This window comes from Bombyx mandarina, chromosome 05, assembly GCF_030267445.1.
Source record: "Bombyx mandarina strain Sakado chromosome 05, ASM3026744v2".
NCBI classification, from domain to species: Eukaryota; Metazoa; Arthropoda; class Insecta; order Lepidoptera; family Bombycidae; genus Bombyx; species Bombyx mandarina.
In genome coordinates, this window is record NC_143212.1 from 11,902,575 (window position 1) to 12,165,328 (window position 262,754).

Genomic DNA, 262,754 nt, shown 5'->3' on the forward strand with positions numbered 1-262,754 from the left:
AATATGTAAAAGGTATATAAGATGAACGCTTTCGGTGTCGCAACTGTCGCTTCAACGTAAACGGAAAGCAGCATTCATTTACTAAACGCATAAAATATAAAGTAAACGTCCTACATTAAAGCTGCTTTCAGACTACGCTATACTATAGTGCCATATAGTATAGCAGCGTATACTTAGCCAATTATAATTATATAGTACAGTACAGCGTGAACGTGTATATAACAATAAATAAATAAATAAATAATAAATAAATAAATAAATTTTACTAACAGTCACGCCACGTTAACTGGTCCCGTGATAAGTTCGTAAAGAACTTGTGTTACAAGTACCAGAGAACGGAAATAAATATAAGATTTTTATTATACACATATTTAATATACATCCATAACCCTGGAAAAGACATTTATATTTATCATACAAATATCTTCCCTTGGCGGGATTCGAACCCGCGACCCCTTGTGTAGTGACCATGTCACTTACCACTACACCAGACGGCCGTTGTGTATGACAATGTATGGTGTGTGCGATATTGTTGTGCTATGAGCTATTATATTATAGCGTAGTCTGAAAGCGGCTTAAGCGGATTCCCAAACTAGACTACGATTTTGGCTTTACCTTGGAAGACGGACTAGAAAAAAATCGAACTTATTCGTTACAATAGGTTTTTCGGTGAATTCGTTTTCAAAAAAGGTTCGTATATTATAATATGTATCTTCAAACTGAATACTCAGTGCAATATTTCTAGTCTCGAACATGCGAGACACACCTATAACATAAGTGGCACACATTATAATACTGGCTACAAAAATATAATATGTATTTGTAAAGTCGACGTTAAGAATGTTTTTGTTTTGCAAAGTATGTAACGCATATCCACGTTGGTATTCAGTAACCGTTTACCAGATACTAGGTAATATGTACATACTTTTTTCAATATTATAAATGTTAAAGAGTGTCTGTTTGTATGTTTGTTTGTCCTTTTTTCACGTTGCAATGAAGCCACGGATTGACATGTTTTTTAAAGTGGTATCAGAAGAGTGTCATTGGCTATCATTTCTTCTGAAAAAAACATCTCATTCAGATGGAAAACTGACACTAATGCTTTTTCTTGGCCATGCGGGCGAAGTCGAAGCGAAATTTGTAAAATTTATTTATCAACCTCAAATTCCGGGTATTTTCTTATTGCATGAAATATATACATTAAAGATCCTTAACTACATAAGTTGTAGGTTGAATTCGAGTATCACTAAATTGAACTAAACAATAATTTATTTTGTCACAATTCCAAAGCATTATTGTTTTATTGACAACAATGTGTGTATCATCGAAAATGTCGTTAGAAAACATTTGTGAAATTATTCTTTATACTTTCTGTGTAAAATTTTCAAGTATAATGTCGTATCATTCTATAGTTCATAATTTCACTAGATGAGTAACAATATCATGAATTAATTACCATCTGTGCATAATCTAAACAAAGTCCAGTGCACATAGAATTTAATATGCCCAAAACAAAACTAACATAAGGCTAGTTTTGGTAATGGCATGGTAACATGGTAACGGTAACATGCTACGAATAAATAAGGTAACATGGTATCACTTACAAAATTATTAATTCCAGCACGGAAGTACTTTTTGAATACGCAGTCGGTATGCAATGTACTATTAAAAACGGAATTATGCAAATTCATATTTACAAAATTATATTAGTACAATTAATTGTGTTTAAGCATTCTAATTTTCTTATCTCTTAAGGCTATCTGCTTAGTTTGAAACAAAGAGAATAGTTGATATAAGGGGAAGCAGTGATATTAGGTTTACAAAATTGGCGGAATCACAAGCAACTATTACAGAACTATTACCGATTATTACAGAAATAAGTTGAATTTCAAAGCTTTGTATTGCTGGCCTCCTCTAGCAACGGCAACTACTTCAATCAATTGATGCGCTGTATCCCTTCCCTTCCCTTAAGGCCTTAGATTATTTTTAGGCTATGCTTTTAAAAAAATATCTCAGCTTTTTTTATAGTAGAAACGTATTACATAGTTGAGTATAATAATAATAATAATAGCCTTTTTATTCCTAAACATAGGGTTACAAGAGGTCCCTAAGTTCGGTGTGCCTTTTGGCATAGGCCTCCTCCAATTCCTTTCAATGGGTCCTGTCCCTTGCTACTCTCAGCCAGAATGATCCCGCTGTCTGTTTCAAGTCATCTTCCAATCTCCTGACTTGACGACCCCTACTTCGTTTGCCATCTCTTGGTTGCCAGAGGGTGACTTGCTTGCTCCATTTGTTAATGGGGTAATTAGTTGAGTTTATCAGATATTAAATATATAGTGAATGAAAGACTGTGCTAGATAGTCTGTACTGCACTAAACTGGTCAGAATCTGAACGGGCATTTGTAAGCTATCGCATTTAAATGACCGAATCCGTTCGGTTCAACTTTTACGTAAGATTCCGGGTGTCTTCTTATTGAGTCATGTGCCTGTTTGTGTTTTGATGAGGGTATTGTGACATTTATTTCAACTACATACGCTCAATTTACAACTACAACAAACACTTATTAATGAACAGCTTGAATGAAAAACAATAATATTGTAACCCGTGAAATTTTAATTAAAGGCCAATTACCTAGGCTTAATAGAGAAATAAACTCCTTTCTACTCCTAAAATTAGTCTTAAATAAAATAAAGAAAATTAAGCCATAGTCTACTCGTTAAAGTTATAGAATTTTCGCAATGTCTTATAATAGTAAATAAGGAAATAACGAACTTATTGAGATGATCCGTGCGCAAGCTGATGCACAAACGAAAGTTTATTGACCTCTATAGCCTTGATACGAGAATGCAAAACGATGTAAGACCTCGTAGTGAATTCACCATTATTCTCTTTCCTTCTTAATATATTCCTTATAACATATTGCTCATTTCTTTATTTAAATAGAGCTTTGTTCATTTTATGACTTCTAAATCGTAATCGCTTATAATATAATTTACAAATTATATTATAATTTGTTACTAGTTTTTCCCTTTCTTGTGTTCTCCTTAGAATTGGCCACAAATTCCGCGTAATTAAATTATCGATATATTCTTCATTCGTATTGTTGCTTGTTTTAATAACAACAATTCTTAGACGTTCCTCGATTTTCGCCGTCCAAGTTTTTTATTAATTAATTTTAAATAGATTAACAATGACATAAACTTCTAAAACACACAATGCTCAATATTCGCAAATTCTAACACTTGATACAATCGTTTATTAACCAAAGTAATGAGCAATGAACAGGCTAATTCACTTACGTACATAATTTAAAATTAAATTAGGCGGAAATTCCAGTTGGAACCTTCGTGCAATTTATAATTTCCTTTATAATTTCCTATCTTTGTACAGTTACAACAGATGGATAGGATGAGAGAAACAGTGAGAAAATTACAGAAGAGTCACGTATTTCAACTATGAGAGAACGATTGAGAAGAAGAATGAATTGCCCTTAGAACCTTATCGAGGATTGTTTTACAAAGACCATTCATATAAGATATCGAACTAGGTTAAGTGTTGTTAACTATGAGAATGTACACAATACATCCTTAAACTACAAAAAGGTATCTCTGCAAATATTTAGATCACTATATTGTAAGAGTCTTACAAAAAAAAATGAACTCGTTTTTACAATAACCATTGATGCTGACATTAGTACGCAGAACATACTCACAATGTATTGCTGAAGACACGACAAACAATGTAATGAATAACAAAGCGACATTTCGAAGAAATTGCCGCCCGGTAAGGCTTTTGCAATCGACATTGTGTATAAAGGTACAAATATATGAGAGATATATATGAGAGAGTAAATACGTTGTCTTATATGTTTGTTAATGTTTTAATAATAATTATAAAATAGGGTGGTATTCGACTATGGATTTGTTTCTTGCCGATTGTCCTGATACATAATTTTTTTATTTTTTTTGATTCATGTGGTTTTACTAATAAAGTGACTATTTTATGGGAAGCTTCTAACTGCTATCGATAAAGATCGACGCTCAAAAATCAGCTACCGGTTAAATTGTATGGCACAATCAAATACCGCCTCATAATTTTTTTAACGCGTTCCATTTCTTAGACCTTGTTGGCTTTGGTCAAGGCGGCGCCGGCATTGTGCCATTTCCGGATCAAAACCGGACACGACATCGAACCTTATACTATTTACTGCCCAATTAAGTCTGTACTTGTACTTCTCTCGAGTTAATACACTAGGAAGTTTCCACAGCTAAGGATCTTAACTTACTGGCGGACTGTCTTCAACCAGATAAATATGAAGGTATAATTAAATTAGAAAATGAATAAATTAAAGCAGAATACTTAGTTGGCCATAAATACTGTTACAATTAAAAATAAACAAAATATTAAATTTGAATTGGAATCTGTCATTTTTAAATGCAATTTTTAAAACTCTCCATACGCTTGGTATTAGTAAAATGTTTCTGTACCGGGCTATTGATAGGTGCAATGAGACCTTCTCTGTTTGTGACAGAAAAAGATCTGGCCGTCCACGTAGTGTTCGTACGAAAAAGATGGTCAAAGCAGTAAGGGAAAGAATTCGAAGAAATCCTGTCCGAAAGCAACAGATTTTATCTCGGGAGATGAAGATAGCACCTAGAACCATGTCGCGTATTTTAAAAGATGATTAGGACTTGCAGCCTATAAGAGACGTACTGGTCATTTCTTAACTGATAATTTAAAATAGAATAGGGTAGTAAAATCGAAACAACTACTGAAGCGGTACGCAAAGGAGGTCATAGAAAATTTTGTTACGGATGAGAAATTTTAACAAATAAAATGACCGTATTTATGCTCAAAGCTCTAAGGAAACTTCCCAATTAGTCGACAGAGTGCAACGTGGGCACTATCCGACTTCAGTGATGGTTTGGTGGGGTATTAGCTATGATGGAGTGACTGAGCCATACTTTTGTGAAAAGGTATCAAAACATCGGCACAAGTGTATCAAGATACCATTCTTGAGAAGGTAGTGAAGCCCTTAACAATACCATGTTCAATAATCAAGAATGGTCCTTCCAGCAAGACTCGGCGCCAGGTCATAAAGCTCGGTCTACGCAGTCTTGGTTGGAAACGAACGTTTCGGACTTCATCAGAGCTGAAGACTGGCCGTCGTCTAGCCCCGATCTTAATCCGCTGGATTATGATTTATGGTCAGTTTTAGAGAGTACGGCTTGCTCTAAACGCCATGATAATTTGGAGTCCCTAAAACAATCCGTACGATTGGCAGTGAAAATTTTTCCCATGGAAAGAGTGCGTGCTTCTATTGATAACTGGCCTCAACGTTTAAAGGACTGTATTGCAGCCAATGGAGACCACTTCGAATAAGCTTATTATACTTTAAATTATTTTATATTTATGTATTAAACTAACACCCTGTAAAAGTAATAAATATTATTTGCAATAGATTTTTTTTTCCTTTGTCTCAGTATTTATGGCAAGACTAGGTATAATAAGACTAGGTTACAGGCCAAATGTTATTGGTCACGTGTTGTGGGTGGTCCCGTGTTGTATTAGGTAGCGTGTTGTGGGAGGTCTCGTGCTATAGTAGGTCGCGTGCTGTAGTAGGTCGCGTGTAATAGTAAGTCCCGTATAATAGCAGGTCGCGTGTTGTGGTAGGTCACGTGTTATAGTAGGTCACGTGTTGTAGTAGGTAACGTGATGTGGGATGTCGCGTGTATAGTAAGTCGCGTATTATAGTAGTTAGTAAAATGCAATAATTCTAAATTAAAAACGAATTTTCATAAATATCTTCTTCTGTTTTAACAAATCTCTAACGCATACTAAGGCCCTCATGGAAAGACTTATTGATAAGATCGAATGTTATCATCGATAATTGACAATTTGCTGTCTATAAATAAATAGATAATAATAGTCATAAATGACGCACAATATATTAGAATTTCAAAACATGATATAATATGCAGATTGATTCAGAACGTTTCGTGACTATGTTATTATTAAGAGAATATAATATGTTTGTTCTACCTATGTTCACGCTATCATATAGATAATATATTATTTACAAAACGTTCTTATCGTAGAATGCAGAGATAGTGTCATGGTTTTGTTTTTCCCGAAAACTGTAAAGACAGAATATTTAACCATAATACGTTATCAATACCTTTAGGTGCTTGGTCATCTATATATTAATACGTGAAGCAAAAACTTTGTATCCCTTTTTACGAAAATTGCGCGGACGGAGGAGTATGAAATTTTCCACACTTATAAATAATATAGAGAAGAAGTGCACAATGCAATATATTTTTTTAAATAATGCATAAAAGATACATAAAATCAATAAAGAAAACATTACACACACTACATACCATGTATTTGACGCACACACGCATGCATACTATTTATTGTCAAACTTTTGTTCTTGACGTCTGTTGTCAAATTGAGAATAGATTAAATATTTTTTGTCTTTGTTAATATTTTTTATAGTGTAGCCTTGGCGAAATTTGTGATTATAGAAGTATAAAATACAATCATAATAGTGTACAAACTTACAATTCCAATTAATTATAGTCGAATTTCGACTACTGCGGGACCTCTTGTTTACTTTAATTGGAAGAGGAGACTTTTATAGGGTGGCAGCAGCGCGATATGAATAGAGTACGATATGCAACTGATCGTCATGACTAACTCTTGTTAAAAAATTCCGACTGAGAAGAAGTAGACATTTAGGGAAACGCTTAAGAGAAGAATAGTTAATTATTTTTTTTAAATTAATACATTTAATGTATTTTAAATTCAAACATGTGAGTCCTGAACAAACGACAATTTTTAAACCGCCTTTTTTGGCTCTAATAACTTAAAGTACCTTTTAAGTGCAGAGGTAATTACCTAAATGTGTGTATATTAGGCACGCCCATGTTCCTTTGTAGAAACGTTTCGAAATACATGTGCAAATACATTCGAAACAAGACATGTTAGTGAACGGGTGTGGACATGACACATACTTCATGTACCTACATTATTTGAGCAGGACTTACCACAAATGCTAAGACATGTCCTAACCAAGGGAATGCAATTTTTAGAAATAATTCAGTAACCAAAAAATGTCTCGTTGGCAACTTCCATATGGATTGTAATTTTTTTTTTATTGCTTAGATGGGTGGATGATCTCACAGCCCACCTGGTGTTAAGGGGTTACTGGAGCCCATAGACATCTACAATGTAAATGCGCCACCAACCTTGAGATATAAGTTCTAAGGTCTCAGTATAGTTACAACGGCTACCACACCCTTCAAACCGAAACGCATTACTGCTTCACGGCAGAAATAGGCGGGGTGGTTGTACCTACCCGTGCGGACTCACAGGAGGTCCTACCACCAGTAGATAGTTGTATTGCTTAGACATAGTCGAAAACCATAACTGGTATATAAACAGCTTAAGATTAATTTCTTTCTCGCAAAGGGTCACTTAAGAAATCAAGAATATATATTACATCTACTTCAAGTAAGTCTTTCAAAAAATAATGCCGAGTATATTGAGCAACCAGTATATATTACTAATGAATAATGAATTTTTCGGAATTTCAGAATGGTAGCGAACGGACTATTTGATGGTCTTAGGTACAACGAATATTTCAATCTAACATATGAATGTCTCATTGTGGGTCACGGTATTCATGTGGCGGTAAATCTTGATTCCTATACTCATTAAATATCAGGTGGGTAAATAATTGGACCACCTTCGCAATAAACAAAACCTATAAGCAATTCGTTAAATAATATCTGTAGTACTTGAAAACATACTGAATGCAATTAGGCCAATGTGCTTTTAGTTGCAGGTGTGTGGATTTAATGGCCTCACGCACAAGGCTGCTTTAGATTTATATCGGACTATAAATAGATATAAGTCTTATTAGTGTGCGCTGCCTAAAGCTCAATCCTTACTCTCTGAACTCCATTGGCGATATAAACTCTTGTCAACCTTACTTGACTAATTTAATAATCTGAAAGTGACTTAAGTTGCATCAAAATCTTTAAATGAGATTCTTTGCTTAAATATCATATCTAGAAAACATCGCTTTGAATCTTCATAGGAATTGAATTATCCAGAATATTTATCATTATTCATAGGTCGTTGTTCACAAAGTAAAATTTCTCACGGTACGTTTTATCCGAGTTGATAAATAGACCTAATCGAACAGATTGTTCCATGACAAATTTGTGGTGTCAAGGACCTTTCGGATTCTATTAAGCTTTGAACATTTGAGTATCTATTTGAGGTATATAATAACCTTTGTGTTTCAGCTTTACATTCGTAAGAAAGATTGTTGGATAGCTTAATGATAATTTAAAATATCGGCTTAAAATATTCCATATTATACAACGTGATTCGAATGTTGCCGAATGAAATAATACTACTATTAAATGTACCATTGCTTTATCTTTGTTTATTGAAATGAAAAAAAATGTATTTTATTAATTTGAAACGTATGTTTAATAATGTTGTAATGTTCTTCTTCTTCATACGGTGGCAATGAAAACCTCTTTCTTTAACAATAATATCACTGCAAACGTACAATGAAAATTAATGACCAAATTCCAAAATATCTAGCAATTTCTTTGTTTACGTAATAACAACTTATTTTTCTTCGTCGCGAATCGATAAAAATAATATTAATTTAACAGTTTAATCTTGAGTTTAAGTATTTAATTTATTATTTCTTACGTTTTGAATACTTTACAATTTTCGTGACGCTGACGAATGAGGTCTTATTTTTCGTTTTTTGGATATTTTACTAATTACCGTCTTAACTTGAGCTTTCTGTTATCCGAAGAATAGGCAGCGGCGTTCTCAGAGTATTATACCAGCATACTGCGAGTAATAATCCGTATTTACTGGTGGTATAGTGTATTGAAATGTACAACCATTCTGCTCAAATTAGCGGAAATCTGCCGTGAAACAGTCATATAATTAAAATATACAATTTAAATGAGACATTGACATCACATCTCAATCGGTAACCATTTCATATCAAGTGGACTAAGAGCTTGTTTTCTTATCTATTTATCTATAAACTAGCGGCCCGCTCCGGCTCCGCTCGGGTCTTGAACAAAAATTTCAACGATATTTGACGTTGTTTTATTTTTTTTAATAAAAGAACACTTATTGCGGCATAACTATAATGGTTAGACATATGCTGTCGTGACTTTTTGTAAATAATAATGTACTCTACAAAGACGTAGTACATTATTTTATTCTATCATCAATAGTTTTCGCTCAGTGTTTTCGCAGGGCACGTAATGTAAGAATATTTTAGGAAATTTTTTTACACCTTGGGTTACATTATTAGAAATTTAGTAAAAATCCCTAATTTTTTCAAAAAAGATTATAAGCCATGTCACTCGGGAATACTGTAGCTTTCAAACAGTGGAAGAATTTTTCAAATCGGTTCAGTAGTTTTGGAGCCTGTTCAATACAAACAAACAAAACCAATCTTTCCTCTTTATAATATTAGTATAGAAAATCTATAAGATAATAAAATTGATATTTTCGTTTCTTTGTACACAGAAAGAAATGACAATACCTTAAAGACTGGCAGTTAATTTAACTTTGGCCTTTGTCTACGATAAAAGGGATTCAGTTGATTAAACGATTATAAAGTACAACAGATATAATGAAACTAATATTTCAAACCTGGGAACAATGAACGTAATGTATCTATTTAATGCTCATTTGATAAAAATAGATTTTTTTTATCTGCAAAACATATCGTTCGAGTCATAAATTTAATTGGCAAAACTAGCTAGAGGTTGTTACCAAATTTAAAAAAAGAAAAAAAAACATCTATTACATGTACTTTACGCTTCCGGCATTGATGTATTTCTACATGTAAAGCAAATCAATAAATACATATTATCTATAATACGTAATGACAAATACTTTGCTTAAGGAAATGTGTATTAAAATGAATAAGTAATGAATACTGTTCAAGGTAAACACTAATTGCGTTATTTAATGCAATTCAAAAAACTAGTTTGAGTAGTGAAAAAAGTATACGCTCATGTTCCACGGGTTACTGTATAATAGAAGTTTAAATAGGTTTACCATTTTTTATTGATTTAATTTAATTGATAGATTGACAAGCGTACGTCCCTCATGGTCTCAACAGTTTTATGGCACAAATCAATGAAACAGATACTTAAAAAATGTATTTTATTTTCATTTATCTGGAGAACTAACACTAATCTTTATATATCTTATTTAGCGGTAGGCAGCGGCTTGAAGCGGTAGGCAGCGGCTTTACCGGTAGACAGCGGCTTGGCTCTGCCCCTGGCATTGATAAAGTCCATGGGCGACGGTAACCACTCACCATCAGGTGGGCCGTATGCTCGTCTGCCTACAAGGGCAATAAAAAATAAATAAATAAACAATGCCATATACATCTTGAGCTCTCTAACAACTTGTGTTCTAGTATCTTTTTTTCCTAGCTCTGCTGATAGCCTTGTGAGGCTATTTCAGCTTCGCCCTAACGTGTAAGTGAGCTCACGGGGCTCAAACCGGAGTGTTGCTAACACTGACCCTAACAAGAGCAGTGCTTCGCAGAATCTACCACCGGATCGGAAACGTGACCCACTACTGAGAAGATCCGGCGAGAAACTCAGTGGGCTGTGTCTGTGGGATCGTATGTTTAATACTACTTCACAACAGCTTATTTTATGAAAATTTTAGATTTATATATTTCTTCTTCTTCTTCGTGCCCTTATCCCAGATTATGTGGGTTGGCGGCGCAACCTGTATTCTTAACATGCTGTTTAGGATTTGACATAAGTTATACGTCCGGCCAGGCTACCTGACGTCAAGCCTTCTTTGGTTATATCTCCAGATATCCATTGCTGTTTCTTCTTTTGTTGCTATCTTTTACTTCATCTGTTTTTAGTTCAACGATCTCTATTTGATTATTATAAATAGTTACACTAAAATTTATATTTACAAATACTAAAAGTCTAAAATGAAATTATTCAGTAAAACTATAGACTTAATTTATAATAACAATAAAAGAGGAAAAATAAGAAACCAAAGTAAATATTGACGCCGAATGAACTTGTAGGGACTTAAAATTGTAATTTCGACTTTAAATAGACTGGGATGTGTTTTCGTTGAGCTACTTTACAGAAAAAGCCAAGGATTAGCTATTTGTTTGGAATCTATTAATGGCGTAATGTGATTGATATCTTTGACATATCTGTAGCAATTTACAGAAGAAATCAAATAAAATTTCGTTACGTTAATTCTATGTACACTTCATACTGTACATTCCAGATTGAAATAAAATAATGAGAATATGATGTTAACCCAAAGCACTTATTTAGATTCATTACATTTTTTACATTCAGTACATATTACATATTTTACATTCAGTATTCAATTAGGATAATATAAATAGTAATTAAAACTTCAATTAATTGTGTATTACTCAAGCGATTCAAATCAAGGGCACTCATTAACAATTGTATGTAGCTATATAACCTTAATTAATAGTCTTTGTAAGTAAGCTTATAGTTTAGTTTTCCCTGTGTCGCAACAAAACCCTGAGTCAAAAAACAAACAAGTCAAACTGTCTTTGAACCTAAGCCTTTATAATTTCAAAGAAACAGTCGAAACTGGAATAATATTTTAACTCTTTACATACATTCATAACCTAAAGTATCGAGAATGGATGATTTGTTTATGGTTTCAATCTCAATATTTTGTTTCTTTTTTCTTGTTGTTGGCACAACTGTTTTCCTTTTTGGTGGAGAGTTTGAATTGCTTCTGTTATTTACATTAAATATCACACCTAGTGTATAATCCGAATTTCATAATGGATAAAAATATCGAAATTTTGCATCGCCAATGAGATTTCGTGTTCGGAGTCACTGAAAATGCTTACAGAAGCTTAAGTGCTTTTCAGGATATTATCAAAACAACCCTTCTACTGATATCTGTTCATAACATATTTATAAATACTGATACCGCACCCCACGCTTTTTTTACAATAAAGTCATTTTTTTCTTACACTACTTTTAATTCAAATTTATTAAAATTTATTTTCAATTATTCAGTTGGATTTTCTATAAAAGCGTATTTTGTTCGTTTTTTTTAAACTATTATTTATTTTTCATATTTTAGTTGAATTTCAATTTTTTCTAATTTTTTTTAATATTGAATTGTCGTCGGTCCTTAATGAGTATACCAAATTTCGAGTTAATCCGACGTTTAAAGGAGATCAAAATAATGTTCAAAGATTCCGTTACAAACATACATACATACGTCTGAAGCTAATAATAAAAGCGTATTAATAACCACTTGTGTTTGAAAAATGTTGCCGCTCGGTTTTCTCCAAAAACTCAATCGCTTATGAGTCGCTGAGGACAAGCTAGAACGAGTCAATTTTTTTTATTGACCTTCTACGCCGACGAGCACACGACCCACCTGATGGTGAGTGGTTACCGTTATACAGTACCGTTAACCTATCTTTTTCTGGCCGGGGGCCGAACCTCCTACGGGGTCTTCGCGCCTAGAGGGCACGCGGGGTATGTGGGACTTAACGATCCTCAGATGTTGGGAGCAGACCGCGGGCCCAAGGATATTTTTAGGATACGCCGACCGGGGTATTGTTCTAACCAAACTCCAAACTCCATGAAAATATTATTAACGGCCGATAACGAGACGTGGGCTTACTTGCTTGACATGCAAGTTTTTCAACAAGTTTCGAAGTGGTGTCTTCCAAGTGAACCAAAACCGAAAAAACCACGCTAAATTCGGTCAAAAGCCAAAGTCATGTTGACGGTTTTCTTTGACTATCATGGTGTTGTTCACTCGGAATTCTTGCCAGAAAGTCAAATGGTAAATAAATAATATCATTTGACCGTTATGCGACGTTTAAGAGAGTAAATTCGATGAAATAGGCCAGATTTGTGGAGAGAATATTCTTAGATTTTCGATCACGAAAATGCACCTTCGCACAAGGCCATTATTGTAAACGAATTCTTGAGCAGAAACTCAACAAATACCTTCGAGCAACCACTTGTTCACCAGATATGGCTCCAGCTGATTTTTTTCTTTTTCTTATACTCAAATTGCCACTTCGTAGCATTAGTTTTCATTCGGTAGGAAAATTCGCAGCTAAAACTGAACTCATTTCCGGAAACAGCGATTTAAAAATGCTTTGCTAATTGGATTATTTGCTTGCATAGCTGTATTCATATCAAATCAAATCAAATCATTAACATTCTGTGTATTATTGATCTTTTCCAGGTACTTTCTTGACAGAGTAGTATATTTGATTTGTAGCAATCCTGATCTTTAAATTTATAAATATGCACAAATAGCATACTAATGTATGTAACCTCTGTTATTTTTTCGTTGCTTAAAAACACTACAACTAGAGCTCACGTAGAGCTCACGTAGAAAGTGATATAAATTACGTTCTGAAACTAATAACTGTCGTTTTTTAATTTCAGTTGCTGACTATATTTGCGGTCGGGGTATTAGCGGACCCTGCGCCCGGGAGGTTTCCGAAAGTGTACAACGCCCTTATCACGTCAAATCAGAACTTGGAGCCGAGCAAGGCATTCCCCGTATATCAGCCAGTTCTCCACCAGGCATTTTCGTTTCCGTTCCAAGACGCACTCTTCTATGGTGACTTCCCAGCAAATAACGTGAGCATTCTACCAGATCTGTGATAAAACTGCACTCAATTTATTTAAGTCTTTATACGAATTGGAATGAAAAAGAACTGGAAAAGAATGGAGAAACAAAGCCAAGGATAGGGAAGAGTGGAGTAAGCTGGAGGAGGCCTGTACCCGAATGGGGTTCCAATAACACAAGTTTATATTTAATTTTGTAATTTTTTATTTGATAACGTGTTTTTTTTCTTTCTTTGTTTTTGGAAAAAAAATGGGCTTACTATTATTATTATACGAATTAACTGACTGCGTTCGCAAATAAAATACTATTGATTGCGATTATCAGAACATTGATTGATTTAACATTAACACAGAATGGGTTCGTTTCTTAAATTAATATAAAATCAAAATAATTTCAGGGTTTTGCTCCACCTGTTGAAACCAGAGACCCACAACCATCAGAAGCTACCCCAACAGTAGCACCTGAGAGTGTCAGTGAACAGGCTCCTTCTTCCACCGAAACACCACCAGCACCATCTCCGGAAACTAGCAGTCCCGCTCCTAGCGAAGATGATAAGACAGCAGCGCCATCACTTCCGCCGTTACCAAGCACTCAATCCCCTATTCCTTTGAACGAATTTGGTCTTCCACCTCAAGTACTTCCTATAGGACGACTCGATGGCTTTGGTAGCCCGGCATACGGAGGTTTTTCTCAAATCGGGCCATACCCATATTCATTCCCCGGTTTGAGATTCTACGACCCCTTCGACTCTTTCTCGATAAATTCTTTTCCTAATTTCCCTTTGTACAGACCTCTTACCAATGTTTTGGGTCAAAACGTTCCGCTCATTCCTAATAACGGGCCGAGCGAGGCCCCTGCCACCGAAGCTAGTATTCAAAGTACGGAAAAATCGGTACAAACTCCCCCTCCTGAGCCAAGCGATCTTAACGTCTTAAATTACTCATCGAAGGATCCCACGATACCTGACGTACCACCACCACCGTTGCCGCAAGGAGGATTGAAATCTGACAAAACCGAATAGTTTAAAATACTCGTAGCATGTAGCTTAATATTTTTTTTTACATCGAATTGTGGTACAACCTAAATTAGGCGAAACACCTGAATTTAACGTAAGTGTGCGAAAGTGCATACACGCATGACGAAATGTAAAGTAAGACATAAAAGTTCCTGGTAAATTTTATTTAGTCGTTTTATTTATATACGGCCAATTAAAAGATTAAGGATTAAGATTAAGAGGTTGGTAAGAAAATGTTAACTATGAATGTGGAAAGGATATAGAGGAAGGGGTAGACCTAAGAAGAAATGGATGAATTGCGTGAAAGACGATATCGGTAAGAGTGGAGTGAGCGAAGAAATGGTATATGATAGAAGAGTATGGAAGGAGAAAACATGTTGCGCCGACAACAGGTAACTGGGAGAAGGGCAGGATAATGAATGATTTATAAACGGCCAATTAAAAGATTAGGTAACGTAAAAGTATAAATCCCAATCGATTCCTTTCATCATTTCCACGGGGATGTACCATTCGTAAAAATGAAAAACGAACTTTTCCCCTGAATGCACGTATCCGAGGGTGCCGAAACACATTCCGAACTTAAAAGAATGATATCGAACTATATCTGCGTACGACGAATTAGCTCGGACATAGGCGCAGGTTGGTTTCGTGTCTACGTCGATCCAGCGCTGAAATATAAAACATTAAAACAATGGAAGCCGATAAGGAAAGATATTGGTAAATGTAAAAATGGTTTCTTGGTTTTTCGCTGCGTAATTCGGTATCCACTGCGCGGTGGACAACAATGGAGGAATATAGCGCAAATAAAAGCGCTCCGTAAAGGTCACGACCCTCAGCACTGAGGAGCACGATGTGAGGAGGAGGAGGAGGAGAAGAATTCTGCCGAAAACAGCAGACGTTAGGTATAATTAAAACTTGGGCCTCTTGGACTCTGATAGCCATTATTTTTTTATTGCTTAGATGGGTGGATGAGCTTACAGCCCACCTGGTGTTAAGTGGTTACTGAAGCCCATAGACATCTACAACGTAAATGCGCCACCCACCTTAAGATATAAGTTCTAAGGTCTCAGTATAGTTACAACGGCTGCCCCACCTTTCAAACCGAAACGCATCACTGCTTCAAGGCAGAAATAGGCGGGGTGGTACCTACCAGTGCGGTCTCACAAGAGGTCCTACCTCCAGTAATGTTATTAGTCTAAAAATAACTAAAGTTACATTCAGCTTACCCTTACGATAATCTTTCCTTTAATATCCTCATAAGTCATATGATCATGAACAATTAATGTTTTGTAAATGGATGCACATTTTCCAAAAAAATACTCGCTGTGGACACTCTCTGTTCAAATAGACAATAACACACAATCAATGGAGTTAAACATTACTATTTACGCTAAATACAATAAAATGCTAAATAATGTTGCATAAGTTATCTATTTCTAACTTTTCTTAGGTAATTAATATACTTAAAAAAAATACGTATCTTGTATCTAATTTTATTCTTTCAACTTTAGTATCACATTTGAAAATGCTCAGCACTGCTCATTATATTTCGATATGGGTTCACTAGCATGTTATCGAAGCCACGGATACTTCGAAATTCAGTAAAAATAAAAATAAAAACTATATTTTGTTATTATTATTAAATCAAAGATTTACTCACTAGGCTCTTCTTGAATATTCGTAAAGATAATATTGTTCAACGGTGTGTAATTTTTGTAACATTCCACGTGAATTTCTGAATGGAATGTGAATTGATAAATTTATCATAATATTTATAATTCATATATTCAAGACTTATAGAAAAGTTATATGAATATTTTATTGCAATATTATGAATTAATTGTAATCAATTAATTTTATTTTCCAAATTATTTAAAGTCCCATTTTAAACTACCAAGTAATTCACAGCATGCTCATGTGACACAAATATTTATATAATAAAAAATAAAAATAAATATTTTTTACTTAAATGAGAAAGAGAGAACTTCACTTAGATTTTGATTAGGTACATTATAATAATCCTCAATTCCTGCAAATCCGCTTCGATACGTTTGGATTTTGATCGTCGTATGCAGAACCCAAATAAGTGTGGAACGTTTTTTATTACCGTATATTGAGAGACGACATAGTACATCTAGTGGTTAGTGGTTATCGGTGCCCAAAGAAAATAGAGCGTGATTGGCACCAACCTGCCTTGAGATCCGAGTTTTTTTTTTGCATAGTCGGGTGAGAGAGTTCACAGCCCTCCTGATATTAAAGTAGGTTTCGAAGCCCCTAGACATCATTATAGTGAATGTTGCTTGACACATGAGGTCTCATTCTCAATTCTATAATACCTATCCCACTCTTCAAACAGGACGCGCTACTGTTTCGCAGCAGTAAGCCATTCGTGAATTACACATGTTAAGTACTTATTTCTTTAGAAAAATTGGCACTCACCTGCGAATTTGTGCACCGGCTTATCTTGCCACGATGACTTCAAATACCAAGTCTTTAATTTCTTATGTTTTATGCTGTCCTGTTCTAAATAAAATTAAAATGTGCCAACATAAATTAATCTGTAATTACCTGATTATCAGAACTTAAAGTTAATATTAATTAATGTGAATGTGAAAGTCGTGGTGAGAATCCGTACAAACCAAACGAAACCAATGAGGAATATGTAATAGTCGAACCTTAAAATATCTTAAACCTTAAGAATATAAGCAAAAATTTAACTCACCGCAAAAAAGACTTATAGCCAAAACCGTTATTACACTAATACATTGCATTACTATTAAATGAAAATGCTGATCAACAATTGCTGAAAGATTGTTGATTGATATAATCGAAAACAAAAAATTCCAATCAGCTGAGCGTTTTCATAAGAATTTTATTTTCAAAACAGTCAAACAAAAGAAAGTGTAACGTTAAGAGCCAATTCTAGTTTATATCATGATTGGACGATCTAAATTATAATACAATTGCAAAGTAACTAGAACGGCCGGACATCTTTTTTCGCAATCCAGAAAAATATCACTATTGAATTTTCATTTTACTGAAAGTTTAAATATTCAAAGGCCACTGATGCATTATTGACATTGTTAAAAGCCATATTCCGCAAGCCTTATATACATCTATATAACGTAATAGCTATAGTTGTCAATAGAATCGACACGAATGTGTGCACGGTTATTACAAGTACCGCATAAAATCAATGAATATATCAACAGTGATATGATATCAAGCTTACATGCGAAGGATAATGACACAACAGCACTAATATAATATTATGACATATACGTTATACAGCCTGGTCAAAAATCGTATTTATATTATTAATATTAAAATTTTATAATAGTATTAAATATTATTTTAATGTGTCAAATAATATCGGAATTGTTTTCAATTAATTGATTAACATGAAGGCTCCAACGAAGGAAGCTTTTAGGAAACCGGACTTCTCGGGGTTGTGTTTAAATAAATTGAAATCGCTTTAGTTCACCGATTCTCGGTCTATCTGCCTCAACACTAGTCGCAAACTGTTGTGTGCAACGAAAAAGGATCTTAGTTATTCACTTTTTAAATTCTGACACTCGATTCGGAGATATTATTTTAAATGAATCGGTGATATAAAACGATTTTAATTTATTTAAACACTACAAACCCCGAGAAGTCCGGTTTCCTAAAAGCTTCCTTCGTTGGAGCCTTCATGTTAATCAATTAATTGAAAACAATTCCGATATTATTTGATACACATTAAAATAATGCTATCTTCCGGACGAATTGAGAAAAATTCACTGCCATTCTAAATTTGGTGGCCCATAGAAGTATATATCCCAGTCCATTCCGCCTATATATTCTGTAGGGATGTACCACTCGTAGTAGAAATATTTAAAACGATTTTGTGAGTGACAGTACGTTATTCTAGGCACACATATTTGAAATGGGTATGAGGTACTTCTAAAGGTGTCCTCTTGGTTCGCAACTGCTCTTAAAATAATACACGTTGGTATTCTCAATACTTCAATCCACCCCTGAAAAAAATATATTTATTTACTTCTTAATTATTTAATTACTTTTTTTTAATCATATTCGTTCAACTAATTTATTTCATTACAATTAAATAGGCTTTGAACTGCATTGCTCGACTTTTTTTGTTAAAGTTCACATACCCTCATAATTATTTTTCCAAGTACCTCGATGTGATCCAAGTGAACGTGCGTATAAAATATTTGATTTACTCGCTTGCAGTCACCATAAATATATTGACTGTGAACATGTTCTAAAGACAAAAATATATTTATGTATAGCGGCCAATTACGGTGTTTCACATTCATTTTAATTAAATATACTATTGAACGAAAACATCTAGGGTTAGATAAGCCAACGATTATTTTTTGTGACGTGTGGAAGTTTTTACCATTATTTTAGGATAATGGGCTTAAGGATCGTGCATGGAATAAGCGGTATCGACCTCTTTGTACAAGATTCATTGGTAGCGATATAATATTGGATTAATACCAAACACGTGGAACTTTTACAACATTACCCTACTATCGGCTAAGCCAATTTTGGACACACAATATCTATCTTCTATACAATCTTTACCTAATTCTTCTAATTTAAGTTTATTTTAGTGCAATTCCATTCTAGGTAATCGGATTTTGTTTGTTTCAATATGATTTTAGTAGAATTACAGAGTTTCGTATTTTTCGACTTTAATTGCCTGACCTGATTAATTGTCAATACGTTCGGGACGGCAGACATGGTATATTGGAGTCGATCTGATTAAAATTTCAATTGCTAAATGGATGAAATGAGACTGTGAGGAGACAGAACTCAACCGAGGCAGGCAGAGGCAAGGAGACGGGTCGAGTGCAAGTGTTCCTGGCGCCAACTGCATACTTCCAAATACCCTAATCGACGCTACATCAAACCAACATAAAAACACTTTTTTTAGTTACACACAATAATACAATTATACATTCAACTTACTTTGTTCTTTTTCAGAGCTTGTCAGCACTAGATCCGATATTGAAGTAAAGAATTGCCAACAAAAACTATAGCTTGCTGGAATGAAAACAATGAAAATAGAAAGTATAAAATATAATGTAAGCTATTTTCAATGAAACGTTACAAAGTAGATTTTGTACCTAAATGAAAAAATAATGTGATTTGAATTAAAAACTTCATTTTAAAAAGAGGTGGCTTAATTTTCTCAGGGTTTTTTGTCGTTGAATTTTGCCATCCGAATCAAGTAAGACTGAAATGTGATGTTGTATTTTCTCAGTTTTTATAAGAAGTTGGTGATTCACAATAAAATTGTGTGCACATTGACGTACAAATTGATATTAAACATTGCTAGCTATATATTGTTATAAAAACGTCAACATTCTTTCAACATTATTAAACTATCGATACTCATGTTTCCTTAGACTTTTCTTCAATTATCATTACAAGTAATCAACTGGATGTTTTTATTTATTTATTTAATTGGTATAAATTAAAAATAATAATTCTAGTAGGTACTAATTTTTTTGAGTTAAGAAAGATAGTAAAGACATTGAAGTTGATAATCATTACGACAAACATGAGTGCAATTCTTGAACCACAAATTAAATTAGATGATGCCCTAAGTATACCTAAAAAATTGTGGCCTATCTAACAAAACCATGTTTTAATTATAAGCTTTCCAACACTCTGTAGGGTTAAATGCGTTCAACACACGTAAGCCTATAATATTCAGTAAAAGTTTTTTTCCAATCACAGTCGGATACGAATCGTGATTGATGCTGGAGCTTGTTTTGTTGCATTATTTCCTATATTTCGTGTAGATAATGAACTTTGTTTTCATAATACTGATTTTAGGATGGACATTTATGACTACTGTACAGGTAATTGAATTTTTAATTATCTCTCAATTGATTTTTACTATGTGAATTCCTAAGTAAAGTGACGGGTTACAGGACTGTCCTGAAGAAATTTCGCATAGTGGAATTAGCGTCAAATGGAAACAAAGTTCTTGGGCTAATCATATAGAATCTGATCCGCAATGCTACCGAAACCAAAATCTAATCACAAGAAACTGTACAGATAACGTTTGGAAGCCGCCATTAGAAGCTGTCGAACCTTGTCTCAAGGTCGTAAAGAATTTTGATGTATTTTCTTGTCCTCCTGGATTTCACAAAATATCAGAAAAGAACAATGACTATTGTTATCAAATTGGCCGACCATCACAATGGGAATATCCTTGCTTTAGTAGTGGAGCGGCATCGGTCATCTCAGATTTATCAGAGCTCGAATTAAATTCTTTACTGCAGTCCCTGGTTTCAATGAATATATCCAGATATTTTTGGCTACCCGGAAAAAGACACAAACTTTTTAATCCAGCTGTTTGGAACATCCCAGGTCCAAACTGGGGTCGACGTGTGAAGTCTAACAGCTACTTGCGTTACAGGACGATATTTTTAAAAAATTGCCTCTTACTTGATGTCCAACAGCGAGTGATCATCACAGAAACCTGTAGTAACATTTACCCCAGTTTGTGTTTCTATATTAACGAATTTTATCATCCGTCTAAATGTCCTGACGGATATTATGCACTTAGATTTCAACTTGACAACGGCACTTGCTTCGGAATTGAAAGCTCAGATTCGATAAATGGTTGGACTTTTGACGAATTCATAACCGCTAAATGTAAAAATCCAATGAACGTTTCTTCATTGAACGCTTTGAGTAGATTCATGTTTAAAAAAATTGCAGAACTTTCTAAATTACCAAACGAAATTTGGTGCTGGTTAAAAGTTACCAGTGACTATATGGCTAGCAAAAATAATACTTTCTTGGGAGACTTAGAAGAACATAATTTAGAAGGTATAATAGATAATGCCGGAACTTTAGGATTAATGAATAAATCACGGCACCTGTCTTGTATGGCATGTGAAACTCAAGTTGTTTATTTAGAAACAGAGTTGATGTTTGAATATAATACAGTCGATAACAATCTTTACCTCACTATATATTATCCTTCAGGTTTATGGAAATATAATAAGACCGATAAAGGTGTTCAGTGTTTTTCCGATGCCAATGGATTTGTGGGTGTCATAAATGTACGTGAACTTGATTTATTTCAATCAAAACAAATAATTTCTGAATCTATAGCTTCTAACAAAGTAATTAACGGTAGTGCAGTAGAAAAAGTAATTTATGTAATAAATCTAGTCACAGATAGATCTGCTCAGTATTGGTGCGAAGGGCACACAACAAATTTCACATTGCTTTCCACGAACAAAATTGTCGTTAATCCAAGAGGCAATGATGTTCACGTATTTTCCGTTACTGTTGAATACTTAATAATAAATGAAATTGAAGACGAAACTGAACTGAATAGTGTAATTCTGTTACTGACTACTATATTTAATGCAAACAAAGTACTACTAATGGATATTTTAGGATATAATAAAAATAGCATTTTAATGTTATTTCATATTCACGTAGTCCTTGAAGATACTCACGAAGACTACGGACTAAACATAATAGAAAAACTGAATTTTATAAAAAATCAAGCTAATTTGCATTTGCCCCAACATAACTTAACAGTGTTGAACATATCGAGTTCGTTGTATTGTCTACCGACCACCTCCAGTGACACCATAATGCTTGATTGGGATTTGACATCAATAGGTCAAATTTCAGCACCAAAACAGTTTTGTTTGCAGAGCAATGGCTTACCAGTTAAGCGGCGCTGTCTTGGATCTTATTTGTATGGAAGCAATTGGGGTAGTATTGATGGGATATGCGATACAGCATACAAACCTTCTACAACAACACAATTTTTATACAACTTTTTAAAGGGACAGGAACCCAATTATACTTCTCGTTTTATTACGGATGGGCTAAATTTTGTTCTGAACGACACAGATATCATAATACCAGCAGATATATACTATCTATCCATGTCACTACGACAAGTTTTACAAATTTCTCATGAACAAGAAATCTTTATCGATATGGGAAATATTGAAAATATAGTCTGGGCGATGGATAGAATGATGACATTGGATTGTGAGTACTTACGCTTAGCACAAACACTCAATTCTACTAATGTTATATTAAGTTCGGTAAATTATATTATTGAAAATATTGCGTACAACAATCTGACATTACATCGGAACAATTTAGAAAACGAAAACTATCAAATTGCTGTAAAGCCGAATTTTTTAGTACAAATATCGTTCCCAGAACTGAATAACATAACTGGAATAGCTCTTTCTAAAAACACAGAGTCAGATTCTTTTAATGACATGAAAATTATACCGCTTTATAAAAACACTACACTAGACTACGTGCAATCCATTGAAAACCTGGAAGTCGCTACTTGGGTACCTGAAAACGTAATAAATACTTTGATACCTAATTCTAATGGAAGCGTTCAAAATTATACCAATAAGAAAGACATCAACATTATCCTGAGCTTATTTCATACTGACGCTGTATTTCCGGAAGTAAACTTCAAAGAACATGCCATAAATAGCCGCATTGTAGGTGTCACTATACCAGGATTTATTTCAAACTTAGAATACCCGGTACCCCTTATATTCAGAGAATTCAATGAAAGCAGTTCGAACAAATTTTGTGGATACTGGGATTTTAAGCCACACGGACCTTTCAATAATAATCCTGGGGCGTGGAAAAATGAAGGATGCTACTTAATAAGGTCTGAAGATAAATTAACTGTTTGTGAATGCTATCATCTTACACATTTCGGTCAACTTCTTCATATTTCAGACTACAATTTTCCTAGTAATAATAAAATTCACAAAAGGGCATTAAACATTATCACTTTGATTGGTTGCTTCCTTTCGTTAGGAGGCATAGCCGGTATTTGGATCACGGCCCTAATTTTCGGTAATTGGCGTAAAAAACCTGGTACGAAGGTACTTTTACAGCTGTCGACTTCTATCGCTTTTCCATTGCTTTTCATGGTAGTTTATGATTTGGATAACACGATATTTATTACAGAAAACGAGGAACATTTCGTTGACGAAGATTATAGAACTGTTTGTACTGTATTGGGTGCTATACTACATTACTCTATTCTTAGTAGTTTCTTGTGGATGCTAATTGCGGCTGTTCTTCAGTTCGTGCGTTATGTCAGAGTGCTAGGTATACGCAGATCTCCAACGTTCATGATAAAAATAAGTATAGCTGGTTGGGGTGTGCCAATAATACCGGTTGCAATAACACTCATTATCGACCCATCAAATTACATACCTGCTCCGTCCCAAACTAGAGAGATTTGCTATCCTCAAGGCTTTGCTTTAATATTTGGTATTATAATGCCCGTTGGTGTAATACTGATTATAAACGTTATCCTTTTTATACTAGTACTTCACGCTATATCGAGAAACTCTGATGAAGGCACGAAGAATATGGACATGGACCTTGTAGGAGCCCAATTGAGATTATCAGTATTTTTATTTTTCTTGTTGGGTTTGACATGGGTATTTGGCATCTTATCATTCTCGAAAAATTTACTTTGGTCTTATTTGTTTTGTTTGACTTCTACATTGCAAGGTTTTGTTTTATTTATCTACTTTATTATTTGTGATCCAGTTACTAGAAAAATGTGGGTCGCACTAGTCAAATCACCAGCGAGCCGAGGTAATACTAGAAACAGTATCACAAGTCTAAGCGTGACTTAATATCTTATAGTATTTAAATCACATTAAAATGAAGTTATTAAAATATTATTATGAAAATGCGAGATTTCTAGTAATTTAAAACGAACTGTACTTTCATTATGTTTATTGAAATTTCTATCTTCAAGTTTTTAATAGTACCTATATATAACAAACTTGTAGTATGTAAGCAAATGACCGACAAATTGTTGTTAAAATTCTAATCCTTTTTAAGCTGTACAATTATTCTACTTTATAAAACTTCCAAGATCCTTTTTATATCTTTAAAAATAAACATGTCATATATTTATTAGTTTCTAAAACTAATATTATGTTAATAAACAAAAATTATCTAATTTTTATATTTGAATTATTTTAGTTTTTGCTAATTTTTAATCAATAAATTATAAATATAATTAATGCTTCCAATAAATTAATTTTCGAGTGTTTGTTGTTTCACTGTAAATAGCCACAACGAAAATACAGGATACCGAATTCTAAACAAAGATTAAGTCAATTCAATTCATAAATTAAACATTAGACTGTCACAACTTTCAAGAAACAAAGTCAAATATAAAGTGCGATTGAATTATATAATAAAAAAAAAAACATTACTTCATTTGAAAACAAAATTTTTAGTTAAGAAACACAAATTAAAAATGTATTTAACATTTATTTTTTTGTCTTTAATCGGTAAGTTTATTTTTTTCAAATTTTGAAACTAGGTACTTACTAATTAAGTAAGCCCCCACGGAGTGCTGAACTAGCGGTCATAGCACCCTAACTGTTGGTCATCCGAATTCCGCCTAAAGGGTACTTACTAGCTTTTACGTCTGCCTGTTTTATCTTCTTGTTTTTCGCCCTGTACACGCTAAAAGGATCGGGTCGAGCCTTGTGGGACTCCGGCCAAGATTTGACGTGGGAAAGAGCGGGTTCCCTCTTATCGATACCGTACGATCGCGTCTTGCAAGATAGTGCAACACACACGATGGTCCATAGGCCGGCCAGTACCTGCACTATGCCTCCAGTAACCCAAGCCAAGGACATGGTAACGTGAATGTTGCCAGCCATCTTAGATATGCGATTAAAGTAGCAATTGTACTGTTCCATCCTTGAAACCGAAAAGAATGTCTACTTCGCAGTAGAAATAGGCATTGCGCCGTGTAGGCACACAATACAGTGTTTTACCACCAGTAAGAAGTTCAAAGGTCAAACCACAAAATATATGTCTTTAGTTTAACGACAACACAAAATGTGTTCACCGACTGCAAGCCCTGTTTTTTTTTATGTTTTGTACATTGCAAACAATATTCAACACATTCTCAATAGAAACGCAGATTTTATAAACGTCATTGTTTTAGAAGACAAGTGTAATAATTTTGATAATTTTCATTTCAACCTTTTAAAAAGTCAACAATTCCGTCTCATGGAGGGCTGTTCCTGCAAATCAGGCATCGTACGCAATGCGGAGTTCTTATACCGGTCTCGATGAAAGAAAATCTAAAGACACCAAAGAAAAGGCGGTTATACCTGATGAAAATTTACCTAGAAGTAAGGAAACATATTCGTGCGTATTTAAACAAGATCACAAATAGTTGTGCCAAATTAATTTTATGCGTTGTTGATACTAGTCGACATTAACCAAAAGCGTCATCTTAGTCGTTATTTTATTTATTTATTTTTTATTGCGTTGATGGGTGGACGAGTTCACAGCCCACCTGATGTTAAGCGGTTACTGGAACCCTGGACTATACTGAACTGGAATATACATTTACAACGTAAATACGTCACCCACCTTGAGATGTAAGTTCTAAGATCTCAATATAGTTACAATGGCTGCCCCACCCTTCAAGCCGAAACGCATTACTGCTTCACGGCAGAAATAGGTAGAGTGGTGGTACCTACCCGTGCGGACTCATAAGAGGTCCTACCACCATTAAAACCACTAACACTGCGATTCCATAAAGATCATTTTGGTGTAGACATTATAACAATTACGTTCATATATATGTATATTGGTATGATGCCGTCTAGACTGCCTAATCACAACAGGGTCTGGCCTCGGTTCCCACTCAGGGACATTGTCTTTGTTAAAGGTGTTTAGCGTCTGGTTATTTTCAAAATTCTAACTCGAAATTGTACAAGTTTCCAAATAACCGAATAGAACGAAAATGTAAACCAGAGATGAAACATAAATGCGTGCTCTCTAAAAAAATCTTGGGGAATCAATCTTTCGTATATTTCGCGTGATCACATTAATTGTGAATTATTTTTTTATTCAATTAATGTGTAAACGAGTAACGACCAAGTAAAGTTGACGATATATCGGATATTGTAAAACGATTAAAGAGTCACGATAAGAAATTGCTTTGTCTTTCAGAGTACCTACACAGTACTTATAAATTCGGTTGGTGTCCGGGAGACATCACTTACACTAAGAGATTCCTTCACAAAACAGCGAATATAACTCTTAAAACTTGGAAAGACAGTCAGGCAGATTACTTATACGTGAGTTATAATATTTTTTAATCCATTTAAACGTCGAGACAATAACGTTTCGTGTTTTTTTTAAAATTAAAAGACTTTTTTTTTGTATTTTTGTTTTTTATTGCTTGTTTGAGTGGACGAGCTCACAGCCCACCTGGTGTTAAGGGTTACTGGAGCCCATAGACATCTACAACGTAAATGCGCCACCCTTGAGATATAAGTTCTAAGGTCTCAAGTACAGTTACAATGGCTACCCCACCCTTCAAACCGAAACGCATTACTGCTTCACGGCAGAAATAGGCGGGGTGGTGGTACCTACCCGTGCGGACTCACAAGAGGTCCACCAGTAAAATTGAATTGTTTTTGACATTTTGTATTCGAAACTTCGAATTGAGGAATAAATAAATAGAGACTAGACCGTAATTTAATTTAAATTTTTTGTTCAACTTAAGTTGAAATAAAAACCAGTTTCTTGATCGAAAAACTTTAAAATTCTATATTTAATTTTGTTTCAGTTATTAGTCAATAAACATTCCCAGCGATTCGCGTTACAATGTATTGTAATGAAGGCGTACGTGGCTAGAAAATATCTGTTTCGCAGAAGTCGCCTCCCGCTGTATTATTGTCAGGGACAAGCCTACGTCCTAATGATGAACACAGTACAAAAGATCGAGATGCATGAGTTTTATTTAAATAAGAAACTAAACATGCCTGTTACATTTCTGTTTGAATTTTACCACCCACTGATTTTGTAAGATAAATATTTTAATTTTAAACTTGCTACGTGTTTCATTAATGCCCCGTCTTTCCAGTTCCTTCTTCTTCTTGCTTCGGTTTCCTCAATACTGAGGGTCATGAATACCTCCTCGCAACAAGAGTTTATTCCGGATCATTCTACACCATTTGGTTCTATATTTTTATATTTATATATTTTTCTTTCTCGCCTTTTATATATATATATACGTAAAACATTTTACAAGTACTTACTGATCCATCAGATTTAACTAGATTTAGTCAAAGGGATTCTTTAACAACATAATATTTCTCGTCTCATTAGAATTGTCAAGACATGCAGTTTGGTTAACGGTGCTCATACCGAGGTTGAGCCATCTTCAGTAGGAATATTTTAACTTAAGAAGGCATCTGTTCGTACTTTTAATTATGTTTGGATTTTGTAAATAAAAAGTTGCTTTAAAAGTAGGTGTTTTACAGAATATTTATGATTTGTTAATTTTGAACTTTCTTGACGTATACTTAATTTTCAAAATGTCTTGATCATTTCATTTTCACGTTTCATGTTCTTTTTCTTCTATCCAATATTAGTGGTTTCTTGTTGAGAGTTTTATCATAGTTGGTTATCTAAAATAATGTATTTTTGTTATTATTTTATTACTGTAGTATATGCGGTTCCAAAGCGTAAATGCAATATCAAGATCTGTGAATATCATTCTATACAACAGTGCCACCTAAAGTGTCCTTATAATAGAAGTGATTCGGCATTACTGACATATTTGCTTCCAATATAACGAAGGTAGATTTATTTCGATTCTAGGGGTAGGTGAAGTGTTTGGAATATGAAACGCTGCTGTTCCTTCTAAAATCCTATTGTAAATCATAATTGCTATGGTCACAACAAGTAAAAAAGGATTCAATACACCGTCAAGCCCCACATACCACGCGTGCCCCCTAGGCGCCGAAGGCCTAAGCTGAAAGAAAGGATCTACAATAACCTCCCAAATTATTCCTGATCCCGTTACTACTACTAATTCAACTGGATGCAAAAGGTGTTTTAAGCCCAAATGCATGGGTAATTTCAACACTACCTACGTCGGAAAGTATAACCACTTCCAATCGAAAACAGTAACAATAAGATTATTAGCTTAAGCAAAGACATGACACAAATTTGTAAAACGCATTTACGCATTCCAGATTTTGTTTACAAATAACATCCTCGTGCAAGATGAGTGACAAACCATCCAACAATGCATTGGTAAAGATACGAACGAAATACTAACTAGTCATCGCGTACGTTCAACATGAATTATAACATAATATTTTCTGTCATTGGTGAGTAAGTTCGTGTTTTACTCCAATTTGTAATACAAGCAACCATAGTATCTTCTTCGATTTTCGCGGGTATATTAAAGTATATTAAATAATTAAAGTAAAGTATACTAAATAAACTTTTACGGTTTAATATCGCGTTTTTATTGTCATTTTATTATTTGCGAAGTTCCAAATACCGCACAGTTTTTGTGGTCACGGATGTCTGAGTGTACGAGGCATAAGCAACTAATTAGCTTATTATTTAAAAATATATCAAACTTATGATGAGTAAAAAACTATAATCCGACTTGATTTTTTTTGGGGTTTGATTTAGGAAACATTAAAATTTTCATATTATACTGGTGACCGAATATTGTAAGACTGTACGGGCATTCAAGTATTTACAATACCTTGACCTTACGTCTCTGGGTGGATAGTGGTTTCACGTCGATGTCTACGGGCTCTAGTAACCACTTAACACTGGGTGGGCCGAGAGCTCATCTTCCCCTGCTGCATTGTTATGGTAGGCATTGAATTGAGATGCGTCCATGAGTGACGGTAACCACTCACCATTAGGAGGGCCGTATGCTCGTCTGCCTATAAATGCAATAAATAAAAATAACGTTAATTTATTGAATTACAATCGTAAATCAGTGGGTAACCAATCTAATGTACTGCTATTAATTTTGTGATAGCTTCGGTTCGTCTAGTTTCATCGAACATAAGGGATTTTTCAATATGTCATGACGATTTCACACTGAAGCCAGCTGACGGCATTTTAAAGGAGCACACATTTACTTGGCTGGCGTTTGTGCAATATTTACATGGTAAGAACGTTAATACCTGCAGAAAAATTAAAAAGACCATAAGTAACTTTCGTGTCCCTGGAAATAAACAAAACTTACCCATTAAGCTATTAGTTTGATCTTTTTCTCCTGTTTTGCCGACTGTGCCTTTTTAACCCTAGTTCCTATTTCTGCCGCCAGACAATCTTACGATGCGTCGGATTGAATTGAAGTTTACGTAGTGCAATATAGACGCAATTGATGCTTCAATTTTAATGCATTAATATGGGCAATTAAAACACATTTTGATAGCTGGTTTAGTTGACAGGTGAGCTGTCATTAATACGCTTTTAATAGCTTCAGACGTATGCATGGATGTTTGTAACGGAATCTTTGAACATGATTTTGTTCCCCTTCAAAACATCGGATTAACTCGAAATTTGGTATACTTATTAAGGACCGATGATAATTCAAAATAAAAATAAAAATTAAAAAGTTGAAATTCAACTAAAAAAAGAAAAATAAATAATAATTTAAAAAAAAAAACTAACAAAATATACTTTTATAGAAAATCCAACTAAAAAATAGAAAACAAATTTTAATAAATTTGAATTAAAAATAGTGTAAGAAAAAATGATTTTATTGTAAAAAAAGCGTGGGGTGCTTTTCAGGATATTATCAAATTAACCCTTCTACTCATATCTGTTCATAAAATATTAATAATTATTTATACCATGCATCCCACGCTTTTTTAAAATAAAATCATTTTTTTATCTGTCATTTTGCATATAAAAATTTAAAGTTATCAAGCGCCTTTAATAGTTGTTTGAGCAATGTTCTCTTCAACGTTTCAGGATGTTATTACCGAAAGAGAAATAATTCTAATATAATTTATAAAGAATACTCTACTGCGAAGACTATCCCCGTATTATAATATGTGGAAAAATGTATCTTAGTATTTAGGTGTGAGTTTAAATCGATTTAAATTTTTTGACAGTGACAACAGGCTTGCCACATCACAGTATAGCCCCCAGAGTGGTCCTCGTGCATAGTCAATTTGTTGTTGGAACAGCCACGGATTTACTTCATTTACCCAAGAACTATAAACTGTAAGATTTCACAATGCAAACTAAATTAATAAGTGACTGAAATGACGCCTTGAAACTACATATATCCATGAAAGTCTTTTGTGCTCGGTATTTGTCGGTAGTTTTTAGCAAATTATAAATTATTAACAAACGTGTTCGCGTCGAAATTTCTCTCGCCTCTCGTCCTAAATAAAATGGAGTAACACGATTTTTTTTTGGTAACATAAAAATACATGTATAAAATGTGTGAAGTGTATTATGCTCTCTTATGCGTTGTTAACTCTATTTACGAAGCTATGTAACTTTCGAAGCTAAAAAGAACTTTTTATTTTATTTTTTATTGCTACATTGAATGGATGAGTTCACGGTCCCCCTGGCGTTAAGTGGTCACCGAAGCCCATAGACGTCAATCACGTTAATGCCGCCGCTCATTTAAAGACATGATTTCTAAGTCTCAGTTTTGACAGTACAACGGCGGTCCCATCCTTCAAACCGAAATTACTGCTTCACAGCAGAAACAGGCAGGGCGGTGGTAGCCTACCCGAGCGGGCTCACAAGATGTTCTACCACTAGTAATTACACAAGTTATAATTTTTGCGGGTGTGATTTTTATTACACGATGTTATATCTTCATCGTAGAAGTTATTCGTGACAATTTTTAAGTACGTATTTCATTTGATTTTTTTGTACCTGCCTGCGGGCTTCGAACACCGGTACAGTCGCATTACTCGGATTCGATTGTACCGGGCGTCTTATCATTTAAGCCACTGTGACTTTAAAATGTAATAATGTACCTCCTTCTACGAGTAATCAAAGCTTAGCATAAAATTACGTGAACTCGTAAACTCTGAATGCCACGCGTTAGCAACAAGCTGATGAGAAATATAAATATTCCGTCTAACAAAGTATATATTTAAGTATTTACATATTTAAATAAAAACAATTGGACGATTAGTTCCGGTCGCGCGCTAATAAAAAAAACACGTATCTGTAAAACTAAAGTATGTTCTTTGTTTTTTCTATTTGCCTACACTGGTAAAACGAATACTGTTCATAGAAATTTATTGTTGGAGTTCTATATTATTTACTGGGCACCCTACTGATGATTCTTATGCGGAAACCGAACAGATTTTTTGGAACGAATTTCCTTATCGCACTTGTTGCTTGCGGCTGAAGGGATAGACCGAAAAAATTTAATAATGAAAAACGAAACAAAAAGCCGTCATTTTTTGCAATGATTTTTGAGACACTTTCCGTTCAACCTAGGAACCTGAAAGTTTTGTTTATAGATTCAGCTTGCGGTCCATTTTGAGAGTATGCTTTTACTATGTTAGTAACACTTATCTGCTTATTCCTGCCACGAAGCAATAATGTATTCGTATAGGGGTGGAGCAGCTGACATATTATACTACGAAAGCTCAGACTTTGTTTTAAGGTAGGTAGGGTGGTATTTATGTGTTGTCTATGGGCTGCGGTAACCATTTAATACCTGCGGGCCGTAAGCTTGTCTACACGTCGATGCAACAAAAAATAACTCACCTTGAAACCTGGCGGTTGAAATCCCAATTCTTTTGTATTGTCATCCACACCGGACAGTAACGTAAATATTTTCTTACATTTTTTAGTGGTAATATCATTTTTGGAGATTATGAGCGTGAAGAAAATGAATGCGATCTGACGTATATGCAAACGAAAATGGCGGAGAAGTGTCCGCGCGCATACATGGAAATGCCCATCTCAGATATTACTCCACATCCTGAGTACTCTAGGCAAGTACAACAATAAATTAGCTTATTACTTAATTCAAAATCAAATAACAGTAACGATATAAGAAGCGGGAAGTAAATTTGAATGAAACTACATAGATAATACAGATAGGCTTTCTTATCATGGCTATCTCTATGTAATTGTATGCAATTTCGAAAAGGGCACATCTCTGAAAATGTAAAATGTTCAGGAAATGAAAAAAAAAACTGATTATTTTCTAAAGCAGCGTAAAATTTAAAATATTAACTTTTGAGATATATTTTAGTGTTAATTAGCAATTGAAAATTACTGGAATTATTATAAAATGGGTGTAGGTAAGCCTCAAAACTACATGTATATGAAAAAACGTATTTGACAAAATATGCGACATGTGCCCTTTTCGAAATTGCATATTCAATTAGACATCCGACCTAGGCAACGGGGCAACGCTAAGCCGACTTCGCCCACAACATGTCATTTCGGATCCACTTTCAGTGCTTTGCTATGATATTTTATTCCAAATTTTAAACTTTAAATGGCTCTCCTGTCAAGTTGCAAAAATGTCGCTCAAACTAAAAAGCGTTTCCCCCTCGATATGTTTTTTTTTTTTTTTTTTTTTTATGATTGAAACTTTACTGGTGGCCCGAAGGCCTTTCCAGTTTCACCAGGACAGGTGGGCGAGCAAAGGCTCAGCCAAGAGGGGTGGGATTTGCTAACAACTGCCCGAGCGCCTCCGAAGGAGACCTAACAACTCAAGAGCAATTGTTTCGCGAAAGAATCTACTACCGGATCGGAATCGCCACCCGCTGAGAAGATCCGGCGAGAAACTCAGCGGGCTGATGCATGGGTTAGGTTGCACGTCGACCTCTTTGTCGAGTTCGACGAGTACGGTTACCGGGGTCCCTAAGCCTGCCCCTAGTATTAGAGCTGAAGGCATCTAATGCAAAGGTTATTGGATCTGATGGATCCGTAAGGACGTGTCTAGGGCGTCGACGGTGACTAGCTCCTGCATGATCAGGATTCGGGGAGTAGTCAGCGGCGGCAACGATAAGGCGATTATCGTGACGCATAGCCTTATCGAAGTATCGTTCCGACGCTGACTTCATGTATTTCCGAATTGATTCGAGGCCCAGGTCGTCGTGTAGGTCAACGTTCCTCACGAACCACGGAGCCCCGACAGCTAACCTGCAAAAGCGGGATTGTAGGGATTGGAGGGTGTCTATTTGTGTGCGGGCCGCGTGAGCGAACACCACACTCGCGTAAGTCATGACGGGCCTTATGCAAGTTTTGTAAAGTGTCACCTTGTTCCGAAGGGACATTTTACTCCGCTTACAGATCATGGGGTAGAGTCTACCGAGAATAAACGCGGCACGGTCACGGACTGATTTTATATGCGGGCGGAATGTCATCGATGCATCCAGGGTAACGCCCAGGTACTTGACCTTCCTGGCCCAGGGTATGGGTTGTCTAAAGAGAGTAATCGGGGGTGTGAGATTCCTCCTCCTAATCCGGGAGGAAATCCGTGTGGAGCTTCCCCTCTGAAATAGCACCGCAGTACTTTTCGCTGGGTTGATGTCTATGCGCCAATTTCGGAACCACTGTCCTAGGGCTAGGGCTGCGCTCTGAAGCTTCTTCGCGATTAGGGACTTATTTCTACTAGAATAGTAAACAGTCGTGTCGTCGGCGAATAAAGCTAAATGGGTCGGCGGCGACCGGGGAATATCGTTGACGAATAAGCTAAATAGGAGGGGTGAGAGGACAGAGCCTTGCGGGACTCCAGCTGTGAGAGGTCGTGGGGAGGAGCGGGTTCCCTCGACTCGATATCGAAAAGAGCGGTTCGACAAGAAGTCCCGTATGATGAGCACGAGACTATCCGGCACGCCCATGTTGAATAGTTTGAAAATCAAACCATTGTGCCAGACTTTGTCGAACGCTTTTGCGACGTCGAAGAAGAGAGCTCCCGTGTATAACGGTTTTGGTCGATTAAGCCCCACAAGAATGTGCTCCGTGAGGCGGTGCACCTGTTGAACGCATGAGTGATTTGTACGGAATCCGAATTGTTCATCGATGAGAATGCCCTTGGATGAGACGAAGTCTCTGAGGCGTTTGTAGAGCAGACGCTCATACAGTTTGCCTAGAGACATGAGGAGGCTAATCGGGCGGTAGCTCGTCGGATGATTTTTTGGTTTACCGGGTTTATGTATGCCGATAACGTCCGCTTCTTTCCACACCGCGGGAAAGATACAGTTCGCCATAGCGGCATTGAAAATAGATGCCAACATCACGATGAGTTGGACGGGTAGAAGTTTAATAACGCGGTTAGATATACCGTCGGAACCGGGAGCCTTGCGAGGACGTAGGTCTTTGATCAAGTCTTTAACTTCTATCGGGGTGACGGGTGGTAACGCATCCGAGGGTGGCAAGGAGGCTCTGCGTTCTACCTCGCTGTCTACTAATTCTACATGAACAGGGTCCACGGATTGAGTGCTGGGCGTGCACTGGGTTTGCAATGTATCGGCCAGCAGCTCTGCTTTTTCATCATCATCGAACGCCGCGAGTCGGCCTGAGGGGCCTACGAGGGGGGGCATAGTTACTACCGTATCCGATTTGAGAGTACGAGCTAAGCGGTAGTAAGACCTTTGGGAGGGCGCGAGTCCTTCTAAGAAATCAGACCATCTGGCATCTCGGACTTCGGCGATGCGAGACTTTACGTCGCGTTGTAGGGCACGCATTCGAATACGATTTTCCGCGGTAGGATACCTGTCGTAGGCGCGTATCGAGGCGTTCTTAGCTCTAAGGAGTTCCCTAATATCGTCGGACAATTTGAAGCGGTGAAGGAAGTCCTCCGCTACAACTTGTTTCGATGACCTATCTAATGTCCCTCGATATGTAACTATGATATCAAAACATGCAACAGGCTTATACGTTTTTTTTTATTGCTTAGATGGGTGGACAAGCTCACAGCCCACCTGGGGTTGTTACTTGGACCCATAGACATCTACAACGTAAATGCACCACCCACCTTGAGATATAAGTTCTAAGGTCTCAGTATTGTTAACGGCTGCCCGCCCTTCAAGACGAAACGCATTACTGCATTACCGCAGAAATAGGCGGGGTGGTGGTACCGACCCGTGCGGACTCACGTACCACGTATATGGCCAGAAACGCTTCTATCAAATCCGTTATAAATATTAATTACATAATTATCATAAAAATATATACGCCTTAATAATGAATAAATTTACTGTTGTCATTCATAGTAACACGAAGTAATTTTCGTTAAATTTATATTTAAAGAAAGCAATAAAACAACAACGGCTTAAACCGGCCGCGGAAAGATAAATTTTTATTTTACGTCTTATTAAACTTGAGCAAGCAGGTTTCACAGGACACGGTGATCAACTATTAGTACAATATAATATTTTATCACACACAACAACCTTCCGACTGTTTTAAGTCACACGCAGACAAATAAATCCTATTTTGTTTCGTTTCAATGAGAAATATATGTAAATGAAGCTAGAAGAAGTTATAGTTATATTAACGTAACACGTCGGTCTGAATAATATAAAAAAACTAGTCTTTCGCACAAAATTAGGATAATGACCTCTGCTCTGTTTGTTTATTTTAATAAACGATATAGCTGTTACATTCAACACGGTTGTTTTACGATAAGCTAATTATAAAATTGTTTTTGTTTTTAACTTTGCTTTAAATGGGTGAGCTGATGGCCCACATAGTTTTAATCGATTATGGTAGAACATAGATATCACCACGTTTATAACGATAATGCATTTTTTTCTACTGAAAATAAAATGTTAAATCCCTTGACCACATTTTAAACATTTAATTTCGAAGTATCCACCATAGAATGTATGCCTATGTCGGTTAATGATCAAAGATTAACTTTCAGGTTCGGTGTCGGGAACAGCTTAGCTCTTGTTAAGTTACTGCGTCCCTTGAAGTCTCGTAAGTAGCTTTTTGCATTCTTAAATGTCACTCGCTGGGCGAGAATAAGTTATTTATGATAACAGCTTATCGTATGTCTAGCGCAAAAAAACTGAATACTTTTTGTTGCGATCGAAGAACAGTATAGGGCCATTCCAAGTCTACCTTAGCCATCGTGCTTAATATAATTTGTGTACTAGATATGCCACACGGCATAGTGCCAGTTAAGTTTAAATTCCTTAATCTCCTCAATCTTTACAAAAATTATATTATTAATCACTTACAAATATTCGTATTAGCTCGTATTGATAAGGATTGTTACATTAGAAATCTCACGCTCGCCAGATAGACATAATTACCCACGGAATAGATCTATTACCATATTCATAATTTCGGTTAAATTTTAAAAATTATCACCGAAATGCGTTTTTTTTTAAGTTATTTATCTTTTATAGAGTACATGGTACCAATTTGCCTACCCTCTCTGGAAGAAAGGACAAGAAAAAAACGAAATAAAGCAGTATTTATGATCGACTACATAAGCAGTAAGTATAATTAATCAATGTGTTAGAAAATCTCCAATCTAATTTTGTACATGCTTCCTGATTTATTTTTGCAGCCGTTCCAAGAGATTTTGATACAGAAAGAATGGGAAAGAAAACTTTGAAAATGTATACTCATAAAGAATGTCGTAGGCATCGGAGTAAATCGGTGAGTTACTAAATGTAGTCACCTCGAAACTTCGCTTCGCTTAGCGGTTCTGGTATTAATTTCATAAAATAAAAGAGCAAGTAGACTATGTGTTGTTTATTGCCCGTGGGTAGAATCTTTTACGCGATATCGGCGCCGGAGGAACGTGCGGTATTTGTAGAACTGCCACCCGAAGTATATCTCTTAAAAAAAGATGTGGTGTCGTGGGACACCAGGTAGGAACGAAGTTCCGTCGGCTAATGTAGAATCGACACAATTTGCAAAAAGAAAGAGAAAGAGAAAAGTATTATACACTACTCGCTTGTGTATAGGACTGTCGCACCTGCGCACGTCTCATTTAACGGTTTTATTCCACGGACTTTTTCTTACGGTTTTACTATCACATTTTTTTCAGTTCGGTCGCGCAGCAAAATCCCTATCTCCTCCAAGCCTGCCGTAAAGAACTTCGTTCCAAAAAGATATCCTCTTTAAAAAAATACGTGGAAGCTGTACATTAATATAAAACTGAACCGAAATTGCAACCTTTTAGATATTTTAACTACGTATCTAGTGATTCAGACTATTTATTAGAAGTATTCGACTGACACTTCGGGATGTCCGCTTAGTAATATGTTTAATTAATTATCAATTGAGATTATTTATTCACATATGTAAATCTACTCGGCTGACAGAGGCTTGGCAGTGAGGGAGTCACACACGTTCTGTGTAGCTCTGGCTGTGGCGTAAGACCTGGTGCTCCCATCGTGAGTCAAAATGTGGACGGTGGCTTCGAACTAATCGGTGTCGCTGCTGGCGGTGCGCCCTGCACGAGAAGGTCTATGCGCAGGAAGCTAATTAGTGAGCCCCCGCTGTACATAGATGTTTATCCATATAATAACTGGATTGTAAATGTCGTCACCGCCAACAAGCTGCCGAAACCATATTCGCAGAATTTCATGTTGGTCGAAGGAGGTTCAAGTTAGTAGTTTTTGTAAATTTTAGATTGTTCTCTTCTAGATTGTATTTTATATCTTTAGTTTTACTGACAACTGAAATAACGGCTTGTCCGTTTTTAATGTATGATATCGTTTAACCTGCAAGTGGTACATACATGAATTGTTTACATTGTTATTGATACGCATTCTTTGCAGGTATGGGAATCCACAGTGGTTATCTCAGAAAGAGAAGAAAAATGAAAGCAGGCTGGAAATCTCGAACTTATGTAGTTGGAGACTACTGCTTCAAAACTGTAAAAAGACAACAAAGATCAACATCTTTCTTTTATTCAGAAAACTTTGAAGTTAAAGCGGATCCGCCGGCTAAGCTCAACGTTATTTTAAAAGTAAGTTTGAATAAAAACTATCTGAAACTAGTTTAGAATTACTGTATTTTACTGGCGGTAGGACCTCTCACGCGAATATTATAAATTCTTACAGTATCAAAACTGAACAGTAAGATGCAGTATCTTACTTACTTTATTTCTGTAATCTGACGAAGCATGTTGCGGATAATAACATGTACTTAGTATTAAAAAAATCTTACTTACTGTTTCAGTTATCTGCAGGAATTGACTGCACTATAGTTTGTGCCAAACTCAAATTGCCTAATCGTCTGATAGTGCCAGAGATTAAAGGCGTCGGAGGATACAATATAACAGTTACATTCAAGACAGACTGGTTTCCGTATATATTTTACTTTAATTTAGGTCTTAATGGAAAGAATACTACCGCAGCAGACTTTGCAACTTGGATACCGGAACGGAAGCCAGGTTTTTGGTGACAATACAAGAGCCTCATCCAAACGATTCAGAAAGAGCGTCTTGTTAGATACGATATCAAGTATTATTGTCTCTTGTGGAAGAACAACAAAACAAAACAATTCGTTGACAATACGAGTGACTCCATATCCATATTACCTTGCTTCTTAATACCATTCGATTAATGGAAGTTTATGTCATCACATCAAAATTTGAAGTTAATAATCTAAGAAAATTAATATTCGACTATAGTCGCTCATATTCAAGTAACTACGAGTATGCGTCTAAACTACGCGTCTAAATACACGAATTTAAATTAACTAGAGGTCCCGCAGTAGTCGAAATTCGACTATAATTAATTGGAATTGTAAGCTGGAACACTATTGTGATTGTATTTTATACTTCTATAATCACAAATTTCGCCAAGACTACACTATAAAAAATATTAACAAAGACAAACAATATTTAATCTATTCTCAATTTGACAACAGACGTCAAGAACAAAAGCTTGATATAGTATGCATGCGTGTGTGCGTCAAACACATGGTATGTAGTGTGTGTAATGTTTTCTTTATTGATTTAATGTATCTTTTATGCATTATTTAAAAAAAATATTGGCATTGTACACTTCTCTATATTCTCTATAAGTGTGGAAAATTTCATACTCCTCCGTCCGCGCAATTTTCGTAAAAAGGGATACAAAGTTTTTGCTTCACGTATTAATATATAGATAAATAAATCAGTGCTTGTGACCATAACTCATAAAGGCCTTCTCAGAGCTCATTGTATTTGCAGCTACTTAGTTTAAAAAAAAAAACATAATAATATAATGTTCAATAAAACAACAAAATTTTCGTTGGATTTCTTTATGACCTGAAGAGAATTTTGAATTAAACTAGGCAGACTCCACAGATATTGTATCTTCATCGTTCAATCCCTTGTCACCGTTAGCGTCGCCTGGGTAAGACGTTGGAGGCGAAGGTGATGGGGACTGAGGAAACATGGGGCTCTGTGGTATTTGAGGAAACTGGGGAAGCCCTGGTGCTTGAGGAAACTGTGGGATGGGAGGATATGGTATTTGACCTGGTACTTGAGGAATTTGCGGGAACGATGGTAGGCTGGGTCCTTGAGGTATTTGGGGAAATAGCGGTTGTCCAGCCTGGGGAATCTGAGGGAAATTAGGAAAACTTGGGAATGAACTCACTGGCGGCAACGGGGAAGGGGCTTGGGAATTCGATTCAGTTGGATTTGGCTGTTGTGGGCTTTGTGGTGTAAAATCTGCTGAATCAACTACAGCTGTATCTGCATCACCAGTAGGCTGCTGTTCGTCGTTGGGCTGCTGCTCAGGGTTGCCTGCAGGAGCGGGTTGGTTAGATGGTGGACCAGGAGGCAGGGCAGGTATTATTTGTCCTTGAGGGTAAAAAACGCTAGCCGGATAATATGTATGACCGGGTGCGGGAACGAAACCCGGTTGAATTGCTGAAATACCACTAAAGTGTGGCACTTGGTACGTGAACTGCGGAACAAATCCATAAGGATTGTACGCAACTGGTGGCTGAAAAATTTAAAACAATTGAATTAGCTATAATTTGCGTTTTTAGGTTATAAAGTATATTTTAAAATACCAATGTAGACAGTATTTTCTCTTGCCATTTAGTAACATCATTTATTGGCTTAATGAATTAAAAGAACTTGGCACAAATGAGCTCATAAATTAGGACAGCTCAGCTCATCGGACATTATTATGTAGTTACGAAAATCCATAAACACGATGCTCGATTTTTTTTTCTTGATGGGTGGACGAGCTCACAGCCCACTTGGTGTTAAGTGGTTACCGGAGCCCATAGACATCTATAACGTAAATGCGCCACCCACCTTGAGATATAAGTTCTAAGGTCTCAGGTATAGTTACAATGGCTGTCCCACCCTTCAAACCGAAACGCATTACTGCTTCACGACAGAAATAGGCAGGGTGGTAGTACCTCCCCGTGCGATGCTCGTCCTGATCGTCATAGAAGACGCTAAAGCGCTTCTGAGTTAAAAAAAACCATTTTAAACTTACAGAATTAATATATTGTGTCGTTGAAAAGCCGAAGGCTTTCGTTTGTGCCGGTATGACTGTGTGATGATTAAGTACAGCGGCTGATAAAGATAATGGTGCTCCTGGCCAGGACACAACCCCGCCGGCGACTCTACAGAGCACCGCGCACACCACGCCTAAAAGTGACACCACCTACAAAACAAAAATAAATCTAAATATAACTTAGGATTCTTTTTCAGATCAGGACCATTCTTATTTAAACAGATTTAAGTTGTAAGTGAACCTATGTTGAGAGCATTGTAAACTTTAAGCTTATTTGTTTTTTTCTTATTGTTTTTTTAATTCTAATTGTTTTTTTTATAATATATAATTTAATATCATTCTTCGCTTTATATCATCACCAAATTGAAAACACACAATCTCGTTCTATTTAACTAGAGTGTAAAATTAGTTTTTTTTCTTAGAAATAACGTTCGATAAGTCCACGGTCATAGCGTTAAGTGGTTACGGGAAACCACAACTGGAATAAAGGCTGGCTTACACAGCTTTTTGGTTAGTGACAAAAATAGGCAAATGGTTAGACCAATACTTAAGCGCTCAGAGCACATTCTATCAACATCAAAGATTTAATATTTTCTTTATTTATTTTTTAAATTTGTGATCACTTTATTTTATTTTATTTTAAATTTGTTAGATGCTTATGTTAATTATTAAGAAAATTAAATTCGAAAGACCTCTTATATACATTAAATTTGTCATGATTTAATTAATTGCTTTATACGGTAAAATTATTTAGTTATTTCTTAAAAAACCTGTATTGGTATTATAGTTGTATAAAATTCGAGAGAATGTAAATACAAACTACTATATGACATTTAAAAAACCTAAATAAGTACATTCGAAATATTAAAATGAATAAATTAACATTATATGCACATTTTTATAATTAATTATATTCAACCACAGCACTGGCATTTTAAATACTCATTTTAATTTAATTTTATAAATAACTTAAGTAATTTTTAGTTATTGATAAAATTTAAAAACAAAAATGATACAGTCCCTATTCGTGTCACTAATTATCACTTATCACTGTCACAATCCATGATCCGTACCTTCATGACAGTTCGACTGTAGAGATCTTAAATAAACGATTATCTTCGGACTACTCGCTTTTATACCGTATAATACCCGCCCACGATCAAAGAAGAAAGGCAACTAGATGTGACTCGTGTTTTGTATGCAAAAATGCATTGCTCCGCTCCGATTCAATTACACAACTTATCTGAACACATCGGTCGTTGTGTTTGCCTAAAAAATAACACACAAAGTTTTATTGCAATTCATGCTGTGTTTTTGTTATGCCATTTTAGTAACTGTAACACATACTAATGAAGCGAATAATGCCGTTGTAAATATTCTAGTTTGGCCATGACCCGATCGATGCAATTTAGGGAAACATTATGTCTGCAAGCAATCTGTTGAAGACACTACTTAGACTTAGGCTTAGGCCTCTCTTTATTACTCTATTCTACAGAAACAAGAAGAGCTAAATAAATTCCGATCCGAAATATCCGATCTGTAAACTTCTAAATCAAACGAATTTAGCTTTTAAAAGTTTTTATTAATAAAATCGATAACAGCTCTAACATAGTTTCAAATGTGTACATGTCCATTTTTCTCACTTGCCTTGGGAGAGGCCTATGTCTAACAGTGGACTGAAAGCGGCTGCTGGTGAAGATGGTGAACGATTTTTCAATGAATAAAAATTGTACTTTTCTAGTTTTTTTATAGCCAAGAACACCAAAACTGCTCTTAAAAGCATTCGAAAACAAGCACGATACTTTCATCTGCTCTTCTACGAGTAAATACCTACAACACACACATGTGTTGACGAATTGACGTATCAAAATAAATAGCAAGAAAACTAGTTATGGACACCGTCATAAAATGAACGAGTTTTGAAATTAACATACAATTGAGTAGACATGTAATTTTATTTTAAAGCCTTAACGTTTTTTTCTACCAATGCTAATTTATATTACTTGTGATTTAAGTTAATTTAGATCATCGCACTGTTCGTAAAGTATTGCATGCTGTAAAATCAAGAAAATTGGTTACTTCCTTAAAAATAATTAGAATTATACATTACTATTCAAACCCGACCCGCTTTTTTATCATTATTTGATTTGACTTTGATCCGATCACTATCAAACACAGGATCACTGGCTAGGTCAAACAAAATATTATCTGAAAATACCATCGAAGTCGATAAAGCCGTTTCGGAGTCCATAGAGAACAAACACACATAGACTTTTATAAAATATATTTAGACGAATGAAAGCTGGAAAGGGAAAGTGACTATTGCTAATTGTATAGAAATTTCCCATGGAAAAAACAAAAAAACATTACAAACACGTCCTAACACTTACAAATCATTTACTAATTATTGTGTATGCTATATATAGTTATATGTTTCATTTACAGGATTTTTTCTCATTCAACAAATTCTCAATTAATGAGGTTTCAATCTCAAGAAGAGATATTTTCTCTACTTATATGCTATTTACTTAGTATTTAAAAAGATATTCCTGGCAAAAGAGAATCAGTCGATAGCATTTTGCCCAAGTCAGACCAGTTAATTAAACCAGAAATCTTACACGTTTTTCTACGGACTTAATTGTTGGCGGTAGAGTATGTTGTTAGATTGGTATTACTGCTCTAATTGCTTCTACCAAAAAAATACCTATTACATGTACTATTATTTTTAGCACTTATTCATTAGTTTGTCCTGTATCTAGTTATCGAATCTTTCAAAGTATTTCCAACCAACAATTTCAACTGGTCAATACAATAACTTTATAACTATTGCCTGAACCAAGGCGAAAAATAATAATATTCTTTTAATATTTTTGGTCTAGGTATTTAAGCTATTTTAGCTTTTAAACTAATAATAGCTCAAGATTTTATTTTAAATACTGTTTACAAATATACAAAGCTATGATAATATGTATGAACTAATGCGATTTTTTCTGATGTTCTACTCCAGGCTCGGGCATAAAGAATTGTATAATCTTATCCTTAAATAGATAGAGAACCGGCCGGATGATTCGCGGATCCAATGGCCCGGTTCCACCGACGTACGAATCGGCCCATCCATTCTTAAACATCTGCAGGAACAGTCGGAATACCTTGATTTGTGGCATCTTCGCTGCTTCAATGAATTTACCTTAAAATAATCATTAAAAATGTAATATAACATACATAGATGCATTCAATTCGTGGTAGGATATTTTGAAACAGTACAGCTTGATTTCAGCACTGTTTCTATTTTTACAGAAAAGCAGTTAAATGTTTCAGCTTGAAGTCTGCGACTCAATACAATTGAGATAGTAGGATCTCTTGTGAGTCCGCGCGGGTAGGTACCACCGCCCTGCCTATTTCTGCCGTGAAGCAATAATGCGTTTCGATTTGAAGGGTGGGGCAGCCGTTGTACCTACATATACTGAAACCTTAGAACTTATATCTCAAGGTGGATGGCGCATTTACGTTGTAGAGTCCAGTAACCACCTAACACCAGGTGGGATGTGAGCTCATCCGCCAGTTGCATTCATGATGTGATATATTCGGGTGCTGCCCTTCTTCAAACGAGACTTGTGGAGAGGACTTAACGGTAGGCAGTGGCTTGACTCTGCCCCTGGCATTGCCGACGTCCATGAGCGACGGTAACCACTCACCATCATGTGGGCCGTATGCTAGTCTGCATACAAGAGCAATAAAAAACAACAATTTAACGATGGTTAGCTTATCTGCCCATCTAGAGAAACAACAACAAAATATTGACTAATGAAGATAGATACATATTATTTAGCATGAATACAATAATTCAACCCCGTATTGAATTTGCAACTTATGTAAACAAACAATAATATTTTCTTCGATCGGACTAGGGGCTACATCAGAATTCGTACTGAGTTTCGACTCATATCATAACTGGATGTTAACTATTGATATTATTTTACACGGGCGATATCAAGGTTAAACAAATCTACGTGAAAAAACAAAATATGTATACGATATTTTAAAATCCATTTAATTGACCTTTATGCCTCTAATAAAGCAGACTGGGATCAATATTTATGGAGCAGTGGAGAAGGCTAGACAAGGGCGCGCCTCAGACATTGAACTTAAGGGGCAATCAAATTTAACACAACTTAAAGTTAACAAGGTAATTTTTTGTGGGCTATTAAAAATTAAGTTTTAGTCAATCACAAATCAATATTTTGTCGCCAAGAACTGTTCTCGTGCTACACCGTTCGAACTATATTAAGTATATCTTGTATCAAGTATAATAAGTTTGATCAATTACAGTTACAGTTAAAAATATATATATATTTAGGTTTGCAACATTTTTCATACCTGCACCCGAACTGACCTGCCGCTTGACTCTCGGTTGTAAATTTTCAAACTTTTTATTACTCTCTATATTATTATAAATCGATTGAAAGTGTTGGTTGAAGGAATGCCCCATGCTGTGTTTTATTGCACTCTGAAATCAAACGTGCTACTACAACAACTGTAAACTTAAGAAATAATATCATATTATATTGCTATCTGATTGATATAGCAGTTATTCAAATGTAGTTGAGACTACGCTCTTATCTCTAAAGGTGAACATTCCCATTGGTGTTATCTATGGATTTCACTAATTTCAATTTTCTTCCCTGTATGTTTCTACCATTTGATTTTATTGCATGCAAATGCTGAGATTTAATAAAATTGTCTCATTTATATTATTGCTTATTTATAGAAACAAAATTGAAAACTTTCTTATTGTTATAATTTGTTAAATGTTTACCGGATATGATGTACAACAAGACCAGATTCCTCGCATCAAAATGATACGTGATGGTAGCAAAATCAAGCCTTGAGGAATGAAGCTAAAGTTACCTTATATAACCACTGTCGCAAGCGTCAAATTAGGACACAGAATTCATCGCAAATATCGGAATTGTGGTGATACATAAATACTTATATAAATATAGTTTTAAAACATCGATGTTACATCATCGAAATTAATATCACATTACTTCATTTTTTTTTTTTTATTGCTTAGATGTGTGGACGAGCTCACAGCCCACTTGGTGTTAAGTGGTGACTGGACCCCATAGACATCTACAACGTAAATGCGCCACACACCTTGAGATATAGTTCTAAGGTCTCAGTATAGTCACAACGGCTACCCCACCCTTCAAACCGAAACGCATTACTGCTTCACGGCAGAAATAGGCGGGGCGGTGGTACCTACCCGTGTCGACTCACAAGTGGTCCTACCACCAGTAAACTTGAGACTTCATAATACCGTACCCTTTGATTGATTAATTTCTTATTTGGAGTCGAAACAACGTAACTCAATTTTATGGCAAAAAGCGCGCTCACAATGTAAATTTGAAAACTAAACATGATAATTTTATCAAATACTTTGGCTATTCTGTGACAAAAATATTTTAAATCTTGTTTATACAGTTAAACACCTAGACAAAGACATTAAATAAATAAAAAAACTGTCCGCTTAGCTCTTATAAAGGTGCTGTAGTAGAATAACATTAGATACACAATGATTAATTTGTTTTCTAAACATGATCACTGGACAAACAAAATTTCGTCCGTTATTTTATGTTATTGAATAAATATAAAGGCTATCAAACAATTCATATACTTTTAACACATACCTACTAGCTCTTTCAATCTGACTGCGCTATATGATTCGCAGGAGGACTAGGGTGACCGATATAATCTTAATGTGAGGTGCCAAATAACATTACGACTAGATAAAATAACTTTTTTTTTATTGCTTAGATGGGTGGACGAGCTCACAGCCCACCTGGTGTTAAGCGGTTATTGGAGCCCATAGACATCTACAACGTAAATGCGCCACCCACCTTGAGATATAAGTTCTAAGGTCTCAGTATGGTGACAACAGCTGTCCCACCCTTCAAACCGAAACGCATTACTGCGCATCACAAGTTGTCCTACGCAAATTATAGTTTTACGGGTTTGATTTTTATTACACGATGTTATTCCTTCACCGTGGAAGTCAATCGTGAACATTTGATAAGTGCGTATTTCATTAGAAAAATTTGTACCCGCCAGCGGCATTCGAACACCGTTGCATCGCTAGATACGAATGTACCGGACGTCATCTCCTTTAGGCCACGTCGACTTCAAACTGGGAAAATATCTGTGTGCCGACCTTAAGATGTTGTATTGGTTGATGGAACGAGAATCTGCCGAAAATCGCAGGAATACTTAGTTACAGGCTGCACAGTAGGTACTGACCATTTTGGTGAAATTTTAGAGAGCACTATGCTCATTTGATTACAAAATTCATAACTAAGTGTTATTTAACAAAATACTACGTGTACACATGTAGCTATGTACTGAATACTACAATACATAACTAGCATTAACGCACCCGGTAATGTAATGCATTCTTAATTTAATGATATATGTATATCATCATCATTATCATTTCAGCCTATCGCCGTCCACTGCTGAACATAGGCCTCTCCAATAGATTTCCAGTGCGACCGGTCCATTGCCACCTGCATCCAACGAGACCCAGCGCTTTTTACTAGGTCGTCGGTCCATCTAGTAGGTGGCCGTCCCACACTGCGCTTGCCAGTATGTGGTCGCCACTCCAGGATCTTTCTGCCCCATCGACCGTCCTCTCTTCGTGCTATGTGGCCGGCCCATTGCCACTTCAGTTCACTAATTCTACGGGCTATGTCAGCAACCTTCGTTCTTCTACGGATCTCCTCATTTATAAAAATATATATAAAATATATATGTATAAAATGTTTAAATTCCAAAAATAATAACACGCCTTCCGTAACTACCTAGTTATAATTGTTGAGTAAATCTAAATCATCCACACTATATATCTGTGGTATATTTTTTCAATCCTTCGAATGCAATAGCGGTGAATTTGACATTTACATGATCATTAGTAACAGTATCAATAGAGTTTAGATGTAATTATGATAACATTAATTCTATTGGTATTGCAAAACAGACCAATGCTGATCATAGATTTGAAGACTCAATGCTAATATGCCATGGACTCAAACGTGTGTATTAACTGAAGGATAACTAGGGTTGACAACTATGTTTAATATCTTGTTCGGTTTTCGCCATTCGTAGATGTAATTAATAGTTCTTTTACGTAAATATTTTATTTGGTACAGCTATTATATTTCTAATCGAATACATTTTAAAAAATTCAATAGCACTAAAAAAGAAAAAACCTTGCTAAAATATTTTTGAAACTCTATGTTTAGGAATGTGATGCATCCTTGGTAAAGAAAACCGTAAGATATAAAACCGTAAAACCAAAAATTATAAAATGAAACCCTACAAATATCGCTCATCAATTATTATTTAAAAGAAAGAAGAAAAAGCAAAGTAAGCAAAAAAACTTATAATTACCACAACATGTAAAATGATAACAAATTTAACGATTTTTAACAGTTGAAGAATCTTTGAAACACAATGAGGTTTGATAGTTTCATGAAAAGTTTTATAAGCAAAAAGACTGGAGCATAGAGGTAACATTTAGCATGAATGACAGTGTCGAAATACTGTGGGTGATTGGAGAGACGTGTCAAAAATTGTTCCAAGTTTCAGTGTTAAATGTTGAATAATAATTGTAAAATCTATGATGAAATGTGTTTCAGAAAATCAAAAGTGTTACGATAAAAAAAAGCAGAATCAAATTTGATATACAATATTATGTCAGGTGGGAAAACGAACTTCAGTCATATTCCAAATACATAGATACATAGTTATTTGTTTTTAATTTTTTTCATTCGTATGCCACAGCTGATTCATCGGCCCAAACAAACGACATAAAGAAAAATAAGAAAAAACGTAAGTGCCTAAGGTGTATTGTGTAATTTAAATTCAATATTATATGAAAGGAACTTGTTAGATTATCTTTTAAGCCATTACCATTCAAATTTATCGATATTTTTTATTTAAAAAATCGACCCTAAATTCCACTACACTCTAAACTTCTAGTTATTCATTCCATTTAAGCTGCTTGCTTCAGTGCCAATATAATTTAATAAAATTGACCTTTGCATTATCGATTAGCACAAAATAGGTTACAACAGTATCTAAGGAATAATTATGTACGATTTCCACGAAATTATTAAATTCCACGAAAATAATCGGAAGTGTTCGTAGTTAAGAAACATCTGTGTGTATTTTTGAACACTAGCAGTTGGATCACAACTGGATATTGTTGTTTGTACATCTCATTGTGCTGATATTTCAAAATTAATTGGTTTATATTGGCCAATAAGCTAATGGATCACCCGGTGGTACGTTTTTGCCATGGCTGATAGATTCTACAACATGAATAAAGCTGTTTTTTGTATGGAAGCTTTGTGACAGAAATAAGCACATTAATGGTGTCCGTGTAAATTCATATTGCGTTCGACCTTCAACTAGGTTGGACGTCATTTTGATCTTACGCACTTTTTTTAAGCATTCGATTATACTATGTAGTGTTTATTATTCTCTCATCGTGGGATACATTATTTCCTCGGGTTGGGTAGATCCAAACCACAGTATAGTCGAGTTTGGAATACAACGGGAGTCTCACACTATTTTACGGACGCAAACATTATTTTAACATCAGATGGTTGATTTTACTATCAGATGGTTATATTAAAATAATAACCAGAAAAATATCCTACATATTATGAAAAATAAACAAGACCATAACAGAATATGTTTTGTCCAACAGATGCGATACGTTAATTGTTAGAATAAACCGGTAGTCGTACTACTATCATCGTTTAAATTAAAATCTTAGTTATCGTCCGACGGTCAAACGAAATCGTAAAATTATAATGTGCGCTCATAAACCAAAAGGGAAACACATTTCCCGAGCGTGCGCCCGCCCGCGCCGCGCAACTCCGCTTTTCACATCGGCACGGGCGAGGAAAATCAGTCGGTCACTGGCAGCCATTCGGCGCATACCACGCGCTCTAACGCTCCCCAATACACACTGTTTATTTACCAACATAATATAACATCGCACATACGACATAGAAGACATCACATTCAAGTACGTTTTATTAAATACATTTTGTATTCGACAGAGACACTGTTTATTCACATTCGTAGTGCTCTATACTAGGTAGAGTGCTTAAAAAAATTACATGTCATAATGATGACGTCTTGCGTTTTTTGTTGTTTACAAAACATCCATGAGCCCTTTGAGAATAACTAGCTAATTCTAAGCTATAAAACAGTATAATTGATTACAATACGATTTACATAGATACATTGTACATATGAATACACAATTTTCTGAGCATCACATTACATAGGGATGCTATAAATGTAATACTAAATACTATTAACAGTAGTGCTAGTATTTTTTCTGCATCTCTATCGTCATATTATGGCTTTATAAATGCTGACGTAGATGGGCCGTATTTAAATAATAGCTATGCTCTGATAAACCGGAGCGCATATTGCTTGATGATATAACTAAGCAGGACGGTAGAAACACAAAACAAATAAAATGAATTAGTAAGATCTGCTGTTAATATGTATATTATCTACCCACTAATATACATTAATCGGCAAATTGAATTACTATGGACGACGAATATTTAAATCCGTATGTACATGAAACACATATTTTTGTGGTAGTCCATAATGAAAAATTGTTTAGTATTCAAAACTTTGAAAATTATCAAATGTATAAAAGAAACGTGAGAAGTATCTCCATTACCAAATAAATCACTTTTTAATATCGCAATAATTAAACACATTTATGATACTATAATTTAAGTGGTACGAAGAGTAACAAACAACTAGACAAATCAAAACTAACTAAACCGTCTGAAAATCTAGCAGCAATGTTATTCAATATAATCTATAATATATATGAATAAATACTAACAATACGTATTGTGTTGTACCGTATACGATATTTTCGAATGAATACAATATTTTCGAAGTTGTTGTTGCCATGATTAAAAACTAACTACGTTTTAATCACAGATTCAGGTACATTATTCGTTTTTTTTTTAATCAAAGAAGTTCAGTCTGCAATCTTGTTTTATGTGTACAGCTTTTCGTATGGCGGACGATGCAGCGACGGATTGCCTCTTCGAACGGCTCAGGTTGCACCAGCAGCGCTCTCCGGACGCGACCGAAGTGGCCCGCGCTATCACCGCACGCATCAATGCGCGTCTCACTTCACATGGTAAGCTAATTTGTGATATTAGTCTTTTTTTATGCTTAGATGGGTGGACAAGCTCACAGCCCACCTGGTGTTAAGACGTTACTGGAGCCCATAAACATCTACGACGTAAATGCGCCACCCAAAATAATAATAAAAAAATAATAAAAAAACACCTTGAGATATAAGTTCTAAGGTCTCAAAGTATAGTTACAACGGCTGCCCCACCCTTCAAACCGAAACGCATTACTGCCTCACGACAGAAATAGGCAGGGTGCTGGTACCTACCCGCGCGGACTCACTAGAGGTCCTACCACCAGTAATAACCACCAGTAGTCGCGTGATTTAAGTACATTTCAGCTTTTGACTTATGACTCATCGGAATATAGTAGGTGCGGGTAATTACAACACTACCTAATTCTGCTGCGAAGCGATTATCCGTTCCAGTTCACAAGGTAGGACCTTGTACTGAGATTAGAACTCAAATCTCAAAGTAAAAGAATGTTTAGGAAGTTCGCTAGCTACCAAACTAACACTAAGTGTGATGTGAATTCGACTAGACCAACAAATAATGTGTACTACAATAAGACTGATAACCAAGCCGCAGACTAAATAGACCAGACCTACAATTGATAATTGGAACATAATATATTCTTTGAGTACTCTTAAATACTCTGATAGATATTTAAATTTAATACATCCCTAAAAGGTTACATTGGATAAATTTTGACAGTTTTGAGTTGTATAATGACATTTCGTGACATTTTCTCGTTAATAATTTTGATAATACATTCTACGTGATGCTTTCAATTACTAGTACTAATTAAACGCGGATGAAACTTTATACATAATATCGTTTGCAGCGCTGATTGGGTGTTCGAACCCACGCAAACAGTTTACATCTTAATCTATATTAAGATTTTTATTGGCAATTTTTCATTCTAACGATATTTTGAATCGCATCATTATGCGATTAATTTATAAGTATTATCCACACAACTAACGGTTATTTATACATATAGATAAACGCATCAATATCAAATATCCGATTTGTATCGATTTCGGTTTTTAATCACCAAATTAAAAATCGATTTTAGGATGTGACCAAATCGTATCAATAATAAAAAAATCCTATTGCCTCAGCAAGCAATATAAAACAGAGTAAAACTAGTAAATCAGAGGAAATTTACCAATAACAACCAGGCATTTAAAAGATGTGAATAAACGACCTCGAAATACTACTGTCCATAGTAGCAGTATATTTCCAAAAAATTTTGCATAGCTCCAAACTTATTTTATTTTAGCTTTATTTTAGCTAAGGGTTCCATGGTCTTGTATCAGCAGTGAAAAAAAGTCGTGCGAGTCGATGCGTTGTAGTAGGCGTTAAATCCTATCGAAACTTATGGGTGAAGAACAGTATTTCTGACGAGGCATGCTCCAGAAAACACTAACTACGATAAGGATGATGTACTCTGTTATTCGTCATTAACAATTGACTTTTTGTCTATAAGTAGAGTTGCGTTTAATTGTCAAGTATTAAAACGTTTTTCCTCTTTCACCAACATTTATCTAAAGAAGAAATAGCTATATTCTGAAAAACTAAGTATTTCGTATTGGTGGGATAACTTCATTTTCGCCATTTGAAATTTAAAACGGTGTCATGCTCATACAACAGCTGATTGATTGTCGAAAGAATTTCACCGCTGGGCAATAACATATTTGATCAATCGTTTCCCAAATATAAACGTATGAATTTACGTTTTCAATGTTAATCTAATTTCATGTTATAGTATCAAATACCTTAATGCTATTATGCAATATCTCAAATGTTAATTGTCTGGAAAAATGCTATGTTTAATATATTATAATAATATGTTAAATACGGTTCCAAAGGCGCTGTTATTAAAAACAAATACAAGTCAATAAAATTTAAAAAGACAGCGGCATCTCCTGCTCCTGGGATTGTTGCTGTCCATAAATGACGGTGACCCACCGTCAGGTAGGTCGTATGCTCGTGTATACCGTCAAAAACAGTAGAAGTGCACTTTTCTTCATAAGAATACGGCGAGATATATATGAAAACTGTGGCAAGTTATATTTAAATGACACTGTATTTAAAAATACCAGTGACACAGTCAATAGATTCGATTATGAAAAAATAATGTATGCTCCCCCTTTTTAAAAATTTCTAGCTTACTAACGGATATCTATATATTAATACGTGAAGCAAAAACTTTGTACCCCTTTTTACGAAAATTGCGCCAACGGAGGAGTATGAAATTTTCCACTCTCATAGTTTATATATAGAAGAAGTGCACAATGCTAATATTTTTTTAAAACAATGCGTAAAAGATACATTAAATGAATAAAGAAAACATTACACACAATACCATGTATTTGACACACACACGCATGCATACTATATGTTTATTGTCAAATTTTTCTTATTGCATAAAGTCTATGGTCAATTTGAGAATAGATTAAATATTCTTTGTCTTTGTTAATATTTGTCTAAAGTGTAGTCTTGGCGAAATCTGTGATTGTAGAAGTATAATAAATAGTCTTTGACAATAGAACCATAATATTATTCAAACTTATAATTTCAATTAATTATAGTCGAATTTCGACTACCGGGGGACCACTAGTATTTATTAATTACCTAGGTTACATTTTTAATTTTTTCGAAAATATTGAAAAAGACTGGATTAAATTCATTTCAATTTTAAACTGCGTCTATAAATTAATTCCGAAAAAATCTTATAAAACTTTGTTCATAGCATAAATCAGCATTCCAAAACCATTTTTGGAATAATTAATGTTCCACTGTTTCCTGATTCGGTCGTAGTTGTGTTTTTTGTCTAGACCATATATTTCTTGTGCTATGCCCAATTTATTAAATCTTATTAATTCTCTGGAGTTTTGCATAAAAATGTTTTTACTGTTTTTATTATTTTAAATATAAACATACAAACACTTTCATACTTTATATAAGTATTTCAACACCTCCGATGTATCTTCTGAATTTTTAATTAAAAAAATAATCTTTTGTAGTTTCAATATTGTAAATTATTAAAACTAGTAAAATCTGCTTATCAATACATCAGGTCATTCACCTATCTAAATTATAATAGAAACGATTGTTTGAATTCAATCGACATATCTTTGACCTATCTGTGCTAAGATTTGTTTGTTAAAGTATAAATTCGAAATTTTAAACACAGTATTAGAATTGAAAATAGGGAAATATAATACACATAATGGACCAATGAATTGAGAGTCTTAAGATAAAATTTAAAATATTAAACATTGAACAATTCAGAATTAGATTAAAACACAACATATTGAATAAATACGTAATATCATTAAAATCATATTAAAATTGAACACGTTAGTGTACTGCTATAGTAACTGCATGTTGGCGTGATGCCCAAAATTGTTTTCTGCGGCATCTCACACCGAAACGTCAAAAATACCAGAAAGTGATAATTGAAGTACCTACAGTAATTAACTTACCGAATATTCTTAAATGCTCTATAGTTTGCGAAATACACGATTGTGCCAATTTTCAAAGACAGACAACACATTAATCCGGATAAGATCTAAATTAGGCTTACAACTTACGCAAAAGTTTAACAATTCTTTTAAAAAGTTTCGTGCAGGCACGAAGTTTGCATGTCTGACGAATGTTGATAACTTGAGCGTAAGCTCTCAAAACTTTTGCTTTTGCTTCAATGTCTTCATTTATACGTAAGTATACAATTTATTTTCATGCTTAAACTAGTTCCATTTAAGTAAGTTTCCGAAAGTAATTTTTGGGTGTCTTTTTTTTCCCTACCTATGCTGATAGCCTTGAGAGGCTATTTCAGCGTCTCCTTGACGTGTAGGTGAGCTCACGGGGCTCAAACCGGGAGTGTTTCTAACACTGACCCTAGCAAGAGCAGTGCTTCGCAGAATCTACCACCGGAGCGGAAACACGACCCACTGAGAAGATCCGGCGAGAAACTCAGTGGGCTACAGGGTGTCTTGAAAAATATGGAACGACCACCAAGTACCTCCCTTAGACATTTAAGTTCCCCTTTTGTAGCAACGGTAGAAAATTATTCGTATTTCTTAAAAAACTATAGTGAAGTCATAAAAACCAAGGCACACCGAATTTAAATAAGACTTGCAATCTAAATCACTTGTATCAAATCTAATTTAAATCCTAATGGCAAAATCACAAAAATACTCTCAGATGACGTCATTTCGTTTAATGTAATTTAAGAATAAAAATTAAAGACTTCAGGGCGAGGAAGCGTCTGTAACAGAAATATAATTACATGTCTGACGACGTCATTTATCTAGTATCGTCTCCTGTATATAAAATCGTAATTTATCTTTTAACAGTTAAATAACATTTAATGAAGTAATCATGAAAAGTGTTACACAACAAAATTTCAACAAAATTGTAGTGTTTGAAAAAATATTCGATTTCCACATAAAATTTAAATACTGAACTCAGTTTTAAGATCTATAGAACTATTATTTTTTGAAACGTATAAAGTGTTATCTAAAACTGTACTTACTCTCCATTGTTTCATAAGCCGGTCTAAGTAATTGTTAGCAAATGTAGTTCACAGGCATAAACCTTCAATCCAATTTAGGGTAGAACATCGTTTGACTTGCGGCAATAATGGTCGGTGCGTGTCTTGCGACCCTGAGAAACAATCAAGCCGTGAAATACGATAAAATCAGATACTAAGGTGTCATTACTGCATAGCGGCATCGCGTGTTTATAGGCAGTATTAGGATTCGGTGCAATCGGCCCCCGGCCAAAATGCCCGTCCCATCTCGTGCCGCCCTCGATACGTGTTACCATTAATTTATTTCACTCTATACGTACCTTATTATCGGTCGATTGTTGTTACAAACGGGTACAGTCTGTACCAGGGGGGAAATGAAACGAATCGTGCTATTTTAATAGAGTGTGACGAGGGTTGCTTTGTTGACACTCGAGGGGGCTACTACTCGACAAATAGATTGTTATTCAAACAATCACACTTAATATTATAAATGCGAAAATGAGTCTGTTTATCGCTTTACGCAACCTAAGTGCTCGACTGATAATCATGAGACTTTTCAAACATGTTTTCGGAGGTATATAACGAAGAACATAGGGTCTCTATTTTATCCAGAAAAAGCGATTCCCGGGGAATTTTATCCTAAGCTAGCTAACCCAGCAGACTTCGTAGTGCCTCAATCGATAAATAAAAGACCTAAAATTTTGCATAAAATAAACTTAACACAAACAAAAGAAATTCGTCCGACGGGGGACACATCAAAGGAAAAACAAAATTGTTATTTTTATTTAATTCCGAGCATTTTTCATATTTATTTACCTTTTAAACCTTCTTTGGACTTCCACAAATAATTCAAGACCAAAATAAGCTAAATCGGTTCAGCCGTTCTCGAGTTTTAGCGAGACTAACGAACAGCAAATCATTTTTAAGCTATTGCATAGATTTTATCGCGGGCCTTGAGCGGAATCATGAATTCCGTAACGAAAAAAACCTTCCACCCCTCACTACGCCTACTATGTAGCTCTCGCTCAACACATTCACACGTTGTGCTTGTGTGGTGTTTAAAGTAAGAAGTCTAAACACCGATTTACGTACTATCAAAATGTGTGATATAATTTCTTGGGTAACACAACGATAGCGCGATTCAGCTTTTCGTCAAGCGCCATCTATCGGCGACAAACGAAATTGTAAAATAGAAAATTATATCACATTACAATGCGTTGGGCGTACCATTTTCTATCGCTTAGTCGAAGAATTTTATTACTACTCCTACTACTCATTCAGTGATTGGAGTGGCATTAAAAATAAACTAGCTAAACCGTTGATTCTGGGCGAATGAGAGTTAGAACTAGCATCCAAAGGCGTGTCTTTATCCCATGTAGCGCCCTCTAGTGAGTGCGCGGTCAAAATGGAATACTCACAATGTAGCAGATTCATTGAAAGTTAGCCCACGGAGTTTCTCGCCGGATCTTATTTTATTGTTAAATTATTATTGTCGATTTATCATTGCATAAGTTGATAAAAAATGATATGCAATAGCTTTACCGCGGCAGTCTCCGAGTGCCACACGTCATTTTTATATATATAGATTAGTACGAGCGAAGCCTTTGGTTAGTAATTAGGATAAAATTGGGAATCCAGTGACCGTTTGTCATGTCTCAAAAACCTAAGAAATGGATGGTTGGATAAAATTTCAACTGATTTACCTATTTTTAATTACCTAGAACAAGCCTTCTAAATTGTTTAAAAATAAGACTTCAAAGAAAAATTTGTTTATTTTATTTCACTCTAGATAAGACCACTGTAGAAACCTCTCGAAAATCATGGATTATGAAATGTCAGTTTTAAATTTAGAATACTCAAACTACATACACATATTATGAAACACCATTAAATACAACCCGGCTATCTATATATTAATACGTGAAGCAAAAACTTTGTACCCCTTTTTACGAAAATTGCGCGGACAGAGTATGAAATTTTCCACACTTATAGAGAATATAGAGAAGAAGTGCACAATAATAATATTTTTTTTAAATAATGCATAAAAGTTACATTAAATCAATAAGGAAAACATTACACACACTACATACTATGGATTTGAGGCACACACGCATGCATACTATTTATTGTCAAACTTTTGTTCTTGACGTCTGTTGTCAAATTGAGAATAGATTAAACATTGTTTGTCTTTGTTAATATTTTTATAGTGTAGTCTTGGCGAAATTTTTGATTATAGAAGTATAAAATACAATCATAATAGTGTACAAACTTACAATTCCAATTAATTATAGTCGAATTTCGACTACTGCGGGACCTCTAGTTTCTATAAATCAAGTTCTGCCTTAAAACCGGTCACTCCGACATCAAATTCAAGGGCCCTATTAAACATTCTCTGTAGGGACATTAAATTTTTTTTCTTTATCAAACAATAGCGCTGCGCTGGGTGGTCCCATGCACATGGGAAATCCGTTTAATTGTAATTGTAATGGGTTTTTTTGACGGCTGCATTGTTTTGAAGCTAGCCCGCCTATAATAATTATAAATGTAACATAAACATAGCAGAAACTGTGGAGACTCTAAGAATCACTATTTCTATACTTAGAGCAGTCCACCGAGTATTAAATAAACAGGATTATCCGTTTATTGGAGATTATGAAAATTGTTTATGTATCTACGTATGTTTGTAAAAATTAACAAAAAAACTTCTACAGCAATTTTACTGAAACTGTATACGTTGAAACAATTGTGATTATAATAAAAAAAGAATAGATACATATAATAATAATAATAAAGATAATAATAATTTCTTTCGCCAACTATAGAATCCGATACGGTGAGCTCAATTGAAAAATTTAACTATGTATAATTTGTAGTTATAATCAATAAACTAGTGAATATACTTAGTCTGGCCATAAATACTGTTACAATTAAAAATAAACAAATTATTACATTTGAATTTGGAATCTGTCATTTTTAGATGATTGCTCATTGAGATTTCCCATTTTGGCGCCAATTTACACATTATAGTTTCGTACAGTTTGGTTTAGCTCGAATAATTCAATCAATTTCTTTTATAATCTTTAATCAGCCCGGTAAATAACCAGAGCCTCTTCGTCCACTAATAAAATTTAGAACGAGCCTATCAAAATATCAGCATCTCAATTCGCTATTTTTAATTTAAATTATTTGTATTTTATGTGTATACATACATATATTACAGTAGTATTGGACGTGGATAATTTATTTGGCAGCTGCGAACACGGACATGTTTACAATTTTCTTGCTGGCATCGTTTTCTTGAGTGTTGAATGTTGATACGGTCAAATGTCACAAATTATTGTAGGCTAAGCGACACATCAAAAATTATTGATCAAAGAGAAACGTCATTTTTTTTTGCACATGAGAAATGTTTCCTGTCTCTTTATTGACTTCTCATACTCTCATCTCATCTCATTCAACCATCTACGCAATAAAAAAAAAAAAAAAAAAAATACTCATTTTATCGAGTAGTGTGTTACATTATTTCTTCTTTTTTTTTTCATCAACACCATTCCGTTTTTATTAGGCGTCTAATTTTCCATTTTTATTGGGTATTTAAATTAAGTCTATGCAAACATTCGAATTTATATATACATTCTTAAAATATGCAAACACCACACGAAAAAAAATTTAAAAAGTTATTCACACTTACTACATAAATTAATAATATATTCGTAATGTTAAATTGTACTTGCCTATAGATCCAGTCGTACGTCAAATAACATTGTTTTTTAAATTTAAACAGCAACCAAATTGGGCGAATGTAAATTCATTAGTCGCGCATCAGCTTTTTAAAATACTGACGCTGTTCTACAGAAAACATTGTTTTTAGAAGATTTTAGACGGACGACGGTTCGTGCACGCGGATTGTACGTTTCTCATCGAGATAATAGTTTTTTTAATCTAAAGAGTACCCAAATTGAGCGGATGTAAATTCATTTCTCGCGCATCAGCTTTATAAAATACTGACGTTGTTCTACAGAAAACATTGTTTTTAGAAGATTTTAGACGGACGACGGATCGTGCACGCGGATTGTACGTTTCTCATCTAGATAATTGTTTTTTTAATCTAAAGAGTACCCAAATTGAGCGGATGTAAATTCATTACTCGCGCATCAGCTTTATAAAATACTGACGTTTTTCTTCAGAAAACATTGTTTTTAGAAGATTTTAGACGGACGACGGATCGTGCACGCGGCTTGTACGTTTCTCATCTAGATACATTAGTTTCCAATGTGGGATTATTTTATAGGACGATTTTTGTTGTAAAAAAAAATTGTACATTAATGTATACTGGTTTGCATTAGCAATTAACGATCAGCTGTGATAAAAATGTTCAAGGGCAAGGGCATATTAATAGGTAGGTTAATGTAATTGTTTAATGTATTATATTGTGAATCAATTTTTTTCCTTACATTATTCGTTAGATTAGTTTTTGTTATTGTGTTGTTTTGTCATAATTGTAAGGAACATTGTTATACAAATTCAGCACTATATGTCTTGTTTTGTCGTGCGCACATAACTTATGTTGCAAGCCAGATTTTGTTTCTTTTTACTTGTGTGTTTTTATGTATCTTTAGCTTGTGATGTGTATTGCGAGCCTAATAAAAAAAAAAAAAAATCAAATGTCAAACTTTTGCGTAGCTAAAAATGTATTTTATAACATTGAAAAATATGATTGTAGTGCCAGTATCGATTTTGTGACGTCCAGAGATTAGATAGAGATTTTTCCTCATAAGCTTGTTTCCCGAATACAGAGATCGTAAGAGGACCGAAGAGGAGGTTTCGATTACCGATCAGAAAGGCACTTACATCTTTGCGTTAGCTATTTGATATTCGATGTCTCATACGTACAAAGAAGTACACCGTATGTATTTGCTTACTTCCAGAGTCCATAGTAAATCCTAGCTTGAACCCGTTAGCGTATAACGTTAAAGATGTACTTTTTACCCAATACTGAATACATGATAGCGGTAGGCAACGGCTTGGCTCTGCCCCTGGCATTGCTGAAGTCCATGGGCGACGGTAACCACTCACCATCAGGTGGGCCGTCTGCTCGTCTGCATACAAGGGCAATAACAAAAAAAAAGTGATTCCGATTTTTTTCTCATTAACGTCCGTCAAACTTCGGTTTTCACATGGACAATGGAAACAAACTCGTTCGTGATACTCGCGTGCTAACGCTGGCGCCCGGCCAACGAATCGACCGAGACGGCCCGTCATTGTCACCGTAGCAACTTGCCCCGAGCCTTGCCCCCCCACTACGTCGATCACCGCATTATTCGAATGTTCGAATGTTCATAAACAATTGTGTACTTGACATTCTTAATGCACTACTGCTTCCGTATTGTCTGCGTTTACCAAAGTTTTTAAATATTATGAGGGCAGTAAAATTTTAAGCGATTCCATAATTATGTCTGCGTAATTAATATTGGTTTCGTATTATTGTTTTTTTTTTTTAAGTTGCTTTTGAGGGCAGACTAAATTACGACCCGGCTGGTGGCAAATGATAACCGCTACTCACGCACATGGATGGCAGTAATGCCAGGAGCAGGAGAAGGAGGAGGAGCTGCCTTTTTGTATTTGACTTACTTGTAGTAGTGACTTTTGAAGTCGTCGTGGCCTAAAGGATAAGACGTCCGGTGCATTCGTATGTAGCCATGCACCGGTGTCCGAATCCCGCAGGCGGGTACCAATTTTTCTAATGAAATACGTACTCAACAAATGTTCACGATTGACTTCCACGGTGAAGGAATAACATCGTGTAATAAAAATCAAACCCGCAAAATTATAATTTGCGTAATCACTGGTGGTAGGACCTCTTGGGAGTCCGCACGGGTAGGTACCACCGCCCTGCCTATTTCCGCCGTGAAGCAGTAATGCGTTTCGGTTCGAAGGTTGGGGCAGCCGTTGTAACTTTACTGAGACCTTAGAACTTATATCTCGAGGTGGGTGGCGCATTTACGTTGTAGACGTCTATGGGCTCCAGTAACCACTTAACACCAGGTGGGCTGTGAGCTCGTCCACACATCTAAGCAATAAAAAATAAAAAAAATTATGATTTATTAAATAGCAGGAAACTACGTTTGGAAACAGTATCCACAGTTATATTTTTTTTAAAACTGTCTCAAGCAGTGAACATTTGAAACATTAAATAATCGCACGGAAATATTTCATGCTACCCAGTATAACATGAAAGTAGATTAACATTGACAACGTTTCAAGGCATCCACATCTGTTTACACACGGCAAACGATTAATCGGATACGTTATTTACGAAGATTGTATTTTAAGATGGAAAGAGCACTGGACGGCCTCCGTCGTCCGCCCCAATTGATTCTGAACAAAAAGTACCAAAGTATCTTAATGCTACAAATCAAAATAGTGGTTACACTTTTTTTTTCGACTTTATTACGAGTTTGCAAAATACGAAGTAGCTTAAAACTCATACCATAAACTCCTTACATACAAGACGTAAAATGCCTGTGACATGAATCTTAAAAAAGTATATATAAGAATTTTATTATTAAAAGAGATAGGCATAGTTTATTAGCCATTAACGATACGACATGCATTTTGTCGTTAAACATTAGGATGCGTATTTGTATGTACTTAACTTTATAACAAGGTGCCACGCGGCGCCCTTGTTAAAAAATCTCAACACATATAAAATTACTAATTTAACGACCGTCTGGTGTAGTGGTAAGTGACATGGTCACTACACAAGGGGGTCGCGGGTTCGAATCCCGCCAAGGAAAGATATTTGTATGATAAATATAAATGTCTTTTCCAGGGTTATGGATGTATATTAAATATATGTATGCGTATAATAAAAATCTTACATTTATTTCCGCTATCTGGTACCTGTAAAACAAGTTCTTTACGAACTTATCACGGGACCAGTTAACGTGGCGTGATTGTTAGTAAATATTTATTTATTATTTATTTACTAAGCATACGCATTCAATGAAAGTTCTTATAGCTAGTTTATATTGTCTAATAAGGACTGCTGTTATTTTGTGTAAAAGTCAATTTTGAAGAGATTAAGATTTTCTATTATTGTTCAAACACTGTCTCATTAGGACTCAATGACTCGCTTCCTGAATAAATGCCATAATTGACTAAAACACTAAGTGACCATTTTTTAATTCTACAATAATGTATTGAACTAGGTATTGCATTTGTTTGTGTCTGTTGACAGTAAAAGGTCAGTTCGCTTATTGATGTCGAATCGATTCTGCGGGTCTTTTTTTTATTTATTTTTTTAATTGCGTTCTTTTGCAGACAAACAGATTCGCCAGAGTACATTGGATAAACTATGGAATAAACAGTCTGGTGGGATTCAGATGCTTCTTTCTATTTTGGAAGTAAGTTTTGAAATTTTAATGTTACTGTGTGGAAAAATAAATGTTTCTGGTTTTTACACCATATTTATTATTATTATTTTGTTTTCGTTTTTATTGTAAAAATCAATAGTGTGAGATTCGTAAGAGGAGTTATGAAGTTGTCGTAAATTAAAGGATAAGACGCCCGGTTCATTAGTATCGAACGATGCGATTGTGCCCGCGTTCGAATCCCGCATGCATATACGAATTTTTCTAATGAAATCCGTAAGGATTCGTCCATTAACAATTCTTTTTTTATTGCTTAGATGGGTGGACGAGGTCACAGCCCACCTGGTGTTAAGTGGTTACTGGAGCCCATACACATCTACAACTTAAATGCACCACCCTCCTTGAGATATAAGTTCTAAGGTCTCAAGTATAGTTACAATGGCTGCCCCACCCTTCAAACCGAAACGCATTACTGCTTCACAGCAGAAATAAACCGGGTGGCGGTGCCTACCCGCGCGGACTCACATGAGGTGTACCTAACACCAGTAAAATGTTGACGAATGACCACCACGCTGAAGGAATACTGTTAAACTCACAAAAATTATAATTTGCGTAAGTAACGGTGAAGGTATCACCACTGCCTATCTCTGCTAGGTTTGAAGAGTGGTGAAGCCGTTTTACTGTAAAACTAAAGCTTAGAGCTCAAGTCTCAACTTGGATGGCGGCATTTACATTGTTAATGTGTAGTTGTAGTATTGTTGTGTGTGGACCGTGAGCTCGTTCACCTCCAAGGAAAAGAGGGGAAAAAATAGTATAATTTACGTGATTAATGAATTTTAATTTGCAATTCAATTCATTGAAAATCGCTATTTTATGTTTGATAGTCTTCAAGAGACACTCCAACTTCGACCTATGTAACGGCTATTTTGAGGGAGACGCTATGCTTGAAACAAGGGAAAGGAAAGAAGTGTGCAGGTACTTGAACATTTAACATATAGCACTTAATATTTAATATTAAAATGGTAAATACTGTCGTTCCAAACAAATTATGTATATCTATTTGATACTAGCTGACCCGGCAGACTTCATAGTGCCTCAATCGATCAATAAAATACCTAAATTTTGTATAAAATAAACTTAAAACAAACAAAAGTAGTTTTCAAAGGAAAAACAAAATTGTTATTTTTATTTAATTCCGGGCATTTTCATATTTATTTACCTTTTAAACCTTCTCTGGACTTCCACAAATAATTCAAGAACAAAATTAGCCAAATCGGTCCAGCCGTTCTCAAATTTTAGCGAGATTAACGAACAGCCATTCATTTATATACATATACATATATTACATAGTTTAAATAAACAAAAAAAACCTTGATTAGTTTGTTAGCCACCGATAGCCACCGATCGGCACAACGATTTGATCCTGATCAGGATCTGGAGAATATCATCAATATACATAGTCGAAGTCAATAATCATACACTATTAAGGATTATTCATAAACTACTGGTCTGATAATGATAAAATTGAAATGAGACGATATGAGAAGCACGACGTTTCAAGAAAAGTAAAGATTCATCAAAATCGGTTCGTCTAGAAAAAAGTTCTGAAGCAACTCACATAAAAAACTATCGTGTTGATAACTACCTCCTTATTTTGAAAGTCGGTTAAAAAGTACATATTTTCTGGTGTTCAGTCGTTAGTGAATCCGGAAACAAGAAGAAGGAAACCAAAAAGATTGGGAAGGAAAATAAGTTTGGTTTAGTCAAGAAGGGTATGTCGAGTTTGTGGAACAACGTTTGAAAGCTTTTACTAATCACAGAAATTAATAGTCTTCTTATGTAAGCAATATGACTATTGAAAAACCTGGATCACTCATATAAAATTATCTATTCAATTTTCTATCTTAATTTGCACCGCTCTATATTTATGAGACCATGTCACTATTGAGACACCGTGGCATTTCAGTAATCGCTTTATCGAATACACTTTCTAGTCGGTAGCTGTCCTGCCTGCTGACATTTAAGTCGAGCTTATTCAGTTACGGCTCGACATTGGACTACTTTACAAAATGGCCTTGCCGTGAATAATGTTTAGCCATTCGAAGTTCAATTGTCAAGCTACTTTACTACTGGATTAAATCAATTATCTACTGTCGCTTTGGCACTAACACTGAACGCCGCCTACGTTTTTAATGTTTTTTTTAATTGTGTGCATTTGGAATTCAATCCTCACGAATGCTAAACATGGAAAATATTTTGACAATTCCAGCAAATAACCTCGCCCGGCAGCAGTGTGCTCAGCAGTTCATATCCGCGAACGGTACTCAAGTTATCATTCGTACATTATTAGCGACGCACGGTAAACGAGATGGAAATGTTGGCACCGAGCTGATGCTGCAAGATCTTGTGTGGATCCTCGCGGCACTCGCGCCAAAAGGTGAACGAAATTCTGCTCAACTTAATATCTTTAATGAGGTCTATTAACATAATACAGTACTAATAATAATTATCTCAACTTAATATCTTTAATGAGGTCTATTAACATAATACAGTACTAATAATAATAATTTTTATATCTATACTAGCCGTACTCGCCCGCTTCGCTGGGCATTTAAAATTAACATTATTATTTATTGTTATTATTATTAGGGAGTCCAACACTCATATAAATATTAGGCTATCCATTAAGTGCATGGATTTTCTACATCGATACCAAGTTTCAAGTCAATCGGATGCATGGTTTAGTAGTTATAACGGAACATCAGTAAAAACCACTGTAGATTTATATATTAGTATATATAAAATTCTCGTGTCACAGTTTTCGTTGCCATACTCCTCCGAAGCGGCTTGACCGATTTTGATGAAATTTTTTGTGCTTATCCGGTATCTATGAGAATCGGCCAACATCTATTTTTCATCCCCCTAAATGTTAGGGGTAGTCCACCCCTAAATTTAATTTTTTATTTTTTAGACAAAATTTTTAATTTCTATTCTTTTATGATACAACATACAAAAATACATACAATCCTCAATTTTAACCCTTCTACGATCAACCCTTATTTTTTATTTGCTAATTAAAAACTTTAAATTTTTTTGCGAGAATTTTGTTTTTATTTTGTCATGACGTAGAATAAAAAAAATCATATTACTCTGAAATTTTCATCCCTCTACGATCAACCCCTATTTTTTATTTGTTAATTATAAACTTTAATTTTTTTGGCAAGTTTTTTATTTAGTTTTATCATGACTTAAAATAAAAAAAATTATATTACTCTCAATTTTCACTCTTATACGATCAACCCCTATTTTTCCATCCGCAATAAGGTTGCAAGATGGCAATCAAATATTATAATTGTAGTACGATAAATTCTTATTCAGAGTTTATAATTTCAAGTTCCTTTAATTATGATTTTTTTTAAATTGAATTTGATCTCCCGCGCTCGCCGGTCGACCACTGATCAACTATCAATCGATCAGCTATCCCCACCAGGTGTCACCACTGATCCAGCAAACATCACGTAGTAGGGATGGGGACGAAGCCGGTCTCCTGTCTTACTTACTCACTATACATCATAGATTATACACTTAATATATTTGAGAGCTATACAATACTGACGTGTTTTGGGCGACGTCGACAGAATGGAAAGCAGTCGACGTCGCCCAAAACACGTCATCTCGGATCCTCCCGATCCACTAACGGTGCTTCTAGGTACTTCAAGCACCGGTCACCGTTCTCGTCGAACCCGTCGCTTGCGACGAAGGGCTCGACGAGTAAATTAACTCTCAGACACAGCCCACTGAGTTTCTCGCCGGATCTTCTCAGTGGGACGCGTTTCCGATCCGGTGGTAGATTCTGCGAAGCACGACTCTTGCTAGGGTTCGTGTTAGCAACGTCATCAGGTTTGAGCCCCGTGAGCTCACCTACAAAAGTTAGGGTTACGCTGATATAGCTTCTCAAGGCTCTCAGCTTAGGTAGGAAAAAAAAAAAAAAAAAAAAAAACTATACATTTTTATTTGTGTATCAATAGTATGTTCAGTAGGTCTGAGAATCGGCTACTATCTATTTTTCATACCCCTAAGTGAAAAGGGTTGTCCACCCCAAACATTTATTTTTTATTTTAATTTTTTGTTTTTTTGTTTATAATGAGGTATTATGTGGTTAAATGAGGTTTTTATTTCTACAGTAGACTTTCCCTAGAAATCTTATTTAAGGCAACACAACGTTTGCCGGGTCAGCTAGTATTAGTATAGATTGACAAACCCAATTTTAAATATTTAAATGTTTTTTCAGATCCGAAATTCGCAATGAAAATTAGAATGCTGGGATGCGTGAGGACTTTACATCTAATACTAAAAGGACATTTTACTGACAACAAACTCGTTTTTCCCCTTTTGGTAATAATGAAACAACTAGCCAAAAACGGTAAGGCTTTAATATTAATTAAATATAATTTTCGTAACGAAAACATGACAGAGTAACGAATCCATTTCAGCTGTTACGACGTCGATTTTGATTCGTGATGGCGTTATCGGTACCTACGAAAGGGTTTTGGTGAGCCTCGGTTTCATTCCCACGGCCAGACTACGGTTGTGCCTTGATGCCATTGACTACTTCAGCGAGAATAGTTGAGTGAACCACTTTATAAGTGCATATCCATCATGTGTTACGTTATGTAGCGTGAACGTTTATTATATCTGATAGAGATGAACAAAACGGTCACTATTATTATATCCAATGCTAGACAATCATGACACTTAGTAATACACAATCGAATGATGTAACTCACGTAGACAATACACAACAGTCACGCCCACGATATAAACATCCGTAGAGATCACTAGCATTATAGTGTATTTACATGTTGATAGTTAATGTTTTTGGTTCAATGTTGCATGTCGAATGCTCGATGACTATGTCACATGTGAATGACACGTGCATAACTCAGCAGAGGTGTGCTGCATGCAGATCGTGAAGACAGGCCTGTGTAGCGTCCTCCTAAGGGTGTTCGATCGATGGGATCGATACGAAGGTCGAATGAGACTGAAGATATGCGCTCACATACTACAGACGCTACAACATCTGTGTAATATCAGTACGTATTCAGAAAACACCTTAGATATGCGTTTAATGTTTGAACGTTTGGAACCTTTGACACGTTTTTTTTTCTTTCCGAAATATGATTCTGTGCGATATTGACCGAATTCACAATCAATTCAGAAAATGTAATCTGTAATGTAATCAATACTTTTAAAATTTGGTAACCCCCAAAAGCGGTTTTTTTTATTCTTCTTCTCGGTCGTATGCACTCTTGGCAGAGTGGTCGTGGTCATCACTTCGGCTGGTGGTGCGTTTCACCAGACGTAGCCATTCCTCGCGTACCGCGGCTCTTCTTGTGCATTTTTTTAGTATATGAATACGTAAGTGATTTCTATATATTTTTTTCTATAAATAAAAATTGATTTTCCAGAGGCAGGTCGTCGAGCTCTGTGCACTAAGAAACATGTTCAAGCGCTGCACAGGTTCTGTTCGCAATGTCCCGATGAACCGGAGTTTGACGGTCTCCTTGCGAGAGTGTGTTCAGTGATTACTTTATGTCTAAAGCATCAAGCTTTACCAGTAGCTGCCGCTAGTCCGGCTACGTTCAACCTGAATCCAATTTTAAAAGGTAATTAATAAAATAAAATCTCAATAGCAATAATGATAATAATTCTAGTATTATAGCATTCTGTTCCCATTCCACGACGCCCTTCATATGGCCAATGATCGGAGACGCTGGCGGGACATTACAAGGAGCAAAATCCTGTCGAAATATAATGGTCACAACCCTCAGTAGTGAGGAAACGACGCGAGGAGGAGGATAACGTTCTGTGCGCCTGCGCAGTAGTAAATATCAATACAATACCTATCTCTGGCGCGAAGCTGTCGTACATTTTGATATGTAGGATGCAAAATCTACTTCGAGTCTCAAGATGCGTGGCGGTATTTATTTTTATCTTGTATTGGATCCCAATAAACATTTAATTCCAAGTGCGTGGAAAACATGTGTCACCAATTTAAGAAAAAATAATAATTCAAGGTACTTTTAATCGATTAAGCTAATCTTTCCATTTAGCAGACAACTATGTGCTTTAGGTACAAATGCATCATGGCCGTGTCACGAAGACGAGGAAGACGCTGCTAATTCGGATTCCAAAACAGTTAACTCAGATGACGAAGACAGCCCGGATATTGACATCGATGCTATAGATGAATTTCCTGATATAGAATATGATGATGACACAAAAAATGAAAGTATGGAAGTATTGGATAAGATTAATATTAAAAATGGTGATAGCTTGCAAAGCGCCTTATGGATTAATCCTAATGAGAGAGATTTTGAAGACTTAAAAAAGTAAGTTGATATTGTGAAACAGATTAACTCGTCAAACAGATGCGGTCTAAGGTGATTTAAAAGTCATCGTGGTCTAAAGGATAAGACGCCTGGTGCATTCGTACTGAGCGATGCGACCGTGCCGGTGTTGGAACCCATGGCAGGTAATGAAATATGTACTTAATTCGTGTTCAGAAATAACATCCACGGTGAAGGAATAGCATGGCTTAATAAAAAAAAACCCGCCAACATTATAATTTATGTAACTACTGGTGGTAAAGCTTCTTGTGAGCCCGCACGGGTAGGTACCACCACCCTGCCTATTTCTGCTTCTGGTGGTGACATTTTCTTTGTTAACGTGTATGGGCTACGGAGCCCGCCGAACGTCAGGTGGGCCGTGAACTCATCCACCTACCTAAGCAACTAAAAAAACTTGTTGATGAATGAATACAGGACAGAGACAGCAATTCTCCGGTCTAAGGGAAATATAACAAACTGTTGCTGAAAAGAAGTAGATGAATAATCCGGGTTCACTGTTGTCTATTAACTGTTGCCCAGCAGAGCACTATTATTCAACAAAACAGAAAATAATGTTGCAAAAATGAACAAAACACTATTACTTTACTATTTGCAGTATTCTGTTTTTTAGATACTTATCTTATATTTTTCAGGTATTTTATATTCTTCAAAGAATTTGGTTCCTATAATAAGCAAGCCAAGCTCGTTAAAAGCCGGTCCAATTCCCGCGGATCTATTTTAGAAGACTTCTTAATCAACCAAACGTGTTGTAATAGGAACGTTTCCTCTGCACTAAGCCTCTCAATATCTACAGTTTTGGGAACAACATTTGACAACGTATTAACAACATCTCAATTACCTACCTTCACGCAAAGCTTCAATAAGATTCATGAGGTTACTTGTTAGTACAAAAAGATTAGTATTTATTTGCTTTGAATGACCTCACAACAAAGTTAATTCAATTTGATCTAATCCAAAATACATTTTAGCGACAACATCTTGTTCTACTTTGAAGATCCATAAAGACATTTCCAAATATAGTTCGTTTGCCTCAGTATATTGTACAATATCCTCAAGAGTGAAGAGTGTAATACCGTTTGTGAAGGTTGCGTATCCCGACATGACAAGGGGACTGAGCATCACGCACCCAGAGCCTTTGAATAAAATGGAAAGGACAGCTTGCAGGTCATTTTAATTTAAATAGTAATTTGTTTATCAGATACTCTTAAATTAAATGCCGTTAGCTGAAATTAGCATTCAATTTTCAGAAAATATCGTTGATTACATATTATGGTTGAAATTAATGTTAAGCATGTAAATTAAAATCTCATTACTAAGTAATATCAAAATTTACAACTTTTTTTAACATACTTTAAACTTTTAGAGCTAAATTATTATCATGTGTGGACCGAGCAATAAACCCTGAAGCATATATGAATGAAGTAGTTTATGATTTAGACCAGCTCTGTAGCTCAACAAATAATGTCGACGCTGCCACACAAAAAAGGTAATAAATACTTAATACTGAAATTCATATAGAGACGTATGTACATACTAGTATGTTAATACAGTGCTATGAAATCTATAATAGGTACAAAATTCTTTAAGTAAATCCATACCTACCCTCAGAACCGCAACGAAGAAGAAACATTGAATCTTAACAGTAAAAGCTGTTATTAATAAATATGTTAATGTAATATAATATTCACTAATTCCTCATTAAGTGGTTTAAAAATTTTCAGTTGCGAAGGCCTATTACTGAGTAATAATGATGAACAAGAAATAACGAAAGTCAACAATTTCTCTTCTCGATTAAGCTTTGAATCGAGATTTGAATCTGGAAACCTCAGGAAAGCCATTCAAGTAAGCGCCCTAAATGTTTTCATTATCTTGTCATATGAAAACAACAAATCGATGATAATAAAGAATTTTATCATTGAATAGATAGGCCCCAGAGAGTATGAGCTCGTGCTCATGCCGGACGTTAACTCCAATAAGAGACATCAGTGGTTCTACTTTGAAGTACGTAGCATGCAACAGGGAAGACCGTATATATTCAACATCATCAACTGCGAGAAGTCTGACAGCCAATTCAATTTTGGAATGAAGCCAGTTATTTATTCAGTGAAAGAAGCTGTTTTGGGTCGACCAGGTACGCATGAGCCATATCATCGGAAGAGAAACCAAATTGAGCAAAATTTGATACGATTCCTACTATTAGTAGCAGTAACTATAGTGAGGTTTTTATTCGAAATTATTAATGATTACTAGTGTTCATCCAATGATCGAAATTTCAGCATCATTAACACCTTGTTCTCTTTGGTTTTGTAACTGACATTTCAAAGAAGAAGAAAAAACTCATTTCGAAAAAAATATATTTAGAAATGTAATTTAGATTAACATGTAATATTTAGGGATGAACAAAAATACTAAAACATTCTTCCAGAAATAGCTCAACAACCACCCGAATTTTTTTGAGTTACTCGTCGTGACATTACTCTGATTACTCGTATATATTATTATTCAGTCCCATCCCTCAGGTTGGATGCGAGCCGGATCAGATATTTGTTACTACCGGAACAGCTACCACTATGCGAACCAAAAGAGCCACAACAAATGCTACCTGACTGTCACGTTCAACATTGAGTTTCCACATTCCAATGACGTCTGCTACATCGCTTACCACTACCCCTTCACTTATTCAATGATAATGGTAATTTTCGTGGATTATATTTCAAAAAACCTTAATTATTAAATAACTTCCTAAAAGAACTTGAAATCGTCGTGGCCTAAGGGATAACACGTCCGGTGCATTCGTGTTGAGCGATACACCGGTGTTCGAATCCCAGGCGGGTACCAATTTTTCTAATGAAATACGTATACGACTAATGTTCACGATTGACTTCCACGGTGAAGGAATAACATCGTGTAATAAAAATTAAACCCGCAAAATTATAATTTGCATAATTACTGTTGGTAGGACCTCTTGTGAGTCCGCACGAGTAGGTACCACCGCCCTGCCTATTTCTGCCGTGAAGCAGTAATGCGTTTCGTCTGAAGGGTAGGGCAGCCGTTGCAACTATACTGAGATCTTAGAACTTCTATCTCAAAGTTGGTGGCGCATTTACGTTGTAGATGTTTATGGGCTCCAGTAACCACTTAACACCAGGTGGGTTCGTCCAACTATCTAAGCAATAAAAAAAAACAACTACTGATATCGTTACCAAGAAGTGTTGTTATTGTTTAAGCCTTCAAATTTGCAGTTTAAACAATTTATTATAGAACGCTATTTTATTACTTTAAGCCATAACCTGCAAATTTACTGGTGATTATTTGGTATTATTATCTCTAGAACACCATAAGAACTGTCTGCCCATCTACAGCATTAAAAAAATTAAATTCTCTTTGAATATTATTGATAACATTCATTTACATTGTATTTTATTGTGCAGACTCGTATTTGGCAATGGAGCCTGCAGATGCCTCCCGGTTCGTATTTCCGCGCTGAGCCTCTGTGCTACTCTTTGAACAGTAATGAAGTACCCCTTTTAACTGTATCTGCCGAGGACACGCCATCTAATCCAATAGCGGTATGTACCAAGAAAATAAATAGCCTTTCAATATCTTCACAACGTGAAACGAAACGCATATCCTCGTTTTTTATGTTATCTGTGCTTTTTTCACTCAATCACGACTTTGGCGCCTTTTTTATAAATTTTCAATGCCGTACCTATTTTATCTAATTATTACTGTCGGACTAAAAATATATAGGTAACGTCACTTTCACAAAACCCTTTTATTTGTCCCGAGCGTGGACAATAGCTGATAACTCTCATTTTAAATTACATTCAGAAAATTATACAACCATTTTATGAACAATTACTAACCAATAAAGTATTACTTTTGAGTAGTTAATTTATTGACAAGCGTTGACTAACAGACGTTATATCTATTGTCATCGTGGTTTAGAGGTTAGACCGACTAGACGCCTTATGTACTCGTACCGAGCAATGCGACTATTGTACTACCGGTGTTCAACTCCCGCCTACAGGTACCAATAGGCTCATTGAAATACCTTAACTTAAGTTCACGAATGACTTCCACGATGAAAGAATAACATCGTGTAATAAAAATGAAACCCGCAAAAATTATAATTCGCATTTTGTAATGACCGGTGGTACGGTAATCTTAAGCCCGCACGGGCACAGTCTTCCTGCATATTACTGTCCCAAAGCAGTCGTGTATTCCGCTTTGTGGGGTGGGGCAGTTGTTACTCTATATATCATTGTTATGTCTATATGCTCTGTTAACCACTTAACCATCAGGCAGGCCGTAAACTTGTCGTAAAACATATACGTACACGTACGTAAACGTAAGCAACTGTTTTATTTTTATTAATTATATGCTTTATTATATGTATACAGAAAACTTATCATATATAAGCAGAGCACCCACTTCGATAAAACGCCACGACACGAGAACCCTCTCATCGTGGCCGCCGGTAACTGATCCTGCGGACAGAATGGAAACCAGTCGACGTCGCCCCAAAAACGTTATCTCGGATCCTCCCGATCCACTAACGGTGCTTTTAGGTACCTCAAGCACCGGTCATCATTGACGTAGAACCCGTCGCTTGCGACGAAGGGCTCGACGAGTAAATTAACCCTCAGACACAGTCCACTGAGTTTCTCGCCGGATCTTCTCAGTGGGTCGTGTTTCCGATCCGGTGGTAGATTCTGCGAAGCACGGCTCTTGCTAGGGTTCGTGTTAGCAACGTCGTCTTGTTTGAGCTCCGTGAGCTCACCTACCAGTTAAGGTTACACTGAAATAGCCTCTTAAGGCTCTCAGCTTTGATAGAAAGTAAAAAAAAAACAGACCAGTCTTAAACCGATTATTCGTTTCATTTCTATCTAGGATCGTGAAATAGTATTTCTATCCGCTCGTGTCCACCCTGGCGAGAGCAATGCTTCTTGGGTGATGGACGGCACGCTGGGTTGTCTGCTCGGTGACTCTGTGGTCGCGGCTGCGTTGCGGGGCAAATACGTGTTCAAGATTGTACCGATGCTTAACGTCGAAGGGGTACTCAACGGGTGGTAAGTAAAATTAAATTTACTATAACGCGGATTCATGCGGCAGTTAATATATGCCGCGGCTATCTATTATATGCCGCGAAAAGTTTTAAAAGTGTTGCGTTTTATATTTTAATTGCAATTTTTGAGGATAAGGAAATATGTATGTATAGATATAGGTACAAATGATACAAGTTGAATGCCAAAGTTCAAACTTTATTAACTTCGCTAAATCACTACCAGTTAAATTCTTGATTTTCAACTTATGATAAACTAATTACGTCACTTCTATAAACACTACCTTAGAACACTATTCCGAATGATATGTCCCGAAGAAATGCACTTTAATTGTTAAATTACATAATACATAAAATTACGGTTCATGTTGAAATATCGATGAATTGAGGATCAATCTAGTACGTAAACTAATCTTAATTTTAATGCAATGTGTATTTTGCGATATCCACCGTATTCGGAAGACGGAGGCAAGTCGTTTGACACGAGTCGCCAGCATCTTCAACTGTATTACAAATATTGCCCCATATAACCTACGAAATCACCATAGTTTTTTTTTTAACGCTAATCTTACTTAACAGTACTAATACGATCCTAAAATCTCATTTATACATTACGATAATCGATGTACCAAGTGCAAAAGCAAATCTTCGACAAGCAAGCTATGAACGGGAATCGCACTGAAATCACTTATAGTAGAATAATACTCTTGTTAAACTCGGTCGCTAATCGATAATTTAAAAACGTACAACTACCAAGTCGGACTTTAATAAGCGGGAGGCGCCAACATGCCGCTGGCGTGGACGGAGTGCTCGGTGGCGTCCGGCTCGGCAGTCGATGCGATCTCGTCTCCAACGGGAGCGTCGTGAGCCTCGTTAGTCAGATACGCGGCCGGATCGTCTCCCACCATACCCTCATCATCTTCGTACGGACCCTGAGTGGGTTCTTCCTTCTGGTCCTGGTCGTGATCGCGGGAATGAGCGTCCGCAGCTCGCGAATAGTGGGAGTCGATTTGCGGTGGGGATTTGAACAAGGCGCTAGTCTTGAGGTGTGCAGACTGGAGGCCGTCAAGGGAAGAAGGTCGTAGCTTGCCGATGAGATTATTAAGGTTGAAGTGAGTAGGCAGGTGCTCGGAGCGCGGTGGTGGTGGCGAGGACGACGTGATTGGGTGGGCGGTCGTCGTCGTCGTCAGCGATAGCGGCTTTCTGTCAAACACAATATTTGACCCTCGTATTAGAGGACCACTGAGTAAATTTTCTAAGCCTTTACGACGATAATTTCATAGTAATTACAGAAGTGTAACTGAAAATTATTTATGTTAGTAACTGAGAAAACGAATTCAATTTGTTAGAAACAAAACACTAATTGATTAAGAGATACCAAGCAAAGCCCCCTTCACCCACCCACCAAAAGATATATTTGATAATTTTGAAGCGTCTGAACAAACAACTGTATTAATATAACTGTTAAACTCTCATCATTTACAGCCAATATCTGCTGGGTGTAGGGCTCTTGTTTGGTGGTTGGGTTGGCGCAGAAGCCTTATCCCGCGGACCCGCGCGCGGTTCACAAATCCAAGGTTTATACTTGGCTTGTATTGTTAGCACAATCATAATTGTAACATGAAATATACAAAAAAACAAAATAATATTGATGTCGTGTCGTCTTTTAGACAGTTCAATATTTTTTATAGTACGAAAAAATATATTTGTTTCGTATATATATATAAAGAAATGACGCGCGCGGCTGTTGGGGAGCGGGCCTCCGGAGACGCTGGCATCTCACCTGGCATTACCCCTGCGCGGATGAAACGGGAATCGAGCCGTAGTTGTAGTAATAGCAACGCGTCTGCTCGCATATGAAGTCCTTGATCTCGCCGCAGTGTTGAGGCTCCCAGTGGAAGGTCGGAGCTTTCAGCGCGATGCACCCGTTAGTCATGACGTGTTCCGTCCTGGAATACCGACTAGTTTTTATGCAAAAAGATACGCTTAATATTAGAACCGTTGCGTTATAATCGACAATTGAATTTTGTTATTAAAATACGTACCCATGTCGGGCGGTGCGTTGTGGAGCAGTGCTTCCTTGTGGTACGTCTAGAGGGTCCATGCTATCATCAGCGTGCTGGGCAGGAGCATCGATGGGCAGTCTCCGCATGTAGTTAAAAGTCGCGTTGAATGGCAGACCGGTGCTCATCCACAAAAACATGTCTGTGCCGAGGTTATTACCCGATGTCCAGAAGTCATATTTGTTGTAACCTAAAATAAAATAAAAAATGTTACCAATAATACGCTAATGGTTCCGATTTCATCTTGTGTAATAGTCAAACATTTATTTTCTTTAGCAAAATTTACGAAGCAGTTTGTTTACTTAATTGCATTTGTTTTGTTTAAAATTATTATTTAAATAATTAACATAGTTAAAGAATTCTGAAAATCTAAATTGCTCACACAAAGGAATCTGTTTCTCGATCCGGTTTCAACGATGCGAAATTTTATGCTCAATTTAAGTAAGCATCTTATCACAACTATCACATTTAGTTCATTCTCGTTTTTAAAAACCGTACCTGCATTTGTTAGATAAGTCGTTATCGAATCTGCCTTCTCCTTCGTCTCGAACGATGCCAGTTGAAGACCTAATGATCTGCAATCATATTTCCGATATTTAGAAAATCGTCGACTGTCTTCCCAACGTACAAAAGCTAATATACTTGATCTGTTTCAAACTAGGAATTCAGTACATTATATAATATAATATAATACCATAATATATATTATATATCTATAAACGAGCAATTCTTAATAAATATATATATATAATCTGAATCTCGGAAACGGCTCCAACGATTTTCATAAAATTTAGTATACAGGGGACTTCGGGGGCGATAAATCGATCTAGCTACGATTTATTTTCAGAAAATGTTGTTTTATTCGTGTTTTCAATAATCAACTTTATCGATAATTTTGATTTTTTCTTCAAATCACCAGTTCATATTTTTTTATTATTCTGTAATGTAATGTAATTCGTATTTAAATATATTTTCTAAAAAAACACAATTTATCAAAAAAAAAGAAAAATACCGAACTCTGTCATCTGCTAGGTAAGTTTATACCTAAGCATAATTTTAAATATCAAACGCTTTAGTTCAACGCACGTCCTAGTCGAGTTATTGAACTATGTACAGATAATATAATTCATTTGCTATAAGAACGAGCCGGTTCGGTTTATTGCGATGCTGTCAATGTATTTACTACGTTCCCGATACCGGTCCGCATTCCCTAGAACTCTAAGATATACTCTATCGGAGCTTATTTGTCTTATAAATTTACTACTCTCTAATGAAAAACTCAACAACATACGCTAAAAGTTAAGACTAACAGTGACTTTCGATATGCTATTTTGTCTCATTTTTTATATACGTAACTAGTGTGTCATTTTTATCTGCAATGAAAATACAAATAATTTTACTGTCCTGTGTCCTTTTTCTGTACCTCTGACAATGTGTGTAAAACAACGTGAATGCGCCACACACCTTGTGGGCCACCGTAACAAACAAAAATATTTTCATATAAGGATGTACTAAATAATAATATTAGATTAAACTAGATATGTCCAACGGTTTCACTGGCATTAAATTCATGTTGCATTTTTTCGGAGATCATCAGAACAAGTTAATTCACGAACTAGCAAACACTCTGTCATATGGACAATAACAAATATACACGGTGTTGCCCGGGTCATTTACTTTCACAAAACTATCATGTCTGGTGGCAGGACCTCTTGTGAGTCCACGCGGATGGGTACCACCACCCTGCCTATTTCTGCCGTGAAGCAGTAATGCGTTTCGATTTGAAGGGTGGGGTAGCCGTTGTAACTATACTTGAGACCTTATATCTCAAGGTGGGTGGCGCATTTACGTTGTGGATGTCTATGGGCTCCAGTAACCACTTAACACCAGGTGGGCTGTGAGCTCGTCCACCCACCTAAGCAATAAATATTTTCGCACATGATCAGTTTTTTATCATAATGTCATCGAGGTATAATGAGGTCGCTGTTTAAGGCAATCCTAAAAAAAAAATATATGATAGTTTTTATATGTGGGAACACACTAATAAGTATAGCAACACCGTTAGTTGCAGTTGCACAAGAAACTCTGTTCTGGTCATACGTGCACGTGTTGTAAATCAAGAAATAAAAATCCTTTGCTCTGAATCTAGTTTTTATTGAAGCTAGCACACAATAAGCTCATGCTCTAAACAGTTGCAACTTTCAACATATAATGCAATTTATTTATTTTTTGCTTATTTGGGTGGACGATCTCACAGCCCACCTGGTGTTAAGTGGTTTCTGGAGCCCATAGACATCTACAACATAAATGCGCCACCCACCTTGAGTTAATAAGGTCTAAAGTATAGTTACAACGGCTGCCCCACGCTTCAAGCCGAAACGCATTACTACTTCACGGCAGAAATAGGCAGGGTGGTGGTACCTACCTGCGCGGACTCACAAGAGGTCCTACCACCAGCAATTACGCAAATTACAATTTTTTGGGTTTGATTTTTATTACACGATATTATTCCTTCACCGTGGAAGTCAATCGTGACCATTTGTTGACTACGTATTTCATTAGAAAAATTGGTACTCGACTGGGATTCGAACACCAGTGTATCGCTCTACACGAATGCAACTGACGTATTATCCTTTAGACCACGACGACTTCTAAAAATATAAAGGGTACTTTACGTAAAATAATTTTCGTTGATATGTTGTGTGGTTGTCACGATAAATTTCACTCGCGACACGGCCGTCTTTCGAAGCAACGATGCACATTTTAGTCTTAATCGATTTTTGAGTTTCGTTTCGTCGCGCAAACTATGCGTCTCAGCTTAGCTCTGTCGTTAACAATTGAAACTGTAAATAGGTCGTGACAGCGGTGCGAGGACATGATGACCGAGCTCCGAGGGTACTGACCTTACAATTGGAACTTGCACGTGCTCTCTCTGAATCGCGATATTAATATTTAAGAGTCACCACTAAGAATGGCCGTTTTAGAAGTGGTTGTCATCAACATATTATTTGAAAACTAGCTGACCCGGAAGACTTCGTAGTGCCTCAATCGATAAATTAACCCTACAAGGCACCTAGTTCCATATGTGGAACACTGTCTTTAATCGTTCCTATAACTATAAAACAAGAAATAGCGTCATCTATTGACATATTGATAGATGCTACAGACATTTAGCAATGTTGTAATACAAAACTTTACCTAAAGATGTCTTTCGTGTTAAAGTTATAGTATATGAAGTGTGAAATTTGAATGAAAGTGGAACGTTAGTCGTTTGTTTGAATTCAAAAATATTTAAAAAATAGTTATTGAACAGTTTTGACTCCAAAAAAATTATCTGCTGCAACGAAGTGTATATTTTGCAGAGGTAAGTTGTTTTTTTTATATTACAATAGTAAACGTGTTAGTAAATCATATTTTTATGCATGTTCCACATACGGTACGTTGAGCTTTAGTGTCTGTTTTCACTTATACTTACTTACAATAACGTTCCCTAGGATTTTTTTGATTTTATTGCAGATAATGTCGCGAAGAAGATTGCGTGATGAAGATATTGAAGGTTTCTGGGATATTCCTTCTGGGAGTGAAGATGGTCAAGATTTTTCTGATGCTGAAAGTGATGATGACATCGAAAAAGTTCAGTCCATCCGAAACTTTTTATCAGAGCCACTCAGCAACGTGGAAACTTCCTTCTCTCCGCAAATATATCAGTATTCGTCTCCCGTCAACGAGCATGTTACGAATATTGTAAATCGTCAGCCAGAAATATCAAACCCTCAGCCTAGTACATCAGGAATGACTTCAAGGACAACTACAAGTACCATTGCACAATCTCAGGAACCTAGACGATCATCGACTATGAGTAACACAATCGGTCATGGATCTAGAATCCCTGGCACTGTAACTGTCACTCAAAGAAAAAAAAGATTTATTTGGAAGAAAACATATTTTCAATAACGCCCTTCTTCATTTACTGCAAACGCAAATTTCCAGTCACCGATTATAGACTTTGAAACTCCCCTTCTTTATTTTTTTTTTTTTTTTTTGTTATGGTTTTTTGGTGATGCGTTATTTCAGCATATTGGAGAAGATATTCAGCATATGCACAAATTTAGTGTCCAAAAAATTCTTCAAAGAATATGGTACTTGAGGCTATTTTATCATCTTCTTGATGTAACCCTTGTCAATTGCTGGTTATTGTACAGAAGAGTCGGAGAGCAGCAGCATATACCAACCCCAATGAAACCGAAGGACTACAAATTTGAGGTAGGGAAAAGTTTATGCATATGTAGGTTATCAATAAACAAAAAGAGAGGTAGACCAAGTTTATCTGATGAAGTTGAAAACAAAAGACAGAAGCCAAATACATCAATCCTACCTCCGCGTGATGTCAGGCGCGATGGGTTTGAGAATTTTCCTGTTTGGGTAAAAAAAGAGAACGATGCAAATATCCTAGTTGCAAAGGAAATACATTCATATCTTGCGACAAATGTTGCGTAGAACTTTGCCTCAATAAATGTAACAATTGTTTTAGATCCTTTCATCAATAAATCATTTTATATTAGTTATAAGTATGATTTTGCAATAATATAAAAAAGTAAAATATAAGTAAAGGTAATAGTCATTTCATTTTGAATAATTTACAATTGAACAAAAAGTACATAGGAAACTTCCAAAACAATTCAACTGTACTAGTTTAGTATACCAAAAAGTATAGTTAAGGCTCAGTGTACCATATGTGGAACTGAAATAAAAAGTTGATTTTTTCGTAAAATATGGTTTTATTTTCATTTTTATATGTTTTCCCGATCTTCTGATCACTAAATACAAATTATATATTTTTTTCATGCACAAAAAAAAAATTGAGCCTTGTAGGGTTAAAAACCTAAACTTTTGTCTATACTTATACTTATACTTATACTTATACTTATATAATAATATTATAAAGAGGAAAGATTTGTTTGTTTGTTTGTTTCGAATAGGCTCCGAAACTACTGGACCGATTTGAAAAATTATTTTTCCATTAGAAGCCGACATTGTCCCTGACGTACATAGGCTACTTTTTTAAAAAAAAAAAATATTTTATTTTTTTGGTTTCATGTGTGTTTTAATGTTTCCGAAGCGAAGCGAGGGCGGGTCGCTAGTATAAAATAAACTTAAAACAAACAAAATGAATCCGTCGGACGGGGGACACATCAGAGGGAAAATAAAATTGTTATTTTTATTTAATTCCGAGCATTTTCATATTTATGTACCTATTAAACCTTCTCTGGACTTCCACAAATAATTCAAGACCAAAATTAGCCAAATCGGTCCAGCCGTTCTCGAGTTTTAGCGAGACTAACGAACAGCAATTCATTTTTATATTATTTGAAAATGAATGTGCGAGCTTCGAAGAACTGAAAACGTTCTTCGTTCGTTTAATCTGAGATTACATTGTAAAGCATTAAATTGCAATGGCTTCTTACGTTGTATTCTATTGTTGTACCAAGAATTACTTCCTTTTATGACTCTGACGTTGTAACATAATGGACGTCTAATGTTATACGCGCTGCAGCTTGTAGCTCACTCGTGAGGTACTCAAGCAGTGGGAACGGCTTGCGGAAGTGGCTCATGGCGCCGATATTGTTCTTGTTTATTCCCAGAACCGCTAACGGTATCGCAAACGTTCTTATGGCCCCTTGCAAAAGGCGTTGCATCCAAGAAACACGACTTTTGGTGTATATACACGGAATGCAACGAGATTTTGATTCTCGATAAGAAAATATTGTAGTAATTTCTTTGAGTTATGTAAAATATTAACTATATTTCTCGTATTTTTTCAACATCTATATATTAATACGTGAAGCAAAAACTTTGTATCCCTTTTTACGAAAAACGCGCGGACAGAGGAGCATGAAATTTCCCACACTTATAGAGAATCTAGAGAAGGAGTGCAGAATGCTAATATTTTTTTAAATAATGCATAAAAAATACATTAAACCAATAAAGAAAACATTACACACACTACATACCATGTATTTGACGCACACACGCATGCATACTATTTATTGTCAAACTTTTGTTCTTGACGTCTGTGGTCAAATTGAGAATAGATTAAATATTTTTTGTCTTTATTAATATTTTTTATAGTGTAGCCTTGGCGAAATTTGTGATTATAGAAGTATAAAATACGATAATAATAGTGTACAAACTTACAACTCCAATTATCGTCGAATTTCGACTACTGCGGGATCACTAGTTCTTATTAATATAAACAAATTGTTGAACAATCAACACTAACAAGATACAATATGTAAAACTAGTGTGTATAAATTTTACCTGCAGTACTGATAGGACAGGAAATAGTTGAGCTCTGGGCTATACGGATTCATCCTAGAGATAAAATACTGAACGCCATCCAGTTGTATCGTTGTTATTCTTTGAGCTGCAACAAAACAATAAAAACTATTAAAAAAAATATTAACTAGAGCGGCAATGTAAGGAAGGGAAGTTAAAGTAATCGGTTTATGAATGGAAGGGGCCAGACCACATTGTATACTTTAATCAATCTGACCTCGGGCATGACTTGTTCGTTTATTTGCATACGCTGAATTTTTCCTCTTGATATAAATGTTGAATACTAGTTAGTATCTATGTAAATAGTTTAACGGGAAACTTAAGGTATACAAAAACTAGGATTTTTTTTTTTATAGCTTATATGGGTGGAAATTATTTATTGCACCAAGATTGGAAAATTTTTTTTTCGGACTACCTTAAATTCTTTCGTTGACTCTATTTAAAAACGGAATACAGAAAGGTTCTATACTCTTCGATAAACTTTCATAATTGTAAAAAACAATTATTATACGAATAATTAAATTAAAACAGTAACCAAATGAAAATGTTGTCATTAATTTCCGAGAATGTACATTATTACACGATCCCAGAAACAAAAATTTCATTTTATGCAGTTTTTTTTTCACAGTACCAACAAACAGGTTCTTTTGGGTTTCTGAAGTTTCTCATCGTAAAAACGGTTCGCACATTAATTTACAAACTGCATAATGCAAGCACGCGAAGTAAATATGTAATTGATATGTGGTGGACAGGCGCTTAGTAATGAGAAACACAATGAATTCCAAATGGACATATTTTTACAGACATTTTTATTGCGTCCCAATTAGGTATTGAATTAAAAGTGATTGAACTTCTGTTAGACATGTATTAATTGCTCTTTGTTCGATGAAAGTCTATTGTTTAAGCTACAAAAACAGTAATTTATTATAAAATTTTATTCATCGAAACGAACTAAGAAGTTGTAAAAAATACGCACAATTCATAAGGATAATACATTTCTTCATAATACAATTCTTAAGGAACTGACAATAATTCTGTTGCGTGAAAGAGATTAAACACCTAGAAATCTAAATTTTCGTTGACAGAGAAATAAAAAAATTAAAGCAACTAGACCATTATCAATAAAACCACAAAATGAATTCATGCTTGGCGAAGCACGAAATGCAACCTTATAACGTTTTAAGCTATCAAAAAGCTGCCTCCAGTGATTTTCAGTGAAACACGAATCTTCGCAAAGACCTACTCGACTTTTTTGATAACTTTTTCATTATAAAGTTTTAATCAAAAATAAAATTTCTTGAATCAGACATTTCTTCATTTGATTATAGAAATATGTATGTCATAGAAACCAATTTATTTCCAACTAGTAAAAAAGGACGACGCAAAAAATTACTAAAAATATTAAAAAATATATGGTTTCCTTCGTTATTCAGAACAATTTCTTACAGTAGTTAAACAAAATATAGCCATCGAGATCGTATTGGTAGGCTTATAAGGAAACGAGAAATGAATACTCTTAGACGAGATCATTAGTACTAATTCGCAATTAGAAGATCCAATTGCGAGTTATTTAGTGTAATACGAATAAATAATATTAACTTTCAGGGTTGACTGTTTTCAAATAAATTTTAATCAGCTAATATTTAGAAATACGATAGTTTTTGTCAATATTTTTTCGAGCTCGAAACGTAATTGACGTATTGACAGCCCTATCGGCTCTGCAACTTAAGTCGACTGTTAGGAGCCTGCGATTGGAATCCATGCATAATGCAGTCTCATACATAATGATATTACTTTTACCTCATGTACGACTCTTCTTATGATTAATGTTTGGTTCTTTGACCTGTCGTTACAGCCTTCACAGTGAACGTGTTCTTTTTAAAATATACGAATCGTCTTCAGCTTTAGTTCAATATTTGTCATGATTATTTTTGTATTTTTTTTAATACACCACATATCAGTATCACTCTGATTGGTCCATATCATCATAATAAAGTCTTATGATTAGAAGTCTACGTTATAATATGTCAGGTTATCATTTTTTCTTCCTAGAAATTAAAACATTTACAAAACGCAGTAGCCTCCAAACAAAACATTGACCTTCAACCAAGAACCTAAATAATTTTGATGTTGACAATAAAACAACGTTGATAGTAAGTTATGATTGCTTGGAAAGTGGCCGGTGACACAGTACAAAGGGCAAGAACAACAGTCTCGCAGGCGAGTCACGTACACTGAGTCATGAGTGAGGGCCGCATACTGATGAGGTCCTGGTCCCCGGTCCTGGCGTGCCTAGCCGGAATCGAGAGATGCAATCGGGATATTATATACTTTATGACATTAGTTACTGCGCTATGAAATGAACATACTCGTATAACTAACTATGCTAGACGGAAATTCAAACACAATGCTTTTATAAACCACTAGGATGTTCGTATCGTAAATTATTATTGCACAAACTCGCTTTTGAAAAAGTGGTTTCGTAGCAGCTGATTCCGTTGAATTGTTTTAAGCTTAGACGCTTTTTGTAACAACAGAATATTCAATTGTTATTAATCACATACTTCTATTGTTCTAATACACGTCATTGTTCGAATTTGTTATTCTGGAAATTTCTGGAAATCTATCGGAAAGATCTAGCAAGTTAGCAGTAGACGTCTTAAAGTTAAAATCATAATGATGATCACAATTTGTTCGCTTTTTAATCATGGTAGAGAGGCTTAAGCTTGGCTTTGTAGAATAAGATGTATGTACATATTTGTATTATTTTGTATCTTGTAATATGTTTATATTATTATATGTAATGTTTACTGTATGAACTAGGTTTGTGTTCCTAATTCTTCTTTCCTTCTGCGGGCCTACTGGAAGAGATTTCAACATAAAATAAGTAGTGCCCTTGTACTCTGTATCCTTAATGTCGCGTTTCTTCTAAAAGCCGTGTGTACAATATATATTTAAAAAAAATTTAATAAGATGTGATTTAGAATATCAAAGAGGTCGAATGTAGAAGCGTTAAATACCTAAACATTAAGAATTTCGCATAAGTATATTTCGTACTTGGACTATCTTGGCCACATGCAGAGCGTTTGGTGGCTTATGACAGCGCATAGGGGTGAGTGCACTCACATGATGTCGGTGTATGTACTATATCCGGCGGCTGATCTACCGGACGCGACACCCATAACGGTCCGATGTCCAAACTATAGCGAATGTTTAACGCGCTCCGTATGTGGACCACCGACAGTTGCAATTCGTCAAAGGTGACGTGATATTTTTACGAATTCAAATTGGCAACTCTGTTTAATGTAGGTCATTCAAATTGAATATTTCTTGGGGCTATTTTACAGGTGAGTTTTTAAAGTAATTAAAAATTTACTAGTAATTCTATTTTTTTTTATTGCTTAGATGGGTGGACGAGCTCACAGCCCACCTGGTGTTAAGTGGTTACTGGATCCCATTGACATCTACAACCTAAATGCGCCACCCACCTTGAGATACAAGTTCCAAGGTCTCAAGTATAGTTACAACGACTGCCCCACCCTTTAAACCGAAACGCATTACTGCTTCACGGAAGAAATAGGCAGGGTGGTGGTACCTACTCGCGCGGACTCACAAGAGGTTCTACCACCAGTAAGAACACCAGTACAACTACTGTTCTGTTCCCACTAATTTTCTAGTACCATCAGTACTTACCCGTGCGGACTCACAAGAGTTCCTACCACCAGTAATTACGCAAATTATAATTTTGCGGGTTTGATTTTTATTACACGATGTTATTCCTTCACCGTGGAAGTCAATCGTGAACATTTATTTGTTGAGTACGTATTTCATAAAAAAAATTGGTAGGGTTGCCTTCATTTTGTATTCTTTTCATATCGCATTATTTTTCATTATACTAGAATTTTAAAAGTGCTCACGGAACTTTTTTTTTTTATTGTAATAATTTACATAAACTTAACAACGTAAACCATAATATCAGCGCCCACCTTGACACATGAGGTTGAATTCTCAGCAAACATACATTTATACAAAAATACACGAATAACAATATCAACTATAAGTAGCTAGGCTTACTACGATATGACTCGCGTTAAATTTCAAAGAAATATACTATTAACTAAGCACAGGTCCTCGATATGAGAGCTTATTGTAAATTGATTATTCTTTTTTGGAAAATATGTGAATTTATTATATTAAATCTATGGCCATACATTGTTAACACTCATAAAACAAACAGTAATTCTTCTTTTTTTATCATCTATGTAGTGAAACATTTGGTGTTGACGTTTTTATTTAATTTATTTATTTATTTATTTAATATGTTTTGTACACACAGCTGTTAGAAAAAACACGACAATAAGGATACAGAGTAAGTACAAGGACACTACTTATTTCATGTTGAAATCTCTTCCAGTAGGCCCGCAAAAGGAGAGAAGAATTAGGAACTCAAACCTAGTGCATACAGTAAACATTACATATAATAATATATACATATTACAAGATACAAAACAATATATATATACATACAAATACACACACACACACACACACACACACACACACACACAAAAATATATATATATATACTTAAGTATATAATATAGAAAAACTTTTATTTCGTTTATTGTATTTTGCTAAAGTGTTCTCAGATTCGGTGTAATATTAACAATTTCTTTACATTATTAAGCTTTAATAAAAAATAAGATGTGTGATTATACTTTTTATCACATTCAAACGGAGACGGCCTCCAAAAACATACTGTGACACACCACGTGAATAAACGTACGGGCTTGAAGTAAAAGATTTGAAACAAGTTAAAGTTTTAATCTTTTTCATATATAAATAATTTCCTACTAGTAATACTTTCATTTATATGATTGTCATATTGGAGATGCGGGTGGTCTTACAGTCATGGGTTGCGTTTGCCTTCGCAAGCTTACCTACCCACTGCTCACTTCGTGGTTAGTGATCAACGTGATCCAAACTATCTTTTATTCAGGGTGAAGTAAGTATTAATACAATTGAGTTAAAATACACATTGAAAAATGTCTCTCTCTTATGACTTAGAGTAACCAACCCTACGGAATGAAATTGATGTGATTAAGCTTTACTCAGTTTATCGCTAATAAATGCAAACTAAAACATTAAAATGCATTCATTAACGAAGTAACATCGGGCTTTAAGTTTTCTCAGAAGTCTTGGATAAATTTTTTTTTTTTTTTGCCTTTGTAGGCAGACGGGCATACGGTCCACCTGATGGTGAGTGGTTACCGTCGCCCATGGACTTCAGCAATGCCAGGGGCAGAGCCAAGCCGCTGCCTACCGCTTAATACTCTCCATAAGCCTCGTTTGAAGAAGGACATGTCATAGCGCTCGGGAAACACCGTGGAGGGGAGCTCATTCCATAGCCGGATGGTACGTGGCAAAAAAGATCTCTGGAAACGCACTGTGGATGACCGCAGTGGCTCCAGGTAGTATGGATGAACTCTACTCCGGTGGCGGGCATTGCGATGGTAAAAACGAGATGCTGGTATCATCTCGAACAATTCCTCAGAGCACTCCCCATGGAACATACGGTACAAAATACAGAGGGAACCGAAGTCCCTCCGCAGACCCAGAAAATTAACACCTATTTATATAAATGTAAAACTTGCTATTAACGTGAAGTAAAAACCCGAGAGAACATGACATAGATTACACAAAATCATATTTTGTGTTATTTATTAAGTGTTGTTATGTTTTTAAAGTATGAATTGTAGATATTTCATTATACAATAAAATAAAGCAAAATTTGGATGTTTAATTTTCTTTTTGAAATCTCTGAAATAAATCCAGCTGTCGTATTTATAAAGTTAATTTTATTATTATCATTGTCAACCATCATCTAATTACAGTTTTGAACAAATCATCTTGTTGAGTTAGCTACAACTATATTACAACATGCATAGTTTTCACTCAATTACATTACGAACGAATCATTACAACTTTATATTACATAGAAGAGATATACAATTAATAGCCTTAATATAGAAACAGAATTTATACAGTTATGTATAGAAATATATATGTAAAAATTCAAATATAGATGTGTTTTCATAAAAACTTTTTATCTTTGTAATGTCAACGCGAAAGCCATTAAAATTTTCCATCACTGTATTTACTGTTGCGTTGTTTGGATGATGGAACGTGGAATACTAGAACAGTATTCTTGTACTTAGTTCTACTTCATAGTATATGTTATTGCAAATCGAAATTTAATACGAATGTTGTAAAGTTCATTGTTCATTAAACAAAAGTTCGGTTATTTTTGTCGCCCTAGATAGATCGACGGGCACGCGGCTTACCATGTATTTAGTGAATACCGAACTCCACGGATATGATAACGTGAATGAAACCCACCTTGAGACATGAGGTCGATCGAATGGTCCTACACTAATGGCAGTCCAGTTTTAAACCTTGATCCCTTTGTGGCATAAATAAGTAGAAACATTCTGTCTACTTGTGCCGGCTACACAATATGCACTAGAAAGTTAATAGTTCCAGATACAAAAAAAACTGTATTACATTTATAACTAAAGACAAACAACAACACAAAATATAACAGAAAAATTCTTCTTTAGAATCATTATAATGATAACTACTTTGATTATATAGACGTGTATATAATCAAAGGATAACTATAAATTCGACAACAATTGAAACTTATTCTCGGTTCATTTACGAAAATATTGTAAACATAATTTGCCGAATGCCTTTAATATTCAGTGATACCATGACGTACCATATAATTATTATTTTTATTTCAATTAAATTGAATTAAGTTTGAGGTATGAGTTGCACGACAAGCACAGATGATCTGTGGAGTGGGCGCCCACCATTGCCTGTTCAGCTGTAGTATGTGACTTGCACTAAGTTACGTCATAAGACCTGAGAACGAACGCATTCACGTAGCCACTGCTCTGTGAGAATTAATTTCACGGTCACGGTCAAACTTTGAACAATACATAATCATAATTGAAAATTCTTATGAAACATCGTAAATGGTACACTCGCATATTTTTCCTGACAAAAACTAGGTACCTATGTATTATTTATTCACGAAGTCATTGAGCTAAAATCGGAATTCAAATTACACAAGCAAATTCGTTAAAAATTCGAACAATAAAAAATGCGTATATAAATTACATTAAAAAACCGCAAGACTCTCATTGAAATCACCTAAATCAGTGCGTAGCAAAAAGTGCAATTTCAATTTTAATAACGTTGAAACTATTATGGGAACGTTTATCGGATTGTTCGCGACCGGATAGCGATGTTAACGCAAAAAAGGGTTCGAGATAATAGCATTCGAGACGAGGAGACGAGCTCAAGGACGGCGTACGCCCGCCCCTAGCCCACGGAATGCACCCACCAGACTATTTTTAGTAATCAAGCCCAATGCCGACCCGGTTCTGCTCCTAACCGGCGAAACAGAAAAAAAAAAGCATTGCGAACGCTAGTTATTCCACTTACTACTAACGAGCCGCTCCGCCTTTTATAAACGTTTTTTTTTTCATGAAATTAATACAATTATTTCAGTTGTAATAAAGTTGATAGATGTTTCTGGATATAATTTACGAACATCGGAGCACAGTATGACGGAGCCACCAGGGACGAAGCAGCAAAAACATGATATAAAATCTCAAATTACGTTTTTTTTTATCATTCGCGTTTGAAAAATGATATTTTTTACTAGTAATTTGATACAATCACATCACCTGGTGCTCCGTAGACATTACCTTTGAATTATAGCGACAAAAAAGTGAAAATGTTAGGACCGTCATAAATAAAACTTTCGGCGCTCGATATTCAAAGATTAAATTACTGATGTACAATGCACCCTTCCATTCCTTTAGACACGGTCACATTAGAATTTAAACGTGAAATCCTAATTTAGTGTCAGGATATCCACCATCAATAAGAATTGAACGATAATTTGAATTTACGGCAATAACGGCCAGATTAAAGAGCATATTATGATTTCAATAGTGACAAACGTGACTCGATCAGGAATGTGTTTATAAACTTAACCACGGTTACATCAGTATTATTCGATATTTAAATTAAACAAAGATTGTTGTAGAGATACAGGGGAGAAAGACACTCAAGGTGACCCAGGACCGATTTGAGTGTATGCTGAATGTACCGTTGTGAGTTTATGGCCAAATATACGGAAAATGCATAAGTACTTAGAGAACCTAGAGCCAAGGCTAATTAGAGCCCCATTTTTTGTGGTAGACTTTGACAGAGAAGATAGTAGCTGCAGCTTATCCGTTTTATGTACAGTTAAGTCAATACACAAATTCGGTCAATTGCTGTTGACAAGTCCATTGTGACTTTGAATTTGCAGCTTTAAAGCCCTACTAATTACTCTTCTTGAATATGAAAATAGTACATTGAAAATATCGCTAAATGGCGGATAGGATAATACCCACATACGATATTGTACTTGAGAAATATTACGCAATCGTTAACTTGAGAATACACTGGGGACAGTGCAGGAATAATAAAGACTGTACGATGAGTTTAGCAGAACAAAAACTGAACAACAACTCTGTATTCGGTAGTACATCGAGTTATTTATCGTCTAAGTTCAGTGGGATGTTATTATTACTTATAGTAGAATGTATTGCTGTCCCTCAGATAGGTACCAATAACCTGCTTATGTCTTTCATGACTTATTTATTCATTCCGGCTTAAAGGGTAAGCGTTTATAAAATACAATATTCACATTATGATCTCACGGGAATTTTGAAATTCTCTCTCAATCGTTAACCGCTTTAACAACATGTTTATGAGTAATCTCGTCTTTCTATACGAAAAAAAGAAAGAGGGGTTAAAAATTAATTAAAAATTATTGAATGTATCAACAAACGGGAAATGTTATCTTTGTACATTTATTCAAAACCATGAATAGGATAGATCCTATATTTGGCTAGTATCTTTTTTGACGCAAAGTCAACATGCACAATGTAAACAGCAACAAAACATTCAGCCATCAACAATGTTACACAACCAGTTCTTTTTATAACGAATGCGAAGATTTTACCGGGTATGGAATTCTTTTTTCAACGTACTCCTTGTAGAATGTCACATAAACGGTACCCGTACCTGATCTGCAAGTAGCAATTGATACGCAAGTCCATAATACCAACTATTCCTAGGAAGGAGGTAGCTATCGGGCCCCGCCTGGGCGAGGGCCGATGAACCCCACACCTGTCGTGTATCCCTCCGCACCCCTTGTACATTTTTTGCCGAGCACTGACTTCCGTCGAATAGTTTTTTACCGACCTGTCGATAACCTATCCGATAACCGCGGATACGCTTCATTAGCAGTCGGTCTCTACCACAATCTAATGGTTACTGTTAATCGTTTGCTTTTCCCACGAGAAACAGCGATACGATTTAAATTTATTTCAATTGTTTTCATTGATACCGAAGCCGCTTTGTATTACAAACCAATAACAGTCTTGTAACTTGAAATTTTAACGTCTATTACCGCAGTATGTGTATGTGTTTAATCTCAAGCAGTTTTTTCCGTCGTGTTTAAATCTGAGAAGATGTATTCAAATAGATTCATGAGCTGGTGTGGCGATTGCATTAGATCGTATCGACATAGAGCTTCGGTATCAATGCAAGCGGCCGAAGTCATTGTTCTCATGTTGCATACCATTACACGGTTTGCTCCCGACCGCACTTGAGTCAACAACAAAACAATAAAGAACTTTATTTCCGATTTATTTTACCATCGTTGTTGTTCTGAGCTTTATGAGACGTTGTTACAAACGTAAGGTTTCTTTATATTTTTTATTAATTTTATTCAATCAACAAAGTAATTTCTGTTTATCTAGAACACAAGTATGTGTAGGTACTTTAGGTGCTTTATATGCTTTAAAATTTTAGGTCACCTAATAAAAAAACACTAATTAGTTAGATAATAAATAACCCGACTACAATGATATATATATATATATTAGTATAAGTATCTTGGACATTTTGGCATTTCTAAAATTAAATTTCAAAATTAAATAGTTTGAGCTCAATTGTATAAACGGTACACGAACGCATAGATCATACAAAAAAATAAAAACAGCCACAAATTTTAGTATTATGTAGATTTAAAGAAAATACAACTTCCTTAAACTCTTGCATAAAATCAAAAAGTTGAAGTGGTAGGGCATTACATTGACAAGTATAATCCGTTCGACATTGACCGGTTACAAGCATGTTACACGGAATTACATGATTTTTATAGCGTGGAACGAACTCGTTTCGTTCGCGGTTCACTTAGCATTTTAATTCTCTTTTCTGCATTCAATTTGATTTGCAGGTTTCCTGAATTAATTGCTGTTTGTTTCTTTAAGTCGTGTTAGCTTGAACTTAAATGAATTATGTATTCTATTGAACTTTGTGTTTTGCATTTTTAGCTGGTGCAGTTTTTGTACCATGTTTTTCACATTTCTCTATTATGTTGGGGTTGCGACTAATTCTCAGAGCTGTTTAGTGAATGTTTTTTTTTATCAGTCTAATTACATTTGGCCATTTCATTAAAATTTTGCTTTTTCTTTTTAAAGATTACCCTAATATCCTTGAAATTAGTCCCTCGACTATTTTTACTAGAATTTTATTATTTTAGTCTCTCATAATTTCACCAATTACAAAAGGCCAGATTAACTTGAAAGTTTGCACAACAAGGACCGGTGATAATTAAATAATTGTATTATATTGATCATATATAGGTTAATTAGAACTAAAAAAGAAACTTTCGTTATTAGTTCAATTTACAATTAAAGTGTATTTTTTTTAAGTTTTTAAGCTATATGCATTAATTTTTTTTTATTGCTTAGATGGGTGAACGAGCTCACAGCCCACCTGGTGTTAAGTGGTTACTGGAGCCCATAGACATTCACAACGTAAATGCGCCACCCACCTTGAGATATAAGTTCTAAGGTCTCACGTATAGTTACAACGGCTACCCCACCCTTCAAACCGAAACGCATTACTGCTTCACGGCAGAAATAGGCAGAGTGGTGGTACCCACCCGCGCGGACTCACAAGAGGTCCTACCACCAGTAATTACGCAAATTATCATTTTGCGGGTTTGATTTTTATTACACGACGTTATTCCTTCACCGTGGAAATCAATCGTGAACATTTGTTGAGTACGTATTTCATTAGAAAAATTGGTACCCGCCTGAGATTTGAACATCGGTACATCGCTCAACACGAATGCACCGGACGTCTTATCCGTTAGGCCACGACGACTTTGAAATTATTATTTATATTTATAATTAGTATAGATTTGCGAATTAGCTTATGCGTATTCCCCACATGTAACTTATGCTTATGCTGAGCGGCTATAGGTTCTGTTGACTCATACTACCCAACGTAAATGACACTGAACACTTTGAAACAAAATATTTGAAATGTCAATAGGATCTTTACAGCGGCTCTACTTCAAAACGGAACATGATCAATCTGCGGTAGAAATACCTTTGAAAGTTTTTAGCGTGACCCACCAGTCCTTAAAATTAGAGCTGGAAAGTTATTGGGAACAGAACAGTAGTAGTAGCTTATGGAAATTGAAGTCGCACTCCTATATTTTAATTCTATTTATCTATCTTCTAATAAGTCGAAATTATCAGTAATAGTGTCTATTACTGATAATTTATTTATATCATAGCTATGAAGAAAAGGTGAATTTAAAAACAATATCAATAAAAAAATCAACATTGTTGTACGTAAAAACGTTTCACCTTTCAGAAAGATATACCAGAGTATTTAAAAAAATCAAATGGTGGTTAATCTTTTCATTTCTAGGCAATATGCTCGTCAAATATGTATTTTTGAGAATGGTTATATGCAACTTTTTTCTAAAACAATTTTTCAAATTTGAAATCTTCTTGTTTACTGCTCGTACTACTACTAACTGGGGTTAGTTAAAAATAATGACATAAAATATTACTTTTAAAAGAGTTAACAATTTGGTAAATCTCATGTTTCTTAACAGCATAATTGTGTATTTTTGTTAAATTTTCCTGAAGGTAAAGCCAAGTTTCCGGAATCTTGGAAGTTCTCAATAGAGCGAAACCTTGACAAAGACTTTTGCTTTACAAAGCACAGGGTCGATCTTTCGTTGACTACGGCTCCTATCTTTTGCCTAGGTTGGGGCTCTCAAATACTAGCTACTTTCATTTTTCACCAGAAGATTGTTGGGGTTCTCGATAAAGGATCCGATTTTCACGGGTCGTTTTTAACCTCTGGGTGTACGAAGGAACATCGATTCTCTATGTGGTTTATCAAAAAAGATCCTTAGATGAACCCATCGTCTCCATTTTACCATCGCACCACTCGCCACTGGAACATAGCATATTCATACCACTTGAAGACATTGCTCTCATGCTGAGTTTTTTTGCAGAGGTCTTTTTTACCACTTACTAAGCCTGCAGGTTTTGTTAACGTCCATGACCATCGGGTACCACTCACCATTAGGTAAAAGCAGTTTTAATTATGTCTACGACTCGCAATACCAGTCACCGTCCTCGTCGAACCCGTCGCTTGCGACGAAGGGCTCGACGAGCGAATTAACCCACAGACACAGCCCACTGAGTTTCTCGCCGGATCTTCTCAGTGGGTCGCGCTTCCGATCCGGTGGTAGATTCTGCGAAGCACTGCTCTTGCTAGGGCGGTGTTAGCAATTCTCCGGTTTGAGCCCCGCGAGCTCACCTACACAAGCTAGGGTACGCTGAAATAGCCTCTCAAGGCTATCAGCATAGGTAGGATAAAAAAAAAAGACTCGCAATAACCAATGAAAATCTATCTTATATAATAAGTATATATAAAAATAAATTGCTGTTAGTTAGTCTCGCTAAAACTCCAGAACGGCTGGACCGATTTGGCTAATTTTGGTCTCAAATTATTTGTGGAAGTCCAGAGAAGGTTTAAAAGGTAGATAAATGAATGAAAATGCTCGGAATTAAATAAAAATAATAATTTTGTTTTTCCTTTGATGTGTCCCCCGTCGGACGGATTCCTTTTGTTTGTTTTAAGTTTATTTTATACAAAAGTGTAGGTCTTTTATTTATCTATTGAGGCACTACGAAGTCTGCTGGGTCAGCTAGTACTAAAATAAATTTGTATTACGAAAAATAATATTGGAAATGACCAGTTTTTTTTCTCTTGGTTTTTATTGACATGAAACTTGACATAAAAGATCAATAAGTACTATTAGTAGTCACTTGTTTTTTACTTAAAACTTTTTTTAATTAGATGCCCAAAAAAGGAGACCTAAAATATGTAGTACGGTGATAACTCATATGGGCCCAACGTACAATAAGAAACATATTGTTGGTCCCATAATACAGAAAGACCAAAAGTAATCATGTCAATTGATCGCTGTGAATTGGAGAAGCTAAACTAAGGACAACGCAATATTCTTCAATTACGCATCAATCAAAACAAAACCTTATGACGTTTGAACCAGATTGATTTAATCCTTTCATTGATCAAGTTTATAATAACTTAAATACAATATTCTTAAGATCAGTTTTGTAAAAATGAACATGAATTTGCTTAGTCTTCAAGTACCTATAGAATTAAATTAATTTCGATGTTTTTTTTTCGTTGATGTAATTTGCACTTTTGTTAAAAGTGAAAAAAACTTTATCGTAACAATTAAATTATTTTTATTTAATTCAAAATAATTCGTTGTTTTCGATGGATTATGTTTAAAGTTAAGTTCGTCAGACATCAATTGTTGTTCTCTTATAAAAAAATCATTAACAAGAAATTATTCTTATTTAATTTAGAGTACAGGTACTCTATGGAATACAGAGTTGAATCGTAGATATTTGAGCGAGGGACTCACTCTCGTACTCTTATGTAAGTTGAACAATGAAGGTCGAAGACCCTTAGGTCACGACAGCCACTTCGCTACACCTACGGAGGTGCACTACTAAAGCCTTCCTACTATGTGAAATGTGCCTTAGATAATAGAATATTAGTGTCTAGATAGACACCTAACGTTTAAATAAACACTAAGATTGACGATTACAATGTGACGATTTTCTTCACCTTCACACAGAGAGGGAAAATTACTGAAATCTGAAAAGCAATTTTTAACTTTACCTTTGGCTGTAATTTTTCGTTTGTCCGCTTATTCTGCAATAATAATATTATAACAATTTTAAATAAATTAACATACCTGCGGCTGGGCCGAGGGAAGCTGCGAGCAGCACGAGACATGATGTCAAGAAGAACTGCATATTGTCGGATTAGTTTCGGATCTGCGGGTAAAGTTCGTATAAGTGTAGTCACACGCAGGAGTGCGCTCACGCAACACGGGACACTCAGGCACACTGAACGCGCGATACCCGGGACCCCCCTTATAAATGAGACGCGTCCCGCGCGCACCACTATCAGGGACCGCTATAGCGATTACACCCGCTAGCAACGCATACACTGCCTCCTTGAGCGGATTAAGCTGATAGCTGCAGGAAGGAACACAGAAATGTAAAATGCGATCTTTAAATCGAGCAACAAGACTGGAGGAGAGTCGTTGCACGGATGTCCGGCGGCGGGCGCACAGGGCGGCGCTCTCGGTCCTCAACACGGGAGTTATCTCAGCGAATCGTACCGCACAATAGTTTGCGCTCAATTTGTTCGTGTTGCGGTCGTCGCAAATTCTTGGCTTGTCCAAAGGGTTGTAGATGTTGTTGTAGTTTTTTCTTCGTTCGCGATGCAAAGCGACGCGCCACAACTATGTTCTTTTGTTAAATCTCCTACTGGGGATCGGCCGAGTAATTCAAAGCAATTATTGTGAACATACTAATTTATACTAAGAATGTTGCTGCCGGCGAGGGAATAAAACAAAAGTATTCATCTGACACCTTTACATTTAAATAAAGAAAAAATATAACTTAATTCATAGGTAGATGCAACGAGCTTCAAGGTAGCAATGGTTTGATTAAAAAAAACTGTGTTATAGTAAATATACAATTATTATTAAATTCAAGATTTAATAATCTCATCTTGTCCAAAGTTCATTTTTGAATCGGAAATATGCTCAGTTGTAATGGTGTTTAGAACACACAGGTTATCTATTGAAAACAAATGGGTGACTTATGATACTGTTGTGGGATTTAATATAAAAGTATATGACATTTTGAAACTAAAAATTATTATTTCTTTCGACAACGATCGTTTTGTGATGTTCTCCTTAGGATTGTAAATGCTGTAAATAAATAAAGAACATTCAACTTGAACAAAAAAAACTAAGTACTACTTACTATACAATTACACTTTTAGCATCCAAAACAATCAAAGGAAAAGTTCTGTGTCAGAGTTTGGTGAAATAAAAGTATCGTTGCTTTGGTAGTAGTTGAAAGCAGCCGCCGAGCCCTCGCCATTCCAAAGAGGCTGCTTTAAAAGACACGTTAATTGGTGAGAAGGTATTTACTTTGCACACTGCACAGTGGGTGTAAAGTCCTCGCAACGTTCCCTGCCATGCAGTGTTACACGTGGATATTATTTTAATTGTACTATAGACAGATAAAAGATATCGGCGAGCCCCGCCTGTTTTACACGTTCATTTTTAATATCCCATCGCACGTCACAATACAAGATATTGCACTTAAAACGACCGCGGCAAAAGCTGGATTATTTCACGGCTCGGAGAATCGTTTTAAAACTTTTTTTTTTTTAAATCGCATTCAATCGATACCCATCAGTATTGTTTTACATGAGTTACGATCAAAGCCAATGCGAATCGGACGTAATAATAACTCAAGTTTAAAAAAACAAAGAAAGAAAAAAACGCTACTTTAATAGCTATAGGTACGAGAAAAAGACGAAGGTGGGAGCGATAAAGGACTTTTTAACTGTAGACGTAAGTCTGCTTCGGGGTGTATTTAATTGAGTCCGAGTGCATGACTCTGATGATTTGAATAATAGCAATAATAGGTGCGCGTGCGCCGCCCAAAGAAAACTATTAATGCGCCAATCATATGGCGACGCCGCGCATCGTGAGCTAACCGTACCGGGCTTATTCAATGTTGGAACTGGGATCATTAACTTGCACTAACCTTTCCCCACTAACCCGACACAAAGATTACAGATAGTTATTTAGTTTTCGTTTGAATTAAATTATTTGATTTATTTAACAAAATAATTGATTTTGCGTAAAAACTTGTGTAAAAAAACGTTCGGCATTAGTTTCATAACATATTATGATCGTTGCGTGCTCGGTGGTCGAAGCGAAGCCTAATTGTAGCGATTACAATAAACATTCACTGCGCTATCGGTGTTAATGTCACATTTAAAAAAAAAGGTAACCGCGTAATAGTCAACCGCAACAGCAATGGACGCTAAAAATAAAACTTCAAGTATGAAGACCCCCGGCTTGACATCCCTGAATAACATTCGGAATATAAGCCGATCATTACCTATACCGACGCTGTAATGTCTACGAGTGGTTCGACATTTACATAGAACACGTCATTAAATTATATCGAGTGCCTTCTGAATATGTGCTTATTTCTGTCCTTGATGACTCACGAAGCATAGGGATAAACTAGGAATTTTACCAAGAGCATGCGACCTAACGTGTAAGAGGTTCTATGTATAAATGTGCGAAGAACATTCCGACATCGGCACCGTGTCGATGTCGTGTCTTGTCCGGGTCGTGCTGTGTTAAGAAAATATTTTCAATGAACCAAATGTGTTCACGGCTATCGGTGTGCGATATACTGCAAATGCGTTTGTTTCACTATCTACAGCCATAGGTTCGCGGCTTACAATAATTGCAGACAGTTTCAGTATTACGATTATATGTACGTACAACACGTGTTCATGTAAAATATAGGAAATTAATCTTTTTTTTTTATTGCCCTTGTAGGCAGACGAGCGCACGGCCCACCTGATGGTGATTGGTTACCGTCGCCCATGGACTTCAGCAATGCCAGGGGCAGAGCCAAGCCGTTGCCTACATAAAAAGGAATTGCTGTTCGTTAGTCTCGCTAAAACTCGAGAACGGCTGGACCGACTTGGCTAATTGTGGTCTTGAATTATTTGTGGAAGTCCAGAGAAGGTTTAAAAGGTAGATAAATATGAAAATGCTCGGAATTACATAAAAATAACAATTTTGTTTTTCTTTTGATGTGTCCCCCGTCGGACGGATTCCTTTTGTTATTTATGTTTATTTTATACAAAAGTTTAGGTCTTTTATTTATCGATTGAGGCACTACCAAGTCTGCCGGGTGAGCTAGTCTATACCTAATATATAAAAATGAATTGCTGTTCGTTAGTTTCGCTAAAACTCGAGAATAGTTGGACCGATTTGTCTAATTTTGGTCTTGAATTATTTGTGGAAGTCCAGAGAAGGTTTAAAAGGTAGATAAATATGAAAATGCTCGGAATTACATAAAAATAACAATTTTGTTTTTCTTTTGATGTGTCCCCCGTCGGACGGATTCCTTTTGTTATTTATGTTTATTTTATACAAAAGTTTAGGTCTTTTATTTATCGATTGAGGCACTACCAAGTCTGCCGGGTGAGCTAGTCTATACCTAATATATAAAAATGAATTGCTGTTCGTTAGTTTCGCTAAAACTCGAGAATAGTTGGACCGATTTGTCTAATTTTGGTCTTGAATTATTTGTGGAAGTCCAGAGAAGGTTTAAAAGGTAGATAAATATGAAAATGCTCGGAATTACATAAAAATAACAATTTTGTTTTTCTTTTGATGTGTCCCCCGTCGGACGGATTCCTTTTGTTATTTATGTTTATTTTATACAAAAGTTTAGGTCTTTTACTTATCGATTGAGGCACTACGAAGTCTGTCGGGTCAGCTAGCTAGTGGCTAATAAATTCTTGTACAGATTTATAATTAGTATCGAAATTGTGCGTACCAACCTACCGAGAAGTATCATTATCAAGTTATGTCTAGTACAGTTGAGAGTACAGAATTTAAATCAGAAAATCGTATTGATTTACTTCTAGATAGCCACTAGAACAAATAACTGATTTTAAATTACGCCGGCCCGGATTCGAAAAGCGGTACAAGATGTACCGGTGATTTTCTATTGCCCTGAGTCTATGAGCTGCAGCACTGTACTTACGAGTTATGTTATTAGGAATGTAGTACTTTGTATAAATTGTATGCAATCCAATCAGGACCGCAACGAGTCGAAGATGAGATGCGGTTAATTGATGATGTCATATTAAATGTGAATTTAGGAATAGTTTACTTTTATCATAGCTTTTTTTTTTCGTTATTGTAAATATTTTTTACTTATTTAAAAAAAAAGAACATATTTGAGAAAAAACAAAAGAAAAGCCCGCTGAGTTTGTTTCGCCGGTTCTTCTCAGGACTGTGGCTTTTTTTGGAACCGGTGGTAGAGTTAACATTGTTATTTATATTTTGACATTCAACAAGTGTGTTATGCTGACATCTAAGTTTTTGAATAAATGATTTTGAATTTGAATTTTAATTGTTATGAACGATTGCAAGTTACGAAACACGATCGTATAAATAACAAGCTAAAAAACTGTGAGTAATGTACAAATAGTACTAAATCTAAATCAGTAAATGTACAGTTTAAATAAAATATTTTTTATTTACATCACAAAATGGAGTGATTCTGAAGATTTTACTTTTATTTTGAATGTTCATAACAAAATCGCCATCCTAAGTGCGACCTTCAGATTTGATTCTATTTGATATTTTTAAATATTTTTTCTCTACAACATTTTAGATTTTTACTTTTTTATTATAGAGCTATGTATCAGTATTTGCTAGTGAGAATCGAATTCATGTACTTTTTTTTTTAAACTACATTAATTAAGTATGAAAAATAACTTTTCTTGTTGTTTTTTTTTTAATTGTATTTTATCGTATTTATAAACACATTCGGCACGAAATTCTAACTGAAAAAATGTATACCGTAAAGCTAGTAAACAAAATCGTGATAAATGAAACATTACGTGCAGTCCACGAAATAGCTAAAATAATGTAATAAAACCTACCGATTCCACAAGATGAACGAGCACAGAATCAAAACCACAAGCCGACGCCCACGCCAGCGAATCTAAAATAATATAGCGTTTTAAAATGAAAGAGAATATCAATTGGTCCGCTCGGGTATCGTTTGTGATAAGTGTATATATCGTGTTAGGTTAGCTAACACCGAAGTGGTCACGTTTTTAAGTCGAGCAAATCGAGCGGTTAATAATTGCGGTCGCGATTCGACCCGTAAACTTAAACGAATTGCACTTGTGAGGCTTCGCGAATGCGCCGCTGCGCCGTGGCCGTGACTCAAAACGGATTCATAAATATTTAAACTTTTTTCTGGTTTGCTTTGAAAAGTTGTGTTAATTTTTCGATTGTTTGCTATGTCAATGCATAGGCTGTCTGTCTTTATGTTCAGTTTACATATATACTTGGAAATTCAAATTATGTAAACACCTAAACTTATTGGTCACTAAAAACAATATTCCGTAATTACCCGCGTAGTATGGTATTCAGAATGTTCAATCTTGCGTAGAGCAGCTTAGATTTTTTTTGCCTTCGGCCACTTACATATCGGAGCATCCCATTAAGCTCCCCTTATCTGTGCGGTTGATATCGACCCCGATAGCTGTTCGTGAAATACGCTAATGAAATCTCCGTTCGAATATCTACAACAACAGATAGAATCTCATTATCTAATTAGTTTATTAATGTAAAACGTAAATTATATTTCAATTTGTAATGTTTATTTTTAGCTTCACGTGCTTTGCTTTTCAAATTTTATAATCGTTAATCGTCGATGATTACATTAATGATTAGGCATTTTATCGATCATAGTTTAGTAAAACAATTTAAAAACAGGTACTAGTATTTAATTTAACCAGATTAAAACGATATTGAAGTGTTTATAGAATCCAAATGGTAATGAGTATAAAGGAAAACAAGAGATGTTAGAATTATCTTAAAATGTTGGGCGTTTTCAATAGAGAAAAGCCGTACTACAAGTCTGGACAAATACTTGTGTTTCACATAGGACGGTTCTGACCTCCCATGAATTACTGTAGCTCACATCTCTCACCCGAGCTACCAGCTATTTATTTACTTTCGACTCCAGACAGAAGATAGCCGGACGTGTTGTCAATAATGACGTTCTTACGGGTTGTTAGGAACCCCTAGATCTATTCGGGGAGATCGGTTCTCTGTGTGTTTTGTACCGTATGCGGTATGTACGTATGTATGGTCGTGATGACCCCTTCATTGCGTTTTTACCATCGCACCGTCCGTCCCCGAAGCAGAGTTAATCCCCACTATTTGAAAACACTGCTTTCATCTAGTTTACCACCCCGCCTATTTCGGCCGTGAAGCAGTAATGCGTTTCGGTTTGAAGAGTGGGGCAGCCGTTCTAACTATACTGAGACCCTAAAAATTCATATCTCAGGGTGGGTGGCGGTGGTCACCCGAATCTATAGTCGCCACAATGTTAATACCCTTTTTTAGAATATAAGTACTCTGCTCATTCGAGACGTGAGGTTAAAGTATCAATTTTTAAGCTATTGCATAGCTTTTATCGCGGGCCTTGAGCGCGGCGACCGAATCATGAAATTCCGTAACGAAAAAAACCTTACACCCCTCACTGCGCCTACCATGTAGCTCGCGTTCAACACATTCACACGTTGCGCTTGTGTAGTGTTTGAGAATAAGCGCGTGGCGTGACGTCACACTGCATGCGCATCATGAAAAGTCTGCCCATCTCTCTCTCTCGCGCGGTCTAGCTTATGATTGTGAAGGGGACAGTTAAGGTTTTGCTTTTATTAATGTTTAATATAGCTTGGTCTTGTTTTATTATTGTTTTAATATTAAATTATCATTGTCTAATTATAATTGCATAAGTTGATAAAAAATGCTATGCAATAGCTTTACCGCGGCAGTTCCCGAGTGCCACACGTTTCTTTTTTTTTATTACGTCGGTGGACATACACTTCAACTGAATTTCTTGGCAGCTAAAATCCAACCAACAGTAAATCTTCGGCGATAATCTTTCAATTGTCACTGAATCTCTACTGACGCTGATATATGTTTATCGTGTCAGTGAATGCGGAAACTCTCATTTGAGGACGCTATTCCAATAAATATCGCATTCCGTGTATCTATCTCTAGATGGATCTCACTGGATACTTCACGGTTCATGCTCAGTGCAGATCATATAAGTGTAACGGAGAATCTTCATAGATTGTCATCGAAGGCCAACGGGCCTACGACCCATGTATTGTATTGTATGTACGACCCATTTGATCGTAAACGGGTCGCTTGCGGATGGCCATGCCATGGGACTAAAGACGGGATTTAAAGTCAACGTTAGATTGCATATTATGGTTTACCATGGGGTAGTTTACTGGTGGTAGGACCTCTTGTGAGTCCGCGCGGGTGGGTACCACCACCCTTCCTATTTCTGCCGTGAAGCAGTAATGCGTTTTGGTTTGAAGGGTGGGGTAGCCGTTGTGACTAAACTGAGACCTTAGAACTTATATCTCAAGGTGGGTGGCGCATTTACGTTGTAGATGTCTATGGGCTCCAGTAACCACTTAACACCAGGTGGGCTGTGAGCTCCTCCACCCATCTAAGCAATAAAAAAAAAATAGTAATAGGGACAGTAAAATAACGCAATCATTTTAAAGAATTCCTCGCACCATTCCCCAAACGAAAATAGTATATATTAAGTATCTATATCTCACCAGATATAGAGCCACCGATAGATTTCATATTACGTGCAAACAAAAACACATTTTTGTTTTCATCATTCCGTATGCTTACTCTCTACTGCATCCATATATTTAATAGGTTATGAAATTATATTTTATACATAAAAACACGTACATACAAAAATGTTAATGCTCGGACTCATTAAATTTATATATGTATCCATACCTACATTTAGGTTTGCGTACAAAACATCGTCTACATATTTTTTGCATGCACAAACAAGTTGAACAAACACGAGTTCGTGTCGCGTGGATTCAACCTTATAGGTATAAGTTTTTAACAAGACTCAAGAATGTGTGGATCGCAATATTATAATACCTACTGTATTAAAGTTTATCGCATTCTTGGATATTTTTTTAAAAGAAACTGTAGTTTTATTCCCCCTACGCTCAGCGTCTAAGGATATTTTTTTTTATTTTTTTATTTTTATGGGATAAAGTAGTGAAACGTGAGTGACTGGCCCTGACTTAAAAGAAATACCTTCAAACGAATGATGGTGGATTGAAATGAGGGCTTCAGTTGCGGAGGCTGAAGTAGCATAAATGTTATCTTCTTGTACCTATTACAAAACGTGCACTATTATAAAAGAATCTTCGCATACCACAGACAAAATACGTTGGACGTTTTACAAAAAAATTATCGCAAACTTGTGTTTGTAACCTTATTAGTTTTATTTCGATGTCGTTAACAACAAAGTAGCATTCGTTTTTGTGATAAAAGGCTGATCTTAACAATGACGTAATAGATTTTTTCCAAGCTCAATTTTTTTTCTGTTGCATTCTGTTAATTTCAAGTTGAACGAACCAAAGCTCAATTACTGCTTTTTTCTCATTTTGTTTTCATGAAAATGTTAAAAACTCTCGAACTGTGTTGACAAAGCGTAAAATTAACAGAACGAATCGTTACATTGTTGACTACAATATAAATGTATATAAAAGTATAATGAAATAAAGATAAAACATTCGTACTTTATTTATTTATTAAAACGCAACTTGAGTTTCAAAAAGGTGCCAAGATCGTCCGAAATTAAATAATTATGGCAGTTCTTATTTTAACACGTATGATTTTCTTATTATCTTTGTTAAATAGACAGACGGCTTGGCCATACTTTTAGAATTAAACAAACATTAGATTCAGATTTGGAACAGCATGTTCTATAACCGAGAATGTTCCTTTCAACAATATTCACAGCCCGGTCACGTCTAGTCCCAGTCTTAATACGCTTGATTATTCTTTAGCTTTATTAGAAGAGCGTGATATGCTCTAAACACCATAGTAATTTGATGCCCGTAAAACATTCCATAAGATTGGTGAATCTTTGCAATTTTGTAAGCCATTAGAGAGATCATTTTGAATAGGCTTTTTAACAGTTTTAAAATCATCTCACATACAAATAAACGCAAGCGCAGTGCAGTAATAAATACTTCACGTAAAAATATAATTAAATAAGATGCAAGACTAACTAAAGTAATATAATAGGATGACGTAATATAAAATTAGTAAGTGCCCACATTTGTGTCTTACCCGTGTTGTGGCTACCCGCGCATTGACTGCACTCAAAAAGTACCTATCATCATCATCATCAGCCTGCGGCAGTCCACTGCTGGACATAGGTCTCCCCCAAAGCTCGCCACTGAACCCGATCTTCGGTTCTACGCATCCAGTTACTGCCAGCCGCCTTGCGCAGGTTCTAGCAGGAGGGCGTCCTACACTACATTTGCCGGTTCGCGGTCTCCACTCCAGAACACGTCTACTCCAACGGTTGTCGGTTCTGCGACATAATATGTGACCAGCCCACTGCCACTTCAGCTTACTAACTCTGCGAGCTATATCGATCACCTTGGTTTTTGCCCGAATGACTTCATTACGTATTCGCAATGACAAAAAGTATACGTTAAACTAAAATGTTGCCTCAAAGAAAAAAAAAGCCGTAATTGACTATGTCCACTTACACGACCGCAACTCCGAAACGAAGGTCTATTTTTTCTTGGTCATGTCACCGCTCTGTTCACATAAGTCATTTGACAAATTCACTTAGTGCGGTCGCAGTCGGGAGCTAAATTTAATATTAAGAGTAGAAATTTGTGAGCACGCGTGACTAACGTAACTGAAACCGCTTAACTAAAATGTCCAAAATACTTTCGATCCAGTTTACTCAAATGTTATGAATTGGTCACTATAAAAGGTAACGTTTTTAACAATATCTTTATTGCTGTGCTTAATCTACAATAATTTGTTCACTCGTGAAGACGAGAGAGACGAGTTTGTATTCAATGCTCAAGGATTCACAAGGTTCATAAAAAAAGATAACTTATTATTTAAACCAATTTTAGTTTTTTATAAAGCCCCAACGAGAACAGAGAGAATAGTTTTAAATTAATTCTACATATTAAACACTACATATTCTGAAATGAAAATTACCTTTGTCATGTCGTAAGTAATGTCCGTTTTGTTTAACTCAATACTGAAACTAATTACATATAATAAAAATGTTAAATCGGCTTTGTATTTTATAAAAAGAACAATTTACCGGATCACGATACCAGACGACGAGGTATACGCGTAGTGTAAAATTATGTTGTTCAATCCAGAATGTTATGTTTCAATAATATTATATTAAGTGATAACCGCTATCCGGCCTTTTTTCATGTTTGGGGATATCATTTTTTTTTATTGCTTAGATGGGTGGACGAGCTCACAGCCCACTTGGTGTTAAGTGGTTACTGGAGCCCATGGACATGTACAACGTAAATGCGCCACCCACCTTGAGATATAAGTTTTAAAGTCTCAAGTATAGCTACAACGGCTTCAAACCGAAACTCATTACTGCTTCAGGGCAGATATAGGCAGGGTGGTGGTACCTACCCGCGTGAACTCACAAGAGCTTTTGACCTCAAACCTCAAGGTGGAGTGGGTGTTTACGTTGTTATGTCTCCGGGAATCCCTTAACACTAAACACTCGCCTTCCCATATACAGCACTGCCTTTTAAATTATATTTATCTCTGATCGGGTCTACTTTTTTGGAGAGCTCATGATGTGTCCTAAAGTGGTGCCGCCATGCTCTTTATTCTTTGGGAGAATCACGAATTTTACCCATAAACAAACCGTAGTCATCGTGCCCTTTGAACAGGCCGTAATCGACGAAAGTACTTGGTAAATTGCTATTTAGCTGTAAATTAATACAAATTGAAATAATAGCCGGTTAATGTACGGAACTAATCACTCCAATAATCATAATTGTTTTATGTTGTATACTTTAAGTCGTCCGCTATTCTATTACGCTCTAAGTATTTGCGGTACTCTGAGAAATAACGCATGCCTGAGTGAAATGGGTTTTTTTTTTTTTTATTGCTTTCGATAGGCAGACGAGCTTACGGCTCATCTGATGGGAAATGATAACCGTCGCCCATAGACATCCAAACTACATCAGTGACTCAGATGCGCTGCCTATCCTGGCCTGGATGGGCAGCCTTATGTATGTTACACCGGCTATCCTGTCCTTCAGACCGGAATACAGTATTACTGTTTTGCGGCAGAAATGGACAGGACGGTGGTACCAACCTGGGCGGGCTTCTACACAGAACCCTACCACCAGTTTTTATTTTACATATATTTTTCACTTTGTATATTGTCGAAGTGATACTAGTGATACCCGGCTACGTTCTACTGTGATTATCGTTAACTGTATATAAATTTTCTCTGTATGTCCAGAAATAGCTGTAAATAGTTTCATTACAATCGGACGAACTAGGCCCTCAAAAAGGACAAACACATCCTTTTTTATAATATGTAAAGAGATAGTTCTGTTCCATGTACAAAAAAAATAAAAAATAATAAAGTTAAACGTTTTAATAGAAATTCCCCAAGAAATTTTCACGAAAAGTTTTTATTGTTCTAAATCGGTAAATGTTCAGGGGCGTTTGCATTGAGTTGTTACCGGAGTCTATAGGCAGCTCAGCGTGAATGTAGCCACTTTCAAACTTGAGGTAGAAGGCCCATTCTAACATATAACGGCTGTACCACCTTTCAAACTACAACGTCTTCCCGTCAGTAAAGAAGGTGGTACCTACCTGTGCGCCCCACACAACGTGGTCTCGCCTTGTCGCGGCGGTGGGGCTTAAGTGTGCACCCCGATACCGTGGAGCAACGATGTCTGCACAGGGGTGCCGCGAACTAAGAAGACTGCACACGGTGTTCCCTTTTCCCACCTTTGCTGGACAAAGGGTGCGTGAAGCGGGAGAGGGCTCCCTTCTGGAGACCTCTTGGACGCTAGGCCATGTCCCCGGCAGCTCTTTGACTGCTAAAGGGGAAAGCCCTCCAGAGGAGGGTACCGGTACGCCGGCGTGGCCACGTCGTGGTCAGACGTGTGGGTCTGTCAGTAATGGTAGACCCCACGTGGATGAGAAGTGAACCGGAGGGCACTCCCTTCCGGTCGCTGGCTGCCATGTCCCCGGCTGCCTCTTGGCGGCTACAGGGGAAGGCCCTCCAGTGGGGGGTACCGGTTTATCGGCGTGGCTTCGTAGAAGCATACCGTAATCCCTACCGAGTAGGGGACGGGGGCCGCTGCCTAGCAGGGGCCGCGAGGATGTGTACCTCTATAAAAAATGCCCTAATCTTAAGCTTGTGACGTGCCCGGTGATGAGATGAGTGGCTGGAGGGAGTCCAGTCGTAAGGGCCGTCCCAGGGGACCGACCCCTGGTTAAATAACAAAGGACCAAAAAATGATGGCAAACTTAAAAATAAAATTACCCCAGGAGGGTACCACCCTAGGTGGAGAATCCCTCCGTGCTTCCACCTCGGTGGGAGCATGCTGCCCCGCGTATTCTGGGGGGGGCAAAGCATGCCACGATGAAGGGGGCTGTGTGACGGGCAGCGGAAAACCCGTCGAACCGAGGTGTGACAGCGCTGGCTCGACGCGCTCTGCGCTCGTCAGCGAAGGCGAGGCGGCTGGTTCGAAAGGGACAACCGCCAAGAAGATTAGGCGGAAGAGGAAGTCTTGGCGAGCTTCCTCTCGTGAGGGGGTAGGGGAGCCAGCGTCATCCTCTGGCGCAGATGCCCCGCCGGAAAAGGTGTTGGTAGTCTCCGATGCAGCCTCTGCTGCGGAGGAGATGCCGCCCCCTAGAGGGAGACCCGCCCGGAAAAGAGGCGCGCCATCCCCGGCGCCATCATCATTGTCAATGTCTGTCGCCTCGTTGGATGGGCAGACGACAGAGGAGGAAGAGAGCGGCCTTCAGGACCCTGCCATGGTCATAGACAGGGCCATGAAGACCGTGAAATCATACGCGGCCAATGGCACCAAGACCAAAGCCGCTGGCCGTAAACTGCGAGAAGTAGTCTCGCAAGTCTTGAAAGTTCTGCCATCAGTTGCTTCTGCCAATGACCAGGTGGTACAGCTGATGGCGGAGAATTCGAGACTTCGAGCACAGCTCCAAGCTCGGCAACGGCCCGATGATGGAGCAGCGACGTCCTGGGTCGCTGGGGCCCCTCGGAGCTCCCGTCTCCCGGCGCTGACTGGTGATCAGTGGCCTGTGCTGCCACCACCGCGTGCGGGACAGGAGCGTCCGCGTCTCCCGTCACCGCGCTCTAGAGAGACGACCGCCGCCGAGCGGCAGCAAGCACTCGCGGGGCCACGGATGCTGGCTCCGTCAGAACCGAACACGTTCAGCCTGGACGAGGTCATCAACCGCACCGTCCAGGCTGTAGTAGAAAAGCTGGGCGGCAGGCTAGCGGCTCTCGAGGCGAGAGTGACTGTTTCGGCCGACGTTAGGCAACCGGTGGTGTCGGGTGCTTTGGCCACCCGTTCCGCTCCCGTACGGGCTCCGGCCACCAGGTCGGGCCCGGGACGGGATCGAACCAAGCGAGGGGGCGGCGCTAACGCGAAGCCTCCATCACAAGCACCCCAGTCCCGTCCGTTGCCTCCGCCCCCGTCAGACATGGACGAGGGGTGGAACGTGGTGGCCCGGCGGGGTGCCAAAAAGGCCTCACTGGCAGCTCCCCAAATGGGTAGAGCGCCAGTGGCCATGGCGGCTCAGGCTGCACCCCAACAGGGTCGAGCACCTGTAGCCGCTAAGAAAAACAAAAAAAAAAACAAAAAAAGGGAAGAAGTCGTCGCGGGCGCCGCGATCAGCGGCAGTGGTTCTAACTTTACTGCCTGCCGCTGAGGCCAAGGGCATCACATATAATGATGTGATGGCCCGGGCGCGTGAAGCAGTCAACCTGGACGAGATTGGGGCGGAGGAGGGCCTCCGCAGCAGGCAGACGGCCAATGGGGCCAAGCTGTTAGAATGTCCCGGTGCCGATAGTCCCGGCATCGCGGAGCGTCTGGCGGCGAAGCTCCGGATGGTCTTGCCTGAGGAGGAGGTGCGGGTGCACAGGCCGGTAAAAATGGCGGAATTAAGAGTAACCGGCCTGGACGACTGCACCACCAGGGATGAGGTGAGAGCGGCCGTCGCTACCCAGGGCAACTGTGCACCGGAGAATGTAACCGTGGGTGAGCTGCGCCGTGGTTATACCGGGGCCAGCTCAGTGTGGGTGCGTTGCCCGTTGGAGACGGCTGCCTCCCGGGCTGCTCCTCCGCCCGGGGGACCGTCGGGGAATCCAGGCAGGCTGCGCGTGGGCTGGATAGCGGCCCACGTGCGCCTGCTTGAACCACGCGCCTGGCGATGCCTCCGGTGCTTTAGCACCGGACACGGTCTCGCCAGGTGCACTAGCTCGGTGGACCGCAGCGGTCTGTGTTTCCGCTGCGGCCAGCCGGGCCATAAAGCGGCGTCCTGCGCGGCCGCCCCGCACTGCGCTCTGTGCGCTGCGGCCGGGCGTGGGGCTAACCACCGGGCGGGAGGAAAGGCGTGCCTCCCGTCCGGTGATAACACCGAACGCAACCGGCACCGGAAGTCAAAGCGCCGGCAGAAGAGAAAGTTGGCCAGAGGAGCACTGGCCAACGCTGTAATCCCCGCTGCGGCGCCGGTGCCGGAGGGTGGGGGCAGCGGTGAAGGGGAAAGAGCGATGGATGTGGTCCAACAGTAATGGACCGCACCTATCGCTTCCTCCAAGGAAACCTGAACCACTCCGCCAGAGCTCAGGACATGCTGTCTCAGAGTATGGCGGAGTGGTCTATAGATGTGGCTGTGGTCGCCGAGCCATATTTCGTTCCCCCGGCAAATGATTGCTGGTTCGGGGACGATGGCGGCCTGGCGGCCATAGCCATAAGAAGAGACGCGGCGATCCCCCCCTGGCGATGGTGACCAGGGGCCAAGGGTTCGTCGCGGTGCAGTTGGAAGGGACCGTCGTGATCGGGGCGTACTTCTCTCCGAACAGGCCTACTGTCGAGTTCGGGCATTTCCTGGACGGGATCGGGGCGATTGCTCGCCGCCTCGCTCCCCGTCCAGTGATTCTCGCGGGGGATCTCAATGCGAAGTCTGTCGCATGGGGCTCCCCCCGCTCGGACGCTCGTGGTAGGCTGCTGGAGAGGTGGGCGAACGCGGCCGGCCTCTGTTTGTTGAATAGAGGTTCGGTTGTGACCTGCGTGCGGTGGCAGGGCGAGTCTATTGTGGACGTTACGTTCGCGAGCCTAGCCATCGCACGCCGTATCTGCGACTGGAAGGTTTTGGAGGGGGCGGAGACGCTGTCAGATCACCGATATATTCGGTTTGATCTCTCCGCCCGCTCCGCAGTCGCGGACGTCCATGGGGACCACCCCCGTAGTGCGTCCCGGTCATTCCCCAAGTGTGCACTGAAGCACCTGAATAAGGAGCTCCTGATGGAGGCCTCTATGGTGGCGGCGTGGGCGCCCATGCGTCCACACCCGGTCGAGGTCGAGGGCGAGGCAGGGTGGTTCCGGGACACGATGCGTCGCATTTGTGATGCGTCGATGCCCCGGATCGGCCCTCGACTTCCTAATCGCCAGGCGTACTGGTGGTCGCCCGAAATTGCGCAACTCCGCGTGGAGTGCGTTCGGGCGAGGCGCGAGTGCGCCAGGCATCGCCGCCGCCGCCTGCCGCGGCGCAACGATCCGGTTGCGTTCGCGGCAGCAGAGGCCCGGCTGCACGGCGCCTTTCGCGTCGCGCAGAGGGCATTGCAGCTGGCCATCAGAAGAGCCAAGAACCAACACATGGAGGGTCTCTTGGGGACGCTGGATGGGGATCCGTGGGGGCGGCCCTATCATATGGTGCGCAATAAAATGCGCCCATGGGCCCCCCCGATCACGGAGCGTCTCCAGCCTCAGCAGCTGCGGGACATCGTCTCGGTGCTTTTCCCGCAGGAGCGGGAGGAATTTGTCGCTCCCGCTATGGACGCGCCGCCGGACTACGACGGCGAAGTCCCTGCTGAGGTGCCCCATATAACGGGGGCGGAGCTCCGTGTGGCCGTTCGCAAAATGTGCGCGAAAGACACTGCACCCGGCCCGGATGGCGTCCATGGCCGGGTTTGGGCCTTGGCTCTTGGTGCCCTAGGGGACCGACTCTTGAGACTTTATAACTCCTGCCTCGAGTCGGGACGGTTTCCTTCATCGTGGAGGACGGGCAGACTCGTGCTGTTGAGAAAGGAGGGGCGCCCGGCGGATACTGCCGCCGGGTACCGTCCCATCGTGTTGCTGGATGAGGTGGGCAAGCTGCTGGAACGCATTCTGGCAGCCCGCATCATCCAGCATCTGGTCGGGGTGGGACCCAATCTGTTGGCGGAGCAGTATGGCTTCCGAGAGGGCCGCTCAACGGTAGACGCGATCCTTCGCGTGCGGGCCCTCTCGGAGGAGGCCGTCTCCAGGGGTGGGGTGGCTTTGGCGGTGTCGCTCGATATCGCCAATGCGTTTAACACCCTGCCCTGGTCCGTGATAGGGGGGGCGCTGGACCGACATAGAGTGCCCCCCTACCTTCGCCGGCTGGTGGGTTCCTACTTAGAGGACAGATCGGTCACGTGTACCGGACACGGTGGGATCCTGCACCGGTTCCCGGTCGTGCGCGGTGTTCCACAGGGGTCGGTGCTCGGCCCCCTTTTGTGGAATATCGGGTATGACTGGGTGCTGAGAGGTGCCCTCCTCCCGGGCCTGAGCGTAATCTGTTACGCGGACGACACGTTGGTCGTGGCCCGGGGGGGGAGTTTTGCTGAGTCTGCCCGTCTTGCTACGGCTGGGGTGGCGCATGTCGTCGGCAAAATTAGGAGATTGGGCCTCGACGTGGCGCTCAGTAAATCCGAGGCCATGTGGTTCCACAGGCCCCGGAGAGTGCCACCTGTCGATGCCCATATCGTGGTTGGAGGCGTCCGTATCGGGGTCGGGGTGCAGTTGAAGTACCTCGGCCTCATTCTGGACAGTCGTTGGACCTTCCGTGCTCACTTTCAGAACCTGGTCCCTCATTTGTTGGGGGTGGCCGGCGCGTTAAGCCGGCTTCTGCCCAACGTCGGGGGACCTGACCGGGTGACGCGCCGTCTCTATACGGGGGTGGTGCGATCAATGGCCCTATACGGGGCGCCCGTGTGGTGCCAGTCCCTGGCCGTGGGGGTGGCGAAGCTGCTGCAACGGCCGCAACGCACCATCGCGGTCAGGGTCATCCGTGGTTATCGCACCATCTCCTTTGAGGCGGCGTGTGTACTGGCTGGGACGCCGCCTTGGGTTCTGGAAGCGGAGGCGCTCGCCGCTGACTATAAGTGGCGGGCTGACCTTCGTGCCCGGGGCGTGGCGCGTCCCAGCCCCAGTGTGGTCAGAGCGCGGAGGGCCCAATCTCGGCGGTCCGTGCTGGAGTCATGGTCCAGACGGCTGGCTGATCCTTCGGCTGGTCGTAGGACCGTCGAGGCGATTCGCCCGGTCCTTGTGGATTGGGTGAATCGTGACAGAGGACGCCTCACTTTCCGGCTCACGCAGGTGCTCACTGGGCATGGTTGCTTCGGTGAGTTCCTGCACCGGATCACAGCCGAGCCGACGGCAGAGTGCCACCATTGTGGTTGCGACTTGGACACGGCAGAGCATACGCTCGTCGCCTGCCCCGCATGGGAGGGGTGGCGCCGTGTCCTCGTCGCAAAAATAGGAACCGACTTGTCGTTGCCGAGTGTTGTGGCATCGATGCTCGGCGACGACGAGTCGTGGAAGGCGATGCTCGACTTCTGCGAGTGCACCATCTCGCAGAAGGAGGCGGCGGGGCGCGTGAGAGACGCACAATCCCGCCGCCGTCGAGCGGGGGCCAGGGAGGCGGATATCGCCCAAGCCCTGGCCCTTTAAGTGTTTCGGGTCCCCCTCACATGTTGGTCTGGGGACCGGCGAGGGGGGCCTAAGAAGACGTCGTGCAAGCTGCTCTGCACGCGTTTTACGCAAGAGCATCCGGGTGGTGGAAGGCCGGCTATCCTCGACCCACGCTAGTTCTGGCCCAGCGGGGTATTCCGTAGGGTAACCCACTCTAACCGGCGCCATCTAGGCGGGCTTCGGATAGCCTGCCGACCGAGAGGGCTGGTGGTCGTGGCGCCGACGACCGCCAGTCCGGCGTCCCGAGGGGGAGGGTGATGGGAGAGATGTGCTCCGCACTAAACGCTTCACTTTCCCCCCTTTGCCTTGTCATGAGCTCTGTCTCATGCGAGGTTTGGACGTTGGTTGTTGAGCGACAGGAGGTTTTAGTCAGTTCGACTCTGACATACCCCGCCCAGTATCCCCAGAAAAGGGCGGAAGTCCGGAGATTTCCTCCTGACCAAAAAAAAAAAAACAAAACCTACCTGTGCGGAATCATAATACGCTATCACAAAAATCAGCAGTACAATAATCTACTTTTATGACCTAGTGCATTAGTTTAAATGATAAATCTATAAAATTTAATATTCAAACAAAACTTTTAAGTACACAATTCCAGAAAAAATTTTGGAAATGCGACGTTAAACGTCTGTGTTTTATGCAACATCTTTTAAATTCAAATATTTTAATGAGTTGTTTCTATCTCTGATCTTTACACCTTTGTATCGTCCAAATGTCGGTTTTTTGGCAAATTCCTTAGCTGGTAAACCTTATTAACATTATTATGGTATAAAATAACTTGGCTTATAGTTATTACATGGTTTCACAGAAAGCTACAGTTTTCGTTTTGATGACAACAACATCATAATTACCGTCACTGAATTACGTTTAGCTGTGCAGACGCGATTTTGTTACTTCTCCACAACCGCTCATGATATCAGAAGCTTTATGTAAAGGTAATCACTCCAGGAGATTGAAACTGCACCAGGCTAGGTGTTAGTAAGTCCAGATCCCGTTATAATTGGCATTGTACACGAAGCTCGCCCGTTCAAGGTGTCGGAGCATTGGATCGCTCAGAGATCGCTACCTTCCCATCGAGACTATAATTTCCTTTACTATTATCAAACGAGACACACTTTAAAATATTTTGTTTTATAAAAATAATTATTTTGCGCGTTCACGATTTTTCTCTGATTTTTATGACTGGCAAAACAAAAAAAAAACACTCAGAAAACCATTGCACCAACGTTTATTACTCATATTTTTCTGCATAACGACCGCTTGATAATGTTACGCGGAGTTGTTACGTAGCATCTCGTTATAATTAATTAAGAAGAGGTCATTGCCGCGAACCACGCACTAAACGACAACTTGATTATCTGCTAAAAATATATACAAGGGACATTCTCTCTGTATTGTGGCTAATGAACTACAGCTTCCCATGGTGGTGCTTATCCTACTGAATACATTAAAACTGTTTATTTAAATTATTGCTTTTACATAATCATGTATACCGTTTGCAAAATAATCTAGAATTCTTAGATGTGTATAAGAAATATTTGAATTCTAAATTTTATTTTATTGGATCATGTGTATTGTAAATAATATTACATTGAGGCGCGATTTCATCCCCGAGAGCTAAGCTTAGAAACGTGATTTTGATATATCGTAAATCCAATCTGAATGGCTCATCTCGAACTGTGATCGGGGCTTTCTCACGATGCTACATCAAACACTAAAAGTATACTACCAATTATATTGCGTGTTAAATAGAATTTTTTTAAATCGTTTTCCAAAATGAAACAAAGAAACACGTCTGTTATGTTATCCCTCGTTTGTTTTGCTTGAGATTTTTTTATGTCTTTATTGGATTGACTCCAATAATATTGAAATAGGAAAGTCTATTGTGCTTTAAGTTCCTTAGTAATCAGAAAGGTAAATAATAGAAATCATTTCCGTGTAAGTTTTGATGCAGAAATTGTGCCTCTATACGTTGAAGCAATAAGCTAAAATATGTTTTAAATTATACTTTTTTTTTATTGCTAAGATGGGTGGACGAGCTCACAGCCCTCTTGGTGTTAAGTGGTTACTGGAGCCCATAGACATCCACAACGTAATTGCGCCACACACCTTGAGATATAAGTTCTAAGGTCTCAGTATAGTTACAACTCAGTATAGTTTTAACGGTAGGCAGCGGCTTGGCTCTGCCCCTGGCATTGCTGAAGTCCATGGGCGACGGTAACCACTCACCATCAGGTGGGCCGTATGCTCGTCAAAAAAAAAAACAACGGCTGCCCCACCCTTCAAGCCGGAACCCATTACTGCTTCACGGCAGAAATAGGCGGGGTGGTGGTACCTACCCGTGCGGACTCACAAGAGGTCCTACCACCAGTAATACTACGTGACCGATTGATTTTTAAGATATGCCAGGCATAAATAGTAGATAAGTCATTTATAATCAAATACAGCTATGTATAACAGTTTTTCTCTACGAACAGAATGTCTATTATCTTACAAATTGTCACACCATCATTGGCTTACTGCCTGTTCACCGGACCATAACTTCAGAGCACGGCCGTATCTAATTCCTCCGTTGCACAATTAGTTTTGTCTATTGTGCCTTCCGATTCCCTCGGGATTGCACAGCGCATTTTACCGCAGTTCATATTCAATCATCGAAACCGCTAAATTTCTTTGCCATCTTAGAAACAACGTCATGAAAATTTTGTGTCGCATCGTATAAGACATCTTATAATAATCTCTATATATAAAAATGAATTGCTGTTCGTTAGTCTCGCTAAAACTCGAGAACGGCTTGACCGATCTGGCTAATTTTGGTCTTGAATTATTTGTGGAAGTCCAGAGAAGGTTTAAAAGGTACATAAATATGAAAACGCTCGGAATTAAATAAAAATAACAATTTTGTTTTTCCTTTGATATGTGTTTTTCCGTCGGACGGTTTCCTTTTGTTTGTTTTAAGTTTATATTATACAAAAGCTTAGGTCTTTTATTTATCGATTGAGGCACTACGAAGTCTGCCGGGTCAGCTAGTGATTAATAAATGGTTGTCATGAATAGTCAGTGCTCACTGATTAGGTATGAGACGGTCGCTTCCGTCGGGGATGTGCAAACATTTCCGTACTTCAGATGTATGAATATTAATATTCATACATCTGAAGCTTGGAACTAGTTGGAACATATTATTTATATGGATTTTTTTCCACAATAAACGAATTGTTGCTCAAGCGATATTTTATTGGCGGAGGATGCTCGATCTCTTCATGTGCACAACCTTGCAGAAGCAGGTGACGGGGTTTTTGAGAGCGCTCTTCTCTTTCCCCACCAACCAGATGCCGCCGAACTTAGGGACGGGATAAAAATCTCGGGCGAATCTAGCCCATAAGTTTTTCGAATCTCCACCGTATGCTGGCTTGGGTACCGACAAGGGAACTCCAGAAGTTGACCTGTAAGCCGTATTACATGCGTCTTGTGGAAAACCAGTCGACTGTCGGATGATCTCATTCCACAGCCCACTCTGGTTGTGAACCAGTTGGATATCCCGAAGTTCCAATATGTAGGTTGCGGTGTAGACAAATTTAGGATAGCTCATTGACCGAGAAACCGAGTGGTCACGGCGCTGATTTCGGCAGGTTCGGCATCCCGTGGGGTTGGGAGGAGAGTGGCGTGTGTGGCGCATTTACGTTGTAGATGTCTATGGGCTCCAGTAACCACTTAACACCAGGTGGGCTGTGAGCTCGTCCACACATCTAGGCAACAAAAAAAAAAAAAAAAAAGATGTACCTCGTCCAGAATGCTTCATCGTAGTTTAGCGACAGGCATCTTTAGTGTGTTCGAATCTGACTTTCCCCCTACCACATCCAACCCGAAGCCAAAAATCAGAAGGTTTCGATCTTACAAAAAAAACTCTTTACGCGTATACCATGCTAGAATACAATATGAATATTGAGTGTCAAATCTAGTGGTCTATACTTAATTAAACAGTTAGATTAATTGGCAAGTATGCGGTATTGACGAGCAGCGGGATGTGTTTGCAGCCGCGTAGGTATACCTCACCTTACTTGATTACTTCAGCAATGAGTTGTGTTTTAATGTACAACCAGCCGAGTAAGTTTTTGTTCTTCTTACAATTTTTTATTTGGTGACTTTGTTTATGGTCGAGCTATCCGTGGTCGCTTTTAATACAAAGTAACACTGTCTGTTTTGTATTCACGCCCCATCATTAAATCAATTTAGACGAAATTCGGCATGAAAGTAGTTTGAATTCTGCGAAACGACCCACATCTTAACTGTTAATAAAAGTGTTCTGGGTAGGCGGGATTTATAATTATTTTTGACTTCTTTTATTCTTCTTCTCAGTGATATGCACTCTTTGCAGAGTGGTCATGGTCATCAGTTCAGGTGGCGGTGCGCTTCACCAGACGTTGCCATTCCTCGCGTACTAACTACTCTACTCTTTTGACTAAGCTTACTAATATATTATTAATCGAGTATTTGTCCTAATATTAAAATAGTTAATTGATGTAAATCTTACGAACCTGTTAATATAATAATTTAAATTTTTGTTCGTACCGACTACTGTTATAAGATCATGTTTAAACAGTCGAAGAATTGAAAAATAAAAATAAAGCTGACAATAACATCGGAGCGACCATTTACAAATGGTTGTTAAATTTTCCATGTTGATTTTATGAATTTCTAAGTAACAAATACTTGCTAGGTAATAAATCATAAATATAGAAGCAATAATTCCAAAGAGTCGTAAAAGAAACATTGTATCTCGAAAACCTTGACCTCGGCTTCTATTCATGCCGTATGGGCCAATTTTGCACTTGTGCCTTGACAATACAGAGCGCCAAGGAACGAAGAAAGTGCTCACCATAAATAACTCTACATGATAAAAGTAATGAATAGCGATTGTACAGAATAGTACCGAATGCGAGTCTCATAATAGCGGATTGCAAACGTTAAAAGCCGCCGCGGGCAACGTACGCGCCGCGAGTGTGGGTCTATCCACGTAAGTCTCGGCCGCAGTCCGCAGCTAAACAAAGAACGCCTCGTGCGAATAGTTCACGCTTTGACTCTTGCATCATTGTAATAGACGAACGATGGAATGGGCCAACGACTCCGAATTAACGCCAACTCATCCTCGTCGTCGCCGGAGTAATCTATCTAATCGCTGTCACTACAATTCATCTTATTGATGCACATTCTATCATCGCATCTTCGTGTTGACAGTACTATGAACTATTACGATCGCTGTTTCCACCTTATTTAATTCTAATAAAGCAAAACATAATGTAGTAAATATAAATTATAAGCGGCTTCAAATAAAAAAGGTGTAGGTTCTCGATTCAAGGCAAGGCGTACCTATGGGTTTTTTTTTTCATATCACAGCGGCTATAAAACTGCATAATAAATTCATTAAATAATATTTTTTTAATATATTTTTGCATTACTCTACTCAGGCCGAGCACTTCGTGTTAAGTAGATGCTAGAGCCCATGGACATCACAACGTGATCGCCCACCCTCAACACAAGAACAAATCATAACTGTTCATACTGTACACAGATTACAGATTATTTATATCAAACTTAACAAACGTAATCTATACTGTTTTTGATTGTGTCAAAATCTGAATAGCATCTATCCAAGTATTGTCTCATTGATAAATAAGTACATATTTTAATTAAATAACCATTCATTTGTTTTCGTATGAGGATATGAAGGCATTTCGTCATCTGTGTTTTGAAGACATGAATGTAAAGTTTTGTTTCAAGTTAATGTTGAATTTATCCACCTACATATTCTATTTTTACAGTTCACTAAAGGCAACGATATCAATAAATTACCGGTAAGCTTTAAATCACCGCGAAGAAAGCATTGAAACGTCGAACGTGTCTCTAAATTATTAATATGCACTTGTTCACGCACTTTGTAATTACTGTCCGTTTCAGTTCACGGTATAAAATATTTAATATACTGTAAAACCGTACTCTTTATTTTGGAATAAGAGCGTTTTGTTTGGATTAAATTCTCGTTTTTAAATAATAAATGAGTCCTTAAAGCAACTGCTTATGGCTAATGGTAACTGCATTCCGAGAGTGTCGCCAGAGAAAAGAGCCGTGTCAATGAACCGTCCTGTGGTGAACTGCTCCGGTTCCGCTTAAGCCTGGTAAATTAAATCAATTAGCGAAACAAACGCCGTTAGCTCAACCTGCACGAAGCCTTGTCCCCTCGCAGGCAAAATAAAACATAGATAATATGTTTGAAGTACTCAATTAACTCACACAATTCTACTACATAAATAACATTCCTAATTTTAAAAAAACAATATATATGTACATACTTTCACTCGTTTATGGCAAATCAATATAATACCTGACGAATGATTCACCGATGCTATAAATAAACGAAGGCACGTGTATTAATTCCATGCAACTTTATTTAATAAAGACAGACACGTCATGTTATTGTCGGGGTGCACCGGATAAGCGTGGCGACCGCGACCGGCCGATTGTCTCCCGACCATCGTAAATAACTCGCGTCCTGTCCAACCGCCGCCATGGATACCGACCGGAGACGCCGACGGTTAGCAAATCCTTCTACTGCTACCATTATACTTTTGTCATCTTCTAACGTCAAATTCTCGATCTTGCTTGTATTCAAATCGTTACGAAGTGAATCACCTTATCTAAATTCAAATCTTCGAGAAATCATAGTTGGTTATTCTCTGTGCACACAGGAAGTTAATTTTTGCCTTCGGAATACGGATGAGTGTAACGTGTGCCACGCTCGGCCCACCGACTTATCCGACGCCGTAGTTATTAATATCTACTAACATTGAATTATTATTTATTACTACTGTATTAGCTTGCAAACCAATGCATAGTAAGTGGATCTGAAACACCAATAAACAGAACAGCCGGCCTAACATCGCTGCTCCGAAATTTCGTGATCATTGTGACGAGTTAAGATCAGCCGATTGAATTGGCTTTAGGCTATCAATTTCCACTCAATTGGAACAATGGGGATAATATGATATAGATAGAATGTATATAAAATACAAGAACATTGTTTCTTTAGTCTATTTAAGTGAATGTTACACGCGGAGGGTGCATAGAAGGCGGGCAGGTATGGTCGAGGTCCGATAGCATCAGTGCACGGCGCGGTCTATAAATAGACGAAGCAGGCAGAATCTTGAACCAAACGAGCTCGTCACTGAGCCTCAAAGGGCTACTTACATCAAATATTAATGTTTTAGTACTTCATAACTTTAATCGGCTATCGTTGAATGAAAAAAGGCAATCTTAATAAACATCCAAAGTAATTATAGCATTTGGTTATATTTTTAGCTAATAGTCCCTGCAGTTTTAGTTTAGGCTCACAGGCGCCTTCAAATGAGCCAGCCCTGTAGCTCTGATACCGCAACGATGAACCATAAAACACGCCGAGACGGGGTGCAGTTTCTCGCTTGTTCGCTTTCGTTCGCGCATGCGTCTGGCTATTATTTTTTTCCCCTGATTAGAGTGAAAGACGCGCAACCGGTCCGTGAGCGAAGGCCGCGCCCGGCAACGAGTGTACTGGCTCTGATGCAAAGTCGAAGACCCGCGCCCGCGCATCCTCGCCTCCACGCTCGCTAATGATGCTCAATCCGCTCAGCCGTTCCCTAATTGGGTTGACGCACGACATATAAGAGTATTAATAAACCATAGAGAATTTTATTCATAATCTCACGAGATTAATAATATTGTGATATTTCCCTCGCAAAAATATTCAAGACTAGACTATCTATTCATTAATTAATTTGAATTCATTTTATATTATAATAGTAAAAAATATCTCTACGCCTTCTTGACTTATTTAGATGCAAATTAAAACTTAGCAGCCAGATAAGCGTAGTGATATTGTTTTGTAATATTACTCATTAAGTTTTCATTCTTACGGTTTATCATTAGCAAAAATACAGCATTGAAGTTTCTATGAATATGAAACTTATAAGTTTTAAAGTTAAAACACCGCATTTATGTATTTTGTAAACACCTTCTGTTTGGATTAAGTAATGACCAATGATAAATTAAAAGTTGTTTGATTATATTTGAAAACCATGCTATCAACAAGGAAAACCCGCAATGTATATAAATATTATACATATATATTATTACTTTACTGAGTTTTATATACGTTCTAATTTAATTTCATTAAACTTAGCCTGCATGAGTAATTCTTATACTCGTAGTACAACCTTACAAGCTGAGAGTCACAGTGCCTATCAATTCACACCGTCGGATAGGCGAAATGTACAAGCTACAGCTGCGATCCTTATCCAGAAACATCTATGGCAGTATTTTCTTTATACTTATTTATATTTTATTAGAAATTGTAAATACAAACATACCTACATACATATATTTTTATACTACAATTTATTATTATGGTATTTATTACAAAGTGTTTTTTTTACTATTCGGTAGGATTTTTTGTATATTTCCATATTCAGGTTTCATCTGTACAACGTAAATACCTGTAAATAATAAATTTAACCATAAATATTGATTTAAAAAAACTGTACAATTGCGATTTTTAAGATTTTACTATTTTCTTGTGTTCATCACTTTATGTCTATATTATTTTTCAGTTCACAATAATAAATTCAATTTGAATAGAGGTAAAGCGTTCAAATATTCATCGTGAATTATGAACAAACAGAAGTCATTAGAATATAAAATTATAACCCATTCAGTCAGCGGAAACACATCAAGTTTACGATTAATCAATATCTATAAAAGCATGACATACAGGAATACGTAATACTCATCACAACCATGTCTGTATTTTATGAATAAATAACATAAAAACATCATAATAGTGATGTTACGAATACTAATAAGCTTAGACAAATTCGTTGAAACCTACGCGCGACTAATGCCAAGATGATCTGTTTTCTATGATCTTCCCAGTAATCATTCTGCAGTGTGTGTTCGTGTGTGTTAATACTGCAAAATTATTACACGCTGCAAGATCATATTTGCGTACTCTATTAAATGAATAGGCACAAAACGAAATAGTAGGTACCTTTATTCCGTTGTATGACAACTTTTTTTTTCAATTTTGTTGTGTTTATAGAAGACGATTTTATTTGCTATCTACAAAAACCATTTTAAAACGATTTGTTTTCTCTATCTATTCTATTCTATATCTATTATATCTATTCATCTATTACAGGATAAAAAAGGAGATATCTTAATACTAAATATGAATGCAAATCTTGACATGTCAGTCACTAATTAAGGTCGAATCTCAATCGCTGGCGCGAACACTATTTATTATGAAGGAACATAGGATATTAACATGTCGAAAATCTTATTTTTTGTAGTTTTTACACGTCAGATAAATGTTTTAGTAACGGAAATCAAATTAACATGGCATATTATAAAGGTTATCTAATAAATTATAGGGCCATAATATTTGAATACATTATGTTCTTCAGTTTTCACAAATCGTACACATAACTAAAACTTTATTATTATTATTATTGCCATTGCTACTATTGCAGACGTTTTGTGTAGTTCCCAGTTTTCTCGGTCGTGACTCACGTCGCAACGTAGGAAATAATAAAATGAAAATTACAAGCGCGAGATTAAACCGTAAAAGTTGTTTTTATTACACATGAAAACATTTATCACATAAATGTTATGGGTTTAAGAACACAATGGGCGTTTTGAAAATCGGGGTACCATTACGGTAAAGAGTACGTATGGGTAAAAAGTACGTGAAATCATAAAGTTGAATCATGTTAAATCATAAAAATAATCTATGTTATTATTAAGAAATAATACAATATTTTATTCTTCTTAAAACTTAATATCTATACAAACATTTTTAGTATCGTAGTATTCTTTTGGATTTCACGAGTTCTTTTATTATTCACCGTGTCGTCCGTAATCATAAAAAAACTGTATACTATTCGAAGCGTTGGAAATAATAATAATAATATATAATGCCAAACGGGATATTAAACTTTAGAAGCAACTTTAATTACTTCTTGCACCGGATTAGTAATTAAATAAATAAAAAATAACTTCTTGTAAAAGTGTAATTTTATTCATTAAACGCGTACAGCTTGCATCTATTATTTTATTGTCGTTAACTACACCAATTATATAATATTACACCTAGGTTATGCAATTCGTCTTGTTTACGCTACATTCTTCTAATACAGTGATTCTCAACCACTGCTCCGCGGCACTTTTGTGTGCCGCCAAATTTCAAAAGTGTGCCGCCAATTTTTGCGAATATATAATAATGTTAATATTATTAAATTATATCATTTTAAAAGAAAAATATTTTAGATGTGGCGGGTAGCCATCATACAACGCAAGATAATTGACAGATGCCTGAATCTCGCTTACGACATTTTCAAGATAAAGCGCATATATACAAGTTCCGAACAACAACATTCGGACCGTCGGTCTACCAAGCAATGTCACCCGCTCGGTGAAAGATCTTTCCTTTCATCGTTAAGATTCCCAAATTAGACATGAATATATATTTAAATCCACAAAAAAAATTTATAGTATATTTTAGTTTATTTCGTATATTAAAATTTTTGATAAACTATTTATGCAGTGTGTTGTAGTAAGTAAATAATTTTTATCTTTTTTTTTGTGTGCCTCCAAATTTTGAAATCGTTAAATATGTGCCGCAACAAAAAAAGGTTGAGAATCACTGTTCAAATACATATGTTTGAGCGGGTACAACAGCAAAATCGCTAATGGCATTTGGATTTCTCTCTCGAGTTTTGTCCCGAGAGTTTTCCTTGTTAACCTGTCCTGTAGATTGTCGTTTCTTGTTTCAGCCATCGATGCGGCTTGACTAATGAAGATTTAAATCGACGTTGGTGTAAGCCCAGTCCGGTTCTGCATCCGTCTATCTATCATACTAAGGTTAGATAATATCGAAGGACGATTTGCCAGTTGACGATGCCAAGTTAATTTAATTAATATTGGAACTGATTAATTACTTATCGTCGTTATTTATAATTTACATTTTTGTTATATATTTATAAATATATCGTGGTTATTTTTTATTTTGCGAGACAAATGTTTGTTTCAATTATTCAAAAAATTAAATAGGTTTTAAAAAACATTGGACAATGAGAAAATTTAAATGTATTATGTAGAAACATTCCTTTTTTATTGCCCTCTATGTTAGACGAGCAAACTTTGCTCCTATATAAATGGGACGGTGATGAGAGCCACTCCTAACCTAAAAAGAAACGAACGGATGGATACTGAAAGAGAATAGAGAATATGCGTGAGAAAAGTGTGCAGAGTTGATGTATTGCAGGTCTTAATGGAAAAATAGGACACGCTGCGCCGACCACAGCGGCTTGCGTCAGCGGCTTGACTCTGCCTTTGGCATTGCTGACGGCTATGTTCGACGGTAACCACTCACCATCAGATGGCCCATATGCTCGTCGGCCTATAAGGGCCATAAAAAAACAAAAACAAAATCAAGCAGACAGCACACTTGTTGATAAGTGGTTACAATTCTCTGGACACTAATAATAGCAGGAGTACAGCCAGGCCACACTACATAGCACAAAAAAACTTATCTAAAATGTTCATAATCTGGTTTGATTACGTCAGAGCACTGAGAAGACACCGTTGAAGGAAGATAGTTCATAATGATGCCTCATAATAATTATACCAATAGTATTTCATTTACAGGGCCTAATAGAATATTTAGTACGGGTCTGGAAGAAGCCTCCGCTTGTGTACTGCGACTACCATGGCCACTCGCGTAAGAAGAATGTATTCTTCTACGGTTGCGCTGGCGCCGAGAGCTGGTGCAGCAGCGACCGCCTTGTACAAGATGAACCAGTTAAATACCTGGTAAGATTATCCGTGAAAACGATTTTAATATTTGTCAATACATAGAATATGATATTTTTTATTTATTAAATAGGTGGACGAGCTCACAGCCTCCTCTATTTTTTTATACTGGATCATTTTTTTTCTATGTTTCGATTTATAAGTAATACTGAAGACTTTTTGGCGGGAACGCGAGGAGTGAAGTTGTGTGATTTGTTTTATTTTGTCTATTTCGTGTTTCTTCAGGTTTAAATGTGTAATAACGGTGGTTTATTAACTGTTTAATATCTGTGAAAGTGCACAAATGTGGGAAAATGAAACAAAGTCGCTGGACGGAACTTCTCGGGTTCCTCCAAAAAGTCAACTGAAAAAATCTCAGTAAATGACCACCATTTTACTGCGATTATATTTCATTCCATATCATCTCATTTCATTTAATGTCATCTCAGTTGATTAATACCTCAAATTAATCATCTTCATTTCATTTCACTTCATATTATCATTTATCATAAAAATAAGAATATAAATTAAAATAAGACATGACTTAAAAGTCTTAGTTACCAGGTCATAAAATCCATAAAAAAAAAAGTAATGCTCGTAGTTTAAAGTTTTTCACAAATGTAAAGCCATACTTTTTGGATCAGGACATTTTTTTTATATTTTTTTTATTGCTTAGATGGGTGGACGAGCTCACAGCTCACCTGCTGTTAAGTGGTTACTGGAGCCCATAGACATCTACAACGTAAATGCGCCACCCACCTTGAGATATAAGTTCTAAGGTCTCAGTATAGCTACAACGGCTGCCCCGCCCTTCGAACCGAAACGCATTACTGCTTCACGGCAGAAATGGGCAGGGTGTTGGTACCTACCCGTGCGGACTCACAAGAGGTCCTACCACCATGTAGCAGAATTTATTTAAGATGTTTTTAAAAAATCTCATTAAAACATGCGATTTATCGTCTAGCTAGCGATTTTTATAAAGATATCTGGAGACGACAGGCGCAATTCAAATCTCATAATTTGTTCAGGTATAATTAATTAGATTTTCTGGTTTCGAATGGTGAGATTTCTGATATTCATTTAAACTGGAAAAAAAAAACTTGTACTTATTCATGTGACGTATTCATTTTTTATGGCCTTTTCACATCTGCTCTTTGTGTAAATCTGTCCGAGCAAATATCATGTGGACAACTTATGTATGTAATGTATTACAACTGTTTGTAAGGTTAGAAACAGGTGGTACAACTACGAAAATACTATGTAAATAAAATGTTGTACTTGATCGTCGCTAGGTAAAGCTGCATTCCTGTTACGTGATCCTCGTTGGAATTTCATGATCCGATCCCACGTCCTATTAAATATTTTTATCCAAGTTCAGGAACGACACAGCGTCTTCTCGCATTAAAACTGTATACCTAATCTCAAAACTTACTAATTTTACAGGAGAGTGTTTTAAAGGTTTAACATGTGATATTTTTAATATTAATCATCTTTGCAACATTGATTTTTTAACAGTTACATTATCTGTCTTTTAAAGTAAGATAAAATTATGTATTAATTTTATTAATAGTAGTCAAAATATAGGTAAACTAAAAAAAAAACTAGAACTAAACTACAGTCTTTTGATAGTATTTATGAGAAAAATACTGGTGATACCAAATGATTCCGCATATTAACTGAATTTCGAATATTTTTGGAAATTGTACACTTTTAATGCGAAAAGACGACAGGAGCAATCGATGATAGCCATTTAAAACTGTTTTCTAGAACTATTAACTTTTACTAATGGATTGTAATTTCATTTTTTTTTTTTGCAGATGTTGCCAGCCTTGATGCACAGAATATCACCTGCTTTTGCACTCGGTTCGTGTTCTTTCCGTGTAGAAAGAGAAAGGGAGAGTACCGCTCGGGTAACGGTATGGAGACACCTTGGTGTTACGCGCTCTTACACAATGGAAGCCTCTTTCTGCGGTTTCGATCGTGGACCTTTTAAGGTGACCTAAAGAACGTTCAACATTATCTCATGATTTAAACAATAATTCAAGCACGTACTGTAAATCTACACACGTGATCACTGAGCGTTAAGCTAATATTAGGTGCTAAGTCGAAAATTTGCATTGAAAAGTTGCATATGAATCGACCTAGTCAGGCTGAAACTCTAGAAATATCATACTTAGCATCTGCTGACAATTCAATATCAATTAACTTTTTTTTGAAACTCGCAATTATAAAGAGTTAATCAAGAATTCACAAGTCTAGACTGTTTAAATTAGAAATTATAGGTTATAATATAAAGATTAATGATATCAATACAAGCAGCAATATGAGCAGTGTTTTGTTCTCGCAGCTAACAGCTTTACTGGTGGTAGGACCACTTAGGAGTCCGCGCGGATAGGTACCACCACCCTGCCTATTTCTGCCGTGAAGCAGTAATTCGTTTCGGTTTGAAGGGTGGGGTAGCTGTTGTAACTATACTGAGACTTTACAACTTGTATCTCAAGTTGGGTGGCGCGTCTACGTTGTAGATGTCTATGGGCTCCAGTAACCACTTAACACCAGGTGGGCTGTGAGCTCGTCCACCCATCTAAGCAATAAAAAAAAACAATTCAATTGATAACGTTTGAATTCTCAACAAATCCGCAGTCTAGCCTTTTGTGTGAAGACGTCTAATCGTCTGTTGTTTTATTAATTTATCGTCCGTAGACGTTGGCGTGACTGTCAAACGTTTCCTTCTAGCCTGTGGGATATGTAACACCTTTGTGGATATCGCATAACTTATTCATAAGTTCCTGCACAAGCGGAACTGCCCCTTTATAGCGAAGTTTTCGCTAGCCGGCACCGGGGACTCACGATGTAAAATTGTGGGAATAGATATAATGCCCGTGCAATAAACCGCTCATGAGGATGCAATTACGTGAAGCTTGATGGAGGTGTAATCGCTATGGTAATAGCCACTCAAAGTCCGATTTTAACTGTACCCGTACAGGGTTTCCACCTGAACACCCAGCACCTACAGAATGTCGGCAGCGACTTTTGTGAAGCTCTTAATGGATTGAACGACAGCGCTGCTAATGTCGACATTCAGCTAACGAAAGACCTCAATGGGTGCGTAAAATGTCTCAAATTGTTATTATTATTATTATCTTTGATATTTCAGTGCATTATAACAATGTATTTTTTTAACAGAAATATCATTGAAATTCACTTAGCGGTGTCAGGGGACAATAGGCAAGTTACGTTGTTGTGTGATTAATAAATTATAGTTTTAAATTAACATTGTTTTTTTAAACAACTAATCGAACAATTTTCATGTTCAACTTTTTAACATGCAGCAAATTGTTTTCTTATAATATTGCAGCTAAATTCCGGCTACTGATTTTATTATAATACTAATATTATATAATAAGCTGTTTGAATACTAATTCAACGTGCTATATAAGTTACCCAGCCTAGACAAATTGTAGAAATAGCTTAAGCGTGTGACAAAATGACGAGTGACAAGGATTGACGGCCATGTTGTTTGTAGATTTTAATTAATCTAATCAAAAAGCATGACAATAAAAATGCTCGATGTAAAATTTAACGTTGTTATTACAAAAATATAATTTTAAATTAAGTGTTTTACTTCACAGCGAGGGAGCAGTGGAAAGCGAACTGGGCTCCGGCTCTGATAGCGTTCTGAAAACCGATTCAGATGAAGACTTTGATTAGTTGCTGAAAATTAAAATAAATAATAGATCGCTAGAGGCATATTAGGATAAAGCGAGATTACATTAAAACTACATCCTTATTTTTATTTATTTATTTTCGAGCCTTGATTTTATAAGTTGAGTGCATTTTGTTCGCATCCCTCTCTCATTAGCAACGAATTATATTGGACCATAATATTTTATTGAACCGCTTAATCACTAAAAGTCTGTAACAAAATAGACGTGGCGTGAGCTATTAACTTGCACTTACGAGTTTTTAATACTAAAATTATAAGCTGCAAGGTTCAAGTTTTTTTTTTTTGATAAATTAATAATGAATTTAGTTTTACTCATTAAAATTGTTATAGAATAAATAAAAAATTTGATTGAGCTATTTTTCGCATATTCACAATATTTAAATAACTTTAAATTCTAGTTGTAGAAGATTATCGCTAATTGTCTATGTCCAATATGGCCTATTCTATACTATCCTTTAAAAATATATTAGACTATTAGAAACAATATTTTTTCTAATACAAATACGACAATAAGACGTTAGGAACATTCTCAGAGATATTGTATTAAATATGTTCGTCCATTCTAATGTATGTAGATTTTTTTACTGTCTCGAAACTGTGTTTTGGAAAGATTTATTTTATTGTTATATAACATAAATTGTATGTCGTTTGAGATCTCATTTGAATTTTAATAAAATGTTTGTTTTTCATTGTAATTTTGTTTTTAATTTAAAGTATGTATGCGTGAGCCCACGACCAAATTAAAAGGACAGTTTGTTCTACCCTCAAAAAACAAAATAAAATTGTCATTAACATTGAACCAAACAGAACTTGGCAGTCTTGCCAAGTGGACATAGGTGGTAGTAATCTTTGTCATGCTAATGAATTCTAGCATTTGAATTGCGGACTAAGAGATTTGATTTTTGACACCAATTCTTGCCTAAAATGTACGGTAATGTCATTAATTTATTTCAGAAGAGGATTTGTTTCATTTGGTCGCGCTTAGCATCGAGGCAACTCTTTATCTTAACAATTGTCAAAAGAAAAGCGAAACGGGTTTTCAACTCTGAACTGAAAAATTCCAAGACGCCAGATGCCAATACTTCCGTTTTAAGGATGTCCCAAAGCGTCACTGAAGCAGCCATCTATCATGAAGTAGGTATAGAAAACTTTAAAAGAAATCTATATACAGTCCGCGAAGGCGTGGAATAATAAAAAACTCATCGTATAATCATGAAAATCCATATATTATTTCAAAACTCAATATTGTCTATATAACAATCTAATTAATCACATGTTAAAACTAATACTAACATAAATATGTATTTACTCAAAATACAAACGAAATTTGATAAACTGTTATAATTATTGTAACACAAAGAGTTAACACATTTGAGTTTCGCTTTCACTATCATTTCAACGACGCAACAGTGTCATTCGTATAGGTAATAATGTTGGTCATTGGCAATCAGGGACTCAGGATTTATCTCCTTGCAAACGCTTGGCAGCTTGGATGATAACTACAATACGAAAACTTCATTTTTGCATACTTAAAATTACATGGTAGAAAATAACGACATCCACAAAACGGTCCGTAATTAAAGAACTTTAAAAAAAAAATTATTGTTCATTACACTGACCCTAAAATCAACGAAACACTTCCATAGTCAATGATCGATCCTAATTTCTAGTCCTAATTTTCGTGATTAAAGTTTTGATTCACAACATAGTTCACAGATAGACTATACATACTTTTGGAAAAAAAAGTTTTTGTTCGAGACGAAACTTCATATGAGAAAATTATTGAGTCGTAATTTTATAGTTAGGTGTTTAATGATTTTGAAATTCCCGCCAAAAATATTGAAAGCCACGGACCAATTACTTCCATGGTGAAGGAATAACACCGTGTAATAAAAATCAAACCCGCAAAATTTTAATTTGCGTAATTACTGGTGGTAGGACCTCTTGTGAGTCCGCACGGGTAGATACCACCACCACCCTGTCTATTCAGCCGTGAAGCAGTAATGCGTTTGGGTTTGAAGGGTGGACCGGCCAGCCGTTGTAACTATACTGAGACATTAGAACTCATATCTCAAGGTGGGTGGTGGCAGTTACGTTATAGATGTCTATGGGCTCCGGTAACCACTTAATACCAGATGAGCTGTGAACTCGTACACCCATCAATGCAATAAAAAAAAAGCAAAGACAAAATTGTTTTAACGCCATTTGGCAGAATATTAACAATAGGTGAAAGATACGTCCAATGTTATAGCTGGAAAACGAAAGACGTCATATAATCATATTATGTAGCCAATACTTTATGTAATTTTTTTTCATGACATTATTTTAACTAAAAAAAATTATGATGAATTTTCAAGTTTATCATCTCTCCTACTGTAATTATAATGTGGTCTTCAAAGCAAAGTTAGTGCGTTGTTAAGATTATATACGCACGAAAGCACAACTAATAATTAATACCAGAGGGATTTATAACTTGTCTTTTAGCTAGCATTCGTAAGAAATTTTTAAATGAACGCAATAAAAGAGAAATTACGCTGTAAAATTTATTTTTCGAAACAGCATATAAATGCCTGTAAAAATCATAAATTATAACGCGCAGTTGCGTCTGAGATTTATTAAGCGAATTCATAGCTCCGACGTTTCTTAGAGTTAAGGCCCCATTTGAAATATACTCATGATATTTTCGCGGTCTTCATTTTACCAGATTGATAAAGGTGACTAAAGTACTCTTATCTTAATTTTTAGGTATCCCAAGAGTTATTTAAGGGCTACTTTGACAAAAAAAAAGGTTTTATAAGAAATGAATCAGCAGGAGTCGAAACTGACTCCAAGCCGAGACAAACACTCGACGTATAGTGAATTGAACGAATACAGTACTAAGCCTATTTCCGCTTTAGAAATCTAACCGTAAAGAAAGAGAAATAAAATCGAATCTGCGTTATTATTATTATTATCAAAAAACATGTTATTATCTTCTAAGAACGATAAGATTTTATTACGTGATAATAATTGGGAAACAAAGATTAATCTGTATAACCTCATCAACCACAATCGATCTAAAATTAACTTATGACATTTGTAATCGAAATAACTATCTTCCCTGGCGAAAGAAAGCGCGATTGTGATTTGTGACTCAGTTTTCTTAATCATAGATTGTGAATAATAAGTTTGTATTCGTAGCATAATATAATTATGTAATATAATTCAACAAACAATAAATCTTTTGTTATATGTATTTACTATCATAAACTATATAAAAAACAATACTGTATATAAATTTAAAATTATTATTTTTACGAAAATCATAATATTATCTCCTTTGTTCTGTGTTATCTTACCAACTAAAATAACGAAGCGAAAGAAGAAATACAGAAGAAAAAAAAAACTTGAGCATCAAAATTATAGCAACAAACTACTTATCACATGTTCAATCATTACAATGTGTACATTTTATAGGAAGACCAATATGTCAATAAACAACTCGAGATTAGATTACTTTTTCAATTTGTACATTTAAAATTGTATTGGATTTAATGTATTATGGGTTTCTTATTGCAACATTTTATATACGGTTTATAATTGAGACTTAGACCTCATGTCTCAAGGTGGGTGGCGGCATTCACATTGTTATATCTGTGGGATTCCGATAACCATTTAATACCAGGGGCTATGAGCTCATTCACGCGTATATGCAATAAAATTATATTCGAATAAAAAAACTATAGCTGATACGTACTTGAGTGATTTTTGAAAAACCATATCCAAACCTTTGCTTCCTTGGCCGCGATATACACAAAACATATATACAGGGTGTAAAATTAAAAATTAAATTTTAAGCGCAGTAGTTCCGTCATTAATAATTTTCTTGTATTAGAGATAGGTGAATGAACTCATTATTCACCCGGACATCACAATGTTAAAACCGTCATCCACCGTGAGAAATGAGGTCGACGTATCAACATATTGTTTTAATTACGATTTTCGTTACCAAGAATCATCAATGGTGCCATCTATTATCGTATTCAAGAACCATTCCTAAACACCCTGTATACTATGGACTTAATGAAATTAAACAAAAATAAATACAGAAATGTAACAAAATAATTGAAGCAATTTCAGATCAATAATATATCATTATACATTATAATATACATAAAATTATAATATACATTATAATTAAACAAAAAATCTCCTTTGCATTAATTAACTATCGATATGGAACCAGCATGGTCGATTTTACTGCTGTGTTCCGTAATGGTGGTAAATGATAGAGAAAGTTTTAACATTACAATTTTTACATTTCGGATAATTTGTTCTAATCTTAGTATGTTAACTATAATGTATTAATATATATATAGAAAAAGCTTAACGAAACAAATGCAACAAAAAAAGCTATAATATTATAAATACCTATATTTTAAATTGAACAACACTACAGTGTGATTAAATCATTTCTCCGTTTCTCTTACGCAAAATTAAATAACATTTCAAAATCATATTGCGCACTTACATAATGCGATTTTAAATGTTTTCCATTTTAAAGAAATCATCGAAAAAAAGAGCACTTAAATCTATGTCTTTGTAGTATCCTTGTTATGATTAAAAATCAATATTAGCTAGTTAGAATAATAGTGAGGCACCCAAATTAAAAAATAATAATAATAAATGTGGAAAACATCCAAATTTCTTTTATTTATTTTAAGATGGCGCATGTTAAAGTCAACTTTTATTTTATTGTTTTAGGACGGAAAGACAGAATTACGTTAAGGTCCAATTTCTATTAATACATATATCATTTTATTTCTTACAAGCAATATGGGTGCTTATTTACTTTACATTAAATATTATATTGTTATGCACGTTCGTAAATTATGAACGTACAATTACTCATTTCAAAGAGTTCTGAAGAGGTCTCTTACATTAATAGGAATTGACACTTTGAAAATCGTTTGTACAGAAATTTGCGTATAGTTAAAAGACACGTCGGCACAAAAAGGTGGGATCTTAACTAACATTCTTACGTTACTTTTTGTACAAAAATAGAGGAATCTTCGATCGATAAAACCATGTCATTATTTTAAATATTTATTTATATTATATATTTTTGTAACGAACACTGGGACAAACCTCGTCAGGGGAAGAGAACCTCGTACAGAATATTACACACGACCCGATCCAGTTATGGACGCAAGATCTTAAGAGGACACCTTTTTTATTAACATCCAAAGCAGATCTTAAAACGGTTACTGTTGTCCATGGATTACCAAGGTCACGAACAAAGGCACTGCCTTTGCTTAATTTATATCTATTACTTTTTATCTTGAATTATATATTCACGAAATTCTCACATTGTATTGCTGTAAGTTCGAAGTCTGGTCGATCGCGTGAACGATGAGGATCTAATGACGTCATTGTGCAGACTTTTTGAGGGGGGGCGCGCGCGGAAGTCTTTTTAGTTTCCGCCTGATTGATCTTTCGATATATGATCGCTAAAAACCATCAATTCTTCTAAAGTAGGTCAATTTTGTTAGTTTATTGCCGTAGGTTCGAAGTCTGGTCGATCGCGTGAACGATGAGGATCTAATGACATCATTGTGCAGACTTCTTGAGCGGCGGCGCGCGCGGGTGTCTGCGCGGCGGCTGTCTGCGCTGCCGGTCCAGGAAGGAGTGGCCCGCGGACAGCAGCGCCAGCCTGGTCTCGACGGCGTCGCGGTGGCAGCGCGCGCCCAGCTGGTACCAGGCCGACGTCACGAGGCGCTGCTCGCTGTCGCGGGCCGTCTCCGCGCCGCTGCCGCTCCACCTGGATTTAATCATTACTAGTTGAAATACGACTATCTATATGTTAATACGTGAAGCAAAAACTTTGTACGCCTTTTTACGAAAATTATGCGGACTGAGGAGTATCAAATTTCTCACGCTTATAGAGAATATAGAGAAGGAGTGCACAATGCTAATTTTTTTTTTTTATTTGCGTTACATAATAATGCATTAAATCAATTATAAGTTTGAACATTATTAAGGGTCTATTGTCAGACTATCATATACCTATAAAATAAATAATATTGAAGACAAAATATTAATCTATTCTCAATTAGACCACAGACTTTAACAATAAACAAGAGTATTTATACGTATTTGTGTCAAATACATGGTAATGTGTGTAATGTTTTTCAATTGATTTAATGTATTTTATATGCATAATAAAAAAAAATAGCATTTTGCACTCCGTTATTTGAGAGCGGTCGTCACTTTTATTACTATTGACAACATATGATTGCCGATGGGATACTAAAATACGCAAAATTGTTACGCAAAATTGAGCTTTAGAAAAAACAAACCAACTCACTCGTGTCTGTTGTTGTTTGTGGCCGTGGGGTCCGGCCGTGACGCATTAGCGGCGCCGGCGTTACCTTGTGTCGGGTCAGATATTGACTGTTGACCTGAGAAATCATCGAAATTATAATTCTGAAAGAGTTTATATATTTTTTTCCTGCCTATGCTGATAGCCTTAAGAGGCTATTCCAGCTTCACCCTAACATGTAGGTGAGCTCACGGGGCTCAAACCGGGAGTGTTGCTAACACTGACCCCAGCAAGAGCAGTGCTTTTCTGAATCTACCACCGGATCGGAAATGCGACCCACTGAGAAGATCCGGCGAGAAACTCAGAGGACTGTGTCTATGGATTAATTTACTCGTCGAGTCCTACATTGACAAATCGACATTAAGTACATGACAGCTGTCACCTCAATTATAGGTGCAATCGACAATGCAATAGTTGACAACATCATGATATTAGAATAGTCAAAATACAATGGATAATGTTATAGTAGGAATGATATAGGTTTGCCTATACAATGCAAGTTATTGAGAGATCGAACTACATATCTTAGGACGGATTAGGTGATATTTACGTTGTGAGACCAACAAACAAAAACTCAATAAAAATATAAAAAAATAGAAAAATCTAGTCTGTGATTAGGAATTGCTTTACTGGTAGTAGGACCCCTTGTGAGTCCGCACGGGTAGGCACCACCACCCCGCCTATTTCTGCCGTGAAGCAGTAATGCCTTTCAGTTTGAAGGGTGGGGCAGCCGTTGTAACTATACTGAGACCTCAGAACTAATATCTCAAGGTGTGTGGCGCATTTACGTTGTAGATGTCTATGGGCTCCAGTAACCATTTAACACCAGGTGGGCTGTGAGCTCGTCCACACATCTAAGCCATAAAAAAAATTGCCTAACGATTGTCCCAACAAATCGTGGCCAAGTTTAATTAATAAAACTCTTTTTCTAGCCATTTGACCAAGCGTCTAAAATATATTTATACTGTTGAGAAATTCACCTGTAGTTTTCGGGTCGAGGGTCCTGATGACTTCCTTGGCCTTTTCGACGTACTTCTTGTACTTGTCCTCGAGCGCGAGCAGGTCCGCGTCTCGCGAGGCGACGTCCTCCTGCAGCTTGGCGGAGCGACGCCTCTCTTCGCTCAGAGCGTTCTGGAGCTCTTCGACTTGGAGAGCTTTCAATTAAAATCTCAATTAAGAACTCGGCTAACTTCGTGCTGCGATAGAGCCTAGCCGATGGAGGCGCGTAGTCGCCTTTACACACTTACCAATCAGCCTTCTTGAAGAGCGGTGCCTCCGGCATAAGAACGGTAGTTCGTTTTCGTTTGCTAACGTCAAGAGAAGATTTCTAAATTGTCCAAAGACAATAAACGTGATTGGTGTACTTAGATCGATCACCCTATTCGCCCCTATGATGTCTGACGATGGTGTTAATAACTGTGGCTTCTCCGATATATAGGTAAAACTCTTTGACAGTCGTTTTACTGGTGGTAGCACCTCTTGTGAGTCCGCGCGGGTAGGTACCATCACCCCGCCTATTTCTGCCGTGAAGCAATAATGCGTTTTGGTTTAAGGGAAGGGCAGGCGTTGTAACTATACTGAGACCTTAGAACTCATATCTCAATCTCAACTCATACAAGCTCCAGTAACCACTTAACACCAGGTGGGCTGTGAGCTCGTCCACCCATCGATAAAAAGAAAGTCCCCAAATAAAATAAAAAATTTACATTTTCTCTGGTTGTCCTCGATGGCAGAGGCAAGTCTAGGATGAGGAGCTTCGAGCGTGGCCTCGAGCTGCATGATCCGCTGGCTCGCCTCGCGGTTCTCGGCTCGTTGCTTCTCGAGTCGAGCCCTGTAGTCCTCGATTAGAGCCTGCATACATTATAAACAAAAAATTAAATGAACGTACCTACTAAAAAAAACAATTGAAGCACAGTATGTAATGTTCGCATTAACAAAAACTAAAAGCACAACCAACGGATTTGATTCGTAAAATATCCTAATGAAATCCTATTAAATAATCTAAAATACACACAAGAAAATATTTTTATTTATCTATAAAGAATTATTTCTGGCAATCACTAACAATGTATTTAAAGAAAAACCTTTTTTTATGCGTGTGGACTCAGTAGAGGTCCTACCACCAGTAATTACGCAAATTATAATTTGCGGGTTTGATTTTTATTACACGATGTTATTCCTTCACCGTGGAAGTCAATCGTGACCACTTATAAAAATTGGTACCCGCCTGCGGGATTCGAACATCGTTGCATTGCTAGATACGAATGCACCGGACGTCTTATTCTTTGGGCCACGACAACTTCAAATGTTTTAGGCTTTAAATGTTGTTTTCTTAATATTGTACAGAAAACGCAATTAAGTCTTTTATTATTGTTTAACCACTTACAGAATATTCCATATCATTACAAAACAAAAAAATTGCAATATTTTAAATATTTTATTTTATTGTATAAAGTGAAGAGATATGAAGAAGTTACGATTTACATTTACAATGTTAGTTATTATTAATTATACTGTTCGTTACCTCGTCAAACGGCGCACTTTGGTTCTGCCTCAGCAGTTTATTTTCGTGCTCCAGCCTGATCAAGCGCTCCTTGACGTCATTCGGCATTAGCTCCCTTGAGACATTGTCTTTACTTGCGTCTATTAAATAAAAAAAATCTTTTTCACCTCAGCAGCTCCAACATGCCGCTTTAGGTGCGAGACAACAGTGAACAAAACGCGATTTTGATTCGAGCGTGAGTCAAAGTAGCTTTTTAATTTTTCAATCTTCAGTGCCACGAATTGACATTGTTCAGCCATAATTTTGAAACATTCGAATTTTACTGTGCTCTGTCTCTTTCACATGCATATAAAAAAGCGAGTGAAAAAATCAAACTCCTTCGAAATTTGATTTTGGAATTCGAACTCAAAGAAAACACGTTCGGAAACGCGTAATACCCTAAGATTTAGAGATATTTGTAATCAAAAAATTACCTACGTTTTTTTAAATAGTTATTTTAATCTATATCTGTTCATTTCTATGTCTCCTGATTAATATGTGTTCTCACTGCTGAGGTGAAAAGTTATGTGTGCTACACGAGAGCAAAGTTTTTTGCATCGCATGCTGTTGAGTTCTTCACTACGCTCAGGATTCTAACTATGAATCACTCGCTACGCTCGTGAATCAATCATAGGATCCTTCGCTTGCTCGGGACTCAAAAAAAAATTTTTTTATTGCTTATATGGGTGGACGAGCTCACAGCCCACTTAGTGTTAAGTGGTTACTGGAGCCCATAGACATCCACAACGTAAATGCGCCACCCATCTTGAGATACAAGTTCTAAGATCTCAAGTATAGTTACGACGGCTGCCCCACCCTTCAAACTGAAATGCATTACTGCTTCACGGCAGAAATAGGCAGGGTGGTGGTACCTACGCGTGCGGACTCACAAGAGGTCCTACCACCAGTAATTACGCAAATTATAATTTTGCGGGTTTGATTTTTATTACACGATGCTATTCCTTCACCGTGGAAGTCAATCGTGAAAATTTGTTGAGTACGTATTTCATTAGAAAAATTGATACCCGCCTGAGATTCGAACACCGGTGCATCGCTCAACACGCATGCACCGGACGTCTTATCCTTTAGACCACGACGACGACAAACATACATCTGCTACATAAACGTAAATCCAACGAACCCGTGGTCATCGTGGAGCACCGCAGTTCGTCGACAGTCTCACGGAGCATACTCTTTTCCTCAACGAGCGCGTCCCTCTCCCTCTGCAGGGAGGCAGCGCGACTACTCAACTTCTTGTTTTCAATCTCCAATTTATCGGCTTTCGTTATTTCCGCGTCTAATTTTTCATTCAGATCCGTCACCTGCAAGTTCACGTGTCCAAATAAGTACGTTATTTGACAACGGCAATAACGGAGGCAGCTACCTCGATTTATAATAGTGTTCACTCAGAAAAAGTAAGGATTCTATAGGTCCACAAAATATGTTATCAAGGATATAAGTGGATTATTGAAGTTATTAAGGGAAATATGGTAATTGAATGTTTAACGCAGATTGCGTTAAACATTCATTCATTCATTTTATTAAACAAGTGTATATATCTAGTACATCTATATTAATCTATTGCATCTTGGAAACGACTATAACGTTTTCTCTAGATCATCTTTGACTTACGAGGTGGTGTTAAAAAAAGTTTTTTCCGTGTTTTTTTTTCACAGACGATATCTTCATAAAATAAGGTTTAATCTTTTATATCATCTCGTAAATCTCTGAGGTACTTATGTTATTGCTATTGAATGTTAGCAGAATAGTATCTCAAATTTTTACAAGATGGCGCTGTAATTTTTTTTATCTGCGCACTCTAATTTATATTCGTGTATAAAATTTACGTGGACTTTTTGGCGGGAACGCGAGTAGTGAAGTTGTGTGATTTGTTTTATTTTGTCTATTTAGTGTTTCTTCAGGTTTAAATGTGTAATAACGGTGGTTTATTAACTGTTTAATATCTGTGAAAGTGCACAAATGTGGGAAAATGAAACACAAAGCCGCTGGACTTAACTTCTCGGGATCCTACTAAAAGTCCACTGAAAAAATCTCAGTAAATGACCACCATTTTACTGAGATTATATTTCATCCCATATCATCTCATCTCATCTCAATTAATTTCATCCCAGTTGATTAACGTCTCAAATTAATCATCTTCATTTCATTTAATATCATTTCATTTCATTTCGCTCCATATTAACATTTTTCATAAAAATAAGGTATAAGATACCAGGTCACAAAATCTCTTAAAAAAATAAAATTTAAATTATTTTTATAGATGTTACATATTTAAGATTATATTTGTTACGAGGGGAACTTGTTACCTGTTTCTTGTAAATATCGAGTTGCACCCGCACGGCGTTCGCTCGCGCGGCCGCCTGCTCGTACTCTATGGTGCGTTGAACGTACTCTGTGTTGGCGTGCTCTAGTAACTTAACCTAAAAACATATTTTACCACTTTTTTTTTTATTGCTTAAATGGGTGGACGAGCTCACAGCCCACCTTGTGTTAAGTGGTTACTGGAGCCCATAGACATCTACAACGTAAATTTCATTTAATTTTATAACAACACATTTATTAACATGTATTGACATAAATAATATATTTCACAGTACAGAAATACATATAACGTCTCAAATTCCGACGTTATATGTATAGGGGAATAGGTGTGTTTACGAGGTACTAAAATCGCGTAAAGCGTATGCGTTATAAGAGTACCCTGTTCTATGGGGGATTACTATATTGTTATTATGGGTGTCTAAATTTACAATTAATACTTTTAACAAACGAATACTTTTATTACCTGTTTTTTTAAATCAACATATTCCTCCATCCGCTTTTTATACGATGCCACTGTGGTCTCCAACGCGACCGCCTTCGCCGCCGTCTCACGCAAAGCATCCACTTCGTCTTTCAGAGCCACGTTCTCTTGGGCCGCTATCTATAAATACGCATTATTATACAAAATAAAACCATCAAAGCATTTTAATATCGGAACTAACTACAAACAATGTAGACCGACTAAATACAATGCAAATGAAGTCTTACGTAATTATATTAACAAAAAAAAAACAAATTGATTTTCTACTTAAATAACTATACACACAAGCGCGATTTCACTCAATGATCTTTATAAAACTACATATGTACATATTAGCTAATCTAAAAAAAAAATATAGTAAAATTAAAATAAACTTAACATCGAAGGAGATAGAGTGAGTGACATTCTAATCTGAAAAGAAGTCGTTTATAAGAAGCGAATAGAGAAAGAAAAAACGATTCAATTGCCACATCATTTACTGGTGGTAGGACCACATGAGTCCGCGCGGGTAGGTACGGTGGTACCCCGCCTATTTTTGCCGTGAAGCAGTAATGCGTTTCGGTTTGAGGGACGGGGCAGCCGTTGTAACTATACTTGAGACCTTAGAACTTATATCTCAAGGTGGGTGGCGCATTTACGTTGTAGACGTCCATGGGCTCCAGTAACCACTTAACACCAGGTGGGCTGTGAGCTCGTCCACACATCTGAGCAATAAAAAAAAACATCAAAACGAAACGCACCTGTAGCTCCTCGTTGCGTAATTTTAAAATGGCCAACTCCCTTTCGAGGGCGTCGCTTCGTGCCCTCTGATCGTCCCTCTGAAGCTCGACTTTGTCCAGTTCGTCTTTGAGCGCGTCGAGCTGGGCCCGCATGTTGCTGTAGCGGAGGGTGCCGGCGTGGGCGGGCCCCAGGGACTCGCCGCCGTCGTCGAGGTCGACGTCGTCGGCGGCCGCGCTCGCCGCGTCTCGGGCCGCCGTCAGCCGCGCCACCTCGCTCAGAAGCGTCATCTTTTCCTCTTGAAGGATTTTTACCTGAAAACAAAATAAACACATTGCTGTTATTGGGAAAGGAAATCGATAATGGATAGGATAGGATATGATAGAATTTGGATATGATAGGATTAGGATATGATAAATATGATATGATAGGAATAGGATACTATGGATACTATAGGATATGATCACTGGTGGTAGGACCTCTTGTAAGTTCGCACGGTAGGTAACACCGCCCTGCCTATTTCTGCCGTGAAGCAATAATGCGTTTCGGTTTGAGGGTGGGGCAGCCGTTGTAACTAGAACTTATATGTCAAGGTTGGTGGCACATTTACGTTATAGATGTCTATGGGCTCCAGTAACCACTTAATATCAGGGGGGCTATGAGCTCGTTCACACATCTAAGAAATAAAAAAAAAGATATGATAAAGCTAAGATTTTGATAGTACACCACGAAAACACGTCGTGTAGTTTTCTTGGTTCGTGCCACCTGTGATCGAGCATTTATTTAATGAGCACCGCACACAAGCCTTTCGCATGGTTCGACCCACAAACCGCCATAACATCTCCCCCGAGAGATAGTGTCTGACCATTTGGTCCTGGTCAAAGGAAATCGCCGGTAAAACTGCCTTACAAATATGTAGCTTCTTAATTTAATAAATGTCTAATTACTACATTTACACTTTACATAATAATCTGATTGTAAAATACTTTAGGTACAAACAATATAAATTAAGGTTTCGTACTTCAATTAATGTAAATCGGAATGTGGCCTTGCTATTCGATTTTAAATAGGTACAAAAGTATAAATATTTTACGCTGTAACAGAATTACTGTGAAAAATAATTGGTACAACGAAGATATCAGTATAGCCTTTATTATTGTAACATTCCGACCACTCCACAATCTTTCTAAAACATTTCTATGTCACTAAACTCAAAGCATGCGAACCTTAAATAATAATGAAAATAAAAACAAACCTGTGTATCCAACTCATGGCATCTTTGCGCCAAAATTTCTCTCATCTCAGCATCGGAATGTTCAATGCCTATGTCTTCTGAATGCAAACTCCCACGATTCGCTCCCAAAGTCAACGTCTCCAATTCCTTTCAATGAACAAACAACATCTAAACACAGCACACGACTACGATACAATGTAGACACTATATTGTAACAGTATTATCAAACGTATTGTCACATCAAAGGAAACCCACCAGAGGTCACTGGTACTAGCCTCTTTCATTAAATTCGACGCGACGGCACTAGCACAATACAATTAAATTGCATAACCGACAATGAAAGGACCTAAGTTGGATTTAAAAAGGAAAGTCTCGTCACAACGTTAGAACGTAAACTGACATCAGACTCAAACTCTTCACACGAAGCGTATCGTGATCCAAGGACATAAATGCGAGCGTAACTAACACACAATTTCTTTACCGCAATGGGTAATGAGCAAATCCAAAAACGACGTTAAGCAATTCAAAAGTATGATTATTATAAAACATATTCGCCATTATGTACGTCATATTACAACGACGCACTCCTGCAAACTAAGTGAGTTCAATGCATGAAAATAGCAGTCGAGTGAACTAAATTACACATTACATAAGAAAAGTGGGACTAATTGGTTACGGATGGATATAACAATAAATTATTTGAGAACGTTAAACTGAATTTAAGGCTGTGACGATACGTTTTCTATTATCATTCATCAAAAACTATACGCACGTGTAATTTTTTTTTTTATTCAAATGTAACGCGATGTTGCACTTATAACCAGACAAATGCTAGTACAAATGTTAGACAATTATTACATACAATCGAAATGGATCATAAGTAATATTTGTTTACACATATTGCAGTCTGTGCGCATATAAAACTGCGAATGCACACAAGGTCGAACGCAATTATAAAACGCAAATTTGCCGAAATAAAATTACCATTTTTTTTAAATTTATTAGTCCATAAAACATCTGTTTCGTCTAAAGAATATTAATTAGAGTTCATAACGAATATCAAGAGTCACGTCGGTATGAAACACAAAATATAATCTTTGTTTTAAGTAAGGTCTTTCTTGTTTTCTTGTTATTCAGATCCATAGATTCAATTGGATGATAATACCATTTGATAAATATTTAAATATGGAGCCTGAAGGCAGCATTTTGCTTAAAGCTTTTGAATATACAGCGGCGAGTCCAAATACTATGTCCGATACTCAGTATATCCAATGTGGGTTGGCTCAATTCAAGAAATCACATTTTTTATTGGAAAAAAATGTTCAAATGTTGAAAGTTCACACATTTTTCCTTTTTAATTACTTCTGAACAGACGAGATTATGGCCCACCTGGTGTTAAACGCCTATCGAAGGTATGGTAACGCAGTCTGATGGAGCGATGATTTTAGTTAGACGCGTGAAGGTTTTGAAAATAATTTAATAAATTTGTCACTTTAATTTATATAAAACTGAACAAAAACTACCTATAACTTCAAGAGAAAATTGAATATTCTTCATTTAGTTTTATAAATATACCTTTCTATTTAATATTTATTTTGTAGCACATGAGATTATTTTATGTGTATAATATTATACATAATTCAGAAATTATTTTCAGTATTCCTCTGAATTTGACTATGGAGAACCTAAACAAAAAGGACTGTTTATTTATTTATTTAGGATTAACTAACTTAGCCTTTATTCGGTTAATAACCGATTAAGATAAAGCGTGCCGAGCGTTAAGAAGCCGTTCCGCGCATCAGTCTTCTCCCAAATCTTAATATGTACATTGCGTACAATAATAATTAAATATGTTTTTTTTATGTTGTCGTGCACAATTATTTAATTACCACCATTTTTTCGTTTTTGAGAACAATTGCAAAAAATTATATAAAAATTTACAATCATGTGATGATTGTAAATTTTTTTTTCGGAAGCCATGACTAGTTGTTCATAATAATCGGTTAAAACTTCTATTATATATTCATACATTAGAAATAAGCACGCGCGGTCTAAAAATTGCCCCACCTAAGGAAGGCCGTTTACAGCTAAAATATATAATTGTTTGAATGATTGTGTTTGAAGATGCAATTTGATTTCATATAAATAACCTACCTGTATAGCTTGCATTATAGATCTTTGACAAGATAACTCCATTTCCATTATTCTTGTTATGTACTCTTCCTTCTTAATACAGTTTACTGCACAACCTGAATTCAAAATAATGATGTTGAAGTTATATGATTATAGATTACGTCAGTGGGCCTCAACCTTTTTACTCTTTACATACTCGTACATACTCTTTACAAATTCGCGATACTTTTTTTTATATTGAAGAGAACGTAAGAATTTGCACATTTATTACATAATACATCATTAACATATTAAACGCAGTCGTAAAGTTAACATCTAGTAAACAGTGTGCTTAGTGCGAGTTTTTTAACGCTCTCGATAGCGTAAAAGTTAGCTCATATTTGTATGGAATGGGATCGTTTGCGTACGTTTGCCTCTAGGGGCGCTGTTCCAACTGCATACAAAATTGGCTTAACTTTTACGCTATCGAGAACCTTAAGAAACTCCCACTAAGCACACAGTTTTTGTGTACGCCTACGAACGATACGACTATGCCGGTGTTCGAATCCCGCAGGCAGATACTACTGTTTCTAATAAAATACGTACTTAACAGATATTAACGAATTACTTCCACGATGAGGGAATAATAACGTGTAATAAAAATCAAACCCGAAAAATGTATAATAAATAATGGTGGTGCTCTTGTGAGCGCGGTCGGGACCACCACCCTATCTATTCTACCGCAAAGTAATAATACGTTTCGGTTCAAAGCATGGGGCAGCGGTTGTATTGTAAAACTAAGGTTGAGAACATATGTCTCAGGGTGAGTGGCGGCAATTACGTCCTTGATGTCGATGGGCTCCAGTAACCATTTAACAATAGATGGGCCGTGAGCTCATTCTCCCATATAAATAAAAAAACAAGTAAATTAATAAAAATATCGCATTTGTTAATCTCGGGACAGATTTGACAGAGGCTTGCGACACACAAATATTTCGCGACGCGGTGATTGAGAGCCACTGGATTACTTAATCTAAACTCTTATTTCTACATAATCATTTAACTGCTTAATAGAAAGTTTACTTTAGGTCAGCACCAATCTTTCGAAATACAAACCCCCTTTAAAAATGCGTGAGAAATTGTTCGTGTCTGATTACCAGTTTAAAAAAGATCTAACATTAGCAAAAGGATTTTTTTCAAGGAATGTGTCCCGTCTGCGCGTAATTGCAATAGCGTCTTAGACTACGAACGATTTCTAGGACGCATCACTCTTGTCAGAGCGATCGTGGGCGTCAGTCAGTATCATTAGTGTGGGCAGATATTCTGCGCAATCGCCACTTATCCCGATTTGTGGGGACCCTGGTACACTCATGTAAATAACCGCCAACTGCCTTAGGTACGAACGATTAAGTAGGGGGAATTTTTTCTATAATTTACAGAAAAAAATCCTTATAAAATTCATGCACAATCAAACTAGAACTTAATTTTTCTATAGTTGCAAAATAATGTAAAAAGATATTTTTCTATGAAAATAACAATCAAATCAGTGGCCTAACAATGATCTAATCTTGTATATATAATTTTAAAATGTAACAAAAAACATATCTGCCTCGTGCTTGTTCTCTCTCTTGACAATACAATTGTTTGCTGTTTGACTGTGTACCAAAATTATTTTACATGCAACACAAAACCTATCATTCTCGCTCACCTGCTTTTCAATTGTAATGTAACAAACTATAGTTTTAATGAACTGATGTGCTATAATATATGTATAAGTAATATCCCCTTCACACTACACCTACCAAGCTTCATCTCTGCACTCCCCTAAGGTAGACTGTTAGAGAATGCCTATGGCATTAAGTCCGCCTTTATACTTTATAGTATAAGAAGTTATAAATAAATAAATGTGCACCAGATATAGGATTTTAAGTCGCTGGGCGTCTAAATTTCTTGTTATTTTATAATTTGCTGTCACATTTTCTTATGAACATACATAATATTAACAAATACAAAATCACCGTTTATCAGATGTACTTAATCCATTTTTTATTTAATACGAAACGCATTCAGAGAGTAGGCAATGTGTTTGATGCAAATACTTACTTAAAACTAATTGTAGCAACCTTCTTAAGTCAGACGGGTCGGCTGTTTCAGCAATGTTGACTACATCAGGTCTTGGAAATTCTTGAAGACTCAAATTCAAAATGTCTTGATGGTAATCTAAAAGTTGTAAAATACAAATGCAATAGAATACATGCTATAACTTAAAAAGTTACTGAAATCAAATTTTTCTATTTATCTCTACTAATAAAAAAACTATCAGTCAATCTACATAGAAGATTTAGATTATGACTTGGGGGTTGTGGAGAATAGCATGTCTATCAACAATCTCGTATGTCTCCCAATTCACTTACTTATCCTTGGATGAGTGGGATGAGATGGCCCACCTGGTTTTAAGTGGTTAAGAGAGCCCATAGACATCTACAACGTAAATGCCTCTATCCACCTTGACACATAAGTTCTAAGGTTTCAGTATAATACAACTACTGCCCCACCCTTCAAACCAAAATGCATTACTGCCGAAAGGTGATACCTACCTGTGCGGACTCACAAGACCTACCACTAGTAAGAACTTTTAGTCAATTAATTACTTTCATTTTGTTATTTATGATGTTTCAAATACTTTACAGTTGTCATAGTCACAAATAGATTTGCAACTTTGCAACTAAAATAGATTTGTGCAATATTGTTAGCTAGGAAATTATTTCTATAGCAATATATTGCTATTATAACATTAACATTATTTATTTCCATCAATAGGTATGAAACACACAAGGGGCTATTAATGCAATACTAAAAAGTAGTTGACCTGCTTTCATTTCCTTACATAATAAAATGAATTTACATTAATTTATAGAGTTGAGTTGTTTATTCTGTTATATTATTATAACTCACAGTACAGTACAGTATTGCTCACAGGAAAAAATTGTACACACTTAGTCAATGGGACTCCCTGGGAGTTTTTTCCTCAAACCTACTCTACCCCTATCCTACCCATCAAACAGTACAATTATGAAATATCCTCCCACTTGCTGTTGACACTAACACCTCTTTGTACACCTTTAAAAAATGGAAAAGGTACATTGTATTCCAGTTATTGTAATTCTGGTGTACATTTAAATACATTTTATCTGTCCATAAGCTATCTATGTTTTTTATTTGTTTATTTAATAGTATTGATGAAAGCTAATATTAGTAGTTTTGTTTCTGATTTGGTTCACTTTTTTCCCTTGGATGAGTTAGGCTTTGTGTATGCTGGTATTGCAAAGTAAAAAAATTATTAGTATAGGTTTTATGAATACATATTATCAGACTTACCAACGACACCCTCCAATATTTTCTTTAAATTACTAACTTTTAGTCTCCAGTTGTTTCCAACATCTGTCTTTATTTTTGTATTCCATGATGGAGTGAAATATTCAGGGGCTATCTGGGTCAAAGCTTCAGCTATTGCCACTCCATCTGAGAGTTCTATAATTCATGATTTGCATTTAATATAGCTAGTATATTAGAAGTAGTATCTCTTATTTTATCAACAACTAATGAAAGTGAGTGGGCAAAAATCCTTGCACTTTCTAGGCTACTGAGTTAATAGATTTTCAAAACTAATTTCGAAACTATCCATTAGGTGGAAGTCAAATTATGATCTAGATTTTGATTCTGTGTTTCGAATGAAAAACCTTGTTTTGAAAGATATACAGACTTAGAAACGTATCCATAATATTTTTACCCATTGGATTTCCATGTTTGGCCTTAAGATTTAGCGTTTGTAGCCAATTGATTAGATTGTCACACAATACTGCACCATTCCCTTCCATTGTATTTAATTAAAATATATGAAATAGTCAAATAGTAAGCTTTACACAGATCAATATAATTTATTTGTTTTTACACATTGTAGGTAGATATATAGTTTAACAATAAAATAAATAGAAAATAAATATTTCAGTGTGTTGATTAATTGTTCATGAAATATGACGTTTAATCAAATGTTACTTGTCACTCTTGTCATTTGGATGAATAAAATAGGTAAACGTTTACGGCTCATGCTGACAACTTTTAGGCAAATTACGCGTTACAGCTTACTTACCAGTCACTATTCCGGTGCTCGTTAGCGGTGGTAGAATCCTGGAGATTTTAACTTTAAATATACCGTATTATGTAGGCTTAAAGAAAAGAATAAACATTATTAATATTATTATTTTTATTGCTTAGGTGGGTGGGCGAGCTCACGGCCCTATAGCCCTCAGACACAGCCCACTGAGTTTCTCGCCCGATCTTCTCAGGGGGTCGCGTTTCCGATCCGGTGGTAGATTCTGCGAAGCACGGCTCTTGCTAGGGTACGTGTTAGCAACGTCGTCAGGTTTGAGCCCCGTGAGCACACCTACTAGTTAAGGTTACGCTGATATGACCTCTCAAGGTTCTCAGGTTAGGTAAGAAAAAAAATCACAGCCCACCTGCTGTTAAATGGTTACTGGAGCCCATAGACACCTACGACGCAAATGCCGCCACCCACCTTCAGATGCGAGTTTTTAAGGTCTCAGTGTAGTTACAACGGCTGCCCCACCCTTCAAACAGAAACGCATAACTGCTTCACGGCAGAAATAGGCGGGGTGGTGGTACCTACCCGTGCGGACTCAGATGTCCTACCACCAGTAATTACGCAAATTATAATTTTACGGCTATGATTTTTATTAGACGATGTTATTCCTTCATCGTGGAAGTCAATCGTGATTGTTTCAATGCTACATAATTCATTAGAAAAATTGGCACTTGCCCGCGGGATTCGAACACGGGCGTCTTATCCTTTAGACCACGACTTCTTCGAATATTCATTATTATATTCATAATATTCGTTATTATATATAACTTAAGATAAGTATTCCATATTTTATGACAAAAAACTGTCCATTTTAAAGGTAAAGTATATTTATGTACTAGCGAGTCCAGCGATATATTTACATATTACAAAATATTTTATTTTAATCTTATTTTAATACACAGGCTGCTCCTTCTTTATCCTCCCTACCAATAACACGAGGGCCAGAGGCAGAGTGACAATGAGGCATTTGCTACTCTTATTGTATGTTTATTGCAGAAAAATCCCGATCGCGGTGAGTGAAGGCGGCTTATATCAGAGTCCTTGGCGATATCATCAAAATAGCAAAGATTGTAATAAGATCTCTTTTACTTTTTTTATTAGTCCCTTTGATGGTATGTATTTATAAAGGTTACTGGGTTGGATACTTATTGGAATCCTTTTATTTTTATCTATGTACTTATTAGATACGCGAATAAAGACATTTCTAGCCGCGAAGAATTGGATCGCATTTTTAAAATCCGCCAATAGTAAAAACGCGTATGAAGGAAGCCGGATTACGGACCTTTTACTGTATATACACAAAGATCTTCAAGTACATGCTACATCTACCAATTGACTAAATTGTTTTATTGTTGTAATTTAAATTAGTCAGACTTAAAAAAATACGGGTACGAAAACAAATCATGTAGTTTACTTGCGCTTTATGTTCGTCTGTCTTCATTACCTACCTACATTCTGTAATTCGTTTTTTACCTTTGTAAAATTATAAAGGCTGCAATAAAAATGCAAAAAATAAAAAGCGTTTTTACTATTATATACCTATTTATTTCGTAATGTTCTTTACAACATGAGGTAAATCACACCCAATGTATTTATCATTTTGAACTGTGCTATTTATTACTTGGATCCATAATGGATCAACACACAAAAGATGAGGGTCACAAAACAAAATGACCGCCACTTGAGCTCTCGTAAGAGCAACATTTAACCTTTTCGCACTTCTTACAAAGCCCAATGAATTTTTTTGGTCTTCTTGTAAATGCGATTCCGAAGATCTCACAGTTGATATTAAAATAATAGGTCTCTCTTGCCCTTGAAACTCTTCCACGGTTCCTATTTTAGGCTGCGGCAATCCCATCGCGTCAAATAACAGGCGTATACATTTAATCTGAAATCACAGTTTTATCATGTTAAGATTAACGAAACTATTATACGCCAGACTGCTAGCGGTTATCATACTGGAAATATTATTAATTTAGAGTAAATTTATGAATAGAAAATATATCGAAATGATCACTCATACAGCTTACTTATTACAATGCAAAGGTACGTACTTGTGCTATGTAAGGTGTTATTATCCCAAGATCGTCAGGTTTAATATCTTTTTTATATAGTTTGCAGACGGTCAGTGCCACCATTGAAGCTTCTTGTGGGTTGTACCATGATGGACTGTCTTCAGCTCTAGCGTTACAACCTCTGATGCCATACATGAATATACCTCCCGATTCAGAATCCGGTGTTTGAAATATTTCCGAAACTACTTTTAGTAGTTTCGTTACCCATGGTGAAGTTCTATCAAGTTTAGCAACTAAAGAAGCTTCATAAAACATCGCACTTGGCAACTGCAAAACTTCTTGTAATGATCTATAGTTGTGATTTAATTTTGTCACAAGTCTCGGGTTAAATCCATCTGTTAAATTATAAGCGTCGTAATCTTTTTGGTACGGAAACATTTCCAGAATTCTAGATAAATATGACTCATCCAAGCCCAGTTCTTTGCAATATTTCGACAAAATAACTGGGCCAAGCTGCTTTGGATCGCCGGCTAGAATTATTTGACTACTTTCTTTATCTGCTAGTATTAGAGGAATCATAACTTCTGGTTCCGTAGCCTGACCTGCTTCGTCAACCACAATGTGTGTGAAATGTCCCTTTGGTAAATTTAGCTGTATCAACCCACTGAGACAGTAGCAAGTGCCAATAGTGACACGATGTCTGCCAATAAACGAAGTGCCTCTCGACTTTGTTCCTGATTCTATTTGTCTTCGTTTAGTATTTTCTGCTGATAAATCTAAAGTTGAGCAAAAAGGCTTTATTGATTCTGGAAGATTATCAGAATTTACGAGGTGATGTGCTATCAACCTCAAAATTGAATCCGAAAACATTTCTCTGTATTCAATAACTTTTTCAGTGATGAGGTTAGCGGCACTATTAGAAGGAGTGGCTACTAGAATTCTGCTATCAGGAAACTGTGTCAATATTTGTAGAATTAATTCTGTTACAGTAACAGTTTTTCCAGTTCCTGGAGGTCCATATATGCAGTAAGGTAGCGGACGACATTCTCCCTGTAGGATGTTTAAAACGGCAGACTTTTGGTAATCATTCAAATTTTTCTTGAACCATTTGAGTGTGCTTAGCCTTTTTTGACTAAGCAGACAAGAATGAGTAGAAACACGAGAAGGAAATAAGACATCAGGACCCAATTTGGTAATTGCGAAATTTATTGTTTGGTGGGCCCTTCTAAACATTGTCCTACTAAAATGAAATTCTATGGACACATCACTCCCTGTATATGATTCATGAAATTTCTGATGAAATTTCATAAGGACTACATCTCCTTTAATGATATGTATAAAACCTTCATAGGCAGGTGCATTGCTATCCCAGATGTCTTTGACTATTGCTTTATCCCCAATCATTAAACTTGGTCTTTTTTCTGATAATTCTTTTATTTCAACACCAAGATATTCTTGACACCTTATCAAAAAGACTTTGGACAAATCATACACTCGCATGTTTATATTCTGTTGTATCTCTTCCATATAGAGTAATGTATGCCATCTATCTGTATAATTATTAATATTCAAAGGCTGTAAAAGGCAAGGCAGAAAACTTATAATTCTGTTTATAATCTGATCAAAGTCTGGACTATATGCTGCTTGTTCGGAATCTCCTAGTACTGCCGCCCATACTTTAGATGGAATAGCAAATGCGCCAAGTCGAACTGCCATAAAATTAGGAGGCTTCAATGGTTTAACACCAGGCATGAATGCATTGTTGTTTTCTGATATAATCTCCTTCATTTTCGTTATGCTCTCTTGCACTGTCTTCCTTTTATGTGGGGCATTTTTATTTAAAAACAGATCATTTACCACCTGAATATTAACATACCTATCTATCTGAAACCCTTTAAATAGAATTTTTATATGTTCCCTAGTTTTACCTAAGAATTTTGGTCTGCATGTTATAGTCAAAGTAAACTTTTGTTGTGGGTAAAGTCTCCAAGGTTTTGTTAAAATAGGCGTAAGATTTATTTGTGAGTCCTTTTTCTTATTGAGAACAATCCACTTATTAATATAATGCATTTGGCCACTGTTGTTTAAAATAGTTATTACCATTGATTTTGATTCATTAAAATTTATATTTTCAAAATCTATTGGATGAGTGACACTTATCTTTTGTTCTTGTTCTATTATCAAACTGTTATTTTCTTCATCAGTGTGAGTGTTATCAACATCTTCAATTAATTCACTAACTTGTATAGTTATTACTTTGGTAGCTCTCCATGTACACAATCCTTGATTGCTTTCAATAGCTTCTAACATCACCTAACAATAATCAGAAAGTATATATTATTTCAATGACTGACAAACTCTTTTTATACATTATTAGACACCTAGGTTCGATTTTTAAATTATTCATATTATGTAGATTCTAGTACTAATGTACTTAACTTACTATAAATGATAAAACCCATTTCTTTAGACTTCAACAAAATTTCTTTAAATTATTAATCTCCTAATTATAGTTAATAGTTTTATAAGAAATATTCTGATCTTTTAAGAATAACAACACACTTACATTATTCCCTTTTTGTGGTACACTCCCATCTTGCATTGATTGTCTATTAAAATAAATGTTTTTATCACATATTCCATAATCACCAAACCATTCATCAATGATGACATTCTTGATTTTACTTCTCAAGGGCCTAATTGATTTCACTTTTAAAACCTGAAAATATATTGTCTGTTAGTTGTTGTATTGAAGTTGCGTTGAAAAAAATAAAAATAAAAATTTTAAATTTTGTCATTTTCCATAAAAGTTTTAGTGTCAAGAAAGCCATGACTTCATTTTTTGTTTGTCTGTCTTTCTAGACCAATGAATACAAACATTGGATAGTAAAATTTTGATCATTAAGACAAATCTTTTGTATCGTCATATATGATATGTGTGATATTGTTATAATGATAGTATGTGTGATATTGTTATAATGATAGTATGTGTGATATTGTTATAATGATAGACCTGCTGTGTCAACAACAAATAGTAGAATATTTTATAACTCATAAAATTATTAAGAAGAATAAAATTCATGTTGCTTAGCCTCAATGTTATCATATATTATCATATCAACGCTTGAAAGGCAAACGTGACTAAGCGACATTGCGTGAACTTTACAGTAGAGTAATTTAAGGCTGAAATACTTGAAAAAAAAAATTCTAACGAATCTAGCTGTAGGATGGAAATGATTTTAATAGGCCTAGAAAAATATATTTTTTGCGCATCGAATATGGTTATTGCTTATCATTTATGTACAAAGCAGTTATTGTCGCTTAGTCACGTTACCTTTCAAGGGTCAATATTTTGATTTTAAATTCAGTGTGCTGTTTATTTTTAATTCTTAGATTTTTGTATATGTAGCCATGGCTATTAATGTAACTTTAATGAAAATACTACTACATTTTAAATTTTAAATAGCCCTTAAGAAAATACCCCACAGTAAGAAATTATGTTTATGCTGTGGAACCAGTAGTTTTTACTCAAATTTACTTTACAACTAAGCAAGGCATATAATCATATAAAACAAAAACAGAAATGGCTGAAAGTATAGCATCAATGAACTCTCAAAGTAACACAGCTCAGACATATTATGTGCACCATTTTACGTTCCCTTTAATAAATACGATCTTAATAAATCAAGAGATATAAAGAAAAATAAAAAAAATGTATCTATTAATTACTATATATTTATTACCTGGCTTGGAGAAATATCAGTGGGCTTTTCTTCATTCCACTGAACACTGCATTTCAACTCTAACCAGTCACCACTGACTGGAACTAAATTTGAAGCAACATCATCTAAGCTAAATTTTATATCACTGTCTTTTACGTACACATATCTATTTTTTCTCTCATCAACTTCTCCAATCACGACATGTTCAATGATACCATAGACAGTTTCTTCAGATTCCTCTATATCTCTTCCACTGTCCCAAAATGCTCCTAAATTCTTTAATATTCTGACAACAACTGTAGAATCATTTTGGTTTTTGTAACCAAGGTACAGAACTTGATCATTAAATTTTAAATCCAAAGTACAAGACTGAGCATCAAAATACAGTGAATCGTCAATAACAATTTCTGAGGTATTTAAGCAGGTTATGACTCCTGAAAAGGTAAAAATTTTTAGCTCATTAATTTTATTAAGTGTTGTGGTTTATCTTCGAGATCTATTTCCAAAATTTTTCATACTAACCTGTTTTTTGGAAGCAAACTGTATTTTTGGGAAATTCATGAGCTTCTGTTTTATTATCATATTCATTTTGAGTTTCATTAATTATTTCCAGATCCAACAGTTGTTCTGCTAAAAAATCTTCTTTTTCATTGTCATCTTCTTCAGAGTTTTTAGAAAACAAATATTTAAATAATGTAGACATGTATGAAAACATTTTTCTTTTACTTCAACAATAACTTTAAAATGAAAATTAAATTGATGGCAGCGACTTCTTATTGCGCAAATCCTTTATCATATTCGAATTCCCATTCTGTTGACTTAATATATTCAAGTTCCTTTCTCAAAGTCTGTATTCTTTTCTGATGCATTTCTTTCTTTTCACAGTGTTTAGATTGCTCTATGCTGTGACCAAGGTGGACATGGTTTAATGATTGATCAAAATTTGGTATTCTGTTTTGTGTTGTTACCTATAACACGAGTTTTTTATTTATTATTAAGGAAAAAAAATATTTCTTGGATTGGAAGCATCAATAAGATATTTTATAATTTTTAACGACATCACTACAATAATTTCATTATCAATAAATAGCATACATACTTGCGGAGTTTCTGCTTCAGATGAAGAATAGGTAGATTGTGAAAGATTGCTAGATGTAGACATTACTAGTACAAAATACTACAATCCTTTCCTCATAAATTCGCGTATTATGTGTATTAATACCTATCTATGTTAATCGCTACATAAAAGGAACCAACCGTATATTTAAACCTCTTTACAACACAAACGAATTTTAACTTTTGTATATACTTACTAGGGATGTAAACCGGTTCGAAGAAAACCGGAGAAAAACCGGTTTTTATACATACAGATAAATACCGGTTTTTATTAAAGAATACCGGTTTTTTACGCTTTACATTCACAGTTCACACCAGTGCTACCAGATCAAATATACAAGCTACAAATAAAAAAAAAACCGTGTTTCAGGATCAAATTACCGTGCATTACATTTAAAAACTACAGTGCAATAACCACAATATGGTTGGTAGACTTTTAGCGTACGAAATGAGGACCGTGACCCAAATATCCACATATCTGCACCCAACACTCAGAAATGGCTTTCGCCAACCAAAGCACATGTTGTCTGCAAAAGAGATGGTGCACCGTGAACTGGGGAATCTTCTTGAAGAATTTTCAACTCTGGCTTTATCATCGGAACAGCCAGAAAAAACCACAAACAATTTTAAAAAACCTGGTATTCTGGATATTTTGCATTCGCGAAAACGGGATATTCCAAACGCCACGGCGGCCGCAGTGAATATAGTGCGAATGTATATTGAGACTGAAGCCGCCACAGTAAACCACACCGAAATTGCTGGCACGTGCTAACATCCAGAAGGAGCAGGCTTCTGAATGACGCAGTGGACCAACTATGCCTCTTGCATCAAAATTTTGATTTAATACAATAGTATTAAATCAAAAATAAAAAGCTTTTTATTATTGGATAATATACACCATTATTTTATAACTAGTACAAAAATTTTAAGGACATATTAGGGAAGACATTATTATCATATATGTGACGGAAAAATCTTATAATACCTTTAAATAGCAAAGTTATTATCATTTGTTTATTGTAAAAAATCTCACTGAAATCATGGACATATTACTTTACAATCCATTCATTAGTTCATTGAACTTCATTGATGGTATTCCATCCTACTCATTCGCATTCGTACTGTCGTACTTGTGACGTAGATGGCCTTAGACAATAAAATGAAACAAAAGAACATGTGATGTAGTTACCTACTTTATTTAATTTTCTAAATTCTAACCTCTCCTTCATATTCATCTGGGCTTAGGACCGGCAAAATTACCTTTTTACAATTAATTAAATACGTATGTGATTAGAAAACAATAAACAAATATTACAATAAATAAGGTATTCTGTACTAAAAGAAAAGAGAAATTTTGGCATATTTATGAAGTTAGAATCAGGTGCTATTTACAATAATTATTTACATAGGTATTATTTACTAAACTTACAAGTATTTCATTTGTCCTTCGAAATGTCCGCCACTATTGTTAATACACAGACGGGCTCGTTTCATTAAATTGTTTTTAACGAGAGAAGTACGCTTCTCTGTCTTTTCACTTCGTGAATAGCGTCCAATATGCGCTGTTTTAATCATTCGAGCCTAATTCGCTCGCTTCTGTGCACACGTCTCTTAATTTCACTCCACAAAAAGAAGTCCATGGGCGTTAATTCTTGAGATTTCCTGTAGTGATATGGATGTAATGCAGCCTTATTAATAATCTTCCAGGCACAGGACTGGCTGATGTTAAACCGTCGATCAGCGTCATTTGTACTCCGCCGGGGATCCTCTTCAAAATACGCTAGTACATCGTCGTACAGATTTTGTGACAACGCCGGTCTTCTTTGTTCTTGACGTACGTAGGTGACCGTGCGTGGAATGAACCGTGATCTAGTAAACGCTGGTAAGCATTTACCACGGTTCGCACATTTGGCTGTCGAGCGTTTGGGTGTCTTCCCTGTACATACGTACAGCTGCACTCGCGTTTTCTCCACTCAAAAAGTACGCACGAAGCATAGCTACATACTCCCGTGATGTGAACTGATAAGCCATCGCGTCAGGGAAAACTTAAACAAACAACTGTTGCAACGAAAAAAAGCATGCGCACACTTCCGATAACAATTTAGCACTGTTTTTTGTCGTTGTTGCGTCGGGGCACGGCGCGGGCGCAGAGGGACAAGGGGTGGTTGGTGGGCTTCGACTTGAGTTTCCCGGAATTTACAATGGAGCAGCGCCCCGTAGGTACCCAAACCCTGCCGCACGTATCTACTATCGGTCATTGATTGATTTTTTTTATAATTATTTAGCATTTACCAGTTATTACGTATTTTTGTGGACAGTTTTGAGACTTAGTGCTTTTTATTTTTTAACTACACAAATATGATTAGTTAAAGATACTTAGAGCCCAGTTAAATTTTTTGTACTAATTAAAAAATAGGGGTGTATATGATCATTAAAAGCCTATATAAAATATGCTCACCCAATTAATTGTATGAAGAAAACTCTTCGTTTCTATGTAAATTTGTTTTATTTAGTGATTATTTAGCCTTTATGGAAAAAACCTAAAAATACCTAAAAAAACCGGTTTTTTGAGAAAAAAACCGGTAATAAACCGGAGCCAGAAATTGTAATCGGTTCACATCGCTAATACTTACTACTTACAATACTTTTTTTATTATTATTTTAAGAGATTTTATGACCTGGTAACTAAGACCTTTAAGCCTTGTCTTATTTAATTTTCATTGTTACTTATTTATATTTTTATGAAAAATGAAATGTGCAATAACTGTGGTTTATTAACTGTTTAGTATCTGTGAAAGTGCATAAATGTAGGAAAATGAAACAGAGCCGCTGAACGTAACTTCTGATCGGGTGGATGGACTAGCGGCTATAGCAATTAATTAAAACGTAAATTAAATACTTGAAAACATTGTGTTGACTTGTATAAGAGAAAATATAATTCAGAATGACACCGCACATCAAAAGTAAAAGGAACATAATATAAATTCAAATATAATGCATCATAGATAATTATACGTGGACAGCATCACAACCTTCCAACAACTTCTCGTTATCTTCCAAAAAGTCCACTGAAAAAGTCTCAGTAAATGACCACCATTTTACTGAGTTTATACTTCATCCCATATCATCTCATCTCATTTCATTTCTTTTCGCTTTCATTGCATTTCATGCTATGTTTCATAATAATCAACTTCATTTCATTTCATAATATCATTTTCGTATAAAAAGGTACGTATCATTAAAATTAAAAATAAGACTTGACCTAAAGGTCTTAGATACGAGGTCATAAAATCGCTTAATAAAAATTCTTTCTCTGATATGGTAGCGTTAAAGTTTAAACGTCGCAACCTTGTTGAAAATCGCATTAGAAGTTTCACTTCAAAAATGCTATCTTTTCGAATCTTCACACTACTGCCACAATCTACATTTACGTGATAAAAAAGCCCGATTTTATAAATCAACCATGGAGTTAATAAGTACCTACAACACTAACTCTATGAAATCAACATTAGTAACTATTTATTATGGCTGACGCACAAACCGTGCAGGCCAAGAAATGGGAGAAAAAAAAAAAGACTATTTATTAATAATCTGTGATCAACATTCCAACAGCTGTCAGTGCTGTCACCGATCACTAATAAAACCGCGTTTCCGATCACAAGAATGAAATTATAGAAAAATATTGTCCAAATATTAAGTGTTATTAACTATGAATATTGCTGTACGGGCTATATTTCTTTTGACTGCCTAAATAGACAAAACAAAAGTATTATTTATTAGTCATTACATATATATGTACTATGAATTGTTAATGTTATAATATCTCAAAGCTGTAATTTAGTGAAAAAGATGTCATTGAAAAAGTACTTGAAAACAATGAAGGATGATGAAGATAATTTGGATATAGTATCACCGTGCTTCAAAATAAGTCCTGATGTGCAATTAAAAGAGGTTCCAACGAACGGTGAAGAATATTTACTTAAAGTCATAAAGGAGCGTAAAAACATTGCAGCAGTTACGAAATGCAACAAAGATTATTCAAAGTTTGCCGAAAATCAGTCTCAGTATGTGCATGAGGTCAGTTGAAGTTCTGAAAAACGATTTTAAAAATGATTGATTAACAAAATTTACATTCATGTAACCATGATGCCAATGATTTTGAAACGAATTTCTGGTGTAATATATTTATATACAGCATCTGATGTAACTATGGAAAAGGTTGGGTACATTTCCGCATTGTTCTAAATATCTGCACCAGTAGCTAAAGTTGTATAACATTTTTAAAATCATTATCTGCATCAATCTAATTTTAATGTTTAGGTCACCTTTTTTCACCAAACCGAGTTTGATTTCAACTATCAAACCTGGTTCTATATGAATAAATTTGTTTTAATTAATTTTCAATACACAGAGTTAAGCTCACTTAATTGTGCAAAATGCAGCTGAGATGTCATTTTATACATAATTTTCATTATTAGCACTGATAAGAATAATTAAAAGAATTTTAATGTGTACTAAATCAAGAATAATTAATTAATTGATATCACTTATTTATGTTTATTAATATGACATTTTTTTTTTTTTTTTTTTTTCTTCTTTTGGCAATAGCGTTTACTTTTTGCCAATGACGTAAATTAAAAGATTGGGAAACCAAGTTAAAATAGGATATGAAACATGAGAAACGATCAGATAAGTTGGAAGAAGTTTGAAACGGACAATAAAAATTTCATAAATATACATATATACACTTACAAATCAAATATTTAAACTTTAATATGGTTCTGAAGGATGAAAGATGACAATATTTTATAAAATATACATGGATACATAATTATACAGGATATACAGGTAGGAAAAGGAACATTAAGAGACATTAGATCATTCAGGAATGAGGAGCGGTCGTATAGAGGACATGAAAAGAAAATGTGATCTAGATCACATTTATCTGATTCACATTCACATATGTCAGTAGATACAATGCCTAATCTATTAAGATGAACAGGAGTGCAAACATGACCCAAACGCATTCTTATGATAGAAGAACATACTAGCTTATTGCATTTGACACGGAAAAACCACGGCTTTAATGAAATAATTGGCTGAAGGTTAAAATATCTCCTGCCTTTTGATTGACCAGTTTCAGTCCAGAGTCTATTCCAGCGATCCTGAAGGTGAACTACAGGAAGAGCGCCTAGATCCTGGCAATAAACTTTATAAGGGAAAATGTCGCCATCTTCCACGGCTTCATTAGCTAATTGGTCTGCTTTTATATTACCAGCAATGTCACTATGGCTAGGGATCCATACAAAGAGCACAGAAAGACCAAAATGATTGCATTTATTTAATAGATTTCTTATTTCTATGACAACAGAAGAAATATTTTTTGATTTAAATGGGAACCTATTGAGAGACTGTAAGGCACTTTTTGAATCAGAGAAAATTATTGTTTTTGGAAGTTTAAATAGAATAATATATTCAATAGCCTTAAAAATACCGTAACATTCCCCAGTAAACACCGATGTTTCCGGAGGAAGTTTGATTTTCTGTGATATTTTAAATTGAGCATGATAGACACCTACACCAACAGGATCAGAAGAGGAGTGTTTAGACGCGTCCGTGAAAATATGATGGTAATTAACCCAAACAGTATTTTTAAGAAGATTAAATGAAAATTTTGTACAAATATCGTGCTTCTTTAAATCAAAGTTAAAATGGATTTCTGGAAGAGACATTAATGCTTCAAAGCTAGTATTGAAAAGAGGGTAATTAATGGATCGATGAATAGGAGCTTTTATGTTAATAAATTTCTTAAAACTATTGATTAGACAAGGTGGTTTTTTATGTCTCCAATATGCAGATGTATCTATACAATGAGAAAGTTGCTGAAGTTTGTTATAAAGAGAGTGGTTAAGAAACTGAAAAGATCGGAATATAAATTTGTCTGCTAAATATTGACGACGTAGATGTAGTGGAGGATCACCACATTCTACTTGAAGAGCATTGATAGGGCTTGACCGCATAGCACCAGAAACTATTCGTAAAGCTTTGGACTGTATGAGATCTAGTTTTTTAAATGCTTTAACACTCCCAGGCTCCAGCAAGAATGTACCATAATCTAGCATACTTCTTATAAGTGCATTATATAACAATTTCATGCAAAAAGGGTGAGCACCCCACCTAACACCTGACAAACATCTTAAAATATTAAGAGCACGTTCACATTTAGTATTTAGGTAATCACAATGTGGGATACCAGTCAGTTTCGAATCTAAGACAATTCCCAAAAACTTAACATTAGCTTTGACTGGAATCTGATTACCCTCATAAAATATAGAGATAGGAGGAGGCGTTCTTGATCTCGTGAATAAAACTATTGTACTTTTTGCAGGTGATAGATCAAGGCCATTTAGGTCCAACCAAGTTTTTAAATTTATCAGCGATTGTGTTATAGACGAACTAGCTTTTTCAATAGATTTATCACAACAGTAAATTAAAAGATCATCAGCATACTGAAGGACATTTACACTATTAAGTGATGATTTTAAATCTTGAGTATAAATATTATATAATATTGGACTAAGTACTGATCCTTGAGGAAGGCCCTTTGAAACAAGTCGAGTAATTGACTTCCCGTCATCTAGTTTCAGGACTATGTATCTTTCGGAAAGCATGTTTATGATAAACTTTGATAATAGCAGTGGTATATTAAGTTGTAAAAGCTTACTCTTTAAAATACTTATCACTACGTTATCATACGCACAATTTATATCTAAGAACGCAGCTATTACTGATTTATTATTGGAGAATGATAATTGAATATCAGAAACGAATATGCTTAAACTATCAATAGTACTTTTCCCACGTCTGAAACCAAACTGGGATTCACATAATAGACCGTTATGCTCAACAAACCATTCTAAACGGTTTTTTATAAGATGTTCTGTAATTTTCATCAAAACAGAAGAAAGTGCGATTGGGCGATAGGCAGAATGGTCTGAGGAGCACCTATCAGGTTTCAGAACGGGAATTATTTCCTGGCGTTTCCACGTGGAGGGGATGTTACCAGATGTCACTATGGAATTTATAAGAGATAAATAATAAATAAAGCATCATCATTTAAATGAGAAATAAAGGAATAAGGTATACCGTCCAGTCCAGGAGCAGAATCCTTAACATGTGACAATACACCTTTTAATTCAGTGAGAGAAAATATACTGTTTAGACCAAAATAGTTATGATTATTTATATTTTTACAGGGTAGGGAATTGTTAAGTCTTCGGGAACGAAAGGAGGAGCTAATTTATCTAAAAAGCTATTAACTAAATGAGAAGGTATTGATTTTGGAGATGAATATTTGAATGCAGATCTAAACCTCCTTATATTTTGCCATACAAGAGATGGTTTGACATCAGGTGATATTGAATAGCAGAAGGTTTTCCAGCCATCAAATTTCTTTTTCTTTAGAAATTTTGAAGTTTCTGACATTATCTTTGTAAGAATTTCAAAATTCTCATCAGTGGAACATTCACAGTATGTAATTTCAGCATATTTTCTTCTCTTTACTGCCTGAGTGCATTCATTATCCCACCAAGGAGGAGAAGGAATAAAACCCAAAGAGCTATTTTTATTAAGAAAAATTTCATTGGCGACCTCAATAAATGTTCTTGCCAAAGAATCTGCACACAGAGATTCTGTACCTGGATTAATTTTTGGAAGTGTAATAATTTTGTTTTTTATTAGATCTTTATATAAATCCCAATCAGCATCATTAAGCTTATATTTTAGACGAGGAGAATATGTTTTATGTAATACATTATTGCTGTTATTGCCGGTTGGAAATGATAATAATAATGGGAAGTGATCACTACCAAAAGTAGATCGCAATGGATCCCAAGACAAAGAAGAAGCAAGATTAGGTGTAGAGACTGTTAAATCTGGACAACTTGGGCCCTCGTCAGGAAGAGAACGTCGAGTAGGGCGACCATCATTTAATATACACAAATTCACTGAATCAAATATATCTATTAATGTGTTACCATAGCTATTAGAAGATAAGTAACCCCAGGATTCATGGCGACAGTTAAAATCGCCAAGGATCATAAAAGGCTTTGGAAGAATGTAAATGATATCTTTAATTTCATTCAAGATTGCAGAAGAAGGATGAGGTATATAAATAGATACATAACAGATATTTTCGACTAAAGCAGCAATAATAGAAAAATTATTACTGTGAGAAGGAATAGAGAAGAGAGAAAAAGAAAGGGGGTGTTTCACAAGCATGGCTACTCCGCCATGCCCATCCACACGATCTTCCCTGAGACATGAATAACCACGAATCTTAAATAAAGATCCTGGTTTCAACCATGTCTCTTGAAGAGCACAGATATAAGGTTTATATTTATTTAATAAATAAATAAGATCACTTTTTTTAGGAGTGATGCTTTGACAATTCCATTGAAGAACTTTGTCCATTATTTGGTTTATAAATTTGAGTAATTGCAGAAACTAATAAGGCAGCGTTGGACGGTGTAAATTCATTCGATTGACTAAGAGATTTTATAAGAGAGATAATTAAATTAAGTACTGGGGTTTCCAATGGGTTTTCATTGTCTTTGTCAGTTAATGCACATCCATTGGAGGGTTGGGGAATATTAAAATCCCTTAAAATTTCTTGGTGAGCTGATTTGTCATACCCTTTGCTAAGTGTAGGTGGAGGCTTTGGTTTAACAAAAACAGTTTTTTTATATGAAGTACTACTGTTCATAGCTTTAGATGTAGGATGTTGATGCTGGGTTGGAAAAGTATTAGGAGTGATGTTAGGTGATGAGAGCAATGCATCTGCATAAGAAATTTGAGAGACAAATGGATGTAGTTTTGAAGCTTCTGAATAGGAAATACAGCTCTTAGCCATTGATTCCTTTATAGCTCTTTGTCTTTCATATTCTAAGCATTTTTTATCGGTTGCAATATGGGACCCCTTACATAGACAACAAGATATAAAATCTTCTTGAATGGAGCAGTTATCACCACTATGTCCTTGACCACATCTAAAACATCTTGGTTTAGATCTGCATTGAGATTTGACATGCCCAAACCGACAACAATTGTAGCATTGAATAGTAGGATATATATACAAGTCTACAGTAAGAGCAGTGTAGCACATATAAACACGTTTAGGCAAAATTTGACCATCAAAAGTAAATACTACAGACTCAGTACATTTAAGATGGTTTTGTCCATCAATCATCATCTTCCGTTTTATTCTCCTAATTTTTATGATTGGACCGCACCCAATAGGAACAGAAACATTATCTTTTATTTCCTCTTCGGACCACTCAGCTGGAACTCCTCTTACTATTCCTATTCTGCTCACAGAAAATGATGGAATAAAAGCCTTATATTTTTCACATTCTAAATTTTTGTTTTCAACAAAGTCATTTGCATCTTGATGCTTAGAAAAAGAAATAGATAGTCTATTCCGGCCTATCCTTTTTAAACTTCCATTCACAATATTTTTAATAGAATTTCTTTTGAGAAAGCGTCCAAATGTAACTGGATGTAAAGTAATATTATCGTCGGGAGATGAAAATTGTTTTTGAATGTGAACAACATAAGGAGCAGCATCGGATGAGTTATATAACAGCCTTGCAACAGGGGGCTGTGGTTGTGGTGGAGAGTCTGTGTTATTGTTTTGTGTGGTCTCTACTACTATAGAAGAATTATTGCCGGAATCGACTTTGGAAAGTATTTGTTTACTAATTTCTACACATTGGCAATCACTTTCCTTAACATCTTTCTTATCACCACGGTGTTTTCGTCGTCTTTTATTACAGTGCCTGCAGATTCTGGGCAGAGCTGACACTCTTTTACGACCACAAGATATTTGGGAAACTGAACCATCTGTATCCATGGTACTACCATCGTCATTATTTGAAATTGTCACTACATGACCTATATCGGGGGCTGTCCCCCCAGGATCACCCGGGGGGTCCATCATGTCATGAAGGAAAAGAGAAGAAAATAAAGCTTACCAATAGTATGAAATTTACACAGAATAAATCAAATTTAAACTTTAATACTAACTAACTACTAAAATATATACAAACTACAACTTATCTGATCTAAATATTTAAAAAAGAAACAAAAGAAAAAAAGAAAATTAACATGAAAATCAAAATAAAATGGAAAATTAACAAAAAGCACGTCCGACCGATTTGAGGTTTCCCAATCTACCGCTTAATATGACATTACTAATCTTATTCATTCAGGCATAGTAGGTAGTACTAAAAATATATTTGTAAATTATAATTCAAAACATTCACAATAGTAATTTGTAAAATATAAGTAAAACAATAAATACACTGATATTTTATCTTAATAGATTCATACCTTGGGACATATTCTTAAATGATTCATTCCTGATGCCTGAATACAGTCTTAAGATGTCTACACAAAATGTCTACAAGATGTTTACACAAAAAATGGGCTACACAAAATTATTCATATGACCATAAAAGTCATAATAAATTTTGTAAAAATAAAAAAGTTAATAATCAGCTCACAAAATTGTATATCCTGTAATTAATTTATGATCTGCACTATTCGTAGAAAGCAAACTGCAATTACAGCAGAATTAATTTATAGTTATTAGTCACTGATGGTTTTTGATGGGTGGTTCCAAGAGCATTCGTTAAATCTGTGAAATAATACATAACAGATCTAAGAATATAGTTTTAATAGTTTGGTGGCTTAGTAATGTTATTGTAATTTGAATAGATGTCTAATGGAAATGTCTTTTTAGTTTCCGAGGCTATCAGTACCTGAGAAGTTAAAACCTACAATTGAATGGCAAAACATGCAAGTAGCAGATTTCTCAGAAACTCGAATGTACATATCTCGTTTGCTGTCAAAAAGGAAAATATGGAAAAACAATATTAATATTATAGAAATAAAACCAACCTGTGTAATTGAATGGAAACAGTTCTTCAGTACCCATATTCCAACATTATCATGCGTGCTTGGATTACAACATGCATTACTAGACCAAGGTTTAGAAGTACTTACTGATATTATTAGTAGAACGAAACCTGGTAATACTATAGAACATAAAACAGGTAAGTCATTACTTTACACTGTACATGTTCAGAAGATGATTAAGAGCCGTTAATTAAATTTAAATGGATTTGAAAATTGAACTTCTTCATGTTATTCTCATTAACAGAGTTTGTGGATTTTATATTGAAGTTTTTCTATCATCTTCCTATTGATTACAGCTCTTTTGTAAAGTGAAAACTTTTGACCTGTTTTATTACTATCAACAAACCGAATTATTCATACAATCTGTCACTATTATTTATGTGTTCCATAATTTTGATTCAATCATAGCATTCTGTCTTTACTTTAACTTTATAGAAAATTATACAAGATTTTGTAACAACAAGTGAGATTTATATAAAGAGAATAAAATCAAGATAACAGTAAATTTGTATCTGGGGTAAGGATGATTAGTGAATGCTTTGTAAGGAAATCGCATATCAGCTCTCCCAAAAATCCACTTTGAAAGCAGAGATTTCGTAACCACCCAACCTATCTGTCAAATTAATATATATCAATTTTTAAACTTATTTATAGAATACATTGTGTTTTACAAACCATATTTTTTTTAGTACAAATTGTTCAGATGCATACAGAAGACGTTTTTATTGGGTGGCCTTTTCATTTTCAGGTCAATGGGTATATGCATTTTTGGCCTGTACCCAACTACCTCTATTGTCTGATACAACAAGTATTCTAAGAAATTTAGCTCGAAAATGTGCTGAAATAAGGTAAATATAATAACACGTATTGTTATTTACAGCAGGTGACCACAGCTAAATAAACAAATGTAACAAAGATTGTGAAAGATCCGGGTGAGAGAAGCCTACAATCATGCTGTGGTGTGCAATTGGATAGGCCTATGTCCAGCAGTAAACTGCTATAGGTTGATGATGATGACAAGAAATTTGATTTTTCGTTTTCTTATTTAAAAATTGTTGATTGCATCCACTTATGGAAATTATAATTACAGGTTTAGTCTAAACCCTGATGAAGAAAATGCTATTACTGCAGCAACACCTTTAAATATATTTATATGTTTAGTGGCAAGATATTTTAGACAGTATGATCTAGCAGACTGAATTTTAATAAATAATAACTATAATGTATGATTTTGTAAGAACATTATTGTGATACTGAAATAAATTTTGTATGAATATAAAATCTGTGGTGACAAATAATATTTTTTTAACACATTATTTATTCTGTATTTCAATTCTAAACCGCTCAAGGAAATTCTTGGTCATCAACATCATAGTAAACTCCAAGTTGTTTGCGGACTGTTTGCTCCAATTTTGCCAAGACTAAGCTTTCCTTATGTGACATACGAGGTGATTCAATTAGCCCTGAAAAATTGGGAACACATTAAGTAATTTTTTTTTTGGAAAAGTATTTATAAATCCCATGAATTTTATTATTTTGTAATCTAGTATTGTTTTTGTATATTTTTACCTTCTTTAAGACACTTTTCTACTTCAAGCGCTTGGTAAACTAAACCGGCGCTGTTTCTAAAGTTGTAGGGTAATGAAGATTTATGAAGCGGAAACTTTTCTACTGTTCCATCTGTGTTAATAAAAATTTCCGGGAAATGGAACGGATCCTCTATCTAAAATTATGTTAGATAATATAATTATCAACAATTATTTGTAAAAAATCACAGACTGATAACATCTATTGTCATATACCAATGAGTTAATCTTATACTAATAAGCACCAAAACAATTTACATTGAAAACTAATCAATAGGCAGGTATAATTTGTGCTATGGACAGTCTTATCCCTTAAAGCGATCTTATTCAGACAACCATTTGGACACGACATCGCAGGCTGTTGCTACACACATGTATATAGTACATGCTGTGTACTGTGACTATTACTATTCTAAAAATAATTTAAGTTGAGGGTCTTACTGTAATATGACCGTTGGTGCCAACCACAGTGGCTTTGTTCCACATTTTGAACCTACTATCAACGTTGAGGACTGCGCGTCTGTCACCATCATACTCTAAAATTATCGTTTCGTAAATGTCCACTCCGTCTTCGTTCAGACCCCCTACAGTTGTTACTTTTTTGGGTTCCTCCTTAAATATGTATTGAGCAAATTGCAGTGTGTAAATTCCAATGTCCATAACAGAACTTCCGCCTAATTCCTTTTTCCTATAATAATAAAATAGAAAAATGTTATCAGGGAATTATTCTTTGTGTAACGAATTTGAAATACACATATTTTTATAAGTAAAGCAGCTCACCTCAGTCTATCGACTGTAACAATAGGTACACCAAAATTGACTTCGACGAACATAACGTCTCCCAATTTCCCGGAATTGATTTCTTTTTCAAGGGCAATGTAGGTTGGAGAAAATCTCGACCAAACAGCTTCCATTAGAAATAGTTTCTTACTCTTCGCAAACCTGATTAGGCTCTCGGCTTGTTTGTAGTTCAAACACAAAGGTTTTTCGCAAAGAACATGCTTGCCGTTTTCGAGAAATAGTTTTGATATGTTGTAATGATCAGGATTTAGCGCACCAATATAAGCCACATCTTAAACAATGTGTTTTAAAGGGTAGGTATATAATAACAGTCTTTTATCTTTTTTTGGTCAGTAGGAAATAGCCGGACTTCCGCCTTCCACTGGGGATGGCGGGCGGGGCATGTCGGAGTCGAGGATAGCCGACCTTCCATCACCCGGATGCTCTTGCGTAAAAAGTGTGCAGAGCAGCTTGCACGTCGTCTTCTTAGGCCCCCCTCGCCGGTCCCCAGACCGACATGTCAGGGGACCCGAAACACTTAGAGGGCCAGGGCTTGGACGACATCCGCTTCCCTAGCCCTCGCTCGACGGCGAGGGGCTTGTGCGTCTCTCATACGCCCCGCCGCCTTCTTCTGCGAGATGGTGCACTCGCAGAAGTCGAGCATCGCCTTCCACGATTCGCCGCCGCCGAGCATCGATGCCACAACACTGCAACGACAAGTCGTTCCCTATTTTTGCGATGACGTCACGGCGCCACCCCTCCTATGTTGGGCAGACGACGAGCGTGTGCTCCGCGCTGTCCAAGTCACAATCACAATGGTGGCACTCTGGCGTCGGCTCGACTCCGATTCGGTGCAAGCACTTATCGAAGCAACCATGCCCAGTGAGCACCTGCGTGAGCCGGAAAGTTATCCTCTGTCACGATTCACCCAATCCACCAAGACCGGGCGAATCGCTTCGACGGTCCTACGACCAGCCGAAGGATCGGCCAGCTGCTTGGACCATGACTCCAGCACGGACCGCTGAGATTGGGCCCTCCGCGCTCTGACCACACGGGCTGGGACGCGCCACGCCCCGGGCACGAGATCAGCCCGCCACTGATAGACAGCGGCGAGTGCCACTGCCTCCAGGATGCAAGGTGGCGTTCCAGCCAGAACGCCGACTCTAAGGAGATGGTGCTATAACCACAGATGACCCTGACCGCGATGGTGCGTTGCGGCCATAACAGCAGCTTCGCCTCCACGGCCAGAGACTGGCCCCACACGGGCGCTCCGTATAGGGCCATTGAGCGAACCATCCCCGTATAGAAACGGCGCGTCCCCTGGTCAAAGCCCCCGTCGTATTTTATCTATCTTTTTTTTTCATTTACCAAAAAAGTTATTTATCCAAAAAAGCTAAGACTCAAAAGTTATATGTATGCTGCTCGAATGTGGACAGTGTTTTTTTGTTATTTGCACAAATGGATATCGCAGAGTTTGCAGACTCGACCAGTCGTGCAATAAATTATTAAAGGCTTCGGTTGATTTTAGTACTTGATTATTCTAAATAAATTTCTGTCTTATACATAATCCTACAAACATACCAATCTCATTACTCTCAGCCAAGGCTTTATAGGAATCGAATACTATGGGAATATTGTGTAGCTTTGCAAATTCTTCTGGCTTCGTTCGAGCGGCCACTGCGGTTATAACCTGATCCCCCTTGTTAGGATAGCTGTTGAAAGCGTTGACAAAATCATGGCTGATTTTTCCTGCGGTTACGATACCCCAACGTATGGTCATCTAAAATATTAAAAAGATAATCTTATGAATTTCTTATATTGTAGTAGATGCAAATATGTTTGTTTATATTAGATTATTTTAAAATATGTACATATGTAGAGGTCAGAGCAAAATAGAAAGAATCGACGTTAAGGCTATGAAGACAGTAGCAAACATAAAAGGTAATAATAGATACAATTAGACCCTTAATCAGATACCTGGCGGGAGGGCATCTTATGAATACGCACAGGTACCAACCACACTGATATTTCTGCCGTAAAGCAATGCGTTTCGGTTTAAACGGCGGAGTAGGCGTTTTACTATAAAACTGAGACTTGGAACTCATGTCTCAAGGTGGGTGTATGCACTTAAGCTATATTTAGTTTCCGGAAACCACTTAAAGCCATGTGGGTCATTCAACAGTAAAAAGAAACCCTTATCCAATAAGATTTTAGTGAGAATAATTACTTATTTTAGATGATGAGATACATTTTATCCTTCGTAATTCAAATACTGTTGAAATAAAATAAAAAAACTCGATACATAAAAAAAATTACAGAATTAAAAATTCTGCCTGAGAAATGATAAAAATGGAGTTTATATCCGAGACAGCGTTTCTAGAGGATATCTAAATCTTACAAACAAACAAACGAATTAAATGTTTTTCATTTCAATATTAGTGTATATAGATGAAATTATTGTTTGTAATAGGTATTTATTGGCACACTGTGATAGGTCATACATTACTATGGTCCAAGAGCAAAGTACATAATATACAATGCTTTATGGTTCATTGCCTTCGAAATTTTCTGAAAACCTGCATGATAGACTTAAGATTATGAGAATTAAGAATAGAGGAGTAATAACTATGTATATAGAATAAAGCTATCATATATAGCGGCATCTTTAGAAAATATGTGGCCAATCTTGAGTTTGGCTGCCAAATGTCAAAACTAATTTTACCAACTTTAATTGTGTTCCAATATATAAGGCGAGATAATAACTAAAACTTGCTTGTTCATGTATTACATTTTTAAGTCTCACCTTAAATGGATTTAATGAATTTCAAATACAAAACAATATTTTTTAATATTAAACTGAACAATATGTAAGTACGTGACGTTGATTCTTGACTTGTGTGAATTGATTGATAAAAAACGTTATCTACACAGAGTATCATAAATGTATGTATATCTACCACTGGGATACTGGGTTGTCGCAAGAGCGAGATTGCGCAGTGAAAAACCATAGAACTTAACTTTTCCTCTACATTTTGAATTGAAACCGTGCTTCAAAGACCATGGTTAGACTTAGTACGAAATTAAACTGTACGTCCGGAATTGTTGACAGTAAATTACAAGGTCTGTCCCAAACTATATTTATTTTTTGTAATGAAGAATATAGGCGAAAGCGTGAAGGCAACCTGGCCATTGCGCCAATTTATATCGAGATTTAGACCTCATGTCTCAAGATCTTTGACGGCATTAACTTTGACACTTCGTTAGATTCCCGTAACCCTTAACATCAGATGGGCCATGATAACTCCTATCTAATCAATAAAAATAAGTAAAAACTAGCTAATTGTAGAATTCTAATCGTCCTAACACACTTTCAAAAAGTTCTAATTACAATTCCTAAACTAGATAGTTAAATAAATTTTCTATTCTTATCTGTGGTTCGAACGAGAATAAATTGGCACCTTTACAAACTAGGAATTTCTTATATAATTTAAATTTAATTCTCATGGCAATTTACTCTCTGAGCGTACTCAATTTTCTTAATGAACGCTGTGATTTTAAGCCAATAAAGATACGTTCTTTGCCTTTTATTCCATTTACGATTAAAGTGTTTTGATTCGATAGCCCCAAGCTAAGATATATAGGTAGCAGAAACACACACACACAAGTACATACACCGAAAACCATATTAATAACACATAAATGAATGACACTGACTTCGAACACGAAACTAGCCCGATCCCTTAAGGTCCAGAAGTCGAATCACTTACCACCAAACCAACGGGCGAACAATTAAATGTACAAAAACTTGAAGCCATTCTGATGATCTTCAATGGCAGAGTAATTAAAATAGTTGCGGGTAGATGAGATTGCGTGCAAACGCTGTCATTACCTCCTTGATTTAATTCGTTTAGCAGCTTGGCAGTGTTCATGCAACGGAGACAGACACCGCTCTAACTATGCTCAATATTTATTTATTGCATTAGACCAGTGGTTCCCAAACTTATTTTGTCTACTGCCCACTGTGAGAATAAATTATTTTTTAGCGCCCCCGTTTTTTTCTACCTACTTAAAAACCACTATAGCGAGAGCTCAGTCGTGTCTAAGAGTCCTCCTAGATGAAATTAAAATCGCCTCCCAAGCCTCTACACAACGCCCCCATTTTTTTCTGGGTCTCTTACCGCCCCCCATTAGGCCTACAGCGCCCACAAGGGGGCGTTATCGCCCACTTTGGGAAAGACTGCATTAGACGGATAGATGAGTTCAAGGTCTGGCTCAGCTTCCAGGGCTTTTTTTATTTATTTTTAATGCTTAGTTTTGTGGATGAGTTCAAACCTGGCGTGAAGTGGTTAGTGGAGCCCACAGGCATCTACATCGTAAATGCCGCCACCCACCTTAAGATATGAGTTCAAAGGCGTCCGTATAGTTACACCGGCTGCCCACCCTTCAAACCGAAACGCATTACTGCTTCACGGAAAAAATAGGCGGGATGGTGGTACCTACCCGTGCGGACTCACAAGAGGTCCTACCACCAGTAATTACCAGGTTTATGAATTTAAATATCTGGGACATATAGTAATTGCCGACCTTAGCCATATTAAGGATATTGAGCGGGAGCAGAGAGCGTTGTCGGTACGGGCGAATATGTTGGCTGGCAGGTTTGCGCAGAGTTCAGACGGGGTGAAGATTCGAGCGTAGTAGTGCTTGGTGCACCTCTCTGTACACCTGTGCTCTGTGGGCTGACTATACACAACGTGCATGCAGCGCGATCCGCGTCCAGTTCAATAATGCTTTCAGGGCTGTGTTGGGGCTGTCCCGATTTTGTAGCGCCTCGGGTATGTTTGCAGCGGCTCGTACGGATGACTTTCATACGACCATACGCAAGAGGTGCGCATCCTTGGTACGCAGAGTACGGGCCAGCTCCAACACGGTCCTGGCCATGATTGCAAACAGACTGGACTGCCCCTATATAAGAAACTGTTGTAATAAGCATCTGTCTCTCATTAATCTAACACAGTGACTGGTATGGTGGCGGTTACTCGGTTAACATTATTTCATTATTTATTGTTAGTTCCTTTATTAATTTAAATTTTATATTAGTAGTTGACAATTTTAATTTTAATAATTTTGATTCGGTTTCATTTCATTTGGTTTCATTTTTGTTTGTTTTGGTTTTTAGTCATTCTGATAAATTGTAATTTTAATTTTATTGTATTTTGATTTAGATATTATGTAATTGTATGTGAAATTTTATGGACTTAAGTTGCCTGAAATAAACGCATTTCATTCATTCATTACGCAAATTATAATTTTGCTGGTTTGATTTTATTCTGGTTTAATCCTGGTTTATTCCACGATGTTATTCCTTCAACGTGGAAGTCAATTGAGAACATTTGTAAAGTACATATTTCATTAGAAAAAGTGGTATAAAATTATTTTGGATATCGATAAGTGAATACTGTCACTCACCTCGAGACGTGAAATGGAAGTCTAAATAGAATTGAAATAAGGCCATTTTGCCCTCCCGTTGGTGATGGGACTGTGGAATCCATACACGTGATTAAATTTTGTACGAGAAATCGTCTGTATTTAAATCGAATCATCAAAAAAGCGAGATTTTGCCAAATCCTTTTAATTTCCATGTCGTTTCTTTAATTCACAAAATTTCCTATAGTTTTTAAATAAAGTATTTCTCGCGGTTTTAATAAAAAACTTATTAGTATTCTTATGAAATAATGGATATTGTATTATACTTTAAATTTAAGTAAATTCCTTTTTTTTTTCTTGTTACATAATGAATCAAAGAAGCATGTTTTCATGTGATTAAAATTTTCCCGGTAAATTGAAAAATAAAACACCCTTGATTTTTTTATTATTGCTTACACGGAATGAATCAGCTCAAGGCCCACCCGGTGTTAAGTGGTTACCGGGGCCCATAGACTATGTGAATTCTGCTGGGTGGGTACCTTGTCCCATGCATTCACATTGTGATGTGCGGAAAACACATTTGTTTAGTTTACAGCTACTAAAGCTGGATGATAGAAAAGCAGTCGCAGACTCGCGGTCGGGGACCAGGTTCTCGTATCTCGATAAATAGGTAGTTACATAAACTTAACTTAACTAAACGTTGATAGCCACATGAATACTGAAAATAGCATTATATTTCGTTCCTTAAATAAAAAATTCTAACATAAATAAAAACGACCAATTTCAGATCACAATCATTTATTTCGAATTCTTAATTCTTATTATTGTAACATATATAAAAACGAAATAATATTTATATAAAATAAATATTTTTAAGCAGATACTTTATCAATAAAAACAAATATTGAACTATCTTTGTCTATAGAATGTATGAAATAGGCATATTGCTATTATCAATTAGTACTTACAAATTAAATAACAGCCTATATTATTCCTTTCCGGACATATCTCGGCAGGAACACGTGTAAATGGAATCATAATAGTTTAATTACGAACGTCAGAAACCAAGTTAGGGAATTTACTAGAAAAAACCCTGCAAATTTTTTTTTATGAAATGCAGCTGTTTATTTATTGTTTTATATTGAACGTGATTATCACCCAATGACGGTAGTACAATCATTTTAAGAAACGTGTGCTTAATTGCCAAATTGCTTTTGTTTTACTAATTAGCTAGTAGCGTTATCAAGTTCAATAATAGACAAGGCACATCCCTATCTTGTTTTATTAATAATCGTTTTGAACCTTTGTATTTAAAATTTAATTAATTACACATTAGACTCTAATTTAAATGTTTTATTTATCTATAATCAAAACAGGAACGTCATTACCCTATTATCCGTCACGTATAAAAGTACATAAATAGTTATAATTCATATAAAACATATGGCTTATTTTAATAACAAAATTTATACTACCGCACCCGTGTACCAGCCAGGGTTGTCAAATTAAAATGCAGCTTTAAAAGCTTGATCTAAATCTTCGATAAGATCCTCGGTATCTTCGAGACCGACGGAAAGTCTTACCAGCGAATCGGTGATGCCGAGTTCCTCCCTCTGCAGCGCCGGAACTGATGCGTGTGTCATCACAGATCTGTTCCCAATAACGAGAAATTTTAAAGATTCCGTGTCGGTACTTCTAAATTGCATTTTTTATGCAAATGCAAAAATAACGTGGTAAATATGCGTTAAGGTTTTTTTAATTGCTTAGATGGGTGGACGAGCTCACAGCCCACCTGGTGTTAAATGGTTACTGGAGCCCATAGACATCTACAACGTAAATGCCGCCACCCACCTTGAGATATGAATTCTAAGGTCTCAGTATAGTTACAACGGCTGCCTCAGACTTTAAACCGAAACGCGTTACCGCTTCACGGCAGAAATAGGCAGCATGGCGGTACCTACCCGTGCAGACTCACAAGAAGTCCTACCACCAATATACCTATTTTAATTTTCCTTCATTAACTGGTTAGTTACTTAGCAACTTGTTTTAAAACAAGTCGGTTTTCAACCAAACCAAACGGGCCCTTAAATGATAATTTCCCTTCATTAAATAACTGGCAGTCACTAAAAGTCCATTAGTCTTCTACGATATTCCGACCCGTACAAACTGTATACGCATATGTTGAATTTTTTTTAAAATAATGTTTAATTAACTCTGTGATATTATGTCCTTCCTCAAACGTGCTGTAGTTCTGAGCGGAAGGTAAAGGCTTGACTGTGCCTTAAATATTGTCAACGCCCATAAGGAATAACAGTTAAATACGACCACAATTGTCTTATCATTGTGTCGCGATTATAAATGTTCACTCATAAATAAACAGAGACACATTTTCACAGTACTTATCCAAACAATTTTCAATGGAACTGATGCAAGAAATAATATGCGTTGCTTATAAACAAAAACAAAACACGCATAAGTAGCAAAACAAGCTAATAATTAATTTGATATTTCTCTTTATCATGTAGATACTGGTCAGGATTATAGGAGATTATTAGAGCGAAGTTATAAAATTATTGTTTTGTTGACGGTCCTTGATGCATGGCGCCACTTCCACGTTAATCGAAAGCTTTGAAGTCGATGAAAATGGCGTTTAAAAATTCAGTTAATAAATTATTAATAATAAAACCAAGTTAATAAAAACGTATTGATAAATCGTCTTAAAATATATAGAAAAAATAAAGGCGTTATTGAATCGTGAATTAGTTTCTGAACTTACGGTAGCTCAGCGAGACTTTCATAGCCCCCCAAGCTCTCGGCCAGCGTGAACACTTTCAATGAGCTCAGGAATTTTCTAGATTCCTTGAGACCTCCGGAATGTTTGAAACTGAACACACCCGAGTGACCCGTCATCTGTTTTTTAGCTATCTCGTGTTGCGGGTGAGTTGGCAGCCCTGAAAGAAACAAATCAACATTTTTACCCGATCACACTCATTCTTTAATGTACTTGGAAATACCGCTGTGAATTAGTAATATTTAATGATACGACAAATTTATGTTATTTATCCTGTTACTATACCTAGAACGACGCAGGATGCTAATGAGTTGGCCATTGGTCTCATCATCATTCTATTTCTTAACTCGAGAATATAATTTTCTGATGTTATTTACGTGAAGTTTTGAGGTTGATGAATAAATAATTTATTAGACGAATTATAATATTGGCAGCAAAAGTACACAAGTTTGCGTTGTTCTAATCATAGATATTTACATCACAATCTATTTACAGATAACACGCGTACGCGTACCGCACCTGGGTGAAGCACTTCGACGATTTTCGGATGTTTCTCCAACCAATTGGCAATGATCAATGACGACTTCTTGTGATGCTCCATTCTTAATGCTAACGTCTTTAAGCTCCTGTTCACAAAATAGCAGTCCATCGGTGACGGAACGATGCCCATGGCTGTAAAATATTCAAAATTAATATAGTATGTACGCATTTAAACATCATCTCATTTATGCAACACGTGATATTAGTTTAGACAATGCGTGACGAACTCTATCGCCTATTAAGGTTTGCTAAGAATGGGAAAGTCCATGTTATTGAGCTTTCGTCTGTATAATGACAATTGAAATAATCTATTACTGCAATCGAAGACGTTTACTTTGTGATCTGTCTGAAAATTAAGTGGTTAAATTCGCTCATGGTTACTGGTGGTAGGACCTCTTGTGAGTCAACACGGGTAGCTACCACCACCCCGCCTATTTCAGTGGGGCAGCCGTTGTAACTATAATGAGATCTTAGAACGTATATCTCAAGGTGGTTGGCGCGTTTACGTTGTAGATGTCTATGGGCTCTAGTGACTACTTAACATCAGGTGGGCTGTCAGCTCGTCCATCCATCTAAGCAAAAAAAAAACATGTCCTGGACGCGTGTCGGATACATTCATACAGACAAACCGATTACCTACTATTTCCGCGAATGGGCTATCAACATTTTTTAATCAGTGCATAAATAAAACAGAGCTTAACCGAGGCAAAGACGAAGACAACGTATATTATCGCACACTTAACAAAATTTGCTACGTTACATTGGCGACGCCGCGACGCGGCCATTAGTTACATGGTATATTTAGTATTAACTATCGTAATAGCAATGTCAAGGTCACAACTAAGTCCGTCTATCGCTAGTAGACATTTCATATCGCTCAGAAAATACTGAAGGTTTATTTATACAATTGTTGATACTGGGTAAAAATCTCTGCGATTAAGGCAGAGATTTTTACCATACGCATTACAATTATAGAATTCATCTGTGTTTTGATAGTGATCGGTGTGATATTTTTTCCGATTACTAAATATGGCAAGGGGAAGACATATATAAAACTGAGTTTGAACTCTTCGCTTGAACCCACAGGTTCCAAGTAATCAGTATGATGTATAATGATAAGACGTTTCTCTTTTACATTTTAATCCCAGGTTTCATTTTTATTTGTATTAAAATTCTTTATCCTTGAATATAGTATATCGAGTTTTTTTAAAATAGTTTTTTTATATAATATATATTTTCTTCGATTCCGGCGAATCGTAGACGCCATTTAAATAAATTTTACGATTTAATCTCGCTTTCATTATTTTAATTTTGTTATTTCGGATGTTTCGAATACTTAAAATACGAAATTAGTAAATGCGATATTAAAGTGTAAAAACAGTTTTAACGAGCGTGATTGATGTGATGATTGTGAAATAATTGTTTTGTCGTGTAGGTATGTTCTTTCAAAAATTTTATTTGAAGGAAATAAAGTTTAATAAATAAGCTACTGATAGTATAGAGCGTATTGTAAAGTCGTAAATATCGATAATAATACTCGTAATCTATACATATGTATAAATAAAATTGGAGTGTCTGTTTGTAATATTGAAATAACCGCTTTTTACTACATGTATATAAATATATTTATACGATAATTATCTAACACAAGATGGGCCTCGTGCTCATTAATCATCATCTACGCTATAAATAAATAAAGAATACTAATAATGTAGATATTACATCCACATTAGAATACTACTTTAAAAAAGACGGGGTCATTCGCCTTTACGATTGTCTTGAAATGTAAATACAGCGCCCCTCATTTAAATAATGAATTTCTTTCAGCTAGTTGACATATTTGGAATCAAATTTAAATAAGATTATTGTTAGTTTTTTTTCCAAGACTGTAGCCAAATAGATAAAGCAATTTTTTTTTTCTTTGGAAGTTACAATACATAGTCGTACATTTCAGTGAAAACTAAATAGTACATAAATAAATAAAACTAAATAATGTCTATTTCTGTTATCAGCAAAATACAATGTCATAGAATAATATGCATACCTATATTATTTTCTACCTACGACCATGAAATACGTCCTAAGCTGTTAATGGATATTAGTAAAGATAAAACAAGAACAATACATCATGGATTATAGATAGTTTGTTTTTTGTTTACGTAATTTTTGTTAGTTCTACACTAAATACGCGTATATATTTCAGCTGAATTCAGTTATCGACTGGAAAACATTAAAACATTTTCCTAAGGCATATATGCCTACTTTCGCCGAACATAAGCGCTGCTGGAAAAGCACATTGATGTTAGAATAAAAAGCTCAATTAAGATCATCAATGTTCAAGCTCTTGAATTATAAGTACGAATGTTACTTCATGAGAGGACGTGACTCTTGTTCAATTAAGAAGTAAGCCAATTGATGCGCTATCGTTATATTTGTAAAAGGCCGTAGAACAAACGCCACCATATGCGCGACACGTGATTGGTCTAAATATTATGATAAGACGATCGGCTAATTCCGCTTACATATTTCGCGTTATATAATAATACGTTTAAAAATAAAAATAAAACTCAATTTAGTTCCGTAGTACATCATAGAGATTATTCCTCTAAAAAATTAAATGATATAGGTATGTAACTACATTAAATTTAAAACAAATAATTCGGACATTATTAAAATTAAAGTAAAATTAATAGAAATATATTAAAATTAAAGTTCATCATTCTACGATTATCAAGGAAAAATGTTCACGATCAACAATGGAATGAGTTTAAAAATATGTGTTAACCTAGCGAGGCTACATTGAGTAATGACCGTGACATTGCTCTTTTCCATGGGTTTCTAGTGCGTTAATACAATACATGAAATCGCAAGTTATGTTGCAAATCATTTAGGTCACGTCACCAAAGTTCCGTTAACTCGATATTCGTTGTTAAGACATGTTTCTAATGAATTCGAAATTGTTCTATCGTACACGGTTACACTTTAAATTGATTGTAATTGTTCATTAATTAAGACCACGACAGTAATTTTCGATGTATGGAATGCTCTCATCAAAAAGTCATTGTAGACGTTTTAATAAGTACACTGTTCCAATTAATGTACTAGAAGTGTGTCGAGCGACCGACAAACAAGCACGTTCATTATTCAGCACTTACCGTTTTGCAAGAATCTTAGTTTGTCTCCGATAGCTTTGTCATTTACAATAGCGGCTCCCATTATGACGTCAGAATGACCATTCATATATTTCGTTAGCGAGTACATAACGATGTCCGCTCCGAAATCTAAAGGCCTTTGTAAATACGGCGTCAAGAAGGTATTGTCTACAACCACGATGATGTCTCCGCGACTCCTCGCAATCTTTACGATCGCCTCAATGTCAACGACTTTTAATAATGGATTTGTTGGGGTCTCTATCCAGATCATCTAAAATAAATGAATATTGTTTTGATTTACACATAATATGTTAGATAAATTGTAATACGTAGGTAATCTAAGGCGTACACCATGCGGGTCTGTGACGACGGCCTGGCTGATTCAGCACTCCAGTTTGTAGGGTATGAATATTAAAGTCGCTGTGCAAATACTTTTTTTTGTTGTACATCTTTAAACGTGCTAGCGGGCCACCGGTATTGAGCTTCGTAGTGGTTGAGAATTAACACTGAACCGGACGCGATAAATGCTTCATGGCAGAATTAAGCAGAATGAAAATGTAAACAAATAGTCCCACAATAGACCCCAAAGAACAATAGTTATGCAAATGGACTATTTTGCAGGCTTCATTTTTGTAACACGATAATATACCTTGATGCATGTTATCATTATATTAAATGTTTCGCGGTGTCTCTCATTTGTAGTATTGTATTTGTACAGTTTAAGACAAAGCCATTCTATGTTTGTTAACACCATTCGCAAAACTATATTTAGCGGAGTCTCTTTCTGCGCCTTCGTATCGTCATTGTCACTAATTGAACCGTGTTTAAACAAAACCGATTATAGAAATATGTACCTATCTACGAAAATTACAATATGTTTTTCAGAATAAATATGTTTCTTGCATGGTATTACCCGTTATCAATTTCAAAACACGCGATTGTGCGCTGTTAGGACAATATTTTTTCGTTTAAGTAATATTTTATCGAATTGTTTTACAATTCTGAATATATGTAAAGTATATTAGGCTATCGCAAGTATTAAAACTGCAATAAATATTATCAAGCGCAGTCACTTATCGTTATTTCAACAGATGATTTGAATAACACCGTAATATTTACTCTGAGTAGGGTAACTTATGTAATTCTGATAAAGTTTTGTTTTGGTTAAGCGAATGATTAGTGCTCGCTTGCGGAATTTTCAGTAGTTATTGCAACATTTGTATTATGAAGGACAGAATGCTAATCGAAAAAAAAAACATTGACTGCATTTTGAGATGCAAATGTTGCATGACCTGCTTTTGTTTACTGGAAACGAATTTTATTAAGAAAATTGTAATCATTATTGCCGGTTCTACGATTTAAAAGATTTTCCTACTCCTTAAGAACGTAATATTTACTTTACCCGTATTTAAAAAAAATGGCATTTTTTCCTGGAAAAACAAGAATAATGATGATCAGAATAATTAATTGACAACTGACCTTGGTGTTTTCTTGCATGGCGTTCTTTACTTTTTCAATATTTGTAAAGTCCGTAAATGTAGTGTTGATTCCCAATCTTGAGACTACTTGCCTATAATATTAAATTTAATATTAACATATATATATATATATGTATATTATATATTATTTAACACGAAAGTTTCGAGATTGTTACGTTTTCGCGCCTAAGCCGCTGAATTGATTTTGACGAAATTCAGTAGGTATGTTAAATATGTAGTTCATAACTTTACTTTAAGAATGGAATACTTTTCATCCTAATATTCAGCAAATATCTCTGGCCAGGTTATATAATGTGTAGTTAGTCCACGCGAGCGAAGTTGCGGGTGGAAAGCTAGTAAATTTTATTGTTCTACTCAAATTTTCCAAAAATATCCTTTTCTTTTATACCTTAATAGTCTGTTTGTACCGCCGTATACATCATCTGAGGACACGATGTGATCTCCGTGATTCAGCAGAGCAACCAAAGTTGTGGTCGCTCCGAGGCCAGATGCGAACGTTAGACCGTATTTTCCGCCGTCTAATGCAGCTAAGCATTCTTCTAGGGTATTTCTAGTAGGATTTCCAGAGCGACCGTATTCAAAACCCTATAATAATGATACGGCGTTTATTTTTAAGCGAAACTTTCTTAATTTTAGTTAAACAATAGTTATTAGTTAAATTATATAATTTTTTGCGGGAAAGCATGTATATATACTTTTACGTCAACTGAGAAGGGATTTTGTTAAGTGCGAAGTTACCGTATGTTCGGCCGGTGCTGGCTGTTTGAATGTAGTGGATGTGACAATGGGTGTAACCACGGCTGCTGAATTCCATTTTTCCGGTTCTTGGCCAGCGTGAATAGCGATAGTAGCAAAACCAGGTTTTTGCTTTAGAAATCCGTGATCTGCCATCTAAAATTAATTAAGTAGATCTGTGATGGTTTTCAACGAATTAAGTACCTATTCCACGTGCTTTTTTTAATATACTTAGCATTTAAACAGTTACCATTCGTTTTTTATTTAAAAAATATGGATAAGTAACTTTAACTATTTTTTGAGACTGCGAAAAATTTTCAAGTTCTAATTTAAAAATTCAAGGTTAATGACAGTCGGCAAAATGCGGTGGTATTTCATCATCCTCTTCATTAATTTTCTTTCTCTCAGTCTCATTTTAACATTTCATTATTTAATTGTCAAAACTTACCCCAATTTTATTTTCGACGTATTTGTTATCGCTTCACTTACGAATATATTTCTTACAAAGAAACCGACCGACCGGCACTAGGTTGAAGAACTAAATGAATAAAAATTAAAATGAAGTGTTGCCAGACGCTTCTGTACTACATTTTTTTTTCATGTTTGATGCTCCATGAGAAATTGAAAAGAATCGGAATAATGCTACAGTCAAAGTTGATTCTAAATTGTGGCGCTTTTCTTATGTTTACTTTCATCTAAAGAGAAGTTAATTATTTGGCGAGGCCCACCCTTGTTAATGTTGTCGGATCAGATGCTTTAATATATTAAATTTTCGTTACACCTTTTTAGGATTGAAGTATTATAAAAGGTATATAAATAAATTGATATTAAAACTTTTAATGATGATTAATTAGATGAAAAAACTTAATTTTACATGCTTTGAAATTGGTATTGTAAGTGCAGGGATTTTCTCCTTTGTGACTACATACGAACTATTTATTAAATGCTCAGCGTGGTGAGCTCTCAGTCTCAACCTGATTGAATTTGCTAATCAAGAGCAGTGCTTCGCAGAATATACAACCGGGTCGGAATCGCGATTCACTGAGAAGATCCGGTGAGAAACTCAGTGGGCAGTAAGTACCCTTATTGACACTTTATCCTTTATTCGGAATTTTTGTCCTTTAAATGTACCCCAGACTTTTTTAGCGTGAATGCGAGGAGTGAAATGATGTGAAGGTTATTTTTGATTTAGTTTTTTATTCTTCAGGTTTAAGCATGTCATAATAGTGACTCGTTAACGTTTATTATCCCTGAGAGAGTAAATGTGCGGAAAAATACAAAATTCCCATCAAATTCCTGCCATTTTGTAATGGTATTTTTCATTGCATTTTATTTTGTATCATTTCGTCTCATTTCATTCCGTTTCATTCTATTGCATCCTAAAATAAATTTGAGGAAAATTTTCTTCATTTCATTTCAGTCTCTTACAGAAAAATACTTTTCAAAATTCGAGTAATTTCATTCAAAATAACTCAAAATTTTAAATAAAAAAGATCCATTCTTACATTTTGTTCCCTGCGCATTTATGCTTTGAAAAAATTTAATTACTACCAAAAGTCAAATTCAATTGTCAACAAAAATTACCACTGGAATTTCGCGCCAAATATATGCTCGGATCGTATACCGATATGTACCTACATATCTGTTCAACTTAATTTAAAGCAGTTTAAATTACTTAAAATATAAAAAATGGAATAGTCTCATCGTGTTTAGGTGAATGCAATTATAGTACAAAGAAAATGAAAATTATAATTGCGTAGATTTTCAAATTACTCTGTGTTTGTATTCAAATAATTAACATTTCCATATTCCATTCAATGTGTTATTGTTAAAGTTTAAACATGAAAATTGAAAGTAAACCCTTAAGATATGCACACGCTGAAGGGCATACTGATGTTTGCTACACAGAAGACGGACGGTAAGCCTAGGCCGAATTTTTGTTTAAAAAATAATGCACTTGAATTTTACTGATACAATATAATTTTTCAGGAATATTATAACTTGTGGTCATGATGGAGATGTCAGAATATGGATGGACATCGAAGATGATGACCCTAATTCTCATTGCGTCGGTGAAAGTGCTTTGGCAGTGTGCTACAAAGATAAGAGACTGTATGTAGCCACTGATAATCATCTTGTACAAGCCTATACATTTCCTGACTTCGATAAAGATGGGATCGTCACCAGATTTACAGCAGCAGTTACTCAAATCAAGAGTAGTTGTAAAATTGAGGTATTTTTTTATAAACATTGTCATTAGTTTTTCTGCACATTATATAGAATTATAGATGTGTTTATAGTATTGTATGGAATGTATCTAAGATATTGTATGGCATGTATTCCTGTACTATTATGAAATACTTCGAAGAAGTGGATGACTTAGAACTACTATTTGCTACCTACATATTTCCTTAGTGAATTTGATATCTGCATGTGGGACTTGAACCCTGGCTGATATAAATACATTGGACCTGTTATGCTGTAGGCCACATAAATTAATTTGCTTAAAAATTTAGTTAAATATTACTAAATAAGTATCATTAATAATTTAAAAAATTCTCCAGGCCCTGGGATGTTGTTCAGAAAATATGGAAGCAAAAATATGCAATGTTGAAGGCGGTGCTCCTATATTTGTCATGAGTAATCACAAAGGCCCTGTTCTCAGCTTAGCTATCTGTCCACACATGAAGTATGCAAGTACGGCCTGTGGAGATGGTTTAATGAGAATATGGGATATTGATACTCAGAAGGTAGTGAAGGAAATAAATTGTGTTCCTAAAATAAACACATTTTATGCTGCTAAAGTTTTATGTGAGTTTGTTCTGCTTATATTTCTGCTCAATATCAACTCTCTTAAGGATAACTTATTTGTTATTAATCAACACATTGCTAACAGGCTACTTGCTAACTGTAGACACTTGACACTTTTGAAGTTGTTGTGGCCTAAAGGATAAGATTTCCGGTGCTTTCTTATCTAGCTATGGAAAGGTGTTTGAATCCTGCAGGCGGGTAGCAATTTTTGTAATGAAATACGTACTTAACAAATGTTCATGATTAACTTCCATGGTGAAGGAATAACATTTTGTAGTAAAAATCAAACCTGCAAAATAATAATTTGCATAATTACTGGTGGTAGGACCTCTTGTAAGTCCACTACTCCGCCTATTTTTGCCATGAAGCAGTATTGCGTTTTGGTTTAAAAGGTGGGGCAGCCATTGTAACTATACTTGAGACCTTAGAACTTATATCTCAAGGTGGGTGGCGCATTTATGTTATAAATGTATCGGCTCCAGTAACCATTTAATACCAGGTGGGCTGTGAGCTTGTCTACTTATCTAAGCAATAAAAAAAAACATGGAATAGCTTTTTCTTACATAATTTAGGAAGAAATGAAACATATGGGTCATAAATACCTTGCTTAAAGTAATGCATGAATTTATTATGCCAGGAACTTGTAGTGCTTTTGTAGCTTTTATTTATTAATTACTAGCTGACCCGGCAGACTTCATAGTGCCTCAATTGATAAATAAAAGACCTAAGCTTTTGTGTAAAATAAACAAAAGGAATCCGTCCAATGGGAGACACATCGAAGGAAAAACAAAATTGTTATTTTTATTTAATTCCGAACCGTTTCATTAATTTTTCTACCTTATAAACCTTCTCTGGACTTCCACAAATAATTTAAGACCAAAATTAGCCAAATCGGTCCAGCCGTTCTCGAGTTTTAGCAAGACTAACGAACAGCAATTCATTTTTATATATATATAGATTTGATCATCTGAGCATAACCCAACCATTGTCTATTGTGGCCAAGTGGTGGTAACTGGAGCTCTTACTTCAGATTGTTTCAATTGTGTTGGTTACAAAAATAGTTGACCTACCTTTTAAACTCGATATTTGCATTATTATTTTGACCACTGTGATTTGATTTTTATGGGCTCTGGTGACCACCTAACAGCAGGTGGACCGTGATCTTGTCCACCCATCTTACTCAAAACCAAAAAAAAGAAATGCAGGTCCAGCTAGTAAAAGCGCATTCAAAAGCATTGAAAATCTTTAATGATTTCAGGCAGAATGGATTTTGAGCCATCTGAAGGAAAGTATTTAGCATACCCAAGTAACAGAGAAATAATTTTATTGGATTGCCAAAGTTGGGGCCAGAGAATGTCATTTACGCATAATACAGTGAGTTACTTTAAAAATTATTTACATTATCCAGTATAAATCTATTTTAGTTGTAGTAGTAACTAGTAGTAAGGGTGAAAAATAGTTAATATTGAATGGAATGAAATGCCAACTTTTCGAACTATAGCCTATTTTTGTGTACCAAAATATGTAGACAGGATAAAAGCTACAAGGCTTACACAACAATCAATTGCGGATTAATTGATTGTTGTGTGAGCACATGGATTAATTTATGGATTGTTGTTAGGGATACAAAACAAAAGGTCTTGCCTAATACCTCAAAACTAACAAGTATGAGAATAAATAATAATGCAGTACGGAATAATACAGTTGAATTAATTAATTTTCAGATAAAATGTGCAATCTCCCAATGTCTGTTTTCACCATGCAGTAAATACCTAGCTGGAAATACAGTAGCAGGTCAAATAGCAGTTTGGGACATTGAGTCTGGCCTTTGTATGGGAATTGTTGAACATCCAACTTCCCATAATATTTCTGCAATGGCTTGGAATCCAAAAGGTCAGTTTTTTTACTGCAGATGTACAGATGAGTTCATGTCAATTCTGATGTTGTTAAAATTAAACAGTGCTGTTTAATAGTTCTATATATTCTTCTTTTTCTGCATAAATCAGTGAAGGAGCTCACAGCCCACCTGGTGTTAAGTGGCCAGCAGAGCCCGTAGACATCAAGTCACAATGGTCAAAATAATAATGCATATATTGAGTTTAAAAGTCTTAAGATTAACTATTTATGTAATGAAACTCAATTGAAACTTTGATCTGAAGTAAGGCTCCAGTTACCACCACTTGGCCATAATAGAACGGCATAATAAATCAGACCAGCCTATCAAGATAATGTAAATGCCGCCACTGATATTCAGACATGAGTTTGAACTGTCAATTGTATTGTAAAATGGTTGTCCTAAACCAGAACATACGACCCCTTCTTGGCAGAAACACTTAGGGTTGTCACAGATTCGTATAATGATTATGTATCAAAAATAATCTTGTTTAAGAAAAATTATTGCAATAGTATTCTGATAATAAAATTTGTATTTAACATAGACAACTTTAATGGCCATATTTAGATATAAAACCACTACTATTTATATTGTTTGTCTTCGTATGCCAGGTAATGGTGTTTTAGCCTATTGTGATGTTGCTGGGCAATTAGGAACACTAGTAAATTGCTATGGAAAGAAAAGTAGCAGCTCTGAAAATGAAATCGAAGACATCGAAACAGTGGAGAGAGATAATGGTACTATAATTTATTTCCTTATTAATAAAATGCTCTTGTATCAAAGTATGTTATGGAATTTCAGTTACATCTCATTAATACTTATTTTTAATACAACATCGCAAACTTCTTAGTTCTTACATTATGTAATCTAAATCAAAATGAAGCAAGCTATGATATTTTTCTTTGACAGGAAATGATGACTTAGCAGATGATCTCATACAGAATTACGAAAGTGATGATGACAATGCTATTTCACTTGAAAAAATAAAGAATGAAACTCTTGGGTTAATAAAAGACAATGATGACTCTAGACCTGCCTCGAGACAAACAGCCTATGTACCTAGTACTGTACCACCACAGCCACCTTTTCAGCCTTCATCAACACCAGCACATCTTGAGCATAGGTGAATATTTTGTGAGATAAATAGTTGAATCTTGAAGCTATTAAAAGTGAGACCTTACAACTCATGTCTCAAGATGGGTGGCAGCATTTACGTTGTAGATGTCTAAGGCTCCGGTAACCACTTAGCACCAAGTAGGCTGTGAACTCGTCCATCCATCTAAGCAATTAATAAAAAAATCTAATTGTGTACAAGTCAAATTATCTTTGTCATTATTTTCAACTCTATAAACTTCTTTTATAAGTAATTATGCCCTTTTTGCTGATTAATAACATTTAATAAAGAATAAAAGTAAAAAGAAGAAGTTGATCATGATTATGATTTTTATTTCAGGTACATGTGTTGGAATGAAGTTGGAATTGTAAGGTGTCACACAGTCGAGAATGGAGAGTCAACAGTCGATGTTGAGTTCCATGATACTGCAGTTCACCACGGGATCCATTTAAATAACTATTTAAACCATACAATGGCGAGCTTATCCTCTACTGTCTTAGCTTTGTCTTGTGAGACTCCGAGGTATGCCGAACATTCCATAATTTAACAAATATCGACATTTACTCTTAATATCTTTATATTACACAAGTTTAGAACACCTATATTCGTTTATTAACCATTCATATGTTGATTATCTAAAATAAAAAAGGAACGTTAAACATTTTCTAATAGTACTAGTTTCAAATAGTATTGAATTGAGAATTTGGGCTCAATAAAAATAACTTCAAATTAGCTTAGATCACATAGTGGTTATGTACATTTTTAAATATGGATATCGATGACTTATTGACATTATCAACTGACTACCCATCACAATTTTACTGGAGAAAAACTACCTGATCATGTTACGCCCCATCAAAAACAGTAGTATGTTCTAATAAATTGACTTTTCCGCAGTAAACTGGTGTGTATTTCGCTAGTGGGCAGTAGCAAGGAGTGGAGCGTGTCGATGCCTGATACTGAAGAGGTGCTATGTGTAACAGCCGCCCACGGACTAGTCGCGTGCGCCACCAATGCGCGCCTCCTGCGTCTCTATACACCCATGGGCACCCAGAGACAGGTACGCCATGATCTATGCAAGCGCAGTGCTCGCTCACGCGGCAGGTACACACATTAACACTCTCCAGGTCATTCAATCCCGTTTGCGAAGGTACCGCACGTACCGTCCCGAATGCATACACAGATGACGCCCAATGACATGACATGTATTCTTTTGGAACGAAGTTCCATAAGGGACGGTGCGGAGGGGTACCCTAACCGGGAAAAAACGTCCGTAACGTAAGATTTTTATTAGTAATGCACACAGTGTACGACTTGACTTTGTAATAATGTACAAAAAATAACATTTTTTTTATCATTCATTGACCACGAACTCAGAGCGTTCGTTTGCGCAATACACTAACTCTTATACAAACAATCGTGAATGAAGTGTCAAACAATAAGTTCGCACGTTACCGAATGACCGTGGGTTGTTGCGAAATCTCCAGTTTTATTTTCTTTATACTTCGAATAGAACTTTAAAATAATATTTTTATAATAAGGAACTTCGTTCCTATCCGGCGCCTCACGACGCCACACATCTTTTTAATGCAATAAATATGACACGGTTATTTGGGCCCAAATTGGAATTCTCAGTACTATATCTCAGTGTTTAACCAGCTTAAACTTTAATGGTGCTTCATACTTATGTTTTAGGTGATATCCTTGCCAGGTCCTGTGGTTGCTTTGGGAGGATACAACACCACAGTACTGGCTGTGTACCACAGTACTGACCCTGGTGTTTCCGATCAACATCTCGCTATGGATATCATTGCTATGAATGGTAATAAAATACTAAATTTTAAATTTAATTTAAAATTAGGCCATTAGGCAACTGACATTCTTGCCTTTCGAATACCTGCAAATCTTAGTGGTTTAGCTAGAAAAAGTGTGTTTAGTCCGAGTGTGTTTAGTGTGAGTCCTCACAATGTTTAAAGGTCATAAATAGGTGTGTTAAACCATAAGGTATTAAAATTATAAATTAAAAAGTTTCTGTTTATGACCACCATTCAAGAATCAGCCAATGTAGGAAACAATAATATTTTCCAGTAATAATTATAATAATATGAGTTTTGTTCATCCAGAAATCAAACCAGAAACATTTATATAGTTAATTTTTTTTAAATATATCGCAATTTAGAAGTGATTTTAGACTCGTTTCCAATAATAAAAAACCAACACTTTAATTTTTTCAGGACGTCAAGTGCGAAGTAAAACTGTTCCTGTGCCTCTGACCCCAGGGTCCAAACTAACTTGGCTCGGCACCACGGATGTCGGCTCTCCCTGCACCTACGACAGCACTGGTATTTTAAGAATGTACGATGTGTCTAGCGGAGTTTGGATGCCTATCTGTGATACTAGCGGACACTCCAAAGGAGCTTCTGATTCGTGGTTTATTGTTTCTGTAAGTATTATTTTTAACGGTACCAATGGCCGGCGATCTCACTGCAACATTCTCTCTGTCTCAGTGCATTCGTAACGTCGTTACATGTAATCATCACCGGCAAGGATTAATATTGGATCTCATTAAAAGTAGAAAAACTAGCTTGAGGTTGTGGAACCGTATGATTTGATATTAGGCAGATAAACTTAGCATATAAGACTCCTATGACTCCTAATAGAATTAACTTATTTACAGATCAGTGAACCCACACAAAAAGTAAGAGCCATCCTATGTAGAGGCACCACTTTCCCGCCAACAGTGCCTAAACCTATAATAGCGGAGTTGCCTATACAGGTTTGTAAAAACGGATTTTATTGCATAGTGAACTTTATATTCTGTAAGTGAAGAACGAAAACAGGCGTCAGTTGACTTCTGTAGCGTATATTCCGAAAGGTTCTGCACTAGCACCCAGATACATTTTGAACAATCATTATTCTTGATTATCGCACGATCTTACTTTATAATGAATTAGCTGACCCGGCAGACTTCGTAGTGCCTCAATCGATAAATAAAAGACCTAAACTTTTGTATAAAATAAACTTAAAGTAAACAAAAGGAATCCGTCCGAACGAAACAAAAGGAACCAAAGGGAACGGGAGAAACATCAAAGGAAAAACAAAATTTAATTCCGAGTATTTTCATATTTATCTACCGTTTAAACCTTCTCTGGACTTCCACAAATAATTCAAGACCAAAATTAGCCAAATCGGTCCAGCCGTTCTCGAGCTTTAGCGAGACTAACGAACAGCAATACATTTTATATATATTATAGTGAATAATTACAGATACCATTATGCGAAATAGAATCGGAAAAGAGTCAGTACGAAGAACAGTTAGTACGTTGGGCGCACACGACTGCCGACGTTGACATGAAGACTGCCAGAGAAACCGCACTGAAATTGTTTGCTGTGAGTTACCTTAACATTTTAATTAAAATAAAATTCAATAACAAAATACTAAACGTAAATAAATATACATCATTGAACTTCGAATGTACCCTTGTGAGCTCACAAAAAAAAAAGACTAAAAAAAGTTTTGCGTATTCTATTTTTACTAAAGGTCATTATTCCTTTATCAATGAAGTCGTTCACGGATACGTCTTATGTACGTATTTCCGTTTTTTTTTATCTGTCAGAATATTTAACAAACGTAATGGGTCACACGGCGTTAAAACTAATATGTCACTGATTATGACTAACTAACTAACTAACTAACACCTCCAAAAGAATATCTAAAAATTGTAAAATTTTATTGATGAAAATCAAACTCATCGCCGTTTTCCTTATTTGTTCACCGACGCTTCATCTCGTCAAATACTTTTCGAAAATTATCGCGTTTTAATGTTTTATGTATCATCACGTAAAAAAAACAAACAAAAAAATCTAGGAAACTGATTAATACCGATTTGATACCAGGGTTATCACTACACAACCGTCACGTTTTTACATAAATAAAGATATGAATTTTAAAACAATTCAAATGTTAAGGCCATGTAGCTTATTTTGATAAATATTACGTTTTTAAATAATTGCATAATATGTCGTGAACTTTCATCAATAACAAATTTTAATCAAAATTGCCAGTAAATATTTATTATATTTAGCGAAATAAATCTGTAACACTTTCTCATCAGTACTAAATTGCTTCCATGTTGCATCTTAATGAAATCTATCTGTCTTACAGTGGCTGTTTTATTATTAAAAGTCTTCATAATCTTGTATATAAAACGGCCAACATGGCTAACAAAGCATACCCGATCCTGTAGACCGAATGGTAACCAGTCGACGTCGCCCAAAACTCGTCATTATGGATCCATCCCGATTCATTAACGGTGCTTTTAGGCTCGACGAGCGAATTAACCCATAGACACAGCCCACTGAGTTTCTCGCCGGATCTTCTCAGTGGGCCGCGTTTCCGATCCGGTGGTAGATTCTGCGAAGCACTGCTCTTGCTAGGGTCAGTGTTAGCAACACTCCGGTTTAAGCGCCGTGAGCTCACCTACACACGTTAGGGCGAAGCTGAAATAGCCTCTCAAGGCTATCAGCATAGGTAGGATAAAAAAAACTAACAAATATATAAACATACATAATTACTTATTATTAGCCTCTTGTGAACTTAAAAAATTATTGCAAACATCACAACAATCGTCTAAAAGTAATAATTTTCAGTCATTCGTTCAATAAATACAAAAAAGGCAAATACAAAAAACTATAACAAAGATTTCATCTAGTAGTAACATAATTATTTATTTTATTAATGTCTTCTTCACAGCTTGCATGCCGAAGCGAAATAGAGCAAAGAGCCTTAGAATTAATGGAACTACTGAAAGACGATCGTCTCTTACCGCTAGCAGCCAAGTACGCATCGCGCTTAGGGCGCATGCACTTGGCAGAGAAACTAACCAATCTTGCTGAATCATGGGAGAAAGAAACTGATAAACTGAATGTAGCTCAGAACTCTCACTTCCAAGAGCTGGACACACAGGAGACTTATGATGTTACGAACTCAGAGCAAGATTTGAACGCGAGCCTTATAATACCACAGAAAGCTAAAGAAAAAAAAGTTGAAAACGTCACACCTATAAAGCCAGTGGTATGTTATTATAAATCATTTAAGTTATAATAATGATTACTGAAAGTATTATTACTTACCATTTTGTTCAGTGTATGCTGATACAGAGGTGAATCAATTGATCCATAGAAAAATTAGTTATTATCGTTTCTTAAGGTAAAGGGAAGATCTTTCATTGGATGAGTGCTTTTACTCAGGATACGCAGTATTTTTAAACCTTATTTTATTGATGTTGATTTTGTTCAATTATATGTAAATATTCTATTCGAATACTACACGACGACCTGGGCCTCGAATCAATTCGGAAATACATGAAGTCAGCGTCGGAACGATACTTCGATAAGGCTATGCGTCATGATAATCGCCTTATCGTTGCCGCCGCTGACTACTCCCCGAATCCTGATCATGCAGGAGCCAGTCACCGTCGACGCCCTAGACACGTCCTTACGGATCCATCAGATCCAATAACCTTTGCATTAGATGCCTTCAGCTCTAATACTAGGGGCAGGCTTAGGGACCCCGGTAACCGTACTCGTCGAACTCGACAAAGAGGTCGACGTGCAACCTAACCCATGCATCAGCCCGCTGAGTTTCTCGCCGGATCTTCTCAGCGGGTCGCGATTCCGATCCGGTAGTAGATTCATTCGCGAAACAATTGCTCTTGAGTTGTTAGGTCTCCTTCGGAGCCGCTCGGGCAGTTGTTAGCAAATCCCACCCCTCTTGGCTGAGCCTTTGCTCGCCCACCTGTCCTGGTGAAACTGGAAAGGCCTTCGGGCCACCAGTAAACTTTCAATCATAAAAAAAAAAAAAAAAATATATATATATATATTCGAATATTATGTTGTTTGAATTAGAAATACACAAATAAAAACAAATTTGATGTAATTAATTGATGTACATTTTGTTGCAGACAATAAAAGCGTCACCTGGTGGCGTTCGGAATCCATTTAGAAAGCAACAGGAAGTAACTAAATGTGTACAAAGTCCGTTAAGTTTAACAGAACGGACATTGGTAGAGGTACACTCCACAGCTGATACTGCCGAAAATACAGACGTGAGTATCATAATGCTGTTTGAAAGAAATGTCATAAATCAAGTCCAGAACTCGCTTAAATCTCTTATTCAATTTCTATAAGAATCTAGTTTTCCTACTAGATTTGTAAATCATTATAATATATACTATCTATTATATTTTTTTATAACTTATTACTCTTGAGCATAACAACGTCAAAATTATGGGTAGTTAGTAAAAATATTGTACTCTTTCACATATACACGGTCGATTTTAGAACTCCATAAATACATAATACTTATGACACAACGCTTGTACTATAAAAGTTAAGATAAGGGCCTGTGCACACCACGTTTTTTAGCGCGCCGTCTTTTATCCTACAGAGCAGTTTGTTGTCGTTTGTATCGATACAAAGGCGCGTTAGCGTACACATGTGAGTTAGTAGACCGCTAGCGTGCGCGCCTTCTCTACGGGCGGGGTTTCCCCCACAACGAGGGAAGTGTGAATCTACGCTAGTAGCAATCGAGCAATTTGGTGCACCGCACGTCTTTGGAACAAAAAAATGGAGCCTTTCGACGCAGAAGACAAGATGTCTCTTTTACCTTATTGCTATAAGTAAACCTTCTTCTGCCGATATACATGATCTTGACACTGTATTTTGACGAGTTAATTCCGGCTTAAGAATCTCAAGAAGTTCTTGAAATGATGAATACGACATTCGATAATAATTCGCAAATTTTTTTTCATGTCCTATTAGTTTTCTAACCGTTGTTGTATACTGTCTACACTAGATTCTCTCGCTTGTAAATGGTGTGCACAGGCCCTTAGATTAGGACTCGTACCTCAAAGTGGTCGGCCAAGCAATACAAAGAGAAAAAAATTACAGAAAGGTTGCTATTTAATCGTTGTGGCCTAAGGGATAAGACGCCCGGTGCAGTCGTATCTAGCGATGCACTGGTGTTCGAACCCGCAAGCGAGTACCAATTTTTCTAATGAAATACGTACTTAACAAATTTTCACGATTGACTTCTACGGTGAAGGAAAAACAAAAATATAATTTGCGTAATTAATGGTGGTAGGAGCTCTTGTGAGTCCGCACAGGTAGGTATCACCACCCCGCCTATTTCAGCCGTGAAGCGTAATGCGTTTCGGTTTGAAGGGTAGGGCAGTCGCTGTACTGTAAAAACTGAGATCTTACAATTCATATCGCAAGGTGGGTGGCATCATTTAAATTGTAGATGTCTATGGGCTCCGGTAACCGCTTAACACCAGGTCGGCCGTGAGCTCGTCTAACCATTTGAACAACAAAAAGAATTAAAAAAAATTCAAGTTAAACATAAATTACCCCCTATGAAATATTTCATTTCAATCATTTCAATGTTGTTCCAGCCCTTAAAACCGTTAAGTGGCGAAAATTTTATGGATTGGTTCACAAGGAACAAGTCTCTGCTGGAAGAACGAAATCCGGAGCTGACGCCCTCAGAGCTGTCCCGGCACTGCGTTAAAATGTTCAAAAATGTACAATCGATCGCTCACGCTGACTCGAATAAACGGAAACACGAAGACGCAAACGGGGACACTACAACGAGCGCCCCCAAACAATCAAAACTCAGCGCCTTTGCGTTCCAAAAGAAAACATAACATTTTCAAATCATGTTTTATTTTAATTGTTGACATGTCTAGTAAAATATTATAAATTAAGCAAAAAAACAATAAATATTTATGAAAAGGTTTATTTTATTTCGTAGTTTAAGGGTTTGCCCATTCGGTTTCGTCGGGTTGAGGGAAAATTCCTTCTTTGATCATCTTTTCCCATTCCGTTCCACGTGGATACGTATACTTTTCGAGAGTCTCTTGCAGGAACTGTGTGCTGTATCCGGGTAACTAAAAGAAAATCAAATTAAAAGAAGAAAAAAAAACCATTGTGAACTTCTTTGTATGTAAATTAAATTAACTCAAACGTGAAGGCTTTAGGGTAGATATTCAAGGCTTGTGTTACAGACCAGCTTAAACTATCAGAAATACACAAAACTCCTAAATTCCATGAATATAGATACGGCAATTACTTTTCACCTCAGCAGCTCAAACATGCCGCTTTTGCTGCGAGACAACAGTGAACAAAACGAGATTTTGAATCGAGCGTGGGTCAAAGGTTTTTCATTTTTCAATCTTCAGTGCCACGAATTGACATTGTTCAGCCATAAATTTCAAACATTCGAATTTTACTGTGCTCTGCCCCTTTCACATGCATATAAAAAAGCGAGTAAAAAACAAAGCCCTTCGAAATTAGATTTTGGAATTCGACGTCAAAAAAAAAAAGTTCGGAAATGCATAATAACCTACAATTTAAAGATATTCGTAATAAAGAAATTACGTATTTTTAAAAGTTATTTCAATCTACCTATTACTGTTCATTTCTATGTCTCCTAAGTAATATGTGTTCTCACTGCTGTAGAGGTCAAAAGTTGTGTGCTACACGAGAGTAAAGTTTTTTGCATCTCGTGCTGTTGAGTCCCTCACTACGCTCAGGATGCTAACCTTGGATCACTCGCTACGCTAGTGAATCAATCATAGGTTCCTTCGCTTGCTCGGGACTCAAAATCAGCACTCGAAACAAAAAACAACTTTGTTCTCTTGTTGCACAAATAATTATTACATACATTCAAAGATTTACAATTAATCAAATCATAGATACATCAAATTAGGGCCCGGGTGTATTTCAAATTAGGGAATCTGAAAGATATTGCCTAATTATTGTTGTTTCATACATTATTTCATAAACTTACTTGAGGTGCTAAATATTTCGCGTTTTCAACGACACATGGATCTATAAAATGCTCGTGTTGTTGATCAATGTACTCTATGAGGCGATCCTCCATCGTACAAGACACGCTCGCGTAATCCCAGAACTGAAGGTGTTGCACCATCTCACACAAACCAACTCCTCCGGCGTGTGGACATACTTTTACTGTAAAAAAAATTCAGTCTAAGCCAGAACTTTTAAAAAGCATTGAATTAAAATTAAAAATAAACTATGGCAGCGATTCAGCATACCTTTAAGTTTTTCAGCCATAAGATACACCGCTAATATTTCATTGACACCACCGATTCTGGCCGCGTCTATCTGACAGTACTGCATACCGCCGCTCTGCAGGAATTGTTTAAAAAGTACTCGATTGGCGCACATTTCGCCTGTGGCTACGCCGATACCATAAGGTCTGAGGAAAAATAGGACTATTAAATACATAGGACTAGATACATTTTTTTTATTATATAGATGGATGAAAGAGCTCACAGCCCACCTAGCGTTAAGTGGTTACCGGAGCCCATAGACATCCACAACGTAAATGCCATCACCCACCTAGAGATATGAGTTCTAAGATCTCAGTATAGTTACAACGGCTGCCCCACCCTTTAAGCCGAAACGCATTGCTGCTTCACGGCAGAAATAGGCAGGGTGGTGGTACCTACCCGTGCGGACTCACAAGAGGTCCTACCGCCAGTAATTACGCAAAGTATAATTTTGCGGGCTTAATTTTTATTACACGACGTTATTCGTTCACTGTGGAAGTCAATCGTGAACATTTGTTAAGTACGTATTTCATTAGAAAAATAGGTACCCGTCTGGGATTCGAACACCTTTGCATCGCTCAACACGAATGCACCGGACGTCCTTTAGGCCACGACGACTTATATTTACACGTATATACGCCGGCCATTTACCTATACGTAGGTATCTTCGCCTACTTTGACTACTGAACAGTTTATGGTCCCCGACAAGTACCTACGAAAGTGAAGAGTTAACGGGTCATCTGTAAATTTAATGTTGGTCCGATGAGATTCACATCACACCGGACACTTTATTATGCGTTGCGTGTCGCCGAAAATTGGGAACATTGGCGTAACATAAGGGAGAAGCTTGTGGAAGTTGATCACAAGCCTAAAGATAAGAAATAAAAATTGAGTGGGCAGATAAGTACATAAACTATTATATACACAGATAAACGTGTCACTTTCAACGACTACAAGTTAGGATTTTTTCTGTCAGGTATATAATATACTCTAAAGCGATGGTTTAGATTTATTATACCCCGATATCTAAAATAAAGGAATCACTCACTTTAGGGCCTCTGAGATTGTTGCATGTCCTAAGACGTCATCAGGAGAAGTTGGCTCTTCAATCCACATTGGCTTCAAAGGCGCTAACTTTTTCATCCATTCGATAGCTTGGCCCACACTCCATGCTTGATTGGCATCAACCATCTGAAAGACGCAAGTAGTTGATATCGTATTACTATTCTTTGTTTGATTGTCTATCTTCATTTAAACTCTAAACTAAATCATGAGCATTCCATTATTTTCCAATTATAAAATAGTCGTTAAGTAAATTCACGTACCAAAACGTTTTCGTCTCCGATATACCGTCGTACTGCGCTGCATCGTCTATAGTCATCTTCAAAATTGCGACCAACCTTCACTTTGAAGTAGGTAAATCCAAGTTTCAGATATTTATCACATAATTCCTCTACTAATTCATCGCTATAACCCAACCAGCCTGTAAATATAAAAATAAAATAATAAACCCTTTAATCTGGTAAATAACCGTTTTGTAATTGTACCTACATAGTTCTTGTTTAATGGTTCTATGAACTCACGGATATGATTATGTGAATACTACTGTTTCCTTAAACCGGTAGTAACATATATGGGTCCACCAAGACCCCTCATTATAGAATATAGTTAAAGAAAATCCAAGTATGTGTTTATTTCATTTTTAACAAAACATATTTTTTATCAACCTTTTACATTATACAGTGTGTATTCGTACGGTATTTACTGCTTTTAGTCGAAAATAATATTTATTTGCACATCTAAATACTTAAAATTTCAAGTTCCACATTTCATATTTACGGAAATGGACTTAATGATCTGTAACGTAAACTGTAAAATACCTATTCGAAATATCTAAAATAATATACGCAAGATTATGGCGTAATATTAGATTAAATTATACCTACTCGCGAAAATCTAAGAAGATATGACATTACTATGACAGAACTAAAAAGATCTGGAAACATTAAACTACTAAAAACTGCTGCCTTGACGTCAATGAAATATCATTTTCATTTACTAAACTAAACCCAAAAATCCGTGTTATATTATACGTAATGGAGAAAAAATTGACAAAAGACAATGTAGCATTAGAATCATTACTTAGTATCTTCGGTCCTGGGACCGGTTCCAATAAGTGCGGTCTAATTAGCATTGATACATAATAAATACATACACATAATAGCTTTTTGATAATCGTGCTCGCAAAAAATGCATTTTTGTACGAAATATCACACTGAATTAAATTATGTTCTATACTTAAATCTCTACTTCGATTAAAATGAAAAATTCGATTATGAGTATTATATCTAGATCAACTTACAAGGTGGCAGTCTGCTAGGTTAATCAACCAGCGACCAAGTAACAAGAAGTTTACAACCCCTAATAATTTTCTGAACGAATTTAACGCGTTATTCTTATCTTGATTACCTACTCATGTGGATGTGTAGTAAGCGCGTACGAGTCGTTATCTTGTCTATTTTTTAAAACAAAGTAATCACATATTCCAATTTGAATTGGTAGATAGCCTTTATTGATATTCGATTGACGCTATGTATAGACAGGTCGACTCCCTGTTTATATAAAATTTAATAGCGATAGTTTCGTTAAAACTAACCAACTTGCGTAGTATAGCACGGATATCCGTTCTCTAACAAAAACTCTACTCTTTCTTCTTTCCCAGCTTGTTTACTTCTCAGTAGTTCCACTGCATCTTCTGGAGTTATTACGTCGGTAATGTATCTGAAATCTATTGTTGATACCAATTCCTGAAATAAATTATATACCATAATCATATTAAGACATCTTAACTTCACTTCTTAGATTCTCAAAGCCGATTAGAACCGAATTCAAACACATTTCATAAAAAAAAAAACAATATTCTCGACAATTTAATAAGTAAAATATATTTGTTTACAATTTTATTTTATTTTATTATTTCTTAGATGAGTGGACGAGCTCACGATCCACCTGATGTTAAGTGGTTACCGGAGCCCATAGACATCTACAACGTAAATGCCACCCCCCACCTTGAGATATGAGTTCTAAGGTCTCAGTATAGTTACAACAGCTTCCCCACGCTTCAAACCGAAACGCATTACTGCTTCACGGCAGAAATAGGCGGGGTAGTGGCACCTACCGTACGGACTCACAAGAGGTCTCACCACCAATTTCAGGTGTATTATATTATTAAGAATTATTAAAAGCGCCGTGTGATATTTATCTGTAATTTTGCAATTCTATGTTATGTTCAAGTCGTCCACGCACCGACAACACAAAACAATTATAGGTAGACTTCCACTGTAATTATGGCTACGAGAGCCCATCTAACTGGCGCTCCTCCTTGGCGCAGGGATCTCGTGCTAACATTCGGACCCCGGCCAAAAAAAAAGAGTTCCTCTTCAGTTAAACGGCGGGAACGTACTGAGACTTTAATTTACTATTTGAAACAACCCAGAAGGCGTATTCAGCAATTCTGTTTGATCGTCTGACTTTAATGGTTAATTAGCCATCATTATAACGTGCTTAAAACAAACTATATTTGTAGAATAAAAGTATTCATACAACATAAGAAATATTTTTCGTTAAATGTAATCCTTTTACACAGACTGTTTGCGGCAAATTGGTTACCGATGCCTAACATAATTATGCCCTTGAATGCTTTTCTTTAGTTCATACTCTTGCTAGATTTGTTACATGCAAGCTATGTTTGTAACGTAAATACAAAAAAAAACATTGTGCATTGATTGTTCCTACCACAGGATCCATATCAGACAAAAGTCTCCACAGTGGCTTGTTTTCTATTCTTGCCCACAAGTCCCATAAGGAGTTAACAATGGCTGCAACCGCCAAATGGGTTACTCCCTTTTCTGGACCGATCTGTAAAATAAAATTTCATTAATTTATGGAGCATATTTTGGTTATAAAGGCAAAAAGTTTCTTTTTCTTAAACGGTTGAATATTTTGACAACTTATATAATTTTTCTGTTTCAATATAATAGAACATCTTGCATTCTTTTGCATTTTCACATTGCTACAAGTTGTAAGATGTAATGAAATCGCATTCTTTGATATAATTTGAACGCCAGTAGAACCTCTTAATATAATAATGTAATCACTTCTACACATTACTAGCTGTACCCGTCCGCTTCGCTGGGTATTTAAAATTAACGTTATTATTTCTCATCCCCACAAAGATTCTCATCATTAACGCCCCCGCAACTGATATAAGGAGTCCAACACTCATATAAATATTAGCCTATCCATTAAGTACATGTATTTTCTACATGGATACCAAGTTTCAAGGCAATCGGATGCATGGTTCAGTAGTTATAATGGAACATCCGTAAAAATCACTGTAGATTTATATATTACTATAGATTACTTACCCATCTCATTTGTGATTCATTGGTAATCGCACGCCAGAATCCAGCAAAATCGGCAAAAATGTCCGAAGCATTCTTGCCCAACAAAAATCGTTTAAAGGATCGTATGGTGAAGACTATAATCTCAGTGCCTCTACCGCAGGTGAAAGTAAGTCCATAGCCGCTTTTACCGCTTTCTGTGGTTATGATGACGTAAGCGCAGGAGTAGTCTGGATCTGTGTGCTGTATGAAACAAGAAACGAACAAACTACAGCGTGACCTTTAGTTTTATACGAGCTTCAAGACGAGCTCGTAGCCTACCTGTAGTCCATCAATACTACAATATCAGTGCAGCTTGAGCCTTGAAAAATAAGAGCAACAGATATCCCGGATTTCTAACTAGGCCGCGTGATGGCTTCTCAGTAGAAATAGGCAGGACGGTATTACCAAAGGTACATAAGGTTGGCAGCGGCTTGGCTCTGTCTCTGGCATTGCTGATGTCTATGAGCGACGGTGACCACTTACCATCAGGTAGGCCGTATGCTCGTCTGCCTACAAAGGCAATAAAAAAATAAAAAAAACCTTCTAGGAATATTAGGGTACCTACTAGGAGTCATAAACAATATAATTCTAGTAGTGGGATATGTTGTAATTACCCTCATAAATTATATTTCTGCTATCCTACTCTTGCGTTCGATTGACGGATAGGATACTTTTTATTCTAATGAATTTGTGACTTCGACCTCATGTCTCAATGCGATGGAGATCACATTATAATGTCTTTCATGTAGGACAACGATATCCGGTATGATAAAAAGGTAAGCAATAAATATTCAAAGCTAGACAGAAATAATGTATCCAAGTTGTATCAAAATTCGCGTTACCGCGTACTCAAAGAATGAAAAAACGAAGTAGAAACTTGTTTCAAAGTGTGCCACAAATAAATAGGGTATGTTCTCACCACAGCGTCAGATCCATGACCTCCAAGCGATGTAGGGAAACGTACGTCCTTAACGTCAACATCTACAATTTTCAGACCATCTCTATTTGGAGCAGGCATTTTAATTAAATATTTTAACTTTAACTCGGATTCAGACGACCGTTCTTGTCAGCTGACGGCGGACTATTGAATTGCGAAACAACATCATCTGAATATTTAAGACATTCGTGTTTACATTTCTATAGCTGTGCTGTTATCATGTTTAATGAACCTAAAAGACCTCTTTTTTAAATTTAGTGCTGCTAATGTGTTATGTTTGTTTTGTTATGTAATAATAATAAGGCCTTTTATTCGGACAACAGATAGGTATACAATTAAGTTTCTTAAACTGCTGCACTTATACTGACATAGTACGTATATGTATTTTACAAAATTTTAATTGTTCACGTATTTGGTGCTTCTTTACTTTCTGTAAGTCCGTTTGCCAGTTGGCAAAGGCCTCCTCTTACCTACTCCATTCTGATCTCTCTCTGGCTATTCTACCCCATGTTATGCCCGCAACCTGCCTGATATCATCGTCTCATCTTTTTTGTTGTCTCCCTCTTTTCCCCTTGCCTTCCCTTGGGTACCAATGTGTAGTTATTTTGCTCCATTTTTCTTTTCCTCTGACCATGTTTTGTTATGTAGCATTCAGAAATAATCTATCGATATTTAGATTTTAAACAACAGCAAAATAAATTGCTCAAAGATGCTACTTTTTAATATTATTATAATTTAATTAGATAAATAAAACGAGGGCATCGTCCACCTTGTGTTAAATGGTTTCTGATGCCCTTAGAAATCACAACATAAACTCTGCCACACACTTTAAGATGTGACGACGCATTCTGGAACGTCTTCGCGGCAGTAATAGTTAGGATAGTGGTACCTCCCCTTGTGGGCTCACAATACGATTCATACCTATTCCGCGTACGAGATCTGAAAATTAGAATCTATTTAAATACTTTGAAAAGTCGTATTCGTGTTAATTTACGTACATATCTACAAATACATTTATATTCTCGCTGTTTAGTGCTCGACCTTGCAATTTTACAATGTAAGAATAAGGTAAGAACATTTTATCGTTATTGAGAAGTCTCCATAATATTCACTTATCACATTAATAGCTTTTAAAGAAAAAAAAAACGGACAATTATTGCGAAGAAATATGCTAGGTACCTAATGCAAGTTTTTCTGTTTTCACGGTAGATCGTTCACAATTGTTAAAGTTTCCAATGTCACATTGAAACTATTTACGGATCAAATTAAATTCGGTGTGCTGTTGTTAATGTGTTAAATGTATGTATATGTATTATGTTTTTTTTTTTTATTGCCCTTGTAGGCAGACGAGCATACGGCTCACCTGATGGTGAGTGGTTACCGTTGCCCATGGACTTCAGCAATGCCAGGGGCAGAGCCAAGCCGCTGCCTACCGCTAAATGTTTATGTATTTCAATTTCAAAAAATAGCAAATGGTCCTAGGTCTATATCGCAGGGTTTTTGTTTTGCAGTTCTTATTACTAATGTCAGACCGCACCGGTACATATCATCATTCACCTTGCATAAGTCTGCTGAAAAGTATTTATACGTTTCGTTTTGAAATTTAGGCATAGTCTCAAAATGAGTTTTTTTTATTTGCTTTGCATTGGTGGTCGAGTTCACGACCCACCTGGTGTTAAGTGGTTACCGAAGCCCATAGATCTCTACAACTTAAATGCCGGCACCCACCTCGAGACGTGAGTTCTAAGGTCTCAGTTTTTGCAATACAACGGCTGCACCATCCTTGAAACCGAAACGCATTATACTTGTTCAAGGCAGAAATAGGCAGGGTGGTGGTACCTATCCGTGCGGACTCACAAAACGTCCTACCACCAGTAATCACGCAAATTCTAATTTTGCAGGTTTGATTTTTATTACGCGATGTTATTCCTCCACCGTCAATCGTGAACATTTGTCAAGTACCTATTTCATTAGAAGAATCCTCGAAGGAGGCGGAGGAATGAGTGAGAGATGAAAGTCAGCTTGCATTGTTGATCCTTGCAACCTGCAAATTCTCGGGTTCTATCTCAGATAGGGGTCAGGCGAGAGCGCAAAAGTCGCTTAGTGGACCGGGTCCTACATCCTACATCTTTGCAAATGCCGCGCGCCTCCACGATCCGGTGACTTCGTAAGAGGTTCAAGCCGAAAAAGAAAATCGTTATTGTCTCCGAATAAGCAATTTGGTTGTGCTTCTAGCATTGCTATGGTCCGTTAACGACGGTAACTACTCTCCATTAGCTGAGGCCTATGCTCGTCTACCTATAAAGGGATTAAAAATAAAGCCAGATGTTTTTAGATACAATTTTGAGGAAGACACAGTCGCTTCACTTAAAGCACACGGAAAGATTCACTACAATTTAAGAATAGTTCTCGTTGTAATATTACCAATAGGTAGTAGTAGTATTCGAAACAAATATGAAGTGTACCAACGAGTGCTTAATTTTATTACTCAGTGAAAATTTATTTTTCTGGACTTAATAATTTATATAAAATTTCATTATTCTTATTTTCAAATATTCTTATATTTTAATTTGAAGATGTTATCAATGCAGTGTCGATTGCACCTATAGTTGAGGTGACATTTGTCACGTACTTCTTATTAATTTTTCGATGTTTTATGTTGATGACCACTTTGTTAGCACAACTACATAAATAAATATTTTTTTAATAAATAAATGCTGTGTCGCGGTCTTATCTCTATATATTTATGTGGTAAGGTACTGAAACGTTGTCATTTGCGAAAAAGAGCCGGTTAAATTCACTTCACTTTTACTGGTGGTAGGACCTCTTGCGAGTCCGCACGGGTAGGTACCAACACCCTGCCTATTCCAGCCGTGAAGCAGCAATGCGTTTCGGTTTGAAGGGGCAGCCGTTGTAACTATACTGAGACCTTAAAACTCATATCTCAAGGTGGGTGGCGCATTTACGTTGTAGATGTCTATGGGCTCCAGTAACCACTTAACACCAGGTGGTCTGTGAGCTCGTCCACCCATCTAAGCAATAAAAAAATACTTCGTACATAACATCCTAATGCGCCGCCGCGCCGGTGCAAAGCCGTAGCGGGACGCTTGTTAGAGATAAGAACACGATTCCGATCCGGTAGCAGATTCATTTGCGAAACAGCTGCTCTTGAGATGTTAGGTCTCCTTAGGAGTCACTCGGGCAGCTGTTAGCATATCCCACCCTTCCTGGCTGAGCCTTTGCTCGCCCACCTGTCCTGCAGAAACCGGAAAGGCCTCTGGGCCACCGGTAATCCTTCAATCATTACAAAAAAAGATAAGAAAAAATACCCAAATTAAATGACATACATTTATTTTTTTCATTAAACAAGTTGTAAATATAAATTTTATAAAGTATAATATTTAAAACTTACGTATCTTCGTATGTATATATTTTTATATTTTTCAAAATTGTCTTGACTAGAACAATTTTTTTTTATCATTTAATTACCCAATTTAAATATTATTAAAATCACAATTTCTTTAGCACCCCATTTTGTCAATTTATGTTCTCAATTTGTAAATATGTAAACGTAAATTTCTTGTTCTTATACACACAGTAGTTAAATTGACACTTAAAATTAAAACTTAATTATGATTTTTATGGAATGCATAACAAGCATCTTAAACCATTACATATCATGTTAAAGCCGTAAGCTATTTAGGCATGGCGTGCATGAGTTGATAATTTAATTTTGTACAAGGCGTATATTTGAATCTTCGATGACCAAAGTCATATAAATTTATACCAAATAAGATATGACCTAAAAAACCTATGTTACCAGGTCATTAAATTATATAAAAAAAAATATATATAAATTTATAATAATTATGTTACTCTACTTCAAAACCACAATAAATTTAATAATACTTATTTTAACAAGATTGTTTGATATAGTTTTTACTAATAAAATTAGATTTTAAAATGGCATAAGCCCTGCATTTTAAATATATTAACTTATTCACGCCACGCATCTAATTATTTATGTACCAATGAAGTAATCCATAGTAGAAAGGCGCGGCCAGAGGGAAGGAGGGGTTTTTTAAGAATTGCCCGACAGCCCTTGGTGGCCTAACAACAAAGGGCAGCTAATTCGCGGGTGCAACTACCACCGGATCGGAATTGTGACCCGCTGAGAAGATCCGGCGAGAAACTCAGCGGGATGATCTTACAGGCTAAGTTTCATGTCATGGGCGGCGAGTACGGTGTGACCTTTATGCTTAGTGCGAGTTTTTTAACGTTCTCGATAGCGTAAAAGTTAACTCAACGTTTGCCTACGTTTGCCGCTAGGGGCGCTGTTCTAACTGCATACAAATTTGAGTTAACTTTTACGCTATCGAAGAACGTTAAAAAACTCGCATTAAGCAAACCGAGCTTTGGGTGATAGCGTTAGAACTTAAAGCGTTCATCAGCACGATAGGATCACGTGGATCCAGCAGGGAGCCCTATTTAGTTTCCGTAGCTTACTTAAGTAAACTATCACTTCACTGGGATTCAAGAATGAAACAAATTGATATGGTATGCGTCGTAATGTATCACAGTAGTAACGTGACTGATCCTTTAGTGAATACCAAGCGCAAGGGACACGAGTATAAGTCAAGGTCTTTAAATGCGAATGGAACGAATGAATGCGTAGTTCTAGAACTACTGGAATGTCTCAAAGCGTTGCTATAATGAGAAAATTACAAACATGCATTGAATTTTTTTTTTACATAATTCTTATAAGTTTTTATACTTTCATATATGGCACTTGAAACGGAGATGATTCTTGTTACGGGATTTAATGTAGTTTTTTTTTATAATTCGTCCAAATCTTCTATTATTGAATCGTATTCAATAAATATATAATATAATTGATATTTGTTTGTTCGTAATTTAGGCGCTCGAACCCTGGTTATGTGATTCAGTTTCACTAGTTATTGTCAGCAATTCTGGGAGGTTTTTGACATAGCACCATCGGCGAAATGAAACTCAAAAACTTAGAAAATAATAGTACTCTAAACGTGGTTTTAAATTTGAATCGTGTTAGTGTTTTTCAGAGTACAAATCTGCTAATTCCTTTACGACGCATTTTTCGCCGTGTTCCCAAAGCAACGTGGCGAGTTTTCCGAGAGTTGCATCATTCTTCTTTTGCATCCATTCGAGAAGAAGCTTGTACCGAACCTGAAAATGAGACAAAACAGTAAAATAAAATTATAATAAATACGAATTTATTATTTTTCCTACGGTATGAATTAGATGGATTTAAATTTGTGTGACCTCATTTGGGGCCAAAAGAACGGGCGAGCTAACCATAGTGCATTATTATAATAATAATAGACTACGTTTTTTTTTCCTTCCTAAGCTGATAGCCTTGAGAGGCTATATCAGCGTCGCCTTAACTAGTAGGTGAGCTCACGGGGCTCAAACCTGATGACGTTGCTAGCACGAACCCTAAGCCGTGCCTCGCAGAATCTACCAGCAGATCGGAAACGCGACCCACTGAGAAGATCCGCCGAGAAACTCAGTGGGCTGTGTCTGAGGGTTATGGACTACGATTAACCACATATGATTTCAAGCGTTGTGATTTTTGTTTAGCTAAACAAGAATAAATGTTAAGAGTCATTCGATTTCGCTTAATGATTTAAAATATTACTTGTGTACATTCAATGAACGAAACTCGATCATGGACACCAAAAGATTAAAAATAAAATCTAGATACATACATACTATACACATTCTCTTTAATTTGGTAAAAATTTGGTTGAAAAATATAAACTATTCCTAAAATAATTTACTGATAACAAAGTTTAATCTCATAAATAAATCGATAATAAGCAAAAAAGGTTGACAAACACAGTTAAAAATTTGTTTTTGCTTAAGATTTATTATTTTTTCAGAAAAAAGTGATTGAATGATTTATGATTATTGATGTTTGGTTTTAGTTGTCAGGACTCTCACTGCATCTAGTAGAGCCCTGTCATACGTCAACAATGCGCAAACAAAAGCGATATAATAGGGGTTAAAGTATGAAATTGCCGATTTATTGTAATAGGTACTTCGATTGATATAGAACCTTCATGGTTTGAGATTTTTGAGTGAACTTTTATCAAATGGTACCTGTAAGGTTTTTCTTTTAAAAAATGTGCAACATTTGACTATCGTTTTTCAGTTGATTTTTTATTCAACTTAGACAAGAAAGATAGATACTTTGAAAATTAGTTCTTTTTTTGAAATTTTGATTTGAAGAACGAACCACATGAAAGACCGCCACACATAATAGCAATGAATTGAAAGAGATGGTGGAAGCCGATCCGAGCCAAACTACCCAGGAATTAGCAAGGTTAGGCAAGGTTTAACGTTATCTTACCAACAATATTGATTCATTTACGTCAAATCAATAAAATAAAAAAGTATGAAAAATGGGTGCTTCATGATTTGATTGATCTGCAAAAAGAAACGCGTGTTGAAACTTGTGTTGCCTTGTTGATTCGGTACAGAAATGATGGAATATTGAATCGAATTGTGACATGTGCTGAAAAGTGGATTCTTTATCGATAACGTAAGCGAAAAATGCAATGACTGATGACCCCAGGTCAAATGCCGCAACAGCATCCTAAAGCAAAGGTCAACAATAAAACGGTAATGGTAACTGTTTGGTGGTTTCAGCATGGTGTTGTTCACTATAGCTTTCCCCGGTCTGGTCAAACAATAACGGCAGATGTCTACTGTGCCGAACTCCGAACAATGATAGCAAAACTTGCAGTGAAACAGCCCCGATTTATGCTTCATGGTAACACGAGTCCTGATACAGCATGAGAAACCGTTTTAACTCTACAGGAACTGCAATTAGAAATCATTCGTCACCCTCCGTATTCGCCAGACCTTGACCCAGCGGACTACCATTTTTTTCGTGATTTGGACAATTTTCTACGTGAGAAAGTTTTCTTCCCAGGAGGCAGTAAAAAAGGCTTTCACACAGTTTGTATAATCTAGATCACTAAAGTTCTATGGCAAAAGCATAAATGACCTTCCTATTAGATGGTAGCAATGTATAGATAATAATGATAGATATTTTGATTAAATAAAACGTTAAATGAAAAAAAAAACAGATTTCAATTTTTCAGTACAAATCAGCAATTTCATACTTAAACCCCTAATATTTATTGTATGAAGCCAATGTTTTAATATTTCAACAAGATCATTATATTATGCAGGTCTTGAGATGTATAGGTGTAGTGTATTCTTTTTTTTAATTCTAGATTTTACTAAATGCTCACCTCTTGTACACCATAAATTTTATTGTCGTGTTCAAATGTATCAATTCTGCCTTCGGTGAAGCCGAGTTTCCGGAAGAACTTGCGCCATGTTTTACCCATATTTTTCGATATATAATCTAAATGCTCATCTTCCGGCTGAAAAGATTTGAAAATCAATTTGATTTATTATTGTAAAAAAATCAGTATTTGTCTATAAATAGATTTCATAGATTTTACTTTCGAGTAACATTCCCAGAGTGTTAGAGCAGTCCACGGTGATCTTCAAAAGTGAGAGAAAAGATTTAGAGATTTAGTTCTATAAGAAAGTAATTTTAAAAATATTAACTATTGTTTAATTAACTTAAAAATTTCCAGGTGACCATAAAATAATAATATTAGAATACTTTGGCCTATTATCCAATCATAAGAATACAAAATGGCATTTAAGATTAGGTTACTGGCCTATTTAATTATTTAACCTACATTAAACTTATTTTCATTACCACTAGCCACACTTACGAAAACAATAACAAAAAAAAATGTTTTTATTCCTTTAGTACAAAGTGATTAATTAGTAAGTAAGTACATATACAAGTACTAAGCATTTGGGGAATCCAAAGAAATAACATGACACATAGTCGAATGAATAACATTAAAACTAAGCATACATTATTACCTACTTAGTGCATTTGAGGTGAATGTCTCAAATGAATAAAACAAATCAAAATATAGAATATTGTTATATTATCGAGTGACCAAAGCCAGATATCAATAGTCAATTTGTATTATTGTATTGCAATAGACATCTGCCGTAACATTTAATTAAGCCAACCTTCTAAGGACTTGTCTATTAATTAATTGTTTAGTCTAGGCAGTCATATATTCTAGGTCAAAGAGTCATTTGTACAATACAATACAAACTATGGTCTATTCTTCAAGGTGGTAGCTAACACCATAGTGATTTTTGTGGGCTCCAGTAGACAAACAGACTGTAAGCTTATTTGCCCCTCAGAAAATTTCCAATAACATTGGAGCATTATCTTGTCTGCTATTCTATGTAAAGTAAGTAAATAGATGTCATAGGTGTTGGTACTAAGAATACAATGCTTTTTTTTAAAGTTCTCATTACTTTCAAACACACTTAAGTACAGCATTGACTACCAAAATTTAGATTTTACAAATAAATAATTGATTGCATATTAAGTAGATAAGATAATTTGTGCTGAATATAAGATTAAATATTGGATCAATTATACACATTCACATTTACTCATATGAATGTGAATGTATCTGTTAATGCTAGGCTAATGGTATAGCATTAACATTTATCATAGTTGAAGATTCTTTATAGATGTACTCTAGGTTCGGTCTGACCTTTACAAGTGCTAAGGGTGACAGTTGAACTTGTCTTTAAAAAATAAACTAACCTTTATGGTAGCTTTCATAACAGTTTTAATGAGACCAGTCTTTACAATTTCCTCTTCTGGGTCGCTATCATCACAAGTTTCTTCTTTCTTGGCATTTTTTGATCCGATATAAGTAGTACCCATAAAGTAATCATTACCCCATCTTACGTTTGTACAACCAACCACATTCAATACATTGCCTGCAGCTGAAATTAATCTAGAGATAATGTACAATCATAGTTTTCTTTTTTAGGAGGATATTTCTATACTTGGTGGACTTTGTTCTACACGAATTAATAAGTGATAGTTCGGAATAGTTGTTGTGATAATCCACTGATCATTAGATTATTTAAAAAAAATATTATTCCATTGATACAGATGAGACAGTGTGCTACTTCAGTGAAAGGAAGTGAAATGTGTATGGCATACTTCCTGGGGGAGCTGAAATAATTCCACATAAAATTCCTTCCAATGATACACAAATTAAGCTCTTTATTTAGGTTGGGGCAAACTGAATGTGTTACATATTGTGTTTAACTTACCTTGGGTATTGATTGAGCCTTTATGGTTGTTAGGGTCAGGTTTCTTTGAAGATTTCTTCGGTATTTTCGGTTTGAAAAATGATTTAGGCTTGGATTTTTTCTTCATATCACTATCGTCTTCTTCCTCAATGATAACTTCTTCGTGTTCACTAGAGTCTGCATGTTCGTCATCTACCGGGGCTTCCGGTGGTACTTGATGGTCAAAGTCAACATTTACTGGCCGAGGCTGTCTTGGCACAGCATCGGTTCTGAAACCCTTGATAAATTCCGATAGCTTTGTTTTTAAAGTGGCCATTGTTGTATTTTAAATTTCCTTAATGCAAACAAAGAGATAATGTTGTCGTAAATGTTTTATGGTACACACATTCACAGACAAATAATCAAAGCATACTCATATATCACATCCGTTTAGCGTTTAACATTAATTGATTAAACAAACACACAAAAAATTTGTATGTTTTTAGAAATAATAAAATAAGAGTCTGGTAATTCAAGTTACCAACATTAAAACTACGAATATTAAGAAAATTTCACAAAAAAAGAAACTATAAAATACTTAGATTTATAGATTTATTTTTGTTGTGCTGTGGTATTTATTTCTGTCAGTACTGAGATCCATTGCTGAGATACGACAGTTGACAGTCTTGACAATAGAAATGATAATTTAATAAATTAGAGATCCTCCTTTGATAAAAAGTCTCTCTCTTAAGGTAGTTTTGTGACAAAATAGCTTTTAGCTGTGTGGTCCTTTTATCAGCGAACTGCAATTGATAACTGGTATATACTGGTGATATGGCGTATTGTGAGACCGTTTGATGGTATCTGCACCATTGTCCTGCTTATATCTGCAAACAACAAAAGAAACAAAAATGCGTTCCGGCCTGAAGGAGAGACAGTAGCTGTATATACACTTGATATTTTAACTTAATATCCGAAAGTGGATGGCAGTTTTTACGTTTTGATATCTTTCGTATCCTATAAAAGTTTTGAAATCGGTTACAAAAAATGTATAAAAAATTTATATCATCATTGACAACAATATTAAAAATGTTTTATCTTTTGACAATCAGAAAATCAGGAACTTTGCTACAGTAACGCCATCTTAAAATAGCTTGTAATGTCGGACAAAAACACAGAGAGTTAACCTTTCTATTATATATTATATTCTCTAGAAACTAGCTATGAATTACATAAAATATAAAATTAAATAAGTTGAGAGAGCAGAGCGAGACTTCCAGGTCGCTTAACTATTACATTTTCAGAGACTGGGAAAGCAATTGATGACGTAGAATTCAGCGTTTACCAATTGTTATACAATTTAGGTGTATTATCTATGAATGAGATTTTAAGTGGTATTCATGTTGTGATGTGCGTCTATAACAATTAAAATAATATTATCAAATTCTAAATAATCTTCATAGGTACCTATCATTTATCTATCTCTCAGCCACAGACGTCCACTGCTGGAAATAGGCCTCTAATACGCATCATCGTTTGATGTTAATGAAGAGACATTGCTATTGACATCCGTCCTTTTATAAATAATTATTTAAATTGCTTCTATTTTTCTAATCTCAATAATACAAAATATTTATTAAAATTGACGATGGTGACTTCGATGTGTATGTATATTTGAACGTCTTATATGCGAGATATTTTTAGACTAATCCGTTAACTTTAATTCATTTCGTATTAATCAAACATATTAATTAGGCTAATAAAAAGCATTCGCCACTAAGACCCGTCTTTAGCTTTTCTCGTCCCCTTCATTCTTACTACAAATTGTATTTTCGTAAGCAATATTCATTAACTATATTTAATACTATTTTGCTAAAATAAGTACTTTGTAGTAATTTTTTCAATCACAAACTCATTCTAATTTTGAAGTTGTCTCTTTTGACAATATACCTACATGCCTAATTAGTTAGCAATTTAGCTACATTTTATATGTTTTATATGAATATCACCATAAATCAAGAATTAATTTGAATAATTATAAACAAATGGATCAAGAACAAAACAAATTTTCTTTACTATCCAAAGTGTTAAAATTGGGTATTTTTGAACATATTTATGCAAAAAGTAATCCTTGTTCCGAAGCGAATTCACCAAGAAAAGTATCACAAAGTCCACCGATTGATAAATGTGCCGGAGGAGACGCACCGCCTCAAAAGAAATGCACTTGCAGTGTATCTGAGGATGCAAAAAGTACCGCAGGAAATCGAGGTAAAACAGGAGCGGGAGTAACTGGATCTAGGACAGGACACGCTAGCGAGAAAGATTCTGATAACCTACCTGGTGGAGCGGTTAGTCCTGGTCTACTTCGGCACATTCATAATGCAGCCAGATACAGACTACCGCAGTGTTTCGAAGGAGCATGCGTTTCCGTTAAACAAAACTCGAACACCAATTGGGTGTTGGGTCACTCACTATCGTTCAGCTCGGTTTCGCCTGGTGGCTATAAAGTGCTATTGTCATACATCGACAAAAGCAAACCTTCAGCTCTTCCGTATTTTGTGATGGAAGCAGCTCCTGGAGGTCAGATGAGCTGTGAAGTGCGCGTGGGGCCCACACAGGGCACACGTGCTACAGTTGTGGCTCAAATAGCGAATGCAGAGTTGTACAGCTTCGAAAGCATCTTAGATGGCTACTTCAATAATTTTACGACATCAATCATTGCTGTTAATCGGGACTTTATTGCTCTTCATTATTTACAAGTAAGTGAAATTGTGCAATAAAAAATGCAATAATAAAAAATTACATGAACTATAATAATTGATTTGTATGAATGTTATTTTTGTGCTAATAATACCTTAAATGCGAACGTGTCCTTAACACAGGCAGTCACTGAGCAAATATCCCTGGGGGCTGAGGTGGTAGCGCGGGGCCATTCAGCCGAGCTGAGCTCCGTGTCGGCTGCTGGTCGGTGGTTTAGTGAGAGCCATTCTGTCAGTGCTACTCTCGGTAACAGAGGTCTTGATCTGTGTTACGCAAGAGCCATTAAGCCTTACCTAACAGTTGCTGCGATGTTAGAAGTAAGACGCTAGACTTTACGTGAATTTATGATTACTTTCTTCAGAAGTACAGAAAATCTTTTTTTTTATTGCCCTTGTGGGCAGACGAGCATTGGCTCACCTGATGGTTAGTGGTTACCGTCGCCTACGTCAGCAATGCCAAGGGCAGAGCCAAGCCGCTGCCTATCGTTAAGTACTCCCCACAAGCCTCGTTTGAAGAAGGAGATGTCATAGCGCTGGGGAAGCACCCTAGAGGGAAGTTCATGGTACGTGGAATAAAATATATCTGGAAACACACTAGTTCTAGGTAGTATGGATTAACTCTACTCCGGTGGCAGGCGGTGCGATGGTAAAAACGAAATGATGGCATCATCTCAAACAATAGCTCAGAACACCCCCATGGAACATACACTAGAAAATACAGAGAGAACCGAAGTCCCTCCGTAGACCTACAGGTTCCAAATGATCCGTGTTCTGTCTACTTCCCGATTATATTTTTCTGCAATTGTTGTCATTTTCTTTACATTATTATTTTACACTAGCGGAAACATTAAATTGTATTATTGATAGCCGAGTCCCGCGATGTTACCCGCGGTTTTTTGTCGTACCGCGATGTTACCCGCGGTTGTTGTCGTACCGCGGGTGAAGCTAGTCTAAAAAGTAGCCTAAAGTAGCCTAGTAGCCTCAGTTACCTCAGTCAGTGAAAGTCCCGTCAAAATCGGTCCAGCCGTTCCAGAAATTAGCCTGAACAAACAGACAGACAGACAGACAAAAATTGTAAAAAATGTTATTTTGGTGTATGTACCGTATATATATTCAAATGCATGTAGTAAAAAGCGGTTATTTCAATATTACCAACAGACACTCCAATTTTATTTATATGTATAGATTGCGTAGCTGAACCTAATTTTGCAGTTCAATCATACAGTCGAGTGTATTTTCAACTAGGTCGGATTTGCAATTCGACGTGCAGTAGCTACTTTGGCCTACGAATGGCGAGCAGAAGAATGGACTGTTCGAGGTTCTGCTGATACCGACGGACTGGTCGGAGCCACATTGCAGAGAGCGCTCGGAGGCAAGAAAGCTCAGCTTGCTTGCGCTATTTCAGCACTCTTGAATCATCCTAATGATAAATTTCGGCTAGGCTTTGGTGTTACGGCCGCAATTGTTTGATAAAATTCATTACAAAAAAATTTCAGCATGATTATATAGGAAATCTCGATGAATTTTTGATATTTTTTAAAGTAATTTTAGTCTATTGTAGCATTTACCATTAATTATTACTATTTTAGTCAACTTTTAATTTGTACTCTTATTGATGGATACAGTTACTTTACAATTGTTGTTGTGCATAATAAATGTTATTAATATACGACATCAGCTACGACTATTGTTGAATTTAATAAATGGATTTTTACCTGGTTGATTGAAGTGTTGAGTTGAGATTTACCCTCACGGGGTTTCTGATAGCTATAACAGCGACACGGTAAAGGCTCACAAAATATTCAACACTAAAGGCCCTTAAGGTTCACGGATACCAGCAAGTAACATTAAGTATTCATTTTCAATATAACGATAATGTAGGCGTGTATTATCCGCCGTCGGATACATCAGTGGCGTGCAGGCTCACAGACTTGGGGCGGGCGCCTGCGCGACTTCTGGGCGGGGACTATAACGCCGCCTTCAATAAACATAGCACACTTTACGACGCAACCCGAGCCCTATACAGTTATCAAAAGGTAGATTTTACTCTTATAGACGAGAGGCTTTAAGGGTGTGGGCGTGTGGAGAGCACTCACTGCAGTGTGCATTCTGTAGAGCGTGTCGGACGATGGCCGCGCGCGGTGACGCGTGCTCCCGGCAGTAATGGTGATGGAGCGGCTGGCGGACTTCGTCAGCAAGTCGCTGGAGGGTGGCGAAGTGCCAGCGCCACCATCCGAGCCTGGCGATTCTGAAGACGCCGACGATGTCGAAGTTGATATCACAGACCTTGAAGACAAACCACCCCCAGCGAAAAGACCTCGGAATTGGCTTCTGTCGCCGGTTCCTGTGCAGTCTTATAAGAGGGAAAGTAACGACGACGATGATGATCATAAGCACGGTATGAAATGTTTAAGTTAACGGTTGTAAATTATGAATTGTCTTAAACTTTCGCGACTATCTAAATTTCACCCACCATTGAACGGGTTCTCACCACGATTTTCACTATTAATAAGTTTCCAATATTTCGGCGTTTGCAAGTGCTATGATCAAGAGGTAAATAGGCACACGGGTGGTAATTACTTACAAAAGCTCTGTTAAAAGAAGTCTTAAACACTAAAATTCAACTAGAAACCTGTATTCATCCTAATATTTCATTTCGCTAAGATGAATGAATCATCATCAAATTTAATAACGCATTTTCGTTTTATGCTATGAGACTATAGTTAAGTTTTTTAATGGTAAAAGATTAACAAATTAACAAACGAATTCACCCGCCTAGCGTTGAAGATTAGCGGGACGTGATTTGTAGTTTTTTTTTCTTACCTAAGCTGATAGCCTTGAGAGGCTATTTCAGCGTAACTTTAGTAAGTAGGTTAGAGAAGATCCGGCGAGAAACTCAGTGGGCTGTGTCTGTGAGTTAATTCGCTCGTCGAGCCCTTCGTCGCAAGCGACGGGTTCGACGAGGACGGTGACCGGTGCTTGTGGTACCTAAAAGCATCGTTAATGGATCGGGAGGATCCGTAATGACATGTTTTGGGCGACGTCGATGATATGTAGTACTCGCTTTGAGACGTATGGTCGATGTTTCAATTGTGGGCCAAAAGTTAGCCTACAATACAAAACGGAATACACAACTGTTTCGCGCAAGGAATAGGCAAGGGGGTGTTATCACATGTATGCACCATTGAAACGTGCTCTGCTACAAGTGCTTAAAATACGTAATAAGGGTTAGATATTACTGGTGGTAGGACCTCTTGTGAGTTCGCGCGGGTAGGTACCACCACCCTGCCTATTTCGGCCGTGAAGCAGTAATGCGTTTCGGTTTGAAGGGTGGGGCAGCCGTTGTAACTATACTTGAGACCTTAGAACTTATATCTCAAGGTGGGTGGCGCATTTATGTCGTAGATGTCTATGGGCTCCAGTAACCACTTAACACCAGGTGGGCTGTGAGCTCGTCCACCCAACTAAGCAATAAAAAAATAAAAAAGATATTTGGATGCTAGGTATAGCAACAACAAGGGGTAGTCCTATAGCAGTAGCTTGTCTAGTAGCAGATTGTCATCAACGGGTACCAACTATAAAAATTCCGTTCTCTTTCTTTAATTAATTTAATTTACGGTTTCTTGATTTAAATTTGTACTTACTTGATTTAGATATCATTTAACTCATAGTACCAATGATTAACATATAGCTGTTGACAATATTCCCTTCAGTTTTTTTGAGTCATAGACATAATTAAAACTGCTTTTTCGATTTAATCTCGCTTTTATTTTAATTTTTATTTTGTTATTTTATAATATTTCCGACATTTCGACAATACGCTATCAGTCACCACGAAATCACGGACGAATGCGGTGCAAAACTAAAAAATAAAACGATAGTTAGCTCAATATTAAAACATCAATAGGTATAACATCGACGATTAGGTTGATGATCAGGTAGGTGATACTGAAAAATGAAAATAATGAATGCAAGATTGGACTGTAAATTTATATATGTAGTTGGGTCTTTACAGATGCGGAGTAGGTTGTAAGCCTGCACTTATAAAGTACCACCTCCATACTTGTCTTCTACCGCGAAGTAGTCATAGGAGTAGTAGCTTTTTGTTTGGTTTGTAAGGTTGTTTGTTTTACGTAACGTAATGCAATATTATTAAGAATTCGACTTCACGTTTCAAGGTGGATGCCGCCGCATTCACGCATATGGTTAATACAGTTTCGTGGTAGAAATAGATAGGGTGGTTGTACACTTATCCGCGCGGGCTCACAAGACGCCCTATCACTAGTAATAAAATCTTAGTCGTGTCAAGTTCGGTGAAGACATTCGCGTTTTAATGTCTGTGGGTTCTGTAGCCACTTAATGCCTAGTTGGACGTGAACTTGTTTCCTCGTTAATGCTTAAAAAAGGAAAGTAGTGCGTAGCGGGCTTTTCAGTTACCGTTTTCGGTCGTGGTTGGTGCTTTCGGGTGTTTGAATTTTTTAATACAAAATTATGAAGATATATTATTATAGGTTTGCTTATTTTTCTCATTATAATGCTTAACTGCCATTTTGAGTGATCATTGCCATGCCATTGCCAAAATAGAACATCGGGAATCAAGACCGCAGAAAACCTATGAAATCGCCGCTTTTTGAAAGCGCGGTTTTTATTATAGTTGAAAATGATTTACATTGCGGAATAAATAGGCATCGTTTGAGCGAGTATGGAGGATTACGTATTGTTTCTAACTACAAGTAAGGTTAAATGATTTTGTCAAGTAAATATGAGATTTTGTTGTATCATGGCGACGATATATTGCCGAGAAGGGGTTGATTCTCGAAGCATTTCGTTATAATTATTCGATTTCCATAGACAGATTCACCACAGACGTCTACAGCTATTGATGCGTTGGATTTCGAAAAGTTTCGATGTCATTTGCAATAAAGTGTCCGTATATTACCATTACCATACCAATTATTAGCCGATTTTGATGGATTTTTTTATTTATTGAAATCTGGTGCTTCTCATGCGGTCCCATTTAAATTTTACCAAAATCTGACCGGTAGTTTTTAAGTTTTCCTTAATAATGCATATTTAATTGACAGCGACAACATTGATTGAAAAACTCATTTTATTTAATAAAGGGTTTTTTTTGTTAAAATTTTGTTTTAAGGATTTTGTTCTGATATTTGATCTGAGTTCAGCCATTATGTTATTGTTTTGATTATTTTGTTAGCTGTTGAGGGCAAATTCAGTCATGATTTGAAGTAAACAAACATGAAACCAGTAAAATAAGTTTAAATCTCTCTTTAATTATTCAGTAATATACCTAATACAATAGTGGCGTAAAGTAATCGTGGGTTCGAAGACTGAACCTACCTCTGGTACAAATTAGTAAGTAATATTATGGGATTATAAAATTGAAAAACAAAAATGATCAAGCTGTCCCAACTATTAGATAATTGTTTTTTAAAATATGAAAAGTAGCTGTCACCCACCATCCTGCCGTGAAGGAATTGTGCGTTCCAGTTTGAGCGTTTGGACAGTCATTAAGCAGTAAGTTTTCGACCTCATGTCTCAAGGAAGGCGGCAATAAAAATGTTAACAAAAAATAACTTGTTTCATCACTCATTGGACTTCTAATGAGGAAAGGGGTAGTTAACTTAGCCCTTTTAGTGCTGAGCTTATTTTCATATATTTTCCAGAAAATTCTTGGATTTTTGGGAAAAACCTTTAATTTAATATATAAAAGTTTAATTTTTTTTAAATACAAAAATCAATGCCAATTTCACAGAAAACTAATTTTAAATTGCTATTTATAAATGTTATTGTTATTCAAAACATTATACAAATATACATGTGCGCGCTAAGACACGTCCGTACATACAGGTCGATACCTAATACCAGTAATGACAGTGCGCAAATAGTCGATATTCCGAGGCTCCGCACTTTATAGGCATTAATAGAGAGTCGATCTATCGACTATTCGCGCTCAAAGGGTTAAATCGAGCGTTGCTATTAAACACATTCAGGAGGGGTACTATTTTATTTAAAGGATATAAAAGAAATCCACGAATGACTTCCACGATGAAGGAATAAAAATATCTAATAAAAATAAATAAATATAATGAAATAGTTTTTTTTCTTTTTTTTTATTCGAAATTTATAAGGCGTGTCGTGATTCTACCAAACCTTTTACCACATAATTTTTAGTTTACTTTTCCTGTCTATGGCTATTAGCTTCGAGGAGTTATGCTAGCTGTACTAAACGTGTAGGCGATCTCAAACGGCTCAGCCTGGAAGATTTTTTAGCATGTATTAATATGAGGCCGTTATTGCAAAAAAAAAAACAGATTTCATATCTTCATGATGTGTGGGCTTCCGTAGTCTCACTTGAATTTAACTGCAACCCTACCCTTCAAACTGGAATGTGTATCTATTCTAATTTGTAGTAAGATAATATCTTCTTTATGCGTGAAAAACAAATTAACTTTTATACAGAGCGATTTTCTAGTCTATACTAATATTATAAAGAGGAAAGATTTGTTTGTTTGTTTGTTTCGAATAGGCTCCGAAACTACTGGACCGATTTGAAAAATTCTTTTTCCATTAGAAGCCGACATTGTCCCTGATGAACATAGGCTACTTTTTTAATTTTTTTTTTTTTTGGTTTCATGTGTGTTTTAATGTTTCCGAAGCGAAGCGAGGGCGGGTCGCTAGTTATAAATATTTTTGTCCTAGTCCATGCACGAGTATCTTATTAAATTACCTTATAAAATTAATTGGCATTTAATTAACTTTTAGTATTTTTAATATTAAGAAATGTCTTCTAATAATAATGATGGGTTGTAAAAATAGATTCCCTACGTTTTATGTGATCTGTATTGATTTTTTTTATTGCTTACGGTGGACGAGCTCACGGCCCATCTGGTGTTAAGTGGTTACCGGAGCCCATAGACATCTACAACGTAAATGCCGACACCCACCTTGAGATATGAGTTCTAAGGTGTCAGTATACTACAACGGCTGCCTCACCCTTCAAGCCGAAACGCATTACTGCTTCACGGCAGAAATAGGTAGAGTGTGCGGACTCACAAGACGTCCTACCACCAGTAATATATGTATGTCATGTATTATATTTTATACATGATTAGGACGTAATTATAAGGGTCTTGGGAGATTATTTCAGAGATATGGGAAATAATGTTTCTTACTACCGAAAACCTGATTTTTTTTTTGTTTCACTTTTAATTTTTATAATTTATAATGTTTAAAATTCTTGGTTACCTACCTCTTCTGAACGGATCACTTTTTCAAATATATTATGAGTAAAACGTTAAATTGTCATCATTTTTATTTCTCAAAATAGGAAGAACTTCAAGGTACTAAAATAAAAAATATAAACTTCTTCTTGATAAAAAAATTAAAACTTCTTCTTGAACTTGTTCTTGATGAGGTTGATACGAAAGTATGCATTTAGGACAACAGTACATTTTAGCCACGTGATCCGAATAAGTTGGCGGAATATTATAGCAGAGATTAGATTTTTGCCGTGAAATAAAAAAAATATTGTAAGACAACCAGACGCTAATAACGAAGACACAAAATGTCATAAGTGTGTAACCGTGTTTTAGAGGACATTGTATGATTTAATTATACAGATGAAGCAGGTAGTCGTTATCACAAGGACACGGAGTACTCTATATCTTCTCTATCATTCTAAGTTCACGTCTATCATTTTACGGTTAGCTGCGTCGTTTAATTTGGCTCTGAATGACGTCACACATACAGGCCAGTTTTTCAAAATTGCCGCGCATATTTTCTATGCGCGGCAATTTTGAAAAACTGGCCTCACCGGTTCCCGGTGAATATAATATAACCAAGAATAATTTATTGTAATTTGCTATTAACGTTTGGAAATGGACAGCCTAACAAGCGACATGATAATAAATGAACAAGTAATACAAATTAATCAAATAAATCATTAAGCGTTTGTAAGTACAACGGCAATCCCCGTGCATATTTCTGCAATTAATCACAGTTCTCAGATCGTTAGGTGTTTAAGGAGTTCGGATGTCCCCAGGGCGAAAGGGGAGAGCGGGTGTGGCAGAGCGCCGCCCACGTTGGATAATCTCTCCATTTACATAATTGCCGTATAAAAAGGAAAGCTTCCCAATTTGCTAAATTGCTTCAAACGACACTTAAATTCAATACTACTCGCTCGAGCCCGACACTTGAGACTCATGATTTTGCACGATGATTCGAATCGTTTTTAACTCCCGATTGCACTCATAGTTATTTATTTTTATCTAACATATCACGAAAGAATTACTTTGAAATGAAACGTTGTGTCTACCTCGCACAAATGGTAAGTTAATGTCCAATACGATCTAACCTAATAAAATTAACCTCCTGACCCTTATTTGAACCCACGATTTTTCCTCACGGGATTACGCGAGGTTCCCCTAATTTGATTGAACACATGGAACCTTGAGTACCTTACATGTTCTGGCTATCAATATCGAACGGTTTTTTTTTGCGTAGGTAGTTGAGATATTTTTTTGATGTTACATTCATCACAAAAAATTTAGGCTTGCGTCAGTAACGCTGGTGAATGAGCTAAACATTATCTCTGTGCTATTCTGGTCTTTCCTATTTATGCATTTATTTTTGTTAGCGTGGATGATGAACGTGGTCACCCACTAAGTGTGGTCACCGGATTCCTTAAATACCAGAGCGTGAACGCCATTGTCCATTTTGAAGCACTAGGTCGAAGTCTCAATAGCATATAACGGTTATGCCGCCGCTCAGACCAATTGCTTTCAGAGCGGGAATAGCAATAGATGGTGCGTGGTGATGGTAGACTTACAACATGTCCTACCAACATTAGACAAGATAACCAGCGAAGAAAGTAGCCGAAATTGGATTGTTAAATGAAGGGGTCAAATGAGGAGACCAGGATTCATTAGCAAAATCAAAGCTTAAATAGCTGGTGATAGAACGTTTTATTAGCCCACACGGGTAGTTAAACATACTGTCTATTACTGCCGCCAAGGAGAGGGCGAGTCAGGTCATCGGGAACCCAAATAGACTATTGTGGTAAGGCCTAATCCCTAAGGTCTAATTAAGGCATGTAAAACTAGTCATATTATTTTGACAGATTAGTTAAAACAAAATTTGTTTTATTCAGATATAACAGACAAGTCTTCGAACGGTAACGGTAACAACAGCGGTAAACAGCGTCGGTCCCGAACGAATTTCACTTTGGAACAACTAGGCGAACTGGAGAGACTGTTTGATGAGACGCACTACCCTGACGCCTTCATGAGGGAGGAGCTCAGTCAAAGACTCGGCCTCAGTGAGGCAAGAGTTCAGGTAATTTACATTCACAAATGCAGATATTATCAAAACCATTTTAAATGTAAGTTTTCAAGTTTGCACGCAATGTAAATTGAGAATGAGAAGATGGGGAGTCAACGCCCTCGAAGTATTTTTTTTTTTATTGCCCTTGTAGGCAGACGAGCATACGGCCCACCTGATGGTGAGTGGTTACCATCGCCCATGGACTTTAGCAATGCCAGGGGCAGAGCCAAGCCGCTGCCTACCGCTATTGTTATATTTAATTGTACGTCCAGGCCCAACCAGCTACAGAAAGTAATATCAGTGAATCATCTTCTTTTCGTGTTCACGGATCGTTCTGTTGCGACTTGTCTCAATAAAATCGTACTCGCTTCCACGGTGCCTGCATAGAGCAAACATGCCATATCGCACTTTATATAATCTTGAATAAAAACTATGCGGTCTAATTAAACGTTCTTTGTACATGAAAATAGGTTTACGACTAGAAATAGCAAATATAATTTCTTTGATTTCTTGAAATAAAGCATTCGTTTTTATGAAATGTTATGAAAAAAATATTATGAGTCGACTTAATGGAAATTTAAAATTATTTAGAACTCTTATTCAAATGAAGACGATGTAAGCAAATTTTTTGAAAAGTGACAATCGTAACCCATAGATATTGCCACAGGAATCCAGGCGAACCTTAAGAAATTAAATTAAATCCTGCGCAGCGAGCGTCTTGTACTTCGCGTTACGTTGCGGTTTAACTAAATATTAACTTTAATAAGCTAAGCTAGCTTTGTTAATACGCTTTTATTAGTTTCAGACGTATGTATAGTAGTATGTAACGGAATCTTTGAACATGATTTTGACCCCCTTCAAAACGCCGGATTAACTCGAAATTTGGTATACTTATTAAGTAGACCGATGACAATTCAATATAAAAAAATTGAAAAAAAAAGAATAGAAAAAATTGAAATACAACTAAAAATGAAAAATAAATAATAGTTTAAAAAAAAATACAAAATACGCTTTTATACAAAATCCAACTAAAAATCGAAAATAAATTTTAATTAAAAATAGTGTAAGAAAAAATAATTTTATTGTAAAAAAGCGTGGGATGCTTTTCAGGATATTATCAAAATAACCTTTCTACTCATATCTGTTCTTAATATTATATAAAATATTTATAACTACTGATACCATGCAACCCACGCTTTTTTTTACAATAAAATCATTTTTTCTTACACTATTTTCAAATTCAAATTTATTAAAATTTATTTTCTATTTTTTAGTTGGATTTTCTATAAAAGCGTATTTTGTTGTTTTTTTTTAACTATTATTTATTTTCAGTTAATGGTAGGGTAGTTAGCACTTTGACGTTTCGGCTTCGGACAAGGTCTCTTTACACCTCCTTTAACTGTCTATTGAGATAATTTACGAGGTATACGATCAAAATATAACGAGTAATTGATTTTTGTTACATTTTAGAAAATACTCATTAACTCCACGCGCTGTCATAGTGTCCAATAAAGGCACAAACAGCGGTGCGTACTGAGCTTTTAAGATTTAATGATTTAGGGAAAAAATCCTTCGTTTCGAATGAAAGTTTAACAAACCGGGACCCATTCATTACTAATGCACGTAATTAGCTGTGAGTGTCCAACAAGTGAGCGTTTATAGGCTATATATTGCGATTAGGGCACGATCGGCGTTAAGTGTTGTGCAAAAATAGGGGACGTTAATGTTAGAATTAAAGAGAAAAGCCTTGACCGGACCGACGTGCATCTTAACTAGTGTCAATATTAGGATTTATCACAGACTCTCAAACAAAAAATCGTTTTGTTGTTTACTTCTGTATAACAAAATAGTTGATTCAGATAAAACCATTTCGTGTGTGAGCCCCGAGAGTACCTTACGTGTTTGAAACAATTTTATTAATATGTATTATTATGTAATAGGTATAATTAATATATTATTAATAGGTATATTTTCCTATTAAAAATTTAATAAAAATTTTCATAATTATATTCGTAAATTGAAAATTCCTCAGCGTTTGCCTGCGGGCTGAGCATTAGTATTACTAGTGCTATTAATGATAGTATACCGTTCTATTAATATTAATACAATATGATACAGATATTTGTAGTTGACTTAAAACTTGTCTCGGATGTATTTTAACTAATACTACATCATTTATGCTTCCAAGTCTTTTAGTATAAATGTATAAAATTAGAAAAGACAAACAGATTATTATTTTAGGTAATCTGCATATTAGTTTTAGGGGATATTGTGAACCCTCATTGGTAGGTTGTCAATTTCTGGAGTAAGATATTAATGCGTTCATAATTGAAGAGAGTATTGAACAATATTACATTTCAACACTAGATGGCATGCACACTGTATAGGTACATATATCTAATCATTATAATATGTTCGAGTCACGATTTCATAAAAATCATTAAAACATAGCAGACGCAGTTAATACTGAAATTTAATAACTGATAATGATATTGTGAGATCAAAGTTCACAATTGACAACATAATCAAACATAAAAATTATTCTCAAGAATAGTCCAATAATCAACAGTAATGGAAACGTTATAGGTTATCAACGAAAGCCACGTTTTGTTTTTGTTTAGTTGTACACTACACTCTTATGTAATCAAAGCTAATGAATTCGTCCCGGCTTCGGCATCGGTCGTTAGTCGGGTTGTAAGCAAATAAAGTGCCTACGCTACCAATTAATTATGTAGTTTTTAAACGGAGGCACACGACATGCCAGTTTTCCGATCATATTCGCATGTAAATTCAATAATCTCATTTATATTTTAGTGGACGAGCTAACACTAGCCTAAATGTTTACTGACTTGAAGTCGAAATCGCAATTATTTTGTAAAACGACTTCGAAACGGCTGTCAAACCATTCAAAACTGCAACTCATGACAACTTTGCTTGAGAATTACCCATAATGATAGTACCCACTCAGTTCTGTGAGACATCAGTTTTAGCAAAAAAAACTGCTTTAATATAATAATTTTCTAATTGTAGTTCTAAATTTTCTAGTTCAGTCTCGCAACGCAATGTAATTGTTAATTTAAAACTCGACATAAGTTATGTAGCAGTCGCTCTGAGGATTAAGTAAATGCGATTAGTAGCGTACTCTGTATCCAATAGTTTACTATCCCTTTTTTTTCCTACCTATGCTGATAGCCTTGAGAGGCTATTTCAGCTTCACCCTAACGTTTGTAGGTGAGCTCACGCTAACCTATACCCTGGGTCAGGAAGGTTAAGTACCTGGGAGTCACCCTGGATGCATCCATGACATTCCGCCCACACATAAAAACAGTCCGCGACCGTGCCGCATTCATTCTCGGAAGACTCTATCCCATGATCTGTAAGCGGAGTAAAATGTCCCTTCGGAACAAGGTGACACTTTACAAAACTTGCATAAGGCCCGTCATGACTTACGCGAGTGTGGTGTTCGCTCACGCGGACCCCACACACATAGACACCCTCCAATCCCTACAATCCCGCTTTTGCAGGTTAGCCGTCGGGGCTCCGTGGTTCGTGAGGAACGTTGACCTACACGACGACCTGGGCCTTGAATCAATCCAGAAATACATGAAGTCAGCGTCGGAACGGTACTTCGATAAGGCTATGCGTCATGATAATCGCCTTATCGTTGCCGCCGCTGACTACTCACCGAATCCTGATCATGCAGGAGCCAGTCACCGTCGACGCCCTAGACACGTCCTTACGGATCCATCAGATCCAATAACCTTTGGATTAGATGCCTTCAGCTCTAATACTAGGAGCAGGCTTAGGGACCCCAGTAACCGTACTCGTCGAACTCGACAAAGAGGTCGACGTGCAACCTAGTCCATGCATCAGCCCGCTGAGTTTCTCGCCGGATCTTCTCAGCGGGTCGCGATTCCGATCCGGTAGTAGATTCATTCGCGAAGCAATTGCTCTTGAGTTGTTAGGTCTCCTTCGGAGGCGCTCGGGCAGCTGTTAGCAAATCCCACCCCTCCTGGCTGAGCCTTTGCTCGCCCACCTGTCCTGGTGAAACTGGAAAGGCCTTCGGGCCACCAGTAATCTCTCAATCATAAAAAAAAAAAAGGTGAGCTCACGGGGCTCAACCGGAAAGTAGCTATCACTGACCCTCGCAAGAGCAGTGCTTCACAGAATCTACCACCGGCTCGGAAACGCGACCCACTGAGAAGATCCGGCGAGAAACTCAGTGGGCTTTGTCTATGGGTTAATTCGCTCGTCGAGCCCTTCGTCGCAAGCGACGGGTTCGACGAGGACGGTGACCGGTGCTTTTGGTGCCTAAAATCATCAATTATCACAGTGTAGTGTAGTAACTACACGATTTAAACGAAAAGCTGATCTACTGTTACTACGCTTAAACGTCTTATATACTTGTCATTGTTTTACTTCTTCAGTGTAAAAAGGTTTTTTTAATTAGGTACCACAGATAATGTTAACCACGATTTTACAATAATTAGAAAGAAAAAATATACTGTGATCGGTAAATTCTAAGATGACCTTATTCTAAAAAGACCACCGTAATTTGATTTAATAATTTCATTAAATACAGGTACTCTGAGAAGTCGTTAATAGAATTAATAGAATAACCTGTTCAAGTATTTACTGATAATTCAAACCCCATTTGTTACAATAACGAATTACTTACCCATTAATTACTAATTAATACTAACTGGTAATTATGAATACCAACGACAAATAATATGACTAACATTAAAATACATTCATACATCAATAAGTCAATCACCTTACCTATACTAATTTATGATTAAAAATGTGAGTTGGAAAACCATCCCCGAAATGTTTTGCGTAATTTTATGATGGATTTGTATGATCTAAAACTAGTTTTTTGCAAATAAATTACAGAAGGGAAAGTTATGCAATAATTTCATTAATAACGATTAATAAATATTAGCATACAAGACATACACGTTTAGTTTTGCAATGTGCAATCAGTAGCACGCGCGGTTGTCGCTAATACGGTTACCCTTATTTGTCTGTTTGGAATCCTAACTACATATAAATAAGTACGGTACAGACATTCAAATAATACAAACGGCTGCAGTACGTGTCAGGCGGTGTAATGAGATTATTCGCTGTAGACAGAAGATTACACAACCCTATTTATGTAATTAATAAAACACATTTGTATTGATTTCAAGAGCTGCTATTTTGTTTGGTGGCTAGTTTTGGCAAATTAAATTTTGTGGTGTAGGTACCTATTAGGTTTTTTTTTAAAGTCAACGTTATTTTACGATTTTATACCCATAATAATAATAATAATACAGAAATTAATTTAAAATTGATAAACTCGTCTCATGCAATACATGATTAGAACCAATTGAAAATCTAAAAAATATTGGGTACGTTCAAAATTAAATTATCAACCTAAAATACAGAAGACAAATTTGTTTGCAGGTTTGGTTTCAAAATCGTCGAGCAAAATGTCGGAAACATGAAAGTCAAATGCATAAAGGTAATTTTTAAGTATATTAATTACAATATATTACATCGCTATTATGTGTAGGTATAATTAAACAAAAAGTACAACAGAGTAGGAGCTTTAATTGAATTGAAATGCGTGTACATATTTGTACAAATATTAGGTTAAAATTAGTATACTTTTTTTTGCTAGCAACAATTGGTATAAAAGATATACAATTTAATTACCTAGTATGTATATTTAGTATGATTACTTAAAAGAATTTTTTTTTTCATGGATTGCTTTTATTTTTATAATATTATTTTGACAAAATTATAATTTTTATTTTATTTTAGTATATTATTATTTTTGTACATTACTTTCTTACAAGAAAAATTCATAATTACACTGACAATGCGAATATCATACATATTTAACTTTACACCTTATAGGTACTATATATTTAGTACCTACCGATTTCGTAAAAGGTATTTATTGTTCGAACATTAGCTTGAAACGACAAATTGCAAATGATTCTGGCAAACTACGCTGCCGCCGTTTTGGCTGGCACCGATGTGTTTTCACAATGAATCCACTCATGTGGAAATTGCACCGCATCATTATTTAGTACACGGAGCCACAGATTGAATTCTACAGTAATATAAGTTTGTGCGACTGAACAGCATTATGTATTCTCCATGACTCCGTCTAATTCGATTACGGCTCCCGACGGCGCCGGTCCGACTCTAACAGTTTTTTAATTCGACCATAACTCACGCGAATGAATAATTAAAATGGCGAGTCGAGGCGGGAATCCGCGCAAATTCTGTAAAAAAACTCCTCGGGAGATTCTGATGCGAACGCAGGGCGATAAATTTAGGAAATCGTACAACTCACTTAGCGATAGACTGACTGGCTCTATTCAATATTTAATACTCCAGACTCGACTAAAAGATAATTATAGTCTTTGATAAGTCTCTATCTACATATTTAGTTTTAATTTGTAGTAACCTATTTCAAATAAATTTCGAGACAAATAGGTATTTTTCAAGATCTAAAACTAATCAAATAAAAGAAGATTGTTATTTAAGATTGTTATCTGATAATGGTATGTTGAATTACGACTATATCCGGCTACCACATTTTAATCATCGATAATTGATACCAATCAGCCACTCTGCGTAATGCTAGGGACTTTTTCATTCTTAAAACTAATACGCAGTCGAGGTGCAAAGCTGCGTGCTAACAAATCTAAAACAATGAAGCCAAGCTGTTTCAATGTTATACAAATTTTTAAATAAAAATTACAATATTCTAAATGACAATAGCATTCTTGTTTTGTGTGTCAATTAAGATTTCACGGGAACATTTTACGCGTCTTACACGCTAGGAAATCGTTCTAATAACGCGCTGTCCCAGCTCGTCAAGCCACAAAGACAAACGAAAGATGACCGCGGCTTATCCACGGCGATCGCACTATCTTCTGATTAGAAGACGGTAGTACTGAACAACCGCTAAACAGAGCGTAAAACGGAAAAAGGCCGCCCGACGGAATCGAATAAAATGATTCCCCGTGGGAGCCATTCGGACGCAATCCCGCCGTCCCCTGCTAAATGTCTTATTAACTTATGTGCTGCCACTCGCCCCGCAGCCACCCTCGACTAACACGAGTATAATCATGTAAAGTGAAATGAAACGGTTATTTGTTATGTTATGCCTCTTTAACCCGCCGCCGAAATATTCAATGTCGTTATCGATACGCTCTGTTATTTTTCGAGAGCTAACGTTATTGCGTAATCGTTGTTTTTATTTTACATTATTGGGATAATGTATTTAGAAATATTTGTATTAAAATTATCATTAAATAAAAAATGTTACCTTAGAAAGACATCGTCTGAAGCGTTACAATGTAATTCGTCACGAGTTCATGATGATGTCATATGTGACTAATGGATGTGAAGTTATTGTATGATCTGTGCTTAGCTGATCATCTGATTCGGTCATATAAACATATTGAAATTGCTTTTAGCTTGGTTCGGCTCTGTTTTGTAAAGTTTACGCGGTAAATTCAAAAATACGAACAACTATACGAGAGCAGCCATTATAAAATTCACATTCAAAAAAGTACAGATGAATTAATAACGGGCGTGCTTTATGAAGTATTAAATCATGAAAAAGGGAGACTGTCTGCATAAAATTAAAATTCATATTTAACGAAGACGTGCAGGTATCACAGTGAGCGCAGCGTCGACGTGAAAACAATCACAGCAGTCGTAAAATTTTAAGAAAAGAAAAAAAACACTCCAGCTCTTAATTGTACCCCTGTTCATAAAATTGTAAAGTTATTCGTGCACAACGAGGGTGGCGATATTTTATTGCGCCGAAACCGCTGTAAAGATGTTCAGAACACTTTAAAATGAACGAAAAAGAGAGGAGGTCCACCCCGCGCCGACTTACCTTCTAATTCGATTAAAATAAACAACTCAGAGTTAATCAAATAAATGCATGGCGGCCGCAGGGGCGAGGGGCGAGGGGCTGCTGGACGCGTATTTGTATATTTATGTCAGCACTTCTCGAAAGTAATTCGGTGTCAAATATGGAAATAACTCATACGAGCGAGGAGCATTCATTTTGATAATGTCGACGGCGACCGGAGAGTGTCTGATTTACAGCGAGCTTCGCGTAACGTGCCCGCCCCCGGTTGAAGATTCTCCTTGTTTTACGCCCAACGAAGGATCCGTACACGATATTATATAGAATAATTCTTTCTTTGCTATAAACATGATTTGTTTTCTTGTTACGAAACGCCTTTTGTTGAAATAAAATCGTATTGCTTGAGAGAGTCGTAAAAATTTCGAAAGAATTAGAGCAAAAGGCAAAAAACATTTATTAAAAGAGCGCGCGGATGTAGGTATAATCGGAAAGTGTTAGTTAAAGTATAATAATTAAATTAATGAATCTTTCAGACGAGAGACTCGTTCACCTTAAGTCGGGCAGATCCACGTTAATTTATTAATTGCCTGGTTCGCCCGACGGGCGGGCTATAAACAACAGATCTCACTTAATTTACGAGCAAATTATGCTTTACTTAAATATCAATTTAATTAAGTGAAGTTTGGGAAAAGATCTCGGCGGATTTGCGCCGCGCTCTGTGTGACGGGTACAGCTCATTTGTCTCTGCCAATACGACGGATCGATGAGCGTGATCTGACGATAAAAAAAAACTCACAAAAATCTATGACGTTTTTATTTCGGCTCGTTTTAAGGTTTTTACTTTCTAAGGGTGTGATTATTTTATGATTAATATAACGGAGTAGAGTGAAAGTATAATTTGGAATAATAATATGACGAAATTTATGAACACTTTTTTACAACAGGACTCCTAATTAGCGGTGGTGGTACTCCTTTGGAGCCGTGCCGTGTGGCACCTTACGTATCTGTGCCAAGATTATCAGCCGTAGCTCGTCCGCCCCCACCGCCACCTTCGCTACCACCTTTGGCACCACATCCTCCGCCTTCTGCGGCTTTTGCGCCATTTGACTCGGCGTTACTCTCGGCTGCAGCTCACCAGGTGAGTTTTAATAAGGACTATTTTCAAATTTAAAAAAAATTTGCTGATTTTAGAGGTTTATGTCATCCAAAATATTTATTTTTATTTTAGATTAACGTGACATTTTTGTGAATTATGATGTACAACAAGAAATATTCTATCCATACATGTAATCGTATCTATTGAACGTATTGAACGAATGTAATGAATTGAAAATTGAAACTAATATGGTAGGCAGCGGCTTAGCTCTGCCCCTGGCATTGCTTAAAGTCCATGGGTGACGTCAACCACTCACCATCAGGTGGGCCATATGCTCGTCAGCCTGCGAGGGCAATAAAAAAAAAAAAGACATTAATAAGATTTTTGTCGACTTTGATTTGTTCAAACATAAATTTATTAAAATAATCGGGAGCAGTACGCAAGCGCAGCAGCTGCGGCGGCCGCGGCTCTGTGTCCTCCGTACGCGAGTCTGGCGGCGCTGGCTGCGCGGTGCCGATCCTCCTCCATAGCAGACCTGCGGCTTAAAGCACGAAGACACGCAGCGGCGCTCGCAGCCGCTCGTGCGCCCTCACCGCCTCAAGTCGCGCCCGCTCCCGTCTCGACCCCTACAGATACATAACCCAGCTAACCATTAAATACAAAATTACTTTTATGTTTGATTCAAGGCTTCGTCAAACAGAACGCGTACTTAGTGCGCAACAGAACGCTAAACTGACGGCGTGCGATGACGCCGAGATGTCATTGTGTTGTACTACTATGGTATATAATATACTGTCAAACAGAGCACCAGCGCTATAAGCGCAACGCTCTGTCGCGGCGTTAGGACGCTTAGACGTTAGGCGTTGTAATTTTTTACAAATTTTATTTTAGCGTCCGAGTGAATATGTATTAAAATACTGGATAATGTCCGAAAACATTATAGAATTAGTTAGAAAATACCCATACTTAAACAATGCCACATCTGAATCACTCGACATCTTTTAAATTTTCACGCTGCTAATGCGAATGTTACGTTGCGTCAAGGAGCGTTGTGCTCATCTAGTCAATTGGTGTGACATGAAAAGAGCGCGACGTTAAGACGCAGCGCTAGGTACGCGTTCTGTTTGGCGAAGCTTTTAATTGTAGCTATAATAAATTAAAGGTGGCCGTACAAATTTTTAAAATTGAAACTCACGTATTTATTTTAAACGTATTTCAAGGAAATCAATATTTATATCGGATGTAAGAGAACTGCGTGAAAACTAAGACCGGTGGTAGTACTAGTAAATCTGGTTAGATAAAATTATAAAATCGCAATCGGATAATTACTAAAATTTTGTGCCCTGCACGCAATCTAACAAGGTTTTTTTTTTTTTTTTTTTATTGCTTAGATGGGTGGACGAGCTCACAGCCCACCTGATGTTAAGTGGTTACTGGAGCCCATAGACATCCACAACGTAAATGCGCCACCCACCTTGAGATACAAGTTCTAAGGTCTCAAGTATAGTAACGACGGCTGCCCCACCCTTCAAACCGAAACGCATTACTGCTTCACGGCAGAAATAGGCAGGGTGGTGGTACCCACCCGCGCGGACTCACAAGAGGTCCTACCACCAGTAATTACGCAAATTATAATTTTGCGGGTTTCATTTTTATTACACGATGTTATTCCTTCACCGTGGAAGTCAATCGTGAACATTTGTTGAGTACGTATTTCATTTGAAAAATTGGTACCCGCCTGCGAGATTCGAACACCGGTGCATCGATCAACACGAATGCACCGGACGTCTTATCCGTTAGGCCACGACGACTACAAATAGTCGGCATACGTTATTTGCTTTTCGCGGTTGTCTGAGTTGTCTTACACCCTGTGTGAATATGTAGACTATATTAGGTCTTTACCTAAGAAATTGCTGTTTAGTATACAGATATTTATATATGTTTTTTTATATAAATTAAAATATGTATCCATGTCAGCGCAGTGGTAATTTTTCAATGCCCTTGAAGAAGTCAGGTGTACAGTAAGCCAACAAACTCTTCAAAGAGATTTTGTACTGCCTCTCAGTATTGATTTTTATCTCTGAAAAAAAAAAAAAATTTTCCTTTTCGAGAACTTGTCCAAACATTGGAAAAAGTCGGCGCAAAGTCTGCTGAATACGGTATGACGCAAAATTTCGAAATCTAGCTCTTGTAGCTTAGAGAGCGTCTGTTGTGCCGTATGAGGTTCAACTTTATCGCCTAGGAGCAGCGGGGATGACCATAATTGTGTCCAGTTCTTCATAGTAGACATCCGCAGTAATTTTGCTGCCATTCGGTAAGAAACTGTGATTAATTATATTGGTACTAGACGATTAAGCAGTCTTTTTAGGAGTATTTCTGGTCTTTTTGGTTCGGGCATTACCTAGGTGTTTAATCAGGGTCTAACGAAAGTGGTGACCGCTTGCGATTATAAAAAGAATCCTTTTATTAGCTATTTGCTGGCAGCCTAAGAGGCGGCTTTGCTACCGCGACGGAGCTCATATTCTATAATTAACGTGCATTTTTATTGTGTCCCTACTGATGAAAAATATACAAATGCAGTGAAAATAAAACACTACACAAAAAAATAAATGACTGAATTTTAAAATAAAATTCATTTGGTATAGAAAATTTATTGCCAGTTTTAGACAAAATTACGTTTTAAAGGGCCAGTATTGTAAAACGGCAACTTCATAAGAAAACCCTATGATTATTAGATACCATATTATTATAATTATAAAGTTGGTATAGTGATTGGCCCCTAAACAACATTAAAGGTTTCATTGGTTTTGAAATCAAAATAGTTTAGTATTGGCTATGAGCAGACCACCGATTCTAATCTAACCGATATATTGTCTAATAAAATCTTCAACCAAATAAAATCAAAATCGTACCTAGTGATTGATGGTCTTTAAAATTGGTATGTAAGTAAAAGATGAGGTCCTATTGAATGTCTATGAAAAAAATCGATTAAAAGCAATATGTAACATAATAATATGACCAAAGTATGAATGCGGACTGTGAATAATTTGTAAATTATCAAGCTGTGATAAGTGTACGAGTATCAGTAGAAGAATTGATCTCATCATTATTTATTGTAACTTTAAGGTATGTTATGATTAAATTAAAAAAAAAAAAAAATGAAATTCCAATAATTGATGTCCTTAAAGTTTTCTCAATCCATAGTTGCCAAATATGACTATGTACATTAATGATTAAATAATTTTGTAATTAAGAAATGTACAAAATCGCATTGCATTTGCATAAAATACATTTAAGATTCTCAAACAATCAGATAATTTAAAAGTACATACTTTAGTTTCCAATGTATACATATATATACATAATTTACTAAGCATTAAAATATTTCAGATTTTTTATCTTCATTAAAATAAAATGTACATAAACAAACGTGTAAGTATAGGAAAATAATTTTAAGAATTTTAAGAATACCTATTAAAACTTTGTTCATAGTTACTGTGTATTTAATAAAATTGTACTAGAAAGTTTCGGAAGAGTTTTTACTGGGTCATGAGTGATGGCACTGAGTTGTGCCATAGTCAGGCTACAATGCCTGTAATTAAATTTTTTTCCTACCTATTCTAGTAAACTCGAGGGGTCATACTAGATTCAACGGGCGATTCTCTCTACCAGTTGTGCTGCTATGAATATTAAAGCGCTTTCATAAGCGGATTATAATTTATTATTAGCAAGCGATTGATGTAGCAGTACAGAGATGTGACCACGACCACGATAAGGCAAATCAATTGGAATCAAAGTCGTGGACGCTCCCACGAAATAATAATGCATAGGTATTGTCTATACATATGGTACATAATGCTGATAATAGTTTCTAAAATGAATTATTATATATAGCTTAATTTTAAGCGGTACTACATAAAAGTTCAATGATTCTGACCGAATTCCGAATTATCGAATCGTATACAATGTATCTACAAATAAGAACGTGTCTGTATTGGACTATTACAACAATTTGATATCACAAGTCACGGTTATACTTGATTTCATAAATGAAAATACTTTAGGTAAATTGTTGTTATAAAGTAACACATCACAATGATCGAGAATAGTCGGGGTTGGGACCCCTATAAATCAGGGTTGAAGTTCGGGGAAAGTGGAGGTCGAAACAAGTGATATTGTTTCTACGTTTGTACTTTGATTGATGACAGCCCTAAGCTACAGACTAATGCTACGGTATCATTTACTGTGGTTTTGATTTACAAATCATAGCCGCGTTGCTCTTATTGATTTTTCTAGTTCAACCAACAGTCATTGTTATACAATTCATGTTTCATAATTTATTAATACGTCTGCCTTGTCGATAAATCTCGGCAACCGCACTCGTCGAACTCGACAAAGAGGTCGACGTGCAACCTAACCCATGCATCAGCCCGCTGAGTTTCTCGCCGGATCTTCTCAGCGGGTCGCGATTCCGATCCGGTAGTAGATTCATTTGCGAAGCAATTGTTCTTGAGTTGTTAGGTCTCCTTCGGAGGCGCCCGGGCAGCTGTTAGCAAATCCCACCCCTGCTGGCTGAGACTTTGCTCGCCCACCTGTCCTAGTGAAACTGTACTGTACTGAACTGCCAACAGTAATCTTTCAATCATAAAAAAAAAATTAATCTTTTAAAGCGTTTATACGTTTAACACAATAATATTCGCAATCGGTGAAGTTTCGTGGACGACTCCGCGTCGCTTCGTCGGGTTCTGCAATGTTTGTCGAAGCTGTTAAAAAGCGCCCGCCCTCGGATTGGGGCGCCCAATTAGGGCGGCGACGCTGCTGATTGGCCGTAATCGAGTTAGTATCGGCACAAACAGCCTCGCGTCCCTGTGCAAGTCTCGGCAAACAACATACGTGTATACACTGACACACTCGAATGCAGTTCACTAGCGATTTCATATAAATAATATGGTTATTTAACGGCGAAATTTTGTTGCTGATGTCCATGAGCGACAGTTACCACTTACCTTCAGGTAGGGCGCATGTTCATCTGCCTACAGAGACCTCAAAAATAAAAGTATCTGAAGTAATATTTATTACTAAACCAACACTCACCCGTCAAAATATCCTGTCTAACTTTCCTCTTTATTTCTAAGACTAAAGATAGCAATTTCACAAGAATGAGACAATATTTCGCAAGTTCGTTCAATTATCCTAATCAAATCTACGCGAAACCGATTAAAACCAGTTTTTATTTGCCTACCTTTCTGGCAATAGCGTTGAGGGGTTATTCTGTCTTCACTATAGTGAGCTATACCTACCTGGCTCATGAGGCTAAGCCTGAGAACGTTTTATAACCCTAGCAAGAGCAAAAACAAAAACACGCGGTGGCAAAATACTTTACAAATTTTCAATTAAACCAATTTTATGAACCATTTTCGCTCGTTATTGAAAAAAAAATATGGCTGTTTCCACTAAACAGACTTAAACTCCAGGATGAGATAATACGCTGTTTTACGGTTAACAAACCAATCTATAGTTTTCAAAATAAATATGTATGAAAAGTTAGCATTTTTGGTTAAAATGTTCATTTCAAATCGTCTTGTACTTGGATGCAGTGTATTTGTCCGCCAGTGTAATTTGTTAAGCACTATATAGTGTTGTTTAAGCCATCCTACCTACTGCATCAAAGCACCGATTGTTTGCATTCCTGTTCGATGGGTAATAATAGCTGTTATTCCGTTGCAATAACCAGACATATATTATATAAATATTTGATTATACAGTATTTTGTCTACAATATCAATCGCATCACAATCGACCGTACGTACGGTGTGAGTGGCGAAATAAATGACGTAAGCGTCACTTACGATTTTTTGTGATAAAACAACGGAATGTAAAGTTACGCTTTCACGTATCGCTAATTGTGTGTACATATGTATGTATGTAATTGTACCTATACCATAATTCACTATTAACGATAAGGTAAACGTAGTTTAGGACGCCCTCCTGCTAGACGGACGACGACCTGCGCAAGGCAGCTGGCAGTAACTGGATGCGTAGAACCGAAGATCGGGTTCAGTGGCGAGCTTTGGGGGAGGCTTATGTCCAGCAGTGGACTGCCGCAGGCTGATGATGATGATGATCTGCTGCTAATAAGATTAGGGGTAACATTTCGCGAATATGACTTATTAATTAGTATTAGTATATTAGATTCATTTAATATCGTTCATTGGACTCATTCCAATAAGCAAGAAAAAATATGAACAGAAAAAAAACCATTAACAAACACAAATATTAACAGAAAAATGATAATAATAAAATACTCATACAATTTGTTTACTTATTGAAATCCATCAAAGAAACGTCCCACGGTCAGTTTCAATTATACTTTCGTACCGTGAAGTTGTTAGTACAGTGGTTGTACACAGAAATTAATAATGTTTTTATCACGGTTTTTATCAACAATATTACTTGTGCTCCCGCACTTCGGTTTGCTGAGATGTGATTCTACTCAGTACGAGGATAAGTTCTTGTATTTCGCGTATGGAAGCAACTTATTGGCGAAAAGAATTCATATAAATAATCCGACAGCGATATTTTATAGCACTGCCAAATTGCAGGTAAACTGTATTTCTTGTCCTTGTCAAGGTTAAAAACATTTTCTATTTTGGTACAATGTACGTGCTTAGTTTAGTCGGCCGGCTCATAGTCCTGATATTAAGCGGTTCCTGGAATCACCACAGATTTATTCACTTCGGCATCTAGATACCTTGACACATGGGGTCGAAATTTCAATCGCATCGGCGTGAAGGCTATTTGTTCTATTCAACGAGTTAATACTACATAATATTATAACCCGGTAGGGTAGTAGGTTCCACAATTATACCTATTTTTACGCGGATAGACGGTCATAAGTTCCGATTTATAGGGCGTGACAGCCCTAATACCATACCGTTGAGAATGACGTCACGCTTCGAGGTGGTTGGCAGCATTCGCATTGTACCACTTATGTGCTTCGATGGCTACTTAAGACCAGGTGGACCGCGAGCGCGTTCATACGTCAATGCAATTAAAAAACCGAAAGCCATGATTTGTGGCTGAATTAAGCATCAGGGTGACACCGGAAATCTAAATAACTTTCGTTGTTCTAAGAGTGAGTTTACCTTTGTTCCTTGACTATTACCATCTAACTATCGATGGATTCATTTCTTTTAACAAAATAATGCGTCCAAATTAAAAAATTCTGACTATTTAAAAAAAGGGTAAAAATCTTTTCATTTCGTTATTAAATAATAAATTGATAGTTTTCTCTAAATAACCAAAGACAACGATGTCGTAATAACAGTAAGATGGCAACGTCTTAATTGGTCATATATTTTATTAAAATGCCATCATAGATAAATACAGTTGATATTTAATGCCATTAGGATTACCGGTTAGATTTCAACATGTACACAGAGCTTTGGAATGGTAACGCGGCAACAATTGTTGAAGACCCTGGCGAGTATGTGTGGGGCGATCTCTGGCTTATAAACAACAGTGATTTGAAGAGCCTTGACGAGTGAGAATTTGTTTTTTACACATGGAGAGTAGAGGTAAGGAATACCATCTTGTATAGGGGACAAGTTGAAAAAGTGTCCATCTGTAAACAACAAATCATAGTTCGAAAACTCACCGAATTAGCGCTAGTGTAGCAAGGGGAAATGGTAAGAATATAGAAGTTATAAGCTGAGTGAAGTCTGCTGGATTGCAGTGAAGGCTATGTTCCGATTTACACTGCGAGCACTGTTCAGTGCTCTTACAGCGGAGATATTCCTTACGTTAAGGACTAACAGTATACAGTCGCAGTAACTTAAGAAAATGCATGATTTCATAAATCATCACTTCATCACTTTTACCGTGCATAGCCTCCTTTCAATAATACGGTTATTAAGTTATTATACCTATATTAAATTGCTTGAAAAAAACAATATTTTCTTTTACTAAAACGTATACTTACTTTCAGCGATTAATTCAACTGACAATAACTTGAACGTTCTACTTTCAAATATAACTAAATTTAAACAAGATTTTTTTGCTGAAGTGAAAACCCCGCCATGACAACGTCGATGACAATATACTGTACTGTATACTAATTTGACGTAACACCTTCAGTGCTCGCAGTGCAAATCTGAATATACCAGAAGTGTGGTAGTTTATGATGCTGTTTTTAAACTCTTGCCACTTGCTACTATGTCGCCATCTTAATTTGCTGTCGTTCAATGGACACTTTTTAATATACTGAGATGGTTCTCCTTACCTCTACCCTCCGTATTTCTACAGTTATATTTTTATTTTTCCAGCTAGAAGCAAAGGTAACATAAACCTAATCTATTATATTTAATAATTTCGCTCCTCGCGTTCCCGCCAAAAAGTTTTGTTTCTTACATTTGCTTAGCTGTCATTGTCAAGTTATATATGGTGTACGCACGGGTATATACGATCATCCTGCCTATTTCTGTCATAATATAGAATTAACGTTACTAAATTTATAATTATAGATATAACCAGAACTCTTGTTTTAGAATACTATCAATTTGTCTTGTAAAATAAGTACTTAACGCGTGCTCACGAAATACTTACACTATGATGAAATAGCATTGTGTAATAATAATCAAATATAATTTACGTAATAAACAGTACCTAGTAAGGTGTCTTGTGATTCCGCACGGGTGGGAACCACCATCCTGCCTATTTCTGGCGTGAAGAAGTAACGCGTTTTGGTTTGATAAGTGGTACAGCAGGTGTACTATAAAACTGAGACTTAGAATTTGTCTCAAGGTGGGTGGTGGCATTTACGTCGTTGATTTAAATGGGTTCCGATAGCCACTTAACACCAGATGGGTATGAGCTGGTCTAACCAAAATGAAAACTAAATTAACGGAAATTTCACCAATTGGAAATTTAAATTTAATATTCTTGTGCAGGCAAGAGCTAGTTGGTTCCGGAGGCTATTTTGCGAGGAATGTCACTGTGACAACTCCAGGTGGAAAACAACTACAAGCTAGAACATACCAAGAGACTGTAGATCCTCCTAAGTTGAAAGAGGGTGAATTATTGCCGGAGGACAGACGACCTTCTAACACCTATTTAGGGGTAACCTTAATTTTATTTCGTTTAGATTCCGGAATAAGTTCGATGATTCCACAGTATACCTATAATACATACATAAATATAGGTTATATAGACATAGATAAATTTAGATATATTTTGGAAAATTCTAGGTGAAGGATAAAGATGGAAATCTAATTTTAATATTCCGATCACTGAGAGGATTAAAACAGAACCTAGGATCACTTTTGAGTCTGACACTTACTACTATTTATCTCAGTAACAGGTAGAGGTATCAAGTAGAAATTAGAATAAATACAAAGGTATACAGCGGTTTTCAGTCAAGCGATGATAAGCCATATTTGGTCATTCATGACATGGCGTAGGAAACTTCCCATTAACTTTTAATCATGAAATTTAGTATGAAGAACGGTTAGAACTAAAGAAAAATCTGAATATATTAAAAAAAGTATTTTTATATTTGACGCTTAAGTTTTTTATGATTTTCGAACTTCGTGAGCAGGTAAATTGGTAATTAGTGGAACGAAGAATTAAAAAATCGAAGAAAGAAATTTATTTGATCGCAGAATTCTGGTTATCATTATCCTTCCATTGTAATTTTGATATTGTTTCTAGTCGTCCAAATATACAAAAACATGGAAAATAATCCATTGAAATATATCTTAAAATATTTTTAAATTATTTAAAACTTAAGTTTCTTTGTTGAGTCCTGTGTGTTTAGTTTCAGTAAATTAGGTTAAGATGTTAGCATTGTCGTCTGTACATTTGCATTATTATTAAGCATGGCCACGAAACAAAAAAAAAATTTTTTTTTCATGTTTCAGGTCATCATTCTTGGCGCTTTTGAATCAAACCTCCCATCGGAATACATTGGAAAGCTATTTAATTTCGTAACTAACGGTAATACAGCTTCAAAGCCGATATTGGAGCAACTTGGCTACCCTTTTAATGTTAAACACCCACAAGTATGATAAATAAATGTAATACTTACATATGTTATTCGTTATTTTATTCATTAGGTATAGAAAAAGGGAACTAGTTCAATGCATGTACCTGAACCCCCTTATTTAAAATTTATGGATCTAATTGTGTTTAATTATGAAATTGAAATAGGCGTGTAAATATTATTGTAACTTTTAATTAACCTGTTTTTCAGTCTAAGTTGCATTGAGCATAAATATATGGCAATGTGTGGTTAACAAGAGTTTTAGAGGTAGATTTTTTGTTTTTATTAGTTCCAACAAATGTAGCGAAATGTAGTTGAAAGCCAGGTTTTATTTTAAAAATTAACTGTATGCGAGGTGAAAAGGGATTGGGTGCAGTATTATTCCACAAGGACTCGAACATAGAACAACCAATTGCTTTTGCTTCAAGGAAACTACGACCAGCGGAAATGATATATTCCGTTATTGACCATATTGACCAGCAATAGTATTTGGTATAAAAAAAAATTGATCAGTACTTGAGAGGAACGAAATTTAATTTAGTTATTTACATCTTATGAATTTAAATAATATTGCAGAAAACAGTCCATTTTACATGTTACATCATCTCCATATCATCCTCGAACAAATGGGCTGGCAGAACGCTTAGTCAGAGCATTCAAAAAGAGAATGGCATCGGTAGACAACACAAATCTCGAGCGCCGACTATTAGAATTTTTGTTTACATACAGAAGCACTCCGCACTCGTCCACTGGTAAATCTCCAGCTGAGATGATGTTTGGACGAAAATTGAATTGCATACTTTCCAACATTCAGCCAGACAAAAGAAGATTAATGCAGTATTTACAAGTAAAAGAAAATATTCGTACCACATCACCGAGTTACCGACCAAGTGACCAAGTATATATTAAAACACGCAATGATAAAATATGGGAACCAGCGGTAATTACATCCCGAAAACATAAATATTCATATATTGTTTCAACACCAGGAGGACTAGAAAAACGAAGACACGCTGATCACATCAGGCCACGCAAGTCCTCCACCTCAGAAACCCCGAGGAATGAAAGGGCGCATTCTTCTATGCTGCCGGCGACTGCTTCTCCAGACATTGGAATGGAAACAACAATTAGCGAAAGGCTAACTAAAAACAAGAATTCGGCAGCAGTACCAATACCTACACCGCAGTTGCCTACAAATGTACAAATTTCTCCAAATTCACCTTCACAGCATTCGAAGTTATACTCCTCACCTGATCCGGTCTCCACTCCTGTGCCATTTGCTCCGCGTCGAAGTAATCGACGTATACAGGCACCCCGCCGTCTGATCAACGAGATGTAGATGGGGAGGAATGTGGAATGTGGAATGGAACCTTCTTTTCCATATTCCATTATTTGAAATATACTTCGAACACATTGTCATTTTACCACCTATCATTATTATATTTTATGCTATGTCTTGAAAACCTTGTTTTATTATAATATATAATCCAAATATTTATTTATATATTTATATAACGCTACCTGGGCCCATAACCTGTAGTAATTATGTTAAATAATGAAACATAGTTCTTCGGATGTACATACTGACTTTTTTATTCTTTACATAAAATTATACGACTAACTAATTGTTGCTTGGCAACAACTATTCTTCTTAATATAAACTTATGATGGTTACATATACTAAGAAGGCCAGTTCTAACAATTGTACCTCTTTGTCGCTCGTTGCGCGCTCTCGCTTGCACTTCAAGCCTTAAATGGAACACCTCAATGAGTCATGTTTTTTCGTGCGTGCAGCCGGCTCCATCGAATTATAAGACGTTGTCACGTCAAAAACTGTCAGCTCTGTAGGTAGGTACTATGGAGGGTAGAGGTAAGGAGAACCGTCTCTATGTGTAAAAAGTGGTAGTTTTCCAATTACAGCACAAGAGCGCATTATGCGGCATAATACTCAACGTTGAATGTTCCAACTACAGCAACGCTTCGCACAATCGAGCACTCTCAAAAGTACTGCTCTCGCGTGATACTCGCAATCGATACCGTCTCAGTGACAGAAAATTGACAAATCCTTTTTCTTAAAGTTGGCATTGATCGAAATTTTGTTTATAGATATTATCGTTAGTAATATTATTTAATGTTGAAAAAAATTGTAAGCCTTTGTTTCGTCATAGTTTCTCAGAAATAATCAATGTTAATTAACTGAGCTAACTTTTTTTTTTTTTTTATCAAGAGGAAATCGCCGGACTCCCACCCTCCACTGGGGATGGGGGGTGGGGCATGTCGGAGTCGAACCGACTAAAACCTCCTGTCGCTCAACAACCAACGTCCAAACCTCGCATGAGACAGAACTCATGAAGAGGCAAAGGGAGGAAAGTGAAGCGTTTAGTGCGGAGCACATCTCTCTCATCACCCTCCCCCTCGGGACGCCAGGCCAGCGATCGTCGGCGCCACGACCACCAGCCCTCTCGGTCGGCAGGCTGTCCGAAGCCCGCCTAGATGGCGCCGGTTTGAATGGGTTATCCTACGAAATACCCCGCTGGGTCAGAACCAGCGTGGGTCGAGGATAGCCGGCCTTCCATCACCCGGATGCTCTTGCGTAAAACGCGTGCAGAGCAGCTTGCACGTCGTCTTCTTAGGCCCCCTTCGCCGGGCCCCAGACCGACATATGAGGGGGACCCGAAACACTTAGAGGGCCAGGGCTTGGGCGAGATCCGCCTCCCTGGCCCCCGCTCGACGGCGGCGGGCTTGTGCGTCTCTCACGCGCCCCGCCGCCTCCTTCTGCGAGATGGTGCACTCGCAGAAGTCGAGCATCGCCTTCCACGACTCGTCGTCGCCGAGCATCGATGCCACAACAGTCGGCAACGACAAGTCGTTTCCTATTTTTGCGACGAGGACACGGCGCCACCCCTCCCATGCGGGGCAGGCAACGAGCGTGTGCTCCGCCGTGTCCAAGCCGCAACCACAATGGTAACACCCTGCCGTCGGCTCGGCTCCGATCCGGTGCAGGAACTCACCGAAGCAACCATGCCCAGTGAGCACCTGCGTGAGCCGGAAAGTGAGGCGTCCTCTGTCACGATTCACCCAATCCACAAGAATCGGGCGAATCGCCTTGACGGTCCTACGACCAGCCGAAGGATCGGCCAGCCGCCTGGACCATGACTCCAGCACGGACCGCCGAGATTGGGCCCTCCGCGCTCTGACCACACTGGGGCTGGGACGCGCCACGCCCCGGGCACGAAGGTTAGCCCGCCACTGATAGTCAGCGGCGAGCGCCTCCGCCTCCAGGACCCAAGGCGGCGTCCCAGCCAGTACACACGCCGCCTCAAAAGAGATGGTGCGATAACCACGGATGACCCTGACCGCGATGGTGCGTTGCGGCCGTTGCAGCAACTTCGCTACCCCCACGGCCAGGGACTGGCCCCACACGGGTGCCCCGACCGCACCACCCCAACGACTGTCCAGAATGAGGCCGAGGTACTTTAACTGCACCCCGACCCCGATCCGGACGCCTCCAACCACGATATGGGCATCGACAGGTGGCACTCTCCTGCCAGGGGCCTGTGGAACCACATGGTCTCGGATTTACTGAGCGCCACGTCGAGGCCCAATCTCCTGATTTTGCCGACGACATGCGCTACCCCAGCGGTGGCAAGACGAGCAGACTCAGCAAAGCTCCCTCCCCGGGCCACGACCAGCGTGTCGTCTGCGTAACAGATTAAACTGAGCTAACTTAGCGCACTCTGCTCTGCAAACATGGCATGGTATGAAATGAATTGAAATCAGATGAGATGATATGATATGGGATATTTTTATGAAAAATTATAATATGGAGTGAAATGAATGAAGAATTTGAGACATTAATCAACTGGGATGAAATTAAATGAAATGAGATGAGATGATATGGGATGAAATATAATCTCAGTAAAATGGTGGTCGTTTACTGACATTTTTTAGTGGACTTTTTGGAGGATCCCGAGAAGTTACGTCCAACGGCTTTGTTTCATTTTCCCACATTTTTGCACTTTCACAGATAATAAAAAGTTAATAAACCACCGTTATTACACATTTAAACCTGAAGAAACACTAAACAGACAAAATAAAACCAATCACACAACTTTACACCTCGCGTTCCCGCCAAAAAGTCCCACCGTAGAGCCAGCTTTGTTTCCTTTTTTTAAAGGGATTATATGACCTGGTATTTAAGACCTTTAGGTGAAGTCATATTTTAATTTATATTCTTATTTTTATGAAAAATGATATTATGGGGTCAAATTAAATGAAATGAGATGATATGGGATGAAATATAATCTTAGTAACATGGTGGTCATTTACGGAGACTTTTTCAGTGGACTTTTAGTACGATCCTGAGAAGTTACGTCCAGCGGCTTTGTTTTATTTTCTCATATTTGTGCACTTTTACATATGCAATAGTTAATAAATCAACGTTATTGCACATATAAACCCGAAGAAATACTAAGTAGACAAATTAAAACAAATCACATAACTTCACTCCTCGCGTTCCCGCCAAAAAGCCCGCTTCGATTCCATAAAAGTTATGGTCATAGATTGGACACATTAAAATAATCATATTTCGTTAAAATTATTACACATATGGTACGGTACCACATACCTTCATCTAAAGATTTAAGTTTTTCGTTGTAATAAAACTATATAAATATAAAATCTTATTAGGGCAGTGGTGTGCCTATTTTGTGTTATGATCTGATAAAGAAGTGATGTTTTTGATGATATGATTTATTATAAAGAGTAACAGCTTACTTAGGATACTTAAATTAAAAAATGCCTCATTATTTACTAAGATTAATAATATATTGTATCCATAACTATTCGTGATAGTGGAGTTAAGGCGGTAACAAATAATAATATACAGTTTATGTTTATGTTTTACATGTTTTATTTGAATATATTTCATTGGTGAAGCATGCAATTAATATTGCATTATGTCGATGAATTACATGTTCGGAATATCGGTCTTTCTGCTTTGTTTAGTCCTACTCAATATTTACTTCTTCTACAATCTTAGTACGACCAAACCTACACCTTTAATTCAATCACGGAAAGCAGAAGCTATGCAAAATGTCCATAAAGAAATTAATGATCATTTCGCACACTTACAAAAACAGTACAAGATGAAAACATCTAAATTTACACCTGTTCAACAAGCTCTAATTGCATCACTCAATTCCACCATTACTGAATTAGAAAATATTTGGAATACTGTGGATAATGTAAGTATTTTTTTTCATGTCAAGTTATTTCCTAGCCATTATCAATGAATAAACGACTCTGACGATTCATGAGGTAACTTGATTATTTTGTAGACAGCGAAGTACTAAACTCATTAGTAAAATGACAAAATGAGAGATAAAAAAAATAATGATATAAAACAACATTCTTTTCAGATATGGCAGCTGAAAGTTTAACAAGACTTATTGATAGTTTAAATTGACATCTCCCTGGTGTCAGGCTAAATCAACATTAATGCCTATTCTTAACAGTTCAAATGTAAAGAGATGTAATTTTTGAGACTTCTGTGGTATCATGTCATATCAAAGCAACGGTGCACAAAACACTCATGCTTCGTTTGTTTGATTTGATTCAGTCATCATGATTTCGTGAAAATTTATCTCGCCATCAATATTACTAATTTGCCTAAATAAAGTCTTGTAGTAATAATAAATATGTTGCATATTTATACACAATAGACATTTCACATAATATGCAATATTTATCTTTGCAATGACAGGTCTGTTTTGTTTGGTATTAGTTAATGTTTTTAAAAAAACTCCAATTAGGTTTACTCCATTCAAATAGCTAAGGAAATTTTTAATATGATATTTTATTCAAATTTTAATCTTTAAAGGGCTCTCGTGTAAAGTTGGAAAATAATCCTGGTCTGAACCCAAACTTAGTATTGTGCAATTTTATTTATTGAGCCAAACGATTACCTTGCAAACCATCAAGCAGTTTTGCAATGAATAGTAATAAGTACTGATGCCAGTGAATAGTAATAAGAAATATGTATATTTTTTTTTAATAAGCAAACTAGGAAATATATTTTAGTAAACACATTGTTTATTTTGTTTCAGTGGGTTGATAATGAATCTCTGTTTCCTGATAAAAATGGAGATCCTGGAAGAATACTTCATGCAATAAAATCTTCACCGATAGCACTAGTAGATAATGCACCGAAGGGGACACAATTGAAACTGTTACTTATTTTGGAGGTAATTTAAATGAAATCTAGTTATTGTTTCTGTTTTGTTATTTTTAGACTTGAAATATAACTTAAGTCAAACAAATACTAAGGGCTATTTGTTACTGGGACTGCCCTCTGCGAATCTTAGTGCTGGTATTTGTGTCACCTTATTCTTTGAATTGAATTAATTTAATGCTGTAGATATTAACTCTTTATTTATTCATTCCCTCTGGATAGTTTGTTGTGTTTGTGGATTGTGTTATATGTTGCTTCCTCCTTACTATATTTTACTTTATTACCTTGTGCATATATGACAGCTTGATGCTGTAAGCTGAAATCTTTGTTAACAGTTTCTTAAAGTATGGGGATCTTATGAGTATAGAGTACACATCATCAACTTTTTCAATAATTTTAGGTTTTATGACAATACATTTTTACTGATTATATGTGACTCGCTGTCAGTTGACTAGGAATTCTTTCAATACAGAAATAGTTGCTATATAGAGCAGTGTTAAATTAAAATTCCTTCTTAAAACATGCAATACTTGACATTACTGAATCCAGAATTACAGGCTGCTGAGAAAATTATTAGAACCACCATACATTCTGTGCTAAGTAATTAATTGTCTTAGACATTGAGGCACATAATAAAAAAAAATGTATAATTATATTCATGACGTTATATTGAAGAAAACAAATAGTTTTTATCCACTAAATTTAACACTGCACAATTTACTTAGGTAGGTATAAACAAGATTATACTATTTCAATAAATTAATATTTTAATTTCAGAGTAAACAAAAGGTTTTGTTTAAACCAAAAAGGTATAATTTGACTGAGGTTATCAAAGGACCAGTATATGCAGGCTTTGATAGGTATAACTCAGAAGTATTTGCATATTACCTTGGGATGGTACTCAATATGCGATGGATAGCACCTGCTGTAACTATGAGGATAAATGTCGAAAATGATATTCTCCCTGTTGCGACACTTGGTTTGAAGAACACAATGGTGAAAAATGGTAAAGAAGAATGGTAAACATCTTTAAAAATCTCTGCTACTAGTGTTTTTGTACCAACTTTCGAAAGTAAATTAATGCTGCTGCATTGAAATCACCATATAATATTAATCTGGTGCTTCAGGAAAAATGTCCCAAAATAATGCTGCATGAATTAAAAAAAAAGATGTTGATAAACTTCCTTCATTATATTACGTCATACATGCTTGTTCTTTTGTCCAAATAGAAGTTGGTGCAACATGTATTTACGGAAAATGTTACTATTGCAAAATAAATGAGACTGTGTGCCCTGACAACACGGGGGTCCTTGAAGGGGCAGCAATATTGTACCTTGAAAAGCAGTTCAAAGTTCACAAATCACCATGGAGACGATCTTATAGTCGTAAGAAAATGGACTGGGAAAAAGATACTGACTTTTGTAAGTGAGTAATCACAGACTTTAACAATTTGCAAATTTATGAAGAACCATATTAGAATAAATGAAGTTAAGTAAGGAAGGTTTTCAATACTTCAAACCTATAAATGCAAGTCACAGTACCACACAAGACTTGATTAATAGGCTGATAAGTATGTAATAATTATTACTAACAATGTTTATTGTTCATTTATTTATTTACTTGTATTTATTACACTGCATCATCTACATCACTTCCATTGGCGGATTTACGGCTGTCTGGTGTAGTCGTAAGTGACATACATGGTCACTACATAAGGGGGTCGCGGGTTCGAATCCCGCCAAGGGAAGATATTTCTATGATAAATATAAAATGTCTTTTCCAGGGTTATGGATGTATAATATATATATGTATGTGTATAATATGTATGTATAATGTAACACAAGTTCTTTACGAACTTAGCACGGGACCAGTTAATGTGGCGTGATTGTTAGTAAATATTTATTTAATGCCTAATATATTATCTACCAGTCAACCAAAGGTTGTGCATATCAAATAATATTACTAGCTAGGCATACTTTTAAAACTCATAAAGAGATTACCTAAATCTATTAAAAGTGCATTAAAATTTAGAAATTTATCGTCAGGACTATTAAAGTTCGTCAATATGTCTTCTTTCAGTATTGGTGCTAACCGCATTACCAATATGGAAAACAAGTCTTCATGACCTAAAAGATAAGACGTATGGTGTATTAATATCAAACGATGAATATCAATATGTCAAAAGTATATAAATGCACACTCGGAAATATTGACGAATTTGAATAATTATTCAATTATTGTGAATATGTATAAAAGTTAAGGTTCCTCTATAGTTAGATTTTGACACTACGTAAATAAGATAGTTAAATTGACAGAATACTCAACACTGACTTTTGAAAGTCGTCGTGGCTTAAAGGATAAGACGTCCGGTGCATTCGTATGAAGCGATGCACCGGTGTTCGAATCGTACCAATTTTTCTAATGAAATACGTACTCAACAAATGTTAACGATTGACTTCCACGGTGAAGGAATAACATCGTGTAATAAAAATGAAACCCGCAAAATTATAATTTGCGTAATTACTGGTGGTAGGACCTCTTGGGAGTCCACACGGGTAGGTACCACCACCCCGCCTATTTCCGCCGTGAAGCAGTAATGCGTTTCGGTTTGAAGAATGGGGCAGCCGTTGTAACTATACTTGAGACCTTAGAACTTATTTCTCAAGGTAGGTGGCGCATTCACGTTGTAGATGTATATGGGCTCCAGTAACCGCTTAACACCAGGTGGGCTGTGAGCTCGTCCACCCATCTAAGCAATAAAAAAATATATTAAAGTAACAGCTGGCGGTTTCAGTTTTACAACATCTACTTAAAAAATGAAATAAATAAAAATGAAAATAAAGACTTCTAACTTTAACTCTTTTTCAGGAAATTGTCTCATACATTAAGCCTGCAACGAATTCTAAATTTGATTGACGTTGCCATATTTGATTTCTTAATACAAAACGGCGACAGACATCATTATGAAGTCTATAAAAACAGAATAGTTATACTGGACAATGGCAAAGGTTTAGGAAATCCAATGGTTGATATTTTGGATGTCTTGGCTCCACTCTATCAATGTTGCATGTAAGTACTGAGACCCGCAATTTGAGGCTATTCTTAGAATTACTCATCCATATAATATTATAGTTTTTTATCCGCTGTTACCTCGAAATTATATTAACTGAGTTTTAGATTGAATAGAAGTATATTAATTTGTTTTATTTTCATTCAGAATTAATCTACAGACGTGGCAGAACTTACAACTGCTGTCAGGTGGAAGCCTCACTGAGACAATCAAAATTCTTTCTTCATTCCAAGGAGAAAAACTTGCCACAGAAGAACACTTTGAAGCAATTGAACGAAGACTACTTAAGGTGTACGCAACTGTACAATATTGTATTGAAAAATACGGCACTGAAAAAGTTTTTAAACATAATATTGAAGTATGAATTGTTTTCATGAACTAAGGATGAGTTGATTGTAGAAATCTGAACTTAAATGCAATAAAAACAAACTACTAAAGAATGAAGTTGTTTACATAGTACACTTAATAATAGGTTGGGCAAAAAGTCTTCGCATTATAGTATGTGAACTTGTAATAAAATCTCTTTGGCTATACTATTTATATCTGGCTGGTTTTAGTATCATTAAAAGTTTAAATTTTAAAGAAGATAATTCCAAATTCAAATTAGGAAAATGTGTGATTTTTATTTATTTTTCGTACTGTCAAGATGAGTGCATCTAATGAAGAAATTCGATACATTTAAAAATTTTGCTACAAAAAAGGTAAAAATGCAACGCAAGTCGCTACCTATATAGTACAGTGTATGTGAGAGTAGCGCAGATTGGTTTAAGCGTTTTCAATCCGGAAATTTTTATTTCAAAGATGCACGTCGCTCTGGTTGCTCTATTACGGATAAAATTGATAGCATTTTTGAAAAAGTGGAGCAAGATCGGCATAATAACAGTAGTTACGACGTAGCTGAAGAACTGGGAATTGACCACAAAACAGTTTTGGCGCATTTAAATAAAATTAGGTACACAAAAAAGCTCGATATTTGGGTATCTCACGAGCTCACTGAAAGAAACCTAATGAACCGCGTACTCATTTATGATTATTTATTACGACGTAATAAAACCGAACCATTTTTGAAGAATCTGATAACTGGTGATTTGAGAGAAAGCGGCCGGAATTAATCAACAGAAGGGGTGTGGTTTTTCATCATGATAACGCTAGACCTCACACAGCTTCACCCTAACGTGTAGGCGAGTTCACGGGGCTCAAACCTGAGTGGTGCTAACATTGGCCCTATAAAGAGCAGTGCTTCGCAGAATCTACCAGCGGATCGGAAACGCGACCCACTGAGGAGAAGATCCGGGGAGAAACTCAGTGGGCTGTATCTGTGGGTTAACTCGCTCGTCGAGCATTTCGTGGTAAGCGACGGGTTCGACGAGGACGGCGCGGCGGCGACTGGTGCTTGTGGTACTTAAAAATACCGTTAATTGATCGGGAGGATCCGTAATAACGTGTTTTGGGCGACGTCGACTGTTTACCATTCGGTCTACAGGATCGGGTATGGGGACGCGTCACTTATACTATACTTTTGGTATTACTCAAACACAAATCGAAAACAATAATAAAAAATGGACCAGTGCTGCCAACTCTCCAGTGTTAGCAACACTGGTCCATTCTCTAAATTTTATAAATATGTCATAGAATAAACACTATTGCCCAGTAATTTCTCTAAAGGTATCACCTTTTCTCCTTACCCATTTTCTCATCGTCTTAATCACGCAGTAACTAATATAATATATTAATCTGTGGTCATGATTACCGTAAACCTTTAAAACATTTTTTTTTAGTGTGAATGAGTCCGATGACGTGTCTTACCATATCTCGCCATCTCTCCATATTTAAAGCCATGCTGCTGCACTTATTTAGGAGTCCTCCACTGTAATCCTGAATTAGTCAGCCTACTAGTGTCGGTGCACATTATACTTTAATCTTTTGGCGCAAACGCGAAACATTGACGGTGTGGGAATTCATTCACTTTGTCTTACTTTTTCTTCAGATTTAGATGTGTAATAATGATGTCTCTTAACCGTTTAGCATAATAGGTGAAAATGCTCAAGTGTACGAAAATAAAATAAATTAACCGAATGTGACTACTTGGGTTCTTCGAAAAGTAAATTGAGCACTCAGTCAATTCCACCATCTTACTGAGAAGTTACTTCATTTTATTTGACCCAACACCTACGGTGTTATCTCAGCTCAGTTTATTTAAATTATTTACATTTCATTGGTTTTTAACTTGGTTGTATGAGAAATATTCCCTTTGCCAGGATAATTGCAAATCAAACAAAAAACCTCAAAATTTAGCAACATCTTAAAAACAAAAATTGATTAAAGATAGTATTAGATAGTAGGAACCTGCATATCTTTATGTATATATATAATAAACTACATAGCTAATTAAATATTATTTAATGGATTTTTGACTTTTGGATGAAAATATTTTTAATTAATGTTGAATTCATTTTCACGTAAGATGATGGATCCGATCAAAGATACCTTTTTGTATTTTGCGTATGGGAGTAATTTGTTTAAAAAACGTATCCGTATCAACAATCCAACAGCTGAGTTTTTAGGAGTTGGCAGACTTGATGTAAGTTTTGCTCTTAAAAGATATATTGAAAAAATTACAATACAATTTTAGTAGTAGTACATAGTGATTATTGAATGGTTGCACCATATATAATGCACTTAATAGTTGCACCGGTAAAGTACTAAATAAATGTAAGTTATTTTAATTTTAGATGTTGCATTTTAGAATCATCAATTAGATTTTATAAAATATTCTGAACATTGGAGAGGCGCATCAGCAACTATTATACCCACTGAACATGCCCATGTTTGGGGAGCAATATGGAGACTACATGATCAAGATTTACCATCATTAGACAGGTAGGGTCTATTTTTCTGAACAGTTCATTATATTTGTAATTTTCTATCGCTTTTATGTCAGATATTGCTGAATGTCGAATTTTTCAGTATTGAGGAGAGATTCATGTAACATACAAATAAGTAATCTCATTTTTCTCTTAATCAGATGTAATCTAAATACTGTTATTTATTTTGTTTTCAGACAAGAAGGTGTTGATACAAACTGGTATTTTGCTAAATCTGTAAATGTTATGACTTCTGATGGTGTTTCAGTTCAATGTCGAACATATCAACAAACTATTAATCCACCTTTACGGAAAAATGGTGAAGAATTACCTCTCGAAAGAAGGCCTTGCATTACTTATTTAGATTGTATTATTAAGGGAGCTGTTGAGTGTGAATTACCTGAATATTATATTGAAGAGCTTAAAAAAATACCTCACAATGGACAAATAGCTTCAGCTAAAATGTTAGAGAAATTAAATTCACAGTAATTTTTTTTACAAAATAATCTAAATCTTAATAATGAATTGACTGATTACAAAATTTTATTGTAACTGTTAAACATTAAATAAATTGTATATTTTCAACTCGACTTTCATTTATGAATTGTTTTTGTATTCTAACCTATTGTTTACGTAAAAGTTATTAGTGTTTTAACACTAGCACTTTTGTTTAAAAAGCCATGTGACCATATTAGTAACATTATAATATTTATGACTGAGCAGCAACTAATTATCATACTATACAAAGTTCACAACAATATTTATGCAGATATATTTATATTTTTACTATGCCTACTGTTCATTGCCATACAGGTATTGTCACTATCTTTTTTTTGCTAAGCCATCATGCACCTTGATATAGGAGGTAAGACTGCTCTCATGTTCCTTATAGAAAGAGAAAGTCATTATTACAAGGTAGTAAATCTTAAATAATATTTCATAAAATTCACCCTTTCATTCTTTTGCATAAATGGCATGTAAAATATTACAAAGAATTAAAAGTTGGTATTTATTAGAAATGGAAAAAGTCAGATTGTCTCACATCGACCAGTAATCTAAGACGGTGCAACGGTAGGGAGCGGCTTGACTCTGCCCCTGGCATTGCTGACGTCCATGAGCGACGGTGACCACTCACCATCAGGTGGGCCGTATGCTCGTCTGCCTATACGGCAATAAAAAATAAAAAAAGTCCCATATATAAAGTGTATTTATATAAGGGATGCAAAACTTAATTGTATGCCTCAATCTTATTGAATATGCTAAGGAGGGTAGAAGTAAAGTCACCATCTTATTGTATTAGAAAGTTTCTGCTGAAAGGGGGCAAATTAAGGTGGCGCCACATTAAAATGTTTTTCAAATGGAAAGATTTTAAAAACACCACCATAAATTATATTTTTGTAATATTACGTATGCTGCTCTGGCATATGTCTTATCAAGCTCCAAGAATTTTCTAACGCAGCCACATAGAAAAAATATTGGAGCAGCCTAAAGTTTTTTTCCATCTTCCACTATTTAAAACAGTAACTGAATCTCTAAAAGTCTAAATAGAAGTAAATAATAAATCAGATTACAAACTATTTGACGAATTTACCTTTTTCTCGAATTTTGATTTTCTTTCATAGAGAATACATCGTTATCTTTGCTTGAACCTGACACGACGAATGCAGAAATAGAGCTAGTTATAGTCACTCGAAAATAGTCTATAAACTATACATTTTAGGAACTTCAAAGATGTAAACATCTCAACAGAAAATTATGAAAATGTACGAGCCTGATACTTTCTTATATTATTCTTATGGAGCCAATTTATTAACATCCAGAATACACATGCACAACCCTACAGCCGAGTTTTTATCCATAGCAAGACTAGACGTAAGTTCTATTAAGTTACCGTTTAATCTATCTATCTATTATATTAAGTTATTAGTTATTATATTGTTGCAACTGATGAGCTTACCCGGTGTTAAGATAAAGAGCTCATAATTCCGAATTGAACGCGCGCTAGACATGAAATCGAGGTTTCCAAAAAAATTGATGAAATTCACCTGTCCCATTACCGCTTAGACATCAAATGTTTTTGATGGAAGATAAAAAGCACATTAATTCTTTTTAAGAACTATAGGTTGGATTTTATAACATATTCAAAATTCTGGGGAGGTCCTACTGGAACATTAGTGCCAACAGCTAATGCACATGTTTGGGGTGCCATTTGGCGTTTGCACATCAATGATATGACATCCCTGGATGCGTGAGTTCATATTTTATTTATTTATTTATTTAAACGTGTATGGTAATGAAGTACCAATATAGTAAATCAAAATTGTTAATGTTAATGTTGTAACTTTAATGTTGTAAACGACTTATACCAGTAGTAATTAACTGATGTCCTAATAAAAAGTGCACTTTAAAATACTAATAGTGAAATGAAAACTGAAATTGCTTACAGTCAAAAACTTGTTGAAGTAAAAAAATATTACATAAAATATGTCAAAGTTCTCACGCCATACATGGGGACGTTTTTATGTAGAGCATACATACAGACCGTTAATCCTTTGCCGAGAAGTGATAACGACGTCATCCCCATAGAAAACTGGCCATCGAGAACATATAAAAAGGTCATAATATTGGGGGCTTTGGAACACGGGCTACCAAATTATTATATAGAATATTTAAAGAAATTAAAACATAATGGCGAAGAAGCATACTGGAGAGCAGCGTGTCTATTAAAACGCTATTCCGAAAATGAACCATGCCATTGTAGAGTTCCAGGGAGAATACCAAGAAGGCCACTTAAACTAGATATGAACATGTTACGAAACAAAAAAGTCGAAAAAATAAACATTTTAAAAAACAATATTTATTTACAATAAATACTCATATTTGAGGCGGAAGGTTAAGTGTTTTTTTTTTGTATTTTTTTTATTTTAAACAATTCCACAATTTCATAACATTTTTATTAATATAAATAATAAAGTTATTTTAGGTACTCGGTCCTGAATTATTTAATATTTATAAAGTCATATGTATACTACATTAATAGTTTGGTGAATTTGTATTTAAAAATTGAGCATATAGCACAACGCTACCCCGACACTAGATCACAAGTACTCACATATCACACAAGGAAATCATTTAGTCAGTCAATAAGTTACGAAAAATATTACACTAAAATGAGGTAATCTAACTGCCTTGATTAATGAAAAATCTTAAATGACATTAAATACTGATAAACAAAAACATTAAAATAACCAAACGAAACCATAATATTTGAGTTCGCACAGAACGCTGTGCGAGGCAACGTTGTGCGAGACTAATCTAACCGGAACCACTCCATTTACTCTCTCCTCGTATTTCAGTAAAAGTACTGATTACAAATTTAGAGAAAGTCTGAAAGTGGCGCGTTTGGAATTGTATGGTATGGTAAATGAGGTTGGTAAGAGTGTTAATTATGAATATGGAAGGATATAGAGGAAATGGAAGACCTAAGAAGAAACGGATGGATTGCGTGAAAGACGATATGTGTAAGAGGGGAGTGAGCGAAGAAATGGTATATGATAGAGGAGAAGGAGAAAACATGTTACGCCGACCTTAGGTGACTAGGAGAAGGGCAGGAGAATGATGATACTAATTACAAATTTAATTATAATCACACTAGCGCTATGCAAAACATCAATTGAGGCCGTCAGAGCAAAAGTGGCCTGGTCGAAAATTTTTCATATTCGTGTCGTGCTTATATATTGCAATTTATTTAAAACATAATAAATTTTGATGCAAATCTGTCCTATCCCTAGTTTCACCCATAAATAACAGATGGCTTAGTAAACATTATTTTTACGCGTATTATTTTTGACCACGAAGCAGTGTAAAAGTAAATTCAAAACTCGTTATCTTCATGCTGATTATGGTAAGTTTAGGCCGCTTTTGCGCTGACGGCCTCAATTATTATTTGTGGTGGCAGACAGTTGGAGACGAGCAGTGGAGTGGTTTGGCGGTTTAGTTTCAGGAACTGCGAGGCCGTAAAAAGCGGCTTGCCACTTCGGTTACAACGATGCCAAACCTTCCAGAGCGCTGAGAGATCTCATCCGATAAACAGGTGCGATACGTTGTTCACCGCTCTGGAACATCGGCCCATATATGTGGAGCTAACAGTACAGATAATACACTTAATAACATACGCTTAGTGGTTATCTACAGTATATTTCCATTAATTGAGCAAAAGGCACTATGCAATATACAAAAATAAACGGTTTTTTTTTTCAATGAATTCCCATTTTCGTTTTTTTTTTTTTACAATATAACATATTTGACTAATGAAAGTTAGTTATCAACGATGCAACGTGCCTTGAGCCCCGACGATCAGACGACTTAGTGTACCCATAACATATCCCATGCCGGTCGCACTGCACTCCACTCCAAAACCCCAGTTCCAAATAAAACTCAACATTAGTCAGTGCGGACGGAAAATTATCTAAACAAAAAAAAATACAATCGGCAAGCCATTCGCTATACATCTAAACCAGCATTATAATATTCTTCCGGCTAAGAGATTTTTAATTGTGTTAAGGAATAATGTTACTTGCGTTTTGTGAATTACTTTAATTAATTTTCGATTAACTATTCATTCGTATACCGTCAATTTCAATCAAACAGTGTCTTTACCACAATCAAAAATTCTGCATTCATTTAAAGGCTGGACGTCTGAAGGCACTCGTTTTTACCCTTACATCAATATTTTTTTTTTAAGTTTTCATTAAAACCAGAAACTATTCGTGTCTTATAAATCGAATTTAATATTTTGTCGTATGTTGCAAACTAACTTTCGATGATTTTAATAAGTTTACATCGCGAATTTACCGAATGTATAATAATAATAATAACAATAACGGTTTTGTGTAGATATAGATCTCGGGCACGTGATAGCGGGTGTAAAGACACCGTTTCTGAAAACCAAATCGAAAATATTATCGAAACATATTTTATAAA

At 36.4% G+C, this 262,754-nt stretch overlaps 21 protein-coding genes and 1 long non-coding RNA gene across 30 annotated transcripts in view; 13 read left to right on the plus strand and 9 right to left on the minus strand.

Annotated features, from left to right (window-relative positions):
- Positions 1 to 14,885, plus strand: part of LOC114251373 (uncharacterized) — a 16,411-nt gene extending 1,526 nt beyond the window's left edge. Inside the window, exons 2-3 of the mRNA XM_028185603.2 lie at positions 13,519 to 13,716; positions 14,103 to 14,885. Coding sequence (XP_028041404.2) covers positions 13,519 to 13,716; positions 14,103 to 14,726 — 822 coding nt within the window. The 3' untranslated portion in view covers positions 14,727 to 14,885. The remainder of the gene's footprint in view (positions 1 to 13,518; positions 13,717 to 14,102) is intronic.
- A 5,654-nt stretch (positions 14,886 to 20,539) lies between these two features.
- On the plus strand, positions 20,540 to 24,486 carry LOC114251374 (uncharacterized). The gene is made up of 2 exons (XM_028185604.2): positions 20,540 to 20,596; positions 20,669 to 24,486. The coding sequence occupies exons 1-2, from the start codon at positions 20,540 to 20,542 to the stop codon at positions 24,404 to 24,406; spliced, it is 3,795 nt and encodes a 1,264-aa protein (XP_028041405.2). The 3' UTR covers positions 24,407 to 24,486.
- Positions 24,487 to 28,905: 4,419 nt separating this feature from the next.
- On the plus strand, positions 28,906 to 39,242 carry LOC114251357 (uncharacterized). The gene is made up of 10 exons (XM_028185581.2): positions 28,906 to 28,936; positions 29,611 to 29,742; positions 30,698 to 30,809; positions 32,414 to 32,557; positions 36,448 to 36,503; positions 36,938 to 37,027; positions 37,102 to 37,193; positions 37,865 to 38,150; positions 38,324 to 38,514; positions 38,727 to 39,242. Exons 1-10 carry the CDS (start codon positions 28,906 to 28,908, stop codon positions 38,949 to 38,951), a joined length of 1,359 nt encoding a protein of 452 aa, XP_028041382.2. The 3' UTR covers positions 38,952 to 39,242.
- A 536-nt stretch (positions 39,243 to 39,778) lies between these two features.
- On the minus strand, positions 39,779 to 42,237 carry LOC114251366 (uncharacterized). Its single transcript, XM_028185593.2, has 3 exons — positions 42,085 to 42,237; positions 40,991 to 41,161; positions 39,779 to 40,483 (listed from the first exon to the last, which is right to left on the minus strand). Exons 1-3 carry the CDS (start codon positions 42,088 to 42,090, stop codon positions 39,824 to 39,826), a joined length of 837 nt encoding a protein of 278 aa, XP_028041394.2. The 5' UTR covers positions 42,091 to 42,237; the 3' UTR covers positions 39,779 to 39,823.
- Positions 42,238 to 43,935: 1,698 nt separating this feature from the next.
- LOC114251358 (uncharacterized) lies at positions 43,936 to 45,513 on the minus strand. The gene is made up of 2 exons (XM_028185582.2): positions 45,389 to 45,513; positions 43,936 to 44,198 (listed from the first exon to the last, which is right to left on the minus strand). The coding sequence occupies exons 1-2, from the start codon at positions 45,498 to 45,500 to the stop codon at positions 43,987 to 43,989; spliced, it is 324 nt and encodes a 107-aa protein (XP_028041383.2). The 5' UTR covers positions 45,501 to 45,513; the 3' UTR covers positions 43,936 to 43,986.
- A 4,442-nt stretch (positions 45,514 to 49,955) lies between these two features.
- LOC114251376 (cytosolic carboxypeptidase 1) lies at positions 49,956 to 131,369 on the plus strand. 6 transcript variants are annotated; one of them, XM_089727787.1, is made up of 24 exons: positions 49,956 to 50,105; positions 51,123 to 51,257; positions 63,119 to 63,201; positions 64,053 to 64,143; positions 64,863 to 64,940; positions 65,438 to 65,605; positions 67,460 to 67,591; positions 67,662 to 67,793; positions 68,118 to 68,261; positions 68,637 to 68,834; positions 69,302 to 69,560; positions 70,211 to 70,458; positions 70,547 to 70,742; positions 70,942 to 71,064; positions 71,300 to 71,420; positions 71,502 to 71,709; positions 72,098 to 72,270; positions 73,010 to 73,147; positions 74,472 to 74,650; positions 125,930 to 126,017; positions 126,804 to 126,968; positions 128,765 to 128,941; positions 129,934 to 130,052; positions 130,580 to 131,369. In XM_089727787.1, the coding sequence occupies exons 2-24, from the start codon at positions 51,131 to 51,133 to the stop codon at positions 130,656 to 130,658; spliced, it is 3,426 nt and encodes a 1,141-aa protein (XP_089583913.1). In that variant the 5' UTR covers positions 49,956 to 50,105; positions 51,123 to 51,130; the 3' UTR covers positions 130,659 to 131,369. The 6 variants fall into 6 exon arrangements, with proteins under 6 accessions (XP_089583913.1, XP_089583917.1, XP_089583915.1 ...); XM_089727791.1 differs by lacking the exon at positions 68,118 to 68,261; XM_089727789.1 differs by lacking the exon at positions 67,662 to 67,793 and having other exon boundaries at positions 68,115 to 68,261.
- Positions 74,827 to 97,667, minus strand: nw (narrow). 3 transcript variants are annotated; one of them, XM_089727794.1, is made up of 6 exons: positions 97,285 to 97,667; positions 83,025 to 83,130; positions 77,205 to 77,281; positions 76,689 to 76,896; positions 76,437 to 76,604; positions 74,827 to 75,846 (listed from the first exon to the last, which is right to left on the minus strand). In XM_089727794.1, exons 1-6 carry the CDS (start codon positions 97,343 to 97,345, stop codon positions 75,408 to 75,410), a joined length of 1,059 nt encoding a protein of 352 aa, XP_089583920.1. In that variant the 5' UTR covers positions 97,346 to 97,667; the 3' UTR covers positions 74,827 to 75,407. The 3 variants fall into 3 exon arrangements, with proteins under 3 accessions (XP_089583920.1, XP_089583921.1, XP_089583922.1); XM_089727795.1 differs by having other exon boundaries at positions 76,437 to 76,592; positions 97,285 to 97,452; XM_089727796.1 differs by having other exon boundaries at positions 76,427 to 76,592; positions 97,285 to 97,452.
- LOC149502989 (uncharacterized) lies at positions 79,095 to 81,477 on the plus strand. The gene is made up of 2 exons (XM_089727797.1): positions 79,095 to 80,070; positions 80,223 to 81,477. Exon 2 carries the CDS (start codon positions 80,226 to 80,228, stop codon positions 80,658 to 80,660), a length of 435 nt encoding a protein of 144 aa, XP_089583923.1. The 5' UTR covers positions 79,095 to 80,070; positions 80,223 to 80,225; the 3' UTR covers positions 80,661 to 81,477.
- A 512-nt stretch (positions 131,370 to 131,881) lies between the features above and the next one.
- Positions 131,882 to 150,511, minus strand: hook (hook microtubule tethering protein). The gene is made up of 14 exons (XM_089727793.1): positions 150,255 to 150,511; positions 149,843 to 149,995; positions 148,568 to 148,684; positions 146,507 to 146,601; positions 144,374 to 144,499; positions 143,142 to 143,432; positions 142,384 to 142,521; positions 141,905 to 142,018; positions 140,719 to 140,899; positions 139,560 to 139,678; positions 138,742 to 138,886; positions 138,016 to 138,189; positions 137,021 to 137,114; positions 131,882 to 136,474 (listed from the first exon to the last, which is right to left on the minus strand). The coding sequence occupies exons 1-14, from the start codon at positions 150,340 to 150,342 to the stop codon at positions 136,264 to 136,266; spliced, it is 2,046 nt and encodes a 681-aa protein (XP_089583919.1). The 5' UTR covers positions 150,343 to 150,511; the 3' UTR covers positions 131,882 to 136,263.
- A 1,637-nt stretch (positions 150,512 to 152,148) lies between these two features.
- On the minus strand, positions 152,149 to 157,331 carry LOC114246092 (5'-3' RNA helicase armi). Its single transcript, XM_089727798.1, has 5 exons — positions 156,886 to 157,331; positions 156,385 to 156,797; positions 155,208 to 155,360; positions 152,681 to 154,954; positions 152,149 to 152,514 (listed from the first exon to the last, which is right to left on the minus strand). The coding sequence occupies exons 1-5, from the start codon at positions 157,076 to 157,078 to the stop codon at positions 152,170 to 152,172; spliced, it is 3,378 nt and encodes a 1,125-aa protein (XP_089583924.1). The 5' UTR covers positions 157,079 to 157,331; the 3' UTR covers positions 152,149 to 152,169.
- Positions 157,332 to 161,092: 3,761 nt separating this feature from the next.
- Positions 161,093 to 169,737, plus strand: Gem2 (Gemin 2). Its single transcript, XM_028186539.2, has 4 exons — positions 161,093 to 161,556; positions 168,281 to 168,593; positions 169,205 to 169,304; positions 169,547 to 169,737. Exons 1-4 carry the CDS (start codon positions 161,329 to 161,331, stop codon positions 169,653 to 169,655), a joined length of 750 nt encoding a protein of 249 aa, XP_028042340.2. The 5' UTR covers positions 161,093 to 161,328; the 3' UTR covers positions 169,656 to 169,737.
- On the plus strand, positions 164,622 to 165,710 carry LOC149502990 (uncharacterized). Its single transcript, XR_016323164.1, has 2 exons — positions 164,622 to 164,655; positions 164,736 to 165,710. It is a non-coding gene; the product is annotated as an uncharacterized LOC149502990 (long non-coding RNA).
- LOC114252054 (trans-1,2-dihydrobenzene-1,2-diol dehydrogenase) lies at positions 167,541 to 173,747 on the minus strand. 2 transcript variants are annotated; one of them, XM_028186536.2, is made up of 6 exons: positions 173,626 to 173,747; positions 172,404 to 172,602; positions 170,823 to 171,114; positions 170,484 to 170,730; positions 170,026 to 170,179; positions 167,541 to 169,919 (listed from the first exon to the last, which is right to left on the minus strand). In XM_028186536.2, exons 2-6 carry the CDS (start codon positions 172,600 to 172,602, stop codon positions 169,801 to 169,803), a joined length of 1,011 nt encoding a protein of 336 aa, XP_028042337.2. In that variant the 5' UTR covers positions 173,626 to 173,747; the 3' UTR covers positions 167,541 to 169,800. The 2 variants fall into 2 exon arrangements, with proteins under 2 accessions (XP_028042337.2, XP_089583925.1); XM_089727799.1 differs by having other exon boundaries at positions 173,596 to 173,738.
- Positions 173,748 to 177,027: 3,280 nt separating this feature from the next.
- On the minus strand, positions 177,028 to 185,538 carry Cth (Cystathionine gamma-lyase). Its single transcript, XM_028186534.2, has 8 exons — positions 185,412 to 185,538; positions 184,967 to 185,119; positions 184,617 to 184,813; positions 184,209 to 184,299; positions 182,733 to 183,000; positions 179,557 to 179,709; positions 179,023 to 179,197; positions 177,028 to 177,896 (listed from the first exon to the last, which is right to left on the minus strand). The coding sequence occupies exons 2-8, from the start codon at positions 185,117 to 185,119 to the stop codon at positions 177,752 to 177,754; spliced, it is 1,182 nt and encodes a 393-aa protein (XP_028042335.2). The 5' UTR covers positions 185,412 to 185,538; the 3' UTR covers positions 177,028 to 177,751.
- Positions 185,539 to 186,545: 1,007 nt separating this feature from the next.
- Ctf4 (Chromosome transmission fidelity 4) lies at positions 186,546 to 198,576 on the plus strand. The gene is made up of 16 exons (XM_028186532.2): positions 186,546 to 186,881; positions 186,953 to 187,196; positions 187,528 to 187,774; positions 189,033 to 189,148; positions 189,499 to 189,667; positions 190,280 to 190,405; positions 190,578 to 190,791; positions 191,122 to 191,304; positions 191,680 to 191,842; positions 192,478 to 192,604; positions 193,017 to 193,225; positions 193,460 to 193,558; positions 194,050 to 194,172; positions 195,536 to 195,856; positions 196,746 to 196,889; positions 198,237 to 198,576. Exons 1-16 carry the CDS (start codon positions 186,805 to 186,807, stop codon positions 198,486 to 198,488), a joined length of 2,814 nt encoding a protein of 937 aa, XP_028042333.2. The 5' UTR covers positions 186,546 to 186,804; the 3' UTR covers positions 198,489 to 198,576.
- On the minus strand, positions 198,491 to 205,471 carry LOC114252051 (mitochondrial enolase superfamily member 1). Its single transcript, XM_028186533.2, has 9 exons — positions 205,284 to 205,471; positions 204,347 to 204,565; positions 203,715 to 203,837; positions 202,576 to 202,726; positions 201,245 to 201,402; positions 200,968 to 201,110; positions 199,902 to 200,065; positions 199,634 to 199,815; positions 198,491 to 198,731 (listed from the first exon to the last, which is right to left on the minus strand). The coding sequence occupies exons 1-9, from the start codon at positions 205,380 to 205,382 to the stop codon at positions 198,597 to 198,599; spliced, it is 1,374 nt and encodes a 457-aa protein (XP_028042334.2). The 5' UTR covers positions 205,383 to 205,471; the 3' UTR covers positions 198,491 to 198,596.
- Positions 205,472 to 209,605: 4,134 nt separating this feature from the next.
- Positions 209,606 to 215,166, minus strand: imd (death domain-containing immune deficiency protein). Its single transcript, XM_028186542.2, has 4 exons — positions 214,527 to 215,166; positions 214,006 to 214,190; positions 212,600 to 212,734; positions 209,606 to 210,503 (listed from the first exon to the last, which is right to left on the minus strand). The coding sequence occupies exons 1-4, from the start codon at positions 214,819 to 214,821 to the stop codon at positions 210,366 to 210,368; spliced, it is 753 nt and encodes a 250-aa protein (XP_028042343.2). The 5' UTR covers positions 214,822 to 215,166; the 3' UTR covers positions 209,606 to 210,365.
- Positions 215,167 to 216,500: 1,334 nt separating this feature from the next.
- On the plus strand, positions 216,501 to 218,775 carry LOC114252048 (mitochondrial import receptor subunit TOM40 homolog 1). Its single transcript, XM_028186531.2, has 3 exons — positions 216,501 to 217,243; positions 217,367 to 217,561; positions 218,489 to 218,775. Exons 1-3 carry the CDS (start codon positions 216,530 to 216,532, stop codon positions 218,711 to 218,713), a joined length of 1,134 nt encoding a protein of 377 aa, XP_028042332.2. The 5' UTR covers positions 216,501 to 216,529; the 3' UTR covers positions 218,714 to 218,775.
- Positions 218,776 to 219,312: 537 nt separating this feature from the next.
- LOC114252057 (short stature homeobox protein-like) lies at positions 219,313 to 236,320 on the plus strand. Its single transcript, XM_028186541.2, has 5 exons — positions 219,313 to 219,641; positions 226,413 to 226,597; positions 232,034 to 232,091; positions 235,415 to 235,608; positions 236,003 to 236,320. Exons 1-5 carry the CDS (start codon positions 219,407 to 219,409, stop codon positions 236,204 to 236,206), a joined length of 876 nt encoding a protein of 291 aa, XP_028042342.1. The 5' UTR covers positions 219,313 to 219,406; the 3' UTR covers positions 236,207 to 236,320.
- A 5,600-nt stretch (positions 236,321 to 241,920) lies between these two features.
- Positions 241,921 to 258,356, plus strand: LOC114247236 (uncharacterized). The gene is made up of 7 exons (XM_089727505.1): positions 241,921 to 242,168; positions 242,976 to 243,109; positions 244,515 to 244,683; positions 245,484 to 245,624; positions 257,351 to 257,488; positions 257,654 to 257,787; positions 257,969 to 258,356. Exons 1-7 carry the CDS (start codon positions 241,986 to 241,988, stop codon positions 258,258 to 258,260), a joined length of 1,191 nt encoding a protein of 396 aa, XP_089583631.1. The 5' UTR covers positions 241,921 to 241,985; the 3' UTR covers positions 258,261 to 258,356.
- Positions 250,196 to 255,347, plus strand: LOC114247232 (glycosaminoglycan xylosylkinase homolog). Its single transcript, XM_028180119.2, has 6 exons — positions 250,196 to 250,851; positions 251,713 to 251,850; positions 252,615 to 252,843; positions 253,067 to 253,262; positions 254,706 to 254,906; positions 255,055 to 255,347. Exons 1-6 carry the CDS (start codon positions 250,564 to 250,566, stop codon positions 255,269 to 255,271), a joined length of 1,269 nt encoding a protein of 422 aa, XP_028035920.2. The 5' UTR covers positions 250,196 to 250,563; the 3' UTR covers positions 255,272 to 255,347.
- Positions 258,357 to 259,459: 1,103 nt separating the features above from the next.
- On the plus strand, positions 259,460 to 262,050 carry LOC114247235 (gamma-glutamylcyclotransferase). The gene is made up of 3 exons (XM_028180121.2): positions 259,460 to 259,643; positions 259,886 to 260,019; positions 260,218 to 262,050. The coding sequence occupies exons 1-3, from the start codon at positions 259,527 to 259,529 to the stop codon at positions 260,639 to 260,641; spliced, it is 675 nt and encodes a 224-aa protein (XP_028035922.2). The 5' UTR covers positions 259,460 to 259,526; the 3' UTR covers positions 260,642 to 262,050.
- The last annotated feature ends 704 nt before the right edge of the window (positions 262,051 to 262,754 follow it).

Excerpts from the sequence above, each read along its gene's own strand:
- LOC114251374 (XM_028185604.2), top strand. The coding sequence starts at position 20,540 with ATGAACTTTGTTTTCATAATACTGATTTTAGGATGGACATTTATGACT. Across the intron at positions 20,597-20,668 it reads CATTTATGACTACTGTACAG|GACTGTCCTGAAGAAATTTC; the intron begins GTAATTGAATTT and ends GACGGGTTACAG.
- LOC114251357 (XM_028185581.2), top strand. The coding sequence starts at position 28,906 with ATGAATTATAACATAATATTTTCTGTCATTG. Across the intron at positions 29,743-30,697 it reads GTTTGTGCAATATTTACATG|TGACAACAGGCTTGCCACAT; the intron begins GTAAGAACGTTA and ends ATTTTTTGACAG. Across the intron at positions 32,558-36,447 it reads CCACATCCTGAGTACTCTAG|GTTCGGTGTCGGGAACAGCT; the intron begins GCAAGTACAACA and ends ATTAACTTTCAG.
- LOC114251366 (XM_028185593.2), bottom strand. Across the intron at positions 40,484-40,990 it reads CGACACAATATATTAATTCT|CCACCAGTTGCGTACAATCC; the intron begins GTAAGTTTAAAA and ends TAAATTTTTCAG.
- LOC114251358 (XM_028185582.2), bottom strand. The coding sequence starts at position 45,500 with ATGGGGCATTCCTTCAACCAACACTTTCAATCGATTTATAATAATATA. Across the intron at positions 44,199-45,388 it reads GCAGGTCAGTTCGGGTGCAG|GTAAATTCATTGAAGCAGCG; the intron begins GTATGAAAAATG and ends GATTATTTTAAG.
- LOC114251376 (XM_089727787.1), top strand. The coding sequence starts at position 51,131 with ATGGCGGACGATGCAGCGACGGATTGCCTCTTCGAACGGCTCAGGTTG. Across the intron at positions 67,592-67,661 it reads GAAACAACTAGCCAAAAACG|CTGTTACGACGTCGATTTTG; the intron begins GTAAGGCTTTAA and ends AATCCATTTCAG. Across the intron at positions 130,053-130,579 it reads CTAACGAAAGACCTCAATGG|CGAGGGAGCAGTGGAAAGCG; the intron begins GTGCGTAAAATG and ends TTTACTTCACAG.
- LOC149502989 (XM_089727797.1), top strand. The coding sequence starts at position 80,226 with ATGTCGCGAAGAAGATTGCGTGATGAAGATATTGAAGGTTTCTGGGAT.
- nw (XM_089727794.1), bottom strand. The coding sequence starts at position 97,345 with ATGCAGTTCTTCTTGACATCATGTCTCGTGCTGCTCGCAGCTTCCCTC. Across the intron at positions 83,131-97,284 it reads TTCCCTCGGCCCAGCCGCAG|CTCAAAGAATAACAACGATA; the intron begins GTATGTTAATTT and ends GTTTTGTTGCAG. Across the intron at positions 77,282-83,024 it reads CTGTCCTATCAGTACTGCAG|ATCATTAGGTCTTCAACTGG; the intron begins GTAAAATTTATA and ends ATATGATTGCAG.
- hook (XM_089727793.1), bottom strand. The coding sequence starts at position 150,342 with ATGGAAGGGAATGGTGCAGTATTGTGTGACAATCTAATCAATTGGCTA. Across the intron at positions 146,602-148,567 it reads GTTGCTACAATTAGTTTTAA|GTTGTGCAGTAAACTGTATT; the intron begins GTAAGTATTTGC and ends TTTTGAATTCAG. Across the intron at positions 142,019-142,383 it reads ATGTTGATTTAAAAAAACAG|GTTAAGTTACTAGAGCACGC; the intron begins GTAATAAAAGTA and ends ATATGTTTTTAG.
- LOC114246092 (XM_089727798.1), bottom strand. The coding sequence starts at position 157,078 with ATGTTTTCATACATGTCTACATTATTTAAATATTTGTTTTCTAAAAAC. Across the intron at positions 156,798-156,885 it reads AGTTTGCTTCCAAAAAACAG|GAGTCATAACCTGCTTAAAT; the intron begins GTTAGTATGAAA and ends TTACCTTTTCAG. Across the intron at positions 152,515-152,680 it reads TAACACCTTACATAGCACAA|ATTAAATGTATACGCCTGTT; the intron begins GTACGTACCTTT and ends CTGTGATTTCAG.
- Gem2 (XM_028186539.2), top strand. The coding sequence starts at position 161,329 with ATGTCATTGAAAAAGTACTTGAAAACAATGAAGGATGATGAAGATAAT. Across the intron at positions 168,594-169,204 it reads TACTATAGAACATAAAACAG|GTCAATGGGTATATGCATTT; the intron begins GTAAGTCATTAC and ends TTTCATTTTCAG. Across the intron at positions 169,305-169,546 it reads CGAAAATGTGCTGAAATAAG|GTTTAGTCTAAACCCTGATG; the intron begins GTAAATATAATA and ends TTATAATTACAG.
- LOC114252054 (XM_028186536.2), bottom strand. The coding sequence starts at position 172,602 with ATGACCATACGTTGGGGTATCGTAACCGCAGGAAAAATCAGCCATGAT. Across the intron at positions 170,180-170,483 it reads GCACCAACGGTCATATTACA|ATAGAGGATCCGTTCCATTT; the intron begins GTAAGACCCTCA and ends ACATAATTTTAG. Across the intron at positions 169,920-170,025 it reads AGAAAAGTGTCTTAAAGAAG|GGCTAATTGAATCACCTCGT; the intron begins GTAAAAATATAC and ends CCAATTTTTCAG.
- Cth (XM_028186534.2), bottom strand. The coding sequence starts at position 185,119 with ATGGCAGATCACGGATTTCTAAAGCAAAAACCTGGTTTTGCTACTATC. Across the intron at positions 184,300-184,616 it reads GGTACAAACAGACTATTAAG|GCAAGTAGTCTCAAGATTGG; the intron begins GTATAAAAGAAA and ends TTAATATTATAG. Across the intron at positions 179,710-182,732 it reads ACTAAGATTCTTGCAAAACG|CCATGGGCATCGTTCCGTCA; the intron begins GTAAGTGCTGAA and ends AATATTTTACAG.
- Ctf4 (XM_028186532.2), top strand. The coding sequence starts at position 186,805 with ATGAAAATTGAAAGTAAACCCTTAAGATATGCACACGCTGAAGGGCAT. Across the intron at positions 186,882-186,952 it reads TGCTACACAGAAGACGGACG|GAATATTATAACTTGTGGTC; the intron begins GTAAGCCTAGGC and ends ATAATTTTTCAG. Across the intron at positions 192,605-193,016 it reads GGATATCATTGCTATGAATG|GACGTCAAGTGCGAAGTAAA; the intron begins GTAATAAAATAC and ends TAATTTTTTCAG.
- LOC114252051 (XM_028186533.2), bottom strand. The coding sequence starts at position 205,382 with ATGCCTGCTCCAAATAGAGATGGTCTGAAAATTGTAGATGTTGACGTT. Across the intron at positions 201,403-202,575 it reads GTGCTATACTACGCAAGTTG|GCTGGTTGGGTTATAGCGAT; the intron begins GTTAGTTTTAAC and ends TTATATTTACAG. Across the intron at positions 200,066-200,967 it reads ACAATCTCAGAGGCCCTAAA|ACCTTATGGTATCGGCGTAG; the intron begins GTGAGTGATTCC and ends ATTTTTCCTCAG.
- imd (XM_028186542.2), bottom strand. The coding sequence starts at position 214,821 with ATGGCCACTTTAAAAACAAAGCTATCGGAATTTATCAAGGGTTTCAGA. Across the intron at positions 214,191-214,526 it reads AGGCTCAATCAATACCCAAG|CTGCAGGCAATGTATTGAAT; the intron begins GTAAGTTAAACA and ends GATTAATTTCAG. Across the intron at positions 212,735-214,005 it reads TTATGAAAGCTACCATAAAG|CCGGAAGATGAGCATTTAGA; the intron begins GTTAGTTTATTT and ends AAATCTTTTCAG.
- LOC114252048 (XM_028186531.2), top strand. The coding sequence starts at position 216,530 with ATGGATCAAGAACAAAACAAATTTTCTTTACTATCCAAAGTGTTAAAA. Across the intron at positions 217,244-217,366 it reads TTGCTCTTCATTATTTACAA|GCAGTCACTGAGCAAATATC; the intron begins GTAAGTGAAATT and ends TCCTTAACACAG. Across the intron at positions 217,562-218,488 it reads CAGTTGCTGCGATGTTAGAA|GTCGGATTTGCAATTCGACG; the intron begins GTAAGACGCTAG and ends ATTTTCAACTAG.
- LOC114252057 (XM_028186541.2), top strand. The coding sequence starts at position 219,407 with ATGGTGATGGAGCGGCTGGCGGACTTCGTCAGCAAGTCGCTGGAGGGT. Across the intron at positions 226,598-232,033 it reads TCAGTGAGGCAAGAGTTCAG|GTTTGGTTTCAAAATCGTCG; the intron begins GTAATTTACATT and ends ATTTGTTTGCAG. Across the intron at positions 235,609-236,002 it reads TCTCGGCTGCAGCTCACCAG|TACGCAAGCGCAGCAGCTGC; the intron begins GTGAGTTTTAAT and ends AATCGGGAGCAG.
- LOC114247236 (XM_089727505.1), top strand. The coding sequence starts at position 241,986 with ATGTTTTTATCACGGTTTTTATCAACAATATTACTTGTGCTCCCGCAC. Across the intron at positions 244,684-245,483 it reads CTTCTAACACCTATTTAGGG|GTCATCATTCTTGGCGCTTT; the intron begins GTAACCTTAATT and ends TTCATGTTTCAG. Across the intron at positions 257,788-257,968 it reads GATTTACCATCATTAGACAG|ACAAGAAGGTGTTGATACAA; the intron begins GTAGGGTCTATT and ends TTTTGTTTTCAG.
- LOC114247232 (XM_028180119.2), top strand. The coding sequence starts at position 250,564 with ATGTCGATGAATTACATGTTCGGAATATCGGTCTTTCTGCTTTGTTTA. Across the intron at positions 252,844-253,066 it reads GAACACAATGGTGAAAAATG|AAGTTGGTGCAACATGTATT; the intron begins GTAAAGAAGAAT and ends TTGTCCAAATAG. Across the intron at positions 254,907-255,054 it reads CCACTCTATCAATGTTGCAT|AATTAATCTACAGACGTGGC; the intron begins GTAAGTACTGAG and ends ATTTTCATTCAG.
- LOC114247235 (XM_028180121.2), top strand. The coding sequence starts at position 259,527 with ATGAAAATGTACGAGCCTGATACTTTCTTATATTATTCTTATGGAGCC. Across the intron at positions 259,644-259,885 it reads TATCCATAGCAAGACTAGAC|AACTATAGGTTGGATTTTAT; the intron begins GTAAGTTCTATT and ends ATTCTTTTTAAG. Across the intron at positions 260,020-260,217 it reads GATATGACATCCCTGGATGC|TCAAAAACTTGTTGAAGTAA; the intron begins GTGAGTTCATAT and ends AATTGCTTACAG.